Below are 218517 nucleotides of genomic sequence, written 5' to 3'. Positions count from 1 at the left end.
ACACACACACACACACACACACACACACACATACATACAATGGAGTATTAGTCAGCAATCAAAAAGAAGGAAATCTTGCCATGTGCAACTACGTGGATGGAACCGGAGGGTATGATGCTAAGTGAAATTAGTCAGAGAAAGACAAAAATCATATGATTTCACTCAGATGAGGACTTTAAGAGACAAAACAGATGAACATAAGGGAAGGGAAACAAAAATAATATGAAAACAGGGAGGGGGACAAAACAGAAGAGACTCATAAATATGGAGAACAAACTGAGAGTTATGGGAGGGGTGGTGGGAGGGGGGATGGGCTAAATGGGTAAGGGGCACTAAGGAATCTACTCCTGAAATCATTGTTGCACTATATGCTAACTAATTTGGATGTAAATTTTTAAAAATTAAAAATTAAAAAAAAAAAGAAGTAACATTATGTCCAGCCTTAGATGGACCACAGGTCCATTATTCCTCTGCTTAATACCTGAACTCCATAAGCCAGAGCTTTGTCCCTCTTTCCTGAGTGAATACGCACAAGGTGCCTTCATGAACACTGCGTACTAACTGTACTTCGATTGTGCTAATCATCTTATTTTCCTATCCCATCCAATGGATAGAAAAGGTTTCATTCATTTGGTTCTTAATATTCATTTTAACCTTTCAAAGTTCATGTCATTTCCCCCTTTTGTTCACTTTAAAATGAACACCAAACAAAGCCAGGAATGTTGAAGCTTTTGGAGTACAGTATAAAACCTTGGTTTGCGAGTGTAAGTCATTCCGGAAACATGCTTGTAATACAAAGTGCTTGTATATCAAAGCGAACTTCCCCATAAGAAATAATGGAAACTCAAATGATTCATTCCATAACCCCAAAATATTCAGATAAAATGATTACAATACTGGGGCACCTGGATGGCTCAGTTGGTTAAGTGTCTGACTCTTGAGTTCAGCTCAGGTCATGATCTCACAGTCGTGAGATTGAGCCTCACATTGGGCTCTGTGCAAACAGCCCACAGCCTGCTTGGAATTCTCTCTCTCTCTGTCTGTGCCCGTCACCGCACCCCCAAAATAAATAAACATTAAAAAATGATTATAATACTGTAATATAATACAAAATGAAGAAAATACAAAATATAAAGTAAAATATACAAACGGACCTGCACTTACTTTTGAAAATCTTTGTGGCTGGTGTGAGGGAGAGAAGAGAGAGGAGGGTTATTATGCAGGACGACTTTCACTATCACTCACAGAATCACTGCTATCTATTGGCTCAATGGAATCTTTTCTTTTCGTGCAACTTTAACAAGGAACCTATCCAATGACACTTGCTTTTGCCTCTTTTGGAGAATTTCGCAGAAATGTGACATTGCATTGATGATCACCCACCATGGAGCAGTGAGAGACAGAGAGAGAAGAACCACTTGTTCAGTTGTGATCATGTGACGTTCAGTGTGATGTACTACTTGTATTGCAAGACATGGCTCGTTTAACAAGTTAAAATTTATTAGAAATGTTTGCTTGTCTTGCGGAACACTCCCAGAATGAGGTACTTGCAATCCAATGTCTTAATGTATAATGTTTTTGTTCAAAAACTCTTAAGCGGATCTTGAAGAATAGAGAAGGAAAAGGTTCAGAGCATTTTCATCAGCCTTAAAGACTGGGCTCTGGCCATGACCAAGTCTGGTTCTCTCTCCTCTCCAAGATTTCTGAGACCTTCCTTTCCTCCACTGTGGACAGGTGCCCTCTAATCCTCCAAATTCAGGCCTTTCCCAGCATCCCCTGCTGGAGTTACTGTCCTGGGGGGGGAGGGGTCAACTTCTGAAAGTGAACACAGGGGCCCACCCCCTCCCCCTTGAGCCCTCCCAGGATAACCCCACTCCTTTTCCAGTCTTCCTGCAGTGCCCAAGAGAGACAGTGCCCTCCAGGGACATCCTGGAGGGGGTGTGGCTGTGAAGAGTGACACCTATCTCCACCTGGGCACCTGGGTGACTCAGTCGGTTAAGGGTCCAACTTTGGTTGGTGGGTTTGAGCCCCGCGTCAGGCTCTGTGCTGATAGCTCAGATCATGGAGCCTGCTTCGGATTCTGTGTCTCCCTCTCTCTCTCTGCCCCTGCCCCACTAACACTCTGTTTCTGTCTCTCTCTCAAAAATAAATAAACATAAAAAAAAAAGAGTGACATCTATTTCCTAATGTCTGCAAAAGCTTCTGAGTCCAGAGAGATACCATCAGCCTCAGTGCAGTTAGTGATTTCTTTGGTTTTGAAAACCATCTCTTTAGAGAAGAAAATCCCTTCCTGCAAAAGTAAAGATGGAAGAAGGGAAAAGAATGGCCAATTGCCAAAATCCACGATGTGCCAGGTGGTTTATTCAAGTAATCCTACTGAGGCCTCCCAGAATCCTGTGCGGCTTATTTTCTTTCTCTCCACTTTCAGTGGAAAAACAGCGGCTTAAAAGAAGTGAAGCAACTTGACTGGCCAAGGTATTCATGCCTGGGAGATATTACAGCTCAAATTCAGGTAATGGCCAGCCCCAGGCTTCTTGGACCCACAGGTAACTCCCGGCAAGCTGGAGAGCAGAACTTTCCAACCAGAAGCCCACAGACCCCCAGGAGTCCCTGGGTGGGCTTTGAGGGTGTCTGAATATCCGGAGTCTGGGGTGCTGTGCCTTTTGTGGGAGGGTCACTTAAAACGTTCCCATTTTTTCATTGCCTTTGCTTCTCCTACTGCTGCTTCAGTCACATGTAGAACTACTCACCATGGCGGGGCCTGTGGGGCTCAGTCAGTTAAGCATCCAACTCTCGATTTCAGCTCAGGTCATAATCTCACAGTTTGAGTTTGAACCGTGCATTAGGCTCTGTGCTGGGAGCAGAATCTGCTTGGGATTCTCTCTCTCCCTCTCTCCCTCTGCCCTTCCCCTGGCTCAAGCTTCCTCACTCTCTCAAAATAAATAAATAAACATTAAAAAAAGAGAGAGACACAGAGAGAGAGAGAGACAGAGAGAGGGAAATACCCACCTTGGTCATAACCTACTTCAGAGAAATCTTCCTGTCATCTTTTCACTAGCCTTAAGAGCCATCTTGTTAACAAATTATTTGAACAACTCTTGAAGGGGAATCACTGTGGAGAATGTGCCAACAAACCATGGCTGTCCTTGGTTACCAAGCATCACCCCGCCACCCTCAAGCCTTCTGCAGATTCTCGGAAAGGTCCATAACCAAAAAATAAAAAAATTAGTGAGGAACCCCTCCATTAAGTCTCATTTCCTTTTTTTTTTTTTAATTTTTAATTTTAATTTTTATTTATTTATTTATTTTTTTTTTTTTAACGTTTATTTATTTTTGAGACAGTGCACGAACGGGGGAGGGTCAGAGAGAGAGAGGGAGACACAGAATCTGAAACAGGCTCAGGCTCTGAGCTGTCAGCACAGAGCCCGATGCGGGGCTTGAACTCACGAACCACGAGATCATGACCTGAGCCGAAGTCGGACGCTTAACTGACTGAGCCACCTAGGTGCCCCAATTTTTTATTTTTTTTAGAGAGAGCGAGCGCAAGTAGGGGAGCATGAGCAGGAGGGGAGAGAGAGAGAGAGAGAGGGATAGAGAGAGAGAGAAAGGGAGAGAATATCAAGCAGGCTCCTCACTGAGCTTGGAGCTTGATCCTATGACCCTAGGATCCTTGACCTGAGCCAAAATCAAGAGCTGAACACTCAACCAATGAGCCACACAAGCACCCGAAGTCTTACTTCCTTTAAGAGATAAGGACAACATACGCCTCTACTAGCTCTCTAAGTGTCTCGAAAGACCATCCACTCAGCAGCCACAGATGAAACGGCCACACTTCACGTTGGCCAAACGAAGATATCACTTGTCACTCAGGGTGAGAAAGTAGAATATGAATGTGTGTTGCAGAGGCTCTAAATAGAGAGGAAGGAAACTGTGGTTTGAGAAGAGGAGGAAAATGCAGAGGTCTTTGATCTTTGTACTTCACAAAAAAGCAGCTGAAAAAGTATATAACTGCCTCCTTCAATACCAGTTGACCGTTAACAAGAAGCAGTTCAACAATTTTATCACACATGTGCACAAATGCTGTTGGTTTTTGACCAGGCATAGGTCCGATAACTGGAAAGAGAACGCGTCAAGTTCTGTGTGGCACAGAGGAGCACACGAGCTCAGGTGCCCAGTCAGGGCACTATCAGAATGGTTGGAAGAAAGACCAAAACAGCTGGGAAAGTCAAGAACATCTATTAAGTGCCAACTGTTTAAGGCCAGGACCAAGGCCATCCCTGATGTAATGGGAGCTTTTTGGTGCCAGAGCGCAGGCGGGCACAGCCTGCCTGGTGTATCGCACACCATCTGGGAGATGAAAAAGTAAAGGTGGAGGAAGAGTGGTAGAGAGAAAAATACAGACTTCAAACCTAATTAAACAGCAAGGGAGAAACAGATGTGAGGGTCCGACTTGCCAACACCAAGCCCCTGGCAAATAATAGCGATTGCCCCATGAGAATTCACAGGCACAAGGCTGCCAGCAAGTCAGCAGGGTGGGAGGGGAAGCTGTCATCTGCACCAAAGCTCTCATTGTGTGACTCGAGTGTGCCTGTGAGCTCTGCAAGGTTCTACTTAATAGTACTGTTTTTATCCCTGCTCTCAGTTGGGCAAGATGCACAAAATACCACGTGTTGAGCCATAAGTTTCCTGCTCCGGGAAAGTCGGTTGAGCGTCCAACACTTGGTATCGGCTCAGGTCATGATCTCCCGGTTCATGGGATTGAGCCCTGCCATCATGTTCTGCACTGTCAGTGCGGAGCTTGCTTGGGCTTTTCTCCCTCTCACTCTGCCCCTCCCCTGCTGGGGCTTGCTCTTTCTCCCAAAATAAATAAGCTTAAAACAAAAAAGTTTCCTGCTCTGTAAGTTAGGGGTGGGGGCTGGAATCACCTTCTGAATTCTGTAACTCCAAGTGACACGGCATTGCTCTTTGTCAAGGTGCTGTTTATGACTTGATTTTTCCTTGAAATGGGGTGCTTTAGTAAATGCAGTCCTGCTTGCAAATTACATGTATGGATTCTGAAGGAGAGTAGTGGCTGCTGATAAAAACAGGGCATCTGCAAAACTCTGGCTTGTTTCCAAGACTGCTTCGATGGGAAAACAATAAAACTCTATTTTCATCATTAAATCAGAGTGAGAATAATTTCCAAATAAGTCTTGATGGGCATCTCCATACATGTACATACGTTTATTAAAATACATCGCATTTCATCAGGTCCAAATGCCATTGATTGTAAGATACACAATTTACAAACAGGTGTTTTGGAGGAAGGACTAAAACATTACCTGTATACATCCATTTTACAATGCATCCCCAGTTGAGAACTGCTTTCAAAATGAAAAATGTGCCCCTCAGAACCGAAAGACAGTAGTATGAATGAATAAAAATAGGTGCTAAACTAGATGCATCCACTCACCTTTGCACAAATTTTCTCTACAAGGGATGCCAGCAGAAGCTATTCATCTGTGTGTTTGGTTTCTTTCTAACACTGAAAACTTAAGAAGCTAGTACAAGAGTCTTATAAAAGGTGCACCAAAACAATGTATTGTGTGCACACCTTTTGACCTAGCAATCCCACTTGGAGAAACTTACCATAAACAGAATTGCTTGTATATAGTGACACACAAACAAGGATGTTTACTGCAGAGTTATTTGGAATATGAAAACCTGTAAATATTATGAATATTCAACAATAAGAACATTCTTAAACAAATCATGGTACCTTCATAAACTTGGAATACAGAATATGTATTTTGAGGGGCACCTGAGTGGCTCAGTCAGTTAAGCGTCCGACTTTGGCTCAGGTCATGATCTCATCGTTCGTGAGTTCAGGCCCTGCATCAGGCTCTGTGCTGACAGCTCAGAGCCTGGAACCTGCTTTGGATTCTGTGTCTCCCTCTCTGTCTGCCACCCCCCCCCCCCCCCCTTGTGCTCTGTCTCTCTCTCAAAAAAAAAAAAAAAAAAAAAAAAATTTTTTTTAAAAAAATATGTTTTTAAATACAATTTGGGAATAGGGAATCCAATAAAGAAAAAAAAAAAAAAAAAGTGAATCTCAGAAGAGTAACTGTCTATATTTTATCAACTGTAAAAGGCACATTTCTTCATATCTCAACATCTGTGAAATTATATAATATAATCAATTATATATATAATTGATTGGAATCAGCTTCTGAATTCTGTATCCTACATTCTGTATCCTGAATTCTGGATCCTTCTGAATCCTACAGTAGTAGGATCCCACATGTACTTACATACATGCATAGGAAATTTCTGGAAAGCTACTCTAACTCTAAAATAAGGGGAGGGAGCAATGTGTTATTTTACTTCACCTTACATTCTTTCTTAAAGTTTGTGATGTTGCATCAAACACATATTAATTCCACATAAAAATGGAACAAGCCAAGCGTAAGTAGTTTCGGGCTCCTAAAAGGTAGTTGCTTGGACACAGTGACAGGCTATCCCTTTTGGGAAAACCACCCCCATGAAACTTTCTATTTTACAAAAAATGAAAGGCAAGGACCCAAGAAGGGGGACCTTCACTAAGGGATCCTGGGCACCTAGTTGAGTTTTGCTTCCTGTCTGTTTCCTGATCATTCAGTAAGTTTTGCCAAAAGCTATAGCCTAGCCTCTGTGCTGTGTGGGGGGGAAAGGGGTTGGAAATTGAGAGGCTAAGTCCTGTCCTCTGGGAGGATGGCTCAGCAAAGCAGAGCAAGTGTTCTTCTCCAAGGGAGAAAGGGGGAGGTGGGAGCCAGTGTCTGGCAAAGGCCAACCACACCCAGGAGAGGAACCACTTTGTGGTTCTCCGTGCTCAGCATGACCAAGGGAGGGTGGTTAAAATGAAGTATGGAGGTTCCTCAAAAATGAAAAACAAAACTACCCTATCATCTAGTGATTGCACTATGAGATATTTATCCAAAGGATATAAAAATGCTAATTCGAAGAGGCACCTACACCCCAATGTTTATAACAGTGGTATCAAAAATAACCAAATTATGGAAAGATCCCAAATGTCCATTGACTGATGAATGGATAAAGAAGATGTGGTATATATACGATGGAATATTACTCAGCGATCAAAAAGAATGAAATCTTGCCATTTGCAGTAACATGGAGGGAACTAGAGTGTATTATGCTAAATGAAATAAGTCAGGCAGAGAAAGAAGATATCATATGATTTCACTTATATGTGGAATTTAAGAAACAAAACAGATGAACATAGGGAAGGAAAAATAAGATAAAAACAGAGAGGGAGGCAAACCAAAAGGGACTCTTAAATACAGAGAACTAAGGGTTGATGGGGGTTGGAGGGTGGGGAAAATGAGTGATGGGCATTGAGGAGGACACTTATTGGGATGAGCACTGGTTTGTTATAAGTAAGTGATGAATCACTGTTTTCTACTCATGAAACCAATACTATACTGTGTGTTAACTAACTTGAATTTAAATAAATACTTTTTTAAAAAATAAAAAATAAATAAAATGCAGATCCCTGTGGCCTACCCAGATCTAAGGCAAAGTAATTCCCACAAACAGCCCAACAATGGTCTGAGCTCTCATGATTTCAGTACTTGTATTTATCACATAAGGTGGGCAACCTTCAGAATTCGTGAGAAGTAGATTTGAGGCAGCCAGGTTCAACAAATTTTGTTCCACGTGACTTTTAAAAGTAGAACTGATACTATCATTCAAATAGGAAGGACCTAGATCTTTTGAGATGAAAATCTGCTGAAACAAACACTTAGAAAGATCACCTCCTTCTTGACAACTAGAAAATACACGCCGTCTCCAACATATTCAAATAAGAAAAATGGTCTCTTAAAAAAAAGTTCATTTTTTTTATAAATTGTTTTCAAAAATTTTTAACATTGATTTATTTTTGAGAGACAGAGCTCAAGCAGGGGAGGAGGAGAGAGAGAGGGACACAGATTCCAAAGCAGGCTCCAGGCTCTGAGTTGTCAGCACAGAGCCCGCGTGGGGCTTGAACTCGTGAACCACGAGATCATGACCTGAGACGAAATTGGACGCTCAACTGACTGAACCACCCAGGCGCCCCCAAAAATCAGTTCATTTTTAAGATGAGGAACCTCTAATATGAATATGAAAAAGAGATTTTAAATACCCTACATTTTCAGGGTGCCTGGGTGGCTCAGTCCACTTCGGCTCAGGTCATGATCTCTCAGTTTGTGAGTTCAAGCTCCGCATCAGGCTCTGCACTGACAGTACAGGGTCTTCTTAAGATTCTCTCTCCCTCCTCTCTCTCTGCCTCTCTCCATTCTGGCATGCTCCTACTCTCTCAAAATAAATAAGCATTCCGCTTATAGATTCCGCTCACAGAATGAGCTCAGAATACCAGAACTTATACCTCAAAGGGCTCTTCTGCATTTTAGCTGACGTTTAAAGATTTTAAGTTTACCTCACTCCCTCTACGTCATGTAGTATATTATTCTTCTCCTTATGTCATGATAAAAGGCATATTGCATTGGCTTACTTACAAATGACTTAATTATATGTCATCTTTCCAAGATAATTTTCACCTCATCTTTCCTTCATGACTTTTCTGTTCTGGCAATGCAGCTTCAAACACAGGGTTAGAAGTTAGGAAAATGAGGGCAACTGGGTGGCTCAGTCAGTTAAGCACCCGACTTTGGCTCAGGTCATGATCTTGTGGTCCATGAGTTTAAGCCCCGTGTCAGGATCTTTCTACAGCTCAGAGCCTGGAGCCTGCTTTGAAATCTGTGTCTCCCTCTCTCTCTCTGCCCCTCTCCTGCTTGCACTGTCTCTTTCAAAAATAAATAAAAATAAACATTAAAAAAATAAAAAAAAAGAATTTAGGAAAATGATTCACTTAAATAGAACTGTATTAAACAGAGAGGTATAGATTTTCTCCCTGATGCAACCTAAAAAGAAAGTTGTGCTGCCAGATTTATACAGAAGATGACTTAAAGTAGTTTCTGAAGGGATACTCTCAGTTTATTGAAAAGAAATTATTCCCCGAAAAAACAAACAAACAAACCAGGGGCAGTTATGCTACAGTCATCTAATAGAAGTAAGTTCATGTAATCATGGTCCTTAATTTCACAACATTCCCAACAAGTCAGTAATAGTGATATACCTCATGTTTGGTACAGATTCTGAAGGCTTTAAGGACTTTGCCTAGGGTTATACCATGAGTCGCAGCAGGGAAAGGGCTCGGGTCATGGAGGGTTAGAAGTTTCCTGAAGGTCATCACCACCTTCTGCAGCAGTTCACTTTCTAACCCCCTCCCCACAAGTCCTTTTCTCTTGGCAATTCAGTCTGTGTTTAAATAAGAAGACAATAGGGGCACCAGGGTGGCTCAGTCGCTTGAGCGCCCGACTTAGGTTCAGGTCACGATCTCACAGTGGGTTGGAGCCCCGCGTCGGGCTCTGTGCTGACAGCTCAGAGCCTGGAGCCTTTGTCTCCCTCTCTCTCTGCCCCTCCCTTACTCGCATTCTGTCTCTTTCTCTCTCTCTCTAAAAAATAAACATTAAAAAAAGAGAAGTCAATAAAATATTTTTCTTACTAATCAAGGTAAGATTAATATAGATCACACCAAACCTGGCAATCAGCTAGGAGGAGGCAGTCAAGTTAAACAGCATCCTGTGACTCAGCTTCTTCTTCTTTTTTTTTTTTTTTTTTAAGTTTATTTATTTTGAGAGAAAGAGAAAGAGTGTGAGTGGAGTAGGGGCAGAGGGAGATAGAGAGAGACAATCCCAAGCAGGCACACCAACACCAGCATGGAGCCCAACTCAGGGTTCAACCCCACGAACCGTGAGATCACCATGAGATCATGACCTAAGCCAAATGAAGAGTTGGAGGCTCAACCAACTGATCCACTCAGGCACCCTAACCCAGTTAGCTTCTTAAAAAAATTTTTTTTAACGTTTTATTTATTTTTGAGACAGAGAGAGACAGAGCATGAACGGGGGAGGGGCAGAGAGAGAGGGAGACACAGAATCGGAAGCAGGCTCCAGGCTCCGAGCCATCAGCCCAGAGCCCGACGCGGGGCTCGAACTCACAGACCACAAGATCGTGACCTGAGCTGAAGTCGGATGCTTAACCGACTGAGCCACCCAGGCGCCCCCCGCCCCCGCCCCCCCAGTTAGCTTCTAATGTAAAGTGTTACTGTGGGGATTAAATGAGTTATTACAAATAAAACCCTTAGACAAGCACCTAGTGTTTAGTAACTGCTCAATAAATGCTAGCTACAGATAGTTCCCGACTTAGGATGGTTCAACTAGACGATTTTTCAACTTTACAATGGTGCTAAAGTGATATGAATTCAGCTAACACTGTACTTCAAATTTTGAATTCGGATCTTTTCTTGGGCTAGCATTACATGTATGATATTCTCTCGAAATGTTGGACGGCAGAGGTAGCCTGAACTCGGAGGCAGCTATGGGGTCACCAGGGTAAACAAGTGATACACTTACAACTATTCCATTTTTCACTTTCAGTACAGTAATCAATAATAAATTACATGGGACATTCACAACTTAATGAAAGTCTTTGTGTTAGATGATACTGCCCAGCTGTAGATTAATGTAAGTATAATATTCTGAGCACATTTAAGGTAAGCTAGGCTCAGGTACGATGTTCGGTAGCTTAGGCGTATTGAAGGTATTTCTGACTTAATGATATTTTCAACTTACGATGGGTTTACTGAGCTATAACCCCAAGGTAGGTCAAGAATCGTCTATATTATGATTATTGTTGGTTGGGGAGGCGGCCAAGAGTCTCACAATTACAGCATAGTAGTAAGTGCTGTGATAGAGGCCCTGGGGGAATCCTGAAAAGCAGCATCTAATTTATTTGGGGGCACCAGGGTTTACAGGGAATGGGGGCATACTTGAACACATCTCAAAGTGAAGTCCAGAGGAATCAGCCAAATTGCCTGGAGGTTAGGCAATCCAACCAGAAGGAACAAGAGGTATAACAGTTCAAATTCATTTAACCATAAGAAATAGTTCACAGCGGCTGCAGCACAGAGTGCCTTTGGAAGAGGGGAAGGGCATGAGGCTGGAAAGTTGGACTAGAACCAGATCATCAGACCTTTATTATGTTAGGTGAAGGAGTTTGAACTTGATCCTGAAAACACTTTTGAGATTTTCAAGCTGGAGAATGACAGAATGGGATTTGTCTCTTAGAAAAATCCTCGAGCCCTCAGAAGGAAGGAGTGCAGTCTATTTATATTGGGGAGTGCTGTCTATCTATATTCAGAAGACAGAGAAGAAAAAAGTTGAGAAAATTTCCATTCCAACTGGTTGAAATGTTGACACTTATACCTGGTAAATTTACTTAGGTGAAATATTTCACCCTCTAACGATGGTGGGAAACTATTGCATAAGGTGCCAGAAACTAAATGTGGCTGTTTTGTATTTACTTCTTGCTATCGGGTTCACTTAAACAACGTGACTGGCGAAACCTTGCAGGAAGGGTGACCATCTCATGAATGCATGCACCACTGTTGGGGAAGCCTCACCCTTTTTCCCCATCAGTTCCTACTGTCACCCATGGTTACTCTTTTTCTTTTCTTTTTTTTAATGTTTATTTACTTTTGACAGAGACAGAGTACGAGCGGGAGAGGGGCAGAGAGAGAGAGATACACAGAATCAGAAGCAGGACCCAGGCTCTGAGCTGTCAGCACAGAGCCCAACGCAGGGCTCAAACCCACAAAACGTGAGATCACGACCTGAGCTGAAGTGGGATGCTTATCCAACTGAACCACCCAGGTGTCCCAGTTACTCTTTTTCCTTAACACACATTGTGTGAAACTTCTGTTGAAACTCAACTTGTTTTTCCTTTCTGCTTTATTTGTTTGAAACAAGCATTCGACACTTCTGATTTTCTGGGCTGTTATGTATTGCTTTGGATTTACTTGACCGACATGCACCCACAAGATGGAGGAAGAGAAAGTATTGTCCAATCTTTGAGGGATCTGGGATTCAACTCAAAATAAACAGCTGCATTTATCCACAAGAGGTGCAGGTACAACTGAGGTACAACAATCAGGTACAACTGAGCCCATTCCAGAGCACACAGGTCACAATGTACCCCTCAGGGGACAGCAGAGGCAGAAAGAAGGAGGCAAAGTGTTTTCTGTGTAACATGCCATCAGTAGCAAAACATTAATTGAGACCCAGTCCACAGGCTTCTGAACTCTTGAGCATTTTCTGCCAGACAACACACACTTTATTTTTTTTTATTTTTATTAAATTTTTTTTAATGTTTATTTATTTTTGACACAGAGAGAGACAGAGCATGAACGGGGGAGGGGCAGAGAGAGAGGGAGACACAGAATCAGACAACACTTCCTTTAAACAAAACACGACGCTCATTAAAGTGAGCATATTCTTCATGACCTCACTGGCATAGGTAATAGAAAACCAAGAAGTTATCTCTAACTGAATTGGAATGTTTATTCTGGCTACAGAGCTGTTCCCCTAAAGGAATCTGCCAGGAAACCAGACTCTGGTTCCCCAATTTCCTAGTTTGTGGTTTCTGCTCTGTAGGACTCGAGGGTGCAGGAGGACCCCTTTCCAGAGAAGAGAAACAGAAGAGACAGGTGGGTCTTTTCAAACAAAGTTCTAAAACATAATAAAACCAAATGAATGAAGACAGAAATTACAGTTCCTAATGGCTCGAAGCATAACAATTTACAATATCAGATCTCCACCCAGAAGTGAGAAATCCCAATTAGGAGCTCTCTCTCTCTCTCTCAAAGTGAGTGGAAAATTAGGGCAGGGAGAAAGTCCAGGAATATTTTTACTTTTCTTCGTCCCTCCTCAGCATATAGCAGGAAACTTGCTTGGTTTTGCTATTTTGGGTTTTCATTTTTGAAGATGACCCATCTTAGATCATACACTTTTAAGTGTTAATTAAGTATGGGGGGAGGGTGCCTGAGTGGCTCAGTCTTTAAGCATCTGACTTTGGCTCAGGTCATGATCTCACAGTTCGTGAGTTTGAGTCCCACGTAAGGTGAGCTCAAGCCCCGATTCAGGTGAACATGAGCCCTGGTTTGGGTAAAATCACAAGTCCCGCTTCAGATAAGCCCTGCTTCTCTCTCTCTCTCTCTCTCTCTCTCTCAGCCTCTGCCCCTCCTGGGATTCTGTTTCTTTCTGCCCCTTGCTCACTTGCACCCTCTTCCTCTCTCTCAAAACAAAAAAAATGGAAATGAATATAGCTGTCTGGGTGGCTCAGTCCGTTAAGTGTACAACTCTTGATCTCAGTTCAGGTCTTGATCAGATGGTTGTGAGTTTAAGCCCTGTGCTGGGCTCCCTACATGGGCATCAAACCTACTTTAATTTTTAATTTTTTAAATTTTTTAACATTTTAAATTTATTTTTGAGAGACAGAGAGAGACAGAACGCGAGCGGGAGAGGGGCAGAGAGAAAGAGAGACACAGAATCTGAAGTAGACTCCAGGATCTGAGCTGTCAGCACAGAGCCCAGCGCAAAGCTCTAACTCACAAACTGCGAGATAAATGACCTGAGCCGAGGTGGGACGCTTAACCGACTGAGCCATCCAGGCACAGCAAGCCTACTGTAAAAAACAAACAACAAAAAACAGAATGGAAGTGAATGCACTGATCCAGCTAATGATAAAAAAGTGACAGTCCAATGAGCAACATCCTCCAGGGGGGCTCATAAAAGACTAAGGGAAAAAGTTTCAGAGAGACTGCTGACCACCAGATGCTGTCCCCCTTGATACAGGTGAATAATGTGACTGTTCTGCAGAACCATTTCTCAAGAGAAACACCAGTCGTTTTCAGTCCATCCCTCCTACTGAAAAGTGTATGTTTATTTTTAACTTTCACACAGTGACTACCAGGAAACATACTACAAGCAGAGGAGAGGGAAAAAAAAAAAAAAACTAATCAGGGTTCTCTAGAAATTATTTTCTCTAATAAAAGAATGTGGATATTTCTGAATTATCTCTGGAATATAAGCCTTTTTAAAATTGTTTTTCTTTTTTCTTTTTAAATGTTTATTTACTTATTTATTTAGAGAGTCAACAGGGGAGCGGCAGAGAGAGAGGGAGACAGAGAATCCCAAGCACGTTTTGCGCCACTCAAACTCCCAGACTATGAGATCACAACCTAAGCCAAAATCAAGAGTCAGATGACCAACTAAGTGAGCCACCCAAGGGCCCCTGGAATATAAGACTTTTGACATTGTCACCCCTGAAATCATGGGGATCTTTAGTGCACAAGATGCCAGCAAGCAGTTGCAGGAAAGCCACACCTCAGAACCAAATGACCTGGACATACAAGTGGTGTGAAGGTCAAGTTCAATGCACTGGCCAGCCTGACCCCAAATAGGTCACCAAATTTGGCCCTCTGATTCAAAATATCTACAGAGAAAATAATCAACCCTTTCTTCCTCTTATTTGCTAAGATGAGGATTAAACAACTAAAAGTATTTCAGAGTTTGACGAGATCTTAGAAATTATGTAATCTAAGTGTTCTCTTCTTTCCTGAGGACAAACCAGAAAATTCCTAGGAATATCTATCCCTCTCTAGTTCCTGAACTTGCATGTTCTTACACCTCCCCCAACACAAAACAGTTAGATGCAATACTGGACTGGAGAAGCAGCACAGTGGGAAAATCCTTGGAATCTTGGCTGATACTTGGGATATATTTTACTGGAAGAAACAGGACTACACTTCCGGCATGTTACAAATGTGTGCCTTAATACTTCCAGGTCAGATCCAATCCTTTTCCGTATAAAGACGATTTGTTGAAGATCGTTATAAATCATAGATGAGAGTTCTAGGGAAAAATTTGCCCACATTCCCAAGGGCCTCTTCCATGCCAGATACAGAATTGGGTGACAAGATATAATGATCGTACTCCATACTGTCCAGCCTGAAGGAGCTAAGGCACTTAAATAACTGACAAAATCACATATAACTGAGGCGCGTAGAAAGAGTCATGAAAATCCAGAGAAGGAAGCAACTGTGACTGCTGAGGGAGGACCAGAGAAGGCTTCCCAAAGGAAAGGACATTTCACTGGGGCTTGAGGGTTGAATAGGAGCTGGTCCAGTAGAGAAGGGGATCAGAGAATTACAGTCAGTAGGAACCAACCAATCCACAGAGAACTGTGGAGTATTCCAGATGGCATGAGCAGTGGGGACAAGTAGGAGGGAGGATACATGGTGAAGCAAGCCATGAGGAGCTCTGAACACCAAAGTAAAGACAGTTCAGACTTTAATAGGCAAAGTGGGGGCCACGGATGTCTTCTCCACTTGTAAGAAATACAACACACTTGGGTGGCAGGTCCAAGAATGGACAGGAAGCTGGAAGACTGGTTAGAAGGCTTCTCATAATTCTGCCCTTCAATGAGTATCAGATTTCAGAACTCCAAATTCCAAACACCTGTCTCCATCACCTTGGAATCAAAACCTGGAACCCTTGGGTGACGCTTTTAGCATGAGACAGCCCAAGACTCATCTTGGGGACAGTCACTGCCTTCAACTGGCACCAGCAGTTCCTCTTTCCAGAAGAATGCCACCTCCTCTTTCTCGTTTATCTCTTGTGGATTCCATAAGGGGAATAGATCGTGTACGTTAGTCCAAATTCTCTGGAAGAAAGACTTTGAGAGTAAACAGGCTCCAGTATGCCCAGGAGAGTAAAACCAGTAAGAGCACAGCCTGCAGAGCCATAGGTAGGCCCAGCATTAACATTCACCAGCTGCCTGATCTCAGACAAGTTATTTAGCTGCACTGAGCCTCAACCTTCCTCACTGTAAAATGGGCACCCACCTTCTCCAGAATGTTGATAAGAGATTCAAAAACGGATCCTTGTATAAGGAAACAGTAAGCAAAGAAAATAACTATCAATGTTATACTCACTATTGATGACACATTGCATCTGAAATGGAATGCTGCATCTAAGTTCCAGGTATAAAAAAAAATCCAGCCATCAGAGCTCCTACAAATGACATGATTTTATTTGTATTTTATTTTATGTTTTTCAATGTTTTATTTCTTTTTGAGAGGGAGAGGGCAAGCAGAGGAGGGACAGTGAGAGAGAAGAACATAAGAGCTGAAGCGGGCTCTGCACTGACAGCAGCAAGCCCAATGTGGGACTGGAACTCACAAACTGTGAGATCATGACCTGAGCCAATGTCAAATGCTCAACCAACTGAGCCACCCAGGTGCCCTGACATGGTCTTAAAAGGTCTCCTCCTCAAACCTCGAGAGTTCCCCTGCAAATAATTAAAGCTTACATTAGTTTTATCTTTTCTAAAACGTATTCACACTTACTTAGAATATGTCAACCATTGGGAATGCAAGCTGGTACAGCCACTCTGGAAAACAGTATGGGGGTTCCTCAAAAAACTAAAAACAGAACTACCCTAAGACCCAGCAATTGCACTACTAGGCATTTATCCAGGGGATACAGGTGTGCTGTTGCAAAGGGACACATGCACCCTCATGTTTATAGCAGCACTATCAACGATAGCCAAAGTATGGAAAGAGCCCAAATGTCCATCGATGGATAAAGAAGATGAGGCATATATACAATGGAGTATTACTCGGCAATCAAAAAGAATGAAATCTGGCCATTTGCAACTACGTGGATGGAACTGGAGGGTATTATGCTAAGTGAAATTAGTCAGAGAAAGACAAAAATCATGACTTCAATCATATGAGGACTTTAAGACACAAAACAGATGAACACAAGGGAAGAGAAGCAAAAATAATATAAAAACAGGGAGGGGGACAAAGCATAAGAGACTCATAAACATGGAGAACAAACCGAGGGTTACGGGAGGGGTGGTGGGAGGGCGGATGGGCTAAATGGGTAAGGGGCACTAAGGAATGTACTCCTGAAATCATTGTTGCACTCTATGCTAATTTGGATGTAAATTAAAAAAAAAAATCTACAACTTTTGTAATAAAGGATGCTAAACAGGGGCGCCTGAGTGGCTCAGTCGGTTAGGCATCTGACTTCGGCTTGGGTCATGATCTCACCATTCGTGAGTTCGAGCCCCGTGTCAGGCTCTGGGCTGATAGCTCAGAGCCTGCAAACCACTTAGGATTCTGTGTCTCCCCCTGTCTGCGCCTCTGCTGCTTGCACTCTATCTCTCGCATTGCCTCAAAAATAAATAAACGTTAAAAAAAAAATTTTAAGGATGCTAAACAAAGAAAAAAAAAAAGAATATGTTAACCAAAATTTAACCTTCTTCCTAATGATGTGATCACCATGATTTTCTCCAGTGCCTGCTAAGGTTTTGAGGAAAGCTGACACATTCACAGTGACTCACTATTCTGTGCATTTGTTGTCCACGGGGGTTAAATTATATCCCAAGAGTGTCTAGAACATTCCCCACTGTAAAATGTAAAACATACGCTTCAAGAGTTATCTGACCTCCACAAAATAACAGGCTTGTGAGTGCCTTTTTAGCTTTATTCTTATGTTTTCTAAACTTTTGTATTATGTAAAATTTCAAACAGATGCAAAAGTAGAAAGAAGAATATATCAGGAGACCTCGTTACTCCTTACCTACCTTCAACCATAATCAACATACTGCCAATCTTGTTTCACTTATACCTCTCCACCCTCTACCCCTTGTTGGTTACCTTTTTGTCTTTACAGCTTCACTGGGATATAATTACAACTGTGCAATAGAAATGCATACAATTGTGATTGTACAATGCCATGATTTTCAGTAAATTTAGAAAGTTGTACAACCATCAGCACGAGCCAATTTTAGAACATTTCATCATCCCCAAAGTGCCTCTTGGCAGTTAATTTCCTTCTCCTCTCGGTTTCAGGCAACCAGTAATCGACTTTATACATTTGTCTTTTCTGGACATTGCTTTAATTAAAGGGAAACATACAATACGTGGTCTCGTGTCTGGTTTGTTCCACTTAGCATATTTTTATTATTTTTTTAATTTACTTTTAAATTTACATCCAAGTTAGGTAGCATATAGTGCAATAATGATTTCAGGAGTAGATTCCAGTGATTCATCCCCTGCGTATAACACCCAGTGCTCATCCCAACAAGCGTCTTCCTTAATGCCCCTCCCCCATTTAGCCCATCCCCCCCACCCACAACCTGGTTCCCCCTAGTATGTTGTTTTTAAGGTTCATCCACATTGTAGCAGATACAGTTCTTTCTTCTTTTTGATTGCTGAATAGTAGTCCATTGTATAAATAAATAATATTTTGCTATCCATTCCCCAACTGGTGACTGTTTAGGCTGTTTCCAGTCTGGAGCTTTTACATATAACACTTCTACGAATATTTGCATCGAAGAATTTGTATGGACCTATGTTTTCCTGTCTCTAGGCAGACATGTAAGAGTCAAACTAGGGTTTTTATTGCCTTTTTTACCTGAGAGAATCAGAACGGATCAGAGTTTAGACCTTAAACATTATGTGTTCCAATCTTTTATTTAATAAACTGGGAAACGGAGTCCAACTGATTTGCTAACATTCACAGTTCATGGTGACAGAGACAGGATTCAAACCCAGAACTTCCCATTCTTTCTTTTTTTTCTTCCTTTTGAATCAATTTCATTGTTCAACCCAGAAACATCCCTCCTGCCCTCTTCTTTCTGCTCTGCTCTGGAATGAATGGCTTTTCTCTGTGTTCCAGACCTGCCATTGAGGCATTTCCAACCTTGTTTTGAGACCCCTTCTCACATCTGGAGCCTTACAACGCTTCTCCCATCCTGGAGCCCTCTGCCTCACCTCCGTGGAACCTGGGAACCCCCATTTCTGAACCTTCCTGGGATTCTACGAGCACATGGACTGCTTCAGGTCCACTCCACTGACCCTCCCGCAGACATTTGCTTCTTGATCCCTTTCTTGCTGCAAATTCCTTTGCCCCACTTCATCTGCTTTCTCTCCTCAAGTCCTGTGTGGTTTGGAGTTACAGATGTCAGCTAGGTTTCTGACGATAAAGTCCGCATCCTTGCATTTTCACTTTTTTGGTTGTTTGGGGGGTTTTTCAAGAGAAAAAACTGTCTTTGCTAGCTTGAAACCAGACCTCTCCAACTTTCATGGGACTAGAGTGAAATACTCACTTGCTCAGTGAAAATACACAGACAATGATCATTTCATTCAGACGGAGGGAGGGGGAGGGAGACAAAAAACCCTGTCCCAAATTCTGAACAAGAGCTTTATTCCCTAAATGTCTTAAATGTGCATGAAAGAGGTTGTCCTTCACTATTCAAAGAGACAAGCAGCCTTTACTTCACTCTGTGGCTAGTTATTACTCCACCGGCCTAATTTAGGCAAACTAAGAACTTTCTTTGAAGCTGAAAATAAACCATGGGTTTTTAAAAATAAAATGATCGTTCTCGGTTTCCTATATTTTGGCAAATGCCAAGTACACAAAATTGGACAGGAACACTTTTTCCGATTCACAGAAATCACATCCACCACAAACTGCTCACTCTTTTGAATGATGTTTAACTGTAAATTATGTGCCGCAGGCCGGAAACAGTGGCTGTACACACACATAGTAATTGGCTGCTATTATCCAATCAGTTAGCAAATATTTATTGGGTACCCAGTGAGCTAGGCACAGCAGGGGAAACAGAAATGGATAAAGATATGACCCTTATGGCCTTTGTAATCTACTTATGATAAGACAGAAATGCAAAAAGCTGAACAGTACAAGGTAGCACGTGATCAAGGGGCACAGGCAGAGAAGTATTTTTTTTTAATTTAATAAACTTTTTTAATGTTTATTTTTGAGAGAGAGAGAGAGAGAGAGAAAGCGAGCGAGCATGAGCGGGGGAGGGGCAGAGAGAGAGGGAGACACAATCTGAACCAGGCTCCAGGCTCTGAGCTGTCAGCACAGAGCTCAACACAGGGCTCAAACTTGTGAAGCACAAGATCATGACCTAAGCCAGATGCTTAACCGACTGAGCCACCCAGGTGCTCCCCCCTCTTTTAATGTTTATTTATTTTGGTTGGGAGGGGCAGAGAGAGAGGGAGAGAAGGAACTCCAAGCAAGCTCTACGCTGTTAGCTCAGAGCCCAACATGGGGTTCAAACTCATGAACCATGAGATCATCACCTGGGCTGAAATCAAGAGTTGGATGCTTAACTGACTGAGTCACCTGGCACCCCACAGGCAGAGAAGTCTTACAGAATTTTCAAAATTAGAGAGTTGACAACCTGGAGAATACAGAGGGGAAAAAGGAAGTAAGGGCTCTAAAAACCTAAAGCTCACACACAGATTAAAGCTAAAACAGGCCAATAGTTATGTCACTTACCTGCTCAAAAACTTCCCATGACTCATCAGTGATAATTACCGAAAGTCCAAACTCCCTCTGTTGGCCTTCAGGACCTCACAGCCCCAGGCTCCTTTACCTTGCCAGAGTTTGCTCTGGAAGAGGTTCTTTGAACACACCGATACCCATCACTGTCCAACCTTCTCTGCTCGTGAGGCTCCATCCTTCTCAACACTTTCCCACAACCTCAGCTACTGAAAATCCACCCTGTTCTACATCCTGCCTCCTTCTGGAGGCACCCCAACACTGTCTTTTCATTACCATACAAGATTTCTGCCTCTTGAGAGAGCCAGTCTCCAAGACGGCAGGCAATGTTCCTCACCTCCTGGCTTCCCCTCCCTTGTGTAGCCTCCACCCACAATGGATGGGGAGAGCCGTGTAACGGATGAGATAGTGTAGAGGTCACACTGTGTGACTTCCAAGGCTTGATCGTGAAAGAGGAGACAGGCGACCACTTTGTGCTCTCTTGGATCACTAACTCTAGGGAAAGCCATCTACCACGTAATGAGGACACTCCAGTAAACATATGGAGAGGTCTCCATAGTGAGAAACTGAGGCCTCCCGTTCAGAGCCAGCACTAACCATCTGGGAGTTCATTCCTCAGAAGAAACACACACACACCCACACATGCACACGCATACCCACACACACACGCACACACATACATGCACACACACGCACACACACACACACACACACACACACACAGGAAAAAAACAGGAAAAATCCTCAGATGTCTGCAAACTGGCCAACTTGCTGACTCTAGCCTCATGAGACAACCCAAATCAGACTCACTCAGCTGAGTGGCTCCCAAATTCCTGACCCACAGAAACCATAAGTAGTAAGAGATGTTTATTGTTGTTTTTAGCTGCTAAGCTTTGGAGCAATTTGTTAGGCAGCAGCAGATAACTGATGTACCTCTCTGGTGTGGTCTACATTACACATTGTACATTGTATCCGTTGTATTCCAATTATTTATATCCTTACCTTTTAGAACTAGATTAACATTTCCCAGAGGGCAAGGACCTTCTTTGTGAATTTTTCATTCTCGGCAAGCTTTAGTGAGTCACTCAGTAATCGTTAGTTGATTGACTGATAAAAGAATAAAAAAACTAAACAAAACCTTTGGTGGAAGTTACATCTTGGGCTGACTTCATATTGCCTTTGGATCATTCTGTAATTTCAATTTTCTTTCTTCTTTTCTTTTTCTTTCTTTCTTTTTTTTCTTTTTTCTTTTTTTTAACTTTAAGGCCTTGGTAGTTGTGGAAGTAGAAACACCTATAGTCTGGACTCTGCTCCCAGCCTGCCTGGGCTTTTAAGAAACATTGCCAGGAACACAGAGCGACCTCACCTCACCTCTCCCTCTGAAGTTGCCTCCCACCCTGATATCCCTAAACTTATCTCAGGGCGAGAGCGGCTTTGCAGGGTCACAGGTGATAAAGAAGCAAGAGTCAGAGAAGGTAATGAGGGGAGGAGACTAGGCAATAATAAACAGCAACCACTTTAAAAGGTTTGCTGTCAGCCGGGACCAAACGGCCTGAACCTGGCAGAACCCCCATTGTAGGCACCTTGGCCCCAGTCCCAGGAATTGAAGGCATTTCACAGTTTTCTAATTAAGATGATTTCCTCTGAATCCTCCAATATTTTAAAGAGGATTCCAGCTGAGTGCAGGTCCTCTCTTGAATCCTGAACTAGGTTAGGATCTGAGTCCTTCTCATAAGGTCTGTCCTAATGGGACTGGCTGTAGATGCTCTGGGTGACTAGTAGGACTTAAGGCCTCTCTTTAATCCATAAATAAAAATAGAAAAAAAAAAAAAAACAGTCACAGTCTTGTGGGTCCTTTTATAGACCAAGCCATAGAAGTCACACAAATATGCAATCACTCCTTTAGGAAACACAGAAATCTGATCATCACGTCTGTGCTAAATTATGAGATTGTACCCAGTAAGTATAAAAAAACAAGACAATTATAAAATATACTATTCCTAACAGATAAGTGACCAGGATGGTAAATTTACCTTGATAAATTTACCTTGATTGCTATTTGTATTAATGACTATGGCTGATGATAGAAATCGCAAAATAGTTAAGAGCCTCCCTATAGGAAAGCTACAAAATCATTAACATTGTAAAAAGGAGTCAATGTGGCTTTTAAGTCAACAAAGGGAGTACAAATCTAGTCGATTTAGCCTAAAGCCAAAGCAAGATTAGTTCCAACAAGGCATGTATATAGTGCTTGTTAGCATTCTGTGCAGTTAATTTTAAATGCCCCCCCCCCCCCTTTGGAGACTATGTGCACAGACCTCAAAGAGATTCTGGTATTTAGCCCTAATGATTTCCTCATGTAGAACACACCTCATTGCCTAAAGGCACCAACCAGATTAGTTTCTTCTGAAAAAGGATGCTAGAGATTGATTCTTCTATGTAAAATTATTCCATCCTATTAGTGCTGGAGCCCTGAAATTCATTAGCAAACAACTTGAGGCTGATAAGGGAAGGCTGTCTTCCAGCTGTTCCCAACACGCCTTTGTAAATATGAAAAGTCATTCCTTGGGAAAAACTCCGTCTAATCTCTTAAAGATGTGTATTTACTTAAGAAAACGTTTTAAAGTGGTTCATGATCTTAATCTCATTTACTGTGCTGCAAACTTCAACCAAATCCTGTGTTAATATTTTTGCTCCAGTGCATCTCAGCAATATCGGAATAAGATTACATCTTTTAAAACATATACTATGCGGACATTGCCCCAGGCTACATCTTTGTTTCACAGGGTCCTTGCTTGAGAAAGGCAGCGATCAACTCTACTCCAAGAGTCTCACTGAGAACTAAAATCAAATGTCCATCAAAACAGAGGAAACTGTGTAAGAAATAACGTTAAGAGAAAAGCAGAATACTATTAACCTGTGTATACCCTACGGTCACCGCTCTAAAATGGATTATAATATGGATCCGTATAACCATGGACAGGCATGGAAAGAAACAGGAAAATGAAACATACCTCTTTCTCCCACACATCTACAACTTTACTAGGTGTTTTCTTTCTAAATTCCCTTTACCTAAGCTGGGAGTTGTCTTAATAGCGGGTGTAGTTTGTTTGCTTTTTTAAATTATCAGGATAAGATCTCACCTCATCAGCGGAGAACCTGGGAGTCAGTTACTCATGTAAAGGGTGGTGACTGCCCGGACCACCCTAGATAAAGCCCTGCCTGTCTCTTCCTTAAACATTCTTCAGGAATAGCAGCTCTACAACTTACAAGCTGAATCCCTGCAAAGGGAAAGAAACTCGAGCTCACCTTTCCTTAATGGTGAATTTCAAGGAAATGTCCTCATTTTCAGCTTCAACCTAAAAGAATCCCTTACATGAAAGTAAAATAATATTTAGGCAAATCATCACAATGAAGTCACCCATTCACACCTATTTTCTGAGAATGTGGGACCAAAAATGAGTTCTAGAGATGACGAAGACTTAGTCACTGTGTTCAGGATGGCTATCTAGTAGCTCACAGACAGCTGTAAACTAAGGATGATGTCACAAGTGACATAATCATGATAAAGATAGGGAGATCAGAGTGAGCGACTCTTAAGAGGAAGAGAATACACAAGGCCTTTTTTTCCTGGTAAAGAATTGAACCAGGAAAGGTTCTGAACTGGATCCTGAAGGATAGTCTAATTCTGTCCAGGAAGGAGAAGTGATGGACATTGTAGGAGAGGAAGACACAGCCAGCAAAGACAAAAACAGAGAAGAATGGGGTGTGTTCTAGAACAATGCAGTTTAGGAATGGGAATCCAAGGAGACATGCAGAGGAGAAACAGGGGTCAGACAAAGCCTTGACCACGGAGGGAAGGGCATGTGAGCAAATATTGTCCTTTGGGGCTTGGGTGAGGAGCCTTGCATTTCCTGTTGTTTTTACTCCTGACAATGTGCTTTTTACAAGTAGGAAGCTTCTAAGGTGAGGCTCTGAGAAGTCAGATCTGGTCTCCAAACAGCATGTCATGGACCTACATCCCTGAGCAAGCACTGCCTGGTCCTCGACAAATACTGCCCAAATGCACTGAAGACAAACCATGAGCCCACAATCTGCCGCCCCGCCATATTGCTCTCCTGGACTGGTTTTTGATAGACATAGGGAGCCACTGACAACTCTGCACTAGAGGAATACATGCAATCACTGGGGAGCTGTGTGTTTAGAGCAGTATAATAAAGGCTACAGAGGTGGTGTGGGGGGACTTCCCTAACGTTCAGAGCCTAATTTACAGACCACACCTTGCTTTTGCTCAGCATGCTTTGTTCATACAGATTTTTCGAGAGAAGTTTGAGAATGCCTCAAAAACTCACCTGAAATCTAAATTCTCTCCTTTACTACATGTATTTCGACTATGAAATGTATGCACCACAGAATGTATCAAATCAAAAGTTAGACTTCTTCCCCATCTTCCAACACTCAGTTCCAGTATTAGTATATTGTTCATTCTTGTAAAAAAAAAAAAATGCTGATGGACTCATAAACATATAATACGTATTTTAAAACATAATGAGATCATTATTTTGCTTTGTAACTTAATCTATCTTGCAGATCTTTTCATATCAGTGCACAGAGACCAGCCTTGTTGGAAAAGCGCATAATGTTTTATCTCAAGGAAGTGCAGTAATACATATTAGCAGCTGATGCATCTTTAAGTTGTCTAGAGATTTTTTTTTCCATTTTTTTTAAATCAACACTGTAATGAACTCTTTTTGTCCCAAAATGAATTCACTCGTGGCTACTTGTATCAGCGTCTTAGATAGATGCAAATGGGCTCTCTTGTGTAAGACATAATTCAGCAAATTTCCTCATATGTTAATATAGTTAACAATCGCTTATCTTGGCAATGAAGGGGAGCATAAAGATAATCTAAAAATAAATTCACTCACAGGAGTATCTCAGGACTTTCTGCAGCCTGGGAGCCTCCTTGGAAAGACTCAGGGCCAGAGTCCTGCCTTGCGAGACCCTGGAACTGAATCCCTCATTCCACACTGGGCAGTACAGCATTATTTCTAGAGAGTCCCACAGCTCTCCCCTCTTTCTCCACCGGTGGCGTCAGCCTCCCTGGTTTATAGGCTTAAAATGCCAACGCACAGCGCAGGTGATAATAATCAGAATCATAGAATTTCAGAGCTGGGAGGGATTCGAGATTAAACAGTCCACACCTTACATTTCTTAGAAGCGGGAATTCTGACCCACAGGGTTGAATGTCTCGCGAGATCACACAGCCAGTAACTCCACAGCCTCACTCAGGGCTTCTTCCGGTAGACAGTACAGCTGCAGGCTCCTCTTGTTACTCGAAAAAGACCAGAGGGGAGCGCCTGGGCGGCTCAGTCGGCTAACAGTCCGACTTCGGCGTAGGTCACGATCTCACAGTCCGTCAATTCGAGCCGCGCGTCGGGCTGTGTGCCTACAGCTCAGAGCCTGGAGCCTGCTTCAGCTCCTGTGTCTCCCTCTCCCTCTGCCCCTCCCCGGATCACACTCTGTCTCTGTCTCTCTCTCTCTCAAAAATAAATAAACATTAAAAAAAAAAAAAAAAAAAAGGCCATGTGAGCAAAATTTGTCTAGAATATTTCTACCCCTGGGTAGAAACAATGCTTATTGAAAAAAAGGGTGGGGGAGTAGGGTTGGGGCAGGCAAAATAGGTAAAGGGGATTAAGACGTACAAACTTGCAGTTATAAAATAAGTCATGAGGATGAACAGTAAAGCACAGGGAATATAGTCAATAAAATTGTAATGATTTTGTATGGCGACAGATGGTAACTCCACTTATCATGGTGAACATTCTGCAATGTATATATTTGTCGAATCATTATGTTGTACACCTAACACTAATATAATATGTCAACTATAGTTCAATTAAAAATTCAAACCAAGAGGGGCACCTGGCTGGCTCAGTCAGGTGAGCCTCTGACTTCAGCTCAGATCGTGATCTCACAGTGCGTGAGTTCGAGCCCCACATACGGCTTGCCGCTATCAGCTATCCGTGCAGAGCCCGCTTTGGATACTCTGTCCCATTCTCTCTCTCTCTGCCCCTCTCTGGCTCACGCGCGCGTGCACTCTCTGTCTCTGTGAAACATAAACACACATTTAAAAAAAAGAATTTAAAAACTAAAAAAATCAAAGATCTACAAAATAAGGTTTTCCAATTGTGCGCTGCACAGCTTCAGAAGCACCATTTAAACTATAATCTTTGTGAACAGTGTCCCCTGCAGTTGTGCAGTGCACAACCTAAGTGGCCATACGCGGTCATCCAGAGGAAATTTAAAAAAGGGCAATCCGAGAACAATTATAGAGACAGTACAAACAGTAAGAAATTCAGAGTTCTTATTTTTAGGTCATTTTAACTTCCTTTTCCACCAAATTCACTACTAGAATGTCTACCAGATTTCAGAATTTACACATTTGAGTTTCACCTCCTTCTTCTGTCCCCTGTTGAGGTGCTTGTAACACTGCTGACTTATCAAGAAGACGCCAACTCTCACCTGTGCATTTTCAAACTTGGGGCTACCCAAGGTGTTGAGACTCTAGAGACTTATTTGTGTTACTCCCCACTGCCCCTCCCATTGATGCTACCAAGTCTAAATCAGAGATCTTGGGAAGTTCTGAGAAAAGTCTATTGCAGATCTAAATGTCACAGAGTAGCCAGCTCCACCTTCTAACCCCTAGAGCCCAGAGCTTTGTCCCTTAAGGCAAGCACCTGCAAGTTGGCTAGGTAAAATCTGTGTTTTTGCAAAAGGAAGTACAGCTGTGTGGTTAAGAACCAATAGATTTAAATATCAGCTTTGCCTTTGACTTGGGTAATGACTTAGACTCTTGTGGTCTCAATTTCCCAGTTTTTAAAAGGTCTGTAATAATAACAGAACCTAGGATTGGGCAACGTACATAAAAGCGTAGCATAAGGCCTGGTACACAGTAGGTGCTCAATAAATATGGAGTCTACACCACCATAGCTGGGTTCACCCGTGGGCCAACCAGAGGCAAAAGGCAAAAATACAGGCAGCTAGGGGCAGGAAAAGAAGAAAAAGCCTTCAGCATGGTTTCTGCTGAATTAATAAGAGCAGAAGAGAAAATACACTTATGTTTTCACACAAATCCATATTAATCTCTGGACATTGCTAGGAGCAATGAGTCATTCCCAGGATTGTTTTGACTGAGACTGGAGAAGTTAGATCTGGGGAAAAACTCACAAGGGTCAGTCAGGCCAGTGAGCTGTCTCCCGTGGGCGCAGCCACAGGAGTGGAGAGCCTAAGGGAAGTTCCTCACCTCAGGGCTACTGACCAAGAACAGAACAGTGAGACAACCAGAGTAACTTCTCATGTCATGGGCATTTTTTCCCTATCACTGACTTCCTGTTACCAGTGAGATTTCTCTGATGTGTTCCAGGCTATGGGGTTTCGATCTTCTGTATTCCCGAGATCACCTCAATGGTCACATTCACTGGAGATGAGTCACTTCATTGCTTCTGGAACCTTCTTATCACTGCTTTTGTAGGGTGAATATTTGTAAAAGCTACATATTACTACTTTTTTTTCCTGTTCATCACATGACACTAATGGGCTCAAGAGGGAAGGGAAAAAATATTCTGCAAGGCCCACCGGCCAGGGGCTAACAAAAAGAACCAGGATGAGGATGTTGTAGACTAGTGCAGGCCAGGCATATAAATGGACAGCCCACAGTCATGCCCATATGGCAAATGCTCTGAGAAGCTTTAGATACCAGAGGTCAGAGGTTACAAACTCAACAGTCTTCAGGAGGCAGGCAGATCAATAAATTATGTGACTGACCGATGTTGGGGGGAGGGGCAGGGGGAGATTCAGCAGCGAGCCGTAGAAGCTTTGGCCACTAACTGGCATTTAATTTTTCAAAACTAGGGGCACCTGGGTGGCTCAGTCGGTTAGGTGTCAAGCTCGGGACATGAACTCACCGTTCTTGAGTTTGAGCCCAGTGTCAGACTCTGTGCTGACAACTCAGAGCCCAGCCTGCTTCGGATTCTCTCTCTCTCTCTCTCTCTCTCTCTCTCAAAAATAAATAAACATTAAAAAAAAACAAACAAACAAACAAAAAAAACACCTGGGGCGCCTGGGTGGCTCAGTCGGCTGAGCGCCCGACTTCAGCTCAGGTCATGATCTCACAGTCCGTGAGTTTGAGCCCCACGTCGGGCTCTGTGCTGACAACTCAGAGCCTGGAGCCTGTTTCAGATTCTGTGTCTCCATCTCTCTCTGAACCTTCCCCGTTCATGCTCTCTCTCTCTCTGTCTCAAAAATCAATAAAGTTTAAAAAAAATAAAAAAAATAAATAAAAAACCTAAACTAAATACAGTGCATATGTTGAACAAAAGGCATCTGGCATCTCATGTGGGCCAAGGCATCCATCTTGCTATCCTGCCATGGGTTCTGGCAGCCAAGCCATGAAGAACAAAAAGGTCAGCCAAGGAAGAAACGGGACAGGTGAAAGCTCAGGTACCCTGAGAGGCTGGGGTCTGGGCGCCACATGCTAGGGGCCCGGGCCTTAAAACCCACAGTAAGAGGTCAAGGTATGGTCAACCAGGAGTGCAAGCAGGCACGGGGCCATAGAAGCATTTGGGGTAGGGGGCAGAACCCTTGTTTTGGGGTTCCCAGTGTGCTTATCTTGGAAATGCAATAACGTGACAACACGGCCACACAACCTGACCTCCTGAGCACAGGGACAGCGAGGGCTGATGGGCGCCACAGGTGTGTGGGAAAAGCCGCGCCTGATTGGAGGAAAAGAGCTGAAGAGGCGGGGCAGTTCCTGACAGGCTAAAAAGGAAGGGGGAAAAACCCACATCCTTCCGCATCATTTATTTCATAAACAAGTATATATTTAGCGCTAACTCTGTACACTTCACAAGGTAGAGCTTAGGTTACAAAGATAAAAAGCTATACTTGCTCACACTAAGTGGCTTATTTTCAGTTAAGAGGAGACAGAGATTATTTGGCACCAGGGCAGGCCAAGTTATATACTTGGATTTGGTAACATTGTAACTCACTAATCATTGTATTGGAAGACTATGTAGATAATAGATGGAAGGAAATAGGCACAAAGCTGAGGTTCTCAGCAGTGCTGAAACAACAGGTCATACAGAAGGATAGAAAACTAAATTATCATCATCAGAATTTTGACAACAATACTTGGTCAGAAGAAAATAGAGAAACGTATTTAAGATTCTCAAGAAAAGAAAATGTGGTCCAAGGACATTAATGTAAAGGTCACAAAGTACTATCAAGAAATTAGGGGGTGGGAGGGGCACCTGGATGGCTCAGTCTGTTAAGCCTTGGATTTTGCTTGGGGTCATATCTCACGGTTGGTGAGTTTGAGCCCCATATCCGGTTCTAGGCTAGTGGTGCAGAGACTGCTTGGGATTCTCTCTCTCTGTCCTTCCCCCTCTTCCTCTCTTTCATTGCCCCTTCCTCACTTGTACTCTCTCCCTCTCTCTAAAAATAAATAAATAAAAACTAAAAAAAAAAAAAAAAAAAAAGATTATTAAAAAAAGAAATTAGGGGATGGGAAACCTGGCTGGTTCAGTCAGCAGGGCATGTGACTCTTGATCTCAAAGTTGTGAGTTTGAGCCCCATGTTTGGTGCAGAGATGACTTAAAGTAAAATCTTTTAGCAAACCCTAAGAGACTATTAAATACAGAAAACAAACTGAGGGCTGATGGGGTTGGGGGTGAGGTGGTGGGGAAAAGAGGTGATGGGCATTGAGGAGGGCACTTGCTGGGATGAGCACTGGGTGTTGTATGTGAGTGATGAATCACAGGAATCTACTCCTGAAGCCAAGACTACACTGTATGTTAGCTGACCTGACAACAAAATTAATTAATTAATTTAAAAAACCAAAACCTGATGGGAACGCAAGCTGGTGAAGCCACCCTGGAAAACAGTATGGAGTTTCCTCAAAAAACTAAAAACAGAACTACCCTACGACCCAGCAACTGTAGTACTAGGCATTTATCCAGGGGATACAGGTGTGCTGTTTCGAAGGGACACATGCACCCCCATGTTTATAGCAGCACTATCAACAATAGCCAAAGTATGTAAAGAGCCCAAATGTCCATCGATGGATGAATGGATAAAGAAGATGTGGCATATATATAATGGAGTATTACTCGGCAATCAAAAAGAATGAAATCTTGCCATTTGCAACTACGTGGATGGAATTGAAGGGTATGATGCTAAGTGACATTAGTCAGAGAAAGACAAAAATCATATGACTTCACTCATATGAAGACTTTAAGAGACAAAACAGATGAACATAAGGGAAGGGAAACAAAAATAATATAAAAACAGGGAGGGGGACAAAACAGAAGAGACTCATAAATATGGAGAACAAACTGAGGGTTAACGGAGGGGTTGTGGGAGGGGGGATGCGCTAAATGGGTAAGGGGCACTAAGGAATCTACTCCTGAAATCATTGTTGCACTATACGCTAACTAATTGGATGTAAATTTAAAAAAATAAAAAATTAAATTAAATTTAAAAAAACAACCAAAACCTGAAAGAAAAAAAAAAAGAAGAGAGAGAGAGAGAGAAGAAATCAGGGGAAAAAAAGAAATTAGGGAAACAAACAAACAAACAAAAATCAGGGAATTACCTAAGGAACTGATCAGAGAAAGGGCTTCAATCAAAATGTCTAAACATACTGATAATAAGCAACATATACAAAGTTACCTGAAGGAATAAAACTAAATGAGTATTAAAAGGGAGATTTCAATATATAATGGCTATAGGATCTGACAATGTAGATATAGTACAACCATAAAAAAACTGGGGAGGAATGACTACGGCATATGCCAAAGAAATGATTTTTACTGTTTTGCTAATCAAACCTGATTATTTGGAGATTGCTTATGTGTATTACAGGACAATCAAAATAGGTAATTATAAGACATTCTATCTCCCCTGTGTGTGACTAAAATACCAGGATTCTAAGCATGGAAGAAAGAAAATAACAAATGTAATATAAAAGAGGCTGAACAAAAACTTACCATCTTGAACTTGCCTTGGAACTATCAATATGAACTCACAGTGTATTTTATTTTCACATGTGTGCATATGCTTGTAGATAGATGTTTATATGTCTATGGATGTATTTTCCCAGCTCTGATGAGTAAAAAGACCTAAAAACAATGACCACTCCAGTGAATGACCATCCCTAGTGTCGGGATTATAGTCCTGAAATATCTCATTAAAAAACAAAACAAAACAGGGATTCCAGACAAAAGGGGAGTCTATCCTTATCAGATGATTCCAACTAGTAAATAAAACCAAAATGGTGGAATTAGAATATACCATTCTGCAACTGCCAATGAACGAATGGAACCAGACACTGAGGACCGACAGCCGCTAAAGGCAAAAAAAGAGTGGAAGAAGCCTTCCGTCAAAGAACCCCACAACACTTGTAATCTTACCAAAGGGATCAAACCTGAGTGTGATCAAGTCTCCCGACCCAGATGCAGGAAATAGTGGGCAAAGGCACAAGCTTCACTCCACCAAGAGTGCACATCTTTCTTGTTATCAACACTGTGAGAAACTCTACAGATCAAACAGCCCAGCTCCTTCAACAATAACAAAAATATATATATACATTTTTTTTTCAAATGGGGGAGGATGTTAAGGGAATCTGCAGATTACAAGAGATTACAAGTTTTTTAAAAAATGAGCAAGACTAAACCATTGTTGGGTCAGGCTCCTCGCTTGGGCGATAAAACCATGAAGAGATCCAAGGAAGTGATTACAATAAAAGTCAGGATGGCATTTACTTTTGGAGGGACGAAGGAGAACGTGACTGGGGCTGGGTACGCAAAGGCACTTGTGGCGTGGCTGGCCAAATGCTATTTCTTGCCTGGAGTGATGGTTATATGAGCGTTCCTGTTACAGTAAAGTCACTCAAGTGTGTGTTTGTTTTCTGTGGGTTTGGGTATTTATGTTTTATTTTACAATGCAAAGGTTTGAAAAAAAAAGCATTAAAGAAAATCAAGGTGTGTCAGCACAGAAAGAGCCAAGTGATGGAAGAGATTCCAAGGTATAGAGGACAAAGGAGCCCTGGAACAAACCGGCTGGGAGCGGGTGTCTTAGGAAGGATTTGTTTCAATGAAACTTTCACGTTTAAAGTAAATGATTGCATCTATAATGGTCTGATTAAAACTTCCCTTATAACATTTCACAAGCAAATAGGGTGCTCCAAAATATGCCGAAGGCAATGTCAATTCAAAATTACCTGGGGGGGGGGGCGGCGGGGCGGGGAGCTTTGGGTGGCTAAGTCAGTTAAGCATCAGACTCAACTTCGGCTCAGGTCATGGTCTCATGGTTTAGGGGTTCGAGCCCCACCTCAGGCTCTGTGCTGTCAGTGCAGAGCCTGCTTGGGATTCTCTCTCCCTGCCCGTCTCCCCACCCCATGCTCTCACTCTCTCAAAATAAATAAATAAACTTTATAAAATGACCTCTTGGCAGCTCTTTCTGCCTAGGGGTCCTGTCCACACGCTTTAATAAAAACACCTTGTTGCAAAGAAAAAAAAAAAAAAAAAACCTTCTTGGATGCCTACTGGAATAGCCAAAAGCTGTTGGATACCGACTGGGTTCTTACAGATGTGAGAGTCACCACTTGACTCAAAGTTGTAACATTCAGCATACATCTTCCAGTTCCCATAATTATTTACACCCCTTATTCTCTCCCTTACTCAGGGCCCCCAGGCAAGCTATTAGCAACAGTAGCTTCAGGCTGCAAATGAACAAAACTTTTCCCCCAAAACTTTAGCAATCCTAAAATCTAACTGAACTGTCACATGCAAGGTGTTGTTAGAGCTTTAGCAACATGAGGTCAGGAAATGAGTGAAGAAATACAGGCTCACGGGGTCTGCGCTGGTTCTGAGCTGTGGGGACGGGACACTGGAGCAGTGACCGTGCTGTGTTGCTGGCATCAGAGCCACCAGAGGGACAAGAAGCATACACAGTACTACTACGACCAACCCCTAGCTGCCTAGGTATTCCCCAGGGTGCAGACTCTGCACTGTGACTGTCAAGAAGCTGTCCCAGCTTTTAGGAAATCTGCCTCACGCAACACTCTATAAACCCGAGGGCAGATTTACCAACACTCAGACTGGCACTCTGCTGCACGAGCCAATGACAGAAGATACATTTCTCTGGGTTTATTTACGTCGTCCGTCATTTTCCCCATACAAAATAGGACATCCAAGTTAACCTTCTCCACTTGAGAGGTGCCATTCCATGGGTTCTGAAGGTCCACACTCTTACTCTGAAATGTGAATTACATCTGAAATAATCACAGGACTTTTATCCATGAAGGAGACACTGGCTGGCCGGGGAGGTAATAGCTTTTGCGAGTTCCCAGAAAATGAGGGAGTTTGTAGCAGTTTTATGGAGAAGGACTGCCCTGCGGCAGCTCAGAGCACACCTAAGGGAGGCAGTTGAACTTCCGGGGTATGAATCCCAGCTCCGCCAGCCATCTGGGGGTTTGCTTAACCTCCCCAAACTCAATTCCTCACCTGTAAATGCGGATTAACACTAATACCCATTGTCGGGGCGCCTGGGTGGCTCAGTCAGTTAAGTGTCCGACTTGGGCTCAGGTCATGATCTCAACACTTCATGAGTTCAAGCCCCGAGTTGGGCTCTGTGCTAACAGCTCAGAGCCTAGAGCCTGCTTCGGATTCAGTGTCTCCCTCTCTCTCTGCCCCTCCCCTACTTGTGCTGTCTCTCTCTCTCACAAAAATAAATAACATCAAACAAAAATTTTAAAAAACAAACACTAATACCATTCTCACAGATCTGTTACCAAAATGAAACGAAATAACACGTATGAGGCACTCAGCACAGTGGCTGATCCCGTGTAAGTACTCCATAAATGGTCATGATTACTGCTATTTGGTTGTGAGCATTTCCAGGAACACGAAGACCTCTCTATTTGATGGACATCTTCCAGGTTTGGATGTAGGGTGCCATCTCCAAAGTAAGTATGGCTATTTTTATAAACTCATGGCCCTTAGCATTAAAAAGTCACTGCCAGTAGTAATTAAGTATATGTGATTTTCAACACCTCTCACATCTTCTGTTTTTCTCCCAACTACTCATCATAGGTGTTTAGTTTTAATTCCAATAAAACCTGGTTTTATTATTATCAGGAATAGCGATGGCCTTAGTTACACAGCTTCTAGAGCGTGGGAACCTGGGGCCTCATCATGTCCTCTCCCTTCTTCCTATGGCCACAGCCAACCTCCCACCGGAGAGTTTTCCCTCAACAACTCCTACTCACTTTCAAGGCTTCGTTTGTAGCCACTGACTCAGTTCTGCCCAGTGAGGCTTGAGGAGACTTCAAGAAAGATCTCACCCCCAGATGTAAAGAGATGGACACTACAGAACAGATTTATCACCACCCTCTCTGTGCCCCGTATCTCCCCTCCACACATACACACACACACACTTCCTGCCTTTGAATGAGGTTGGGGACAGCATGCAATGCCTGTTGCTAAGCATGCCATTTTCTGCCCATGAGGCAGCAACTCTGCATTAGAATAGATAACATGCTAAGGATGGGAGAGGGAAGAACGAAAAGAACCTGGTTCCTGGTGATTTGAGCCATTGGTTAAACCTCGGGTGGGACCAACCCCAGACTGCCCTCTGTTTATAAAGTTAATGACTTTACCGCTCAAACCTCTGTTAGTGGGGCATTTTCTTACATGCCACCTAAAGTGTCCTGATTGTTCCAGCCTCCAAAAATTAACTGTTGAAGCCCTAACCCCCAGTACCTCAAAACAGGACTATATTAGGTGATTTGGATCTTTAAAGACATGATTCAATTAAAATGAGGCTGTCAGGTAAGCCCTAAGACAATATGACTGGTGTCCTTATAAGAGGGAAATTGGGGGTGCCTGGGTGGCTCAGTTGGTTAAGTGTCCAACTTTGGCTCAGGTCCTGATCTTACGGTTTGTGAGTTCGAGCCCTGCATTGGGCTCTGTGCTGACAGCTCAGCACCTGGAGCCTCCTCCAGATTCTGTCTCCCTCTCTCTCTGCCCCTCCTCCTTGTGTTCTCCCTCTTTCTCTCTCTCAAAAATAAATAAATAGGGGCGCCTGGGTGGCGCAGTCGGTTAAGCATCTGACTTCAGCCAGGTCACGATCTCGCGGTCCGTGAGTTCGAGCCCCGCGTCAGGCTCTGGGCTGATGGCTCGGAGCCTGGAGCCTGCTTCCGATTCTGTGTCTCCCTCTCTCTCTGCCCCTCCCCCGTTCATGCTCTCTCTCTCTCTGTCCCAAAAATAAAAAAAAATAATAATAATAATAATAATAAATAAATAAATAAATAAATAAACATTTAAGGAGAAAACTGGACACACAGACATTAAAGGCATATGCACAAAAGAAGTTGACAGAATTTGTTGCCAGCAGATCTGAGCGACAAGAAATAATAAAGGAAGTTCTAAAGGCTGGAAGACAAAAAAACACCTGATGGAAATGTGGGTCTACACTAAAGAATGAAGAGCCCCAAATACAGTAAGTAAGTTGATAAACAGAAAAAAAACCACTTTTTTCCTCATGTTTTAATTTTTTCAAAAGGTAATTGTTTAAAGTGAAAAATAATAACCATGATTTCTGGATACAATACATAGTAAACATAAACCCTGACACTATCATATTTGTAATATCCTTTACAAAAGTGGTTGTTCTAGATAGAACTGCTTCCCCAAAAACTCATAGCTTGGAGCCCCAACTCCCAACATAAGGGTATTTGGAGATATGACCTTTAAAGAGATAATTAAAGGGAAATTAGATCACAAGGGTGGGGACCGAATGTAACAGAACTGGCGTCCTTAATAAAGAGAGAGAGACATCAAGGACACAAGCACATGGAAAAAAAGAAAAAAAGGCTGGGCAAGAAAACAAGAGAAAGGTGGCGGCCTGCAAGCCACAGTAAAAGGCCTCAGGAGAAATCAACCTTGAGTTTGGTCTTCTGCCCTCCAGAACTGTGAGAAACACACACCTGCTGTTAAAGCCACTCAGTCTGGCTTTGTTATAGCAGTGCCAGCAAACTGATACAGCGATACAGCATACTATTTATTATCATGAATATACAAATGCCACGGGCAACCATAAAAAGGAACAGAACTGATTGAAGGTAAATTAGGGGTGTGCCTGGAGGGAACCCAGAGTCCACGTGGGTATCGGGAAGACCGGGCTGGTTAATCCGCTGCCCGAGCTCTCGGTCTCTGCAAGCCACCATCCGGCCTCGTCCGTCTACCCCTTTCCCCACATTGCGAGACTCGAAGGCCCCCTGGCATGCTGCCTAGAGAGGAAGGGCTCAAGCGTGACTCAGATTGGTCCATTTCCATCCTTGTTGGTCTCTGGTCAAACGTCTAAACCTAGAGGGAAAGACAGGGTTCTACTAAAATTACTAGTATGTATCATTGGTGGCAGACCTTTAATATTCTCCATGGCCCTTATTAGAATGATAAATTGAAAAGTGACCAGAATTCAGAAATAGGGGAGAAAGTCTCAAGTATCAGCCCAACTCAAAATGCAAAAAAGAAAAAGAAATCTAAAAAAGAAGCAGGAGGAGGAAGAGGTAGAGGGGGAAGGGCGGAAGGGGCGGGGGAGAGGAAGAAGAGAAAAAGGAGAAGAGGAGGAAGTTATAGCAAATGGCATTAAAGAGAGAAAACAGCCTGTTCTCCATTTTCCCTTTGCCCACCATATTTGAAAACAGAGGGCCACTCTGGGAACAGGACCTCATGACAGGGAGGAGGCCTAGAGTAGGCCTAACAGGCCACTTGGGCCTGGAGCTCCTCCCAGCATCTGCCACTCCTGAAAAAAGCACATCCATCCTACATGAGTGATCAACAAAGCCCCAAGAGATGGCCTCCAGTCTGCCGGCACACTAGCCGATGATGTCAGCATAGCCACTGACTTGATATCTAGAGTTTTAACTAATGAACGCTGAGCACATTCCCCGATGTCTCTGCTTCATGGCTCTCAGTTCCTTTATCTCGTCGTGGGACACCACTATTGGTTTTGGTTGTTATTTTTTGTTTCTGGCCTCATCGTTGGGTCAACATTTCTCAACCCAGGGATGGCCTACTAGAAAAACCACCTTGCTCTTTCTCAGGATGGGTACACAGGTGTTCATTTTGTGCGAGTTCATTTTAATCTTCTTTAAACTTTAAAGCCATGCTGTGCTTTCAAGAGATTTGCTCTTTCCACTGCCAAAAGCACCCCTCGCTCCAAAACAAACAAACAAAAACAACCCTACAGGTATCTGCTGCCTGACTAATCTTTATAGAACAAGACAAACAACAGGTCTCCCCGGCTAGGGGGTTTGAGATTGTAATGCATCAGTCAAGAAATACAGATTTGGGGTGCCTGGGACTTTGTCCATCTTGGGCTCAGGTCATGATCTTGTGGTTCAAGTTTGAGCCCCACATCAGGCTCTCTGTGGTCAGTGCCTGCTTATGATCCTTTGCCCCCCTCTCTCTCTGCCATTCCTTTGCCCTTGGTATCTCTCTCTCTCTCTCTCTCTCTCTCTCTCTCTCTCTCTCTCTCAAAAATAAATATTAAAAATCAACAACAACAACAAAGGGGCACTTGGGTAGCTCATTGGTTGGACGTCGAAGTTCGGCTCAGGTCACGGTCTCGTAGTTCATGGGTTCAAGCCTCATGTCAGGCTCTGGGTTGACAGCTCAGAAGCTGGGGCCTGCTTTGGATTCTGTGTCTCCCTCTTTCTCTCTCTCTCTGCCTCTCCCCTGCTGTTGTTCAAAAATAAGTCAAAAATAAACATAAAAAAATACCGATTACCAGGCCCAGCCTTTGTGATCCTATAGTAGGTGGGGCCCAGGAATCTGCACCTTTTGTGTCCAGGGTCCCAGGTGATTCCGACTTGCAGTCAGCTTGGGAGCACACTATAAAAGTTCGTTTCATTTCACCTTTGTGGCTGCACAGATAACCACCATCCCACTTAGGGCACTTAGGGCAGGGACCCCCTGCATCCTCCCTACTGACAGATGGTCTCTTACCCTGACAAGTGATACCAGCCGTTCTCTGAGGCACTATTGACCATTCCAGGCCAGAAAGGCAAAGGAGCGAAGTGGCTAAGAGGGGAGGTGTGAGCTCATTCACCTGTCCCAGGTACACTCTGTGGGTTCCTGGGGGCCTCTCCCTTCACGGAGGCAAAGGGATTCCTGTCACTAAACCCGACTGCTCTGCCCTAGGGTGGTGACAGTATTTAATCAAACACCAGCCATTTCTCAGAAAACGACCTCATCTTTTTAAAGAGAGGAGCAAGGAAAACAAAGGAATTACTTCCTGATCACTGAGTGGTTGCAACCAAGTGGGAGACTTGACTTCTTGAAGGTCTGATTCATCAAACTTGCTCTGAACTCTGCATTCTGTCGCCAACATTGCGTCTGCAGGTTTTCTCACAAGACTGGCATTTCTGCCGAATTCCTCAGTTGTATCTGCGTGTGTGGGCACACACCACAACCCCTGCCTCCTTCACTCTGGTGGACAGTCATATTGTAAGAAAACTCCTTTTTTTTTTTTAAGTTTGTTTATTTTGAGAGAGACAGAGACAGCTCGAGTGGGAGGAGGGCAGAGAGAGAGAGAGAGAGAGACAGAAGGGGACAGAGAATCCCAAGCAGGCTCTGCCCTGTCAGCACAGAGCCCGACGTGGGGCTCGATCTCAACAAACCGTGAGATCGGCACCTGAGCCAAAACTGAGCGTCAGATGCTGAACCGACTGAGCTGCACAGGTGCACTTTTTTTTTTTTTAAATAATGATCAGGAGAGGAGAAGGTTGGCTCCTTTCAAACACATGTGAGTTTACTGCGTGCCCTGCGAGAGAGACAGAGAGAGAGTGAGAGAGAGAGAGAGAGAGCGAGCAGTGTGCCCAGCAGACCTTGTCCCAGTGGACAGCCCCGAAGATGTATCCCCACCCTCTGAAAACCTCACAACTTCCCTCGAGGACATGCTAGCAAGAGTCCCTTTACAACATCAAGGGCCGTTGAGACCTATCTTCCTGTCTGTCTTGGATAATCTGGTTTCATCTGTTACCTCTTTTAAACAAGGACTTCCGGGGTGAAAGGCCAACCCAAGGCTCACTTCTGAACTGCAACAGGTTTTTAAATTTTCTTTTAATGTTTCTTTATTTTTGAGAGAGAGAACAAGAACGAGCAGGGGAGGGGCAGAGAGAGAGGCAGACACAGAATCCAAAGCAGGCTCCAGGCTCCGAGCTGTCAGTACAGAGCCCGACGCGAGGCTCGAACTCATGACCCGAGCCAAAGCCGGACACTCAACCGACTGAGCCCCCCAGGCACCCCTGCAACATGATTTTTAAAGTTTCCCTCATGCACAGGGAGGCTACCAGGATGTCGTGGCTCTTCTCATGCTCAGACACATAAAACCCAGATGCCCTGCTCTGGCTCCTTTCTCTTTAGCCTGAGTGGGAGCAGCAAGATTTCGCTCTATAATCACATGACCTTGCAGCTGGGAATCATTGAAATAGTGCTATATTCACCCCATTCTCTGGGCTCCTCTGGCATCATTACAGGAAAAAAAAAAAAGAAAGTTCAGGCTAAAAGCACATGTGGTACAAGTTATCACTCTCCCTCTCCACTCTGCTATAACCCAGTACAGACACCATCCTCTTGAAATGAGACCAATTTGGCCAAGCCAGAAAACCCCACTGCTTTCTGGGTGTCTTCTGCACACTGGACAACAGGAGAGGAACACTGTGCTTTTCAATCCACAAAACAAACCCATGATGTAAATACTATCCCCAGTTTTTAGGTGAAGAAACAGGCCCAGAGAGGTTAAGTGGATTGTCCAAAGTCACACAGCCAGTGTGGCTGAGACATGAACAGCTGATTCCCGCAGACTCATGTGAACCAACCACTTCGTGACTAAACTAAAAATCATCCTTTTTCCAATGTTTACGGAAACTACAACAAGTGGAATTTTGGATTTCATTCCATTCTCTGTTATTAAAGAAACAAACCTCAATTTGTTTATAAGTCAGCTTGGGGTGCTCGAGCAGAGGCCCATTCCTGTGACCTCTCACCCATTTTTTATGGTGGGGAAGATGATTGCACCCCTGGGCCCCAGTCACCTTGAGAGAAATACTGTCCTGTTGGTCTAGAATCCCTCTCATTCTACATAAAAAAACACAATGGTAGGCAAACAAATTTGTCAAGGCCCGTCTAACCCTGCAGATGATTCTGAACCTCTGCTACCTTGGTTCTGAACCCTAAGTACCTGCTTCTAGAGAAAAAGCAGCCCTCTAAAAGGATGGGTGGGTATTAAGTGATTAGTGCACAGCCTATGACATTTTAAAACAAGTTTCTCAGGTAACTTCTCTGCCCGACATAAAAGGCTAAGGAAACAAAGTCCTATGGAATCAGGCTTATCACAATTATACTGCTGGTTTTTTGAAAAAGACATCAGAAGAAATGTGCTTATTTCAGTTTCTTTCTTTTTTTTTTTTTTTAATGTTTATTTTGAAAGAGAGAGAGCATGCGCAGGCATGAGCGGGGGAGGGGCAGAAAGAGAAAGGAGGAGAGAATCCCAAGTAGGCTCCAGGCTGTCAGCGCTGAGCCCTACTCGGGCCTCAAACTAACAAACCATGAGATCATGCCCTGAGCTGAAATCAAGAGTTAGATGCATAACCAACTGAGCCACCCAGGCGTCCCTGGGTTTCTTATTACTGTGAAATTAAAACATTTTGAAAATGGTTCTTCTATCCTAAGGAAGTGCCTGTACTTTGTGAAACAGAAGAATTCTAAACCCACTTTTGCCACTGTCAAGAGACCTGGGGCAGTTGCCTGTTCCTACCAACATCTTCCTAAGTTTCCAACAACCCTAGAACCCTCTGTGTGAACATGAGAGGGTTGTGCAGGACTGTGCACACAGTAGGAGCTCAATAAATCCCTGCTATGTGAAAGAATGATGCTCCCCTCCTTCAAGTTGGCCTGAGGGGATGCACCTCCAGACTTGTACAACAGCAAAAGTTATGGTCTTAGACCCACTGGCCAGGTGGTCTCTAAAGGGCCTGGTGCCTCTCGTTTCTAGAATTATCTACTCTCCACTTGTAGCTCATTTCCTCCTCTTACACCAAACTGTGGAATGCCCACTGATGTCCACTGGATACTACTTGATCTCATTTACATTTTGCAACAAGGTTCACTGAATTTTTTTTTTTTTTACCCTGAAAAATCATCCATGTTCAGCTGTTGGTAAACACCACTGATGGACAAAAGTCTAGAAACTGCAGTCGGCTCAGATTCCAGGGCCACAGTCATCAAAACCAGGGACAGGAGAGTGGAAAGTAAATTGTTACCCACAGGAAAACATACAGGTTCGGGTGTTCAAAGCTCCTTTCTAGTGTTTGTTGAGTTCTTACTGTGTGCATTTGGTATTAAACGCAGGATGTGGTCAGCGTGAGGAGGGGTGAGGTGATAAAAGTTAATCTACCACCACACCCAGTGCTTCCCTGAACTTCTGTATCAGAGCTCAGGCTCTGAGAATGCCACGAGAGGGGACACTGGCCACTCTTTTATCCAGGTAGGCCCCTGTGCATGGCCCCGTTGCCCAAAGCAGCGTTCCTGGTCCTGGGATGACACTAACGCTCCCTTTCCCCTCCGTGAGAGAACAGGTGGCCCTTACGTGTTATCACTGATCCTCCCCTGCCTTCTGAAGGTGACCCCATGTCCAATCCCTTCAATGTGTGCCAAGATGGAGGGGATGGGGAACAGACAATTCTGTGAGGTGTGGAAACAAAACTCCGTTCTGACTGAGCACCGATGAAATCTTTGAAATCTTCCGGGAGGAAATGTGTTCGTTCCAAGAGGCTGTCCCAAGCAGAAAAGGATTAGGTGGATCAATTAACTTTAAGACCTCTATAGCGCCCAGCCATGTGGCAGTCTCCATTGCAAGGATCAGCTCTGTGAAGCTACCCGGAGCCATAAACCATCTAGAAACTCACTCCTCCCCCAACATGGCATTTCCTAATGAGTACTGTTTGGATGCAATCATTTCTCTCCACACATCCTTTCCTCCAATTTCAACAGAGCAAAGAGTTGCAGAGAACAGACCTCATAAAATAACTCTGTTTCTGGTCCTTGTGGTGTACACGTTCACCCTCGGTTTCCTCCATTCTGTTGGGAACCCACAACGGCCTGTGCTCACAACACATCACTACCAAGATGAAGACTCTATCTGGTAATCTAGTCAGAAACAGAAAATTAAGGGACAAAGAAGATGAGATTTTCCAGGTCACACCACCCGTTTTCTCATTGAATTTAAACACACTAGACCAAAAGGCACATGAGATTAAAGGCCTCCCTTAAAGAAAAAAAATTTTAAGGGCCCATTCGTGCAGAATCACTATACTTTTCTTCTATTCAGTGATTTATTATCAGATAACCTAGATGAATATAATGGCTTAGGAGGCCTACATCTGTTCATGCAAAACAGTTAATACGAAACATCCAATACCTAAAGCTTTCACATTTTACAGGAGGGTAGGCAGAATTCACTGTCCCAAACAAGTTACTCAAATTACAGGTAAAAACTCAAAAGGTGGGCAAGGGACGGAAGAGGCAATTAATGGGTATGGGGGTGGGGGAAACAGCCGTCCAAAAATCTACAGAAAAGCTAATTGTGTTACCAGCTAGAATATTAGCAATAACTTGCTGACTTAACTCCCCATGACAGATCTAATTAGAAGGTGGCAATAAATGTTTCCAGGTGTTTAATTAAGTGTGATAATTATTTCTTTCCTTTAAGACAGATGGAGTCATATGCTTACATTTCACAGCATAATGTTTCCTTAGTTAAAACGCTGTGGAAACACTTTTGTGTTAACACAGGATTGAAACCAGGATAAAAATATCTGCTGTGATAAGCAGCACTTAAAGTGATTTATCAACTCGTGCATTCATATGCCAAGAGACAATGGCAACTTAAAGGCTGCTCTGTTTCGGTGATTTCCTTTAGCCACCAAGTTTTCTGCCACCCTTACACCTCAATGAAAATTTTCTATTTGATATGTCTTCTCCATATCAGCATGTCTTAAACGAATTCTTATCAAGGAAGTGGGGAAATTTTATGGGGATCTCTACTTTCACGGCAAGAACATAGCAAGAATAAAGCGAGATACAGAATTCAGAGACTTAGAATTGGATGGAACCACAGCAACCAGGGAATCATTTTATGCTTGGATTCAAGTACAGATTAAAATTAAACTTTTAAATTAACTTTTTTTTTTTTTTAAAGTAGGCCTCATCCCCAGTGAGAAGCCCAACATTAGGCTTGAACACAGGACTGTGAGATCAAGACCTGAGCTGAGATCAAGAGTCGAACACTCAATGGACTGTGCCACCCAGGCGCCCCTAACTTTTTTTTAACGCAGAAATGTACCCTACATTGAGGTAGTATTGACCCCACCCCCAATAAAATAATTTACAGAGGCATGGAATTATCAGTCTTAAGTAAATCAAGGATTTCGTTACAAGAACGGGCTCTCCAATACTGTCCCCTTCCTTCCATGATCCCGCAGGTTACTACCCTTTTTACCGAGTGCTGTGTTTTGGTTAATTAGCTGGCTTTAGCATTACTGTGTCACTGAATCAATAAACATCCTTCAGAAATGTCAAAGTTTGGTTGGTCAGCCTGGCTTGAACATGCTTATCAGCTTCCCTGGGTCCGAAGGCATTCATCAGATGTTCCTGCATCAGGTGCTTTGGGCTCGAATGTCACACGAGCGGGCACAAGGACGGACACACACACACACACACACACACACACCTTTCTTCTTCAAAGCAAATCTCCACCAAACGATCTCAAGGCAAAAACTCTAGTCTGCCCGTTTTACAACGCAGGGTAGGATTACAATCTCAGGCCAGCATCTCGGTCTGCAATCTGGGGCATCGTGATAACCCGGGCAGTCCTCTGGACAGGATGAGCTCTTAACAGGCAGGCATGAACATAGCGGGGGCCGCGTCTACAGAAGGAAGGAAGGAAGGAATCGCGAGTGGGACTCAGGGCAAGAGGTGGAAGTTAAGGGGTCGGCCCAAGTCGGTAAGGGCTGCTAGCTGGAGGTCTCAGATTAGTCGCTGCGACGGAGAAACTGGGTAAAACTCCGGGGAGTTTCCGGAGCTGTGGGCTCCTGCACACACACTTACACACACACTCGCTCACATGCACCCACTCACACCCACTCACTCCCGAAAGTCTAGGGGAGCGGAAAGCGCGCCCCCAGGAGCAGCCCACAGCCCAGAGGCCGGGGGAGCCCCGCGAGGGTGTGAGAGAGACCGGCGCGCCCGGGAGGCACTTACTCGGAAGGGAGGGCGCGGTGGCGCCAGGACACAGAGGCGAACCTGAAAATCTGACGGCGCGGAGTTCCCTAGCGGCTCGAACGCTCGCGGGCTTCCGCGGACCGATCAGCGGAGCGCGGGCCAGAGCCGGCGGGAGAAAAGGAGCCAGGGGCCGGGGGCGGGGCGGGCCGGGCCGGGCGCAGGGAGGAGCGGAGCGGCCAGGGCTGGGGGAGAGGAGGGGGCCAGGGGCGGGGCCACGGGCGGCCCTAGGAAGTCGGGGCGGGGCCAGGAGGAGGAGCTAGAAGGTCTGGGGCGGGGCCATAAGGAGCTAGGAGTCGGAGGCGGAGCTGAGAGGAGGAGCCAAGGGAGTGAGGGCAGAGCCCGCCGGGGAGGAGAGGCCATGGGCGGGGATGTGGGCGAGGCTAAACGATCGGAACGGAGCTGAGAGGCGGAGCCAGGAGGCTGCGGTCCGAACTCGCCAGGTAGGAGGAGCCGAGACAGGGTGTGGGAGGAGCTATAATGCCGCGGGCGGTGCCAGAAGGAGCTATAAGAGCGGGGGCGGAGGTGGGAGGAGGGGCTCGGAATCCAGTGCTGAGCCGGCGGGAAGGGGACAGGAGAGGTGGAGAAGGCGCGGGAGAGGTAGGGCAGCAGGGCTAGGTGAATGATCTAGGAGGCTCTGGGGCTGAGAGGAGGAACCGGGTATTCTGGACGGGGCGAACCCAACCTGACACCCCGGGTGGGGCGGCAGGTGCTCCCTAGAACGCGGAGGAGGGCCAGGCAACGGCCTGGGAACTGAATCCGGACTGGAAGGAGAGACCTATACACTGGAGGGGGCAGGTGGCTTGAGGGACGCGTTTGGGCCTCTGTTTCTTATGTTGAGACGGTTAGATGTGCTCATGCATGGTTACACCCTGCCTAGATGAAACGGATATGCATGACTGTTGGTGTCAGTTGCCACTAGTATTGATGAGAAATATCCCTATATATAAGCACCTAAATCCCAAATCCCACAATCCCACCTGTCTTTTTTCTTTTTTTTTTTTCTTTTTTTTTTTTTTTTTTTTTCGTTTTTTCAGCCTATACTAGCCTCAAGTCTACCCGGTGATGTCTGACACACTCATTATTCCTGCTTTCCATTCACGGAGGTTGCAGTTAAAGGATAATTGGCTCCTAGGGAGTTAGTCTGGTCTCAATCACTTCCACGGACTTCACTAGGACTTCTGCCTTTGGGGCCAACGGCTAGCTCTCCCTCTGCGGATGGGGCAGAATCTGGGCCTTACTTCTGCTGAGGAGCCCTGACCCGGGGTAGCAGTGCATGAAGGTTCTTACCTTAATGGGAGCACGATGAATCCATCCATACCACAAACACCCATTAAACACCTCCTATTAGGTGGCTCTGTGGAGAGAGTTGGGAATATTAATATTAGCAAAACTTAGTATGTGCAGGTCACCGTTCTAATCCTCACAGATCCTATAGCTACCTTAATTTCACAAAGAGAAAGGGAAGGCATAGTGAAGTGAAACAGCCTGCCCAACATTACACATTTAGGAGTGGCACAATATGGCTGGGAGACACAAACGTAAACACTTTGTAGGTGAAACAGACCAGAAAATCACAACACATTTGTGTTTAATGCCCCAAATAGGAATATGCATAAGGTTCAAGGGTGTTTAGAAAAGTACACTATCCTGTGTTTATAGCTATGGGGAAGGGAGTGTCAGGAAAACCTTCCTGAAGGAGGTGATTGATGTCTGAGCTGGGTTTAGGAGAAGGAATATGAGTCAGGTGCAGAAATGGGCACAGGAAGCATGTTTCAAGTATTAAGAAGGGTTGGGAACAAGCGAAGTGTAGATTGGAATGAAAGTAAAATAACAAAAGAGGACAAAATCCAAATGTGTCTTGTTTGGTTGTTTTGTTTTGTTTCCTATGGGAGCTAAAGAGAATTAATTTGACCCTGGGTAAAGCATTTAAATCATGGGAGACATGTCATTCGTTGTTCTAGAAAGGTTAATCTGAAAACAGCATAGAGAATGCCAGAGCCAGGAAACTTGCTTATGAAGTTATTGAAATATGTCAGGTTGGGATCCTGTGGTCGGCAGAATAATGAATCTAGGAAACACGTCCACTCCCTAATCTCTGGAACACTTTGTGGATGTGATTAAGTTCAAAGACCACGAGATGGGGAGCTTATCCTGGATTATTTGAGTGGATCTAAAATAATTATGTGAGTTCCATAAAGTGAACTTTGTGAACCAGATTCAAAGTATGAGAGGAACTGGACCTGGTTTAGGAGCCCAGGAATGGGTGGCCTCTAAAGTTGGGATTGGACTTCAGCCAACAAAAAATGTGAACCTCAGTCCTACGACCACAAGGAAGTGAATGCTGTCATTAACCCAACTGAGCAGGGAAAGGGGATCCTCCCTTAGAGCCTACAAAAAGGAACTCAGCTCTTGAGGTGACACTTTAGTTTTATCCTGTTGAGACCAATACTGTATCTATAGTACTGTAAAATAATAAATTTTTGTTGTTTTAAAACCTTATATTGGTGGTAATTTGTTGTGACAGTAGTGGGAAATGAATATAGACACTGAAGGCCTAAAAAAGTGGTTGGAAAGAAGAAGTCCCATGCAGGCCCTGGAAATTGATGAGATGTGGGGGTTGAGGGCAGGAGAGTCATCTAGGTTGATTCACAGGGTTTCTGGTTTGGCAAGCTCAGTCTTTGGTGGTGCTGCCTAATAGAGGGAGGGACAAAGGCACTTACTTTCTAAACACTTTTTGAGTTGGCAGTGATGCAACTAAATTAGGATGAAGAATTTGTACACTCCCATCCTTCCCCCACCTCCAAATAATTAGAAACGATTCCTGAATACCCATGAGCAGTGATATTCACCACCCACCGAGAATTCTAGTAATGTATCTGCCCTGTGTAAACTTGATGACTTAGGACAAAGCACAAAGTGTTTGATGAGGAGGAGACCATCTGCTTGACTGCTGTGAGTCAGCCAGGATGTCATGGTGGCTACAACCTGGACCCCAGTAATTGCTTCACTGTAATCTGCCTTGTTCCCAACTACACCCTAAAACAGCAATGCCCAGAGCCCCTTCTATATTTACCTATGTAAAGATTCTATCATCTATCTTCAGTATTCTATATTCCAACTATAGTCTCTCAGCCTTGACCTGATTTTTGACTCTTCCTTTAACCTCACGTAGACTTGTATTTCTCCCAGTCGGCTTCCTTTCCTACCTGGCCTAACCCCAATAACCAGCGCTTGAGTCACTCAGTGCTTGCGCCTCCTTTTCCTGTACCTCAATGCCCTCTCCTTGTACTCAACTGGCAAATCTTTCTAGCTCTCCACATGTTCCATAGGAACTACTCAAGAAGAACCCAAAAAGGTAAAACTTGACTTTCTACAGACTCATGGCGTCTAATCTCAGCTAAATCTGCAGGGAGCCTGGATATTCTCCTACATCATGGGTAGAATGAAAAGGGTTCAATCTTTACCCCTTTCCTTGAGACATCTTTCCCACCCCCACCCTTCCTGCTCTTGATATACCATCTTACTACTTCCTATTTCATACAAAATATATAGATCATCAAGAGGGAGTTTTCTCAACTTCCTGCTGGAGCTAGCAACAATACCGTCTGCATCCACTCATTTTGACTTTCTTTCCTCTCACCACCCTGAATCCGAGCAAACCCTCTCAACAGTTCTCTGCTGCCCTTCCCCTGTCCAGCTCTCCCTGTTAGATGTATGGGCTACATTCAATTAACTATCCCTTCTCTTTTATCCTCAACCTCTCAAGTTCTATACTTCCCTTGCAAAACATAAAAATGCTAAGATTTTTTAAATGATATGAAATTAAAAATTCTCCAAGGACTCTGCCACCTTCCCTCACTGCCACCCACTTCACTAGGGCCATCTAGACCTGACAGGCCACAGGTGCTAGTGGTAGAAACCATGCAGAATGGCCACTGCCTCCGGGCTTACTTTAGGGGGCTGGGGAAGGGGACTCTACCATCTCAGGCGACTTGCATTACTGTCTTCAGAGAACTACCAGTCTTCCCTTTAACTCTGGCAAACACTTAGGACTCCACCTTATTTCACAGTGTAATAATATTTAGAAATTAACAAAGTAATTCACTTTCCTATCTTACTTGAGCAAATAGACACTTGAATCACTTCACTTTCAGACTAGCTCTTGTATATTTCCAATGTGGGATCATAAAAAAAAAGTATTACAATCTAGGAATCATCTAATCCCTAGTCCATTATTGAGTGCCTATAGTTTTAAATAATTGCAGCTCCATCTAGATTAATGTATCCTCCCAGACCAAAACTCCAACACCCTATAAATCCTATGGATTAGAGACAGCTAGATAGCTGGAAATACTTCTGTGCATACCTGGTTTTGCTTCTGCCCAGCTGAAGGTAGGAACTAACTTTAGACAAATTTGTAAGTTTTCAAAAATTTTCTGATCCAGTTTCTCCTATACTCTTCTCTTTTGTTGGAAGCCCCAACTCTGCTTACTCAGTGCCAGCCTCCTTTTTTCAGTGTAAGAAAATAACTACAAAGAACCATGAAATGTGCAGCAAAAATGTATGCACAGGGGCACCTGGGTGGCTCCGTTGGTTAAGGTCCGACTTCGGCTCAGGTCATGATCTCACGGTTCGTGAGTTTGAGCCCCACGTCGGGCTCTGGGCTGACAGCTCAGAGCCTGGAACCTGCTTCAGATTCTGTGTCTCCCTCTCTCCCTGCCCCTCCCCCACTCACACTCTGTCACTCTGTCTCAAAAATAAACATTTAAAAAAAATTAAAAAATAAAATGTGTGCACAAATAAAGGAGAGCAGAAGTGACTCACATTCTCGGGATGAATGGAGAAGTTTTCACAAAAGAGCTTCCATCTAAGCAAGTCAAAAAGGATGAATGGAGTTTTCCAGGCAGAGCAAAGAGCACTCCAGGAAGTGTGAAGAGGGGAGTAAGATATGGTCTAACATTTTCCAGCAGACCAAAAGCACTGAAGTGAGATGTGCACCTCAGACGCAGCCATGGGAATACCACCTATGTGTCCTTTGTGCTCTAACTATAATTTCATTTAAGTTTGTCAATGAATGTACCTGATTCAAAACATGGCTACGACTTCACCATCCCCAAAATCATTATCTGACTACCCACTGCTTCAACTCTTTCCAGTCCTATTTCTCTTTTCAAAGCATTATCTTAACATGTAATCTTGTCCTTAAGGTAACAATATGAGTCAAGAGTATGTATGTCTTTCCAAAAAAGAAGTCAAGGAGCAGATTGGGTAGGGTAGGAGAATTGTTCAATATCATGCAGACTAGAAACTCAGGATAGAATAAAAATTGGGGAATCAATGATCTTTCCTATTACTTCCATAGACCACAACCCCCACTCATAGCTAGTACAGATCACTAGTGATTATACCTTCATCACAGAGTATTTTTCACTCTTTATTCGGAATTACTTATCTCCTATAACATAGTAACTAAAACACAGATCTTCTGAAGAAAGCTTGCTAGAACTATTGCCTACATCAAAGGATGGCTTTTTAAAACAAAAAAAAATTTTTAATGTTTATTTATTTCTGAGACACAGAGAGACAGAGCATGAGTGGGGGAGGAGCAGAGAGAGGGAGACACAGACTCCGAAGCAGGCTCCAGGCTCTGAGCTGTCAGCACAGAGCCTGACGCAGGGCTTGAACTCACAAACCGTGATCGTGACCCGAGCCGAAATCGGTCGCTCAACTGGCTGAGCCACCCAGGCGCCCCTCAAAGGATGGCTTTATCCACAATCTTGGTCAATTCAATAAACCACCCTCCCCATGAAAACAAGTTCTCTGCCTGTTCCAGGTGTCCAATTTTTGAGCCATTCTGTACAGAAATAAAACTGCTGCCCCTAGTTAGAACCCATATTTTTCTGTGACTGCTCCACTGGACTCCTTGTCTATGTGGGTTCTTCCTCACCTCACCTCAATTATTTTCTTTTTGAACGTCTCGAACCTCACTTATGCCTATCCCAAATACTACAAAGGCTTGTTCTGTTTTGTCTTGTCTTTGGCCACACAATTCTACTCTGAAAAGATTCTTTCTACAAATATGGTCTAAAACTCCTGCTCTATTTATGGAGTTCTCGTGTGTACTTACCCATGAAATGTCTAGTCCAAGTTGGCAACCCTGTACTTGATTGTAAACAAGAAAGGATCAGGGTGCCTGGGTGGCTTAGTCCGTTAAGTGCCCGACTTTGGCTCAGGTCATGATCTGACCTGATCATGGGTTCGAGCCCTGTGCCAGCTCTGTCCTGACAGCTCAGAGCCCGGAGCTTGCTTCGGATTCTGTGTCTCCCTCTCTCCCCTCTCTCTCTCTGTCCCTTCCTCACTCATGCTCTGTCTCAAAAATAAATAAACAACAACAAAAAAAAATCAAAAAGGGGCGCCTGGGTGTCTCGGTCAATTAAGTGTCGGAATTCAGTTCAGGTCATGATCTTGCAGTTTGTGGTTTGGAGCCCCACATTGGGCTTTGTGCTGATAGCTTGGAGCCTCAAGCCTGCTTCAGATTCTGGGTCTCCCTCTCTCTGCCTCTCCCCCGCTTGTGCACAACATTAAGCTTAATGTTTAAGTAAACATTAAAAAAAATTAAAATAAATCAAAACAATAAACAGGAAGGCTCCTACCTTACTTCTGGAATACTCCCAGCACAGCACCCTCACCTGGTGGGCTATGACTCCCATGCTGTTCTCCTGCAATCACATCCCTTCTTTCCCTCCAATTACCAATCTGCAGAGAAGAGTTGGTGTGCTAGCTCCTTCTACGTGTGAATTATCTGTGTGTGTGTGCATGCACATATGGGTCTCTCTACCTAACAATGGCTTCATGGTTTTATTTTAAAAAATTATTCAATATTGTTATGAATTACAAGGTTCTCAAGGTAGAGACATAGCCAAAATTCTGTTTACTAAGTCATTTTGTTGAGATCTCAGAAAGATTTCAGGGTGTACCATGTAGATCCTTTTTAGGAGATACTGGAATTTCTAAGAATCTTTTCAAAAATTTTTTAATGTTTATTTATTTTTGAGACAGAGAGAGACAGAGCATGAGCAGGGAAGGGGCAGAGAGAGAGAGGGAGACTCAGAATCTGAAGAAGGCTCCAGGCTCTGAGCTGTCAGCACAGAGCCTGACACGGGGCTTGAACTCATCAACTGCGAGATCATGACCTGAGACAAAGTCAGACGCTCAACCGACTGAGCCACCCAGGCGCCCCTGGAGTTTCTAAGAATCTTAATGTGGTATACCACAGCAAATTTGGAGGTAGCTCAAGTAGTTAGGAGGCTGTTTGAGAAAACACCATGGGTGTGGCTTTCTTATGTGTATTACACACAGTTTTTAAAAGCAAATTTACTAGATTCAGCTTAGGGATGGGGATAGCATAAAATGTAAAGAGGACTTTGAACCCTGAAACTTCTCACCAAGAAATAGGCTGACACTCTTTTTCAGTTAAAAACATGGGCTATTTTTAGAAAAAGGCGAACTCAGTGCTTAAACCACCACCACCACCACTACCACCACCACCACCACCTCAAAAAACAGCTCATGGTGGAGGCAAGAGCAGTGGAGAATTAATCCCAGGCAAGAGGATTACTCAAGGGACTGGTGACTGGTGCCCATTTACACTTACAAATCTCTATGGACCAGGTACTACTCTGTGAATCCGATTTCCCGTCTTTTAGAATGGGAGATAGCCATATTATCTGTCTCACAACTGTGTTTGGTGTGTGGAAAGCACAGAAAGTGTCTCATTTGTTGATAGGTCTTTAGGCTGAGAAGTACTCTACACAAAGAACCTCATTCAAGGAGCCAAATGCACACTTGGACCTCACTTTGATAATGGGATCCTGGGGCTCAAGCCTGACCTGGAAGCAATAGGATGAAAATACTGGAGTTTTGGGAGGTATTGTGCACGTGGGAGGAATACAGATTTTAAAATTTATTTAACGCTCATTCGGGGCTGATATACTGTAGGGCTTAAGTTCTATTACATAGGTCATACCTATACATTGGGCAGACAATTGCGTACTAGTAAAGCATCTCTAGTGTGCAAATGGGTTGTCACACCAATTGTTTCTATCACCCATCTGTATTTGCTATAGGAGAACCTAAGAAATTTTTCTTTTTTCCAGCAGCTTTGTGAAACCATGTGATACTCTAACTCTGCATTAGCTCCCTGAATTATCGGCCAAATACACATAAGAGACAATGAAGCAAGGGGTGCCTGGGTGGCAGTGGTTGAGCGTCTGACTTCAGCTCAGGTCATGATCTCGCAGTTTGTGAATTAGAGCCCTGCATCGGGCTCTGTGCTGACAGCTCAGAGCCTGGAGGCTACTTTGGATTCTGTGTCTCCCTCTCTCTCTGCCTCTCCCCCACTCACACTGTTTCTCATTCTTAAAAAATAAACATTAAAGAAAAAAAAAAGACAATGAAGCAAGCAGAAAGGGAAAAAAAGTCATGAAAAACTGTTTAGCTTTGTAATTAACTATAGCAAAAGCTATACACATTTCTAAAAGACTGATAGGAACATTTAAATAATGTATGTTCCACTTTTTCTAAGTACTCCAAAGGTTAACATTTTACCCTTTCTACTTTAGTAAATCAAGCATCAAAATATCTCAACAACTCAGAGTGTATTCCTGACAAGAACTTCACTCAACAGAGCAGCTCTCAAAGTCATTAAATACTATATGGTTTAAAGACTGAGCTTTTCTGTCCGGTGTGAGCGCGCACACGCACACACACACACACACACACACACACACACCTCTCAGGTAATCTGTTGCTCAGTGGGGTTCAAAGGGTTTTTAGGAAAATATTACCTCCTTCTTCCCTTCTCCCATGTTAAACTTTTGTGTATTCTTCCATACATATTTGTCCCTACATACCTATAGGACTAAAAAAACCCTGAAATAATATGGGCTATTATACATTTTACTTAGAAAATTTTCTAACCTCTTTTCAGATCAACAGATACAAATCTGACATGCTTTTAGTGTTAAGAAAATATTGCACTGCAAGAATGTACTAAATTTATCCAACCATCTACCTAATTACCATTTAGATTTCCAGGGTGGGTTTTTTTTTCCCTCCAGGTAGTTCACTAAATATCTTTGTACTTACACTTATGTGCAAGGTTGCTTTTATCCTGATAGGATAATTTCTCAAAAGACTGCTTGGTCCAACTGTGTGTATTCAATGTTAACACCAATCTAGGTAACGTTTTTGGAACGTACTTCTAGCAGCCGTGTTTCAGTGCACCCGTTTCCTTGCATCTCCACCAACACTGATGTTGCCACTTGACTTTATATGAATCTGATTGATGAAAAGCGGTATCATACTGTTGCTTTTTTTTTCCCCCCAACATTCCTTTAACCATTACTGAGGATGAACATATTTTATACTTGCTGGCTTTTTCAGTGTCCTGTTCTGTGAGTTGATTTCTCTAATAATTTATCATCTTAAAGTTCTCTTTGCCCCCATTCATTAAAGTTCTCTTTGTATATATGGACATTAATAATTTCCCTATTACTATACAAATATTTCTTTTAGCCTACCTGTAGTCTCCTGTCATGATATTAAATTTTTTGATTTAGGCAGCCCTGTTAAAAAAAAAAAGTGGTCATCACCACTTTCAGGTCATATAAGGTATTTCTTAAAGTGGGTATGTTTGTATGTGTTTTCACTGTTGAGACCAGTATGAGAAAATCTTGCAAATTTTTTTAAATAATTAAAAAAAAAAAAGGAGAAATGAATTTGGGCAAAATAAAGAGAGCAAGAAAGGAGGAAGGAACTGACCGTCTATAATTCTACAGAAGAAAAATTCTACATTTCAGAAAATGAGACTTGCAATGTTGTGAATTTTTCCATCATTACAAAGCCACATTCTCAGAAAAAACACAATTTAAAAAATGTATTTTGATGTATCCATTCCATTAATGTGGATGAAATTTTACATATATGTGCATCATTTTATATTTAGATACACATTCCAACTTTTTATTCTCCCCATTTTTGAATAACGCTTACCTATTAATTTAAAAATATTATAAAAAAGGAAGAGCAAGGTATTTAGGAAAATTACTCAATGCTTCCTATATTTTACCAAATATAAATACAGAAATTCTCTATTTTAAAATGTCACATATACTTTAAGTCAACTAAAATTGCATAAATATTACTTAAAACAGTACCATGCTAAAAAAAAAGTCACTGCATGATTGTTTATTTAAAATATTATGACTCTGATGTAAATACATATGGGCTTACACAATTTATTACTCATATAAACCCTCAACGAAAATGCTTAATTGTTCATCCACAATGCTTTTTTTTTCTATTAAGCATAATAAATCTTCTATCTCATTGAAAGTGTTTAAAGCCGTTTGAATCTTGATTTGTGAAATTACTGAAAAATAACTTAAGCTTAACTGTATCAAACAACGGCATTGTTTGCAATGCTGTCACAGATTTCTCCATGGCAAAATAGTCACATATTGTTATTGCACAATTATAGATACAGGTTATTATGTGCACATGAACTCTCTACATAATTAATGACAGTGTTTTCACTGCAACTAGCTTAACACATTTAAAATTATGAATACAATTTACAAAATCTTTAACAATATACTTTTAAGATAAAAGTATCCTGAGGATATTACAAAATTCATTTTACCAGCCCTTCATTTCTTCACTTTGACTCTTTAATTTCCCAGATAACAGTTGTCCATATTTTGTTACATAAAAATGTTTTTATAGTTCCTATTAACAAAATATATTTAAGCTAAATAGTATATAATTGTCCCTTAAACACTTAGTCCCATCTGCTTCCAGTCTCCTTGGCTAAAATCAAGTATTTATCAAGTTTTCTATAATTTTTAACCAGAAAAGGTATAGCACAGAACAGACAGAAATAGGTTTAGCACATTTAAGTTAAAAGCATTGTGCATTTTTAATATTTTGGTCATATTTTATAGTAAAATAATATATTTTGGCAAAAAATAATAAAATATAAGGTTTAATTTATTTTCTATTAGTGGTAGATCTGGCGGGTATTTTACATTTGTAAATATCATCTATTTAATTTGACTGTCTTCACATTTGTTTCTAAAAACACTGCTATAAGGTGTTCAGAACTTTGAGACTAAAAGCACCTAAAAAGGAAAAAGAAATGTAAGTAAAATGTTTGGTGCTCAAAAATCCTTTGACAAATTTATAAATTTACTTTTAGGTGTCTCTTGTATACCAACACCGAATCGTTATTGCCTGCTAAGACTTAACTGATTCAAGATAATCTTTAAAATAATAATCTTGGATGTCTTCCTGAAATTATTTGAAAATCAGGATGGGAATTCAAAACTTAAGAACAAAAAAACATGAAAAAAAAAAACAGTTGCAAAGAAAGTTGCTATTCTAGTGGCAGTAATTATTATGGCACAAAAACACATGAAAAGACTTGTAGTTTTCTCTGATATATACACAAACTAAGTTCAAGTAAGATGTATAAGATACATATATACACACACACACTGGGGCTTCAGTAAGGACACTGAGGAGAACTTTATATAATAAGACTAAGGTCCTAATGACAGTTTTTAATGAATATGTTCATTAGGTTTTTTATTCTTACCCAATTATCATTTATCATTAATTAATAGAAGAGTTTGAGATGTTTATGTATGAAAAAGGAAGTAACAGTGGTGAGTCAAGTGATGACTGATGTCAACTGCCTTTACATAAAGGGTATTTTTACTGTTAAATAAATTCATACAGAGATTTCTGCAGAAGAGTTTATCAACAATAAGGAAACGAAAGTCCTTTAACACTACGACATACTCAGCATAACATACTATAAATATGTACTATTACAGTATTACTTATACATTCTACTTTAGGTAATATAGTCTAATTCTGAATGACCTTGTTAGTTTTTAAGGCATCAGTGCATCCAGGGCAAAGCTCCATAAAGTAAGTATGAAACCAAGAAAGCATTAGTTTATCTGTGGCAGAGACAGAGTGATCAGTGGACACTGTATGTGTTGGCCACTTCCAGGGAATAGGTAATCAATTATACACCCGATTGTCAAACTGTCAGAGCATAAATTTCACATCATTTTTCAACACTTCATTTAGTGGGCTAAACTGATCCGGCAGTATCCTCATCTTCATTGTACCATCGGCTCCACATGAGAACACGTGGTTTGCTGGCCCCGTCTCAATCTGCATCACTCCAGTTCCAATGTTCCGGAAAATGGACTGCCGAGCATGTTCATTGATAAAAGTGTGGAGAAGAGTAAAGGTAGACAGACTCCAAATCTAAAAGATATTAGAAACAAAATTAAAAATTGACGTTGATGATTACATTAAAAATCCAAATGAAAATTTTAAGCCGGTTTTCTTGTGCAAAGAAGGAATTTCTAAAACAAATATGGAAAAAAAAAATCTGTGTAGGCCTAAGGTCATAACCTTTGGATACTATGTTGCAATTTCCCAATTCCCTTTGATATTATCACATTCTTCAAAATCTACTCATTAAACAGAAAGGTAATTTAAACCTTGCATTGGAGATGAGAACTTAGGTACTAGGAGGTCAAGTGTACACAGCTAAAGAAACTTGTAATATTGTAGGGACTACAATTAAGACTTCTTATCTTGGGGCACCTGGGTGGCTCAGTCGGTTGGGCGTCCGACTTCAGCTCAGGTCATGATCTCACAGCTCGTGACTTCGAGCCCCGCGTCAGGCTCTGTGTCAACAACTCAGAGCCTGAAGCCTGCCTGAGATTCTGTGTCTCCCTCTCTCTCTGCCCCTCCCCCACTCATGCTCTGTCTCTGTCTCAAAAATAAATAAAAACATCAAAAAAAATTTAAAAAAAGACTTCTGATCTCTCAGCAAAGCTTGTGCTGTGTAGTTTATAATGGGGTAACCCCTTGTAATACCCAGCAAGGGATTAGACCCACTGGAAAGAAGGCCTCAGAAAAGGAAAAACTATGTTCCACCCGCAAGATAAATTATCACATCTTCAGCAAACTTAATTTACTAAGATTTTCTCTTTTTAGCCCCTACCACAATAAATGCAACTATTCCTAAAGTAAGTTACTTACAAAGTAATTTATAAGCATGTTCAAGTATGTGACGGACTTAACTGCTTTTAGGACATCCATTTTAACTTTAGGGAAACCAAAATAGTTCTGATTTTTTGAGATCCCTTTTTTTGGAAAACTTACTTTTTCCTAAGAAATTCATTAGTACCTATTACTCTAGATTTGATTGTTAAGTTGTGATTCCTAAACATGTATTTTTTAAATGTTTATTTGTTTTGAGGGAGAGAGCACACATGTGAGCAGGGAAGGGGCAGAGACAGAGTGGGGGAGAGAGAATCCCAAGCAGGCTCCATGCTCAGTGCAGAGGCTGACTTGGGGCTCGATCTCACAACTGTGAAATCATGACTTGAGCTGAAATCGAGAGTCAGACACTTAACTGACTGAGCCACCCAGGTGCCCCAAGTTGTGACTTCTGAATACTATGCAGTAAACTTTCAAATCTGTTTTTACTTGATTAAATAATAAACCTCCGAATCAGAGCACAAACTAATCTAAAGAACTAATCTAAAACCTAATACAACTTGTTCTAAACTGAAGGCAGTTCAAGAAAGAAACTAGCTTCAAACTGAAGGAAAATAATTATGTATGGAAGTTAGTGTATACATTTGATTTTAGGAAAAGCCTTTTCAGGGCACCTGTATGGTTCAGTCGGTTAAGTGTCCAACTTCAGCTCAGGTCATGATCGTGTGGTTCTTGACTTGGAGACCCACAATGGGCTCTGTGCTGATAGCTCGGAGCCTGGAGCCTGCTCTGGATTCTGTGTCTGCCTCTCTCTCTCTCTGCCCCTCTCCGGCTTGCACTCTCTCTCTCAAAGTAAATAAATAAACATTAAAAAAAAAGCATTTTTAAAATTCCACAATTCTAGTTAATTATTTTTCTGGCTGGCAATTATGAAAACAATATGCATGTTGTAAAAAAAGTAGCCCAACTTATTATTTCTTTTTCTTTCTTTCTTTCTTTCTTTCTTTCTTTCTTTCTTTCTTTCTTTTCTTTCTCCTTCTTCTTATTATTTTAATGTTTGTTTAATTTAAGAGAGAGAGAAACAGAGCGTGAGTGCAGGAGGGGCAAAGACAGAGGGAGACACAGAACCCAAAGCAGGCTCCTGGCTCTGACCTCTCAGCACAGAGCCTGAAGTGGGGCTCAAACTCACCAAGTGACTGAGCTCAAGTTGGTCACTTAGCTGAATGAGCCACCCAGGTACCCCCAAACTTATTCTTACTTAGTAGTCTCACTAGGGGTTAAATTAATGGATTCTAAGAATGTAGACTCCTTCAGTGGGTTGCTGGCCATTACAATAACTTAGGGAGTAGTCTAAACTGACTTACCCCTAGAGATTTTTCCAAGTGTGGCCAGAGGACTCTCCAACAAAACTGTTAGGTATGTACTGTAAAAATGCATACTGGTACCTAGCAATAGTACTTCTGGGATGGGATGCATTTAATAAGCTGCTTAACATTTTAAAAAACCTCTAAGTTTTAAACACGGTGGAGTGTGAGAAGCACAGGGCTTATCTAGGTACGTCCCTAACTTCTGAATCAGGCACTGAGTGGCTGGACGCTAATACTATATAAATGAAAAAATGGACAGTATTCAGGATAAAGGAAAATATTACTGCATTTCACAGTATCTGAAACTGAATTTGGTAACTCTGAAAATGGGAGTCAAGACTAATTCTAATGTTTGAAATATGTTTTATCTGTGGAAAATCAAGTGCTTTTGCACATTAATTAAGCCTATTTGAAAACTGAAAAAGAGACAATTTCAAGTTAAATATTTCATTCATTAAAAGATTTATTAAATAGCAACAAACATACTGCCTACAAAGGAGTTAGTATTTCTACTACGTAAATAGAATGGTATCAATACGAGTAAACACTTAAGGTTTCTGAAGATTTCTCTTCATTTTGTAGACACTGTGGCATTACCATATTTACCTTTATGTTGCCTTCAGCAGATCCTGTAACAAAGTACTCTTCTGTTGGATCAATGGCAATGGCTTTAACAGGAGAATCATGGCTCTGGAAAAGCTGCCTCTGCTGTCGTTGACGAAGGTCAAATGCACACGTAAAGCCTTTTCTGCCACCTGATATTAGTAGCTGGTGTTTTGGAGCATATGCTAAAACAGTAGCTCCACTATCATGGCAAGTAAAAGCTGAAAATTAAAATTGAAGTAAATCATGAAGTAAAACCCATTTAACAGTGTAAGCAAGAGACTTCTGACTTCTGGCCAAGGTAGAATGATAGATCACCAGATTCACCCACCTACCTCAAACCATTTAAAAAATTAAATGATATACAGGAAACAATGGTTGGAGACAATGGACACCAGGCAAAGAAAAATGATCTCTAAGAGATGGGAAGCAAACTGGGTGAGCCATACGACTGCCCCTGTTATTGCCTATGGAGGGTTTTCTGGCCATGGCGCAAGGGGAACCCGAGCTGGTCTGGGTTCCTGTTTCCACCAGTCATAGTGGAAAACCTCTTAATTCACAAAGGACAAAACAGAATACTCAGAAGGGTTCTGCCTCAGAAGCAGGTAAAATTTGTAATGCCTGGCATCTAATAAAAAACCAAGAGGCATACAAAGGAGAAAAATACAACCCATAATGAGAAGAAACTCCATCCAATGAAACTAACCCAAAAATTACACAGGTGATGGAATTAGTAGATAAAGAAATTAACAAGTCATTAAAAAAGAGATACAAATAAAAAAATCCAGAGATTAAAAACTACAATATTCAAATGAAACATGTACTACATGGGGTTAAGAGCAGATTAAACAATGCAAAAACAAAAATGGTGAAACTTGAAGGCATACCAGTATGAGAACTAACAAAAATACAATGAATATTTTTTTCTTAAAAAAGAAGTGGATCTTAATAAATCTTAAAGAAAAAAAAAAGCCTGTCAATAGCTCAAAGACAACATGGCATAATGATGAAGAGTGAAGATTTGGGAGTTAGACTGTCAAGATTTAAATCTTGGTTTTTGCATGGATTTCAATATATACCTTAGGTAATTTTTTTTTTTAACTTATGTCTCAGTTTCATCATTTGTAAAAAAAAAAAAAAAAAAAAAAAAAAAAAAGAAAAAAACCCAGCCCACCTAATAGGTTTCTGTGAGGATTAAATTAGTTGACATATTTAAAACATGTACAGTTCCTGGCATATACTAAGTACTCAATAAAATTTAGTTACAATTACTCTAAGAATCTAAAGAGAAAATTACAGGGAAAGATTCTTTGAATGTGACCAGCACTTAGAGATATAACTTGCACAGAATAAAATGCTGAAATTCTAACTCGTGATGAAGTTTGACTAATGGATACATCTGTGTAACCATCATGCAGGTCAAGACACAGAATGTTTTCATCATCCCAGATAGTTCCCTCATGCCTTTTTGCAGTCAACCCTCCTCTCCCACAAAGGCAATCACTATTCTAGTTTTACCTCCGTTCTGGAACTTCACATAAATGGAATTTTATAGTACATACTCTTTAGTGACTGGCTTCTTTTCATTCAACATAATGTTTAAGAGATTAATGAATGTTGTCACATATATCAGCAGATTATGCTTTTTTTTTTTATTGGTTAATAGTATTCTATTACATAAATAGACCACTTTCCTATTGGATGTGTTTGTGTTCCTTCTAGTTTGGGGCTGTTATAAATAAAGCTGCTAAGTTTTATTACATTAATATATTAATATAATTGTATATTATTCCTATACAAGTCCTTTTGTGGATGTGTGCATTCATTTCTCTTGGGCATATATGTAAAAGTACATACTGCTGGATCATGCTAGGTCCATGTTTAACTCTATTAGAAAATGTCAGTTTTCCATAGTAGCTGTATCATTTTAGACTCAGCAAATCATGAGGGCCCCAGGTTCTTTATACTCTCACCAATACTTGGTATCCCAAAATCATTAATTTTGGACATTTTACTATATAGAGTAGTATCTTATGATGATGTTAACCACATTTCATATGCTTACTTGCCATTAATCATTTTAGACTCAGCAAATCATGAGGGTTCCAGGTTCTCCATACTCTCACCAATACTTGGTATTCCAAAATCATTAATTTTGGACATTTTATTATATAGAGTAGTATCTTATGATCATGTTAACCACCTTTTCATATGCTTACTTGCCATTAATATACTGAGAAGATGGTCATTTTTTAAAGTCTTGAATATATCATTTCTTTCATGGATTATGCTTTAGGTATTGTATCTAAAAACTCAAGACTAAACCCAAGGTCACCTAGATTTTCTTCTCTATTTCCTTCTAGAAATTTTATAGTTTTGAATTTCACATGTAGATAATTCACATTAAATCAATTTTTATGAAAGGGGTGAGGTATGTACCTAGGTTCATTTTCTACATGTTGCCATCCAATTGTTATAGTATATTTTGACCACTATGCCTCCAATGAAGTGCCTTTGTACTTTTATTAATGATCAGTCTATTAAATACGTATGGGTTAATAAATGGGCTCTCTATTCTGTTCCATGATCTCTATTCTAAAGCCAATAACATGTGTTTATTACTGTAGTTTTATAGTAAGTCTTGAAATCAGTAATAGTGTGAGTCCTTCAAGTTTGTTTTTCTTCAGGGGCGCCTGGGTGGTTCAGTCAGTTAAGCATCCAGCTTTGGCTGAGGTCATGATCTCACAGTTCGTGGGTTGGAGCCCCACGTCAGGCTCTGTGCTGACAGCTCAGAGCCTGGAGCCTGCTTCAGATTCGGTGTCTCCCTTTCTCTCTGCCCCTCCCCCACTCATGCTGTTTCTCTGTCTCAAAAATGAATAAACAAAAAAAAATTTTTAAAGTTTGTTTTTCTTCAGTATCCAGTATTTTAGGTCTGTTGCCTCTCTATAGAAATTTTTATTTTTATTATTTTTTTAAATGTTTATTTTGTGTGTATGAGAAACAGAGAGAAACAGAGAAAGAGGGAGACAGAGAGACAGACATACACCAAGCAGGAGAGGGGGAGGGACAGAGAGAAAGGCAGACAGAATCCGAAGCAGACTCCAGGCTCTGAGCTGTCAGCACAGAGCCCAACACGAGGCTTGAAGCCACAAGCCGTGAGATCATAACCTGAGCCAAAGTGAGATGCTTAGCCAACTGAGCCACCTAGGCACCCCCTCTACAGAAATTGTTAGAACCAGTTCGCTGGTATGTACAACATAGTTTCCTGGGATTTTGACTGGGAATGTATTTAATCTATAAAGTTAGGAGGCAGTGGCATGTTAATAACTTTCATTGAGTCTTCCAATATGTGTATATGGGCTATTTCTCCATTTATTTAGATCTTTGATTTATCTTTTTTATAGTTTTCCCCAACAGAAGCTATACATATTTTTTTAGATTTATGCCTCAGTATTTCATTATTTTGGGTGCTGTTATAAATGGTGATTTTCTAAAATTCCAAATGCCAATTGTCCATTGCTGGTATATATGAAAGCAAGGGACTTTAGCATGTTGACCCGATATCCTGTGACTCTACTACACTTACACTTTAGTTTCAAAAGTTTTTATCTTATTTTTGTTTTGTTTTTTTGTATATAGTCTTCAAGATTTTCTACATAATCAGGGTGCCTGTGTAGTTTAGTTGGTTAAGTGGCTAACCAGCTCAGATCATGATCTCACAGTTTGTGAGTTTGAGCCCCATGTTGGGCTCTGGGCTGACAGCTCAGAGCCTAGAGCCTGCTTCAAGTTCTGTATTTCCCTCTCTGACCCTCCCCCGCTCACACTCTGTCTCTCTCTCAAAAAAAAAAAAAACCCAAACATTTAAAAAAATTAAAAAAAAATTTTTTTCTAAACAATCATGTCCTCTGTGAATAAAGGCAGTTTTATTTCTTCTCCTCCTAATGTACACCTTTTATTTCCTTTTCTTGTCTTACTGCATTAGTTAGGACTCCGAGTACCATTCTGAACAGGAGTGGAGAGAATGGGCATAATACTGTACAATAACTGATGCTCACAAAGATGACCTGTGGCTATCAGATTCAAAGTAAAAACATATGATTTTTATATTATCTGTGTTCCACTGTCCTTCATGAAGTACAGTGCAAAGTTAATTATATATGTTGTACTTTTCTGTTTTTAAACTCTACGCCATCATGGGCAAAATAAACCTCACAGGCTAATAAGTTTGTGTCATTAAAGACAAATTCATTAAAAAATTAGTTTATTGATTTTAGTCAAATTCTTGACTTTCAAAATTTGTAAAATGCTTTCAAAACTTACCATGGACTAAACTATTGGCAGGTGCCACAAGAGTATCCCACAAACATATATTTCTGAAAAAAAAAAAAAAAATTACCTTTGAGTGACACAAAAATTTAACAACAGAATAAAAAGTAAGCTTGTTTCATATAGTTACATAACATTCAAACCTTGCTCTAACAAAAAATTCAAATACAAGTAACCAATATATTTATGTATGGTTAATTTTTACACAAAATTTTAAAAACTACTAACTTACAAAACTGATTAACTCTAGATTGACATGTATTTACAAATAATACTGTATGAAGTCTGAACATGGGAAATACCTTTTGTATCTGCTCATTTTGTAACCTAACAGATGGCAAATACCATTAGCAGGATACACTGAATTTCCCCGAACACCAATAAAACTTATTTCTGCTCTGAATGGGAGCACTTTTACTCCGTTCTATGAGTTACAGAAGAGACACAAATATATGTAAGGATTTCTATGGCAGATGGGCTGGAGACTCCATATTCTTACAATCCAATTTCTAGTGCAAAGTGAGGCCTCACAAATAAATGGAAAAACTCAGCAACCTCAGTAGACATTTACCTCAGAACTCAGCTGTGTGAGGGAAGTAAAACACGGGGGTGTGGAGACGGAGGCAGGAGGAGACATTTTCTTACCTATTTAAGGTTTTGGGGGAAATGTGGACAGGCTGCCACTTACTATCTGTCGTACAACTCAAAGAGGTCTTTGAGTTTCTCGTTATCATGAAACACTGGTAATATCTATCTAAGAGAGCCACTGTGAGGATTAACAGAAGAGCAAGGTCAAGAAATAATGGTTCTTTCCTTTGCCTCAAGCTTTCTTAACACATAAGGAATAATATGGAGAAAAATTAATTTCACTATCAAATCATTTTTCTCTTTAAGTCTTAAAGTAAAAAACATCAGAATATTAAAAATACAGAAGGAACGGATGTTGTTTTTAATGCCACCAGAATTTCCTTGTCCTTACAATTAGAACACTAAAAATGCTCTAAGAAGGAAATCTTTATAATAAAAATATTGAAAAGCACAATTCTGAAAACAATCTTGAGATATAAGAACATAAAGCAAATAAGAAATAAAGCTGAGCTATAGAGACACACACTTACATTTCAGTTACAATCTCTTACCTATTGTCAGTTGAAAGACCAGCTGTAGCTATCAAAGAGGAGGAACTAACGAAGACAAAATCATTGGCTGTTTTGTTATGACACTGCCAGGTCTGGAATGGTTATGAAGAAACAAATGTTATTGCTGTCAGTAACAATTTTATAACCAAGTGGATGCATTCACCAAAAGGGATCATGTAATGTGTGGCTTACTTAAATCCCCTTGTATCTTTTTTTCACCCTGAACTTGTAGACAAGTTTCAAGAGTAAAACAGAGAATTCTCATATATCCTTTACCAAGATTCACCAATTTTTAACATTTTGTCACATTTGTTTTGTCCCTCCTCCTCTTTCCCTCTCTCTCTCTCTCACATGCACTTTCCCTGGACCATATAAATAAGCTGCATTATAAATTCTTATGAGACCTTTTGCTTTTGTTCATCTAAAAGTTAAAAAGAAAACAAAAGGAGGTTAAACGTTAAATATTTCTTAGAATATTTGTGAAAATTTGTCTCTTAGAAAAAAACCAGAATTTTAGATTATCTGAGAATGAATTATTTTCAGAAATATTTAAGCTTTTAAATAATTTTTCAAATATGTGAATAAAAACATATTAAGAGTCAACAAATTCAGAAATTTTACATTTCTGAATATTCCAGTAACAGTGACTTAATATGAGAGGTTTAGCAAATTATAAAGTCTTCCAAGTTTTATGTGTTCAGATATTTCTCTTCAAAGAAAATGACTTAAGTATGTCAAAATTATCACATCAAATATTTTTCCTTTGAGTCACTTCCCCATTCCATCTGACCATCACTGGAGCTGGATGATCATAAGTCCTTAAAACAAACAAAATGTACTTTAACCCCACAAAGCCAATAATGTACATTTTCAATCCAATTTATCTTTTTAGATGTTAAAAAAAAAAAAAAGGCAGCCCCTTAGGGAATGTAAATTTACATATTTAAACCTTATGTTGGTTTTCTTTAAAAAAAAAAAAAAAATTCTTTTCAAATACCTCACCAGCCCTCTCTGCTTTGCTTGCTTTTACTTAGATCGGTACTGTATTCCAGAATCTAACCTTGAGTGAATTACCAGAACCTTAACCCATTTCTTGATTTTTTTTTTAATAGGTACTGCTTAGTCCTATAAAGGGCTTCACTAAAGAATATATTAAATACAAACTCAGTGGGTTTTTTTTGCCCCCAAACTCATTGCTCTGTGAAGCTACAGGAGGTTCATGAAGCTTGTGCAGTCCTGAATAGAGATCATCAGTTGTTTCTTTCTTTCTTTTTTTCCAAAGACATAGACAAGAAAATAATAGTACCAGCTATCACATATCCTTTCCACTTTGTTCACAGGGGACCAATTGCAGAAAAACCACAGACTGATGATCTGATGATCACTCTTTTTACGTATAATCTTTACTGCAGCTCAGTGAGGCTGGAAAAGGGCTTGAGTAACCCACAGGTCACATGGGTCTCTGGAGGTACCATGTTTGTTCTATACAAGTTAGTCTTCCAAGGCACTAGAGACCAAGACCTCACAGATTAATTTTCACATAATACAAGGACAGGAGTTTATAGTAAAGTGACTGAATACACAGAACTACATTTTGGCTTTAATATTTATTGCCTCAAACATATATTCTTGTTTTCCTTAAAATAAAAATTGAAAAAAGTTTAAAGGTAAGAAAATTTGGCTTACCAGGTATGGCTTAGGCATGCTTCCAGTTACTGGACAACATTTCCAGTTTGTCTGATACAGGCTTAAATATCCATCAGCATCAACTATTCCAAACTTAGAGAAAAAAAAAATTTTAAGTATTAAGTACATATCTACCCATACCTTCACTGTGAATCTCCTATTTTGATCTTAAACATTTAATTGATAAATTGACTTTTACTTCACCTACACATGGATCTAGTCCAGAAAAACATTTAGCTGCTGCTTAAAAAAAGTTCCAGGTGACACAGAAGAAACAAACAGACACATTGTATTATACTAACCAACAGCATAGTCTATATATTCTCTAAAAGTACTCAAAAAATAGGATACTGGATTTACACATTAAGACATGTGACAAACTTTTAGGGTATATAAAATAGAAAAGTGTTCATTTTCAAAAAGACAAAATAAGGACTTCTAGAATATTCAGTAAGGAAAACATGCAAACAACAGTAGAAAGTAAAATGAAACACAGATTTTTACAGTAAATGAATTCCTACTATGGAAACTCAAGGTAATTTCAGAGGGAAAATGTCAAAATTATACAATGGGGAAGTATATGTCACAAATCTAGAAGGATGAATAAGAGTAAACATTTTTTTCTTTAGATTACAAAAATAATGTTACTTAACAGTTTATAAAATAAATGTCTATTCTGAACTCCTGCCTTCTCCCATCTCCATATCTGGCAACTATTAACAATCTAAGGTGTTCCATTTCAGATTTATTCTCTGATTATTCAAACATGCACACATATAGGGTTTTTAAAAAAAAAAATTAAAATAATAATAAATACACAATTCCACAATTACATTTTTGACTTATTATGGCCATCTTTTCACATCAGTACATTTAATCTACTTCATTCTTGTGCTGTATTACACTATATAGTTGTATTATAACTTTTGAAAACTTCTCCCTTATAGTTTCTAATTTTCCTGATTACAAAGTGCTGCTTTAAATATTCTGATACATATATCTTTGAGTATTTAAGTACAATATGTATCTAGAAATGGGAAAGCTTTATCAAATGACATCATTTAAAATTGGCAGATGAAGGGGCACCTGGGTGGCTCAGTTGGTTAGGCATCCAACTTTGGCTCACGTCACGATCTCACAGCTCATGGGTTTGAGTCCCTCATTGGGCTCTGTGCTGACAGCTCAGAGCCTGGAGCCTGCTTTGGATTCTGTGTCTCCCTCCCCTGCTCATGCTCTGTTTCTCTCACTCTCACAAGTAAATAAACATAAAAAAAATTTTTTTTTATTGAATAATAAAAAAGAATGTAGTATCTTCCTGAAAATTGTTTCTCACAGGTCATTTACTCTGCTTAATGCCTATTTTAGGCTCAATGAGTTCTGGTAGCCCATTTCTGTTCATAATTGACAAAATGATCAGCATTACTGTCATCTGTTCTATTTACTGTAGTAGCCTTGCCTACTAAGGGAGATAGCATGCTTAGTTGTTATGCTATTTGGCTCCATCATGGCCAAGGTAAATGAATGGTAAGTTGACTGTTAAATATACTCGGGTAGGCAATGGAAAACAGTTTTCTGTGCTTTAAAATAGCGTATGTGGAAGGCTATACTGAGTGTTAAGTGGAAGGCTATACTGAGTGTTAAGTCTATAGAATAATTCAGACTGTAGAAGGTACTGAACGGCAAGGTAAAGAATATTGGCTTCAGGGGCACATGGGTGGCTCAGTCGGTTAAGCGTCCGACTTCAGCTCAGGCGGTCCGTGAGTTCAAGCCCCGCGTCGGGCTCTGTGCTGACAGCTCAGAACCTGGAGCCTGCTTCTGATTCTGTGTCTCCCTCTCTCTCTGACCCTCCCCCCATTCATGCTCTGTCTCTGTCTCAAAAATAAAGAAACGTTAAAAAAAATTTTTTTAACAGAATATTGGTTTCATATATAATAAGGAGCCTTGAAAGGCTCTTCAACAGTCATGTTCATCTCCCTTATAATGTAGTTATGTAACTATGTTATTTGTTATGGAACCGTGCTGGCATCATGAAGGATGCCTTAGAAAGGTAAGGGTTGAGGTACAGGGACTAGTTAAGGAGCAATATAATAGTAACAGTAAAAAAGCACGAGCCATACGTTACACAAATGAAATTACAGTAGTACTCTAAAAGCTTCTAGATTAAGTACCCTCAATTTCCCATTAAAGGGTAAAGAACGTTGCTAACTGATATTAAGAATCCACATTCTCTCAAACTTTGTTTCATAGCTACATGAAAAAATTGTCATTGACTTTTGTGAAATGGTAAGAGAGCTAAGTGATGAATATGGTAGGCAAAAAGACTGCAGCGCACCATGATACGAGCAACACATGAGGGGGGTTGAAGGTTTGCAAGTTGAGAGGAAAGAAAGGAAAAGCAAGATGTCCCATCTGAGACGCCCCTGTGTGTTTTCCGTGAAGCATGGCTCTGAAGATAAAGAGCAGCCCGACTTCTCCTTTAATTGTTGTTCAAAGGGACAGTGAGATGCAAGGGGAGCAGAGAGGCAGTCAGCTGAAAACAGGACTGTGCGAAGTGAAGACAGTACAAGTTCTATAGCAGGGCCGGCAAACTTTTTCTTAAAGGGGCATATAGTAGGCTTGCTATCTATAAAGTCTTTGCTTTCCTGAACTCCACTGTTGTAGTAGAAAAGTAGTCATGAAAACAAATAATGAGTGAGGTAGCTGTGTTCTAGTAAAACTTTATTTACAAAACATATGGCTAGGTCATAATTTGTTGATGCCCTGTTCTAAAGCAGTCCTCAAAAGTTTAATGTAGGTATAAATCACAAAAGAATCTGATTAAAATGCAGATAGCGATTCAGTAGGTCTGCAGTAGAGTAAGTAATCTGTATTTCTAATAAGCCCCCAGATTTTACTCACTACTTGTCCGTACTGTGATTAGGTTCCAGAGGACAAAGAAAGTACAAGTATTTTATAAAAAATGTGTAATATATGGTGGTCCTATAATCATTTGGTCCTTAAGCATCACTTAAGTGAATTTTAATGGATATATATACAGACATACACATACACTCACACACACACACACACACACACACACAATGTTGTTCCAGAAAGAACCAATTGAACATTAAGTGTTCTTGGGGAAGAATTTTATAAAACAGAATTCATATGGATTACTACTTTATCGTAAGTTCACTGAGCTGTTCTCTTCAGAAACCCAGACTAGTAACATTTATAAACCTCTAACATAATCAAACCATATTCCCATTTACATTTTCATATGCTACCTTGTTTCCTTGATAGTTAAATCTCATTCTTGTAACTCTTGAATTGCCACCAGATCGAAAACAGGTTATTTGTTGAGAATGGCCCCATTCAAACATTCTGACACTTCCATCTTGAGCTCCTGTCAGATCTGCAAAAAGGACAAATATTGTCAATTTATTACAGGAATCTTTGGTAAGTTAATTTGTGAATCCAATGTGCAAACCTTTATGACAGAGACACCTATGAAATAAATCACAGTCAATTGTTATGAAATTTCAATTGAATATTTTGAATCTTAAAAACAGTTTTATGATGACTTTCATTTGACTAAACACTACATGGCAGAAGCAATTAAATCAGACCTCTAAGGATTTTATTCCTTTTGAAATTATCTCAAAGAGGTTTTAACAGCCTTTAATAAATACTTTGTACAATAACCAGTTAACAAATCCTTGGGTGTACAAATGAGTCATTTCTTATCAGTCATACTATTAATGTTTAAATGTATACATTTTCTGTGGGAAAAAAAAGATTATAGGAAGTCTTGAACGTCATGCATGGTAAAGAAAGATATCACTTCTAATACTTATTCTGATTGACCGGATAGCTCAAATATATGTTGTATGTTTCACTGAGGAATATGAATAAGCTAAATAACTATTAATTCTTTACTTTGCCAATTCCTAATTTGGTGATACTAGGACCTATTTAATCTCCCTGAGCCTATTTCATATTGTCCTGTAAAAGGGGAATAATGATATATAATTTAATGGACAGCTGTTAGAAGGAAATGAGATAAACCATATACATCATTTAGAAATATGCCTAACATGTAGGACTCAATTTATGTTAAGTATAATTATCAGTGGTAAGGTGGTATCCAATGTAGTAAAAACACTGATTAATTTTTAGATTATTTTATACCTTTAGTATAAGTAACAAAAGTTACTCTCTTCATTTTAAATATAAACCCTTGAATCCTTTTGTTAGATATGGCATATAATTTGGAAAACAGGTGCTTGTGGCACTTAGAACAGTGAAGAAGAAAAGGACACTGGTTTTGTCAACTGTATGTTATCAGAGTATCCCTCATAAAAAAAAGTAGTAAAATTTTTTTATATGTTAAATTGAAGGGACATGAATACCTCTTAATTAACATGCACTATGCTTATTACTATAACTGAAATAATTAACTGAAAATAACATATCCTGCCTGAGTGTATAAGAACTTACGACTAACCATTTCCTATGCTTACTATTAATTAGTGTATCTGATAAAAGGCAAATGGACAAAATATTAATAAAATACAAACTGATTATGATGAGGCAATAAGTGACCACAATATCATTCTAATTTACTTAATAAAATATGGGAGTGATCCTATTAAAATAATAACCAGTAATGTTCAAAAATAAAATGTGCTAACTTAGAAATACGCAGTCAAAATGGTAAAAATTTACTGCATCAAGTTAGCCTTCTCTATTAATTCCAGAAAATATCTTTTTCTATTTTTATCTAATTTTGAAATGAAGATTTTATTTACTAGCACACATTCTCTACAAGAAAAGTAAAATACTTGACTATCTTTCAATTGAAACTAAAAGCTTCCTTTAAACTGCTTAGAACACTGGCTAATTATGATCAACTTACAGTACGGAAGAGTTGGATGAGAAGTCATTCTTCTGACATTATTAATGGCTTTCTTAATCATCTGTTAAGAAAGAAAAATTGTTCTTCTATAGTTATGCCAGAAAGTAGTATTAAAGATACAAACTGTGACAGGAAATTCGAATAACATTTATTTATTTATTTTTATGTGATTCCATAACTACCATTATGGGTGCTAAAAATACCAAGCACGGTTAGCAGAAATTAAACTTAATAGCTCAGCTCTCTTACATTTAAGTATACATACATTTTCTGCATCACTGACAAGGCTCTAAGAACAAATTCACCTTGAGAATTTACTCTTACCCCCTTTCTTGCCAATTCTTTTCTGATCCCATTAAATTTATTGGAATAATCCTGAATAGTATAAGGTTAAAAAGACAGGCAGAAGCATGTGAAAAAAAAAAAGAGGTAAACAGAAATTGTATAAATTTTTAATTGCTAGTTTGGAATTGTTTAGCTATCCATTTTTAAGTCATGCTTTGAATGATTTAAGTAGCCTGTCAAATAAGAATAAATATGCAAAATTAAAGGGATAATTTTAATTAATAGAACAATTCCTATTTATATAGCACCATAAGTATAATTATATGCTATCCTAGGTTTGTAGCATCAGTCTTGAGTAGATTTTTTTGTTGTCTTGTGAATTTTAAACTTCGCATTACACTGAAGTTGCGAGTAAAGTGGGGATTTGGTAGGGAGGGAAGAGAGCAGGACAGCACAAATAGTGAAGGACAAAAACACTGAAAGGTGTTTATGGTTGTAATTATATTCCCAAAGCAGAAGTTGGTCATGACAACTATTCTTTTTTGTTCGAATTTGTAATTGAATAAATCAGTAAAGAAAATATTTTATTAATCCTCCACAAAAAAAGAAAACTTGCTGAATGTTTCTTTTGTTTAGTAAATTTCGTGTTGAAATCTCATGTTCCTTTTAATTAAGAAATGCTTAAATACTCCTGTTCTTTTTCCTTCGACTAAAGTATCCAAGAAAAACCCTAAGTAAAAAAATACATAAATAGAGGTTTAAAAAATCTCTCAGAGCATGTACAGAACATTATAAAGGAAATAAATTGTTACTTATTTTAGAAGATCCATATAAAAAACAACCATTGTATTATACTGGGTCTTTTACTTAATGAAATGGGGCTCGTTCAGCTCATTATGCTTACAAATCACGATCATCTCCATTAAAAACATGTCCTTATAAGATGCAGACAGAAAGAAAATTCAGTCCTAACAGGAATGACAAAGGTAAATTTCTGTATTATAATGCTTTGGAGTATAAACAAGTATTTTCTGAGCACTGACTATATGTTAAACACTATTCTGGTTAGAGATCATCAGTGTCTAAGGGAGGCATAATGTAATCTCTCAGGGAACTTACACCATTAAAAAAGACAACGAAAGAAAAGGCTGCTGGGGTGACTCAATGTCCTAAACATCTGACTCTTGATCTTGGCTCAGGTCGTGATCGCACAGTTCCTTTGTTCGAGCCCCACGTCAGGCTATGCACTGACACAGCGGAACCTGCTTGGGATTCTCTGTCTTCTTCTCCCCCCCCCCTCTGCCTCTCCCCTGTTCACATGCTCATTCTCAAACTAAATAAATAAACGTTACCCAAAAAAGACAACTAAATAATAAACAGATAATATCAAAACTGATAAAGGCCATAAATATGATAAAATGGGATAATATGATACTGAGTGACTACAGGGAGGGGAGAGAGGAGCAGATGCTGTCACTAAGGAAGCAAGGGAAATTTCTGGGAATGTGAGTTGAGATCTGAAAGGTCAAAAAGAAAAAAAGAGTATTTGAAGCAGCAAGCATGGCAAAGGCTGTGGACAGGGCAGTGCACTTCATGCTTCCAGAGATGGAGACAAGGCCACTGTAAGCAGAGCAAAGTGAATCAGGTATAGAGTGAACAGAGGACGAGGCTGCAGAAACTGGCAGGGGTCGAATCACACAGGACCTTAGCGCCATGTTAGGGACTTGTTTTTTTAAAGCTGTACCAGGAAATTTGAAAGTTTTAAACACCGGAGTAAGAGAGCATGTGACTCTTAATCTCTGGGTCATGAGTTCAAACCCCACAATAGGGATGGAGCCTACTTAAAAATCAATCAAACAAGTAAAATAAACAGTGGAGTGACAACCTAAATGATGCTTAGGAAACACCAACTCTGGCCGCTATATACAGAACAGAGGGAGAAAGTATGGAATCAGAGACCAGCAAGAAATCTGTTACAGGAAAAGCTGTAATACATTGTCTGAAACTGGAGTTGGAAAAATGGTCTTTTATGTCTATATTTTGTATATTCTCTTTAAGTTTCCCTTTAAAAGATGGTAATATCAGTAAGTTTTATAATTAATGTATTTTAATATATCTGTCAGTTGAAACAAATGAACTATAAATGACCAAGTCATTTGAGTTGAATAATTACTATATTGCTTTTCAAATTCTTCAATACTTAAAACACTCCTACCTGAAATCCACGAGCTAAGAGGAACAGAAGACTTTAATATAATAAGCTCTACCACAGATTTGAGATAATGACCTAAGTTAAATCACTAGACCTTCTTGGAACTCAACCTTCATCTAAAAAATGGTAAGCAGGAGTAGTTATAACAGCCATCTCAACAGATACCTCAAAGAATAAAAGGGTTATATGACAAAAAATAAGGTTATATGACTGACAGAACTACATGAATATAAAACACTGTCAGGTATTATTAAAGATGATTAAGCCTTTACTTAAATAATTACCCTTAGTAAAAAAGTTTGGTGGGGGAGGCCAAGGAAAGAATACTGTAGGAATTAGGAAACTGAAAATAACCTCACCCCCAGAGAGCCACTGAAAGAATTACTGGTGCTGGGTTTCTCTGACTCTATGTATCATTAAGTATTAATAAAAGAATCTCATGGAGGTTTACACATGGATCACATCTTACTCAGGGCTCAAGAAAATCCTCAGACAAAATATAAACAAATTACTGTGGCTATGTTCCAATAAAACTTTACTTATAGACAATGAAATCTAATTTCATATCATTTTTATGTGTCACAAAATACCACTCTTCTTTTGACTCTTCCTGTAGCACTGAAAAATGTAAACACTATCCTTAAGCAGGCTGTCTATACAGAAACAGCTGGTAAGCAGGATTTGACCCAGGGGCATCTGGGGGACTCAGTCGGTTAAGCCACCGACTTCGGCTCAGGTCATGATCTCGCAGTTTGTGACTTCGAGCCCCACATCGGGCTCTGTGCTGACACCTCAGAGCCTGGAGCCTACTTCGGATTCTGTGTCTCCCCCTCTGTGTACCCGTCCCCTGCGTCTCTCTGTCTCTCAATAAAAAATAAATGTTTAAAAAAAGTTTTTAAAAAATGTTGAAAAAAAATGTTGAAAAAAAAAAAGCAGGATTTGACCCTAGATCTTAGCTTGCTGAGGCTGATGTGTACCAATAAGTTCCAAATAATTACATAAAACGCAACTCCTTGTATTTTAAATTATTTATTTAAAATCATTTTATCTTTTTCAAGAGGAAACATGTTGTTCTTCATAATCAAAATTTATAATTTCCAGTAATTATGACTTACTAAAAAGTTGGGAATTTTTCAAAAATATGTTTAGATCACCCCTACTCCATTAAGCTAGAGGGGAAAAAAGGACATTTATGCACTACATTTTTAACTTGACGTACCACAGAGGCTCCTCTGCCGGTCTGTGTACTTCCAAGCCATGGCATATTGATCGGAGTGCCGGGATTGCTGTGTGTATATGGGGTTGTACCTTGCACAGCTGTTAAATCATCCCGAGCATGTATAACCAAGAAATCTTCTGATCTACAAAAGAATGTCAACCGGAATGAAAGCAATCCCATCAGTTCTTCATTTCTTCTGTTATACATGAAAGCTCTAATATATGATTTTCTATTTCCCTCCAAAATTAATTTTCTTCAGCTCTTAACCCCCAACTCAAAGACAGTAACTTCATATGTGAACAATTTTAGGTCCTCTCACTTTATTCTCTTCTAACTCTCAATTCCTTTCTTTAAAGTTCCTGCCACCCCCTTTGCACTCTTTTGCATATTGGCAACCATTGTATTTACAATCTAGGAATATTACTCTAAATATCTTTTGAAAGTTACAGTCCTGTGGATATCATCATTTTTAACACAATGTTACTGAATAAAAACAAAGTATAAAAGTACCCTTTGTTTTCCATTTCAGTATCATCATCTACCCAAGTATAGATCTGTGTAGCCAGAATTCCAGAAACATCCAGCTCTTGAACATCATGGCTTGAAGCAATTGCTATGCAGTTTCTATTTGCCTGAAAAACAAATCATATGGTAACTTTTAAATAAAAAAGCATGCATATGCGCTACTTCTGAAAATGGAAACTACAAAATAGCCCCTAGAAATGGTAACTTTAAGATACAGAAAAGATAGCATTTTCACCAACGACTCTATAAAATTAATTCTAATAATTAAATCTTGAGTGTAATAATTTTCAGCTTGATCTTGGAGATATGTTTATGTTCAAAGAATTCAAGAGCATCTAACAGAAAGCCTCCTCTACATGGTAACACATATACTACTTTATTTCTTCTCCCATCATTGTCTTTCCAGTTTGCTAGTATGGTACAATCTCCCCAAGGTTTTGACACAGTTCAGAAATTTGAAGGAGCTGTTGAAAAAAGACAGAAGCTCTAGAAGGTAGAAAAAGGTGAGGGAAATAAGGAACATCACACTAAAATAATGGTGCATTATTCAAATAAGGTAGTAACACTTTCACTTAAAGCTTTTCAGTCCTAGACAAGAAAAACACAATTTGAGAAATGGTCACAAAGAAGAGATGCAGGGAGTAGAAAAAGAGTGGGGACGTATGCCAGAATAAATCATAAATTAAATGCTGGTGAGATTAAATGACCTAAAATTTTAACCATCTATGAACTGAAAATATACACTTCTAAAAGAGAAAATGAAAGGATACTGACAGCAAAGAGAAAACGAGGTTAATATTTCCACTATGTAAAATGCTAATACAAACTAAAACAAAAAAAATGAATATCCCAGACATGAATGGATAAGGAATTCTCCACGGGTCCCTCCATTTCTCCATCTTTTCTGAGCGACTTACTGACTGCTATTTGTTCTGGAGGATGGCTACATACCTACAGTGTCTCTCTCCAGATCAAAGGGCAGGTATATGTAATGTTCATTAGAGAGATTTAGGTTTCCTAAACTCAATGTTCCTTTCCTTACCATACAACCCATTCTGTGCAGTTATCATTTGACCTTCTCCCTGCCACTCTGTGGTAATTTGAACACAGGGAACCAGAGCATAAATGCTAATATTCCTGGATACTACTTCTGCTATTAGTAATAAACTGTAATGGTCTGTGGTCCAAGAGTCTGTGTCTTACAGCATTCGTTAAACTGAAAAGCTAACTTGCTAGCTTGAATGCGGGGAAAAAATGACACAGATAATTCACAACTAAATAAATGGGAAAAAGTTCAATCTCATCAACATTTTAAAATAATGCAATTTAAAGCAAAAGGTATTGTTTCTCAACTACAAATTTAGCAAGATGTAAAACAATAATAAATCAGGAGAAATAAAAATTAAACAGATACCCTATTCTTATATAGTGGAACATAGATTTTATATATGTGGATGATTGTTCATTTTTTGTTACTTATATACATCCAAAAAAAAAAAAAGAGGCTGTAATATATCATATTACATAGATATTAGAACTGAGAACTGCCTAGCTAAGGGGCTGTTTCCAAACTTGCTTGTCTTCAACAGAATCAGTCACTGTTTGGGGGTGTGTAGAAGAGAGAAACGAGACAAAAGACACAGGGAAAGATGAGGGCAGAATGACAAAGGAACTACCTAGGAGAAATAGAAAGAAAGACACAGAATAGGATGATGGAGAAACAACTGGTGAAATGATTAATGAAGGGGTAATGCCATAGAATATTTACCTAAATAATATTTAAAACTTATTTTAAAATTAGGAATACTTGAAAAAGAAGATATACATACTTAAGTATATATATTTGTGTGTGTTGTGCGCGTGTGTATAAATAAAACTGTGCAGTAAAGCATTTAGGTAAAAGAAAAGAAGAAAATGATTAATTTTTGACCTACATTACTGTATATCTAGGGTTATATCTCTTCAATAAGTAGCTTACAGACACTTTTGAGGAAGATGTTGAGTAGAAAACTAAGGAATGTAAAAGAAACACTAGTTAGGCAGCTACTACGGTTGTAAGTCAAAGAGAGAGAATTTCTGTAAGTCATATAAAAGCTCAAATTTGATCTAATATTAGTAATCACATTCAACATATTCATATAAGGAAAATAAAAAATCTTTTCTTTGGATTAAATGCTGTAATGTGTTATAAAATTCTCAAGGCTACTGCATATATAAATACTTGATATTCTCTCTGTGTAGTAATTAAACATTATTTTATCTCCTACATATGCAATATATAATTATCAAACAATATAATCATTTTATAAAATAAAATAACTTATTCAGATTGCAATTTAGGCAATGGGAAGTAGCTTTCAGACAGAAAAATACTAATACTGAATAAACTGACAAAACGGGACTTTCTTCAACCATGAATACTTAGTCATCAAAGAAAAAAAGTCTATCTACTTACTTTATTAACAGCAAAGGCAGTAATGATATCAGATTCCTTGTGAATAATCCTTGCTTTACCTCCAGGATATCCCAAGTCTGCTTCTATCTAAACAGAAGGAAATAGAACATAAAAATATAGTAATTTTAATCACAGGAAAAATAATATATGCAAATCTGTCATTTAATACTTGCATAAATTAAAGAAACTTTTTAAATACTTCATATATAAAGGTATTGTTTTACATGCTACTCATCCCTAAAATAAAACTCATGTGAATGGGGAAATTTAAACTTTTTCAAGCTTGCCTTTTCATATATAAAAAGACAGATGATACAAAATACAACTTAATTGCTCACGTTCCCAATAAGTTAACTGCAATGAATTAACTTTAAAGGATCAAGACATTCTAATCATTAAAACAAGATTTGTTTACCCTATTTCTTAGTATTATAATCTTTTGATAAATATTAGGTCAGAAAGTAAATATTTTTATATGTTTTGCACGTCTTAGAAGATCACTGTTGTATATTTATCTTTTCTTTTTTTTTTAGAACAACCTTTTAAAAATATAAGTACCATTCTTAGTGTACTGCCTGTAAAAAACAGGTCAAATATGGCCAGCTTACTGAATCCTGGTCTAAAACGGCTTTTATTTATAAAAACAAACAAACAAACAAACAAACAAACAAACAACCTGAAACCCTGAAAGGCACAGTAATTTCCCCAGGGTCAGTAAGTCATTTTAGGTCAGTAGTCATTTTAATAGCTGAATAAACCATAATTCAATGTACTTTAGATGAGGGAACTAATCTGACCTTTAGCTTACCCCAAAGAAGGTATATACAAGGCCTTTGAACTCAGAAGAGAATACTGTATAAATCAGTATTTACTAAAATAAACAGAGGTAAAAAGAGAAGGCAATTATTAAGAATTAAAAATGTTAATACAGGATAGTGTTTCATCTTATTTTATATCCCTAACCTTCATTCTTTAAGATGAATTAGTATAAAATGGTTCACAACTCATTGAGAAGTGCGGACGTTATTAATCTAAAATAAGAATATAACAAATTTAATTCCTGCAAAGTTTAGATAAAAACATCACCAATGCCTGTCCAGTGTTTCACCAACAGAACTGAGTAGAATTAGCAGTATTTTTTAAATGGCAAATATAAAAGACTGTTGAATTGCAAAGGTGAGACGCCTAAGATAAAAACTCAAATAATCCTATGCCAACTAAACTCCTGGTCACTAGATGTAATGATGTCAAAGATGTTCGAATCTAAAATACAATCTGATAACAAACCAAAGATTTTCAGTGTTTGCCAAACATTTTGGTTGATTTGGGGTCAACCTCTTTTCTAACAAAAATCTTATCTCAAATTCTGTAATTTTATGACAAAATCCCAACTTAGTGACCTATCTATGATATCTGGTATCTAAAGTATACTGAGTGTCAGGACGCCTGAATGGATCAGTTGGTTAAGCATCCGGCCTCAGCTTAGGGCGTGATCTCACGATTCGTGAGTTCGGCCCTGCGTTGGGCTCTGGGCTGACTGCTCAGAGCCTGGAGCCTGCTTCAGATTCTGTGTCTCCCTCTGTCTGCCCCTCTGCTGCTTGCACTCTGTCTCTTGCAATATCTCAAAAATAAATAAGCATTTAAAAAAACTAAAAAAATAAAGTATACTAAGTGTCTACTACTAGATTTTGAAGAAATTGGAAAGAGAGACAAATGATGTTTGCAGGCAGTGGAGGAGTATGTTATGTGCTGGTAACCGGTGGGTGGGGGGAAACATACTAGTTTTAGCTGCAGAGCTTTTTCCAACTTTACCTGATGGGGGAAAAGGCTCCTGCAGGCATAAACTTAAAAAGCTTCTTCAATGTGAAAATACATGCCTGTCCTCTCAAAATCTTTATTTAATAAAACATTATTTCTTAATATTGTGGTCCCAAGATCACCTGCTTTAAAATCAAGTGGAGGGAGAGGGAAGGAATGGTATTTAGCATCTCAAAAACTTACGTATTTAATTTAGAAAACAATGACAAGTGGTTGGAGATTGAATACCAGGCAGGATTCAGTTTGCAAAGAGTCTTAAAAGCCACAATGAAGAGTTCAGATTTTATTTTGGAGCTAGGAAGACACTGCAGGGTTTAGACAGTTCTGCAAGTTGTGAGGTAAAGTATAAAGGGTGTGAGAATGGTTGCCAGAAAACAGTCAACAGGCTACTTTAGTTGCTGAAGAGGTAAAGGTGGGTTTAATTAGGGTAGTAGCAATGGTGGTAGTGATAGTTGGTTGGAATTAGGGTAAATTTTGCTAATGGAATGAAATTATAGTAAGAGTAAAAAAAAAAAGCAAGTATAACTCCTAGTTTTCAGACCTAAAAACTGGGTAAGTGAAGGTACCATTTAATGAGACAAAAGTGAAGGAAAAGTAAGGATTTAGATAAAGATGAGAAGATAGAAAATTCTACTCTTGACATTCAGGGTGAGGTAGCTATTAGATTAAGAAGTCAAGTCCAGAGTTCAGGAAATGACTGGACTAGAGAGATTTAAGAGTTATCGGCCTATGGAGGATATTTAAACCATGAGATAAACCAAAGAGAAAGTAAAAATAGGGAATAGAAAATGTTACAGAACTAAGTCCTGGTATACCCCATGTTTCAAAAAAGGGGGAAAAAGGTCAATTCGAAATGAAAGTAGTTTTAGGAAAGAGGAATACTGACAGAATAAACAGACAGAACAAGAAACATTTTCCAAGTATGAATACTAAATAATCAAAGATGATGTTAACAGAAACCAAGTGAAGCAAGAGTTTTAAGAAGGTGGCTGTGGTCAACGGTATCAAAAGATACTGAAACACTGAATTAAAGGAAGACAGAACCAACTACTGAATTTAGCATAGTGGGAGTCAAGGGTGACTTTGACTAGTAACATCTCAGTGTAGTGGGCTGGAGATAACACTTAACTAGTTTAAAGAGACACATGGTTAATAGGGAGGTAAATCCATTGGGGAAGATTCACAGAGGCACTCAAATGAATTGATAATATTTTATTTCTTAAACTGGGTGGCTCCTCCAGGGAGTGTCTGCATCATTATTCTTTAAGTCTTCTATAATGACTTTATAGGAAAATTCATTTATAGAATTGCCTATATATATTCCTATATTGCCTATATATATATATTCCCTCATTATAATACTAAAATATCTGCCCAAGGAGGAGCACAAGATAGGGAAATTAAAGCAATGGGATAGTAGACCGATTCAAAGGTAGGTTTTTTGGTTTTTATTTGAAAGAAAGACAATAAAATATATTTGCTTATGTAGAGAGTAATCAGAGAGGTAAATATTTATTAATGAAGACAGAGGTGGGGGAGGAGGGATAACTACTGAAGCAAAGTCCTTGGGTAGGTTAAGAGCCCATACGATCAGCGTACAAATGGAAGATCTGGTTTTGGACAAAAGAGTGACAGTCTATCTACTGTTAGAGAAGTTAATGAAACATCTGCATTTGAAGAAGATTTGGTGGTGGAAAGATTAGTCTACATTCCCGATGACTGCATTTATTTTGATGACAGAACAAGGTCATCGGTGGCAAACAGTCAAGGAGGACTGGAAGTTTGAGGAAAGAGAGTAAAAGTGGGGAGAATGAAAAACAAAACAAAACAAAACAAGTACTACAGAGTAATTTATTTTGATCGTTGGGTAATTTGGGAATTGTGGCTATAAATTTTAAGTAAGGCAAACCCCCACTGTTTGTGCTTTTTCTTCATCCACGTTCAGCTCTTGAGGTGAAGATGTCACCAGCTAATCCCCAGGATGTGACCTTTACTATCCACTTGCTTGTATTCACTGACCTTTGTCCTATATTTTCTTCCTTAAGCTCTTCCTTCCAGCTTATCTCTTAACTGAGGCAAACAGAAGTCAACACTGCCCCTCTGGCAATAGCAACTGCCCTGACAAGACTGGCAGGCCAGTCTGAACTTAACCCCTGACTCCAGACTACACAGATGGACCATAGAGGGATCTCTAGAATGACCCATCACTACCTTTCCCTCATTATAATACTAAAATATCTGCCCAAGGAGGAGCACAAGCCTTATACAATATACAATGTGTGTATAGGCACGTTTCCTTAAGGCACATGTGTGACCTTATACCCGCCCCTACATAGGATGATAAGGCTTCTCTATCTAAATATTCATCCTAATCCCAAATAAAAGGAACCCATCCACTCTTGTGCCAGGAATCATGGCTTTGGAAGCCATTCCTCACAACCTCCTTATTTGCTGCTAATAAAGTTTTCTTTGTGCAAAAATGCAACCTGATGCAGTTTGTGACTCATCAAGGAGTGAACTCATGTTCTATTACAAAGGCACAGAGTAGACAGAGAGTTGCATGTAAAGAGGTTTGGGGATTTTCAAGGCAAATACACCATAGAGAGAATGGCACAAAAGGGTTGAGGATTTTTCAGAATGATGAATCATGAAATCTAAGGTGGGAAAGAAAGGAAGTGGAAACATGATATGCTCAAAACAGAGAACCTGTATGAGCTATGAACATAATTTAATTTGCTAAAGGCCATACAATATAAAACCAAAGTAAAAAAAAAAAATCACAATAAATACTATCTTAATGTAAAATTTAATGTATGTTTAATGTAAACCTTAATGAAAGGTTTCAAGCCATGGTTTAAAATCTGGTTGGGCTGCAAATGTCCATCGACAAATGAATGGATAAAGAAGATATGGTATATATACACAATGGAATATTACTCTGCAACAAAAAAGAATGAAATCTTGCCATTTCCAACTATGTGGATAGAACTAGAGGGTACTGTGCTAAGTGAAATTAGTCAGAGAAAGACAAATATCATAGCACTTCACTCACAGGAGGACTTGAACATACAAAACACATGAACATAGGGAAGGGAAGCAAAAATAATATAAAAACAGGGAGGGGGACAAAACATAAGAGACTCATAAATATGGAGAACAAAGAGAGGGTTACTGGACGGGGTGTGGGAGGGGGGATGGGCTAAATCGGTAAGGGGCACTAAGGAATCTACTCCTGAAATCACTGTTGCACTATACGCTAACTTGGATGTAAATTTAAAAATAAATAAAATAAAATATGATTGGGCTGGATTCATGAGGAAAAAAGAATCCAAATATTAGTACTGGAAGAGATTTTAAGAGATTATACAGATCAAAAAAGAAAGAATTACCACAGATGACAGCAATTCCATTTCTGGGTATGTGTCCAAAAGAACTGAAAGCAGAGACTTAAACAGATATATACATCAATTTTCACAACAACATTACTCACAGCACCCAAAAGATGAAAACAACCCAAATATCCATTGATAGATGACTGGATAAACAATATATGTGACATGTACACAATGGAATACTATTTAGCCTTAAAACGGGAGGAGATTCTGAGACATACTACAACATGGATGAAGCTTGAAGATGTTATGCTAAGTCAAATGAGCCAGTCACAAAACGAAAGATATTATGCTTCCACTTACACAGACACCCAGAGTAGTAAAATTCATAGAGACAGAAAGGAGGACGGGAGTTAGCTGGGGCTAGGCTAAGTGGGATGGAGAAAGTGGAGAGCTACTGCTCCAGTTTGGGAATATGAACAAGTTCTGCAGATGTTTGGTGCTGATGGTCGCAAACAAAGTCAATGTACTTAATGCTACTTAACTATACACTTAAAACAACTAAAATGGTAAATTTTTACATGTATATTTTACCACAATTTGTAAAAAGAGAACATTTTATACAGGTGATGATCTAAAAAATGTTCGGGTTCTGCAGACCTTCCTTTAAGAACTGAAGAAGAGAGGAACATAACAGACTAACTTCAGGACTTCACTACTATTTTAATTAGAGCAGTTAGCACGTTTAAAATTATCACCCCAGTTTTATACATTAGGGTAAATGAGGCTTCAAGGACGTAAAGAGCCCAAGGTCCCACAACAGAGCTATAGAAAAGCTAAGGTGAGACTCTAGGTCTCATTAGTGATTTTCAGCTACTATCACCTTCTATGATGTAAAGCTGAATGCTTGCACTTCAGCACTGCTCTAATGATATAATTAAATACAGCAGAGTAAAATGAGATCTAAACAATATCAAAGGCATATTGGAAGGAAATGGTAAGCTGGCAAGTGAATACAAAAGAAAACAAATACTCTAAATATTAGGAAATAAAAATACTCAAGAAGTAATTTTGTTTCCAAAACTAGCAGTGAAATGAGAGGTGACATCACCATAAATTTTCTTGTATATTAAAAGAATAGGGGAATATTATGAATAATTTTATACCAATAAATTTGACACCCCAAATGAAGCATATTTCTTTAAAGACATGGACTACTAAGGCTCATTCAAGAAGAAATAAATAACCCGACTTGCCCTACATGTTAAAGAAATTGAATTTGGGGGCGCCTGGGTGGCGCAGTCGGTTAAGCGTCCGACTTCAGCCAGGTCACGATCTCGCGGTCCGTGAGTTCGAGCCCCGCATCAGGCTCTGGGCTGATGGCTCGGAGCCTGGAGCCTGTTTCAGATTCTGTGTCTCCCTCTCTCTCTGCCCCTCCCCCATTCATGCTCTGTCTCTCTCTGTCCCAAAAATAAATAAAAAAAAAGAAATTGAATTTGTAGATAAAAAACTCCAAGCCAAGATGGTTTCTCTGGTGAATTCTACCACTTAAGTAAGAAACAATACTAATTCTACACAATTTTTTTCCCAAAAAATTAAAGAGAGTATTTCCCAACACATTCTGAGTCCAGCTTTAGTTTAAAACCAAAAAAAGAACCCCAAAACATTATAGGAAAACTTATATTCGTTCACATAAATGCAAAAATCTTAACAAGAATTTTAACAAATATACCAATATATAAAAAAAAAATAACAAATACAGCACGACCAAATGAAGCTTAGCCAGAGAATGCAAGGTTTGTTTAACATCAAACAAATCCATCAACGTATTTAGTCATATTTACAGACTAAAATAAGAAAAACCATACGAACATCTCAGTGGTAACAACAACAGAAAAGAGAGGTGACAAAATCCAGCAACTATTACGATTAAAAATTTTCAACAAGCTAGGAACAGAAAGAAACCTCCTCAATCTTATAAAGGGTATCTATAATAACCCTATAGAATACAGCATACTTAATGACAAAAGACGCAATGCTTTTCTTCAAGATCAGGAACAAGATAAAAATGTCTGCTTTCACCATTTCTGTTCAACATGGGACTGAAAGTTCTAGCCAGTGCAGTAAGACAGTGGGAGATTAGGATAAAGATAAATAGATCAATAGTCCAAAACAGAGTCCCTAATACACATAGGTCAACTGTTTTGTTTTGTTAATTTTTTTTCACCTTTATTTTTGAGAGAGGGAGCCAGAGTGCGAGCAGGGAAGGAAAGAGAGAGAGGGAGACACAGAATTCAAAGCAGGCTCCAGGCTTTCAGTTGTCAGCAAAGAGCAGACGCTTAACCTAACCGACTGAGCCACCCCACCCAGGCACCGTGTCAACTGGTTTTTTTAAAAGGAGGAAAAGGCAATTCAGTGGAGGAAAAGATAAACTTTTTCATTAAACAGTGGTGAACAACTGATACACACATGGAAAAAGAAAAAAGCAACTGCAATCTATACTTTCTACTCATATTAAAAAATTGACTCAAAAAAATTTTTTGTAGGATTTAAACACTGCCTTCGTGTTATAATTTCTTTGTAGGGCAGAGTTTTAGATTTCTGTTTTTAACTGGACAGCTGTGGTAATGGAAGTAGTCTTCACTAATTGTAAAACTAACACTAGAGCAGAGGTGGAGAAAATCTTTGTGATTTTTAGGTTAGGCAAAGACTTCTTAAATATGACACCAAAAAGAACATCCACACACAAAACAAATTTTGATGAGGTTCAATGTATCAATTAAAAACTTCTCAGTTTAAAAGAAATTGTAGAGAATCAAAAGACATGCGAGTAGGAGAAAATATCTGCAAATGTGATACACCACTTATTTAAAAAATAAAAAGAACTGTTAAAACTCTGTCAAGAAAACAACCCAATCAAAAAAAAAAAAAAAAAAAGACATTTGAAAACACACTTCAACCAAAAAATTATACAAATGATATAAAAAAGCACACGGAAGATGGTCAAAGTAAATTAAAACTAGTACACACCTACTAGAATGGCTAAAATAAAAAGGCTGACCATACCACGCCCTGGTGAGGAGGTAAAGCAACTGAGATACCATGTACTGCTGCTGGGAATATAAAAGGGTACCATCACCTTGGAAAATACTTGAGTAGTTTCTCAAAAAGTTAACCACACACATACAATAAAATCTGGCCATTCCACTCCTAAGCATTTGCACAAGAGAAATGAAAGCATACGCCCCACCAAAGGGACCTGTATATGACTAATGTGAGCTTTCTTATTTGAAACAGTTCTGAAATGGAAAGAGCTCAAGTGGTCATCCACACATAAAAGAATAAACAAATTATGGTACAGCTATACAATGAACACACCTCAGCGATAAACAAGAATGAATTAATGAAATATCCAACATGGAGGAATATCAAAATAATTATGCTATGGGAAAAAGCATACATTGTATGATTCCATTTACATAAAATTCCAGAAAATGCAAGCTAATCTATAATATGAAGAAGCAGATTGGTAGCTGCTTGTACAGGAAGAAGGCACAGATGAAAAAAAGAAAGGAGTAAGAAAGAGATTAAAGTTTTGGGAGTGATGACTATATTCATTTTCTTGGTTGTGGTGATGGCTTTACCAGTGTATACATACTCCAAGATTAATCAAACTATACTTTAATAAATATGTGCAGTTATTTTAAGTCAGGTATACACGATAAAGCTATTTAAAACAAAATTATAGCAGATGTTTGGAAAATCCTGGCCAAAAATGGTTGATGTTAACTAAACACACAGAAGGACTACCTTTGAATGTAATGTGATGACTATAGAAATACCACATTCTGATTATATTTATTAAATTTATTAATATAATTATAAATATTTAATATTTATTAAAATATTTGGATGAGATTTCATGATAATGTACAGACTAGTAATTAATGATAACTTAGGCAAGGAATTATTGTTAACTGATTAAAAGTTTCAACTATATTCTTTCAAAATTGCCAAAGGCCATTAGACATTTCCAAAGTATGGACTAAATATATTTATTTTGCCAAACTTGAGTTATAATATACACTTGACAGCTAATCAGTCTTTTTTATTAATTATACAGAATTATTTTTCTTATTTTAACTAGAAGAATTTCTTTGGAAAAGAATTAGCAGGGGGAATTAGTAACCTTAAAAAATTATCTTCAAGAAAGTTTTCCTCTAAAAATTACTTTGTTGAGATGGTCTTAAAATCAGAGTAAGAAACACATGAGTGAGTTAAATGTCAATTTAATAAAACTCACATTTGAATATATGATCATAGAACATTTGGGAGATATTTCATGATTACACCAATTCCTACCATTCTTGCTCTGTTCTCAAGTGTTAGCAGAAATTGCTACACACAAGGCAATGTGCTATGTGCTATTCCTACCAGCACAATAAATGCTACATTTAGCATCTGATATATTTTAAGGAACTAACATCACAGAAGACATTGTTAACTTCCAAAATGACACTTGTAAAACAGAACAATACTGCTACAATTCTACAATGGCTATTGTAATACACCTTATTAAGAACTTCAGTAGCATTTACTCAAAAAAATGTGTAGCCAAAACAGGTTACATTCAACTCTCTTTAAAATTGCATTCTCTTATTAACAAAACAGAAACAATTTTTATGATTGCATATTTAAGCTACTGAAATCAAGTAAGAATAATCTGAGGGAACAATAATTTAATTGCACTGGAAACAAAGTCCGGTTCAAAACTCAAATGCAAACAATGTGTTTTTCTTGTGAAAGAATGCAATTTCTCATTTTAGTTGAATGATATTTTGTACCTTATTGATGTTTGGCTCCTCCACCATAGAATTTTTGATGGTTTCACAGTTGTCCTCTAATGACTTCATCAAGAAAGAATAACCACATGACAAAGAGTAAAGACGAGATATAACATGCAAAATACCGGGGATATTTTTATAATATTTTAAACTAAATTTACTAGAAAACAACACTGGACTGAGTTGTTATTTTTCAAGTTCATACATCTTAAAAGAAGCACATGTGGAGGTGCATGGATAAGGCTGGGCAAAACTGAATCCCTCAGAACTCATTAACCACCACCATAAATTTTATTTGCCCTTGCAAGAAATTTTAACTTACTTATTTTGAAATGTTGACATTAAAGCAAAATTGAGCCCCAACTTCTTAATATTACAAATTTCAGAGCTACTGATCCACAGTACTCTCAGCTGAAAATTAAAGTCAAATTGTTCTCTTTCACATATGCTACTATGCCTTGTCTCCATTATGGTACCTCACTCCTCAGGAAAACCTCCTGATTAGAAACTTTTAATTTCTAGGTTTCTAATTCTCTCCTTCTCTTGATTTAGCCAGAAATAATAAACTGCTTGGAGGCACACATCCTGCTAAAAAGGGGATATTAGAAAAAACTGGTTCAAGACCTCTGGTTCTCAGAAAATGAAAGAAAACAGAAATCCAAAGTGGGGACAAAGATGATAGCTGTCAAGTATTTTTTTCTGGCTGGGGATCATTCAGATATAGTTCATTTGCAGCCATCTGTATTCAATTTCCAAGTATAAAAAGGAAAGATCTTTTATTTTAAAAACGCAGTATAGGAAAAGAAAAGATCTGAGCATACACCAGGATTTAAACATCAGATGGAGAAAATTTCATTTTCACACACATAAGGAATAAAGAAACCATCTCAAAATTCTCCCATCCAAAATACAGAGCCTGTCATGTATCTATTTCCTAACTATATGAAAAGTCACAGTGATCTGGACTCAAACTATTTAAATATAATCATCATTTTATAAAAAAAAGACATGGAAGATAATTTTGTTAACATCAAGAACAAGCTAATCAACTTGCCAGTAAAGACTAAACATTATACTAACTTTATAGAGTTAATATTCTATTTAATTCCATCCCATCTGTGGTTCACCATACAAAGTTTTCATTTTCATATTCTCTTTATCAAAATGTCACTATTTTTAAAAAGTGAAGAATAAAACATGAAGAATAAAACAATAATGCAGTAGCAATTAATTTCTAATAACTACCATTAATGATGCCAAGTTTTAAGTAAATAAGATCTACCGGTTAAAATATTCCAAATTAATTTTGCAGGAAAAAAACCCCTAAAATTCAGAGAAAATATTTAGCTCACTAATTACAAAGCTTTCTCTCAGTCCAACATTCATAAGCATGCATTTAATTACTAACAAAAAAATTAAAATTTTCTTAAGGTATCATCGAACTCTGAAAGAAAACTCAAAGTAAAACAGCAAAGGAATTTAAAAGGTGTTGTTGTACTCATTTCCCTGCTGTTCTTCCTCATGTATCTGGCTTAGTTATGCTACTCCCCTCCCTTAGTGGTTCTATTTCCGGATTCAACTAGACAATCTGGTGGTGAACAATTTTTTATTTTGTTTTGAGAATTATTTAATTTCCCAAATACCTATATTCCAAATTCCCTATATCAGCAGTAGAGAAATGTTTTTTATATTTACAACTATATTAATCAAATATGGCCATGTTCTTTAAAAAATGATTTTGTACATTTTTTGTACAAAAAATGATTTGGTACATCTATACCTATACAAGGTAGGTCAGAGAAACCCAAGAAATAACAAGCACAGTAAACATACTTTTTCCACAGTAAGCAGGTATAAAGTGTATAAAGAAGGAGGGCTTTATTCACTATTATGGAAATGCTGTAACTTGTAATACATTATTTTATTCAAAGATATATTTAAAATAAAATCAGAAACATTACCTCACAAATGAACACACCCTAATTAATTAGTCTCTGATCCATTACATTTTTAATTTTACTTATCCCAAAATTTTCTTGAACTGTTTAATGGTAATTCATATACTAAATATTTAAGATAGGAAAGTTAAATAAAACTACTTTTATTTATTCTATCTATTTTATCTATTGTTGGCTTAGATTTCAATGTTATCCTAAGATACATATTTCACAAGTTTTCTAAGTTGCAAAAAATTATGTATTTTGTTTCCTGGCTTGGCTAATTCAAATATATTTACATAACCAGATGAATGCTAAGTATCAGCACCCACAGTTGCCTCTTATAAAATAGTGCTTAAACCGAGAGCCCATCAGATCTATGTAATTTTTCTGTTTTTCATTAAAGTTATTATATGCCATCTTGCTTTTTGCTAACTTGTCTAGTAAGAAGCCACTTTAATGTATAAATATGCTGAGTCACTATGGTGTACACCTGAAATTAATGTAACATTGTATGTTCACTACACTCAAGTAAAAATTTTTTTTTAAAAATCAGGAAAAAAAGCCGTTCTACTTCCTTATTTCTCCAAGTGAAATACCTTCCCCCCCCCCCCCCCCCACTTCAAGAACCATACAAAACTTGCTTTCAGACTAGTTCAGTGCTTCTCAAAATACGATCCAGACACCAGTTGAGGGTCTTGAGTCCATGAGGACATAAGGAATTAGTGTCATCACTAAGTCCACCACTGAGTTTACCGGGTATTTTTTTAATAGCAATACTGTCACAGAAAAGGAAGCAACATGTTAATCTACTTAGGTGCAAATTCTCCATAGCATCAAAATGGAACTTTTTAAAGCACTGAACTAAATGTGAAAAATAATCATAATGATAACATCAAAGTATAATTAACCACAGTATATTTATAAACTGCACTTACAAAATTCACTAAGAAGCATAATTGAAAGAATAAAAAGAAAATGTACATATTTGAAATGTTCTCAGTATACAAACCTAGTTTCAATAAAACTTCTAAGATAACTTCTTTTAACGATCACATTCTGAAAATCATGGGAAAATTCTACTTTATTTCCTAAAATGGCAATCATGACAACTCAAAGCACACCAAACAAGATACACAATCTTCACTCAAACAGTACCTTTTTAGGAAAAAAAAGTTCCAAATACATCTGAATTAGTTACTTTAAATTGACTTCAGAAAATAGTGACCCGTTCTCTCTCCTTTTCAATTACTGTATCTATTTATTAACTGCATAATATACGTTTATGGTATAAAAGTGGGTTGTAAAATACAACTTATTCTTTATAGGTACATAAAACAAGACTTCAGTAATTAAAAAAAAAAAGGTTTTAACTTATACAGACCTCATTTAGACATCTTTTCTTCGTGAATATATTTCTGATAAAAGTTTCCTGAATTTCTTCCTGCTTCACCAAATACTGCCAAAGTCTCTTCACAGACAGTGCCAGATGGTGTTTGGATCTACAGAGACAGGATATTTAATTATACACTTTGGAGATTTCTGAATAACTTGACCACATTTCCTTGGTGTTGTAAGAATGTTTATAATAATAAATAAACTAGAATCAGATCACATCATCTAGGCAGCAGTCTGCAAACTTTTTCTTAAAGAACCTGATTGTAAAGATTTTAGGCTTTCAGGCTACATGGTCTTTCAACCACTCAACTCAGCCACTGAAGAAGGAAACCACCCATAGGTAATATTAAAATCAAAGGGTGTGGCTGTAATCCAATAAAATTTTGTTTACAATGCAGGAGGAGGGGTGGATTTGGCTCTAAGCTGCAGTTTCCGACCCCCAGGAACAGAAGATCTACCAAAATAGTTAGACTTCCTGGAAGAGATCTAGAGGCAGAGCTACTCCAAGTGTCTGAGGACACATATCAGCCCACGAACTGTTACTGATGCTCACTATGGTTAAGAACTTGTGAAATAATGTGTATCAACTGTATAACTAAGCCTGTAAGTACAGTTTAATTCAGTTAACATTTGGTAGCAAGACTTTATTGATGAAACAAGCACTGCATCGATTTACCTTTTGGTGCAAATGCTTCATCTCCCCACGGACAGTAAAACAGTTTGCTAACTAAATATTTTGAAGGGCACTGTTCCAGAGTGGGCGGAAGTAAACTATGGCCCAGAGGTCAAATTCAGCCTGCCTTTCATTTTCAAAAATAAAATTTATTGGATCACAGCCATGACCATTTGTTTACTTATTGTCTATGGTTGCTTTCACTGTACAATGGCAGTTTAAGAGCTGCAACAAGGATTCCAGGGTCTGCAAAGCCTAAAATATTTACTTTCTAGGACTTTGCAGGAAATGTTTGCTAACCTCTGGCCTACAGTATACATCTAACAAAGACACAGATACGAGCCAAGAACTGCAAATTAGACACAGAAGGCCTTAAGTATTTTTTTTAAATTACTAGTTGATAGCATTCTGATTTAGTAACTCTGACGTAAAAACAGTATCCATAGGGGGCGCCTGGGTGGCTTAGTTGGTTAAGCGTCTGACTCAGCTCACTCAGGTCATGGTCTCGCAGTTGGGGGGTCAAACACCACGTAGGACTCTGAGCTGACAGCTTGGACCCTGGAACCTGCTTTGAATTTTGTGTCTCTCTCTCTCTGCCCATCCCCCCTCTACCTGTGCTGTTCTCGCTCTCTCAAAAAGAAGTAAATAAACATTAAAAAAAAAATTCAAAAACAGGATCTATAGGAAAACCTACCTGAAAGGAGTGTTTGTAGGTTCCAGCAAAGCTTTATGGCGGAGAATTGCAGGGCCTGCAGACACACTCTCTTCAGAGGTATGACTTGAGATATAGTTTTGAGGTGGCCCACCATGGATTTCAAGTCGTCGGAGAAGAACTTGTTCCCAACACTGAAGAGTTTTCAGAACCGCATGACAAAGTGGTGAACTAACTGGAAGTTCTAAAAAGAGAAAATAAAAATGACCCACATTTGTCTTCTGCAGTAAAATGTTACATTCAACTGTAGGAAGGAGAGAAGACATGTTTTGGCAGAGGAGATGTGGAAGAGAGGTGGGCACAGAAACCCACAGGATTCAAAAAAAAAGATGTAATGAATCTTTATTTCAACATTATTAGGTGGCCCTTAGCAACAGAAAAAAAAAGAGAAATCTAAGTTGAAATTATATCATAGCTTTACAAGTATAACTTGGAATAATATTTATGACTTATGATATAAAGTATTGATTGCTATATCAATTACTGCCTCTGGCTTTAATTTCACAAGAAAAAATATACCTGAATATTATAAAAATATATTGGAGAGGAAAAAATAATAGCTTTTAACATTTAATTTCTATATGGTATATATTTCTATACAGTGTATGTGTGTGTTGTGTATGTATGTATATGTACATACATATGTATATGTATACATACATACACAACACACATAGACACACACACACACATACCCAAATCTATATGGGTATATTTAAAACTTGTTTAGAAAATTAAAATAATACACGAAAGTAAAAAAAAAAAAAAAAAAAAAAACTTAAATAATATTTACCAGTAAATTCAACACTTTCTAGTTCTGTAAACTTTCATTCACATGACTCCTCATTCCCCTCTCAACTTTTATTTTATTAAAATTTTTTTAATGTTTATTTATTTTTGAGAAAGAATGAGACAGTGTGAGCAGGGGAGGAGCCAAGAGAGAGGGGGACACAGAATCTGAAGCAGGCTCGAGACTCTGAACTGTCGGAGCCTGATGTGGGGCTTGAACTCACGAACCGTGAGATCATGACCTGAGCCGAAGTCGGATGCTTAACCAACTGAGCCACCTGGGCAGCCCTACTTTCAACTTTTAGCTATTCCTATTTACCTCTGAAGATCTAAATAACATGATAATACTGTGAATTCATGATTTTTCAATTTTAGAAATGGCGTACTAATTTATTACTATGGAACATAAAAATAAACGGTCTCTCCATCACTGCAATATAGTCACATAATAATTTCTGGTTAAATTGATGTTTTCAGGTTTAACTTGTTATATCTATTTATAAATATAGATCATAGCTGAACCACGTGGTATACTATCATGTACCTTTCTGTACAATCTTTTCTTCCCCTGGAGTTAATAATCACTAAGTTTTTGCACGTGCTTAGTTTTCTTTTTTTTTTTTTTTTAATATATGAAATTTATTGTCAAATTAGTTTCCATACAACACCGAGTGCTCATCCCAAAAGGTGCCCTCCTCAATACCCATCACCCACCCTCCCCTCCCTCCCACCCCCCCATCAACCCTCAGTTTGTTCTCACTTTTTAAGAGTCTCTTATGCTTTGGCTTTCTCCCACGCTAACCTCTTTTTTTTTTTTTTTTCCTTCCCCTCCCCCACGGGTTTCTGTTAAGTTTCTCAGGATCCACATAAGAATGAAACCATATGGTATCTGTCTTTCTCTGTATGGCTTATTTCACTTAGCATCACACTCTCCAGTTCCATCCACGTTGCTACAAAAGGCCATATTTCATTCTTTCTCATTGCCATGTAGTATTCCATTGTGTATATAAACCACAATTTCTTTATCCATTCATCAGTTGATGGACATTTAGGCTCTTTCCATAATTTGGCTATTGTTGAGAGTGCTGCGTGCTTAGTTTTCTAAGTGTCTACTGCTATTAAATCCCTCAACACCTGGCTACAGCTATAAATAAAGTCTCAATACAGTCAATCACATCAGGTTCAGATCCCCAGCTTTCTTAGATGATGTCCTCCTAAGGGCACCTATATAAAATATTTATAGATGGTTGGTTTGGTTAAAAGAAACCTATCTTCTACAATAGTAAGTTACTAAAGTTTTTCTCCACTATTTGAAAAAAAATACAAAATAGTAATTCAAAAGCACTGGGAATATTAGTTCATGTTAAGATATTTATTACCTGCAAGATCGTGACCTGCAAAGGGATAGAAAGTCTTCAAATTGTTGAGTACCAACTGCACCATTGCCAAGCGCATCAATGACCAACTAAAAATAAAACAGATGTGTTAAAAACTTACTTAGGGTTTTAGAAGAGTATACCACTCTTTAATCCAACAATTTCACCACCAAGAATCTAGTCTGCAGATATACTTTCCCAAAACCAAAACAATATATGCATGGAGTTACTCATGTCAGTTTTATCTAAAATAGCAAAAGAGCAGAAACAACCAATTATCCACCAAGAAAATACTGGTTCAAACACTATGGTTTTGAACCACAGAAAAAACAGTTGCCATAAAAAAGGAACAAAGAAGGATCTCAAAGTATTAAAATGAAGTGAACTCCAGTATGTATTAATAAATAAGCAAATTATAGAACATTATACACAGTATGTTTTTCCATGTAAGAAAGCAGGGAAATAAGATATTACACACACATGCGCGCGCGATTATTTTGCAAAAAGGCAGATAAAACAGAAACTAATAAAAATGGGTGTAGAGGAGGAAATGAGTGGAAGACAGAAATGTGACACTTCCGATTTCACATTTTTATATAGTTTTTGCTTTTTTAAATGAAAAAAGAAATATTAGCTTCTCTTAAAGTGAAACACGTTTATTTCTTAGAGTACTGGCTTTTTACTACTTTAAATTGTGGTAAAATACACATACCACAGAGTTTACCATCTTAACTATTTTTTAGTTCAGTGGCATTAAGTACATTCATATTTTTGTGCAACCATCACCACCACCAATTTCTAGAACTCTTTTCATCTTGCAAAATTACAACTATCTCTATTAAGCAACAATTCCCCCATTTCCCCCTTCTCCTAGTCCCTGGCCACCACCATTCATAGAGACCTTTTGTCTCTATGAATCTGACTACTCTATGATACTCTACTAAGTATCTCATATGTGGGATTATACAGTATTTGTCTTTCTGTGACTGGTTTGTTTCATTTAGCATGCTGTCCTCAAGGTTTATCCATGTTATAACATGTGTTAGAATTTCCATCCTTTTTTAGGTTGAATAATATTCCACTGTAGGTATATACTACTATTTCTATTTATGCATTCATCTGTCAACAGACACTTAGTACTTTTACCCCCTGGCTACTATTAATAATGCTGTCATGAACATGTTTGTACAAATACCTATTCAATACCTTATTTATTTTAATTCTTTAGGGTATATATACTTAGAAATGAAATTGCTGAGTCATGTGGTAATTCTGTTTTTAATTTCTGAAGAACTGCCATAATGTTTTCCACAGTGGTGTCCATTTCACATTTCTACCAATAGGGCACAAAGAGTCCAATTTCTCCACATTCTTGCCAACACTGCTATTTTCTTTTTGAGAGCAGTCATGCTAAGAGGTATGAAGTGAACTCTCACTGTGGCCTCAAATTGCATTTTCCTAATAATCAGTGATAGTGACCACCTTTTCATGTGCTTATTGGCCATTTATATATCTGCTTTGGAAAAACATCTATTCAAGTCATTTGTGCGCTTTTTAAATTGGGTTGTTTTGTTTTTGTTGTTATTAAATTATACAGTTTGACTTCTGAGCCATGTAAATATTTTGTGTATTCAAAAAACAAAATCAGGTCAACAGGAAATCAACAACAGTATACCAGTAAGGAAAAATCTCATAATTTTTCCTTTCGATAAAGGACTACTTCATTTTCCCTAATATCCTACTTATTGCTTGTGGAAAATTTCTATTTTTCTATCATACCATAACATACAATGTCTTAATAAAATGTATACACCTTTCAGACATATACAACATATCAACAGAGATAAGATAATACACCATTATCCATGCATGTAAGGATAATGCAGCTTCGGAGCCGAGGGTGAACATTTTGAACATTTATGATTTTTATAATATGGGGAAGACATTTTTAAGACAAAAATCACTGACATGTTAGAGCATTAGTATTACACTGAAAAGATATTGTGTTTTCTAGGCTAAAACAGTGGGATTTGTGTATCTCAGGGAGCAAAGGGCAAGGAATAGTCTGATAGCATTTGTGAGGACTGATTCATACATAATAAATAAACTGTGAAATTATTGTTAAAGAACGGTATCTAACAATTTCATCTAAAGAAATTTGACTTAGGTGTTTTAATTCAATGAGCTATTAATTTTACATGAATTATTTTCAAAAATATTATGTATATAAGCCATGAGAAATTTCTAAAAAGAAACTTAAAATTAAATATTCCATACCTATATGAATTTGAATTAGAATGCTCTTGCAGATGGAAATCAGAAGCTAAAACATCATCATCATCATCATCATCATCACTCTCCAGACTCTCTTCTGAATCATATTCTGCTCTACTTTGGGAAGGAGGGAGAAAAGGCTATATAAAAAAAAAAAAAAAAAAAAGTTACGGGATTTATCATTCAACTCCCTGATTTAAAACATTCAATGACAGAGTCTAATATTAACAATTTATCTCATTTTCAGGTACTTCATTGTAAGAAAGTAAAGTAACCAGTATTTGGCTGCTTCTTTTCTGACATTCTATGCCTCTGACTTCTCTTGACAGTATTCTTTATTAATTCAGCCATTCAACAAAAAATTTATCAAGTATCAACACATCAAAAAGTATACTTGCTATAAGAATTTTTGAGACATATACACAGTCACTGAACTCAAAGAGCTTACATTTTAGGGGGAAAACGGCAAAAAATAGAAAAGGAAGTACAAACTGTATGTAGTTGTGATATATGTATACACACACACACACACACACACACACACAAAGGATGGCTGGGATGGAGAAGAGCAACAAGAACAGAGATGAGCTCATCATGAAAGCCCTCTTTGAAAAGTGGCGTGAGACTGCAGGGACAAGAAGTAAGCCACAGATCAGGAGGGAAGAAAAGCTCATTTTGAGCAGCAGAAAGAGTAGGTAGAGAGGTTTTCCTACGGGAAAGAGTTTGGTGTGGAAGGAAAGTAGTTTGACTGAAGGCCACTAATGCAGGAGGGTAAGTGTTGCGATGAACACTCAAGACAATGGTAGGTGACAGGTGGGGCAGGGTGTCTGTAGATCACAGTCAAGAGGGTAATGGAATGTCACTAGTCAGTTTTAAGGAGAGGACAGGTATTGAGATTTACATTCTAAGACTATTACAATGCCCCTCTCTTATGAGACAAAACTCAAAAGGCAAGAGTAGAAACGGAGACAGTAACTAAGGCAAGAGTTGACAGTCTGGATGAAACCGCTACAGAAACGTAAAGGCAGATGGGAATTAAGATGGACACACTAGTGCTTCGGCAAGGCTTGCCTTTAAACTGAACAAATTTTTCTCTTCCTCATTCTTGAAGCCTCCCTCTTCCCTTCACGTGTTGTTCTGTAGAATCCTTTGTTCCATGAACTTGGTATCAATGTGGACATCTCCCTGACCTCGGTGCATAGCCAGTAACGAGACTCGGATGGCCGGGCCTGAGGTAGTCAAGAAACATGACCAACCCGCCTGGCATATGTGCCAGATTGTTCTCTAAACTGCCCAGATCCTGTATTTTCCTAAAACCACCCTTAACCTTTTATTACAGGTGGATCTGCAGCTTTGAAGGCATTAGCCTGCTTCAGCCTCCTTTGCCTGGCAAAGCATTAAAACCAGTGTTCCTCTTTATCCCCAAACTCTGTCTTCACGGTATGTTTTGGCTCTAGAGCACAGAGGTCAGGTTTCGACAACGTGGTAACAGGTGATGAAGATGGAGAGAAATAACATACTGATGGTGTATTTGGGGGAAAGCACTGCCAGATGTGCCAATAAATACGGAGAGCAAGGAACAGAGAGAAAAAAGACGATTTCTGGGTTTCTGGCTTGAGCAACTATTAGGATAAAGATGCCATCTACTAAATTGAGGGAGCTCTGGTTGTGAGAGGGAAGTGGTGGACAAAGTGAGTATCAAAAACCCAAATCTTGAGTAAGATTAAGATTATAGATCAGGTAGAAAAGGAAGGACAAAGAAAGGAGACCACAAAAGAATAGTAAATAGTAAATAGTAAATAGTAAATAGTAAATAGTAAGGCTAGGGAAAAAAACAGAAGAGATTGGCATTAAGAGAAGAAGACAAAAAAGTGTTTCAAAGGAGGAAATGGTCGTATGTGTTGAATTTTGCTAAGAATTTAATTAGGACGATGATAAAGAAGTTTCAGTTACATGTGACAACAAGGATGCCCCCTGAATCTCAATAACAGCAGCTTCAGAGGGGTAGCTGTGTCAGAAGTCGCACAGTGGGGAACTATGAAAGGGACCTAAGGTAATAGGAAAAAAAATGTGCGTACAGTTTTGAAAAGTTGAATGGTAAGAGGAAGCAGAGAAATGGGGTAATAGCTGAGAAAAGTCTGGGGATCAAAGCAGGACTTGGAATGGGAGACAGAAGAGCACATTTCTGTCCTGATGGGAAGCAGCCTGTAGAGACAAGAGAACTGAAAACATAGTGAAGAGTAGACAGGAAAGCACGACGGGGATTCAGAACAGAAATGGAGCCTGTGACAAGAAGGACTCTTCTTCCATAATAACAGAAGGAAGGAATAAGATGTAGTTATAGCTTCATGATAGGACAGTGACAGTTTTGTGCGATTCTACCTTTCTAATGACTTGTAAGATGAGGGCATTAGTTAAGGGTGAGGACAGAGGAGGAGATGTGGGAAGTCTGAAGTTACTTTGGTCTAGGGCAGCCTGGTGAAGAAATAGCACGGACGGCAGAACTTCTGAAAGAGCTGAGTGAGGAGCTTCGTAAGTCCTCTCACCAGAAAGCAACAGGAAAACTGAACAATGTTGTAAAAAGGTCCTTTAAAAGAAACTGGAAATTGATCAATATATACAACACACAGAGAAGCACCTGGCATTTTGGCCAGGGTCTCTGCGACTCCATCCCTGCCACTCTGTGTGAGAGGGGTCCACTGGAGCCAGCAGGGCATCCGTGAGGATTGAGAACTCTGCTGCATGGCCAGAAGGGCTGACACTTTAATAAAAATCCCACCCCAATGGCACAGTCAAAAATGACAGAGATCTCATTACCAAATAGCTAGGAAAGGCTAACATCTCAATTAGCCTGAGGCTATGATATAAAGTGGGACAAGGGCAGAGCAGCCAGAAATTTAACAAGGTCCAGGAACACAGAGAGCTAAAGAAGGCCGTGCTGATCAAGAATCCTTTATCAACTCAAACTGTGCTTCAGAAATGAAGATGACATATATATATTCCCATAGCAACAATAAACATTTGTTGAATGAATGAATGAATGAATGACTCTGTAAAAGGCAATGAGGAAGAAGGAGATACGGATACCTGTCTTTAGCCCACGCATTGTACAATAAATGAAAAATAAAAGCTAACGCTTAACGTGCCTGAGGGACTGGTGTCACCAGAAAATAGTTCAGTGTCAATTAATACAACAAAATATTAAGAACATCTGGAAGTTGAGAATGTTAGGGATCGGGCTGATCATAGGAAAAGGAGAAGATACATTCAGGCCTTTTCTGCATGTGCATGGTAGCACAGGAATATGAAAACAACCATGCAAGCTGAAGTCAATGTGAGGCAATCTTTAAATTTTTTTCTTTTTTTTGACGTTTCTTCATTTTTTTTTAATGTTTATTTTTGAGAGAGAGAGAGAGAGAGAGAGAGAGAGCGCGAGCACTAGCGGGGGAGGGGCAGAGAATGAGGGAGACACAAAATCCAAAGCAGACTCCAGGCTCTGAGCTATCAGCACAGAGCCTGATGAGGGGCTCCAACCCACAACGTTGAGAGCATGACCTGAGCCAAAGTCAGATGCCTAACTGACTGAGCCACCCGGTGCTCCAAGGCGATCTTATTAAACAAAGGAAAAATTACAAATATTCTATGACTATGAAAAATATTTTTCAAAACATTAAAAACACTTATGGTAGGCAATAAATGTATAAGGAAATGAAAAAATAGTAAAAATATTTATTTAGAACACTGTAATTAAAATATTAGAAATATTGAGAATTAAGTGTTTTATGTCTTTATAAAAAATTTATCAAGAGTACTCTGAATAGTCCCTGCCTTCTAACTCTGTAATTTAGGATACAAAGCAAACATCTTTTCTAATCATTGGCAAATCGTCATCATATTTGTTTCCAAGTTTGTATCAGCTTCCAACATTTTCTTCTTCGCACCTTCAACGTTGTGAAATATTACCAGGAGTTACTCTAACATGAAGATTGTTTTTTTTTGTTTGTTTTGTTTTTGGCAATTTCACTATCTCTAGAATATGGTCATCTTTTTGTCACACTTTCCTCATTCGTGTTGACAAGTCAGCCTTCCCTAAGTCTTCTGGTTGCACTAGAGTCTCTCGAATGACAGTAATGTCAGAGATCCCACAATTAGCTATTTTTTTCACAACTTCATTTATATTTGATTTGAATTTCACTTATAGTGCTACCACCTTTCACTGTTGTGTTGCACTTTCATCTTTGTGAGCCAGTTCCGTCTTGTGATTATGCAACTTTAGAAAATGTCACTTGAGTTCATCATGGGAGCCAAGACAGCAACACACTTTTCTGTCTGCATATGAACTAACAGGTACTAATCACCAATAGACTTTGAAAGAACTGTTGTGATTGGTCACTGAACATGAGGTACATCTGTTATTTCCATAGTGAACTGTGGACTGAGGAGCCAGCAGGGAGGTTTGTACTTTATGCAGTTATTCACAGTTAATATATTGTGGAAACTTTAAGCCATGTTGTTGAGGGACTCATGTTACTTACTGAAGGACCCACCAACTATAATGTGTATACGAGAACAGTGCAGGACTGTCTGTAGGACAGAAAAGGAACGACAGCAGGAATGGCCCTGTGGCTTCTAGCAATCTTGATTTCTTAATTACAATCAAGTACATTAGCATTAAGGTGCTGACCAATTTATCTTTCCATCTAGAACTATTTTATCTAAAATAAAGAAATCATAACTTATCAAAGAACTGCCTTAACTGATTGGAAATGGCCAAATGTTTTTGAGGGTTTTTTTGTTTTTTTGTGTTTTTTTTTTTGGTTATGCAGCCTGATAAAATGAAAATTTTCTAAATCAGAGTGGGAAAATACTTGGAAGCAGCAGCAATTACAATTATTTTAAACATTTTCATTTCCATTTCACTGCATAAGTATTGTTCTGGGTGGCACTTTTATTACCTTGGCTATGAAATAGTCCCAGATACTGAGCTCCGGTGGGATGAACTTCTCTTTGACTGTCAGTAAGTCCTGGCTGACTGGTGATGAGGAAGAGGTTGGTGGGGCAGATTCTCTGCAAGACATTTTTGATGGCCTAAAACGTTTGTTCTGTTTCTCTCCTTCTTCCACAAGTGAAGAAACTAATAAAAAGAAAAATAAAGTATTATTCAAGTAAGCACTATTTCCAGTGTACTAACTTCACCTATCTTTGTATAAGATTTAAGGTTACAAATAAGCACACACACAAAAGTGAATTATTATAATAGTAAGGTAATAAAATAGAAGTGAGACAAAAATCACCATCAACAGCAATCTTTGCTTTTATCTCAACTTATTTCTCATTCTCTGAATGTTAACTTTTCTATTGCATATGTGGGTAATAGGATATAATATCCACTTATAAATGAGTCCACAATGGAGCTAAGATCATGAAAGAAAATTATCTATATCCCTCTACTTTGTGTTTAAGAATACCATGGAAGACCAAGAATATCATGGGATGTCAATATTAATTAAAAGCAAAAATTCACTTAGGAGGTTCTTTAGTAATCCCTTGGCCTTTTATCTCCATACAAAACTATATGTTTTCACTGAAAATATTAAAAAAATTCAAATATGTAAGAACTTAATTAAGCTGACTCAGACTTCTGGAAATGGGTTGCATATGGAATTTTCTGGTCAGTGGAATAACAAATACGAGGGAGAAAATGCAATCTTTGTTGTTTTAACTTTTAAACATTTAACAGTATTCTTTTAGTATTTTGCTTTAGAGTATTAAGGGCCTTAGTAAAGAAAAACAAGTTACACAAATCTTCGACAAATACTAAGTCAGTCACGAGATGCAAATCACCAGTAGAGAACCAAGGATCTCCCAGAGAGAAGCACAGGTCTAATCAACAGGCAAACAACTCCACAATCAGGCACACCCCAGTATTTTCCTTCAGTGGTTTCAGTGAGAATTTACTTACCTCCCAAAGGAATGCAAATATTTGTTCTGTAATACAATTTTGTTTTATTGTTGGAAGCTACTCAGCTTGCATAAACAGCATGCTCATGCATCACATCAAGCTACAGCCAAGCTGAGTTTAACAGACTAATTTCATTATTTCAGATAAAAGGAAACTAAAATGAATAAAATTCCAAAAGATTGCTAAAAAGTGCTATGATAATTACATAACCTTTCAAATGATTTTAAAAGGAACCATCAGATTAAAATGTGTCATTTTTTTGTTTTTATAAGCAATTGATATTCAATGATCATTCTTCTAATATATCTGTTGCATACATTTATATATATTCTAAAGCTTCAACAGTGGTTCTACCAAATTCTGATCAAGTAAAAAATTTAGAATATAAAGGTATTCTTTACCTTTCAAAAAATTAATGCTGTGGTTTAAAATAAATTTATCATTTGACTTTAACATTAGTATTTGGCTTTTAATTTTGTTTTTAGATCAGAAGGCATATAAACATAGAAGCATAAAGGATCTCTAGAAAAATAAAACTTACAAACAATGCTAAATGAACACATTTTTGCCAAGATGGCCACGGGATTAAAAAAAATCAGTTTTTAAAGCAAAACCTAAGAAAATTTTTAGAAAGAAAAAACTTTGGAAGTACTGCCTGGATACTGACATGAAAATAAGAAAGTCACCACACACTGGGGGTAAATGTTTAAAGTTACAGACTCAATGCCAGAAGTATAAAACTACTTCTTAAAATATTTTTGATGAACAAGGACAGAAAAAAAATGGCAAACAAATTCACAGTACTGAATGTTATGTTATTTCAAATGCTATAAATGTAAAAGGACCTGAGCAGTGCCTCCCAGCAAACAAGAAATAACCCGTAGCTGGTTCTTAGTGTAGATGCTCCTTCCTTTCCCTTCAATTACAGCAAGACCTAAGGCAACTTTATGCTTAATCACACGAGGTTAGAGCAGTCGTGAAGTACCAAGAGAGACTACCTATAGTGGCTGAGTGCTCGGCTGCTTACTTTTGAAAATGCTAATAAATATCAAGGACGTCTGCCACTCCTTGGATAAAAACTGACTCTACTATTCTATTACTGAGAGAGTAAATGGATACTTTACCAGTAACAGAAGAAAAAAACAACAAAAAACAGTATTAGAATTGAAAACGAAGTTGGATATGGAGTTTATGAATTATAAGAAATACAAAGAGGCTAGAAAGTGGGTAAGGAAAAACTACCGTTCATGCACTAACATAAATTTTTAAAATAAATTTCTTAGCTGTTTTGGATTCACAGTACGTTTTAAAAGTATAGCAATGGTAATTCAAAGGAGCACATGAACCCCAATGTTCAGAACAGCACTATTCACAATAGCCAAAGTATGGAGAGAGCCCAAATGTTCATCAACTGATGAATGGATAACGATAATATGGTGTGTACATGTGTGTGTGCGCACGCACACGCGCGCACACACACACACACACACACACACACACACACACACACACACCGGAATATTACTCTGCCATCAAAAAGAATGAAATCTTGCTATTTGCAGTATCACGGATGGAGCTAGAGTGTATTATGCTAAGCAAATGCTTAGTTCAGTCAGAAAAAGATAAATACCATATGATTTCACTCATAAGAGGAATTTAGGAAACAAAAAGATGAACACAGAGGAAAGGAAGGAAAAATAATATAAGATAAAAACAGGGAGGCAAACCCTAAGAGCCTAATAACTAGAGTGAACAGCTGAGTGTTGCTGGAGGGGAGGTGGGTGGTGGGATGGGATAAATGGGTGATGGGCAATGAAAAGGGCACTTGTTGTGATGGGTACTGGGTATTATATTCAAGCGATGAATCACTAAATTCTACCCCTGAAGCTAATATTACACTATATGTTAACTAATTTGAATTTAAATAAAATCTTGAAAGAAAAAAAGTACTTTTAAAGTCAAGATAGTGGACTAAGCATGCAAATACACTTTCCTTCCCTCTTAAGAACCCCTATCCTCACTCCGCAGGGGTTTTCTTGGAAATATGGAAATGACTCCCAAAAGAATTCACAACAGAACTGGAGAAATGGCTAAAGAAGTTACAGTTGAAGAATGGACCTAGGAGGTACAGAGAAGTAAGAAAGACAACGTTGCTTTTTTCCACAAATTCTTCTGGACTACTAGATTTGCTACCATGCACATATATTGCTTTGATTAAAATCAAAACAGAAGGTGGCTAATAAGATTAACTTTTTTTGTTTGTTTATCAGACACAAAATTAATATTCTAAACCTAGACTTAAATGTTATTTCTTTTAAAACCTGACCTCAAAGTAACCAGGAGGAACGATCTCATTCCTTGCTCCTCAATCTAAGGCAACCTTATCCATGAGACTATTCATGAGTGTGCCAGAGACTGCAACGAAGCTTCAGGAGGCTTGAAGGTCCTGGACCTTCAAATTTAGCTCCAAAGTTTAAGGGGTGGGAGGATGAAGGTAAGTAACTTAAATAATGACTTAAAACATTTCATTGGAAAGAAACAAAGATAGGTAGAAGATAAAAGTCATGTACGTTCAAGATAAAATAGATTCCAAATCTATTTGTTACTTTTGGCAAGATAATTCAGTGGAAGAGATCTCCTAAGAGATATGTATTCACTCTCCTTTAGCATCCACTTTAGGCAAAAAGTTTGAGAAGTACAAACATATGCCAACACAAATCAAATATTCTGAAAATTATATGTAAAACTTGATTTTACAGGTAAACTTCAAAGATTCTTAAAAGAAAAAGACCAAAACAGGAGATTAAAAGAATAGTAAATTTAAGGTACTTCTTAATCCTCAAAGAAAAAAAAATTAATGCTAAAAAAATGTCTGACAGGTGGTATTTTCCATATTTTAGAAAGACTGACTCTCAAGGTCTTCCTCAGATCATTACCTTGCACCTGCTTCATAAGCATCTATAAAAAGAAAACAATGAATAGGGCACCTGAGTGGCTCAGTTGGTTACGCATCCTACTTTGGCTCAGGTCATGATCTCATGGTTTGTGAGTTCAAGCTCTGTGTCGGGGTCTGTGCTGACAGCTCAGAGCCTGGAGCCTGCTTCGGATTCTGTGTCTACCTCTCTTTCTGCCCCTCCCTTGCTCACACTCTGTCTCTGTCTCTCTCTTAAAAATAAATAAACATTAAAAAAAAAAAAAAAAAAAGAAACAACTACCTTAGTAGAAAGTAGTGATCTATCTCCAAATCACAGGGCGAGTAGTCGCCAAGGTGGTTGGTGTCCAAAGTGATTCAATGGAATATGGAAATAAAATCTAAGTAGTAAGTAAATCCACTACTTACATTGAGTTTTTTAAATGAGTAGAGGTGGGAAAAAAAGGAAGAGAAGAGAAACAGGGTAAGAAGAGAAGCAAAAGAAGAAAGGAGTAGAGGGAGAGTGGAGAAGAGTGAGAAGGAGGCTGAGGGAAAGCAGAAGCATTAGGGCAAAGAAAAAAAAAGGAGGGGTGAAAAGGGGAGCAGACACGGGAGGTAAGTGGTAAGGGGAAGAAGAAAACAAAATTTGTTTAATATCTGGATCAAAAAGAGTACATGTATTTTATTTTAATTTTTTTTTTTACATTTATTTATTTTTGAGAAACAGAGTGAGACAAAGCGTGAATGGGGGAGGGGCAGAGAGAGTAGGAGACACAATCTGAAGCAGGCTCCGGGCTCTGAGCAAGCGGTCAGCACAGAGCCTGATGCGGGGCTCAAACCCATGAACTGTGAGATCATGACCTGAGCCGAAGTCGGACACTCAACCGACGAGCCACCCAGGCGCCCCAAAAGAGTACATGTATTTTAAATAAGTAAGTACACACATTGTTGTTAAGCATAACCAAGCAGGACTTAGTTAAGCATGTTTTGTCACTAGGGTTATATAATAAAAAATCTAGAGGTAACTGTCCCATGATACTACTTTTAAACAGTCAATTAAAAGGATTTGGCATATTCACCTATATTTTAAATAGCTGTTTTCTATTTTAAAATGCTTAAGTCTTACCTTTTCTGGTCAAGAAATGCTGCTATTTTGTATATTTTGCTAAAGGAAGGATAGCAATGACATGTATAATCAATCACTAAATACTGAATACAAAACTTTTATTTTGATACAAGTTTGAGGGGAAAAAAGTAAAACATCTGGATTTTCTGATCTGTATTTAACATAAATAATCAAAAGGCAAAAACACACTTTAAAATGTCTAAAACATCATTAGCAGTCTCATAGTTAAAAAAAAAAAAAAAACAGGCTTACAAATAAAATACTCATTTTTTATTTCATGCCTCAAGCTGGAGACATAAAAAAAATTACTAAAATTTTATCAAGATAAAAATTCACAGTTCTCACAACTGCAAATATTACTACAAAATACAATAAAAATTCTTCAAATAAAAGAGTTTTGCTTTATAATATGCAATAAAAAGCAAAAGTATGGATTTCTAACTGTTAGCATAAAAAAATCATTTTTTGAAATTTGCTATTGCTTACCTGATTGTCTATTTTAAAAATTAACCATAACAAAAAAATTCCAAACTCCATGAACATACATCTACACTAGTTTTAATTACAAAAAAATGAATCTTTAACATATGATGTGGAATTTCCAAAATTAAATTTGATTAAAAAATAAATTACTGATTTATTACATAACATTTTTGTTAAGAATTCTGACCTGCCAAGCTAAACTCTAATAGAAATCATCTACCATGTTCTCACATTACAAAACTTAGTCATAGTTTTAAACTTTGTCGCTAAAAGAATTAGTACATTAAGTATATAAAAGACTTGTACAGAGAAATATAATTTAGTTCATGACACCATTAGTGCAAAGAAAATTAAAGTTAGAATTTAGACCAAAAGAAGGAAAACAAATGGTGACTTTTAAATACCTCTTCTAGTACTAAGCTACATCAATGATTGGTTTATAAGAGTTTCTAGGTTCTCAAAGACAGATGAGCATTACATAATCTGGGTAAGGCTATATCCAGCCCTACTACTAAGTAAACTACATATTTTAAGTATTCTGTGTTATTTGGCTACCAAGTCCCAATGCAAGGGATTAAATATACAGATGCAGATAATTTTTGGTCACCTTACTTACTTACTTACTTCAGTGACTGGTGAAATACAGTTTATGATGGTACCTCTAAGATAATTTAAGTAATGGTATTTGTATACGAAAAACTAAACCTGGTTAAACAATGAACTTATTAGACTTTGAGTAAGGTTCTTTACACATCTGTGCTCAGAAGAACTGGTCGGAATTGAGACATAGTGACTGGTAAGAATATTTTTAATTTTTTACAGGTATTTGGACATTCCATAGCTAGAATTTATTCCTTTTTAACATTTCACATTAATAAGATCAAAGTTTTAAGTAATTTTCTCTTAGAACACATTAAATAAGTTCTGAATTAGTGAACCATTTTTGCTTAATGCTTATCTCAGTAGAGCTCTATCTTATACACCCCTCTTAGACTTTGAAGGTTTTTCTTTAACTGAATTCAGATATCTGAAGTATATATATTCCCAGGCAAGTTTCATGAGAAGTTAAGTCTTTTTCTTTTTTTTGTCCATATAAAAAATAAAGCATGAGAAATTACTCTTTAAAAATTAGAAAACAGGTTATAAAAATTAAAATATTTTTTAAAATTTGAAAACTAAGATTAACACACACAGGCTAATAAATTACAAAAAGAAAACTTAACAGAAAGGTAGAAAGCATTATGAAGATTCTTTTCAGGTCAAGATGCAATATACAGAGTTTTACTATTAGAAAGTTTAGAAATAGGAATACAGTTGTTTAAAATATTTACTTTTCCTGGTATTATGAACACTTAGAAATCCAAATCCCCTAATGGCCAGAATCATAGTATGCAAAACATAAAGCAGCCACTTTGAAATGTTTTCCAGTCATTTCAAGCCATAGTCTGATTTACCATGATTAGCACTGACGTTTATTTCTACACATTTAAAATTATGTTAAGAGTGTAAGGAATAGATAACATCAAAACAAACAATTTAAGAGCAGATTGTGGTTTCTAAAAGGCTAATCATTGTTTTAAATCAAAAATATGGCTTGATTAAATAAAGGAAATTTCTTAATTTTCTACTGTTAAGTGCAAAACAAAATAAAATGGGCCCAAGGTACCCCAACCCCTTCAAAAAAACACAAAGCAAGCTGAACTGTAAAAGCCTATTTCTAAAGCTAGTATCTTGCCTGCAAGACTGGGAGGGCTATGAGAACTGATGGCTGAAAGAGCTTTGGTAAAGCCCACACATTCCATGGAGAATACCACTACCTGGTGGGGGCTAGGCATAGCAAAGTGCCTTCCTGCCAAAGAAAGAAGAGAGAATCTGTATTTGGGATAGAACAAAGACCACAGTTACAGTATATTTCAAAACAAATGATAATTTCAATAGTAAAAGATTTAAGAAAATTACATTAGACAGTTCTAATCAATGGTGCATGAGTATCGTAAAGTTTGGAAACTGCACCAGAAACTTCATACTGCGTTTTCACCATAAAACTATTTGTTCATGCTTTAAGAAAATGGTCTGTAATAAGAATTTTGTGTGAATAAGTTAAAACGTCATTACACTTGACAAAGTTATCATTCAGATGAATAAATAAAGTTCCAGTCTTAAAAATAAATAAATAAATGAAACCAATGAAAAACTAACCAGGTAAAGGTTTTGAGTGTGTCTGTTCTTTGCTGGGAACATGCGCACCTCCACCAAACACAGCAGACCACATTTTTTCATTTAGAGGATGGGCCACAATCCGAAATAGTTCATTACTAGAATGTGTCGCCAGGCCATGGATGAAGAGACTAAGATACACTGCTGTGAGAATCTCACAGAGTAAAACTGTAAGCCCTGACTGGGCTTCCTCGCCAGAAGAATTCAAAAGTCGAATTAGAGAAGTTATGCCTAGGACAAACAACAAACATAGCTACTAATGACAATAAATTAAAAAAAAAAATCAAATATAAAAAACTTTATTACATCAGAATTAAAAGTTTTTCTTCTGTAGATTCACAGACTAGTAGAGGTTATTACAGTTAATGCACAAACACTGAAATATCTGTTCAAGTTAGAGAAATGATGAAGATCTATAAATCTGAAAGACAAAATTTAATTGCCATGACAAATGATCTCCTATTATAACAAAAGTATAAAAAGTGATAACAAAACATTTGAGTTATCTTAGTAAAATGGCTAAGGAAACACCAATGTTAAGTAACTACATAACTTATAACAAATCGGAAATACTCAAGTGGTATCAATTCTAACAATGTTAACTGTTATGTCAACAGTTACTAACATACAGCAAAACTATGCCAAATGTACTTTTTCCTCATCTAATTCAATAAGGCTGAGAAAAAACTCATATATGTATATTTATATATATATTTTGTTTACATATAAAAATATACATATACAAATTATTTGTACCTGGCCATTGTGCTGGTGCTGTATTAGGAGTTACTGCTTCGTCTAAGCTTCCTGTTTTCAAAGAATGTCGATGGGGAAGCAATACTGTCTGATACATCATTCCAGTAAACTGATTTGTTTGAAATGAACTACAGGAAGAAAACATTTAAATAAGAATAATTTACAATAACAATATAATAAAACAGTAAACATAACATACAATGATCTAAAATGAATTTCATATGTATTATTTCCATATTTTAGATCTAACTTCTAGGGTATCTTAAATATAAATTTATTAGTTATACTGTTATTACTGATCTAAGTACTGTTATCTATAGTCTAGTGTTATGTTAAAACCAAGTATCCTTTGAGGGTAAACGTGCAAATTTTCTAAATTAAAACACATGTGATGTTTTAAGTATTTAGTGAAAGACACAGAATACGTACAAATGAGAAAACTAAATTCCTATTGACCACAAACTACAAGCTATTCAATCAAATTTCAAAACAAGATTATCTAGTTGAAAAGAAAGTCAGTGTAGGTTCAGTGTGATATTTAATGGCTAGTCAGCCCTACATCAGGATAGGTTACATCAGGTATATGCACCAGGTACCAGGGATATAATTAAAAATGTGGTTTCTGTCTCCATGAAATTTACACTCTGGTGGAGGTATCAGACACAAATCATTTTATTATATTGCTTTTAAAGACAAAATCTACGCATACAGGGCTATAAAAGCAAAACAGAGTAACATGGTACACAATTTGGGAAGTCAGGATAAGTTTCTCCAAGTAAATGGCACTTTAAGCTTAAAACTAAGTAAACAGAGGGGCGCCTGGGTGGCTCAGTTGGTTAAGCGTCCGACTTTGGCTCAGGTCATAATCTCAAAGTTTTTGAGTTTGAGCCCCACATTAGGCTCTGTGCTGACAGCTCAGAGCCTGGAGCCTGCTTCAGATTCTGTGTCTCCCTCTCTCTCTGCCCCTCCCCGACTCATGCTCTGTCTCTCCCTCTCTCAAAAATCAACATTTAAAAAAAATTAAACATATACTGATGAAAATAAAGCCACACTCAATGACAAGAAAATGAACTCTTGGAGGACGAAGGCCAAAGATATCAAGTTGAAGCTATCTTGGGAATACATAAGCAGAGTAGTAAGTTTACACTCTCATGAGAGAATTCAAGCACATAAAACAATAAAAAATCAACACAAAGGAAGAGTAACATCATGTAAGAAACAACAAACTCTGTGAATGACCTGCACCTAAGGAAGCAGATATACCAGAACATTACAGAATGTGCTTTATACTCAGAGAGGTTAAAACAATTAAGAAATAAAGACTATAAGTTATAAAAATAAAAGTGGTTATTAAAATTAACAAGGAGATCTTAAAAATGAAAAACAGAATTTCTAAAACACAAACTCAGATAGGCTAAATAAAAGGACATTGCTGAAGAATGAGTTAGTGTCTGGAAAACGAAGCTAGGATTTCTCCTGAAATGAAGGAAAAATGAATAAAATGAAAGCTAAAACAAAAATAAAAGAAACCTCTATGTTCCAATACCTGTCTAATAAGGAACAAAGAAAAGACAAAATATTTAAAGAAATGAAACAAAGCAAAGGATCATAGGAGAAAAAGAAGATGCAAACCAAGAAACAAACTTGTAACCACAGGGAAGGAAGTGATGCTTACTAGAGCGGGGGAGGGGATGGTCATAGGTAATAGGTAATGGGGATTAAGGAGTGCACTTGGCAGGATGAACACCAGATGATGTACAGAAGTGCTGAATCACTATATTGTACACCTGAAACTAATATTACACTGTTTGTTAACTAACTGGAATTTAAATAAAAAAAAAAAAAAAAAGAAAGAATTTCAAAGCACTAAGGAAAGATACCTAAGTGTCAAACAGTATGTTTTAAAAGTCTAGCTAAATTAGAGTGAAACTTAGGCTATAAAGAGAAAAATCATAAACACATTATTTTCATTTTATTTTTATTTTTCATTTTTAATTTCTTTTTAAATTTACATACAAGTTAGTTAGCATATAGTACAACAATGATTTCAGGAGTAGATTCCTTAATGCCCCTTACCCACTTAGCCCATCCCCCCTTCCACAACCCCTCCAATAACCCTCTGTTTGTTCTCCATATTTAAGCATCTTATGTTTTGTCCCCTCCCTGTTTTTATATTATTTTTGCTTCCTTTCCCTTATGTTCATGTGTTTTGTATCTTAAAGTCCTCATATGAGTGAAGTCTTATAATACTTGTCTTTCTCTAATATCGCTTGACATAATACCCTCTAGTGCCATTTACATAGTTGCAAATGGCAAGATTTCATTCTTTTTGATCGCTGAGTAATACTCTATTGTATATATATATATATATATATATATATATATATATATATATATATATACCACATCTTCTTTATCCATTCATCCATCGATGGATATGTGGGCTCTTTCCCTACTTTGGCTATTGTGGATAGTGCTGCTATAAACATTGGGGTGCATGTGTCCTTTCGAAACAGCATACCTGTTGCCTTGGATACATACCTAGTAGTGCAATTGCTGGGTCATAGGGTAGTTCTAGTTTTAATTTTCTGAGAAACTTCCATACTGTTTTCCAGACTGGCTGCACCAGTTTAAATTCCCACCAGCAGTGCAGAAGAGATCCTCTCTCTCGGCATCCTTGTCAACATCTGTTGTTGCCTGAGTTGTTAATGTTAGCCATTCTGACAGGTGTCAGGTGGTATCTCATTGTGGTTTTGATCTGTATTTCCCTGGTGATGAGTGATGTGGAGCATTTTTTCATGTGTCAGTTGGCCACCTGGAAGTCTTCTTTGGACAAGTGTCTATTCATGTCTTTTGCCCATTTCCTCACTGGGTTATTTGTTTTTTGGGTTTTGAGTTTGACAAGTTCTTTACAGATTTTGGATACTAACCCTTTATCTGATATGTTGTTTGCAAATATCCTCTCCTATTCCATCATTGCCTTTTAGTTTTTCTGATTGTTTCCTTCACTGTACAGAAGTTTTTTATTTGGATGAGGTCCCAAGAGTTCATGTTTGCTTTTGTTTCCCTTGCCACCGGAGACGTGTTGAGTAAGAAGTTGCTGCGGCCAAGGTCAAAGAGGCTTTTGCCTGCTTTCTCCTCGAGGATTTTGATGGCTTCCTGTCTAACATTTAGGTCTTTCACCCATTTTGAGTTTGTTTTTGTGTATGGTGTAAGAAAGTGGTCCAGGTTCATTCTTCTGCATGTCGTTGTCCAGTTTTCCCAGCACCACTTGCTAAAGAGACTGTCTTTATTCCATTGGATATTCTTTCCTGCTTTGTCAAAGATTAGATGGCCATACATTTGTGGGTCCACTTCTGGGTTCTCTATTGTGTTCCACTGATCTGAGTGTCTGTTTTTGTGCCAACATCACTCTTTTTTGAAGTTTATTTGAGAGAGAGTGTGTGAGTGGGGGAGGGGCAGAGAGACAGAGAGAGAGAATCCCAAGCAGGCTCCATGGTGTCAGCACAGAGCCTGACACGGGGCTCGATCCCATGAATCATGAGACCTGAGCCGAAATCAAGAGTTGGTTGCTTAACCAACTAAGCCACCCAGGTGCCCCAACATCATTCTTCTGTGAAATTTTTCTCAATTCCAAGTCACTTACTCCCTCCTTTGGGCTCCCTGAACCTTTTACTATCTTACATCATATATACTATAATTGTATGATATACATTACACATAACAGTATGTAGTTATATATAATTGCATATAATGACAATGTAACTATACCATTATACTCATGCCTCAAGTACAATGTCATGCTATATATATCACTTATCAGCTCACATGTATGTCTTTAACTAGAATGATCTTAAGAAAGGAGAACTTATCTCAGTGCACACCATGACTCCTAAGTTAGTTAAATGAGTTATACTGACAAGGGTCTACTTGGTATTCATTTACCAGAAAGGCATACACCAAAATTTCAAAGCTGGGGAAAAAAGTACTCTTCAGTTCAAATGCTTTCTGTGCTATTTAAAACACTGTCATAAACAGTTTTTCTAAATCTAGAGCATATAAATTCTGAAATGTCACCAGTTACTATAAGCATTCCTCAATTTCACAAAGATATTTACCTGCAGTTATGACTACCACAAAGGCACTGATAAATACAAGCAGAAAGTGAGGCTGCTAAAGTATGCATTACATATACCTGGAAAAAAACCACAAAATTACTTTAAGTATAACTTTAAAAAAATCAAACTTGTTTCAAGACCAACTATAATAAGCATTATAAAAAAGTGGAAAAAACTATTCTGTCCTTATGAACTATTTCCTTTTTTTCCTTAACATTCATTTATGCCTATACAGGTCTCACTACAGACAAATTAAAAACACTAAGGCTGTGGGCAGATAACATAAAACACACATAGGCTACCTAATTTCTATTTTACGAGCAAATGGGAAAAGACATTAGCTATTCAGTAGTGCATCAGCCATGTATTAAAAGAAAATCCTTTGGGGCACCAGGGTGACTCAGTTGGTTAAGCATCCAACTTTGGCTCAGGTCATGATCTCTTAGTTCAAGAGTTCAAAGCCCCATGTTGTGCTGTGTGCTGACAGCTCAGAGCCTGGAGCCTGCTTCAGATTCTGTGTCTCCTTCTCTCTCTGCCCCTCCCCTACTCACGCTCTCTCTCTCTGAAAAATAAACATAAAAAAAATAAAATAAATAAAAAAAGAAAAAGAAAGCCCTTCAAGACTCAACCTTCTTCAAACAAAATATGTAAAAGCTCAGTCTGGTAAATAACAGTTTACCTATGGATAGGTCACTAAGAATATGCTACCACATATTCTAGCTACTAGAGAAAGCAAGGAACCTAAAGAGAGGGAAATTATTTAGGGAAAGAAGAAGGTATGAAAGACAGCAACTGAAGGGCAAACATTTGCACTGAGGAAGAAAAGGCTCTAAACATGGCATGACAAGCAGTAAAAGAAGTAGATCTGACAAGCATAACCCAGGTCAGAAAGCAAACTAGATTAGACTATTAAAAGACTAAGTTCTTCAAATGGAGGGTTGCTGGAACGGAGGAGAGTGGGGATGCACTAGATGCGTGATGGACATTAAGGAGGGCATTTGTGATGAGCACTGAGTATTGTATGTAAGTGATCAGTCACTAAATTCGACTCATGAAACCATTATTACACTATACATCAACTAACTTGGATTTAAATTTAAAAGAGACCAGGTTCTTGATCTAATTATGAAGTAGGACAGTCTTGGATGCAGATAAAAATGGGAGAGTCACAGATTAAAACCAAAAATCAAGGATATCATCATATTAAAAGAAGACAACAAAAACCACATATGGGAAATTGCAAAAATGATCAAAATATTTTTAAGTTTCTCCAATCAAAAAGTGGAGTCTATTTCTCTACTTACTGAACCTGGGCTGGCCTTGTGACTTGCTTTGACCAAGAAGGCAAAGCATTACATGAGTTCTGAACCTAGTCCTCAAGAGGCCTTGCAAATTCTCCTATTGCTGCTCTTTAAACCCTGCAACCACTATGTAAAATAATCTAGGTGGGATGGTTAATTTTATGCATCAACTTAACTGGACCATGGGGTGCCCAGACATTCGGGGAGACATTCTGGGTTATGTCTGTAAGGGTGATGTGGGATGAAATTAACACGGGTAGAAGTGGCAGACTCAGTAAAGCAGACTGCCCTCCCTAATGTGGGCGGGCCTCACCCAATCAGGTGAAGACCTAAACAGAATAAAGCTGAATATAAGGGAACTTCTGCCTGGCTGTACTGAGCTGGAACATTGGTGTTGTCCTGCCTTTAAACACTTGCTCCTCTTGGGTCTCACGCCTACTGGCTCTCACACTGTACCTTATACTACTGGCTTTTCTGGTTGTCAGGTCTCTGGACCCAGACTTGAACTACACAATAGGTCCTGGGTCTCCACCTTGATGACAGCCAATCTTAGGACCTCTCAGCTCCCATAGTTATGTAAGGCAACTGCTCTGTACATATACATACACAAGTCCTATTTGTTCTGTTCTGTTTTTCTAGAGAACCTAGACCAATACGTTAGGCTTGGTTGATAGTGGATGAGACCCGTATGATCCAGATTCTCCTGTCATCCCTGGAAATAGTGTGCCAACCACCCAAAATGCAAATAAGGCCATCCTAATCCAGAATCCAGCCAACATACCAGCTGACGGAAGACAAATGAAAATATCCAGACATCAGTCAGTCCAGGTGGCCCAAATTAGAACTGAGGAGCCAACCCAGTGAATCATGAGCAAAATAAATGATGGCCATTTGAAGTTACTAATGTTTCAGGGTGGTTCTTAAGCAGCAAAAGCAAACTGATATACCAAGTGTATGCTCATTATTAAAATTAAATATGTGATACAGTTTAGCTAAAATGAGCAAAATCTCAACAAAATTAAATTCCTTACTGTATCATATACCATGTGGGCATTTATACTAGAGGAAGACAGGAAAAGTGGCAAAATTAAATTACAAGGGTTAAGGTTATCAAAGAGGGTAAGGCTGTAGGAAAGGCCAACATCAGGCAAGCAGAATATTGAACTGGTATGATATCGCAGCCTGAGAGGTGGGCGAGAACCAGACGACAGACTATTAAGAGAAAAGGAGTCCAAACTTGGTCATACTTTAAAGGATTTCAGTATGCTTGGAGAGTAAAGATGAAACATGGAATGTGATATTAACTGTACATAAAGTACAGTGGTGATGATGAAAAGATGATGTGCTTGACTAGATAACCAAGTGATTACTTATGCATCAGAATCACCTGGGATTAAAAATCTTGGGACTCACTCTCACACACTGATTCAGTAAGTTTGGAGTCAATTTAAGAATCACATATCCTTAAAATATGTAATGTTTTAATATTAATAAAGGAAAACTTTAATTTTATACCATAATACTTAGTTCCTATTTCTAAAAATCAATCAGCTTCTCCCCTAATTGTAATGCTAAAAGAATTACTCATCTATCTGCATACACACCTATTACTCTTATCTTAATAAAGTGGCTAAATAACACTAAATAACTAAATTCAAAATTGAAGTACCCTATTGGGTATGAGAATACAAGTGAGGTCAGCCTGGCCTACAACCCCAAGTTCTCTTTGATCAAAAAATATAAACTTAGTAACGTGACAATCCCTATGTACAGTCTGATGTTTAAAATTGCTTCTAATAAGTGTTTCTTAACACTTAGCTTTTGGTTTTATCATAATATACAGGTAAGTTAAAAGAATGAACCAAGCATACTTACCTTATTGCTCTGGATGTCGGGATGGGGTGGTGAATCAAAGTTTATTATGGCATGCAGAATATCATGTGTGAGGTTACTAAGGTGCAGTAATGGATTGGCAACTACTGTTTTGGCACTGGCAGTACAAGCAAAGAGGAGGGGTACCGAGGTTTGCTCTGACAGAGGGCTAGGAAATATGGGTTCTGATGTTTCCTTAAAAACAATGGGAAAAAAAAGGTTAATCATCTATTTAAAGTGGTAATTCACTACTTTACTATTTCAGAAATCTCTTGGAAAAACTTCAAAATAATTCAAAATTAAAAGCATAACAGATTACAGAATTAGGACCTGAGGAGGTCAACATTCCACCAATTATAGAGGAAAATGAGGGGACAATACCCTTTTATCCTAAGGAGAAGTTCATCACCTCACAAGGCACTCACGTAAGAATGCAGAGTATGAATGCAGCAGATCACAGGGCTTGACGGAGAATGATCCTGAAACCATTATACACACACTACGCTACAAACTCCTAACACAAAACGGTATTCCTTAAAGCAACCATAATGAAGAAAATCAACAACTTTAGTACTTAAAAACCAAAAGAGCAGTATCAAAAACCATTTCTCATGTGTGTACTATTTCAACTGGCCACTGTGTAACTTACATACCTGCTGAGATTCTTGTAAAAGCAAAATCAACTCCATTCTCACAGATGCAAGACCCCCTCCGTGGGATCCATGAAGTATGCAGTAACTCAGAAACATCCTCAAGAGTGACTGATATTTCAAAAGCCACCGTCTTTTTTCCTGAAAATTTTCTCTCAGTTGTTTCACTTTTGTTTGCTGAAGCAAATCTTCAGAATCTTCATTTAATCCAAATCCATCTCCATTTTCGTCCAGGGCAGACTGTAATTCTTCTCCATCTGAACAATAGTCACAGGTCCTCTGAAGAGCTATTACCTCTCTTTCAAGCCAGTGGTAGAGTTGGTAACGCAATTTTCCACCATCTATTTCATAGCCAGTAGATAAAGTACGAAGTTCTACGGTGAGAATCTTTAAACATGCTCTAAATTTTAACTGAACTGCAATTATGTCTTCTGATGGACTCAAAATATCATTTTCATCTAGTGTGCTGAGAGTGTCTGTATAATTAGAACTTGTTTCATCTACTTTTTTCACCGTTTTTCTCTGTAAAGGTTTCAGTTCTTTCATTGAAATAGGGAGATCATCATTTTCTTCATCGTTATCACTGTCCCATTTTAATTCTAAAGAGTCATCCTGAAATACAACGCTTGGTTGGCTCCAGTCGAAAGAAAGAGTGGAGTTTGTCTGCTTCTCTGAGGAACCCTCTGAAGAAGATCCAAAACCATTCATCACTGACTGTGACCAATCAACAGCAGAAGACTTATCTTCCCTTGCATCCAAGTTCACTGGAGAAGAAGGAGAATAGTCTTTACTAGTATCCAGAAAACTCGATGTTCTACAAAAAGGTTTTGTTTTCTTGATTACTTTTGGCATCTTTGATAATACTTCCAAAGCTAACATAGGACAGCCAGCTTTTAAATGAGCACTGGCAGTAGTAAAAAATAATCTTCTTTCACTTAAATTGATTGTTCCTGCCAGTTCACTTTTTCCCGTTAAACTCATGTGTGTAGACAATACATCAGATGATCCAAAATGACGTCTCAGCAACAGAGGATGCGTTCTTAGATAATTGTAGAAATTAAAAACTGCAGGATTACAGGCTGACATCATGACTTGATCTGAAAGTAAATTAAGTTTATCAGCTAAGAAAAATTCAAGAGTTGTACTGCAGTCCTTTTTCTCTATGGCACCTTTACCCACCTGGTCTTTTGACAGAATTTTACTAAGAGATCACACTCACACATGGCATTGAACAGACAAGAACACGTTTGTCATGAAAGTGTTTTAACATAAAAGGAGAACGGAGGTTATACTGATTTCCGCCTCTTCAGGTAATAATTTAAGATTATTTGAACATCCACTTACACACCCATAGTTCGTATTCTCCTCCTTCCCTCAACATCCCTTCCCAGTCTGCTGTGCTAAATCTTCCTCATCTTCTCTACTTGAGGATGTTAAGAGTATCCTAGAGTTCAGTGCTTGGCTTCTTTTCTGTCTACACTCGCTGAGTGAACTCATACAGTGCCAAGGCTTCAAATACCATCTAGACATTGGTAACTTGCACATCTTTTTCAAGCCCAACTTCATCCTGTACATCTAGACTGCTATATCCAAAGGCCTACATTACATTTCCATTTACATGCAGATACTCTTTCCTCAAGGTCTCTTTATCTAGTGTGCTCTTAGCCTAAACCACTCTTTATCCAGATAGCTACTAGATAACTCACTCAGGTCTCTGTTCAAAGGTCAGCTTATCAGAGAGGGATTCTCTATCTAAAACAACACTCCCCCAAACCTGCTCCTGGTTTTCCTCATACCATTTACCTCAAGCTAAAAATCCAGGAGTTATCCTTGACTCTTACTCCCTTCACATCCAATCCTACCTAGTTTACCTGAAAATTATATTCCAAATCCCACCATTTTTCTGAGCCTCCGCTCTTATTATTCCAGTCCAAGCCACCATTACCTTTTAAAATTTTCTTCTAGAATAGAGAATTTGACTCTAAAAGTATGTGATCATTTATTAATCCCAAATCAAAATACACTTTTGACATGAATATGAGTAGGTATAAAAAAGTGACCGGCAAAGGCCTTTTCTTTTCCCCTTTCATTACAGACAAGTCAGTTTGGAAATCTTTAGCTCAGATGGCCAGGACATTTCAACAACTGAACGTGGCTTTCTCACAATTCTCTCACAGTAAGACTCGTGATATTCCTCATTAAATGATGCTATGTAAAAACCTATCAACTAAAAGCTTTTCCAATTAGTACTTCAAGTGATATGACTGACACCAAGGATACCAGCTATTACAAATAATTCAATTCTACCTATGGAAAAATATTTGAAAAGCATATCCCATCATTTTTATATGATTTGATACAAAGATTCCATTTTATACTAACCTCTAGAAAAGCTTAAGCAAAAGGGATTTCTAAAACAAAAGGAGATCTTAAAAAAAGTAAATTATAAAAAATTCTCTACCTCACTCATCTCATAAAAAACTAATCCTATCACTTGTCAACTTTCTTTAAAGAATGTATTTTTATTATAAAAATTCCGAAACTAATTAACACACAAACTTGCACCTGAGAAAAATGGATTTTCTATCACTACTTTCCTCAAAATTTATATTCAAATGTTGATAATATTTATGTCGAATACACTGATTTTATAAAAACAGAAAATCCAAAGTTCTTGGTTTTCAAAGGATTTTTCTGAAAAAAGGATTTTCCTAAAAAAAAAAAACCAAAAAAAACTGTATATACATAACTCTGTGTCCCCAACTAAATCTTAAAAGTCTTAGACCATGTTTTCAACTTGCTTTGTATTACCCTTAGCACCCAACAGTGTGTTCTGCACCCAGCAAATACTAAAACAACTCTGTATTATTAACATCTTAGAAATGCAGCTTACCATCATCCTCTCTGACTGGTTGCTTTATTAATGTTTCCAGAGCACCACTATAATCTTCCAAAATCCAATATGCCATACTCCGAAGAAAAGGATCATAATGCATACTTATGTTCAATGAATTGAGTTCACTGACAGGAGAATCAATTCCCAAAATTTTTTTACGTAAAATAGATTTATATGTTGCAGATGTATCAAATTCAGACTCATAGAGTCTTGCTATTACAAGAGCCAACTGAATGTCATTCAGTTTCTCAAGACATACCTTCAAAAAGAGAAATACTGGTTATCAATAAGCAGAAGCATCTTTCATTTTAAGATAAACTCGACTGACTCACTAATAACAGATGAAAAAAAAAAGCACTGTTAGTATCTGAAATTTTTAAAAATATTTATTCTTGAGAGAGAGGGAGACAGAGTGTGAGCAGGGGAGGGGCAGAGAAAGAAGGGAGACACAGAACTGGAAACAGGCTCCAGGCTCTGAGCTGTCAGCACAGAGCCTGATGTGGGGCTTGAACTGTGAGATCGTGACCTGAGCTGAAGTCAGACACTTAACCAACTGAGCCACCCAGGCACCCCTAGATGATAGGATTTTTAAAAGTCACTATTAAATATTACTATGTATTTATTAACCTTATGCAATTTCTGCTATTCTTAAATCAAATTAAAAAATAAAAATTTAAGCCTACATAAAAAGCTTAAAAGGCTGACAATGCTTCTTTTCATGTTTATTTACTTTTGGGAGAGAGAGAGACAGAGTGCAAGCAGGGGAGGGGCAGAGAGAGAGGGAGACACAGAATCTGAAGCAGGCTCCAGGCTCTGAGCTGCCAGCACAGAGCCTGACGTCCGAAATCATGTCCCAACACACAAACTGCGAAATCACAACCCAAGCCAAAGTCAGACACTCAACAAACTGAGCCATCCAGGCACCCCAACAATGCTTTTATTAAAAAAGTTTCATCATTACCTCAATTGCATCTCTGAGGCAACCAGCTAAAAGAAAAAATGCTGCAGAATGTTCAAATCTTTGTTTGCCTAACAAAGAAAAGGCATTCTTTAAAGCTGCTTTACGCCATCTCTCATCCTCAAAATTGTGTCCAAAAAACTGTGTCATCTTGGTGTCTTTTTGGGATCTATAAAGAAAAAAAATGTATGAAAATTTTGAAGCACAATGTTTCCACAGTCAGAACCAATTTTATAAAGTTAGCCATTTACAAGTTAAGACTCAAAGGAAACACTTGCCCATGTATGGATTACTATACATCTGCCTGCCCACTGGAGGATTACTGGTGATCAAAACCTAAGGAATTTATCCTGATTCAAAACAATCCTAAAAGATCTAGTCTCTGAGAAAACTGACTGGTGCCCATGATTTTCCCCTCAAAGTTGTATTCATATAGATTCACGTGGAACAGAGTGTGAAATAAATGGTGAACTATTTTTAGTAATCATGTTTATCAAGTCTTGCTGAGAACAAGTGAAAGAGAAAATTCCAAGTGATCCTTGCTCAAGAGTGGGGTCAGGGCCCACAGGAGGAGGGTAGTTTGGAGGGATAGCCTGGTCCATGAATCTATAATAGGGCAGAGGGTAGATGCCTGTTCCAGATTCCACCAATTCGTCTTCTTCCCCACTACAGAGACAAGTCTTTGGTTTAGTTCTTTGTTCCAAAGAAGTACCATGAGAAGTTCTTACAATAAGTAAGAAAATGGTTTCCTGGACTGATAAACCTAAAACCTAAAGTGATATCATCAAGATTTTTCTATTCTGGAAAACACTTGGGCTTCTTTCCTATGAATGTCTCCCTAAACACAAAAGTAACTAAGAATGTACATGAATCACAATTAACAAGAACAACAAATCTTGACTTTATTTCATACACTTGTTCCTTACGAAAAGTTTTCCATTTTGAAGCAGTTTTCTTACCTACCTATATAAGCCCCAAATCACAGCTTTCTTTCTCATTGCAAGGTAAAAAATGGCAGCATCTAAAGGATCATTCTTTCTATAAAAGGCTGCTTTAGCTACCTATAATTAGAAAATGTTGGTCAAAATTTCACGGAAACAATTTTTAAACAAACAAAATAACTTCTCTCACATACCACACCGACACACATTATTTCAATGACCAATGAATTAAGAAAATATGTGCACGAATGCATGGATGTTTATGTATACATACGCACACATATACACGTATTTTACACTTGAACGCATGCATTTTTTATAATTTCAAAAGTAATTCAGGGTGGTGGCCTCCAAAGACACAGAGAGGTGGGAACACATGGACAATGCTCTTCAGTACAAGCTCCTCAGTACTATTTTACTTTTCCAAGATGTATACACATCATTTTGTAAAAATCAGACACATACTAAGTAAATGTATCAACTACAATGGAAGAATTAGAATATAAACATTAAAATCCTGTATTAATGAGATATTTTGAAATATCATGGCTATTTCAAAGCATTTTACTGATTCACTTAAAAAATAGAAACAAGAAAGGGAGTAAGGAATGTTCTTTAAAGCAACACCTAAAATACATTAATTACTTCATTTTTCTACCACAATAAAATACAACTTACCTTTTCTATGCACTTGCGTAAGGTGCGGGTGTTCCGGACCCACCACCCCACGCCCATGGCTCTCAGTTCTGACCAGGTGGGATCATCTTTCTGCATGGCCGGCAGCATGCTCAGCAGTTCCTCCTCTGCTACCGAGTGAAACGCCCAGGCAAAATGACTAGTAGACAGGCCTGAATAAATGTCAAAAATAATGTTCATGGGAAATATAAATATGTTTATATAATGATTATCAGAAATGCGTGTGCCATATCTGTCATAAGGAAGTCTCAACTCTTTATGGGACTCACAGAAGCACAATTAAGACTTTAGGGTTGGAGGAAATAGGTTTTTTCTTTCGTTGTTTCTCCTAACAACTCTATCACTTCACTATTTTTTATAATAAGCACATATTTTCTATGATTAAAACACCTATTTTTAAAAAAGGTAAGAAAAAATGTTTTATGGAAAATGCTATTTTTCTGATTATTTTTGCTCTCTAGCTATTACCCATGATCTTTCCTTAGAAAATGAGAAACATTTAACGTACTATTCTATGCTGGAATGACTGTTATTCACAGCTGATTCTCACTTTCCTTTGGTCAATGTTTGTTTTGTGGATTGAATAACATGGAATTAAAACAGCATCAAGTAGATAGGACACCTCTCTGAAAAGAACTTAACAGGGTAGACTCTGGAATCAGATGATACAATAAACCCAGATCCATCCCTAACTATGTAACTGTGGACAAATTACTTCGACTCCTGATTGCTCAACTGCCTCATTTATAAAATGTGAATAATCACAGCACTACCTTATTACATTGTTGTGAGGATTAAAATACCAGAGTTTAAGCATTTAGAATAGAATCTTAAAGCATTTGAAATATCAGAGTTAAGGCATTTAGAATAAAAACTATTATTACCCCTTATCACCACATTAGTCAGACACTTTTTTATGCACACAGTATCATTTACAATCAGCAATTCTCTTAACCTACTGGCCCCTACATTTGGGGCTTACTGTTCAGCTTCCATTTGGTCTCTTCAGAGAGTTCATTTTCTTTGGTATTTCTGGGTGAAGTACATGCTTAATTATAAGATGTGGCTTTGAACATATATGGACTCAAAATTTTAATCTGATAGCAAATGCCAAGGAATCTGAAATGCCCACTATACTTTCTTTCCTTGGAAAGAAATATAGAAATTAAAAAAAAGAAAAACACCTATGCAGTAAATGGACTGCTATTCTGAACTGTTTTTAGATGTCTATTATCTCTCAACTAAGTTCAGTAATATTTCACAAATAATTAAACGATTAGATTTAGAATTTTAGTACTTTTCCAAAGCTAAATACAAAATGAAGGGAAGGAGGGAGCAGAAAGACAGAAAGAAAGGAAAAGAGAAAGCAAGAGACAGACAGACATCAATAAGAAGAGGCTAACCTCTGTCCCAATAACACTGTTTAACCCTGTAGCTCCAGTAATGCTGGAACCCAGCTGTACCTCTGAACTTCCTGGGCAATAAGCCAAGAAATACCCTGTTTTAAGTTACCTTAAACTTAAGTCAAATATTTCTGTTAATTTAAGGCCTAAGGTATATGAGAGTATCTGAAAGGTTAATGAACTAACATCTGAAATACACATTAATATTAACAGTAGTTTTGGGGTGAGTGAATTTTCCCTTTCTATGTTCTATACTCTTTATGTAAGACAATTAAAAACTATTATTTCTGGAACAAAAATGTTACTCAAATTTTGGGTAGAAAACTGAACTTTGATAAATGTTAAATAGAGCAAAGAAGAAAATCTAAACAAGTTGAAGAGAATAAAACAGTATTAATTGGTCTTAAATGTATGACGCATTTGAAAATGTTAACACAGATTATTTAACTGCCCAATACCCATTTCTTCATTAAGTCTTTCCATCTACCAAAAAAATTCCAGTATTTTAAGCAAAGAAAATTAAATGGAAATAAATATTTTTACAAGTAAGTTAAGGACACTTAAAATGTGTCAAATTTGTCATTGTCATATCTGGGCAAAATGTTCTCAAGCCTCTCTACTTTAACTCTCTTTCCTTTTAATAGATTACTACCAAAATCACCTTGGTGAAGGAGCTGAGCTCGGTAAGCTGGAAGGGAAGTTGTAAGGAACGTATGAAGTCGAACAGCTAAAAGAAATTTTAACCCACATTCATCGAGAGTTTCTCCACCTATGAACAACAAAAACAATAACAAAGTATTTACTTTTTTGTATTTATAAGAAAACAATTTCATGACCAAACTTCAAGTAAATGTTAATAATTCTGGCATGTGGCATATGTCACAGCACCAAATACAGGAACAAAACATTCTGAAACCAACAAAAGTTACCGGTCTAATTATTATCTAATATTTCCTTTGTCTACACAAACAAACATCACAGACCAAAGTAGTACAGTTAGATATTTTGAAAAATATTAAAGGGAATGAATTGACTCGGGGTTAGCGATATTTTTCATAACTCAACCTCCTCCCAACCTCCTCTGATCTGATCTTGTTTAAATTAAAATGTAACTAAATTTTAAAATAGTTTAACCTTCAGTCTGCAATTCCATGTTGATTCAAGCCATAGACCCATCCCAATAATCAACTGCTAACATAGGAAAAAATAGTTACGTATTTTCCTTTCAAACACAGTTCAAGGGGCGCATCCTACTGACCTATGCACAAGGCCAGACTTGTTAATTTCAAATCTTACTGAGATCTGATGGGAATTCTACCTTCCAATTTTTTTTTTTTTTGTAACTCAGATTAAGAAGAAAAAAATGCTCTCTGGGTGAGGAAAAGACCTAATTTTATTATACTTATTTTTGTTATGCTAAGCAGGAGTATACATTACTGCTAATTTTAAAGAACCTCAATATTTTAAAAACCCATTAACAGGGGCACCTGGCTGGCTCACTCGGTTAAGTATCCAATTTATGGGTTTCTGCCCAGGTCAGGATCTCAAGGTCTGTGGGATTGAGCCCCGCGTCAGGCTCCACAATGATAGCATGGAGCATGCTTGGGACTCTCTCCCTCTCTCTCTCTCTCTGCCCCTCAACCTCTCTACATGCATGCAAACTCTCTTTTAAACTTAAAAAAAAAAAAAAAAATTAACAGTGATTACAACAGGAGAAAAAGCAGAAAGCACCTTTTACTTTCAGGTATTTAAAGTGATTATTTAACAAGAAGGTTAACTTTTGCCAAACTCAAAAGGATTCGATTGGATCTTTAACATTATTAAGCAGACATCAGGCAAAAATGACTGGCATAGTGACTCTCTGCATACTCTCTCAAAGTACTATGATTTACGGAAAAATAGTATCTATTAAAGTTAAAACTATCATGAAGGTATAGTAATAATGATTTTAAAAACCGTCCTGGGCATAATTTTTATAAAAATTACTTAAGATTATTTTCTGCATAAGTAAGTAGAACGGTGACCAGCTGTTCTGCCACTCCTGTACCTAGTTTAGTTTTACCTTGGCTTCTGTCTCTGCTTTCTCCGATATCAGTGCTGGTAGTTGCGATTGTGTCTGCTAAGGCCATCAGAGACATCTGCTCCATCCGGCTGAGTCCTGGTAAACTAGAATGAAGTAAGTGGCCAGAGAGAACCTGAGCGTGCTCAGGACCAAAGTAAGTTGGACTGTATTGTGAAAGGTCGATAACCCTGGGCTTTGTGTTTTCTTCATCTGTCTCTAACACATGATTATCAGTCATTAAAGTCGGGATCTGAAAAAGCTCATCATAACTTTCTTTTGACAAGTGGTTTGAGTTGTTTAAAGTACTTTGATTACTAGATTTCTCTAAAGACGCATAACAGCTATCATCATCTGCTGCAAGTAAGGCATATAAAGGAAGCGGAGGGACAGAATCTATTTCTGTATAATCTGTATTTTCACTTTTGTTGAAAGCCTGGGGATCTCTGGTAGTGCTTCCACTAGCACTGATGGTGAGAGATCTAAGGCGACGCTCGTGGTTGGATTCGGCTTCATTCAGAGCCACAACCTCTCCAGCAATGCACTTGACAAGGTGCGACAAGATGGCCTTTGCTCTCCGAACTTTGCCAAGGTCCATGAGTTCTAAAAGCTGCAAAGGATGGTACTGAGGTAAAGTTGGGGAAAGAACATGAGCTGCTTCAAAAAGACCTGAATCTTCTGTGTCTACAGAAGGATCAAAGGCAGTTCTCTTTCCACAGATTTTCTGTGCAAGACTGGTCATGGATCGAGTCAGAGTTTTCTTTGGAGGATGTAATCCAGAACTTGATGAGTTACTCTGTTTTATTAAACTTATTATAGATGGAGTGCTCCCATTGTAGGACTCTGTGACAACGGGTTCTTGTTTAGAAGATGGCTGCCACTGGGAATATACATGCATTTCACAGTCCATGCCTACCACCAGGATGCCATCCCGGACCCATGACAAAGAAACAGGAAAAGGTGGAGAGCCTTCTACTGAAGAAACCAAATCCATACTTCTTAATAGCACAAATTTAGAAAGAGGCACAGCTTTAGTGCCTTCCCAGAGAGGAAATGCGAGGCTTTCCTTACCAGCCTGTTCTTGTACCTTGCCAGCCAGGGGTCCATACATAAAAAGTTTTGATCCAATTCCTACAGTGAGGATATGAGAACCATCCTCTCTGGACATCCAATCTAAGTGAACTAAATGCTTTGTGTTGGATGTGATACTCTCTTTACTGGAGAAATACACCTCTTGCTTATTGTAAGCCACTAAGTTGCTATCAATACTAATGCCAGAATCTAACACTGTATTTAATTCGTCTAAATGAATTGTCTGTTCAAGGACCCAACAGGAACCTCCTGTAGACTCACATTCAAAAATGCTTACATGCATCAAGAAGTCCTGAGAAGACCTACTATTAGATGCAGGCTGCTTATAAGCTACTGCTAACCGATTTGTATGTGCACAGCTAACTTCTACAGGCCTACCAGGGACGGTTATACTACTATTGCTATGAAGTCCATCCTCAATAAGTAACGGCCATTCTTCCCAAATGTATACAAGATCCATTTTTCCATTCTTCAATGTGGCAGATTCTCCATCTGTTACTCTGCATCTCCAGAATCTTACTTTCTCATCCGAGCATGAAGTTGCCAATAAATAAGGAGCACTGCACACAGGATATATGGAAGAAGAACTCAGATGTCCTAAAACAAAAATGATCTATTAACAAAATGTCAAATTGGATAAGTATTTCTGTTTTCATGTACTAAAGGTTTTAGTCTTTGTACGAACTCCTGTTAACAACGTGACAGCCTATATTTAGTTTAAGAGTCAACAAGATCAGTAAAATGCTTTCAGTGACGTCAAAAGGGTATACATAAAGGGCAATATTACCAAAACTGAGAACTGGAAGAGAACTCTGAGGTGGTCTGCTTCAATTCCTACATTTAATAGGTAAGGACCTTTGACCAAATGTATGATGTATCTTACACTAAATCAAACACAAGCTAGAATGACGCAGAGTTAGAAAACCTGAAATCTAATGCTGGTTTCTCAAGCCAGTAGTCTTTTCAACTCTGCTCATTTTATATATTAGTATGCATCTCATTTTAAAGATACCAATATATTTTTAAAACTGTGTCAACATTTCCTGGCTCCTTTTCTTTCATCTTTTTCAATACAATTTTGTAAGCAGCCCATGCTTACTGAAGTACTAGGTGAGCCCTCCGTAACTGATGTCTATGTGACATTACTGATGCTGAGAAGATTCTTAAGTGGGACAAAACATTTGCCATCCTTAATGTAATGACACACTCTTTTAATTTCCTAAACCACTGGCAAACTTCTTTTTCTTCAAGATGGTAGTGACTATTTTAGGTTCCTAGCCACAGGGTCTCTGATGCATCTATTCCACTCTAGGAGTCTAGAGCAAAAGCAGGTATACACAAAAGTAGACAAATACGAGTAGCTATGTTCAATCAAACTTATTTACAAAACAGGTAGGTAGCCCATAGTTTGCTAACCCATGAACTAATTACAACATAGAAATGTTATATAAGATATCTATCATATTTTAAAAGCATTTCAACATAATTTTAATAAAGTTTTTTTTAAGTCCTCATGGAGGATAGCAGTGTTGTGAAAGGACACAATTAGCATTGTCCATTGGTATGTCTGAGCTGAGTAGAGAGTAGCTGACCTTAATAGTTTTGATATTAAAAAAAAAAATTAAGACTAGGAAAAACGCTTTTTCTCTATGCTATTTTTTGCCAAACAAAATGAATTTCTCCTTTTTCCCTAGAACTCCTACTCTTCTGCCAAACTCAAGTTGGGCCAAAGTTAAATAAGAGGGCTGTTTTTAGAAATATTTCTCTTAGATTTCCCATATTATTTTAATTGGAGTTCAGTAGTGAAGATCCAACTATTCTGGCTAAGGGAACAGTTCTTAAAATTGTGTCAATACAAACATCATTCTTTTTCAAACTTTTTCTTTGCATTAATGCTTCTTTCAGTAAAATATACAAAGAAACAAAATTACAAGTTATTAAAACAATGTTAATACCCCAGCTCCTAACTTCACCAATGAGAAAAGTATTTGATAATGGCATGGCAAATTGAAAAGCATTCAAAGTCATCAGTTCAAAAAATGACAGAGAAGTAGAAAAGACCAAATGCACACTGTGACTATGAAACTCAAAGAAGTGCATAATAAAAGGTGATTTTGTCTTGGTTTTCCTGATACCCTAGAATCGTGGTTCTTCATCTATTGTATGAAGTAGAATCACCTGGGACCCTTGTTGAAACAGCCTGTGAGGTGCACCAGCATTTGTGATTCAGTACACCTGGGAGGGTGTAGCCCAAGAATTTTTATTTCTAACAAGTTCCCAGATAATGCTGATGCTGCTGGTCTGGAGATCACATTTTGAGAACCACTGCTCTAGATTAAAGATGATAAATATTACGAGGAACGACCCACTCAAAATCCCTCAGAGCACACAGCTCCAGGCAGCCACGACCAACATTATCAAAGTTGGCAAATAAGGCACAAACTTGTACTATCTCTGCCCTGGAAACGCTCAGTTTTTCTTCATAAAGACATCATGAAAATTTGTTTTGGAAATCACTACTTAATGCTACAACTCGCTGACAAATGTCAGACATCTGAAAACATAATGAGAACCTAAGTTTTCAGTTTAAGGTAAAGAGAGTGTTTCCATTTCTGCTTCCATGTGCATTTAAGAACAGGTAGCTATGCCTCTTTTTAAATACCTTACTGAATATTCATAGATTACAAAGTTTGAGTAGTCTCTTTTTACAAACTTTACAAACCTGCTGATGGCTTAACACTTATTATCTCAACTCCTTCTGGCAAATTCAATTCTTGGCTATAAACCATTTCTGAAGACAGAGTTAACTTGCTGGTACTCTGGAGATTTGCTCTGCAAGCCTGATACTTCTGTGAAAAAGGAGACAGGATCTTCTCTGGAGAAGACGAATAATGTTCTTCTGGTTGCCAAACTGCTTCAGATATTTTTGTATCTACTTTTTCATCTATAAAACATAAGAAAAGAACCAAAAACCAGGGGGAAAGGGGGAATCCCTATAAGTATTAAAATTACTATATTTTATAATCCAAAAGCCTTATAAAAGATTTTAAAACATACTAATATGATTTTTTACAATAAGAAAATGAGAGAATCAGTTTGCTTTTTCAATTAATTGAATAAACTACAGTTACCTTCACTCAATAAGAATAGCTTTAAAAAATATGCAGTGAACTATCTAACCACATATAATTTGTTAATTTAAGCCTAAAGTTCAAAAAAAATTAAAAAGACTCACCTAATGAGACAGGAATGGACTTTAAATGTAAATTCCACATGTGTAACAATGATTGGTTGTCTTGGGTGCACTCTATTACAATTAGGTAGAATTTCTCAGAAAATCCATTAGGTGAGCTGCCTGTTGGTATTAATAATTTTCACCATTAACATGGATAAATGAGACAACTTATTAAATACACCAAGTTAAAATAAGTGAATTAAAAAAAATTAAAACCCTTACCTAAAATTCTACATAGAAAGTAACATTATAGAGTGCAATCAACTTTTTTACCACATGAATTTCTATCAACTTGAAATTTTAACAATTATATGTATGCTATGCTTAAATTTCATCTTTGAATTGACAGGCTTAAAAAATCACATATCACAGTCATCACTGTCACATCATTCACATAGGTTACACTATAATAAGGAAATTTCTGAACAGAGACGATGTGACACATACTTTAAATGAACACATAATGGGGTGCCTGGGTGGCTCAGTCAGTTAAGCATCAGACTTCGGCTCAAGTCATGATCTCACAGTTCCTAGATTCCAGACCTGCCGGGCTCTGTGCTAACAGCTGGGAGCCTGCAGCCTGCTTCAGATTCTGTGTCTCCCTCTCTCTCTGCCCCTCCCCTGCCTGTGCTCTGTCTCACTCTCTCTCAAAATCAAATAAACATTAAAAAAATTTTTTTTAATGAGCACTACTACCATGATTAAAATTGTGTTGCCAAACACAATTCAAAGTAAATAACTTCCATAATGGAATGATCTATTAATGATGTTTATCTAAGAACCAAACCAAAAAAAAGTATTTATTTAATTATTCATCATATTATTTAAGAAAATTTTTCTTGGTCAAAACTCCATGATTTAAGCAGGGCATAAGCTGCTCAAAATAAACCAAAAAACTGCAACTAAAATATAAAATCAGTGACTCATTATTAACTGAAATAAAATGGACCTGGTTTAATGATAAATTTTATCCAAGTCTTCTTGGTTACAAGCTAATCTTCATTATGTACAAAATTATGTAAAGAAAAATTATAGAAACTATTTAAAACCATACAGCATATAAAAATCAGGAAAAAAAACCACACACAAATCATATTGTGTTACAAGACTAAATGAAAAGGTAACTTTGGTAACGTGTTCCAGGTGAGTTAGGCATTTAAAGCACAAGAATTAAGGGGAGGGAAAGGATAAGGGATAATAACTAAAGACAAAAGATCAGAGATCAATCTATTTCTGATAATTTTACTAACAAGAAAGAATGTCCTATTAATGAAAGTATCTGTGAAATATTTCTTCTCTTCTTAACATTATAGCAAAATAAGATGAACATTTTGGGTGTTTTCTAGAAAACTGCAATAATGAAGATAATAGCTTTTGAGTAAAAGTAAGAATTCCCTGAATATTTTAAGAAAAACTAGAAAAAAGACTTAAAGAGAAAAAAAAAAGTTTAAAATTAAAGACTCATAGAAAAGAAAATGCTGGAATAGATTATGATCACAACAAACTCAACCTTAAGCATAAGAGAGTAATTTCTTTTAAAAACCTTAAAGAGATTTGGATCATTACAATATTAATATTATTAATATTTTAATATATGAAAGGAATTATAAAGAACATTTTGTTGATATAAATAACCCTTTATCTTGTACCTGACATCTTTATTTACCAATTTTAGTATCTTTCTATCCTTATATTCAGAACTTACCAAAGCACTGTGTTGTTGCACAGTTCATGAATTCTCAGAGAAAATGACAGACTAAGTGAAAACAGTGGTAAGAAATTAGATATTTGACATAATGGTGCAAAACTCAAAAGAAAAGAAAAATAGAAAAAGGTAGAATTAAGAAATAATGCACAAGAGGAGTAAGACAAATAATCAGGAACAAATATAAAATGAAAATAATATTACTTGAGGCTTAATAATGGACTTTTAAAAGCAACAGGCACAAAAAACCAAAACCAACCAACAAAAAACCTGGAAAACAAAAGCAGCAGGCACAAGCTGTATGTATGGTTCATGTGCAAGGAAAGTCATTTCTGAGTTTGGTTTGGCTCCGTACGTGAAACTGATGACCAAGAAATTTTAGTTTCATTTTGTTCTGTTTTCCTTTATGAAAAGTAACAGTTAATTCTGAGTGTAGGAGTTTAATATAATTTTTTTAAATGTTTAACTTGAAAGTATTAAGACACTTAGTCTTTATAATTTGAAGTTTTAAGCTACTGCTTTAAAATTTTTTGTTTTAATGTTTATTTTTGAGGGAAAGGGGCAGAGAGAGAGGGAGACAGGGAATCCAAAGCAGGCTCTGCGCTTTTTTAATGCAAAGTCCAATGTGGCGCTTGAACTCACCACCATGAGATCATGACCCGAGCCAAAGAAGGACGCTCAACCGACTGAGCCACCCAAGCGCCCCAAAATACTGGTATTTATATGCTAAATAATATCAGAAACCTACATAGGAAAATTTTAAGTTCACATAGATGGTATGAAATACTATATCAACTTATCTTCATTAACTGCTTAATATACTCTAGATAATATTTCTCACTTCATAAAAAAATTATTCTTTACCTGCATCAGACAATATTCTGTCTTTTCCCAGACTTTTCTTCTCGAGGTTATTCAAAATGAAATCTTCTTGAAAAACATGAAGCAGCTGGGTTTTTCTGCCTTGCTGAATGTAAATAAATACCAACATATATAAGTTGACATATGTGTTATTTACCTAATGCTAAGTGGCCAGAAAAATAATACTTACAAGTTTGGTAATGGGATCTAATGCGATAATGCATCCTGGCCTGGCTGTTGACTGCTGACTTACTATGTTAAACACTTCACCAACATATTTCTGTTTAAAAAAAAAAAAAAAGGGATATCTCCTTTATTAAACAATTAAATTAAAAAATAATTAACATGAAATTTCAGGCATAGTAGAGAAATAAGTTCAAGTGGGGCTAAATAAGTCCCTAAGTTGCTCTCATCATAAACATTCTGGGACTTTACCTTACCTAATTATGTTGGAATGAATAAGAATTATGGCTCAGTTGGTACAGAGAAAAACAAAAGCAGTGTGCGGTGACTGCTAGGGGAAAGAATATTTCACATCTATAAATATGAAGGACTGACTTCAATCTCATGGAAATATTCTAAGAATCAATGCTTTTCAGGCATTAATTTAAAAAAATTTTTTTTTTTTACCGTTTATATATTACTGAGAGACCGAGAGAGACAGAGCCTGAGCATGGGAGGGGCAAAGAGAGAGGAAACACAGAATCCGAAGCAGGCTCCAGGCTCTGAGCTGTCAGAACAGAGCCCGGCACGGGGTTCGAACTCATAAACCGCGAGATCATGACCTGAGCTGAAGTTGGACGCTTAACCAACTGAGCCACCCAGGTGTCCCTTCGGGGATTAATTTTGAGGTAAGAAAGATGGAGCTAAAGAAACAAGCTGATATATTATGCCTATATGCTGATTTCTCAAGCTACTTATGTCCTGACTACTCTAGTCAAGGTCACATTGTTAAATTTGATCTTCAACACACTTAATCTATGAGCAGCATTTGATTCTGGTGATCACTCCCTTCTTGAACTGTCTTCACTCGACTTCCACTATACACCACATTTACCCCACTTTCAACAATGGCATGCTCCAGGGTTCAATCCTATCACTTCTCCTTTTCTTCAGTGATCTCATTCAGCTCCATGCTTTTAAATTTATATTCTGACAACTACTCATTTTATATCTTCAGACTGGGCTTCCCTCTAAACTACAGACTAGCTTACTAGGTCTCCTAGGTGTCAAACAGTCATCTCAACATTAACATGTCCAACACCAGGCTCTCAAAAATCCATGCTCTTCAAAATCTGCTACTTATACATTCTTCTCAACTCAAGGTCATTCTATTCTTCCTTGTGCTCACACACAAATGTGGGGCATCATCCTCTTTTGCTCATACAAGCCCGAATCCAGTTCAATCTTGCCTATTTGATGTTCAAACCACATCCAGATTTGTCCAATTCTTTTTTTTAAAATATAATTTCTTGTCAAATTGGTTTCCATACAACACCCAGTGCTCATCCCAACAACTGCCCTCTTCCCTGCCCATCACCCACTTTCACCTCCCCTGCACCCCCCAACAACCCTCAGTTTGTTCTCAGAATTTAAGAGTCTCTTACGGTTTGCCTCCCTCTCTCTCTGTAACTTTATTTTTCCCCCTTCCCCTCCCCCCTGGTCTTCTGTTGAGTTTCTCAGGATCCACATATGAGTGAAAACATATGGTATCTGTCTTTCTTTGCCTGGCTTATTTCACTTAGCATAATACCCTCCAGTTGTTGCAAATGGCCAGATTTCATTCCTTCTCATTGCCAAGTAGTATTCCTTTGTATACATAAACCACATCTTCTTTATCCATTCGTCAGTTGATGGACATTTAGGCTTTTTCCATAATTTGGTTATTGTTGAAAGTGCTGTTATAAACATTGAGGTACATGTGCCCCTATGCATCAGCACTTCTGTATCTTTGGGTAGATTCCTAGCAGTGCTATTGCTGGGTCATAGGGTAGTTCTACTTTTAATTTTTTGAGGAACCTCCACACTGTTAAGATTTGTCCAAATCTTACCATCTTTATCACTACCACTTGCTACCATTACAAGCCCCTTTGAGACTGTCTCTTGGACTACTATAAAGATTCTTGGATTGGCCTTTCTGATTCCACTTCTGCTCCTATGTCTAATCTATACAACAGCAAGAGAAATCCTTTCAAAACCTAAGATCACATCAATCTGTCAATGGTTTCCATGTTCTTCAGATTAAAAGCCAAAGTTACCAAAATGGGCCATACAGCCCATTGTATGATCTGGCCAGGCTGATTTTCCAACTTTATCCCTGACTACGTTCCACCTCACTTACTCAGCTCCAGTCACAATATCCTCCTTGCTGCTCCTGTACATACTAAACATGCTCTGACCTCAGCATCTTTGCACTAGCTGTTCCTCTTCCTAACATACTCTTTCTCTAAATATTCACATAGCTAGCTCCTTCATCTCCATTAGATCCTTTCTCAAACGGTAACTTCTCTGTAAGGCTTATCCTGACCAGCCCCTTATTTGGCATTCTCTACTACTTCTGCGACATGGTTTCTCTCCACAGTATTTATTAATATATTTTTACCTTTTTTCCTATAGCCCTTCACTAGAATGTAAGCTCAGATTTTTGTCTGCTCTCTTCACATCTAAATTCCTAGCATTTAAATAATACCTGAAAAATAGAAGGCCCTCAATAAATATGCGTGTTTCTCCTATAACACTCTTGTATGTGTTTTGAAAAACCCTGCATTCTGGAAAACCACACATTAAAAATAACTTAGGAAAAAAACAGGATTGGAGCAGACCCGTGACGCTATGCAATTATATAACTAGAACATTAACAAAAACGTTAACTGGTAGCTGAGGAGATGGCTTGAATTCCCTGAACAATAAGCTCAGTGAGGTTGAAGGTTACCTCAGGGTTCATTTAAAAACACCAAACCCAAGAGTGGAAATGCTGGCTTGCTGGTGGGTTGCTATTAGCTGTGTAGAGGAAGAAGCACCACCTATCATAAGACAAAGGCTTTGTGATGAGTTGAAAGGACAATAACTGAACTGCAACGAAGTTGAGAGCTTTTTTCTTTCGTGGTTTAAGATTAAAATTCTACTGCTGCTACTCCAGCTCCCAGTGTCTTGAAAACACTACAGGTGAATCAACAGAACTTCCACATTTATCCTGCCAATCATCCTCATTCATTTCTGAGCAAAGAAGCATTAGAGAAACACATATTGTAGGAAACCAGACTTTATACTTTTGGAATGAATAAAAGAAATGGTTTCTTTTTAAAGAAGCTAAGAATCACTATAATGGTACCTTACAAATGTGAAAAAAATGAAATAACTAGAAAATATACATCTATTTACTACAAATTGTATGTCACAATTCTAGAACATGCCCAATAAATATAAATTACTTATCTAAAAACATCATACTATACACTTAATTTTAAAAGCCATTTACTTACAGAAATTTCAGGATTGGAAAGCTCATATAGAAGTTTCTTGGCATCAATAACAGCTTCATATAATCTCAGATACTGCCCATCGCTTGCTACAAAGCATGCACTAGGAGAGTTGCAGTATGCACCTAGAAAGTATTTACGGACACTTACAATTTAACCCTTAAATAATAATGTCAGAAAATCTAAATCTCTTCAATAAGAATTAGAAAGCTCACCTAGACAGTAGCTGGGTATAAGAGTGGGCAGCCATGCCACATTGGAAAATGCAGAAACATGTAGAGAATTAATCCGGGCCAGTTCAGAAACACCTCCAGAAAAAGACAATGGCCCAACGGGATCAACCCTCCAAAGAATAAGCTCACTATAAACTGCATTGGGATCCTGAAATGTCACATCAATGCTGCTTTTATTCTGTTGTGCCACAGAACATTCTTCAATATTTACGGGATCATGAGGTTGCTTTTGGTTATCGACATCCGGTGTCCTTAGTGCATTATGGTGTGACGTCGTCAGCAGTAACGGTAATACTGAATGGCAAGCTAAATCGTTAAGATGAAACCGATGACCACAATATCTGGATTTATGAGAAATACTGAGAACTGTAGAAAAAGCAGATTCTTCAGCAAAACTGACCAGCCACTGATTCAGAGAGCCATCAGCATGCTTTGAGATCATCATAACATTAGGGGTAAAAATACTTAATTTTAAACTATTAGTTGATTTACTGTGACCAGAGGAGATTAGCATTGATGTGGACCGAGTGAGACTAGAAGGTTTTTGTTTTCCTTGCTGAATAGCCAAGTCAACATTCTTGGTGCAGGCATACATCACTATGCTTTTACAGAGAGAGTTTGCATCACCTGTGGGGAAAGCTACAGGAATTCTGGAAACAAAGGACACCTAGAATTAAGAAAGCAAGCATTAGAACATATGAAATAATAAAAAGAGGTATTACAAAACAGTACCCACATTTAACAAGAAGTAGCTCTCCAGAGATTGTAATAATAGTACCTGGACTTGACGAAACATACCAGGCTGGTATTCGTCCAGCCAATCCACATGCCAAACCAGCAAAGAACCATCCATGGGATGAATACTGAATAGCATGTCTGCATTTTTACTCCATTCAGACAGAAGTACTTCAATCTGATGATCAATGGCAGCGGAGGGTAATGGTACAAAACTTGAATTTGGTACCATTTTATCACTGCCCAATTCTTTTTTTTCATGATTTGCTTTCAGATCATCAACACCATCATCCATTTCTATGAGCAAAAGAATTCATGACCCAGTAAATACAATTAAGCTATTACTATAAATTAAGAAACACCTTTGTAAATACATTCAAGATTAAAAACATAACAGCTTTCCTATAAAAAAGAAAGTGGCTCCTTTTTAAAAATAACTTCGCTCCAGGAATATAAGACCATTAGAGTTAACTCTAGAAAGCCTATAGGACTGACTCAGTGGATTAATGGTAGAGTACTAATACTGGACTAGAAAATAGCAAAACTGGTTGTACCACAATTTACTCAGAAGTAAAACATACTACTTGTCTGGACCTTAGTTTTTCTCACAGTAAAATCAAGGAGTTAGAACAGGGGATATAATTCTGGGCTGAAATATATTATTGGAATGCAATTTGTATTTTCTTCATAATATTAGATTTTTAAAAACATGAGTCCACTGTACTAGTGATGCTCTAGGTGTATACACTCATAACTGATAGGACACCTTAAAGAAACTATTTTAAAGGAATACACTTAAAGTGCAATTTCCAGATTTCCTTCAATAACACAGGTAACTAAAACTGCTATACTGAACTATTAAAACAGGTACATATGCATATTGGGTGACCTCTATTTCAAAAATCCTGGCCTCTACGCTTGGTTAGGAAAATAGAGCCGTTCTTAAGAGAGACTCAAAAAATGGTAAGACTGTTTATCAGATTTAAAAAATTTGTTAAGACATACAAATTATTAAGAAAAAAAATTTAACAGAAAAATAGGCAAAAAGCAGGAAGAGGCATACCACAGAAGAGCTAAAATAATTCTATTCAATTTGCCCCAAGAAAATGACATGTAAAACAAGATGCCATTTTCCCCATATCAAGTGGCAAAAATATTATGAAATATAATGAAAAGCTCCAGTGTTGGCAAGGATGTGAAAAAAGGTTATGTGGATCTATTAGAAAAGGGTATTATAAACACTTCTGGAGGGTAATTTGGCAAAAGTTATTGAAATCTAAAATGTCCACACTCTCTGGCAATTCTGTATCTGGAAATCCTCTTATGTAAAAATTCACAGGAAGATTAAAAGATGTGTCATTGTACCATGATCAGTATAGTGAAAAATAACTTAAATCAATTTAAATGTCAATCAAAGAGAAAATACTCAAATTTTCTCTTGGTAAGGAATAATCAAGAGCTGGTAAAAATCATGAGATGGAAAAGGGCCCATAAGTGAATTTAAAAAGCAAGCTGCAGGTAGATCAGTGTTTTTGTTTAAAAAATGAATACCTACAGCACAACTTAAAACAACAACAACCATATGTATGTTTGTATGAGCACAGAAAAGAATAGATCTTGGAAGTACACTCATACAATATACAATTATTTTCCTAACTGTACTGTTTGATTTCTTTTTTTTTAATGAGCCCATACAACCTTATAATCAAAACAAAACTTTTTGAAAACAGAAATATTTATGAACTACAAACTGTAGCAGAGATGGCTAGCTACCCACCACAAACTCTTGCTTCCTAGTCCTCAGTATAGAATGACCACCCAGTCAGGGACTGCATGGGCCTTATGACTAGTCTTTGCCAGTTAAATTAGAATATAAATGTTTGTGATCTGTGCCAATTCTGAGTTAAAGATGTTGAGAAACAGCTAAACCTTATCCCCCTCCGCAGACTCTTCCAGCTCCCAACCTACCTGAGGCTGAATGCAGACTTTAAGGCCCTAGTACAATCACCTGAGGATTTCACTGAATTGCAGATTCTTAAAGATCGTGCATTTCTAACAAGCCTCAGGTAATGTCAATGCTACTAGGCCACACGTAGTCCTTTAAGTAACAAGGCCCTAGCGGCTGACAAGAGCGTAAGTATGGAGAATCCTGAGCCTCTATCATCCCATAAAAGAAAGCCACTTGCAACAGGAATGTTAAATGAGCTGGATTATTAAATGAGCTACTCCAAATCTGTATTACACCACTGAAATTCTGAGTTTCTGACAGGAGCTAGTTTTAGCCAAATATAGACAATTTAGCTATTCTCAACAAAACTTGACATTTTTTTTTTTTTTTTAATCCTTGTTAAAGCTTTACCTTCATCAGATTTTACGTCTGCCTGATTAGAGTCTTCTACACTGGGCTCAGAAGATGGCTGTTCAAAACTTTTTCTAAGTTGCTGTAAAAATACTTCCATGGACAAAGTAAAATGCAACTCTTTGTTGTTCAGCCAGTGTACCACAAAAGGCCCACTCTTCTCATTATTGTCACTTAGACTTAGAGATGTGATAGAAGGAAGAAGTGGAATGTCTATAAAGAACAACAAAACACACACAATATTTCTATCATACACAATATTCAGGTCTCATATTTTTACTATTAACTATTACATTTATCTTTACACTTCTGTAACACATTTTAAATAAGATTCCCAATATAATGTTTGCCACGATTATTAGTAACAACAGCTTTAAATGATAAATTTAACATGCCTATTATAAAGGAAAACAATTATGTATTCTAGGTCCTATAGCATAATTTATATACACATACAGATATTTTATTATCTTTTTTAATATGAAATTTATTGTCAAATTGGTTTCCATACAACACCTAGTGCTCATCCCAACAGGTGCCCTCCTCAATGCCCATCACTCACTTTCCCCTCCCTCCCACCCCCCATCAACCCTCAGTTTATTCTTAGTTTTTAAGAGTCTCCTATGCTTTGGCTCCCTCCCTCTCTAACTTTTTTTCTTTCTTCCCCTCCTCCATGGTCTTAAGTTTCTCAGGATCCACATAAGAGTGAAAACATATGGTATCTGTCTTTTTCTGTATGACTTATTTCACTCAGCATAACACTCTCCAGTTCCATCCACGTTGCTACAAAAGGCCGTATTTCATTCTTTCTCACTGCCACGTAGTATTCCATTGTGTATATAAACCACAATTTCTTTATCTATTCATCAGTTGATGGACATTTTGGCTCGTTCCATAATTTGGCTATTGTTGAAAGTGCTGCTATAAACATTGGGGTACAAGTGCCCCTATGCATCAGCACTCCAGTATCCCTTGGGTAAATTCCTAGCAGTGCTATTGCTGGGTTGTAGGGTAGCTTTATTTTTAATTTTTTGAGGAACCTCCACACTGTTTTCCAGAGCGGCTGCACCAATTTGCATTCCCACCAACAGTGCAAGAGGGTTCCCGTTTCTCCACATCCTCTCCAGCATCTATAGTCTCCTGATTTGTTCATTTGAGCCACTCTGGTGTGAGGTGATATCTCAGTGTGGTTTTGATTTGTATTTCCCCGATGAGGAGTGACGGTGAGCATCTTTTCATGTGCCTGCTGGCCATCTGAATGTCTTCTTTAGAGAAGTGTCTATTCATGTTTTCTGCCCATTTCTTCACTGGATTATTTGTTTTTCAGATATCTTCTTTAATTCAAAAAATATTTTCATTAAGAAATAAATCTGTGATTTGTGGATAGTTAATAGGAAAGTGTCCTTAATTTACATACAAACTGGTAAGAAATCTCTTTTAACCTAATCTACCAAAAAAAAATTCCATCAATATGATGTCAGAGGAACAAGTGATATATTTATCTTGATTTTAACCACTTTTTAATTTAGAGACTGACAGTAACTTTTTAAATGATGTACCTAACTCTAAGCTAGATAATTCTATTTATTAGCATCAAGATTCAAGTTGTAAAGGAGAAACTGAGATCCCTATCTTGTACTCAAGCAAGGCATTTAAGACAAACGAACTCAGCTAAAAAAAATTCTTTCTTGGTAGTACTTTTCATCTAATTGCTAAATTAAGTATACTGACGTACAAATTCAGAGTAGAATGTGACAAATGATAGTCCCTAATTAATATAAAGGTGAAGAAAAATTTGTCTATCATATTAAATCAAACCTAAATCTAGATCATGCAGATATCTGCTAAACAGTAAAGGCTAGATTGGATTCACAAAAGGTTAACAATTTTCCACACAACAAATTTATTGATTTTTTTAAGGGAGAGATAAATAATTTGAATTAATGACCTGTGTCAGACACCAATGAAAACAGTATTACAGAGGATGAATGATAAAATGAAGAATAAAAAAAACCTTTCTCCTATCCCTTCTGCTGGAGGCAAATTCTAAGAGTTGACAGATATATCCAATCCAGGAACTCTGTTTATAACTGTACATTCATTACTGTAATTATCTGATTAGCATCTATCTCTTCTCTCCTGATTATATGCTTCATGAAAGCAAGGATCACATCTGTTTCTATTACCACTGTACCTCCAGCTCCTACCATATCTCTGGTTGCTATAATGGCACAGACCAAACACTCAATAAAAGTCTTGAGGTATTATATTGCCAGTTCTACTACCCCTAGGTGCCTATATATTAGTGTCAGGGAATGCGAGAGTGCCCTAAGAATCCTAATGAGTATGATTTTCTGATTTTCAAGCAACAATCAACACAAGAGAGATTGGCAATGCCTCTAGGAGATCACAGACCTAGCTGTTAAACACACAAGAAGGAGAGGCTAATGGAGGCTTTTAACAGAAGCATTCTGGGTTAAGACGAAACTTACATTTCTTCTGTCTCCTGACCTCAAAGAATTTCATTAAAGCCATTTTTTTATGAGAGATCTTCAGGGAATGGGTATTAAGAGAACATTCTCTATGAGCTCCTTTCCTTTATCTATGGATGGGCAAATAAGGGAAGCTCTAAGAGTTTGGCCTTGAATAACAAACACAACATCCAGAAAGGTCATTCCAAAAGGTCTAAGGTGGGAAAAGAAGATCTCCATGGTGTCTAATCTAGCTGCTAATAATATTATTTTGCTTTGATTTGTTATATTCATAATGGCTTTTCATTAAGGACCTACACTCTAAAAGAAAGTTTTAGAGTTTTTCTTATTGGAAGGTCATCAAGGAGATGCTACATTGAAACTTAGTGTTTATTTTCTGTAACAACTCAGACTTTTCCATTAAAGCAAGAATCCAAGCTTTCTTTATTCTCAACATGTTGTCCTTCATTCAGAAGAGACTTTCAAAACTATTCCAGTGATCTCAGAGTTGCCTGTGGATATTACAAGCACTGTCAGTATATGTTTTTTGATAAAGGTAATGGTATTTCCCAAGCCTAGGTAATGTTTTCATAAAACTAGTTCAGTGTTAGGACCCCCAGGTGACTCTGTCGGTTAAACATCTGACTCTTGATTTTAGCTCAGGTCATGATCTCATGGTTTATGAGACTGAACCCCACGTGGGGCTCTGGGTTGGGAGCTCAGAACCTGCTTGGGATTTTCTCCCTCTCTCTCTACTGCTCCTGGGCTTGCACATTGTCTCTCTCAAAATGAATCAACATTTAAAAAAAAATAGTTCAATATTGTCCCCTTTCATTTTCTTGGCTCATGAATTATTTTAGAGCTGGGACTGTTGTTAACCAAATTTGCCAGTAAATACTCTTTACTCCTTCTGTAAATATCCCTATATTTAACTTACCAGAGCACTTCTCACTTTGATTCAGGTAACTAATGAACCATATTTATTGCTATTTTTCCTTGAAGAATGCAATAGTACAGCAACAATCCAGTATACTATATGAAAATAGGTTTACTTTATGCATAAGGGTATCTGCAAATATACAAAAACTCAATAGGGTTTATCTATGGCAGACAAGGACTAAGGTACGGCACAGGTGAAAGGAGGCTTTCACTTTTCACTTTCTGTACAGATGGTATTTACCATGCGCAAATACTGTTTTTAATCTTTTTCTCAGTAATATTCTAGTTCTAGTAATATTCTAGTTCTGCTTTAAATGTCCCAACTGTGACCACTTGTTTTTTAAACTCACAGAAAATATTTACTGAAATGATGAGCACTTTAATTTTGAAATTCAAAGATCCAGATACCCTAGATCTTTTAATCTAACAGTGCATTATCTCACTAGTAAGATAAGTTTAATTCCCATTTACAACTTCTATATATTTATGCCCTATTTCTGGAATGTCTCCTAAAATCAAGCATTAGACATAAGGGTTTTATTTTAACAACCATACAATAGTTACAAAATACTACTTTGTGGTGTTAACCTGTTAAGTTTTAGCTCAAATCTCAACTTTTTTTTTAAGCTTTATTTATTTTTGAGAGAGAGAGAGAGACAGAGTGTGAGTGGGGGAGGGGCAGAGAGGGAGACACAGAATCTCAAGCAGGCTCCAGGCTTTGAAGTGTCAGCACAGAGCCTGATGCAGGGCTCGAACGTTCGAACCATGAGATCATGACCTGAGCCAAAGCTGGATGCTTAACCCACTGAGCCATCCAGGCTCCCTGAACATCTCAACTTTTGAATGAACTGATTAAGAATCTCAATGACTAAAAAAAAAAAATTTTTTTTTTCAGAGAGAGGGAGGGGGCGCAAGTGAGCGAGGGGCAGAGAGAGAAAGAGAGAGAAAGAGAGAGAAAGAGAGAGAGTGAGAGAATTCCAGGAGGGTCAGAGACAGAGAGAGAGACAGAGATGTGGGGTTCGTGCTAACCCAATGTGGGACACGAATTCATGAAATGCGAGCTCATGACCTGAGCCAAAGTCAGATGCTTAACAACTGAGTCACCCAGGTGCCCTACGACTTCTTAAGATTTTAAATCACAAACCAAGTCATAGCCTTAAAAAGCAAACAAGTAAACAAAAACCTATCCTATGTCATTACTGAGCTGGCTATAACAAAGTTAGGTGAACAAGTCACCTCCAATTTTTTACTTATTCAAAACTAGAAGTATAACTTATTTGTTACCAAATCAACTTACTCAATTCCAGCAACATTTTTGGAACAGTGTTCTCTTACCTGTGGCTGGGTTGATGCTGGCTGCAATATGAAAGTGGCAAAGTGCATTGGCGTGCAGGGGAGCATTCCTGTGGACATGATGAGGGTCCTGCTGGTGTGGCAGGTATCCAGTATGTGCTACAAGAGCAAGTGATCTCCTCCGACCTCTGCGAAAATGTCTCAGGTTGACCTGTGTGAATAAAAACAAAGTAAAACCATCATTAAAAGTAAAACAATCGTTACATAATGATTGCTTGACATTACATATACCCTATTTCATTTTTTAATTCTAATTAACTTTCAATTACAGTATAATTACAGCTATATTAGCTTCAGGTGTACAATATAATGATTCAACAATTCTATTGGTTACTGAGTGCTCCTCATGATTAAGTGTACTTTTAATCCCCTTCAACTAATTCACCCATGCCCCAACCAACTCCCCTCTGGTAACAATCCATTTGTTTTTTTGTCTTTTTTTGTTCATTTCTTGTTTCTTAAATTCACATGAGTGAAATCATATGGTATCTGCCCTTCTCCGACTTATTTCATAATACCCTATTTCAGATGAGTTTGAATGTACAAATATTTTTCAGTACTTCTGTGCAGCAAATTTGAACTTGAAGAATAAGCTTAGAACTTAACTGCCTAATTTCTTTTAACCATCACACAATACTTTGCGATTTTTATTTGGTTTATTTTCTGATAATTAATTAATTTTATAAAACAGAACTTTAACAACGTGTCTGTGGATAATGATGTCTCTATGTGTACTGTTCCCTTTGCATCCACAGTTTATACCCTATGAGCACAAAGCACTGAATAGTATTACCATCATACATTAGGATGTTATTCCATAACTTGCAAAGCTTTTTCAGATATCACTTCATGTGACCCACAAGGCAGACAGTACTGATTTTGTTATTCACATCTTTCATATGATATAATAGTTTCTACAGAACCCAAAGTCACCTAAACATAGAACAAGAGTCTTCAGATTCCTAGTCAAGAACTTCGTTCAGCTATTATACATAACCATTCTATTACTTGTTGAGTCTCCCAGAAATATATATGTAATTATATTCTGAGCCCTGAGAATACTCTCCAAGTTTGAAAAATAGTTGTTCCATAATCATACAAAGCATTCAAAGATAAATCACTTCAGAACACTTTGTTTTCAATATCAAGAAAATGGGAAACTGTATTATTAGTCTATGTTCAATTAGTCTACACATTAAAAATTTACTTTTACTTTTCACACTACTTAGTAAAATAGAATCAAACTTCTTTTTTTTTAATGTTTATTTATTTTTGAAGGAAGAGAGAGCATGAGTGGGGGAGGGGTGGAGAGAGGGAGGAGGGGGGGAGAGGGAGGGAGGGAGAGAGAGAGGGAGAGAGAGAGAGAGAGAGAGAGAGAGACAGACAGACAGACAGAATCCCAAGGAGGTTGTGGGCTCTGAGCTTATCAGCACAGAGACAGACATGGGACTCAAACTCACAAAACTGAGATCATGACCTGAGCTGAAGCTGGATGCTTAACCGACTCAGCCACCCACACGCCCCTCTGATAAACTATTCTAATCATTCCTATAATTATGACAAAACACCCCAACCTGTGAACAACAGCAAATATACATATATGCATATATATGTAAAAAAATTATTTTTAGAGTCAAATCTTTGCATTCTCAGATTTTCATTTACTTTGTTATTTTAGCTAAGTCAACTGTAATCTTTTTGTTATCATTAGTTAACTTAAGATTAACTTCATAATTATAAGTACTTTTATGCTCTAGGCAAATCCTTAAAAATATTTTTTAATATTTATTTATTTATTTTGAGAGAGAAAGAGCATGAGCAGGGGAGGGGGGGGGAGAGAGAGAGAGAGAGAGAGGGAGGGAGGGAGGGAGAGAGAGAGAGAGAATATCCCAAGCAGGCTCCCCACTGTCAGTGCAGAGCACATGTGGGGCTTGATCCCACACACCGCAAGCTCAGGACCTGAGCAGAAATCAAGAGTCAGATGCTTAACTGACTGAGCCATTTAGGCGCCCCCTTAAGAATATTTTTTGAACGAAACAAATTATAAAGTTTTCTGAGAATCATTTTCCTAATATACATATATGTCTTCATACCTAACCATATAACTTTGAATATTAACTAGGATGAATGTTACAAAAAAGGCAATGTACAAGGGGTTTTAAAACTTGTAGGAAATAACATCTAATAAAAACACTTACATCTGAAGCATTTTGAATTCGTTCTTTACTAGAAGCATTTCTTTTGAAGTTATTTGTTAAATTAATTGGTTCGGTCCAATGGCTGCAGTCACCTCCATAGAGCAAACAATCATTTGGTAAAAAGGTCTCTACCCACAGACGACATACATTATCTTTGCAGCAAGTCAACAACACATTACATACAGAAGCCCTGAGGAATAAAAAGATTTTAGAGGCAAACATATAAATTTCATACGGTATAATATTCTACAGTGTTTCTGTAATTATTTAAATGCACACAACTGGAGTACCAATGAAGAAATGTCAATATACATTTATGCAATATATTTAGTCAAAACCATTAAAACTGAGTGGGTATTTGATCTCATCACAGCAAATGCCTGCTAACCTATTTCTTTTCTGCTTAGAATGTGGTACTTTTAAGAATCTAAAATTCACTTACATCCAAAGAACAAAGACTGAGATAATGCCATAATCCCTCAGTCAGTAAGCAAGGAAAAACACATTTTCTTTAAAAATTTTCTGATTTATCCATTGAATGGTTACCATTTGAATTCTTTCATAATGCTTTATTTTTGCTTTCTGTGAAGACTCATGCACATTGGTCACTAACAAGCTACACTATTTAGTATACTTATTTTCTCCATGCTTAATATATTCCAAAAGCAGTGAAGCACAAGAGAAGAAAAACCATGATAAAATAATTAGTAGCCACCTCCTTCCTTATTCTTGACTGTCAGTGAATTTACTATCTTTCCACTCACAAAAGCAAAATCAATTACATATATATTAATAAACCCCATAAGCATGAGGAGTTCAAAGGCTGAACTCATATCAACAAAGACTACATTCTATTGAGGAACTCCTGCAAAAAAAAAAAAAAAAAAAAAAAAAAAAGGAAAGGAAGAAAGAAAAAGTCACAATATCTTGCTTGTAGTAGACACAGACTCAAACATATCAGAATTAAAAAGAACAATCAGTACAAGGCTTCTATCAAGTAACTCAGCAAGTTAAAGAAAAATAAAACGGAAATCAAAATTTTGTGTAGTAGTCAATTAAACGTTATCTGCTTGATTAAAAAAAAGAACAACTATAAAGGGGAAGAAAAAGGAAAACCGTGTATTGTCTGGGTTGCTCTCCCCTTCAGCTTCCCTCTCTTTTCTCACCTCTCCCTTCCCCACCCACTTCTCTGTCTACTCCTCTGCCTTTCTCCCCTTTCCATCCACTCTCAGGCCTCCCTCCCTCTGCCTTCTCCCACAATTCTCTGCTTCTCAGCCTAGCTAGGCCATTCTCTCTTTCCACCTGTCCCCACTTGCTAGGGCACCTCCTTCTTTCCTTTCTGAATTCTGTTTTCCTACTCCTTTCTCCTTCCTCATGCCTCTCCTTCCTTTTGCATTTTTTCTCCATCCTCCTCTGATCTATCCTCTTTCCTTCTCAGCGTTTCTCTCTTGTTCATTTGCATCCACAAAGGTGGTGACAATGAGATTAAAAGCAGGCAATCAGAACAGAAGAAAATACATCAAAGGCAATAGGAAAAGTTAAAGGTTCACAGAGCCCATCTGTAACTGGCAGAATGCACAGGCTTATGAAGGAAGAGGAGAAAGTAGTAGACTGAAGGGCTGAATAGAGAACAATCAGAAGAGGCATTAAGAACTTAGGCAAAAGCAACAAAACAAGCAAGATACACAACTCAGAAGCATAGAGAGGCCTTTGACCTAGGAGTGTGGTGGCCCCAGGTGACCCTCCTCAAAATACTAGACCTTACAGACAATCAGTATAAAGAGGTGCCAGGTAATCTAAGAGAATGGAAGAAATTCCCTGCTCTGTGTGAGGCATTTCTCTAGCAATATGGCCTTTCCTCACTTTGTATCAGGGGAGCTCATTTGCTCATATTCAGGTATAACCACCACCCCTCAGTAAAAGGTATTACCACATGGAAGGCAAGCATGTGATAGGTAAGTGTCTATGACACCTGTGACAGCTACAACAAGACAGTGTGTCCCATCTTCATGTAACAACAGGCCAATTGTTTTTGCAACTAGTTATCTAGGGAAGGGTATACAACAAACCTTCCACTTATCCTACATTCATCGGTGTTTAGTGAAGAAGTATATGCTCATTACAAACACTTTCCCATTCTTTTCTCTCAAGCCAGCAGTACCCTCGCATAAAGTATTACCATTTGGCTGAGTATCTGAATTTTACGTGAAAAACAAAGCACCTGTATAGCCCAGTGAAGATGCCGTATCAGAAAGAGCAATGGTTTAGTTGATAATGGGATCTCTGTCATTCTCAGAAGGGGTCAGCCTTCCTACCACATACCTGCAGGCAGCTGGTAAAACAAAAATGAAACCTAAAAGAGCTCAGGGAGATTAGCTGGTTCGTAAATGACATGGACCAAAAGAAAAATTCTTGAGACGTCTAAAGATACTGTAACAAACAGAAATTCTAGTCCTATGCCACAGTTCCTGTACAATGTAGTTGATAAGAGATAAAACGAACACAAGCAGAAAGAGAAATTGCTATGCCTCACTGGTGTTACTAGGCATTCGTGACAGCCCAGTGCAAGGCACCTGCCTCTGCCTCCACCACGATCCCTTTTACCAACACCGAGTGAATTAGGTCAGGTACAGATGTGAGTGTCCTCTCTCAAAAGATAAATACTTCATAAGCCTCTTTTTCAGTATTCTGATGGTCTCACCATGTGCAAATGAAAACACTTGGATGTATCAGAAGAAATCAGCCTCCAAAATGACGTAATCTTTATGGTTTGCAATGACAGCTATTTTTATTGTGGCCATTTGCAAATTTTTTTTTAAATATGTATTTTTTTAACATTTTATTTTTGAGACAGAGAGAGACAGAGCATGAATGGGGGAGGGTCAGAGAGAGGGAGACACAGAATCTGAAACAGGCTCCAGGCTCTGAGCTGTCAGCACAGAGCCCGATACGGGGCTTGAACTCACGGACCGCGAGATCATGACCTGAGCCGAAGTCGGCCGCTTAGCCGACTGAGCCACCCAGGTGCCCCCATTTGCAAATTTTAAAAGGAGAATTAACACATACCACAGCTCATTACATTCTGAACACATTTTTGTATATGTGGGCAATGGTCTCAGAGGTACTGTAGAGCAACAGTTCACCAAGTGAAGCTGGAGTGAGCTCTTTTGCCAACAACAGACTGTCCACACCACTCTCTCCCTTAGCACACTCTGCCACATACTCCTGACACTACTGGTCCTAGAAGTGTCCTACTCCTATGCTTTATTAGCCTGGATGGCTGGGGTAGGAATAATGGTAACTACTGTACTAGAAAAGAGCTCAAAAGATCAGGTATAACAATGATGGAAACACGTCATCATACATTTGTCCAAATCCATACAGTGCACAACCGGAACTGAACCATACTCTCAACGATGGACTTTAAGGAACAATGTGTTGAGGTAGGTTCATCAGTTATAATAAATATACACTCTGGTGGGGGAGGCTGATAATAGGGGAGGCTATGCATGTGTGGGTGCAAGGGATAGATGGGACATTTGTTTACCTGCCACTCAATTTTGCTATGAATCTTAAACTACTTTTAAAAATCAGTCTTAATATACATTTTTGAAAAAAAAAAAATCTGGATATACTCTGCTGGCTCAGAAGAGCAAAACTAAAGTCAACAAATGATCCAGGTACCCTCCCACGGATCAGTGACAAAAGGTTAAGGGAAAAACTGTATTGTTCCATGGTGTAACCAAATTGAAAATGGCCATCAAACAAAAAGGGATTTCTACTTATACTTAAGTAATAGGTCTCTGTACCTTACTAAGTACAGGCAAAAGCTCAATGGGTTATCCAGTCTTGCAAGAATAAAGGAAAGAAAAGAAGTTATTAACAGGTGTACTTGTACATGACTGCATAGATTAAACTAATACCTAATTCAGAGAATAGTAATCTTTTAACCCACTCTCTTTTCCATAAAGATGTTAGATACAGTTAAAGAAATGTTTGAGGCCTTGTGTTATAGCCTCTCAATAAAGCAGCTTAAAAAAAAAAGGGATACCAGAGGAGATACACAGAGAAGGAACAAGATTGGGGACTGAAACGTGGAAAGGTCCATGTAAATGGCAATATAGAGAAGGACTAAGAGACAAAAGAACTGGATACTTAACAAAGAGAAGAAAAGATGTACAATTCTGTCACTTATAGACATGTGAGATGGAGATAAATTATCCTTTCCCATGGCTCTCCTGTGATATGTCAGTCATAGCTGACCCATGGCCAGACATCTGCAGGCCAAGGATTATCTGATATTACTAAAATCTTCATAGGCCAAAGTCCTATAGCTGTGGATTCTTAAAGCGAGAAGAGCACTCAATGTCACAAAGATGATGTTCTCTTAATACATAGATAAAATGACTAAATCGCTGACCTAGGCATATATTTGCTTGTTTTACGCCAGGAAAATCCATTTACAGCTCGAGGATGGGCCAGATATATAAAGGAAAAGTCCATTTCTCCTTGGGATTGTTTTTCTGAACTTTTATCCGGAGAGGTAACAGCTGTCCGCCAGTTTTCTACATTATACCATACCTTTAAAAGACAGTCATCCTAATGAAAAAAAAACAAAAACAAAAATAGAAAAACATTTATATCAGAATTAATTTAAAGGTTAAGTCAAACAGCAAAAGTAAGAACCTTCTCCCCACTTACAGGAATTTAGGGGTGTGAGGTGTAGTTGGCACAGAGGAACTGAGAAGAAAACATCTGATTGAAACTTTTCTATTAGCATTCCATAATCGTGCTCTGAGAATTAAGGTATGAATGTGTATATTTTGCAAGGAATGGATCAAGGAAAATGCTAGTTACCATACAGGAATCACTGAGAAAAGATTCACGGATAAAGGGTTTATTTTCCCACTTAGACAAATATCAAATAAGAAAGCATTACCACTAGCAGGCTTACGAGGACTGCCAATTTTTTTAAACAAAAGTTTTCATGAAGTATAATGTGAACGTCCAAAGAAAACGTTGAAGATAGTAATGATGAGTTAATAGCTACTACTATATAAGATATTCCAAGTTTATTTATTTTGAGAGACAGCCAGAGAGCTAGAATGTAACCAGGGGAGGGGCTGGGAGGGAAGGAGATGGAGAATTCCCAGCAGGCTCCACAACATCAGTGAAGACACAGGGCTCCATCTCACAAACTGAACTGCGAGATCACGACCTGAGCCAAAATCAATCGTTGGTCACCTAACTGACTGAGCCACCCAGGCGCCCCAAAATATTCTAAGTACAATTAAAATCGCATCTGCTAATTTGGGAAGCATGGATAAAACAAGGGGCACTACAACGTACCAGGTTCTGCTTTTAAACTATAATTGCACTTCCACTGGTAAAGTCCATCAGAACAAACTCCATTTCTCTCCTAAAAAAACCTCACTGAAGATTTAGGGTAGCTCACATCTTGGGTCTACAGAAAGGTTTGAACCATGAGAACAATTAATTTCAGACAATTATGTGTATATGAACTGTTTGGAGATCCAATGATTACAAATAAAATAATTCCAAGGAAAAATATACTGCTGGGACATCAGCACGGCAAAATATGAAAATGGTTACAAATGTCCTCTTAGAAAGTCGGTATATCCTTATATTTGCCCAAAAAAATTAATTACTTGCCCCAAATAAAAAAGTTGGTAAATGGCAGATTTACATTCAGATCTATCTTTAAGTCTATGTTTCAATTATACCATACTATCTTTTAGAACAATAATAGCCTGTTTTCACTATATTTTAAATATTTTTATTAGATTTTTTTTAACGTTTATTTATTTTTTGAGACAGAGAGAGACAGAGCATGAACGGGGGAGGGGCAGAGAGAGAGGGAGACACACAATCGGAAGCAGGCTCCAGGCTCCGAGCCATCAACCTAGAGCCTGACGTGGGGCTCGAACTCACGGACCGCGAGATTGTGACCTGAGTCGAAGTTGGAGGCTTAACCGACTGAGCCACCCAGGCGCCCCTAGAATATATTTTTAATAGAAAATATTTTCAACTTAAATAAAAGAATAAAGCCAGTTAAGGTTTTTGAAGTTTCAAAATAAACCAACAGCAATAGCAATTTCACAAGATTACCTTCCCAGCAGTGGCAAAAAATTCTCCATCTGGTGAAAATTTCATTAAATGAATTTGGGAAGCAGTTCTGTAAATTAAAGAGAAGAAATAATTTTTAAGGAAAATTAGAATTCTGTATTACTTCTCTAAACAATATTCAGGAACTTGCTTTAAATAATGGAAAATTTTCTGATAACACAAGTTTTGCACTCAATTTTAAGTACATCTCATAAATATAAAATGAATACAAAATATAAATTTTTAAATTAAGTATAAAAATTATTTTTACGTGAAAATATCTATGTGTACGAATCATTAAAGGAAAGACTTCTCAGTCTTTAAAGCTTAAGACAAAACAATCATAGCTCTCATTGTCTTGGAATATAGATATCTAATGGCCCTGGAAATTAGATTTCCAAATTGAAAAATTTCAATTTCTCTTTCTCATATTCTATCATATATTTTAATGGACAATAAATCAGTATTTTGAAATGAAATCTCCCTTAAGGTGGCATTTACCTCATTGAAGATTACGTATGGGTTACTGGGGGACTTGCACGCATGAGGGAAGCCCGCCAGCTTCGCCTATGCACTTGGTGCACACTTGCCTTTTCTTCTCTGATGAACTTTGGCTCATTTCATGTCATTGCCTTCCCTTCTGGCTATGCACTTATGCTGATCTCAAGACAACCCTCACTGTCATTGCCTTCCTTTTCTTTACCCAATTTTGTGCTTAGATTCACCTCAAATTTATTTGTAAAGCAGGCCAAAGAGGAATTCTGTCACACTTCCTTCCAAATTAAAGTAACTTTTTTCTTAATCTTAAACGTAATAGCTACGTAACAGAAAGTATTGATACATATATATGAAAAGAAGAAAATGAAATCACCTACAGTTTCGCCACAACACCCATTCCCAGGCAAAACCACTGCTAACATTCTAATGCACAGACTTCTAGACCCATCTCTCCACCCTCCTCCTCTGTCTACTTTCTTTGGGAGAATATAGGGGAGGAGAGGATGGAGAGTGAGGTCATATTACATTACAGTTTGCTTTGTAACATTTATCTATTTTAAAGTATGTAAAGAACACGTTTGCATATCAATGTGTATAGATCTGCATTATTTTACTGGCTATGTTATTCTATTACATATATATGCACTGCCTTAAAATAATTTTTCACCACCGTTTTCTCATTTCTGCTGCTACAAAATAAGTGGTGCAATGAACATCCTTGTATACACATTTCTATGGATCTGGCTAATTCTAAAGATATTCTTAAAACAAATCATTAAAAGTGCCTGATCTCCACTGCAATCATCTCCAGGAGTGTGACCTCTGTCCAGGTCTTCTCAAAAAAGCTAAGGCAGTCCCTTTTAAAAAGGAATCAGTTCTCAATGCTCCCTCTGCTCAAAATTCTCAAGAGCTTCCCAACTCAGCACAAAAGGCAAACCCTCACAATAACCTCTAAGCAAACTCCCTGACCTTGTTCACTTTATTCAGCCACAAGCTAAGCACACTTCTACCAAAGTCTGCAGTGAATGTTCACTCTGCCTCCAAGATTCTTCTCCCAGAGATATCCCCACACACCTTGCTCCCTCATTTCCTTCAGGTCTACACTCAAAAGTCACCTCTACTCTTCTTCCTTTTACCTTAGTTTTCTCTATCATACTACTGATCTTCATCTAATGTGTATAACGGGTTTTAAACACATCACAAAAGGAATGTGATCAAGCTCAATGTTTAAATGTGTTCCAGTCAGTGTAATCATCAGCTGCTCCTAAATTGAAACCTGAGTCCCATGGCTTTTCTGCTTAATTAAATAACCATCCCAAATACATAGTATGTCTAGTCCAAGTTATCACCGTAGACTCTAATCTTGAATTAACTTAAGATTCTTCCCCTCTACCAAAAGCACAAAACACATTTCAAATTCTCAGTTCAACCCATGGAAGCCCTGAGGAGAAGGCAATATAACACTTTGCTGCTCCCCTCTCCCCAACTTTACATGGAAGACTCCAGAGCAAAGATAACTGTCTCTAAAGAATTTTCTTTGCAAAGTCCTACTCCCTCTCCATGTTAAGCCTTTTTAAAAATCACAATCTAGCCGAAGGGTACAAAATATATGGAACCAACTCTCCTGAAATCTTTCTAAACTCTATATACCAGGTCTGCCTTACTCTCTATTTGGTATCTCATATAGTTCTCTTCCTGTTTCATATAAAACGGACTCAGGAAGAATGCCACTTAACATTCTGTCATACTGGTTTACTGGTTGGTAGTCTCGGTCCCTACCTGGTCACTGCTATCTATATTCCAAGCACTTCTACCACTGCCTCAAACATGATAAACACTCAGCAAATAATTGCTGCATGAATGAATGAAATGTGGAGTTACTATCTCAGGGTATAAAAATTAAGCCTGTTGATTCATACTTCCAAATTGCTCTATAGAAAAATACCAATGCACTCCCTTAAAGAGGATTTAAGAGTACCTGTTCTCTAAACACTCACTAATAGTAGATATTATTCATCCTCTTCTTTCTGGATATTTCTCATTTCTAGATTTTGAAGTCCATCAACTGTCACTTAATTTGCTTATTATTCATATGTACTACCATTTAAAATTTTTCACTTGTCTATTTTTGTTTACTACAGAGATATTAATTTTTAAGACCTCTTTTTAAAAAAAGCATTAACTCCAAATTGCAAATACTTTCCTCAACTTTTAATATTCCGTGTGGTCTGTTTGCTTTATAGAATTTTGTTATTGATATGGTCAACAAATATTGATGTTTTCCTTTCCTTTCCTTTCCTTTCAGTTTCTAGTTCTGGTATTATACCTAGAAAGTCTTTCCCTCATCTAAAGCAGCATTTATCCTCCAACAGTGACAGAACATAAATATCAAATGTTAAATTTCCTAGTAGCCACATTTTAAAAAGTAGTAAGAAACAGGTGAAATTATTTTATTTAAGTTAATATATTAAAACTACTATCATTTCAACATGTAATCAATAAAAATAAATAACTGGATATTTTACATTTTTTTCCTTTGTGCTAAGTTCTTGAAATCCAGCATGTATTTTATACTTACAGCACAGTCAATTCAGACTAGCCACATTTCGAGTGCTCAAAAGTGGCATGTCACTAGCTGCTACCATAATGGACACTGTAATTCTAAAATAAAAAAATTCTCCTGTATTTTCTTCTAGTATTTAGTTCATTGTGTAGAAATTCAAGGTTTCCCTCTTTTGACACTTATTGTGGTGTGAGGCATGAAACATACTCTAATTTCATTTTCTTCTCCACAGAGTTACCAAGTTTACCCACTGATATAAAATGACACCTAATATACTGAATCTCCATGTGTAATTGGGACTAATTCTGGACCCTAATCTGTTCCTACATCAACAACAAACTGCTAGGCCAGCTCTAGCTTTAGAATTCATTTTTCTATGCTATCTTCACTATTTTACTTCTTACAGAATTTTCCTGATTTTCCCATATTTAACCTGTTAAAACAAGTTTAGAACTATGCTCAAAAGTAGAAATTCCAATGGGATTTTGACAAGGATTATATTCAATACATAAAGTAACTTAGGAAAAATATACTTCTTCACAACAGGGAAACGTCCAGTCAAAAGCATGGAAAGTGTCTCTGTCTCCTTTGGTAGAATTTAGCAAGTTTCTATTTAATGATCATCATACAGGCTTAACACATTTTCTATGTTTCTCCATAGGTGTTTTATTCAATAATTAAAAAAAAAAAAACTGGATCTACAGATTCACTTTGGGAAATAGTGAATCCTCTGTATTTATGAAAAGACCTGTTGCAGAATAAAAAGTCAATACTTTTAATGTTGTGTAGTTTCACAGAAACTAAAATGCATTTATAACAAAACCCACATGAACAGGTTTATCACTTTAATCCCCTAATTAATTGCTTACTTGCAATGCCAAATGCATCTCCAGTCCCCCAAATTAAGATCTGCTTTATCTGGATTTTCATCTTCAGTTGGCTTCTCCAAGTTAGCATTGGACCACAGTTGCAAACAGCTAGAACCAGTTAAAAGACGATTGCCTAAAAATACATATACATTATTCACCATTTATTATTTAGGTATTTAATTAATGAGTTAAGTTACATGGTTAAGAGTCTCATATAATACTATAAAAACAACTCAACTTCTAAAAAAGTTAAATAACCAACACATTTGCGGGGAGAGGGAGTGAGGGTGTATTTTAATTCTGTTGAAGCAGTTTGGGGAAAATAGGGAAGAGATCATGTAATCTTTCATTTAAAAAACATTTAATGAGCATCTTCTTTGTACCAGGCATTGTGCTAGCCACTGACGGGGAACACAATGACAAATGAAAACTGTCCTTTTTCAAGACGATTTCACATTCTGGTAGAGACATTCTGTGAAGAGAGGCATGAATTCATGCAAGTTCAAATATATTCCCAAGAATGATTTATAATCTGGTTTATGGTTAAAGAATAAGGTGCACAGAAGACTTGGAAAAAATTCTGGTCAGAGACCAAAGCATTTTTGAAGTTTATAAGGCATCTGGTTACAATTAGTTACAATTAGTTACAATTAGTTGGGAGTGTTAAGTGTGGAGAGGTTACATAAGTGGATCTGTATTTTAAAAGAAGGGGTCTAAGTAGGATGGGCAGATATCAACAGATGGACTTGAAGAGGCCTCGTAAACCTTGTAAACCTCCCTGCACTGAGACAATATGCAGAAGTTATATGTAAAGTATGTACATTTTTCTAGAAAGATAATCCTTAATTTTCACCACACTTTCAAAGGCTCCAGTACACAAAGATAAAGATTCTTTAAAAAAAAAAAAAAAAAAAAAAAGTCTAGAGATGGATGAGATTAGAGAAAACACACAGGGAAACCTGGTTAATTGACTATAATAATACACAAAGGAAATCATGAGAATCTCAATCAAATACTAAACTAAGAAGCAAGGATTTGAAAGCCATTTCAAAAGCAGAATTTTCAAGGCTTGACATCAACTAAAAAACAGGAGATACAAAAGGTTTCAAGGAAAAATCTCAACTTGGGAAGTTGAGCAGAAGACTGTGTTGTCATCCAAACAAAGAACACAGAGGAAGAGACACAACTGTGATCAAAAAGTTGAAAATAAATAAGGAATTCACTTTAGCAAATAAGGACTATGGATTTGTGTCTCCCCATAAAGATCACTCTATTTCAAGGAAAGTGGGTTTGTGACAAAACAGACTGTTGACCAGAAATCCCTGTGTCTACATCCTAAGTAAGTCACTTAATTAGTCATGTGAATTTAATCTTGGGCAAACTCTGAGCCTCAATTTTCTTCTCATCTATAAAATCAGAAGTGTTTACAGATCGGCTGTAATGGTATTGTATGTATAACTGTGAGGCACAGGCTAGTATTGTACATATAACCGTGATACACAGGCTAGTGGGCTTAGCAGAAGCTCAATAAATAGCAGCAACAGGGTGGAAGGTCTCACAAACAGCTTAGAAAGCACCAATGAGGAATTTCATTTAAATTTAGTTATTATTAGCACTGCTAGGAATTTACCCGAGGGATACAGGAGTACTGATGCATAGGGGCACTTGTACCCCAATGTTTACAGCAGCACTCTCAACAATAGCCAAATTATGGAAAGAGCCTAAATGTCCATCAACTGATGAATGGATAAAGAATTTGTGGTTTATATACACAATGGAGTACTACAGGGCAATGAGAAAGAACGAAATATGGCCCTTTGTAGCAACGTGGATGGAACTGGAGAGTGTGATGCTAAGTGAAATAAGCCATACAGAGAAAGACAGATACCGTATGGTTTCACTCTTATGTGGACCCTGAGAAACTTAACAGAAACCCATGGGGGAGGGGAAGGAAAGAAAAAAAAAAAAAAAAAGAGGTTAGAGTGGGAGAGAGCCAAAGCATAAAAGGTTCTTAAAAACTGAAAACAAACTGAGGGTTGATGGGGGGTGGGAGGGAGGGGAGGGTGGGTCATGGGTATTGAGGAGGGCACCTTTTGGGATGAGCACTGGGTGTTGTATGGAAACCAATTTGACAATAAATTTCATATATTGAAAAAAAAAAGAAAAAAAATTTAGTTATTATTCCACTGCTTAGTTCACCAATGGACACCAGTTTTTTAATTTATAACTGAAAAATAACACTGTATTAATTTCAGGTGTACAATACAATGAATGACCTGATATTTGCATATACTGCAAAATGGTCACCACAGTAAATCGAGCCTACATCCATCACCATACATTGGTTACAATTTCTTTCTTGTGATGCAAGAACTTTTAAAATCTACTCTCTTAGCAACTTTCAAATATACAATATGGTATTGTTAACTAAGGTCACCATGCTGTACATTACATCCCCAGGACTTATTTATTTTATAACTCCAAGCTTGCACCTTGTGACCACCTTCACATATTGTAACCACCCCTCATTCCAGCCTCTGGCAACCGCCAATCCCCTTATTTATGTATGAGTTTGGTTTTTACAAGTTTTCTTAAACATAAACTGAAGTTGAAATTAAGGTAGTATAAGAGACTCTTAAAAACTGAGAACAAACTGAGGGTTGATGGGGGGTGGGAGATAGGGGGAGGGTAGGTGATGGGTATTGAAGAGGGCATCTTTTGGGATGAGCACTGGGTGTTGTATGGAAACCAATTTGACAATAAATTTCATGTATTAAAAAAAAAAAGAAATTAAGGTATCCCATGAAGGATTAAGAAATTAATATAAAATACAAAATAATTAATCCCAGTTATGGAATGATACAAAGATAGTAATGTATAATACAGTATATTGCTTTGAACACAAAGGGTGGAGGTATGAATATTAAAGTAGGAAAAAAGGCAAAAAAAAAAAAAATCTTAAACAGAAAACCTCATGATTTAAGCTGGATGCAATAGTGGATCCGGAGAAAACACAAAAGCACTATAGTCAGTTTAGTAATGGCATCTGAAAAAATTTCTTTATATCCCAATAACTAGCAAATAGTAAGTAAATACTGATCAGAACAAAAATGCTAATATTTCACTTAAAATATTTACAATCTGTAAATTTATAAATAAAGTTCACTTGCAAAAATAAACTAATTGTTCCCAATTATTTATTACAATAACCCGTTTCTCAACCAAACCATTAAATTTTAAACTTTTCAATTGTAAAAAGAAAAATAATTCGATCACAATTAAAGAGATAATGGTCATGAGCTGTTGTCAAGTCACTATTAGGTATGCTAGGAAAATAAGTAACTGTCTTTTATTTTCCTTTATTTTTTAGAGAGACAGAGAGAGAGCAGGCGAGAGGGTCAGGGAGGGAGGGAGGGAGAGAGGGAGGGAGGGAGGGAGGGAGGGAGGGAGAGAGAGAGGATCTTAAGCAGGCTCCACACTCAACATGGAGCCCCATCTCATGACTGCCCAGCCCCCATCATGACCTGAGCCAAAATCAAGAGTTGAACCGACTGAGCCACCCAGGCGCCCCAAGTAATTATCTTTTAATACTACTCTCTAATGCTGATTTTAGAGCAATATTAATACTATCCTCTGAAGCATTAGTATTGATAAACCAATGGTACAGAATATCCAAGCAACTATTATGTTATTACTAAAGAAATATCACTCAAGGGGCGCCTGGGTGGCTCAGTTGGTTAAGTGACCAACTTTGGCTCACGTCATGATCTCACAGTAGGTGAGTTCAAGCCTCGCATTGAGCTCTGTGCTGACAGCTCAAAGCCTGGAGCCTACCTCAGATTCTGTGTCTCCCCTCTCTCTACCCCTCCCCTGCTCACGCTCTTTATCTGTCAATAATAAATAAAAACGTTAAAAAAAAATTTAAAAAAAATCACTCAATTGTTAAATGTTTTTATTGAAGTTAGTAGTCTGATACCTCAAGTAGCTAGTTTACCTGTTAACAATATTTTTAGAGGGCTCTTATATACCAAGTACTTTCAGATACACTGCTATACCTTATCATTAAAAAACTACCTTGTGAAATAGGTTATTACCTTAATTTCTAAGTGAGTTAACCATTCTTCATCTGTTAAGTACTTTTTTTCATGATAACAAAACTTACAGTCAAATATGTGAACATTTATTGAAAACCTAATATATGATGGGCCCCTAAAGATAAAAACATACTAAATAAAATAGTCTCAGCTCTATCTAACAAAAAATTTAAACCATGTAAACAAATAATTATAATAGACTGTAGGGCAATAAGAGAGTAACCATATAGTGTATCATTCAAATAGGAACTTTTGTTAGAGTAGAAGGTGACACTATTATCATATGAGAACAACAGGCATTAACTGGGACATAAGTCTCACTATAGTAACAATCGAGTTATACACCAAGTGCTGTACTAAATGAAATGTCAAATTTGAACCCAGGTCTGATCTCTCTCCACTGTATGTATAATATATACACATAGATTACCAGCTAGTAAGCATCAATCCTCTAACCTTATAAGAAAAAAACATTTTAAAACAATGATTTTAAAAAAGTATCTCAAAGATAATCTCCTTTATCTCCTAATTTCCAAAGTTTTCTAATAAACATTTTTTCTCAGCCATTTCAACCACTATATTAAAATTTAAACTATCTTATCTCTAAACTGATGATTTTTTAGTTCTGTTTCAAAAATAACTTCTTTCTTATATTCTAGAAACGTCTATCTTTTGGATATTGCTACATGTTATGCAAGCATGTCAAATTCCACATGTCCAAACAAAATGTATGTTCCACTATCTGTAACTCCTGCATATCGCTGTTCTTCTGGGCACAGATATTCTCAAAATAATCTAAAATCCAACTGCCAAGTAATATCAATTCTACCGCCCGTGCATTTCAGATCTATGTATTCCTTGCATTAGTCATTCAACATTAATTAAGCACCAATTACATTAAAGACAGTGAAATAAATTCTTATTTCTCAGACTACTGTGAATCCATACTTTGCAAAGGTAACTATAAATATATTTATCCCCCTCGTCCTCCAGACTCTGACCCTTCTAACTTACTGCTACCAGATAAATCTGGTAAAACCATAAATCAGCTTGTCTTGAGGCACTTCAAAAACCTGTAACAGTTTTTTGGACAGTCAAAAAGAATTAAATTCAAATACCTTCACATGACTTTAAAGACCTTCCACAATATGTTGCAATCTCATCTCCTTATCACCAGACTCACTCCAGCTTCAAAGTCCTATTAACAGAATGTATCTAATGCTTTCTTTTTCTGGGCCTTTGCCCACGGCAATGGACTGATAAAAACTGCTTTCGGATTTTTTTTTTTTTTTTAATGCAGAAGTAGTTAAGTGATACATACACACATGACCTCTTCTTAGAATTCCCTTTTTGTCTCTTCTCATCTATCCCCACTCTCAAAGCTAAAAATCTACCTCCTGACCAGTCAAAAAGCTCCTCTTCAATCAAACTTTGATTCTCCAGACAGAATTAATGTCTCCTTCCCAAATCAACAGGTATTCCTACCATAGGTAGACACTATTACAGTATTTGTGTTTATTTCAGTATAAGCTCTAAAAGAACATAATGTTTTACTTACTTTTTACTCCACACAATCTCACACAGAGCAGAACTGAAATACATGAAAGTAATAAAGGAAACAACCCAAACAAGTGATACTGTTATTTCATTTCAGTTAATCCTGCTTGTGTTCTTACCTGCAGGATCCCAAGTTATGTTGTGTGCTATTGATTCCAGAAAAAATTGGCCACTTTTCTGCCATTGACTATATAATTCCTAAAATTAAAAAAGAAGTCATTTAGCCAACTATTATGGGCAGCATTTTTCTGTCAAATATATACATTCATTTATTATTATCACTTATTATTCATAGTAACACATGAAGTCATTTTCTTTGAGGTACAATCGACCATGCAGTCATTTTGAAGGAGAAGAAAATGTTCAATTCAGTCAAGAATAAGAAATATGTAATGGAAGAGAAGAGTGAGAGAATGAATACCCATTCATGGAGGTCCAAAAAAGTTTGTCTTCAGCATAAACAACCAGTAACTATATGCCACGTTGGAGAACATTCTCTTTAACCTCAGACTTTTAAAATTACAATGTTTACCATATTATTATAATAGTTACAAAGGTTTAACTTTAAATTTGTCTGTGTCTGTGCTGAGGCTTCCTTCTCTTTTAATGTTTCATCCTCACCTGAGATCATAAGGTATGTGTGAAAATTCAGAGTAAGAAATGAAACACTTCCATTATATTACATAATTTATGACATTATCATTTCTGAAAGCAATACTTTTCAAACTTTTTTACCTGTAGGCCACTAAGAAATGTATGTTGCAATAGGGCCCAAAACACAAACAGACATAAATGCAATCTAAGTTTACCCCCTTACTACATGTGATGCACAGTAACATCTTCTATTTTACCTCATTTTCTTTTAAATTCAGGCTATGGCCTACTAAGTTGATTTCACTAACCTCAAAAAGATTGAGACCCATAAATAATCTTTTAATGTAGTGGTTTTCATACTTTAGTACAATAACCTGAGATGTTTACTTAAAATTCAGATTTCTGAGATGCACATCCAAAGGTTTGGGCTCAAAAAATCCAAAATGAGGAATCTGTACTTTAAATCAATGCCCCAGGTGATTCTGATACAGGTGGTCTGCAGAATATGCTTTTATGAAACACTGCCTTGCAGGAATGGCTTTTGATCATAGTGCATGTCAGAACCCTCTCTAGAACCAGACACAGAAGTGCCTAGGCACAACCCCACACCTACAGATTTAGAAATCCCGAGGGCAGGATGGATACATGGACCAGCTAGTGATTCTGAAGTTGTCTTCCCATGAAGAACCACCACCTTAAAAGAATATTCCAGAATGCACAAAGAAAAGGAAATAGTATCTTTCTTATGAGGATCTACAGATTCTCTTAGACTATACCCAGGAATTACAGATTCTGTGTACCTTCCAAAGTCCATTTTTCTATTTGATCCAGTTTTTCCCTTACACATCAAGGTTTTTTGTTTGTTTGTTTTTGTTGTTGTTGTTGTTTTTTACCCTTTCTGCAGTCAGGGTTGCCTACCAATAAACCAACTTCTTCTTACTGACTTTTTTTTTTTTAACTTTTTTTTTTTTAACGTTTATTTAAGTTTGAGACAGAGAGAGACACAGCATGAATGGGGGAGGGGCAGAGAGAGAGGGAGACACAGAATCGGAAGCAAGCTCCAGGCTCTGAGCCATCAGCCCAGAGCCCGACGCGAGGCTCGAACTCGCGGACAGCGAGATCGTGACCTGAGCTGAAGTCGGACGCTTAACCGACTGAGCCACCCAGACGCCCCTCTTACTGACTTTTTAACAACATATTAAACAATTATAACCAGTACATGAGAAAATGGGCAAAAACTAAAATTCCTGATTCTACCCTTACTGATAAAGGTATTTTAACATAACTGATTTTTTTAAAAGTTTTAAAGTGAGTATCAGTTAACCTAAAGAAAATATTTTTCATTAACACAAGGTAGGGAAAAGAAAGTCCACACGTAGGAATCAATACAGCTAGTTTTACTTAGTTCTGTGGCTCAGCAGCTGTTTCACTAGTTAACTAACTTATTTTCTTTGGGCCTCTGTTGTCTTACTTATAAAAAAGAAATAACAGCTGTCATACTAAGTCAGAAGGAATTTGCAAGATACTAAGGAGCTAAGTGAAAATGAAATGAAAAATACTCAAAGATATATAAAGGTATGTCTATTATTAAAACACCTTAATTCTCTACATTTAACATACTTCTGCACAGTTTCTGACATCATGTCATCATTACAATATTCCCACAAAGAATGAATCGCTATTAGCCAATTTCAGAATTGATCAAAGAGCCTCGTAAGACTGACTTGCTTAGGATCAAATGGCTAGAAAGCAGCAGAGAAAGCAAGTAAGCAGTGCTCTTAAGACCATACTTTGGTGATCCTCTTTCATAGGACTTAAATCACCAGTTTAATCTTCAGTGGAAATGGGTAAAATAACCTGGTCTATTGTATCTAAGGCATTCAAGCACCCAAGAAATTTACTACATAACCTTTGTACTTATGAAATATTGTTTTAACCAGCTTTCAGAACTATTTCTGAATACAGTTTCTCTATAAAGAAAAACATTTACTGACCTGTTAACAGTTATATTACACGAACATAGTAAGTGCAAAAAAATAAGCCCTGGAGATAAATGTTAAGACTCTGCAATTAAAACATGTAACTTTAAGAACAAAATACACAAGAAACAGCAGAGAAACTATATAAAAGTAGATAATAAAAACCAAAAACAAAATAGTCACCCCACCTACATAATGGTGTTTGCCACTAGCAATAAATGAAGTGCCAAACTTAAAGCTGTTGACTCTTGAAATATTTATTATAAAAGAAAAACATCAGAAGAAAAAAAGTATTTTCAGGCAATTCATCAACACAATTTACTTTAATTCTACTTCAATCCAAGATTTAAAACATATTTTAAATATGGAAGTGGCATTTAACACGTATCTACAATTATGGTATAATTTATACTGATTTATTTGATGATCACTCTGCTTCTACACCCTTAAAAAACACTGTCTTTGAATACTCAAGACATTTCAATGCCTAAAAGAAAAATGATAAATTACTGACCAAATTTTTCTTTTGCTTCGGTAGGTTAACTGGTTCAAACACAGAGATAACATTTCCATAGGATGCTGCAATCTTTTAAAAAGAAAAATAAAGAAAACTTATGGATATGTTAACTTACTTATGAATCAAAAGAGCAAAAGAAATTAATAATATAACTTAAAATAAGCCCCCAACCAACACAATTTCATTCATCAATACTTGAAATGTCAGTTTTAAGAGACCACCATACCCAAATCAGAATTCTAGTACTGTCACTTACCAACTAGGTAACTAGCAAGTTAATCTCTTTGCATCTTAGTATCTCTATCTATTTATCTATATTTATAATATGCATAATACTATCTTCCTAATGGAATTAGTTGGAGGATTAAAACAACGGCTATAAAATATCTAGCATATAATTATCTTATAAGATGCATGGTAAATATTAATTCCTTTCCTCATAGAAAAAAAATGTACTTATGTATTCCTCGTCAAGTGGAAATCAGACTTAAAACTCAATTTCTAGGTTATCTCTTTAAAGTTCAAAATTCTGTCACTGTATGTGTATGTAGCCTTTTAAAAACTTAGATCTATTCCTTTGTGAACTCTCTAAGAAATGCATTTTTTCAATACTCTATTTTATTTGGTATCTTTATAATTTACTCTTTTAGTCAATGGCTCTATTTTATAAGGTGGCTACTGTTATAGCTTGAGTGAGCCACAAATGAAGAACACTGAAGTATCAGAAATGAGATTGATAGATACAAAGAATGAATGAGGGACAAAAATAAGAACATATAATCAATCTAGAGAAGAGGGGAGTAAGTAATGAGGATGTAATATCCAATGGAAAAAGACTTTCAATGGCTCTTTTTAAGTGTTCTGCAAGGTTCATAGGATACAGAAATCATCTGCAATCAGTCGGTCTGCAAGGAAGTATTTAGTTTGAGCTTTTAAGCATGGGTAGGGTTTCAAAGAGAAAGGAATATTCAGTGTAGGAGCAGGGTATAACACAAATATGAACACAAGTATAAACATTAGAAGAGACAATGTACGCTTGGAGATGACTACTAGCCCAGATGGAACAGAGTGTCCCTTATAACAGAATAAAGGACACACATCCAAAAAGGTACATCCAATCCAGGTTGTACAGGGCCTTGGGCCAAAGTGAATGATTTGAACTTTCCCAAGGTACTGGGTAGCTAAGAATGTTCTAAGCAAATGAGTCAGATAAATGCAGATGAATATTCTCATGAAAATTAATCTGCTAGTACTACAGAGGAAAACAAAACAGTAATGCTAAAATACTAGATGTCTACAGTATTAAGCAGCATTTCCTTCTTAAAGGCAAACAGAAATCTCCAAGTTTCATAACCTGCAAATTTTCTTCCTGATATCATAAGGAGTCTTTTAATTGTACTAAGATCTGTGACACAAAGGAAATTTGCCCTTTATGAAAATGACTATAAAACCAAATAACCAGTTTAACCTGGACTGTCATGTAATATAGGATCTCATGAAAATATAAATCATATGTGAAGTTATTAAAATGAGATTTCCAACATTAACCAGGTCTGTTTGAGTCCAGATGGTTTAATCAAGTTTTTACACAGTAATGAAGATTATAGAACTACAAAGCTGGAGATCAAACAAACATGAAGGGGGGGAAAGTCTCAAGGATTTTCAACATTCCATAATAAAGATCATTTTCATAATGTAGTAAGAATGAAAGTTGTGAACAAAAGAAAGATAGGTGAGAAACACTTGTAACTACAAAGGTAAGGGACCTAGGAATAACAAAGAAGACCAAAGAAACAGGTAAAGATTTCAAGAGCCAAAACTTATTCTACCATAAGTATCTCTAAACTATGTCCTAAGAGGTAACTTTTCAGACAGGCAGGTTCATCAGAAATGCTTAGATTAAAAAACAAAAAAAAAGATTGGGTCCATTTGATTCCTCACGCAAAATGTTCTGGTGGAATCATAGAGGCAAATAACCTTTTAAATATCTAGCAAAAAAATTAAATAAATTTGCACAGTTTAGCCTAGTCTAGTTACAAGTATACCTAGGCCTGGCCACCTATGCCTACATGGTGCTATATTAAGCTATACACTACTGCCTACTAGCTAGGACTCTACCAATTCTGCTACTATGTAGAACCATATTTCACCTGATACAGAATCATAACCTGTTTCTTTTGTTGTTGTTCTTCTTCTTCTTTCGAGGTCACTTTTTACTTTTCACATGCAAATAGAAGTCCAAACAAAATTTTTCATTTTTCTTACAGACTTGAAATAAATTGATGAAAAACTACGGACTTTAGAAGAGTTGATCTCCATTTTAGTATAAAGTTTATCCAGAAGTTACAAGGAGATACCTGCACAATGAAGAATGACTCTAACATATGATTTCTCCTCAGTAGTTTATGTGTAAACAGACTGAAGGTTTATTGTCATTCCTTTACCTTAATCCAATCAATTTTTAAATAAGTAACCTTTAGAACTGTTCTATGGGTAATGTTCACAGAAAAGATTATGCTATAACTTGAAATTATGTAAGAACAGAATTCTTGACAATCTCCAAGACACATCAGAGAGAAACAAGAATTTTGTTCTCTATTATGCATCTTAGAGAGTCAAAGAAAATTGTAGCTACATTGTCCCTGAAACAAAGCAAGCTTCACATTCAACAGGAAATACATACTTTGGAGATTATCTTGACAAAAACCAAACTCAAAACAAATCTCACATTATAAGATTACAAACCTTGCCTTGTTGCATTGAGCAGTCTACACATCCTACTTGAATATTTCCATGTTTAGCTCCTGGGATTATTTGTAACCTTTCAAAATCACTTCCCAGTATAACAATGTCACATCCAGATGCATAAGCCTAAAAAAAAAAAAAAAAGAAAGAAAGAGAGAAAGAAAGAAAGAAAATAAAAGGAATAAACTTGTGAAGAAAGTATATACATGTACAATACTGGCATTAATATTATGTTTTAACAGAGTGATTTTAAACATCCTTTTTTTTTTTTTAATCTGTATAATTCAAGAATATTTCCTTTACCTCTGATATTCAGTCCCATCAGCAAATTCAGCCAGTCCTGTCTGCAAAATGTTCACTTCCTTCATCACTAATGAATGGTACTGCTCTGGTCTAAACTATCATCATCTACCTCTTGCACTACTATTTTTTTTTTTAAGTTTATTTGAGAGTGGGCACACTCATGCATGAGTGAGAGAGGGAGACAGAGAATCTCTCATGAGACAGAGAAGGAGACAGAGAATCTCAAATAGGATCTGTGCTGTCAGCACAGAACCCCACCCAGGGTTCGAACCCATGAACCGTGAGATCATGACCTGAGCAGAAATCAAGAGTCAGATGCTCAAATGACTGAGCCACTCAGGAACCCCCCTCCTATACTACTATTAATAGTCAGACTGTTTCCATTCTTGCTTCCCTCTAATTCCTTTCCACACACAGTCATCTTTTTTTTTTTTTTTTTTTTTTTTAAGTAGGCTCTAGACCCAACGTGGGGCTCAAACTCATGACTCCAAGATCAACAGTTGCATGTTCTATCAAGTGAGCGAGCTGAGCTCCCTGAAGAGTCAGCTCTTAAAAATGTTTATTAAAGCAAGTAATTTGCCCTGCTTAAAACCCCTTCAATAGTTTATCCATTGGACATGGAATAAATCAACTCCTTACCATGGTTCAATGCCCTAAATTATTATCCCAACTCTCCAAACCCATCTCAAGCTACTGTCTCGTTCCCTCTTTTGGCTCCCGTCCCTACACTGCCCTTCCTTCTGTTCCAGGGGCATACCAATCTTTTTCCACCTCAGTGTGTTTTATCCACCTCTCTCCTGCCCGATCTTTGTCTAGCAAGCTTTTTTTCAATATTCGGGTCTCAGTTCCCTCTGTCTCTATCTGTCTCTGATTACTTTCCATCCCACCACTATTTATTCTTCTTCATAGCACCTATCATAATTTTTAAGTATCTTGCTTATTATCCACTTCAATTGCTGCAAGTTAGGTTTCAAGACAAAAAGAGAGCATCCAAGCATATCTTATTCTCTGCTCTATCCTCCAATTCTAACTAACAGGATTTCTTTATAAACACCTATGGAATAAATGAAGTATCTAACTTCAAAAAACAGCCACCACAGCCAAACAAATAAAAAGATATCGTTCAAGGCTTGCTGGCAAGCGTTTTATACCTCTTTTCGGTTTTTACAATTAGCACAACTCTTCCAACCAGAACTGATTTTGCATCCTTTCTTTAACTTCTTAGATCACAGGAGTTTCTCCTGTTACAAAGTATGTGGCTGTCTTCCTAGAATTTACCTATATAAGCCAGCATGAAGTATGACACTAACAATAAAACATTTATCACAAACTGTTTCCCATCCAAAAATAAGTTCACAGTATTAGCAATTATTTACTTTCTCATCACTTTTGCACCTGCACATTTACCTTACTTAATGTAAAAAATACTATACTTAATATATACTTCATGACCTTAATTCCTATCAAAGCCACAATGTTTCTGTACCTACCAGCAAAAGGTATTTGAAAAGAAATTTGAGAGAACATACAAATAAATCTGCTCACATTACAGATAAGAAAATGAGGCCTTAATAGGCTGACATAACTTCTAAGTGGCAGAATGGGCTTCAGAATCCTGATCGCTTTTGATTCTTCACCTAGCGCTATTTCCCTGGCACCATTAGGACTTCCATAGTTATTGTGCTTGCCCGAATTTTCCTAGGAGAAATTAGTGACAATCAAGTATGGTTCTACTAGTGTCACATAGGGGAAAATCTTGGCTCAGTGAACAAACAAAAAAAATCTCATGATGGTCTGTAAAACGATATAAATATCCACTATCGGAACACAAGACTTGTCACAAGACTATTAGCAAGAATAAAAATTTTCACTTGTAACACACTAAATATCTTAATATTTTAGAAACCGATTTTCCCCTCATTATTAAATTTTGATAAAGTACTGATTGTCACCGTATCCCAAAACATTGTGTCAAATTCTGAACGTTTACAATTTAGATTTCCTTACTTGTTAACAAAAATTTTTTAGTTTCCATTAACTGGAATGAACATGTATGTTTTTTTTCTTTCTTTCTGTCTTTCTTTCTTTCTTTCTTTCTTTCTTTCTTTCTTTCAATATATGAAATTTATTGTCAAATTGGTTTCCATACAACACCCAGTGCTCATCCCAACAGGTGCCCTCCTCAATGCCCATCACCCACTTTCCCCTCCCTCCCACCCCCCATCAACCCTCAGTTTATTCTCAGTTTTTAAGAGTCTCCTATGCTTTGGCTCCCTCCCTTTATTTTTTCCCCCTTTCCCTCCCCCATGGGTTTCTGTTAAGTTTCTCAGGATCCACATTAAGAGTGAAAATATATGGTATCTGTCTTTCTCTGTATGACTTATTTCACTTAGCGTAACACTCTCCAGTTCCATCCATGTTGCTACAAAGGGCCATATTTCATTCTTTCTCATTGCCACGTAGTACTCCATTGTGTATATAAACCACAATTTCTGTAACCATTCATCAGTTGATGGACATTTTTTTGTAATTTTTTTTAATGTTTATTTATTTTTGATGGAGAGAGAGACAGAGTGTGAGTGGGTAGCGTCAGAGAGAGAGACACACAGAATCCGAAGCAGGCTTCAGGCTCTGAGCTGTCAGCACAGAGCCCGATGCGGGGCTCAAACTCACAAACCGCGAGATCATGACCTGAGTCGAAGTTGGATGCTCAACCGACTGAGCCACCCAGGCGCCCCCATCAGTTGATGGACATTTATGCTCTTTCCATAATTTGGCTATTGTTGAAAGTGCTGCTGTCAACATTGGGGTACAAGTGCCCCTGTGCATCAGCACTCCTGTACCCCTTGGGTAAATCCCTAGCAGTGCTATTGCTGGGTCATAGGGAAGATCTATTTTTAATTTTTTGAGGAACCTCCACACTGTTTTCCAGAGGGGCTGCACCAGTCTGCATTCCAACTGACAGTGCAAGAGGGTTCCCGTTTCTCCACATGCTCGCTAGCATCTATATAGTCTCCTGATTTGTTCATTTTAGCTGCTCTGACTGGCGTGAGGTGATATCTGTGTGGTTTTGATTTGTATTTCCCTGACGAGGAGTGACGTGGAGCATGTTTTCATGTGCCTGTTGGCCATCTGGATGTCTTCTTTGGAGAAGTGTCTATTCATATCTTCTGCTCATTTCTTCACTGGATTATTTGTTTTTCGGGTGTGGAGTTTGGTAAGTTCTTTATAGATTTTGGATACTAGCCCTTTGTCCAATATATCATTTGCAAATATTTGTTCCCATTCTGTTGGTTGCCTTTTAGTTTTGTTGATTGTTTCCTTTGCAGTGCAGAAGCTTTTTATCTTCATGAGGTCCCAATAGTTCATTTTTGCTTTTAATTCCCTTGCCTTTGGAGATGTGTCAAGTAAGAAATTGCTGCAGCTGAGGTCAGAGGTTTTTTTCCTGCTTTCTCCTCTAGGGTTTTGATGGTTTCCTGTCTCACATTCAGATCCTTTATCCATTTTGAGTTGGTTACAAAATTACTGTTTAATGTAAGTATTAAACATGTGCAGAGTTGAGAACCGCATAGTTATCCCAGAAATAAACACTTAGAACTCTAGATAGGAAAATGCCAATTTATAATACAATTAACCCTTGATCATTCAAAGATTAACCCAGTTCTGAATTACCCTTGTCCTTTTGCTGCTCCTGTATTACACTAGTATTGCCTGTCATTTGACTTTCCTTTAGTGACAGTAGAACATACAAAAGCTTTCTCTCTCTAGTTTTGGTAAACTTCAAATCAATTGAAAATGACTGATCTTATCTGGAATCTCTCTCTTTCAGTCCCCGCTTTCTTCTCTTAGAGTTATAACTAATGCATAGCAATAAACTACTATATGAGAAAAAAAAGATTATAATCATCTGCAGTCTTCACTAGTCGACTACTATGTTGGTGCTTATAATTAAGATTTTCTGGTATTCTTGACTACAGAACTTATTTTTCAGTTTATCTGCATAACTAAATATAGAATGCATTAAAGACTCAAACCATATTTGCATTATGTTCCGTTTCTCAATCATTTTCAAGAATCTGTAAACGTCTCTCCTTAAAAAGTCTGCTGTGCATAGGAGACTAGTTAAATAAATATTGCACATACCCACAATGGAGTATAATACAGCTGTAAAAATAATAAGGAAGCAATCTATGAACTGAAATGCAGTGATTTCTTGGGGACATTTTTAAGTGAAAAAAAGCAAAGTACAAAAGGATGTGTTATTCGGGCAAGGAACAAGGAAAATAAGAAAACACACATGGATCTGCTTATTACAGTAAGAAACACAGGATGGATAAAACTAGACAGTAATAAAGCTGATTACCAACAAAGGTGGGGAGGATGAAGTGGAAGAGATACAGGAAAAAATGACTTTTGAAAACATGTTAACATAATACATATTCAAAACTTAAATCAATCAGAGTAGGGGGCAGGTAGTGAAACAAAGGAATTGACTGCATTTCAAATAAAGAAGGCACAAAGGACCTAAGTAACTTATGAACACAGAGTATGACTGTGTAATATCAGTCTTGGACAGTGAAAAGGAAAACACTAGTCCACCTCCTGTGTTTCTCCTTTACTCACACACAACTACCACATTCTCAACACTTTTGACAACAGATGTGGGGTCTTTTAACCACAAGAAACAATTCTGTGACACAAACTGGGTCTCTGACAATTTAACTCAATTCTGACACTACGTACCTGGGGATAGTGTCTGATCCCATAGGTTAAGGGCTCAGTTTTAACTGAGACTGTCCTATACTTCACAAGCTAATCTCAAGTGGTGGGTCCCCAGGTTACCCATAACTTCTGTCCAATTTGGCTACATATCAGAAGTTCCCATGACCTCCTTCCCCTTGGATCTGATATGTGCTAAAACAAAACTTAGGGAAATACTTACTTACATTTACCAATTTATTAAAAGATATGATAAGGGATACAGAAGAACAACTTAGATAAAGAAATGTATACAGCAGGATCTGGGAGGAGGTTCCAAGTACAGGAGCTTCTGTCCCCATGGAACTAGGGGAGCATCACCCTCCTGGTACATGGATATGTTCACCAACCTGGAAGCTCCCCGAGTGCCATACTGTTGGGATTTCACAGAAGCTTCCTTGCACAGGCATGTCAATTATTAACTCCATTTCTAATCCCTCTCTAGTCTCTGGAGAATGGAAGGTGGGGCTGAAAATTACAAGCTTCTAAATCTGGCTTAATCTTTCTGCTGACCATCCCAGAAGCCATCCAGGACCCTACCTAGAGTTGCCTCATTACAACAAAAGATGCTCCTGGTTCCCTTATAACTTAGGAATTTATAAGGGTTTCAAGAGCTGTGGTAGGTCCCAGGGTAAAGAACCAAGTAAGTATTAGGGGGCGCCTGCCTGGCTCAGTCAGTAGAGCATGTGACTCTTGATCTCAGAATTTTAAGTTTGAACCCACATTGGGTAAAGAGACTACTTTAAAAAAATTGGGCATGTGGGTGGCTCAGTTCCTGAAGCATCCAACTCTTGATTTCAGCTCAGGTCATGATCTTACGGTTCATGAGATCATGCCCTGTGTCAGGCTCTGTGCTGACATGGAGGAGCCTGCTTGGGATTCTCTCTCTCCCCTCTCTCTGCCCCCTCCCCCTCACTCCCCAACCCCATGCAGCACGCAGCACCTGGACACACAATCTCTCTCAAAATTAAATAAACATTAAAAAAATATTAAAAAACTGTTAAATTAAAAAAAAACAAATATTAGAACAAGTGATGCTCATAATGTTCTTATCACTTAGGAATTTAGAAGAGTTTCAGGAGCTCTGTGCCAGAAACAAGGGAAACAGACCAATATATGTTATCTTCTATTATCTCATAGGCAGGGTGGGGAGAAGTATGAACAAATCTTGAATGCTTTTTGTAGGATGTTTTGTAACTGTAGTGGTATGGACAATGCAATTCTGAAACTATTTTAAATGTATTACAGAACTGAGCAAATTAGCCGAGGATCTCACGGTATAAGGAAGAACAAAGATATAAAATAAAGATGCAACAGAGTCGAGTAAGGTTGTACCGGAATTGGAAATATTGGTATAAAAATTATGCTTTCCAAAATATACATATTTCCCTGCACATATGTAAATATATTTGTACATGTGTATGTATGTGCATGCCATATGCATATACATGTGTATCATGTGCTGGTACTGTCAACTGAAAAGGACAAGAAGCATAAACATCCCAGTAGCAATGAGATCACCTAGCACCTTGATCTTGGTCTCTAATAGCATTCTCTACTAAAAGAAACCAGGGCTCCCTGAAGAAAGAGCTAATTACATCACTGGGGCAGGGTAGCTACAATAAGGGCAAAGAATACCCTCTTACACCAGAAAGAAGGTGCTTTAAAAAAAAAAAAAAGGACCAGGCAAGAATCATCATCCGTGGATATTCAACCTAGGAGAAAATAGGGACACTCAACTTAGGATATTTGCACGGTCTTAAAACTCTCTCACACACTGCTTATTAGGTACAAGAGGAAGGAAAAAAAAAAAAAAGAAATTTGTTGTACGGGGGAGAAACTGGGCAACACCTTCAAGAGTCATCAAAATTAACATCACTAATGACAGATATCACGCACACCTAGAGAAGAACACAACATCATCTATGCAGAATTTTGGCCAAGAATGCATAACCTCACTATAACCGAGAAGAAACATCAGAAAATGCAAAATGAGTAAAGGTTTGTTTTTTAAAAGTGGGAAGAACGTACTCTACTCTTCAAATGTCAAAGTCAAAATGAATTTAAAAAAAAAGAAATGATGCTAAAGAGACATGGTAATTAAATGTAATCCCATGGTCCGAATCTTGTACTAGAAAGGATAAATGCTGTATAGAATGCTGTCATATCAACTAACAGAACTGGAATACAGCTAATACGTTAGCTAAAAGTTTATCAATATATATTTATGAAATAGATTACTGTTATTATATAACAGAATACTCGTCTTACCATGAAATCAAACTAAAGTATTTGATTGTAAAAAATTATGACATATGTAACTTATTTCAAAGGGTTCAGGACAAAAAATTATGTAGGCATACACATATCCAAGGAGCACAAATGATAAAGAAAATGGGAATCAATTACTACCCATAGTCAAATCTAAGTAAAGAGAGTATGGGTGCTCCTTGTATTATTTTTATTTCATTAACTTTTTCTAGGTATGAAGTTATTTCTAAACAGTTACTTTCCATGTAGTGATGAAAACATCTAAAACTTAATTATTTTCAAAAATTTGAAACAAAAAATGCTGTGACTTTTTTGTGCTTTCTTTTATTTTTCACTTTCTATAGTGTTTTGGGCCTATTTTTTTCTCTTTGGCACTATACTGCAAGGCCAATTCAAGTGGTTTTCACTGTCAACAGATTTAATCCCTACAACAAATACTGTGAAGTACTCACTATAATCACCCCATTTTACTCATAAGCAAATTCAAGCTTAGACAGACTGAGTAATTGCCTTGAGTGTTAGAGCCAGTAGGAGGCACAACTGAGACTGAAACCAAGTTACAACTACTGGGAAAGGACATGCTCTTACCTGCTGTGTTAGGCTGCCACACGATGTCTTATAAACAAACAATGGCAATGAATTTAATAATTTTTCTCTAATTTCTTCCCATAATTAAAAATGCCTTATTTGGATTGTGAAGCAACCAGCACTCCCATAACTGTTGATAGGAATATAAATTAAAATGGTACAACTCAAGATGCTTTCATGGCTCAGTCAGTGGGTCGAGTGTCCAATTCTTGATTTCGGCTGAGGTCATGATCTCACGGGTCGAGACTGACCTCCTGTGCCATCAGTGCAGACCCTGCTTGGGATTTTCTCTCTCCCTCTCTCTTGCCCTTCCCTGGTGCTCAAAATAAATAAATAAACATTTTTAAAAAATAAAAAAAAAAAATGGTACAACTACTTTGGAAAACTAAACACATGCCTAATCAATAATCCAGCAATTCTACTCTTAAGTTTATACGCAATAGAAAGTGTCCATATTACACTAAAATACATGAATAAGAACATTCAAAACTATTCATAAACACTCTGAGGTAGAACCAACTCAAGCATCCATCAACAACAGAACATATAAATAAACTGTAGTATAATCATATAATGGAATACTAGAAAGCAATTGTTCTCAAACTCCCTGGTCTCCAGAATTCTTTGACCTCTTAAGAAAATACTGAGGGGCACCTGGGTGGCTCAGCTGGTTAAGCGCCCAACTTCGGCTCAGGTCAGGTCATGGTGTCGTCGTTCATGAGTTCAAGCCCCGTGTCCAGCTCTGTGCTGACAGCTCAGAGCCTGGAGCCTGCTTTGGTTTCTGTCTCCCCCTTCTCTCTGCCCCTCCCCGCTCAAGCTCTGTCTCTCTCAAAAATAAACATTAAAAAAAAAAAAAAAAAGAAAATATTGACGTTAACCATCCTCCCTTTTCTCTCCTCAAGGGCTTTAGTTTGTACATTATCACTATCAATACTTTCTCTTTTAGAAATTGAAACTGAGAAAACATTATACACCAATTGAATCAGTTATGAAAACCTTCCAACAACTAAAAGCCCAGGATCAGATGGCTTCACTAGTGAATTCTACCAAACACTTGACAAACAATTAATGCCAATCCTTCTCAAGCTCTTCCAAAAAACTGAAGAGTAAACATTTACAAATTCATTGTGCAAGGCCAGCATTCTGCCGTTAGAACTCTAGACAAGGTGGGGAGCCTGGGTGGCTCAGTCAGTTAAGCATCTCTCTCTTGGTTTGGGCTCAGGTGATGATCTCATGGTTTGTGATATCAAGCCCCACAATGGGCTTTGCACTGACAGCATAATGCCTGCTTGGGATTCTATGTCTCCCTCTCTCACTGTTCCTCCCCAGCTCACAGGCACACACTCACTCTCTGTCTCAAAATAAACAAACAAACATTAAGGGTGGAAAAAAAGTCTAGACTAGGGCACTACAGGAAAATTACATACCAATATGCTTGATTAACACAAATGTAAAAATCCTAAACAAAATACTTGCAAACCAATTTTAACAGCACATTAAAAAGATTATATACCATAATCAAGTGGGATTCAAGGACAGTTCAATAAAGGCCATACATGACAAGCCTACAATATAAACACCACATTCAATGGTGACAAGCTGAGGCAAGCTTTTTCCTAATTCTCTAAGATTAGGAAAAAGGCAAGGATGCCTACTCTCACCACTCACATTAAAAACAGTACTAAAAGTCCTTGCCAGAGCAATTAGGTGTGAAAAAAACAATAAAAAGCATCCAAATCAGGAAGAAACACATCAAAATGACTGTTTACACTTAACAAGATATCATATATTGAAATCTCTAAAGGCACTACCAAAAGAAAAAAACAACAACATTAGAAGTAGTAAATGAATTCAGCAAAGCTGTAGGATACAAAATCAATACACAAAAAATCAGTTGTGTTTCTATATATTAACAATGACCTATTTAAAAAGGAAATTAAGAAAACTGACAATAGCATCAAAAAGAGTAAAATACTTAACAATAAATTTTAAAAAGGTGAAAGATACACTGAAAACTATAAAACACTGATTAAAGAAACTGAAGATGACACACACAAAAAAGGAAAAATATTTTGTGTGCTTAGAATGGAAGACTATTGTTAAAATGTCCATAGTACTCAAAGCAATCTACAGATTCAATGCAATCCCTATCAAAATACCAACGGCATTGTTCACAGGAAAAAAAAATCCCAAAATTCATATGAAGCCACAAAATACCCCAAATAGCCAAAGCAATCTTGAGCAAGAACTAAGCCTGAGCCATCACACTTCCTGATTTCAGACTATATTACAAAGCTATAGTAAGCAAAACAGTATGATGCTGGCATAAAGACAGGCACATAGACAAAAGGCCAACTAATTAGCCAACTAATCTTCAACAAAGGCACCAAGAATACATAGTGGAGAAAGGATAGTCTTTTCAAAAAATGGTAATGAGAAACTGCACATGCACATGCAAAAGAATAAAACTGGACCCTTATACACAAAAATCAACTCAAAATGGATCACAGACTTGAATGTAAGACCTGAAACCAAAAAATTCCTAAAGGAAAACATAGAGGAAAAACTCCTTGACATTGGTCTTAGTGATGACTTTTTTGATATGACACCAACAGCACAAGCAGCAAAAGAAATAATAAATAAGTGGGGGGGGGGGACTACATCAAACTAAGAAGCTTCTGCACAGCAAAAGAAACCGTTCACAAAATGAAAAAGCAACCTACAGAATGGGAGAAAATTTTGCAAACCATCTCTGATAAGGAGTTAATATCCAAAACATATAAAGAACTCATATAAATCAGTAAGAAAACAGTCTGATTAAAAACTGGGTAGAAAACCTGAATAGACATTTTTCAAAAAAAGACATTGAAGTGGCTAATAGGTACATGAAAAAAAGTTTTTCATCACTAATCATGAGGGAAATATACAGCAAAACCACAATGAGATAGTGCTTCACACCTATTAGAATGGCTATCATCAAAAAGACAAGAGACACCAAGTGTTGGTGAAGATGCAGACCAAAGAAAATTCTTGTGCCCTCTTGTTGGGAATGTAAACTAATATAGATACTATGGAAAACAGTATGAAGTTTCCTAAAAAAGTTAAAAATAGAGGTACCATGTGACTTAGCAAAGTAACTTCTGGGTATATATCCAAAGATGATGAAATGACTATCTCAATGAAATACCTACACTCCCATATTTACTGCAGCATTATTCACAATAGCCAAGATATGGCAACAACCTAAGTGTCCAACATGGATGAATGGTTAAAGAAAATGTGTATATGATATATATACACAATGGAATAGTGTTCAGCCATTAAAATAAAAGAAAATCCTGACATTTGTGACAACCTTGACAGCATCATATTAAGTGAAATAAATCAAACAGAGAAAGACAAATGTGATATACATGTATTCCATACACGGAATCTAAAAACATTATACTAATAAAAACAGAGACTAGAAAGGTGGTTGCCAGGGTCTGAGGGCTGAGGGAGATGGGAGATGCTGGTCAAAGGGTACCAACTTTCAACTGTTAGATAAATAAGTTCCAGGGGTCTAATGTACAGCATGGTGACTAGAGTTAACAATATAGTATTATGTCCTTGAAAGTTGCTGTGAGAATAAAGCTTTAATATTCTCACCGTAACAACAACAAAATGGTCATTATGTAAGGGACATATTAACTAGCCTTACTGTGATAAACATTTCACGATATATACTTGTATCAAATCATCACACTGTATACCTTAAACTTACATGATGATGTATGTCAATTATATCTCAATAAAGCTGGGGAAAAAAAGAGATGTACAGGTAACCCAAACAAGGTATCATCCAAAAATCACTTAGAATAGACATATCTTCTTATGGATAGTTCTAATAGACTATTCAAATGAATTTAAATGAAAATTTAAAAAATAAAATTAATTCAATCTCTAGAGTATATACAACATGGTGAGGTAATAAGCATGGAATTACACCAGGCTCCCTCCCCCACCAAAATCAGGGAAAGCAGCTTTAAAGTGGGCTAAGTACGTACCACTAAATTCTTAAAATAATCAATCAACCTGGTTTAAATGAAAACCAAAGGAGTAATATAATACATAGTATTGCTAAACAAAAATTTATTAGTAGTTTGAAAGATTTGGCTAAAATAAATTATTCTCAAAACCCATTTGAAGGTGCCCTGACTATATTGTATAAGGTTATCAAAACAGTAAGAACAGCACTGATTTATCAACTAAACTGTAATACAACTTGGTCTTCAAAATTAATATGCATATATTACAACTGATACATGAGCTGCTTCTATCAAGAGATCTGTAATCAGAAAAATCTATTACTATCCAATGATAATTAAATTAACAAATGAAAATTCTTTTCGATAATACATAAATAATAGGTTTACTAAGTTTGAGACTAAACAAGATGCACAGGAAGAACTGAGTTCATATTTGTGCCATCAAGCATAGAATCATCATTTTTAACTTTAAATTTTGGCAGAGAACCTTCTCAAATATTCTAAATTCGAAAATTATCCGAGACTGTAACAGCCAGTATCTGAATTTGGAAAACAACTTGATTTTTTGTTTTCACTGATTCATTTTAACCAACCATACCAGGTATATATTCCAAGGAATTTCTTCCTGGTATATTTCCTGGTTAAATGACTTGAGTTTGGTATATTGTAATTAACATTTTTCTCATTTTTTTAACCGTATGTTAAAAATTAGTACTGCTTCAATAATCTTAACGGCATTAATACTATTTAAAATATAATATTTAAAGAGGGCCAGTTTTTAAAAAGAAGTCCAATTTAGTTCCACATGATGGCATATGAGAATCACAAAAATCTTTTTCCAGATATGAATAGTATCAAATTTTCCTCTCCTGTATTCTCTCCACTTACAAAGACCCACAAGCCCCTTCCAAAAACAAACAAAAAACCCCTTTCTATCCTCCCACCTATAAAGATTTCCCTAGAAGAACAAAACAAAAAGCTAAAGAAAGGATGCTTACTATGACAGAAAGTGTTGGCAGGAGAATGCTAATTCAGCCTCCATTTCTCTACCAACACCCAAAGAGCTGCAGTCAATCTTTTGACTTCTAATCTGGGTCCCCTTAGCTGTGAACACTGGGTTGTCTAACACAAAAGAGAGCCTAGAGCTCTAACATGTTTGCTTTCTCTTCTAAAGCAAAGATGTTTAAATTTCAAACTAGAGACAGGAAGTCCTAAATATTAACACAATCTGTCCCTTATAAATTACCTCCCTTTCCATTTAACTTGAAACACAGTTTCAACCCTAACTATAGATAAGCTATGAAAAGAAAAAAACAATCTATTGTATATTAAAGCATATATGTCATCAGTATTCACAGAAATACTAGAAAATCTAGATTCCAATTAACTGTGACTCTTTTTAACTTATCATTTGTCCTTTATAAACAAAATAGTTTTTATTCTAAAAACAAAAGTTTTCAACAGATCAGGACCAGGTTGCTCACATATTTTCACTCTAAAAGCAGTAGGAAATTAACAAGAAAAAAAAGAGTGAGGGAAGCATTCAGTTAAATAAAGAAAAAATAAAGAATTTTTGCTTAGTGTACAGGAAATTTTTCCCCGTTGTTCACCTGATATTGAGGGTAAAACACGTAACAAATAACTGAGAAAAATTTCAAGAAACTTTTTTAAGTTTATTCATTTATTTTGAGAGAGAAAGCCTGTGCACAAGTCAGGGAGGGGCATTAAGAGAGGGAGGATCCCAAGCAGGCTAAGCACGGTCAGCACAGAGCCCAAAGTAAACCTCACCACAGTGAGATCATGACCGGAGCCCAAATCAAGAGTTGAACCCTTAACGACTGAGCCACCAAAATGTCCCTAAAGGAACTTTAATAGAAATATTTTATTTGGACTCAAATATAAATTATTAAAGCTATTTTAAAATACAGCAAATTTTAATTATATCCCAATGTCTTCTGTATGTCTTATTCATCAATTCAACCAGTATTTATGTGCCAAGCATTAGAATAAGCATGACTTGAATTTTATAATAACTGTCATTTTTGAGGGTTTACATAAACACTGAACATAGTACACTATGAATAGGTAACACTTTAGCTCTATTTTACAGATGAGAAAAAAAGGAATTTAGAGAGTATAAAAGAACTTGCTCATGGATATACAAAGAGCTGTAAGGAACTAGGCTGGAAATCAAATCCAAGTAATGACTCTACTAATAGGAGTCACCACTACTTTAATCACCGTTCTAGATGGTCATAAGGAAACCATGGGAGACACAAACAAAGCAATACTGGTTAATGATACAATGAAAGTACAAATAAAGTGCTTTGACAGCAAGGCAGACGTGGTCACTGCCTTCTAGGAGTTCTCATACTAAGAGGGAAGTCAAAATATTTGATGCCAGTTTAAGTAGTAAAAGTGTATCTAATACTTAGACAAATTGTATTACTAAGGGCATATTTTAAAACCTAGAATTCATGAGAGCAGGCATTCAATTTCATTCAATGTCAGACTTGATTTGGAAAACAGGATTTCATTTCTTGTAATCTTTGAAAACAAGAACAGTTAGTTATCTGCAAACATGCAAAGGGAGGAATTACAAACACAGGATGTCTTCACAAAAGGCATAAAGTACCAGGAGGAATAAAACCATTCTTCAAGGGGGCCTGCAACAGGAAGATCTCATGTCCCTCCCTCTAGCAATACTGAAATTTAGAGATTTTTTTAGTCTATATATACCATCTACCATTAAGGTCTGTTACCTTCCTATCAAGTACAAATCGGAAAATGTTAAAAACAGAATCCAAGGAGTAAACAATAAATAGATTTTGCTTTTTAACGTAAAAAACAACTTGAAGAGACATAAATTTAAGATGTATAGCGTGTCAAGGAAACTGAAGGCACGAAACTTGGTTTATAACACAACTACCAACTTAATGTTGAAGAGTCAGGGATGGATTGGGTACAAAGGAAGATGGCTGTTAATCCTTAAACTACCACACAAATTACAGAGAATTGTGATCTCTTTATACTAAACAGACAAAAATTTATTTTTATCGAATTCACTAGAATCCTTCCTTAGATCTGGGAGAAAGCAGCAGTATGCTTGGTAGGAGATGATTAAAGTCTAGTTTATGGAAACAGATTTTAAAGATTTTTAATTTTTTTAATTAAAAAAAATTTAAGTTTACTTATTTATTTTGAGAGGGAGAGAGAGAGTGCGTGCCCAAGCAAGCATGAGTAGGGTAGAGACAGAGAGGGGAGAGAGAATTCCAAACAGGCTGCATGCTAACAGCATAGAGCCTGATGCAGGGTTTGAACTCACAAACGTGAGATCATGACCTGGGCTGAGATCAAGAGTTGGATGCTTAACCAACTGAGCCACCCAGGTGCCCCCAACTTTTTTTAATGTTTATTTATATCTGAGAGATCTTATGAGCGTGAACAGGGGAGAGGCAGAGAGAGAGAGAGAGGGAGACAGAATCTGAAGCAGGCTCCTCGCTGTCAGGGCAGACCCCCACTTGTGGCTCAAATCCTGGAACACTGACATCATGACTTGAGCTGAACTCAGACACCCAACCAACTGAGCCACCCAGGCACCCCGGAAATAGATATTAAAATAAGGTCGCAGAACTGAGCAACAAGCTACATGATGGTATAGAATAACCATATATAGTCTCTGGCACATTACCTCACCTCTTCTTTAAAATAACACGGAGGTGGGGCGCCTGGGTGGCTCAGTCGGTTAAGCGTCTGACTTTGGCTCCGTTCATGATCTCACGGCTGGTGGGTTTGAGCCCCAAGTCGGGCTCTGTGCCGACAGCTCAGAGTCTGGAGCCTGCTTCAGATTCTGTGTCTCCCTCTCTCTCTCTCTCTCTCTGCCCCTTCCCCACTCAGACTCTGTCTCTCCATCTCTTAAAAATAAATAAACATTAGAAAATAGTAATAATAATAAAAATAAAATAACATGGAGGCATCCACCAAGGTTTTATATACACTTAAAAGGATATTCTAGGTGTATAATAGGTCAGTGTATTGCATGTGCTTTGAAGTTCACACTATGGCTTACAGATTCTGAAAGCCTTCTTAGAGAAAGTTGCTAGAATTTACATTGGATAAAGCACTCATGTAACTTTAGGAGATGTTACCATCCTGTAATCTTCCACTAGGAAAACCTCCTTAGGGCGCTGTTTATTTCCTTCTAAATAGCAAGAACAGAGAGCAGTGTCCAGCTACAGAAAGTCTACAACAGTTCAGTGAGACCCTCAGAATTCAATCTCCTCCTAAATACTCAGGCTAGATTACCATTTAGAATTAGAATCTCCAAAAGCTGCTAATGTCAAATGCAAGCTAAGGTGTGTACTAGTATCTCCAGAGTGGAGGTACAAACTGTCCAAGAGCAAAATACTTAGTTGCCGCAGATCTAAAAGCACAATTTAGGGATGGAATACCTGTACCATGTCAAATCATGACTATTATTTAATCTAATACTTATTCTGACTGACAAAGACCACAAAACAATTCATAGAAGAAAATCTGGGGGATCTGAGAAGCTTTTTACTTTGTCTCACTGTTAATGTAAAAATAAGTTTTACTTTTCATCACAACTAAGAGAGAGCAACACAAGTTGTAGCAATTATAAATAAGTTTATATATAAGTTTATATATCATTATAAAATATGTTTATAATATTATAAACATTATAATTATAAATTATAAATAAATAAGTTTATACATCCTCAGCATTATAAATAAGTTTATATATCCAATCCTGATTTACAGTTTGAAATTATAAAAACTATAGTTAAAGCAGAAAATGCCACTATACTGCTAAGTAGCCTGAAGTTTGGGGCCCTCTTCCTTCCAACATCTGAGGAAGACAAATGAAAAAGGAGTCACTTTCAGGTACAGAAGAGTTTTATTGAAAAACTGTAACGTAACTTTAAGTAATTGATGTGAGCAATCTAAAATAAATAACACTTTCCCAGGATTTCTAAACTGCTACACATGGAATTCAAAGGATGGCAGGAGCGAATTATTTACAAAAAATATTTTTTTCTTTCCAAAGTTATTTATGGGTGAATTTGAAGAGAAGTAAATGAAAACACCGCTTTCACTGTATCACTCAGCGCTAGATGTTGATAGCAAACAATCAGTAATTGTTTTAAGACACCCACTTAAAAAAAAAAAACAAAACACAACTACAAAGATACTTGACCTTAACTAAGAAATGAAACCAATCCCAACTATTTCTAAATTTGACAATTTAAGCCGATAGAGCAGGGTAACGAAAAGCCTTCATACACATCACAACAACGATTTCTGGATAAACGATTGTGGGAAACCATCCCAGTCTTAAGGACGTCAGCCTAGAAACTTTAAAAATCCGACAAAACATTTTAACTTCCGAGCCAGTACCTCGATGACCGACATGTTTCTACCTCCTTCGCTCTCAAAAGCCAGGTCCGCCCGGTCCCAGGGGCGCGGACCCGGGGACCCCAGTGCGGAGGGGACCAGGCGTTCTTGGCCTCGGCCCCGCGATTCTGGGCCGCTCCCGGCTGACTCAGGGGCGCGGACCGGGCACGGGCGACGCGGGAGCCTCCCTCACTCACCGTGAAGCGCTGGTCGCCGACGCTGCCCACGGAGAAGCAGTGGTCGCCAGGGTTCACAGCCCCGGTCAGCACCTGGTGCAGGTTCATGTCTGCGTCTTATTCCAGCAACGGACGCCGCGTCCGGCTCATGCCCAGGGTCGGCGGCCGCTTCCCTCCCTCCTTCCCTTAGGGGCGGCGGCCGCTCTTGGGCGGCGACGGAGGCAGCGACAGGCGCCAGGAGCCGGAGCCGGAGCCGCTCAGCCGGGGCCCGCAGTTCATCCCGAGCCCTGGCGGGCAAGGCCCGGAGGGGGCGGGCCGCCGAAAGGGCGCAGCGCCGCGCTCGTCCGCGCACCTGTCACAGCCAGCGGGAGGCCCAGGTGAAGCTCGGGGTCGACTCAAGGGCCGAGACCCCGGGCCCACTCACCGGCCAGCAGGGCCGCGGCGTCCACACACTTCCTCTGGGCTCGGGGTGGCTGGCCCTGACGGATCCCAGTGGCGCAGGCAGCACGCGCTCGCCTTCACCGCCTGACCTGTCCCTTCCCGGCGCCGGTGCCCGTCACCCCCACTGGCCTTTGCCGCTCACTACGCGTCGCTAGGTCCCTTCAGCCGAAATATCGCGAGGCTTCCCGCGATGAAGAGGGATACTGCGGTAAAGGACGCACTTTTTTTTTTTTTTTTTACCACAGTTTACAGATCAGCAAGTGGCTACGAAAACGCCTCGTCTAGTCAGATGCTGGCCAATCCCGAGCTCCAGTCCACGTAGGGCCCCGCCCACCACTAAGGACAGGCCAATCTCGTTGAGTCTGGTAAGTGAGTCTGTCTGTCTGAGCTGATCCAAAGTAAGGAGCCTAGCAGAAACCCAGTGAACCCAGAATGAGGTGAGAGTTGTCAAAAAATGCTTTAGGTTACGGCTTAATCTGTCGGGCCAGAGAGCTTGAAAGGGAGAAGTGCATTATAAGTGGAGCTGCAGTGTCCGCTGTCCTGGTAGAAACTACAAGTCCCAACAGGCACTTCTCCGCTAAGGCGGCGCTTGTCGACTTCCAAGTAAATGTGACCCGTTCAGCGTCTGTTATCCTGGCGTGTGGTTTCTCCTGTTTTACGCGCGTTTCCAGCGCACCAAACGGGGTTAATTTGAAAGACTTAAATACTCGACAAGTGTTCAAATGGAGTGTTTTCAGCTAAGTTTTCCTTAACCTACGTTTTGAACTAATGCTGATAATAATATTGCAGCAGCCCTGCGTTGAGCGTTTGTTTGGGAAAAACCCAAGGATTCCAAAATGATTAGTGTCACAGTTACAACCGCTAGATACTCTCAGTGTATTTTGACCCAAGTTTTGTGTTATTATCGATAACGGTCTGTTTATATGTCTCCTTCCGTATATTTAAGCCTCTTGAGTACAGACTTTGTGGTTCGCCTCTGTATTCCGAGTGTGGGGCTCAGGGCCAGCTCCACTGTAGGTGTTGAGTAAATGTTAAACGAGTGAATGTAGATAGGAACTCTCCACCTAAAAGGAGTAGTTTCTTAAAAACTGCTAAACTGATTTTTATATCCTTTTGTTGGGGTGAAAAAAAAAACACTTTCACACTAATACTTGGACGGGAGGAGTATTAATTTTATTTATGCTTTGCCAAAATGTTTTGTAATGTGTACATTTAATTTTGCAATAAAAAGTTACTTAAAAACCAAATTTAAGAGCCATCTCCCGTTTTCAATTTGAAAGATGTAGGTGAATTCCATTATTTATCCCAGTTTCTTTATCAAAAGAAGGGACTTAAAACTTAATTTGTTTTAAAAAACTATTTTATTGATGTCTGACATACTTACAACTTAATCTGTATTTTAATTATTAACTTAAAATATTATTCAGGGTGGCTTTAACTTAATTTTATATTTAGACTCTAAATGACGTTTTCTCTGTGTTCCACATAAGTTGTATCTGGCCCAGCATGTTTTACTCATTCTGTCCTGCCCAGTTTTTACTTTTCAAGGGCATGCAGTATAGAAGAATAAAAGAAATAAAGTGGCCTGGTAGTTAGGAAATCTGAGATCTAGTGTTAATCTCATGTTGGCTGTGTGACCTTGGAAAGGTTTTTGTTAACTTTCAGACTTGTTTTCCTCATCTGTAAAATCAGCAAGTTTAATTTATCAATAACATTTTCTTTCATTCCTGCAACTCAGTACATCTGTTAGTTTTAATTAAATTCCTTCAGCCTTCAGTTAGACTACCTGAGTCTGAATCCTGGCCTTACTGCTCACTTAGGTTATTTAATCTCTCTGTGCTTTACTTTCCTTATCTATGAACGGGAGATAGTAGTAGACTTTCTTCTTTTAATTATCACGAGGATTAAGTGAGAACAGTATTTGGTCCATAGAATTCAATAGATGTTAGCCATTATTACTATTAGTACTATTATTAAATGAACCTAACCTTTTGACATACACTTACTCTTTCTAAGGTTTTCCAAATAGTGTCAAACCCCAGCACAAATCAGACTTTCCAGGGAAGCTTAAGACTACCACAAAAGTTCTGAGGACGTTGTAGTCTATCTAAAACTATGGCACTACAATATCTGATGAAAAGCAAGGGTATTCTTTTGCTTCTTATTCATCAGAAATACTTCTACTTTATTAAATTGCCTATTAAGCAACCTGTCTTTGATATAAAGCAGATGAACTGTTTCAGTGACACAACTAAATGCTTGTAAGGTATCTTTTTTCTTCTACTGCAATTCTGGCCTACTGTCTGGTTTTATACAGCCCAGAGTTGAGAATGCTGTTTACATTTTTAAATATAAAAAAAAATATATCAATAGAAGAAGAATATTTAATGACACATGAAAATGCATGAAATTCATATGTCCTTAAATAAAGTTTTATTGGGATACAGCCATGCATAGTCATTTAGGTGTTACCTATGGCTGCTTTCACACTACAAAGGCAGAGTTAAGTACACCTGACCATGGAGCAATGCGGGAGAAGTTCTAGTCTTAAAGGGGAAGGAGGAATTTCTTTATATTCAGTGGGTGGTGACAGTGTAAAGAACAACAAACAGGCTAACCTCTGAGATCTTGGAGGCAAAAAAGGAATATGTATGAAGCCAATTCAGATTGGGAAGCAGTCATGCCTGTTCTTCACTCTCTGATTTCCTGAAATCCTTCTCATGACCCTTAATGTAAATTTCCTACCTTCCCAGTGCATGTGCCAAGGGAGCCACCAGTTGGGGCATCCCGCCCCATTGCCAACACTCACTTGATGAAGGAGGTTGGAAGTAAACAGAGTCCCTCAACCTATATCTAAGGCTGAATTAGGGGGACTGTGTTGCTGGCATTTCATACAAGCATTATGAACTTACTATTTCATCAAAATAATGTGAGGGTTTCTGGTGCATCTAAGACACTGACTGCCCCAGGAACCCGCCTGAACTTTTAACAACAAGCTTGCTATCGCAAAATCTATCAGGGATATTACAGGTTACATAGATATTTGAGCAATGAAATAGGACCCTAATCATCATTTATAATATTGTTACCATAGAAAAATTAATTCTGATACCTCTTAAAATTTGGAGATTGTCATTAAATACTCTTGGCTCATACTCACTTGCTCAGTTGAGGAATTTTCCACCCATAAGCATTTAAAGGGCAGTTATTTATAAAAAGCTACTATTTTATTAAACACCCACTCTACACTGTCATAGGTGTTTTATTTATTTCATTTAAATCTCAACAAACTCTTGAGGCACCTGGATGGCTCAATTAGTTAAGCGTCTGACTCTTGATCTCAGCTCAGGTCTTAATCTCAGGGTCATGAGTTCAAGCTCTATATTGGGCTCCATGCTGGGTGTGAAAGCCTACTTTAAAGATAAAAATTTAAAAATCTCAACAAACCTATAAAGGTAATATCTCTGTATTATAAATGAAGAAACCTAAACTTAAAAAGAGACTACATATTGCCCAAGATCATATTAGATTTGGATCATATCACCACCCAAAGACTTGAACTCAGATTTCTTGGGCTGCAAAGACCCTCTAAGTGTTTTCCAAAGACCCCTGAATCCCAAAGTGAATACAGTCAGAGTCTATCACTTCCCTCCTTGCTAACAAGGTAAGAAGAGATAGGGAGGTGAGATGATTTCTTTAAGTCAGTCACTTCAGTGATTTTTCTAGTAGGAAGAACCATCTTCCCCAAACACTTTTCTCTTCCCCTTCCTAAAGATGGAAGAAAAGCTGACCTCCTTACCTTGACCCACTCCCAAACTATAAAGACCATGCTTTGTTGAAAGTTAAAATCAACATTTCCAACCAAAATACTCCTGATACTTAGCCAATTAGGTAGATACTCACTTGGTTAAAGGCAAATATTTCTAGGAAAGTCTTGGAATTACCAGTAAGTCACACACATCAGTTGCAGCTTTAATCAGACTGTGACTGTCCTCATGCCTATTGGGACTTTTCTTCAATGGGAAGGAGAAGTTGAGAGACGGGATTTTGCTCTCTCTCCCTTTCTCTTCCATTGTGGTGTGTGCCCTTGGCTGTTCTTTGCTGTGTCTTCTCACAAGACTTTGAAGATCAAACAATTCCTGGCCAAGAAACAAAAGTGGAATTTTCCCGTTTCCCAGTGGATTTGGATGAAAACTGGTAGTAGAATCAGGTATAACTCAAAGAGGAGACATTGGAGAAGAGTAATTTGGGTCTCTAAGGAGTCACATGAGATGACGCTCATTTATGCTGTTTCAAGATCACTTAACATCTTACTATCACTGAAAAAATCACTACCATCTTTACAGCTAGACATGTTTTATTGGGGGAATGCTTCTTTATTTTTTTATACTTCTGCACTAACAGGTTGGTTTCGTAAAAAATATGTGTGAGCTTTTGTTTGGAAAAAAAAGGGGAGCATACAGAAAGGAGAGGCCATATGGGAGACAGCAGCAGGGAGTTTTGTTTAACCAGGAGCAACTTGAGGGCTATGGAGTCTGGAAAAGTAATGAAGAAAAGGGACTTCCCAATGAAAATCCCAGCAAGTTATTTTGTGGATACTGACAAATTGATTCTAAAGTTTTATAGAGAGGAAAAAGACCCACAACCAGTGAACACAATATTGAAGGAGAAGAACAAAGTTGGAGGACTGACATTAACCAATTTTAAAGCTTACTATAAAGATACAGCAATCAAGACAATGTGGTATTGGCAGAAGAATAGACAAATCAGAGACAGAATAAAGAGCCCAGAAATAGACCCACATAAATATAGTCAACTGCTCTTTGACAAAGGAGTAAAGGCAATACAATGGGGCAAAGATAGTGTTTGCAACAAATGCAAAAAAAAATTGACAACGGTGTGCAAAAAATTAATCTAGACACACCTTAAACCCTTCACAAATACTAACTCGAAAATGGATCACAGACCGTGGCGCCTGGGTATCTCATTCGGTTAAGCCTCTGACTTCAGCTCTGGTCATTATCATGGTTTGTGGGTCCGAGCCCCGCATCCGACTCTGTGCTGACAGCTCGGAGCCTGGAACCTGCTTCAGATTCTGTGTCTCCCTCTCTCTTTGCCCATCCCCTGCCCATGCTGTGTCTGTCTCTCTCAATAAACAAACAAACAAACATTGAAAAAAATGGATCACAGACCTAAGTGTGAAATGCAAAACTATAAAATTCCTAGATAACATTGGAGAAACCTAGATGCCCTTGGGTTTGATGTTGATTTCTTAAATATAACACCAAGGGGACGATCCCCGAAAGAGACAATGGATAAGGTAGACTTCATTAAAATAAAAACTTTTGCTCTGTGAAAAACATGTCAATAGAATGAGAAAATGAACCATAGACTGGGGGGAAATATATGCAAAAACCATATCTGATAAAAGACTTATCCAAAATACACAAAGAACTATTAAAACTCAACAATAAGAAAACAAACAACTTGAGATATTATTGTACATCTATTAGAATGGCTAAAATCTCAAACACTGACAACAGCAAATGCTGGTGAGGATATGGAGCAACAGGAACTCTCATTCATTGCTAGTGGGACTGCAAATTGGTACAGTCACATTGGAAAATAGTTTGGTGCTTTCTTACAAGCTAAATAAACTCTTACCATTTGATCCAGCAGTCGGGCTCCTTGGTATTTACCCAAAGGAGTTGAACATGCATGTCCACACAAAATCCTGCACACAGATGTTTATAATAACCTTATTTATAATTGCCCAACGTGGAAGCAACCAAGATGTGCTTCAGGAGATAAACAGGTAAATAAATTGTGGCACATCCAGACAATGGAACATTAGCCAGTGCTAAAAAGAAATGAGTTATTGAGCCATAATAAGTCATGGAGGCATCTTAAATGTATATTATTAAGTGAGAGAAGCCAGTCTGAAAGGCCGCACATTGTATCATTCCAGCTAAATGACATTCTGAAAAGAACAGAACTATGAAGACAACGAAAACATCAGTGATTGCCTGGGATCGAGGGTGGGGGATGAATTGGTGGAGCACAGAGGCTTTTCCAAAGGGCGTTGAAAATACTCTGGATGATACTACGAAGATAGATACATGTCCAAACCTACAGAATGCACACCATCAAGAATGAACCCTAAGACTTTAAGGTACAAAACAGATAGATGAACATAAGAGAAAGGAAGCAAAAATAATATAAAAACAGGGGAACAAAACATAAGAGACTCTTAAATATGGAGAACAAACAGAGGGTTACTGGACAGGTTGTGGGAGGGGGGTATGGGCTAAATGGGTAAGGGGCACTAAGGAATCTACTCCTGAAATCATTGTTACACTATATGCCAGCTTGGATGTAAATAAATAATAAATTAATTTACAAATATACAAAAAAAAAAAAAGTGTGAAGCTTACCTAAGGTAAGCTATGAACTTTGGATGATTATTATGTCAGTGTAGGTTCATCAACTGTAAAAAATTTATCACTCTGGGGGCACCTGGGTGGCTCAGTCGGTTAAGCATTCGACTGTGGCTCCAGTTATGATCGCACAATTCATGAGTTCAAGCCCCACATCTCTGCTGTCATCACAGAACCTGTTTCATATCCTCTGTCTCTCTCTCCCTCTCTCTCTCTGCCCCTCCCCTGCTTGCTCTATCTGTTTCAAAATTAAACAGACATTAAAAAACATGTATCACTCTGGTGGAGGATGTTTATAATGGAGAAGCTATGCATGTGACAGCAGGGTTATTTGGAACACCTCTGTTCCTTCCTCTTAATTTTGCTATGAAACTAAAACTTCTCTAAAAAATAGCCTTAAAAAAAAACAACAAAACTCTCTCTGCCCCTCCCTCTCCCTGCACACACTCACTCTCTCTCTCAAAATAAATAAACTTAGAAACAAATGGCCTTAAAAAAAAAGAAGAAAGAATGGGGAGTAAGGTTTAGAAATCTTCAGAGCATACCACTTCCCCCTAGCTAGAAAGGCGAGAAGAGGTAAGGGAGGTAAATTAATGAACAAAAATGTTGGGAATGTTTCTCAAGCGTGGCAAGGAATAATTACAAAATACTGAAATATTCTGAGAGCAAAGAAAACTGAAGTTGCGTGCAGAGGTGAAAATTTTTTTTCCCCTCCGGTTAGAGTATAAACAAACTTATCAGGAACTAAGCTTGCACTCAATCATGTATGTGTTATGGAATAACTGATGAGGTAGAACATGAAATTTTCCAACAAAAGAAACTACCAGCCTCTTTTCTGCCTCAGACAACATAGCAAAGTGCCCTTGAAGCAATCTGTGTCTAGGTAAGAACCACTTAAGTGGCCCGTTTAATTATGCCATATAGGTGAGGCTATTTCTATGTAAAGGTAAGTGTATCTGAGTCATACACGATCCACCAATATCTAACTAAATAATATATGCATATTTTTTGGTAATTGATTTATTTATCTTGAGAGAGAGAAAGTGTGCATGCTTGCACACATGAGCATGAGTGAGGGAGGAGCAGAAAGAGAGGGAGAGGAAATCCCAAGCAGGCTCTGCACTGTCAGCACAGAGCCCAACTCTGGGCTCAAACGCGCAAACCATGAGGTCATGACCTGAGCTGAAATGAGAGTCAGATGCTCAACCATCTGAGCCACCCAAACACCTGCCCCCCCCCCCCAAAAAAAAAGTATTTTTAAAAACAGCACAATTTTGTCAGTAACAACTACATTAGGAAAGCAAAACAACCTCACAAGATAAACTAGAAAAAGTGATGGCCAACTGCACAAGTCCAAGTTTCTGCTGATGGTTAGCATGGTTCTCCCAGAAGCGGTCCTTGAAAGTTACAAACACGTCATAAGAACTCTCACACATAATCTCAAATTTAGAAAAAGGGGACTAAGTGTATCCTTATTTTTACCACCACCCCCCCCCCCTCCTTCTGCCTAGGGAAGTAGAAACAGATGCTAGAGAGAGATGGATGAAAGGAATACAACCTAAACTGCCTCTCTCTGGTCAATGCTTAGGCTCCAGGGCCCTACCCTGTAGTGGAGATTAGCAGTGGTAGCTCTCAGGAGAACAGGATTATGAGCCTGGCAAGTGTTTGAGAGTACAATGGAAATAGATTACAGAAATATACAAAATCCTACCAGACTATGTGCCCTTAATTGCTGAGCAGTACTGCTCACCTTGGGTTCCCTGGCCACTATAATTGATTCAGGAATGGACCCCAGCTGCGTGGGTCAGGATCCTTCTCTGGGATTTTTCTACAACAGGTAGCAGGGAACTCTTGCATTGTTTAAAGAAAGAACCAGGATCCCTGAGCTTAGATGATGACTGAGTGTTTTAGGGAAGAACAAAGACAGAACAGTAGAGCTAAGTTCTATTTTTTTATTAAAAAATTTTTTTAAATTTATGTTTATTTATTTTTGAGAGACAGAGAGAGAGTGCATGTGAGGGAGGGGCAGAGAGAGAGACACAGAATCCAAAGCAGGCTCCAGGCTCCAAGCTGTCAGCACAGAGCCTGACATGGGGCTTGAACCCATGAACTGTGAGATCATGACCTGAGCTGAAGTTGAATGCTTAACAGACTGAGCCACCCAGGCTCCCCAGCTAAGTTCCATTTTTATAGGAACTATGGGGACATCATGACAACCTCACTTGAACTCTTGGTCCAGTCCAGTGTGGTGCCTTTCCTGCCCAATTACGTGATTCCCAAATCTTCCCCACCTGCTTTTTTTTTTTTCTTAAGTGGGTTTGAGTTTTAATTCTGTTTCTGTCACTTTGAGTCCCAAGGTTAATACAGAATAACTTACACTCCAACCACACAAGAGTGCCAACTCTCCTGAATCTTTGGAAAATATTAGCATGTGAATTAGCAGAGAGAACGTCAGATAGGAAAAGAGGCAAGAATACCATTCCTGAAAAGTGCTCTCTATATAACTCTATATAACTTGGCGTGGTTGCTGCCACTAGGATTAAAAAAATAATAATAATAAAACTATAGACACCAGGTAGAAAATTAATTCCACATTAAACCATCTGGCAGAGCTCTGAACAAATAGAAGAAAGCAGAGATGAGGAATGTATTTCACCTGCTGATTTTTCCTTTTCTTTTTTTTTTTTTATTTTATTTTTTTTAACGTTTATTTATTTTTGAGACAGAGAGAAACAGAGCATGAACGGGGGAGGGTCAGAGAGACAGGGAGACACAGAATCCGAAACAGGCTCCAGGATCTGAGCGGTCAGCACAGAGCCCGATGTGGGGCTCGAACTCATGGACCACGAGATCATGACCTGAGCCAAAGTTGGACGCTCAACCGACTGAGCCACCCAGGCGCCCCCAATTTTTCCTTTTCTTTGTAGTAAAGAAACAGAAAATGTCTTTAGGAAGGAAATTCAGTAAACAGCTTCCTACAAACCCTTATTTCTGTACCTGAAATTGCTGGAGATTCAAATGGCCATAGTACTTTTCTTTCCCTGTGTTCTAGAAGAATACTGCCCTATTCTCAGTGCAAAAGATTTTGATTATAGTTCTTGGATCAAAAGCATCCATAGAGAGAAGGTAAGCTCCAGGTTGTAAATAGTGCTTTAATTAATGCACATGTGTCTGAATCAATAATGGATTTTCAATAAATAGGGTCTTTGGCTTTCTGAATGTTAAAAACTCAAGGTAGATAAAAGAAATGCCTTTTTGCTATATATGAAAAAGACACTTATGCTGTATATATTTCTGAAAAAAAATCTCATCAAGTTTGTGTATTAAAAAATGAAATTTAAAAAGTATATAGGATGGTATTTTTACACGTTTCTAACTTTCTACTGTAGATGTTGAACTTTGGTGTCTAAAATGGTACATTTGTTTTTTCAGTCTTCTTCCTGGGAAATTTTCATCCTGCAGAAGAAGGGCTAGGAGATTTTGAAATTTTCTCATAGAAGAATAGGAATGGAGAGAGGCTGCTGATTAACAGAGTTGGGTGACTAAGGAACTGGCATTTTACTAATGTAGTAAAACAATGGGGAGAAAATAGCGGGACAAGCCTTTTTGAGTGGGTAAGGCCAAGGCTGATTTTCATGTTTGAATTTGAAGTAATTAGGTGCACTGGGTGGCTTAGTTGGTTAAGCGACCAACTCTTGATTTCAGCTCAAGTCATGATCTCACAGTTTGTGAGTTCTAGCCCCATGTTGGGCTCTGTGCTGACAGCATGGAGCCTGATTGGGATTCTCTCTCTCTCTTTCTGTCCCTCCTCCCTCTCTCTCTCTCTCTCTCTCTCTCAGAATAAATACAGAAAGTTAAAAAGTGTATTTGAAGTAATCATAGGACATCCAGGGTAACAGAGAAATGGGATTGTAACTCAGGAATGATTACACAGCTGGTAATATGAAACCAAGAGGTATTCAGTAATTGTCAAGAGCTGACCCTCAGGAAATAAGGTGGTTTCCAGGGGAGAGAGGAGGAAGACAGCAAGCAGTGGAGAACCAAGAACTAAAGCTTAGTGACTATCAAGTAGTGGTCAGGGGTCAACTGCTGTAATACAGTCAGGTAGTAGGAAGGTCGTATAGGAACCATAGGAGGAGCTTTTAGAAGTATGTTGCTTGGGGGAAAAAAAAAGTTGGCTGTTCAGAGCATAAAAGAATTTAAGTCCAAGAAGAGAGTGTTGGATTTAGGATTTAGGTCATAGGTGACCTGCAGGAGCTCGCGAGAAGGATGTACGGATTCACTGGCTGGCAGCCATATCCATAAATTGTCTTTGCCTTTGTATCTATTTGCTGTCCTTTTCTTAAGCTGGGTCCTGAAAGAGGAAAACAATGAAGAAAATTACAAGGCTCTGAAGAATTAGCCCACCATGAGAGAGAGTTCTCCAGCCAAGCCTTGAACCTGAACTGGCCACTGAGAGCTCTTGAATACATGAAGACGGACTATCTTTCTTTTTCTTTCCTTATTTCCTTCTTTCTTTTTTCTTTCCTTCCTTCCATACTTCTTTTAAAAACTTTTTGTTTGTTTGTTAAAGATTATGACGTACTTAAATTTCCTTGGTATCTCAAAGGTTCTGACAAGGAGAGGTGCTGACTAGAGGATACCTGGGCTAAAGTAGATAAGAGGGCAGTAGTTTCCAAGGCTTCACTCAGGGAACAAGTCCTTTCTAGCTCTCGCTCTGGACCACCGTCCTAAAGAGTCTAATTAGTTTGCTTCTCTGACCTTGATTGCTACCTTGGGAAGAGGCTTTAAAGCCTGTTCGGTTTCCCAAACTTGCCAAGCCCTGCAGTCTCCAAGTAGTCAGCAATCGTGCCCTGCCCAGACCTCTCTCTGTCTGACCACACTGCTTAGCTGACCTCATTTCTGTCACACCCTCTGTTGATGCTTCCTTTGGAAAGGCCCGTCTAAAAGGTAGCTCGGCACACAAATAGAAAGGCTTAAAAGATTCTTAACAGAGCAAAAACCAATGAGATAAGGAATCAAGGGTGGAGGGATTGGACTTGGGGATGGTAAGTGTAGAAATAGAGACCGGTAGCTTTCTAGGATGGGTGGAGGTGAAGTAAGAAAGGTTCAACTTGATAGTCATCAAGTCTTTCTACAAAGTAAGACACAATTTTTTTTTTTATGTTTATTTTTGAGAGAGAGAGTGCAAGTTGGGGAGGGGAAGCGGGGGGTACAGGGGATCTGAAGCAGACTCTGCACTGACAGCAGTGAGCCCCATGTGGGGCTCAAACTCACAAACCGTGACATCATGATCTGATCCAAAGCCAGACATTCAACTCACTAAGCCATCCAGGTACTGGATGCAAATCCTTTTTGAAGAGGGAGTGTGAATTATATAGCATGTGAATTATGTCTCATTAAAGCTATTTTGAAAAGGAATGAATGTACACAAAGAAATGGAAAGACATTCCATACTCATGGGTTGGAAGAACAAATATTCTTAAAATGTCCATACTACCCAAATCAATCTAGGCATTCAATGCCATCCATATCAAAATAACAACAGCATTTTTCATAGAACTAGAATAATCCTAAACAAACAAACAAATAAAAGGAGTGAATGTAAGAAATGGGATAAGATCAACAAAATATTGAGTTTAATACTATTAGCATGGCAGTTTCTTTTGTTTGAGAGAGAGACGGAGTGTAATTCAGGAGGAGGGGCAGAGGGAGAGGGAAAGAGAGAATCTCAAGCAGCCTCCACACAGGCCTCAATCTCAAGATCCTAAGATCATGACCTGAGCTGAAATCAAGAGTCATATACTTAGGCCACCTGAGTGCCTGAGTCAGTGGAGTGTCTGACTTCAGCTCAGGTTATCATCTCCCAGTTTGTGAGTTTGAGCCCCACATCTGGCTCACTGCTGTAAGCCTGTTAGCACAGAGCCCTCTTCAGATCTTCTGTTCCCCGCTCTCTACCCCTTCCCCATTGGCACTCTCCCCAAAATAAATAAATTAAGAAAAAAAAAAAAAGATGCTTAACTGACTGAGCCACCCAGGTGCCCCTGCATGGCAGTTTCGAGTTACAGGTCCCTTTAATGATGTTTGTATATGGAGTCATTGCAGTTGTCTATGTGTTCTTCTTTTCATTCTCATTGAAATATTAGGTTGCTCCAAAGGTTTGCACAAAACCTATTCAACTGTATCATAGTCATTCTAGGAAGGAACAAAAAGACCATAACCATACATTTCCTAATCAATAAATGCAAACATGATGGTTATACTAAATATTCCAAACATAAATAATATTTAGTAGGATGTTTTAGGCTGTATATAACAGACTATGCAACGATCAGTGCCTTAAATAATAAAGACATGTATTTGTGTCATAGGACAAAGATAGTTCCAAGATGGAACAGTAACACAACGTGGGCTTTCTCCTGATGGACACATGCTGGTTTTAGCAGCTCCAAATTTTTCCTCATCAGAAAACATAACAGGAGTGCAGGAAGGATGGAGAAAGAAAAAAAGGTATTTTCCTCACTTTGTTTACTTTTTCCAGTGAAGAAAATCTTTCTGGGAAGCTACCAAGCAAACTTCCTATTATATCTTAATATAAAAATGGGTCACAATACAAATCCCTGGATTTAAGGGAGGCTGGGAAGTGAATAACTGATTTTTTTAGCTTTAAAGATAGAAGCGCAAGAAAGGAGGGGGCTGGAAATGGCTTTGGGGTACGTAACCAAACTGTCTGCTGCATTACACACTGGGAAAAAGAATAACAAACCCAAAAACATATTTGCTTGAGGAAATTTCAAGATGAGCAGATTTCATTTAAAATTAAGTGTCCCTGGCTTTGCCGGTAGTACTTACACAACCCACAAGCCTGCACCTCACAATATGTCAATCACAAATACCCTACACATATTGAAAGTAGGGTTGTCAAATAAAATAAATAAAGCCCAGTTAAATCTGTGTTTCAGATTATTTTTGTTGTATATGTATGTTCTAAATATTACATGGGACACACTTACACTAAAAAATAATTTGTTATTTGTCTGAAATTAAAATTCAGCAGGGCTTCCTGTATTTTTTTTAAATGAGTATTGTTTTAGAACAATTTTATGTACATAGCAAAATTTAGAGAAGGATACAGAGTTTTTCCATATACCCACTTCCCCTATAGGGATGAAGGGGAGGCCATCCCCAGATGTGCCACTTTGGCATATTGATTATTTTGAATTACAAGTTACATAAGAAACAGCCAGTGCAAGAAGAACACTCTGACCCCTCTTTGTCTCAGTAAAGTAGGAAATAAATCTCCCATGTAAACATATCCTCCCTGTACCAGGAAGTAAAGAGACATCCTTAGTACCAGAGATAGGGAATTTAGTGCCAAGAAGGCTGTATAATAAATAAACCTTGTTACTTTTTACTATTTACTACCCCAGCCCGAGCTGTTTAGAATTCATTAATAATTTTAGCTCCCAAACATCATTTTTCTTTCTCTTGTCAGTTCTTCACTGATTATTTGTCTCTTTGTCTAAAAACTGCCTGCCTTAGTCATTTCTCTAGGTCTTAATTTCATTATTAGGCCTCTGTGTGCACATAACTAAACTGTTTCTTTCTCTTGTTAATCTGTCTCATGTCAATTTAGACAGCTTTTCTAGAAAAGCTAGAACTTTAAACAGCAGAGAAATTTTTTTTCCCCAATACCCCACACATACATGTCTTCCCGCATCATCAATATCTTCTACTAGAAAGGAGTATTTCCTACAATTGACGTACCTACATTGACACATAATCGCATTATCATAGACAACTATCAAGATCATAGTTTACATTAAGTTTTACTCTTGGTGTTTTATATTTTATGGATTTTGACAAATGTGTAATGACATTTATCAATGATTACAGTATCTTACAGAGCAGTTCCATATATGTGTGTGTGTGTGTGTGTGTACATATATGTATATATGTGTATATATATATATATGTATATATATATTTTTTTGAGACAGAGAGCAGGGAAATGGGGCAGAAGGAGAGAGAGAGAGAGAGAGAGAGAGAGAGAATGAGAGAGAGAATCTTAAGCAGACTCCCCACTCAGTGCAGAGCCCAACACAGCGCTCAACCCCACAGCCCTGGCATCATAACCTGAGGCAAAATCAAGAGTAGGAATATCAGCTGACTGAGGCACTTAGGCACCACAGCTTCCTATATTTTTATATGCTAAATCTGGCATCCCTGACCCGAAGGCTTCCACTCATCATGGGAAGTGCCTCCTCTCTCTCAGAAAGAGCCTTGCTGATTTGGTGAACAGTCTAGAGGTCAAAATATTGTGATCAGTCTCAGAGAAGGAAGGGCAAAGTTGGGATATTTATTGGGACTTTGAAGTTTGATTTAAAGCAGTTCTTTTAATTCCAATCCAGCAGGACGGGGCATGTTGATTAGTAATGGGTATGGATCATTGTGTAGTTTACATGTATGTTATAGTTTACAAGTAGTGAACACAAAAGGTGAGGATTTTCTGGCTGAGTCTTGGAATATGAACTGTTTTCTGATACCTTCTATTGACGAGTTTATGGTTCTCCCAGGAAATTCCACTATTTGATATTTCCCTTATATCCAAATGGTGTTTGTTTGCCTTTTCTTGGGAAAATCAACAATTATCTTGGACAATTATGCCTGGAATGTGACTCAGTCATACTTGTACTTTGCATAATTCTACAACCAAGGCCTCAAAGACAGTAAATTTCTCTGTGATTCTATCTATCAGTCCGAAGACTGATTCCAAATCTCTATTTACTGTTTTACCAGAAAGGTCATAAGTTTCCCAATGAGAATATACAGTTTTATCAGTCAGGTTCTTTAGTTAGGATATGATTTATATTGAAGAGATAAATCCTTTACTTCTGACAGATTATAGCTTGTTCAAAAGTTCATCAGGCCAGGAACTAAGACACAATTAAGAAGATTCTTGAGTGGCACTATGTTTTTCAGACAGTGGGGTCCTGATTCTTCTGAAATAACAGTATCTTTAAACAGTGTTGGGGATGCCTGGGTGGCTCAGTCAGTTAAGCGTCTGACTTTGGCTCAGGTCATGATCTCACAGTTCATGAGTGTGAGCCCCACATCGGACTCTGTGGTGATGGCTCAGAGCCTGGAGCCTGCTTCAGATTCTGTGTCTCCCCCTCTCTCTGCCCCTCTGCCACTTGCACACTGACTCTCTCTCAAAAATAAATAAACAAAAATTAAACAGTGGCTGTTAAAAGCAGATGTATGACTTAACTAAGTCCTTGGGAAATGAAACTTCTGCTTTGGGAACCCAAATATGAACTGAACTTTTGCAAGTTAAAATGAGCCCTGCAACAGCCTCTCATTGTGGTTTGTGTAATAACAATGACCACAGAGGCTAAACTGCTAGACAGAGGCAGCCTGTTTTGGGGCCTCCTTTAAATCTGGTGTTCCTCCCTGCTGTACCATCTTTGATTTTCTCTGAAAACATTCCTTTTTTTTTTTTTAATTTTTTTAATTTATTTTTGAGACAGAGACAGAGCATGAGCAGGGGAGGGGCAGAGAGAGGGGGAAACACAGAATCCAAAGCAGGCTCCAGGCTCTGAGCTGTCAGCACAGAGCCCGATGTGGGGCTTGAACCCACAGACTGTGAGATCATGACCTGACCTGATGTCAGACACTTAACTGACTGAGCCACCCAGGCGCCCTGAAAACATACCACATTTCTTAGCAAAGAAGCTTGCCTCCTATGAAATCCTATTACCTTCTCTGTTACATATTTCTGATCATTGTTATAGTACTTTAAATCCTGATACTTTCCTGGATCCATTACCTAAAAAAGAGGAAACTCACGACTCTCTGACCTCTGTAAAATCTATGTCCTAAATACATTTATTAGAAATCCTTTTAGAAAATGCAGACTTCACCTTGCTTTTCTGATGGGTCATACTGTGAAACTAAAACAGAAAAATGTTAGGTAAAATACATGGCAAAAAACAAAGTCATTTTGGTCCTAGAATATAGCCCTTTGCCAGGAGGAAAAATTTGCTCAGGTGGCAGAACTCACTGTGCTCACTAGAGGTTTTTGGCTAGATAAGAGCCTTAACATTTACAAGGATAATAGATATACTTTTTGGGTAGTCCTTGAAATGCTCTGGAGACAAAGAGAGATCTTCATCTCAGGAGGGGCCCATTTAAGAATGGTCAGCAAGGGGCGCCTGGGTGGCTCAGTCGGTTAAGCGGCCGACTTCAGCTCAGGTCACAATCTCGCGGTCCGTGAGTTCGAGCCCCGCGTCGGGCTCTGGGCTGATGGCTCAGAGCTGATGGCTCAGAGCCTGGAGCCTGCTTCCGATTCTGTGTCTCCCTCTCTCTCTGCCCCTCCCCCATTCGTGCTCTGTCTCTCTCTGTCTCAAAAATAAATAAAACGTTAAAAAAAAAAAAAAAAAAGAATGGTCAGCAAATTGGGGGTGCCTGGGTGGCTCTGTTGGTTAAGTGTCAGTCTTTTGATTTCAGCTCAGGTCATTATCTCACGGGTTCCTGAGATCAAGCCCCAAGTTGGGATCTGTGCTGACAATGCAGAGCCTGCTTTGGATTCTCTCTCCCGATCTCTGCCCTTCCCTGTTCACATGCTCTTTCTCTCAAAATTAAATAACTTTAAAAAATTAAATAAAAATTAATTTAAAAATTAAAAATTAAAAAAAAAAAATTAAAATTAAATTAAAAAATTAAATAAGCTTTAAAAAATGAAGCATAGAGGGGCCCTTGAGTAGCTCAGTCAGTTAAGCGTCTGACTCTTGATTTCCACTCAAGTCATGATCTCCTGGTTTGTGGGTTCAAGCCCCCCATCTGACTGTCTTCTGACAGTACAGAAACTGCTTGGGATTCTCTGTCTCCTTCTCTCTCTCTACCCCTCTCCCACTCATGCTTGCTCTCTCTCTCTCTCTCTCTCAACAATAAATTAATTAAAAAGAAAAGAATGGTCAGCAAATTAAAGAATTTTGAATGTTCTGTTTCCTAAGAAGGTAGCTCTTATGAAAGTAGGAGCTTATACAAAATGTGAAAGGAAATGCTCTGGCACTCAACTAAGATTCTAGCCTCATGACACCTCAAACAATTCAATCTTTGGAGACGTTCAAAGAATCTGGTATAGAAAGCCAGCATTCAGGATGCCTGGGTGGTTCAGTCAGTTAAGTGTCCAACTTCAGCTCAGTGTCCAACTTTGAACTCAGTTCTTGGTGAGTTCTAGCCCTATTGTTGGGCTCTGTGCTAACCACAGCTCAGAGCCTGGAGCCTGCTTCAGATTGTGTCTCTCTCTCTCTGCCCCTTCCCTGCTTGCACTCAGTCTCTCTCTCTCTCAAATAAATACACATTAAAAAAGAAAGAAAGAAAGAAAGCAAGTAAGCCAGCATTCAACAGAGCTTACAGTCTAGCCAGGTGAGAACATTTAACTTAGTAAATACAGTAAGGGATATTATGCATTATGAAAAGTAACACATAGGCAAATTTTCAGGGAAATGGACTTTGGAGGAAATGGTCAGTTCTTAAACAAGGAAGGAGAGTACTAATGGATCTGGAACAGTTGCTCAAAGCAAGATACCCTTGAGTTAAGTCTTTGGAAGATGGAAACATGGAGTGTTTTCTAGACAAAGTAAGAAGCTCAAGCAAAAGTTGTGAAGTGGCTTGGGCCGTCCAGGGACTTGGAACCACCTTGCATGGCTAGGATATTTGAGTGACAAATAAGAGATGACACATCTATTGTGGACGATGTATGTATCTTAATCCCTTGATCCCTCGAATAAAGCAATTTAGTATATGTGCTGCTGAAGCGAGCACTCGAATAAAACAATTTAGAGGAAAGAAGTGATTTGGTAAAAGCATAATTCTTTATTAAAAAATAAAGTGTTTTTCTAATCTGAAAAGCTTCTGTTTTCATAATTATATCTTGATTTTGATACTTACTCATTTTTCAACTGCCCTAAGTCAGCTTTAAAAATTATGTCACATGTTCAATTCTGATACCCTTTGTCTCCATAATCTAGTCCCTGCAAATATTTGAAACTTCATTCTGGATAAGTATAAATTGATGCAAATGGATCTACTTTTCACTGGGTGCTCTTCACCCGGAAAAGTAGTCATGTTCTGATATTCAGGTGCACAAAGTAATTTACAGGCATGGTCAATGAATATTCTATTTGTATATGTGTCTGTGTACGTGCATGTAACTGTTGATGTGTACCCACAAGTATCATTTCTATTTATGTAGTATCCTTTATAACATAAGCCTAAAACCAACATTCCAGACTATCAACTAATGGCTTCCTATTTATATTATTAAGTAGCATTGTTGTTAGTAAACACTGTACATGGAGAGAGCTATTACAGTAAACCAGCTAAACCACAGTTCAATGTCCTTACTCAGTGGGGTTTTATTTAGAACATAAGCAATGTCCTAGATAACCTAATGATAGACACAGGAGTGTGTCTTATCCTTGCATTCTTTTCCTTTCTTTGGAGTTCAGGTTTATAAGTTTAAGCTAATAATTGTACTTCCTTGTTCGTGGCACATTACCATCATTGCCTTCCTCCATCCCCTCACTTTTTAACATTTTAGGCAAGAGGGCTGTTTTTACATGTGTACTTCCATTTTCCAGGAAATGGAAGTCCTATGAGTCAGATCAGGATTTCGATCCTGATTCTTTGCCACTAATAAGCATGCAATTTTGGGTAAATGATTTAACCTCTCTGAGACTCCATTTTCTCATGTATAAAATGGGAATAGGGGTGCCTGGGTGGCTCAGTCAGTTCAGCATCTGACTGCAACTCAGATCTTGATCTCGCTGTTCATGAGTTCAAGCCCCATGTCGGGCTCTGTGTTGACAGTTCGGAGCCTGGATCCTGCTTCAGATTCTGTGTCTTCCTCTCTCTCTGCCCCTCCCCTGCTCACACTCTGTCTCTCTCAAAAATAAGTAAACATTAAAAAAAAAATTGTAATGGGAATAAAACAGCTACCTCATCATGGAGTTACTTTGAGAATGGATTATGCACCTAGAGTACTTAGTACAGTGTATAGTATGTGGTAAGTGCTCAGTACAATCTTGCTACTGTTTAATAACTGTCACTGGCATTAGAACTTTGAATTTGGACAAATTGCAAGCCAAGATAGTAGTATCTACTACCAATTTGCTATGTAACTTTAAGTAAGTCACTTTGCCAAACTGTCACTTCCATTTCTGCACTTAGGGAATAGAAGTGGCATTGCAACTGTTTGTAAATAAGACTGTGAAAATTTAAAGCACTAAATAAATATTAATCATTTATATCACCTCATAAAAATGTGTAGTTATGTCTATAATCCTGAAGAGAAGTATAATTGATATTTTGTATGAATAGTGCACTGTCCACTTCAGACATTTCAAAGATGAACGAAAGAGCACTGAACCTACCCAAGGTTATAGACTCAGTAAGACGGGAGGAACAGATATTCTGTTAACTGATGGGCAATGACAGAAGAAATGTATCTTCTTTGAAGAATTTCATGTTTCTTCCTATCCAGCAAAGAGTGAATCTTAGCAGTTCCATCAAGAAGTAGATGGTGCTAATGGCAAGGTCTTCAGTGGGAGCTGATTCTGTGGGTTTTTAGACCACCTGAGTAACCTTGGCTGTTCCTCTCCCTTTCAATGCCTAATTCTGAACTTAAAATTTAGCTTCCCCAGTGGGTTAGCAACAAAGGAGGAAATGTTATGCTGTAAAAGTAATGGAAGTCCTGGGTCCTCTACATCTCTCTTCTTTGACGGTACTTCTCAAGGAGCAAGATTTGTCACAGTATAGGCTTAACTGTCAGGGCTTAAAATAGCACCTGCTTCATGAATTAGACCAGCCCCTGGACCATGCTAGAGGCTCAGTCAATATTACCTATTAGTTTTGCAAGTAAAAGTGTCTGCCTAACCAGAATGTGGTTTACCTGAAAGGTAAAATTGGAGGACAAAGTTGGTTTAACTTGAAATAATTTATATGAGCAGACACCACCAAGATGGGTTCACCAAAGTGAATCACTACATAGTCACATAAATAACACAGCTTTATTTCTTTATTACTAGAATTACAAGTTAGCATAGCACAGACAATAAGTGCATGGGCTTTTAAGTCAGTTATGACACTGTGTCCTTGCTTCAGTTTCTCCACTTGTAAAATGGTTAAAAGTAGTACCTCCTCCGTGGAGTTGGTGTGAGGTTTAGATGAGATAATGCCAGTAGAGTGATTAGCAGTTTCTGACAAATGGTAAACACTTAATATTCTGTTATCAATAATAAATGTTAGTGGTTATTGCCGTTTGAAGTAAAATAGCAAGGCATATAAGCCCCATTCAGATAGACCCAGTTGTAACTAATTTAAATGTTTGTCACATACATTGTCACAAATTTAAATGTGGTCAAAACTGGGGCTTCTCGTTGTAGATTTAGACATATGGAAAAAGTTCTAGAACAATTCTATGCCTGGGTCATAGTAGGCACTTATATAAATACTGATACATGAGTGCCTCTGTGAATACACTGATTGTTTTCCTCTGTGAACCTCACATCTCAGTGTCTTAAGGTTCTTTGTTTTGCCTTACTATTTCAGGTCAGTTTAGCTGTGGGAGGTTGTTTATGCCATCACTAGGGCTTGCTGTATCTAATCTGGTCTTGGTCTGAATCTGTTCGAAGCAGCTAAAAGAAGCCATAGCTAGTTGGCATTCACTGAAAAAAACATGAAGGCTTTGGGGAAAGTTTTTAAGAGTAACAGGAAAAGAACAGGATGTTATTAGATTGGATTTAAATGCCTGGCATGTATACTGGGAGTTTGGATTACCTTCTCTATGGGCTAACTCCTGCAAAATTTTAGTTAGCATTTTCCCTCCTACAATTTATTCTTAAAGCTCATTATCTTCTTAATAGATAAATTAATTTTAGTTTTAGCCCATGTAAAATTTAACAAGGACAGTAAACCTTTAGCTCCAGTTTTCTCAAATGCTTTACAAAGCAAAATGGTAGTTTTACATTATTATTTGCTCTCAAATATTCAAAGCTCCACTATCCATCATATAAACTGATAAATCCTTAAATTATAATAACAGATTAACAAGTGATGTTAGCAGAAAACATTGGCCACTAATTCCCAAAGAGAAGCAGAGTTGTGTTTACCCATTCATATACTTACAATATGTCATTTATTAAATCCCCTTTCCCTTACCACAACCCTTGATCCAAACTGAATGTTCATTTGCGGTGGGTCTAGGGTGTTGCTGTGGCAACACTGGAACTCAAGGCACCAGAATGTGGCCAGGTCAGAATACACCAGAATCTGTACCTCCATGTCCATAGCTCTTTGTTTATGGCATTTATCATTGATTTGCTCTATGTGATTTGTTTGGTTATTTGTGTACCTATCCAGGAGATAGGTCTGAGAAATACCACTGCCTGGAATCACATCTTCTTGGAAGAAAGAAAGGAAGGAAAGAAGAGAGAAAAGAAGGAAGGAGGATAGGAAGGGAAGAGAAGAGGAAGCGAGGGAGGAGAGGAGGAAGGAAAAGAGGAAGGGAGGATAGCATTTGTATGGAGCCAGAGTCAGAGATGTGAGTCTAGGAAAACATTATTATCTCTCCCACCTTCTATATACCACCCCAGTGGTTGCTTTTTTATGTCTCTATCCAATTTCTTGATGAACCTAGACTTAAAAAGAAGTAATCCTAAGATGTTTTCTTAGTTGTCATGAATGAATTCAGTAATTTTTCTTTTTTTAAGTTTGGTTATTTTGAGAGACAGAGAGACAGAGAGACAGACAGACAGAGAAAGAAAGAGAAAGCAGCATGAGCAGGGGAAGGGCAGAGAGAGGGAGGGAGAGAGAGAATCCCAAACAGGCTCAGCACTGTTAGTGCAGAGCCCAACAGGGGGTGGGGTTTGAACTCATAAACCATGAGATCATGACTTGAGCCAAAATCAAGAGTTGGTTGCTTAACCGACTGAGCCATTCAGCCTCCCCTGGATTCAGTAACTTTGACTCTCATTAGCAGTAGTTCAGTCAACTGGAAAAATTTCTTTTTACTTTAGAGGACACACATGTGTGAATGGGGAAGAGGGGCAGAGGGAGGGAGGAAGAAAGAGAGAGAGAGAGAGAGAGAGCAGCATGAGCAGGGGAAGGGCAGAGACAGGTAGGGAGAGAGGAGAGAGAGAATCTTAAGCAGGCTCCACGCTCAGTGCAGAGTCTGAGTCGGGGCTCAATCCTATGACCTTGGGATCATGACCTGAGCTGAAATCAAGAGTCAGACAATCAACTGACTGAGCCACCCAGGCACCCCAACTGGAAATATTTTTTATTGTAAGATTTGAAATGGGCTATGCTGAATAATTCACAGGTCTATCATATATGGTCATGTCTATTCTCCTACTTCAAAGTTTGATTTTTATGTTTCTGTCAGCTCCAGGAACTGTAAAACCTTCTGAGACATAAAAAGGAGAAAACCTCAAAATTGCTTTCTTTCTATACTCTAACTTTCCCTTTTATCTATAGAAGCTAAAAGTATTAACTTTGGAACCACACCTATATTTTGCCCCGAAGACTGTATTAAATAATGTATGATGACATACAGTGAAGTACAGTTGTTGAAATGACTTTGGGAGTGTTCTTTGGCTCCAAAAGACATTTGATTGAGAGCATTCTTTCTGATTGCAAGATAGCAGAGCTCATTAACCCGAGGGACAGAATGACATTTGCTGTGTCTTTTACCGTTTCAAGAATAGGTTCTTCCCAGTAGATTATGCTCTTGTCAGTCTTGTTAATATTTTAAGGGAAATACATCAATCTAACTTTCAAAAAATTATGTTTCCTTCTTTGAATCGATAATATATTCATATGGTTTAAAACCCAAAAGGTACAAAAGAGTATAGAGTGAGATGTCTCTCCTCTGCCCTTGTCTCCCAGCCATCCAGTTTCTGGAGATAACCACTGTATTTTGGATACTCTTCCAGACATGTCCTCATACTGATTTTTGACACATCTCTCTTAATCTAAACAGACATTTGGCTCAGCCCTGAAACGTCAAATTCTGTTATTTCCTAAAGGAGTTTCTCCCTGCTGGCCATTTGCTATAAACTGATTCACAAAATGGGAAAATTTAATATAATTAAATTCCCATTCAAATGACTTTGAGAAAGTGTCAAAATTGCTGGGATTAGTTGATTTAAATATTGTTTAAGAGAAAATCAATTGCTATAGAGTCCAGATGGCAACTCAAAAGAAAAAAAAAAAAAAGAAAAGAAAGAAAAGAAAAGAAAAAAGAAAGAAAAAGAAAAAAGACAAAAAGTAGTGTCTTTTGTTAGATTTGTCTGTCAATGAAGAGGATGACTTCTATATTATGAAATTACTTGTTTTTGTTGTCCTTAGCCTTCTCCCATAGTGTCCCCTCTATTACCTCTCCCTTTGTTTGCATGTTTTTTAGCAAAACCTTGTCTTTAGCCTACCTCGTCTACTCTGAGCTTTACATTTATATTTAAAAAAATTTTTTTAATGTTTATTTAATTTTGAGAGACAGAGAATGAGAGAGAGACAGAGACAGAGCATGAGTGGGGGAGGGGCAAAGAGAGAGGGAGACACAGAATCTGAAACAGGCTCCAGGCTCTGAGCTGTCAGCACAGAGCCCAACGCGGAGCTCGAACTCACAGACCGTGAGATCGTGACCTGAGCCGAAGTCGGATGCCCAACCAACTGAGCCACCCCCAGGTGCCCCTGAGATTTACATTTACATTTTATACTTTCTTAGAGCTGCCCAGTGATTCTAGCCACGTGTGCCTCACTTTCGGTCCTTATCCTCTGTTCTGGAGCTCATCAATATCCCACAGTCACTCTGTATGGGAGTCAAACCATAAGAGACTTTTAAAAACAGAGAACCGACTGAGAGTTGATGGGTGTGGGGGTGTGGGGGGTGGGTTAAATGGGTGACAGGCATTAAAGAGGGCACTTTTCAGGATGAGCACTGGATGTCATATGTAAGAGATGAATCACTGGGTTCTACACCTGAAGCCAAGACTACACTGTATATTAACTAACTTGAGCATAAAAATAAATAAATAATTTAAAAAACAAACAAGAGAGGGAAGATGGCGGCGTAGGAGGACGCTGGGCTCACCGCGCATCCTGCTGATCACTTAGATTCCACCTACACCTGCCTAAATAACCCAGAAAACTGCCAGAGGATTAGCAGAACGGAGTCTCCGGAGCCAAGCGCAGACGAGAGGCCCATGGAAGAGGGTAGGAAGGGTGGCGAGGCGGTGTGCGCTCCACGGACTGGCGGGAGGGAGCGGGGGCGGAGGGGCGGCTCACCGGCCAAGCAGAGCCCCCGAGTCTGGCTGGCAAAAGCGGAGGGGCCGGACGGACCGTGTTCCGACAGCAAGAGCGACTTAGCGTCTGGGAGGTCATAAGTTAACAGCTCTGCTCGGAAAGCGGGAAGGCTGGAGGACAAAGGGAGGGAGAGCTGCTGAGCCCCCGGATGGCAGAGCTCAGCTTGGCGGGGAACAAAGGCGCTCGCCAGCGCCATCTCCCCCGCCCATCCCCCAGCCAAAATCCCAAAGAGAACCAGTTCCTGCCAGGGAACTTGCTCGCTCCGCGCAAACACCCAACTCTGTGCTTCTGTGGAGCCAAACCTCCGAATCTGACTCCCTCCCGCTGCCACAGGGCCCCTCCTGAAGTGGATCACCTAAGGAGAAGCGAGCTAAGCCTGCCCCTCCAGCCCCCGTGCACCTTGCCTACCCACCCCAGCTAATACGCCAGATCCCCAGCACCATAAGCCTGGCAGTGTGCAAGTAGCCCAGATGGGCCATGCCACCCCACAGTGAATCCCGCCCCTAGGAGAGGGGAAGAGAAGGCACACACCAGTCTGACTGTGGCCCCAGCGGTGGGCTGGGGGCAGACATCAGGTCGGACTGCGGCCCCGCCCACCAACTCCAGTTATATACCACAGCACAGGGGAAGTGCCCTGCAGGTCCTCACCACTCCAGGGACTATCCAAAATGACCAAACGGAAGAATTCCCCTCAGAAGAATCTCCAGGAAATAACAACAGCTAATGACCTGATCAAAAAGGATTTAAATAATATAACAGAAAGTGAATTTAGAATAATAGTCATAAAATTAATCGCTGGGCTTGAAAACAGTATAGAGGACAGCAGAGAATCTCTTGCTACAGAGATCAAGGGACTAAGGAACAGTCATGAGGAGCTGAAAAGCGCTTTAAACGAAATGCAAAACAAAATGGAAATGACGACGGCTCGGATTGAAGAGGCAGAGGAGAGAATAGGTGAACTAGAAGATAAAGTTATGGAAAAAGAGGAAGCTGAGAGAAAGAGAGATAAAAAAAATCCAGGAGTATGAGGGGAAAATTAGAGAACTAAGTGATACACTAAAAAGAAATAATATACGCATAATTGGTATCCCAGAGGAGGAAGAGAGAGGGAAAGGTGCTGAAGGGGTACTTGAAGAAATTATAGCTGAGAACTTCCCTGAACTGGGGAAGGAAAAAGGCATTGAAATCCAAGAGGCACAGAGAACTCCCTTCAGACGTAACTTGAATCGATCTTCTGCACGACATATCATAGTGGAACTGGCAAAATACAAGGATAAAGAGAAAATTCTGAAAGCAGCAAGGGATAAACGTGCCCTCACTTATAAAGGGAGACCTATAAGACTCGTGACCGATCTCTCTTTTGAAACTTGGCAGGCCAGAAAGGATTGGCACGATACCTTCAGTGTGCTAAACAGAAAAAATATGCAGCCGAGAATCCTTTATCCAGCAAGTCTGTCATTTAGAATAGAAGGAGAGATAAAGGTCTTCCCAAACAAACAAAAACTGAAGGAATTTGTCACCACGAAACCAGCCCTACAAGAGATCCTAAGGGGGATCCTGTGAGACAAAGTACCAGAGACATCACTACAAGCATAAAACATACAGACATCACAATGACTCTAAACCCGTATCTTTCTATAATAACACTGAATGTAAATGGATTAAATGCGCCAACTAAAAGACATAGGGTATCAGAATGGATAAAAAAACAAGACCCATCTATTTGCTGTCTACAAGAGACTCATTTTAGATCTGAGGACACCTTTAGATTGAGAGTGAGGGGATGGAGAACTATTTATCATGCTCCTGGAAGCCAAAAGAAAGCTGGAGTAGCCATACTTATATCAGACAAACTAGACTTTAAATTAAAGGCTGTAACAAGAGATGGAGAAGGGCATTATATAATAATTACAGGGTCTATCCATCAGGAAGAGCTAACAATTATAAATGTCTATGCGCCGAATACCGGAGCCCCCAAATATATAAAACAATTACTCATAAACATAAGCAACCTTATTGATAAGAATGTGGTCATTGCAGGGGACTTTAACACCCCACTTACAGAAATGGATAGATCATCTAGACACACGGTCAATAAAGAAACAAGGGCCCTGAATGATACATTGGATTAGATGGACTTGACAGATATATTTAGAACTCTGCATCCCAAAGCAACAGAATATACTTTCTTCTCGAGTGCACATGGAACATTCTCCAAGATAGATCATATACTGGGTCACAAAACAGCCCTTCATAAGTTTACAAGAATTGAAATTATACCATGCATACTTTCAGACCACAATGCTATGAAGCTTGAAATCAACCACAGGAAAAAGTCTGGAAAACCTCCAAAAGCATGGAGGTTAAAGAACACCCTACTAACGAATGAGTGGGTCAACCAGACAATTAGAGAAGAAATTAAAATATATATGGAAACAAACGAAAATGAAAATACAACAATCCAAACGCTTTGGGACGCAGCGAAGGCAGTCCTGAGAGGAAAATACATTGCAGTCCAGGCCTATCTCAAGAAACAAGAAAAATCCCAAATACAAAATCTAACAGCACACCTAAAGGAAATAGAAGCAGAACAGCAAAGGCAGCCTAAACCCAGCAGAAGAAGAGAATAATAAAGATGAGAGCAGAAATAAACAATATAGAATCTAAAAAAACGGTAGAGCAGATCAACGAAACCAAGAGTTGGTTTTTTGAAAAAATAAACAAAATTGACAAACCTCTAGCCAGGCTTCTCAAAAAGAAAAGGGAGATGACCCAAATAGATAAAATCATGAATGAAAATGGAAGTATTACAACCAATCCCTCAGAGATACAAACAATTATCAGGGAATACTATGAAAAATTATATGCCAACAAATTGGACAACCTGGAAGAAATGGACAAATTCCTAAACACCCACACTCTTCCAAAACTCAATCAGGAGGAAATAGAAAGCTTGAACAGACCCATAACCAGCGAAGAAATTGAATCGGTTATCAAAAATCTCCCAACAAATAAGAGTCCAGGACCAGATGGCTTCCCAGGGGAGTTCTACCAGACGTTTAAAGCAGAGATAATACCTATCCTTCTCAAGCTATTCCAAGAAATAGAAAGGGAAGGAAACCTTCCGGACTCATTTTATGAAGCCAGTATTACTTTGATTCCTAAACCAGACAGAGACCCAGTAAAAAAAGAGAACTACAGGCCAATATCCCTGATGAATATCGATGCAAAAATTCTCAATAAGATACTAGCAAATCGAATTCAACGGCATATAAAAAGAATTATTCACCATGATCAAGTGGGATTCATTCCTGGGATGCAGGGCTGGTTCAACATTCGCAAATCAATCAACGTGATACATCACATTAACAAAAAAAAAGAGAAGAACCATATGATCCTGTCAATCGATGCAGAAAAGGCCTTTGACAAAATCCAGCACCCTTTCTTAATAAAAACCCTTGAGAAAGTCAGGATAGAAGGAACATACTTAAAGATCATAAAAGCCATTTATGAAAAGCCCACAGCTAACATCATCCTCAACGGGGAAAAACTGAGAGCTTTTTCCCTGAGATCAGGAACACGACAGGGATGCCCACTCTCACCGCTGTTGTTTAACATAGTGCTGGAAGTTCTAGCATCAGCAATCAGACAACAAAAGGAAATCAAAGGCATCAAAATTGGCAAAGATGAAGTCAAGCTTTCGCTTTTTGCAGATGACATGATATTATACATGGAAAATCCGATAGACTCCACCAAAAGTCTGCTAGAACTGATCCATGAATTCAGCAAAGTTGCAGGATACAAAATCAATGTACAGAAATCATTTGCATTCTTATACACTAACAATGAAGCAACAGAAAGACAAATAAAGAAACTGATCCCGTTCACAATTGCACCAAGAAGCATAAAATACCTAGGAATAAATCTAACCAAAGATGTAAAAGATCTGTATGCTGAAAACTATAGAAAGCTTATGCAGGTAATTGAAGAAGATATAAAGAAATGGAAAGACATTCCATGCTCATGGATTGGAAGAATAAATATTGTCAAAATGTCAATACTACCCAAATCTATCTACACATTCAATGCAATCCCAATCAAAATTGCACCAGCATTCTTCTCGAAACTAGAACAAGCAATCCTAAAATTCATATGGAACCACAAGAGGCCCCGAATAGCCAAAGTAATTTTGAAGAAGAAGACCAAAGCAAGAGGCATCACAATCCCAGACTTTAGGCTCTACTACAAAGCTGTCATCATCAAGACAGCATGGTATTGGCACAAAAACAGACACATAGACCAATGGAATAGAATAGAAACCCCAGAACTAGACCCACAAACCTATGGCCAACTCATCTTTGACAAAGCAGGAAAGAACATCCAATGGAAAAAAGACAGTCTTTTTAACAAATGGTGCTGGGAGAACTGGACAGCAACATGCAGAAGGTTGAAACTAGACCACTTTCTCACACCATTCACAAAAATAAACTCAAAATGGATAAAGGACCTGAATGTGAGACAGGAAACCATCAAAACCTTAGAGGAGAAAGCAGGAAAAGACCGCTCTGACCTCAGCCGTAGCAATCTCTTACTCGACACATCCCCAAAGGCAAGGGAATTAAAAGCAAAAGTGAATTACTGGGACCTTATGAAGATAAAAAGCTTCTGCACAGCAAAGGAAACAACCAACAAAACTAAAAGGCAACCAACGGAATGGGAAAAGATATTTGCAAATGACACATCGGACAAAGGGCTAGTATCCAAAATCTATAAAGACCTCACCAAACTCCACACCCGAAAAACAAATAACCCAGTGAAGAAATGGGCAGAATACATGAATAGACACTTCTCTAAAGAAGACATCCGGATGGCCAACAGGCACATGAAAAGATGCTCAACGTCGCTCCTTATCAGGGAAATACAAATCAAAACCACACTCGGATATCACCTCACGCCAGTCAGAGTGGCCAAAATGAAGAAATCAGGAGACTATAGATGCTGGAGAGGATGTGGAAAAACGGGAACCCTCTTGCACTGTTGGTGGGAATGCAAATTGGTGCAGCCGCTCTGGAAAGCAGTGTGGAGGTTCCTCAGAAAATTAAAAATAGAACTACCCTATGACCCAGCAATAGCACCGCTAGTAATTTATCCAAGGGATACAGGAGTACTGATGCATAGGGGCACTTGTACCCCAATGTTTATAGCAGCACTCTCAACAATAGCCAAATTATGGAAAGAGCCTAAATGTCCATCAACTGATGAATGGATAAAGAAATTGTGGTTTATATACACAATGGAATACTACGTGGCAATGAGAAAAAATGAAATATGGCCCTTTGTAGCAACGTGGATGGAACTGGAGAGTGTGATGCTAAGTGAAATAAGCCATACAGAGAAAGACAGATACCATATGGTTTCACTCTTATGTGGATCCTGAGAAACATAACAGAAACCCATGGGGGAGGGGAAGGAAAAAAAAAAAAAAGCGGTTAGAGTGGGAGAGAGCCAAAGCATAAG

The 218517-nt window shown here is 38.2% G+C and overlaps 2 protein-coding genes across 4 annotated transcripts in view; both read right to left on the bottom strand.

The window, feature by feature from the left end:
• The window catches only part of TNFAIP8 (TNF alpha induced protein 8), a 129930-nt gene extending 85086 nt beyond the window's left edge, over positions 1–44844 (bottom strand). Inside the window, exon 1 of the mRNA XM_049648437.1 lies at positions 44684–44844. Coding sequence (XP_049504394.1) covers position 44684 — 1 coding nt within the window. The 5' untranslated portion in view covers positions 44685–44844. The remainder of the gene's footprint in view (positions 1–44683) is intronic.
• Positions 44845–55595: 10751 nt separating this feature from the next.
• DMXL1 (Dmx like 1) lies at positions 55596–188361 on the bottom strand. 3 transcript variants are annotated; one of them, XM_049648429.1, is made up of 45 exons: positions 187775–188361; positions 170215–170340; positions 167467–167538; positions 164499–164577; positions 158729–158861; positions 154802–154868; positions 153093–153271; positions 148673–148862; positions 146457–146625; positions 141712–141924; positions 139396–139649; positions 138600–139284; positions 138388–138509; positions 135096–135185; positions 134909–135011; positions 132340–132459; positions 131827–132048; positions 128016–129701; positions 126615–126722; positions 124533–124702; positions 123877–123974; positions 122917–123082; positions 121953–122214; positions 119063–120156; positions 118413–118604; positions 115237–115313; positions 111119–111246; positions 110345–110593; positions 109881–109994; positions 102619–102797; positions 97667–97803; positions 95393–95478; positions 93207–93408; positions 91826–91943; positions 88505–88567; positions 78511–78597; positions 76041–76162; positions 75531–75672; positions 71815–71875; positions 70184–70311; positions 66915–67007; positions 65229–65320; positions 64084–64136; positions 59767–59984; positions 55596–57046 (listed from the first exon to the last, which is right to left on the bottom strand). In XM_049648429.1, exons 1-45 carry the CDS (start codon positions 187859–187861, stop codon positions 56822–56824), a joined length of 9261 nt encoding a protein of 3086 aa, XP_049504386.1. In that variant the 5' UTR covers positions 187862–188361; the 3' UTR covers positions 55596–56821. The 3 variants fall into 3 exon arrangements, with proteins under 3 accessions (XP_049504386.1, XP_049504384.1, XP_049504385.1); XM_049648427.1 differs by lacking the exon at positions 109881–109994; XM_049648428.1 differs by lacking the exons at positions 88505–88567; positions 109881–109994.
• Positions 188362–218517: the final 30156 nt, after the last annotated feature.

The sequence above is a fragment of the Panthera uncia genome (genome assembly GCF_023721935.1).
Source record: "Panthera uncia isolate 11264 chromosome A1 unlocalized genomic scaffold, Puncia_PCG_1.0 HiC_scaffold_17, whole genome shotgun sequence".
Taxonomy (NCBI): Eukaryota; Metazoa; Chordata; class Mammalia; order Carnivora; family Felidae; genus Panthera; species Panthera uncia.
This window is presented reverse-complemented; position numbering and strand designations above follow the sequence as displayed.

Coding starts and splice junctions, on each gene's coding strand:
- DMXL1 (XM_049648429.1), bottom strand. CDS start 187,861: ATGAACCTGCACCAGGTGCTGACCGGGGCTGTGAACCCTGGCGACCAC. Junction 78,598..88,504: donor AGGAGCCAAACATCAATAAG/GTACAAAATATC, acceptor CCTTCTGTTTAG/ATAGAAGCAGACTTGGGATA. Junction 76,163..78,510: donor CTGCCTTTGCTGTTAATAAA/GTAAGTAGATAG, acceptor TTTGTTTTTCAG/GCAAATAGAAACTGCATAGC.